General features: G+C 39.0%; 9 protein-coding genes and 2 long non-coding RNA genes across 18 annotated transcripts; 6 read left to right on the top strand and 5 right to left on the bottom strand.

Annotated features, from left to right (window-relative positions):
- Positions 1 to 40524: 40524 nt before the first annotated feature.
- fign (fidgetin) lies at positions 40525 to 63787 on the top strand (the record flags this gene model as incomplete). The annotated part of the gene is made up of 3 exons (XM_039818296.1): positions 40525 to 40684; positions 41514 to 41548; positions 61623 to 63787. Coding segments are annotated over exons 2-3 (2190 nt in total), but the record flags the coding sequence as incomplete, so codon positions are not given.
- A 23725-nt stretch (positions 63788 to 87512) lies between these two features.
- On the bottom strand, positions 87513 to 88109 carry LOC120570498. 2 transcript variants are annotated; one of them, XR_005641072.1, is made up of 2 exons: positions 87972 to 88109; positions 87513 to 87864 (listed from the first exon to the last, which is right to left on the bottom strand). It is a non-coding gene; the product is annotated as an uncharacterized LOC120570498 (long non-coding RNA). The 2 variants fall into 2 exon arrangements; XR_005641071.1 differs by having other exon boundaries at positions 88001 to 88109.
- A 24869-nt stretch (positions 88110 to 112978) lies between these two features.
- LOC120570230 (potassium voltage-gated channel subfamily H member 7-like) lies at positions 112979 to 152587 on the top strand. The gene is made up of 15 exons (XM_039818467.1): positions 112979 to 113462; positions 113855 to 114085; positions 123379 to 123534; positions 129389 to 129820; positions 133114 to 133325; positions 135026 to 135451; positions 138879 to 139278; positions 139697 to 139897; positions 141311 to 141565; positions 144472 to 144677; positions 144877 to 144964; positions 145113 to 145274; positions 147009 to 147162; positions 149279 to 149459; positions 150161 to 152587. The coding sequence occupies exons 1-15, from the start codon at positions 113387 to 113389 to the stop codon at positions 150455 to 150457; spliced, it is 3477 nt and encodes a 1158-aa protein (XP_039674401.1). The 5' UTR covers positions 112979 to 113386; the 3' UTR covers positions 150458 to 152587.
- Positions 152588 to 154982: 2395 nt separating this feature from the next.
- On the top strand, positions 154983 to 166108 carry ifih1 (interferon induced with helicase C domain 1). 2 transcript variants are annotated; one of them, XM_039818444.1, is made up of 16 exons: positions 154983 to 155518; positions 155819 to 155990; positions 156120 to 156239; positions 156831 to 156896; positions 158760 to 158968; positions 159542 to 159752; positions 160779 to 160996; positions 162389 to 162490; positions 162591 to 162714; positions 162809 to 163024; positions 163713 to 163969; positions 164074 to 164223; positions 164376 to 164537; positions 164625 to 164815; positions 164932 to 165025; positions 165189 to 166108. In XM_039818444.1, the coding sequence occupies exons 1-16, from the start codon at positions 155087 to 155089 to the stop codon at positions 165375 to 165377; spliced, it is 2913 nt and encodes a 970-aa protein (XP_039674378.1). In that variant the 5' UTR covers positions 154983 to 155086; the 3' UTR covers positions 165378 to 166108. The 2 variants fall into 2 exon arrangements, with proteins under 2 accessions (XP_039674378.1, XP_039674377.1); XM_039818443.1 differs by having other exon boundaries at positions 158757 to 158968.
- Positions 166109 to 166254: 146 nt separating this feature from the next.
- Positions 166255 to 174899, top strand: LOC120570068 (fibroblast activation protein, alpha). The gene is made up of 25 exons (XM_039818294.1): positions 166255 to 166543; positions 166768 to 166849; positions 167763 to 167852; positions 167969 to 168063; positions 168173 to 168247; positions 168385 to 168437; positions 168560 to 168632; positions 168866 to 168986; positions 169072 to 169226; positions 169336 to 169433; positions 169550 to 169679; positions 169786 to 169824; positions 169911 to 170009; positions 170104 to 170174; positions 170275 to 170328; positions 170492 to 170616; positions 170780 to 170830; positions 171008 to 171106; positions 171799 to 171868; positions 171968 to 172162; positions 172357 to 172411; positions 172504 to 172603; positions 173766 to 173824; positions 173938 to 174010; positions 174422 to 174899. The coding sequence occupies exons 1-25, from the start codon at positions 166541 to 166543 to the stop codon at positions 174556 to 174558; spliced, it is 2202 nt and encodes a 733-aa protein (XP_039674228.1). The 5' UTR covers positions 166255 to 166540; the 3' UTR covers positions 174559 to 174899.
- Positions 174900 to 175498: 599 nt separating this feature from the next.
- On the top strand, positions 175499 to 177661 carry gcgb (glucagon b). Its single transcript, XM_039818445.1, has 4 exons — positions 175499 to 175734; positions 175849 to 175954; positions 176876 to 177031; positions 177259 to 177661. The coding sequence occupies exons 2-4, from the start codon at positions 175860 to 175862 to the stop codon at positions 177377 to 177379; spliced, it is 372 nt and encodes a 123-aa protein (XP_039674379.1). The 5' UTR covers positions 175499 to 175734; positions 175849 to 175859; the 3' UTR covers positions 177380 to 177661.
- A 1259-nt stretch (positions 177662 to 178920) lies between these two features.
- Positions 178921 to 212114, bottom strand: slc4a10b (solute carrier family 4 member 10b). Of its 3 annotated transcripts, XM_039818484.1 has the most exons (26): positions 211864 to 212114; positions 210848 to 210889; positions 199791 to 199872; positions 198223 to 198375; positions 197939 to 198077; positions 197293 to 197453; positions 196882 to 197067; positions 195731 to 195819; positions 191632 to 191789; positions 191357 to 191444; positions 189956 to 190102; positions 189750 to 189853; positions 188690 to 188864; positions 188375 to 188508; positions 187791 to 188036; positions 187567 to 187672; positions 186979 to 187140; positions 186617 to 186730; positions 186340 to 186501; positions 185921 to 186172; positions 185692 to 185760; positions 181884 to 182057; positions 181663 to 181782; positions 181475 to 181539; positions 181241 to 181360; positions 178921 to 180022 (listed from the first exon to the last, which is right to left on the bottom strand). In XM_039818484.1, exons 1-25 carry the CDS (start codon positions 211909 to 211911, stop codon positions 181285 to 181287), a joined length of 3252 nt encoding a protein of 1083 aa, XP_039674418.1. In that variant the 5' UTR covers positions 211912 to 212114; the 3' UTR covers positions 178921 to 180022; positions 181241 to 181284. The 3 variants fall into 3 exon arrangements, with proteins under 3 accessions (XP_039674418.1, XP_039674419.1, XP_039674420.1); XM_039818485.1 differs by lacking the exon at positions 210848 to 210889; XM_039818486.1 differs by lacking the exons at positions 210848 to 210889; positions 211864 to 212114 and adding an exon at positions 210288 to 210459.
- A 2411-nt stretch (positions 212115 to 214525) lies between these two features.
- On the bottom strand, positions 214526 to 218940 carry tbr1b (T-box brain transcription factor 1b). Its single transcript, XM_039818487.1, has 6 exons — positions 218233 to 218940; positions 217834 to 217988; positions 217527 to 217648; positions 217070 to 217228; positions 216749 to 216810; positions 214526 to 216021 (listed from the first exon to the last, which is right to left on the bottom strand). Exons 1-6 carry the CDS (start codon positions 218922 to 218924, stop codon positions 215178 to 215180), a joined length of 2034 nt encoding a protein of 677 aa, XP_039674421.1. The 5' UTR covers positions 218925 to 218940; the 3' UTR covers positions 214526 to 215177.
- A 14430-nt stretch (positions 218941 to 233370) lies between these two features.
- On the bottom strand, positions 233371 to 238775 carry tank (TRAF family member-associated NFKB activator). Of its 2 annotated transcripts, none has more exons than XM_039817601.1 (8): positions 238602 to 238775; positions 237565 to 237706; positions 237203 to 237311; positions 236973 to 237043; positions 236154 to 236206; positions 235922 to 236040; positions 234931 to 235325; positions 233371 to 234261 (listed from the first exon to the last, which is right to left on the bottom strand). In XM_039817601.1, the coding sequence occupies exons 2-8, from the start codon at positions 237661 to 237663 to the stop codon at positions 234091 to 234093; spliced, it is 1017 nt and encodes a 338-aa protein (XP_039673535.1). In that variant the 5' UTR covers positions 237664 to 237706; positions 238602 to 238775; the 3' UTR covers positions 233371 to 234090. The 2 variants fall into 2 exon arrangements, with proteins under 2 accessions (XP_039673535.1, XP_039673536.1); XM_039817602.1 differs by lacking the exon at positions 238602 to 238775 and adding an exon at positions 238351 to 238586.
- A 6732-nt stretch (positions 238776 to 245507) lies between these two features.
- On the bottom strand, positions 245508 to 251386 carry LOC120569637. The gene is made up of 3 exons (XR_005640929.1): positions 251292 to 251386; positions 250731 to 250868; positions 245508 to 245904 (listed from the first exon to the last, which is right to left on the bottom strand). It is a non-coding gene; the product is annotated as an uncharacterized LOC120569637 (long non-coding RNA).
- Positions 250265 to 267910, top strand: LOC120569635 (RNA-binding motif, single-stranded-interacting protein 1). 3 transcript variants are annotated; one of them, XM_039817597.1, is made up of 14 exons: positions 250265 to 250566; positions 254453 to 254616; positions 257033 to 257091; positions 258271 to 258362; positions 261477 to 261634; positions 262724 to 262803; positions 263473 to 263588; positions 263966 to 264015; positions 264120 to 264207; positions 264331 to 264381; positions 265052 to 265162; positions 265306 to 265386; positions 265478 to 265553; positions 267060 to 267910. In XM_039817597.1, exons 1-13 carry the CDS (start codon positions 250516 to 250518, stop codon positions 265544 to 265546), a joined length of 1170 nt encoding a protein of 389 aa, XP_039673531.1. In that variant the 5' UTR covers positions 250265 to 250515; the 3' UTR covers positions 265547 to 265553; positions 267060 to 267910. The 3 variants fall into 3 exon arrangements, with proteins under 3 accessions (XP_039673531.1, XP_039673532.1, XP_039673530.1); XM_039817598.1 differs by adding an exon at positions 254214 to 254339 and having other exon boundaries at positions 265478 to 267910; XM_039817596.1 differs by having other exon boundaries at positions 265478 to 267910.
- The last annotated feature ends 537 nt before the right edge of the window (positions 267911 to 268447 follow it).

The following is a 268447-nucleotide window of genomic DNA, read 5'->3' as shown; positions in this document are numbered from 1 at the left end:
CTAACCTTATTTGCGCCACGGACCGGTCACGTAGGACATATTTTCACGGACCGGTCTTAAGGTGTGGCGGATTTTTTGCACTGCTACGTCTGCTACTTGGGCGGAGTGATTTGCTCGCAGCACCTGAGAAGCCCCGTGGTGAGCAAGGAGGTAAGCTTCGCTTCAGAACTCGAAACTCCTATGGCGCCATTTTGTTGCTATCTGGCCATCACCTCCCGTTAGCATTCCACTGACTAGCATTCATTTTGGCGCCACTTGACAGTGAATAACTTTACATCTTAAGCGTTTAAAGACTCTATTTGTCCATTGTTTATTTCTAAAGAAACACGACAATGTATAAAAGGCTCCATTACCTTGTACCTCACATTATGGCTCCGTAGCAAACGTTTTTGTAAAAATAGGCTAACGATTGTGTCACATAGTAGAGGAATTACCGTATAGTACAGGATAAGCTTGCAGGCAGTTTGGACTTACATTTGCTGTTTAGGATTAATTACTAAGGTAACTAGCATTTTAGTTAGCAATAATTAGCCTGTGCCCATGTTATCTCCTTACATATACCTACGCTCTCCGTCTCTGTAAGATTGGGAATGATTGAGATTTCTCTTGGCACAGCTACCAGAACACTTACAACTTTCAGACAGGTTGCTCACGTCACATTTACGCTGTCTCTCTCAGTTGGAGGCTGCGCAGTAAAGCTGGCCATCACCGGAAAAGTGCTTCTAATAGCCTTCACTGGTCTCCGCCCACAGCAACGGGCTCTGTTGGTCCATTATATACTGTCTATGGTGGTGAGGAGCAGAGAGTTCGCCTGGAGTCCTGCAAGCAAATCACTCCGCCCAAGTAGCAGAAGTAGCAGTGATCGCCTTTCTGAGAATAGTTCCCAGTATGTATACGTATACGGTTAGAAGATGGCTGCGTCTCATGTGACCTTGTTATTTGTACATGCTGTGACTATACAAATCACAATATGTAATGTAAATAGGAAAATGTTGGCATTATTTTGTCACTTATTGGGAGCAGTAGACTAGATGGAGCCGGTTACCTCCAGGATCTGTGCTAAACTATAGCGGTGGGGGCGTCAGACAGAGTTACGACACGCACGGAGATGAGAAGGGTATGTATGGACTTATCTAACTCTGGGGGATACGGTAAATAAGACAAAGTCCCAATAAGTCGGCGTGTTCCTTTAACACGACAAAATAAAATGATACGACTAGCATAAAAACAAATATTTAATAATATTTATAATATGAAAACAAATGTAAAGTTACCTTAATGATGTATCAGTGGGAGACCCCCTGTTTTTTTCTGTGTGCGCGCCCCCCCCCCCCCGGGGCGGGGGGGGGCGGGGGGCGAAAACCGGGCGCGGCTTTCTTTGTCCAGTTTATTCCGTGATTTTGTTTTGATTGTTGTCACAGCAAAAAAATTGGGGTGCTTGGTCTCCATGTGCCGAATAAGTTTTGAAGGCTTCATTGCCTCATTTGCTAGCTTGTCGCCACATATTATGCAGAGTGAGCTTGGCACATGAGAATCACCTGTTGCAATAAATCTGTACTTTAAGTAGTATTGTATTTGTTAAATTTCTTTTTCTTTGAAGTTTTAGGCTCCTCTTCTGTCCCCCGCTTGCTTATTTATTTATTTATTTTATAGCAAGTTTGTGGGCTTCATTGAGCGGTAAATATCACGTGACATGTGTCAAGAGGAAAAGACGTGCGAGAGATGGGAGTGAATCTGGTCATTTTTCAAAATAAAACATATTTCAGACTCTGATAATCAATTAAACGGAAATTATGTTATTTAATTTTTTCTGTGCGGCCTGGTACCAAATGACCCACGGACCGGTACTGCGGACACTGGTGTAAAGCAACCGCTAACACAGACAAACACCAAACTAGTTTATAATAGTTCTTCCAAACCTCTAATCAAAACTTATCTTAAAGGAGAACTCCGGGCAATTTTTACGTTAATCTTGATCGCTATACCTATGTGAGTACTGTCTATAGAAAAAAAAACGAGCCGGATTGGTGCTAGCAACACGGAGCTGCTACAGCTAATGCCCAGAGCTCCCACTTAGCTAAAACGGCAGTTATGGGGACATAAGCTAAAGAGTGTCTTTGTGCCTCTTAACAGACACAAAATGCAATTAAAATGTCTGTGCAACATGAACAGGGCCCTTACATGATAACAAGATGCGTTTAGCAACTTAGCCATTGTTGAAATTCACCTACCCTCTTAGCTACTAGCTGCCGTCTGGGATGAGTGAGTGTGTTCAGCCAGGCTCCATCATTGTTCTGAAATCATCATTGCTCTGCATAGGTTGCTTCATAAGCCCAGATATTTTTGCCAGTGTCTCACCATGAACACCTCCGTCCTGCTGAAGTTTGTGCAGCATCTCCAAAACAAGGCCAGAGGCACAGGACATCTTTGACAAAGTTGTTTTATAGTGTATATATCTCTATATCTCTTCACTGGCTAAAAATGGGTGCCCTGAAAGCCAGCTCTGAAACCGTCCTAGCAGTGTTTTGTTCTTTCCACCTAAAAACTCCACTCATTACACAACCCCAGATTTACTTTACTCACAGTAAAGTCACTAATGACAAAAACAGCAACCACACTGATTGACTGACTGGCTTACTGTGAAAGCTACACGCATGGGGTTTTACAGTATGGATACTTTGTACAAGTACATGGTTAGTAGGATTATATGTTTTAGTGGTTCCATTACACTTTACACTGTTGACAGTTAGTGCTTTAAATGTAAATGAAATTACTTCAAACTGGTGATGTCCTGAAAAGTTATGCCATTTGAAAATGTTGCAGTGAACATAGCATGCCTCCTAACAGTGTTTGCTTCTTTAATGTGTGTGTTTATTTAAGACTACATGTACGTCACTCAAACACGACCAAGCACCACAACAACAAGACTAATATATGCTGTGGCTGTTGCAAGGAAAGAGAAAGACTGTGAAATATGCAGTGAAGTGAAACATTTAAGGTTCAAGACAGGATCTGACACTGTCATTCATTCAGCACAAATAAAAACCTGTTTATCACTGGAACTTACATTATTATCCGCAAAGAACTATACGAACACAAGTACTAAGCTAGCACACCACGGCCAATCAGTAGCCTATTCACCTATGTCACCATTTTTTCATATGAATAATACAAAATTAAACAAAAAAGCAAAGATAACAAAGACAATGGTATCATTCTTGTAAAGAAAATTTTTCAAAATAAGATACTGTTTAAATTACCAATTGTCCCTCCACTGTCCCCTCTACCTCTCTATCATTGCCCAGAGGCTTTCTCTTCCCTCAGATAGAGGCCAGTATGAGATACAGCTCGCCCTTCAACTCAGAGATTTACAGCACAGCTCATGGGCTTATTCAGTTCATCAACAAGCCACAATGCATACACATTCCAGCCCTGATCCGATAGACAGCAATGGTTCCTTATAACCGTGTGCAAACTCCATTACATGTTACCAAAAAATTCAGGGGGTTTTGCACGATTTCATACACAGAGAAGGTTTTGAGACCATGCTATTTGTTTACTTAGCGCTTCCTTTCAGGCTGAGGTTGAATAGAGGCTAACGTCAATCATACCTCTGGACCTTAGTTTTGTGCTGCTAACTGCCAGTCTTTGCCCCTTATCATAACACAAGTTAATTGAATCCCAGTCCAGTATTGCTGTCCAGATGCTTCTGTGCGTATGAAGGTACAAAAGTGATGGAGTAGGTGTAGCAATATTTGCACTTAGAGTATTTCCAATGAATATCAGTTTGCTCTGGCCAGACATTTAAGAGAATAGTTATAGCTTTGTAAACCCCTTTCATTTAGCGCTGGGCAGTATTCCTATCTTCCTGTTTTCAAAAGAGTCCTCTTTGACCCACATATACCAACAACACAGAAAGACTTTAGTCTGAGCTACCGCACAGGGTTTGGCTGGTTTGCTAAAGATACACCAAGAAATGGGATATGGACAAATTGGCCATGACCTCAGACATGAGTGCACACTAAAATGAAAGAAATGCATCTTTGTCCATAACACACTGTTGAACACAGGGATCACAACATATTTATGTGTAATGGTTTGCAGAGGTGGTCAACTCACATGGTGGTGGAATAATTGCTGTCATATTTCTTCAACGACTGAAACATGGCAATAAGAATTTACTAGCTGTAGTCTCTGCGTGTACATGTTAGTGCGTCCCTCTGCGTAAAAGATGGTGGTGGACGGCAGTTTGTTTTTGATGCTTAAAGCATCATCGGCACACGGGCATAGGCCTACACATGACCAGTCACTAACTGTTGTAAACTTTGTTTACAACAAATTCCTGTTGCAATAGCGAGACATCTTGACAGCACTGACCTTTGAGGGAACGGAGAGCCAGAGAGGCCATAATAGTCCTTATGCAGTATCCACGGAAAAGTTCGACATTATGTAGTCTGGATCAAGGGAAGTACGTTTCCAGGATGTCTGGCTTTGCCAATCTCCTTCCGTTCTCTGTGTGTTACCGTTCTCAAAATCTCTTCGCTATGGGAAACAACATCAACCTAAGCTACATGCTAATGGCAAGTTTTGAAGAAAACTGGAACCGTGCAATAAGGCAGGCCTGCTTGGTTCTTTCGGTGAATGATTGTAAAGATTTACAAAGAATATGTAATACGTAATTTACTATCTAACTGGGACGTTTTGGAACTAATTGTCGGGGATTGGTATGGATGTAGTACACATGGCGATACATGGTAAGAGCAAATTACATTTAACCATGTACCAGCTAAACTATTTAGCAAAGCCACCAGCGAGCTTAGCGCCACCCATGATCATTGTAATTGGTTCAAAGAAATACAAACAACCCAGACCTTTTTTTGTCCTATCCTAGAATGTATCTATGGCGTAGCCAGACCGTACTCCACAGCGCTGTGGAGATAGGTCTAGCAATGTGGGACTAAACATTATGGGAAATACATTTTCTGGAGATTGATATAACATCATATCTCTCTGTTAAATATGAAGCTACGGCCAGCAGCTGGTTAGCTTGGCTTAGCTTGACTGGAAACGGGAAAACAGCTAGCCTAGCTGTTGTGATAAATCCACCCAGCAGCATCTTGGAAGCTCACTAATTAACATTGTTTGTTTAAGAAAGCAAGGTACCGGAGAGGAGTCCTGAGGAGGACTTCTGCTGAGCCAAATCTACAAAGACAGACAATGACGAGAGCCAAGACACGGCCTATGGTGGTCATGCATCAGCCAAAATATTTCAAACTGACCATGCACTGTAATTTAAAGCTGTAGTGCATATTCTGTCACCTCCAGGAGGAAAAGTAATGACAACAAAACTGTCAGCGCAACCACATGATACAAGCCTTCCGTGATCGTGCACCTCCCCCACCCCTCCTCCACGCAGTTGCTAGTAGCCAAGAACGACACAGAGGATTAAAAAACCATGATGGACTCTTCAGAAGAGGTAATTATCTTCACTTGATTTTTTGCTCATGGAAGTTGCCGGACAACATAATTTTCTGAACATAGCCATACTGAGAAATACAAACTGAGTTTTGTGGAGCTGTAGTCTTAATTAGCTTCATATCAAATCATTTGACAATGGCTTGAATGTAACGGCCATTCATTAATATAATCTGATAAACAACCTGCGTTGCCTGAATGTAGCCTTTACGATGCTGTCTGGTAAGCCATCCCTTCATCCTATAAATTACATGACATTTTACTCACTGTACATATACCATATATATATATATATATATATATATATATATATATATATATATATATATATATATATATATATATATATATATATAAGAATGGGAAAGAGAGGTGATCTAAGCAACTTTGAGCGTGGCATGGTTGTTGGTGCCAGACGGGCTGGTCTGAGTATTTCACAATCTGCTCAGTTACTGGGATTTTCACGCGCAACCATTTCTAGGGTTACAAAGAATGGTCTGAAAAAGGAAAAACATCCAGTATGCTGCAGTTTGGGGGCGAAAATGCCTTGTTGATGCTAGAGGTCAGAGGAGAATGGGCCGAGTGATTCCAGCTGATAGAAGATCAACTTTGACTCAAATAATCACTCGTTACAACCGAGGTATGCAGTAAAGCCTTTGTGAAGCCACAACACGCACAACCGTGAGGCGGATGGGCTACACCAGCAGAAGACCCCACCGGGTACCACTCATCTCCACTAAAAATAGGAAAATGAGGATACAATTTGCACAAGCGCACCAAAATTGGACAGTTGAAGACTGGAAAAATGTTGCCTGGTCTGATGAGTCTCGATTTCTGTTGAGACATTCAGATGGTAGAGTCAGAATTTGGCGTAAACAGAATGAGAACATGGATCCATCATGCCTTGTTACCACTGTGCAGGCTGGTGGTGGTGTAATGGTGTGGGGGATCCCTTTCGCCTTCAGAACTGCCTGAATTCTTTGTGTCATTGATTCAACAAGGTGCTGGAAGCATTCTTTAGAAATGTTGGCCCATTTTGATAGGATAGGGTCAAACACAGTATTAGTATGGTGTCCTAATAATCCTTTAAGTGAGTGTATATATAATTGATTTGTTACATTTGACACTCTGATCATAAACAACTTGATGAATCGTTTCCCAGACGGAGGTACACACTCACTGGTACATTATATAGAACAAATTATGAAACTACAACGATGGCGTCTACATAGCCTACTTTGTTTAGGTGTCCAAATACTTTTAGACATACAGAATAGCATGCACATAGACTCAATGTGCAAACATGTAAATCAAGCTGTGGACAAAAAGTTAATTTAGTAGATGACAAGCTATAGTGCGTAATCATGATGTACACCATTACATTTTAAATGTGTAATTTCTGTTTTCCAATTTTCCAACTCATCTGCTTTAGAGGGTGTTACAAACATAACTGTATAAACTCGTAGCTTCCTCTTCAATCTAAGTACTGGGCACTTCAAAAACAGTCCCCCCTCTTCCCATGGATTGGAAAGCCATGTCAGGAAATTGAAATTGCAAAGATTTGACATATATATATATATATATATATTTTTTTTTTTTTTGCAAAGCGGGCCGCCCCTCACATCTCTGAAGCAGTACTTGAGATAAGGATAGCACAATTTCAGCACAATTGGCAGAAGACTATTTCTCAAAGTAAAAGCATGTATTTCACTTAAAGCATCGAGCACCGATTTCCAACCACTTCTAAATATTTTGACCATTGTCAGGGTGTGTACAGTCTTCACTGAGTTTTACTTGACTGAAATCTTAGAGCCCCATGTACCTCTGAGTGATGGCTCAAATGACAAGAGGCATATTAACACATTGATGTCTTACCCCATTTTGATATCTTCTTTTGCACTGACAATAAGAGTCAGAAATTAGCATTAAAATAACTAAATAAATGGGTTTAATGTGCATGTGCACAACGATTATAATTAATTGTATCGCTGTGTAATCTACAGCTCCCATAATCTAAAATAGGAAAAGTCAAAATACTTAAAATGATGATTTACATATAATTCAATGGTTTGTGAACTGGAATACATGCAGAGAAGCTCCACAGGAGGTGAGTGCGGAGAGCTCGTTAAGTGGAGCATCTTACTGGGGCATCAGGTGGTTTCTGTCTGTAAGCAATGTAGCGCTACTGCACATTATTGTCTGTTTCAGATTTTTACTAGCACACAGCCTACAGAAATTTGTAATCAAAAGGTCAAAAGATATGTCCTTCAACTGTTCCTTTCCTATCTTATTTTGTCCATTTGACAACTGTCCGAGCTTTATGATGCTGACCCTATTTCCTCCCCATTAAAAGTCAGTACATTCCTTTTATAATAAGTGGCTCAATATCTAATTTCATTCCCTGTACTGTAATATGTGTTACCTTCCAATTAAAATCAAGGTGCTGTAACTACAGACAAAAGATGGGGAAACCTATATAAACCTTTTCATATGAACAAACCAGGTTTAAAGGAACACATTTATTAATATAATAAACAAAAACAAAAAAAGCATCTTGGCCATCGCATGTACTTACTTACCCCTGACATGTAAATATGTGGGTTTAATTTAGCACAAAGACACACCTAATATGGTCATGAGTCCAAATCAGGTGGTGATGAGTTGTTCCGTTGTGCTGGGCCGTTCCTAATAAAGGCAAAGCCCAGCAGTTTCCATTATTATATAAAGTGCCAGATAAGCAAATGATAGGTTGTGTTGTGCAGCTATAGCTTAAGGTTGCTGCCTCTGATGGGCAGTAACGCGTTAGAAGTAACGCGTTAATGTAATCCGATTACTTTTTTCAAGTAACGAGTAAAGTAAGGGATTATAATTGCAAATACAGTAATTAAATTACTGTTACTTCCCTGTAAGCAAGCTGCGTTACTGCGTCACTTTACCGTGATTTTGTTTCGTGAGTGACAATGACGTACGAGTGCCGCGACGTCAGTGGTAAACACCGACATGTGTAGTGTTGAACAAGAGACAACATGGAGCGCGGGAGAGAGCAGGACCATGCGGCGTTTAATGCTTGGAAGTACCGACATTACTTTGAGTTTGACTCGGTTAAAGGTGACAAAAACATCAGCGTCCGCTGTACACTCTGCGTGGGAAGAAAACTTTTATCTACAGCGAAAAATTCCACCTCAAATCTGAGCAAACACCTAGCAAGCCGGCACAGGAATGTGAAACTCACTGAAAAAAAACCTGAACCCCCAACTGACATGACCGCTGCGGCTACATCCAATTCCACCGGGCAAACCTGCGAGGGCCCCTCTCCTGCTAAACAGGTGAAAATAGACTTAAAAGCGACAGGACTTAGTGCCGCTGAACTGAAGAAGCTCGTCGCTGGCTATATTGTCGAGGACATGCTGCCAATGTCCACTGTTGACTCTGAATCGTTCCGACGCATCGTAGAAAAAATACCGACCAAACACGGTGTCAAGCTGCCGCAGAGAAAGTCATTTGCAGGATACCTTGAGAGAGAATACGACATAATGGACGCTAATTTGAAGGCTGCACTCTGAGATGTAGACTTTGTTTCCACCACTGCTGGCATCTGGACAGTGAATAACAAAAGTTTTATGGGTGTAACAGTTCACTGGATTAATTCCACTTTACAGCGCAACAAGGCCACCCTAGCATGTAAGAGAATTAGAGGCAGGCACACCTATGATGTAACTGGAGCAGGTTCAATTTTAGATGATGGAATATGCAGAAAGAATAGAATTAGGCTGAAAGGTCTATTGCTTTATAGCGTATTCAGGTCGTGCATATGTTTTTGAAAAGTAACTTAGTAAAGTAACTAGTAAAGTAACTAATTACTTTTGAAAATAAGTAATCAGTAAAGTAACTGGATTACTTTCTTGGAGAAGTAATCAGTAATCAGTAACTAATTACTATTTCCAAGTAACTTGACCAACACTGGTTTCTGCTAATGGTTTGAGCTGGTAAACTGTTATACTAAGCCTGGATACATTTAGGTATTGCCTGATTCATTGAAAAAAGAATGGACTTTTATTAAGTGTACAGTGTTGTCTTTTGTTGTCTGTTCTTTCAATAAATGTACAAATGGAGTAAAGGTAACCTGTTACCCTTTTTTAACATTTAACATTTAACATTTTGGGAGATATGACACAATTGGCCATTATGATCATTATGATGATCATATGATCTTTTGGCAAAATCTTTTCTAATTAGTCATTGTTAAATTACAAAGTATACACAAATTTCAATATAATAATCCCAACAAATAGCATTACCTATTGAGGACACCTCTGCTTACTACTGTATGCACTAATGCATTTAAATAAAATGTAGTTTTTCCTCCATGCTGACCCTGCAGTGGCGCCCTGCCACGGCAAAACCTCTGCCGCCACGGCACTAGAAACAGGGCAGACGCAGACGCACAATGCAGACACACAACACAGTCGCGGCTGCGGTTGTAAGTATACTAGGGTTGGGTATAGAACTCTGTACTTTTTTGGGTATCGACCGAATTACGTCGGTACTAAGGACCGATTCATGCTAAGTCAAACTGTAAAAAATGTTGGTACCTGAGAGAACGTAAGCGCAAGCTCATCTGTCCTCTCTGCATACTGACAGAGAGTAGAGCTCCGACACGCGCGTGTGCAGAGGTGCGGACGGAGTAAACTCGAGCAAAGTACGTCGGCTCGGCATTTTTGTTGAAGTCACACAATCACAGCAATGCCGATAAAGTGGTTTTTCAAGAAAAAAAGCATGTTAATAAGAGTGATTTATTTCTGTAGTTTTGATAAATAGAGCTTTATGTTTAATATGTATTGTATTTTGACAAAAGTAACTTATGTTTACTAATGCTTTTATTAATGACTACTAATGTAAAGTTGATTTGTCTACTGCATCAATTTACCAGTCTGTGGTAATACAACATGACCTGTTAAGTTTCACCTTGTGTAAAAAGGTGTTAAAACGGTTTAAGGCAACGGTGTTCCACGCAAATTTCTAGTAAAGTCCACTAATTCAGGATACCAGTGCGTGCGTTAAACTTGCAAGCGGATTTTCGCATCCCACTGGTGAGAAACAGCTTTAATTCATCAAAATCCTCTATTATAAATTAATCCATCAAAGGCATGTGATTATAAATATATTACGATTCCTCCTTACCAAACACATTATTTAAAAGTTGAAGTGACGTGACAAATAAAAATTTACAGGTACATTAATTGTTTTTATATGTATATGTACCACACAAAGAAAAGACATTCAGTACTCAGATAGACTAATGTCGCTCATGCCGCTCTCATACAGAGGATCCCAGGTGTCCCTCTCTCAGCTCTCAGGGTCCCCTGATGTTGAAGAAATGGAAATACATGCAATCAAGATTCAACACATGAAGTCTCTATGATATAAATTCAGGACCATAGAGGTGACTGAATAATACCATTAATGACATTTTTGCATTGACTTAAAGTCAGAGTTCCCCTTCATTAATTTTGCACTCACTCTTTATTGCAAGGTTTCTGCTTCTCAGCCTGTGTTGGCAACAAAGCAGCTTCCATTTACGTTTTATTTTAAATAAATTACAGAAACTTTAACTGCTAATTTGGGATTATGTTAACATTGTGTGAATGAATGCACATCATCAGGTAGATAAGAGCTGATAAGTGCAATCAATGCCTTTGAAATACAGATGACAAAGCTGCAGGAAAACCCGGAACACTGATTATCTCCAAAAATTGCCACTGGCTGTCCAGCCAACTTTCTAATCTCTAATCATTTTACATCTGACGGCTTTGTATTTCAGTAAAACATACAGTTGTATAACTAATATCCTTATCTTCTGTTCCCTCTTTGCAGCTAAATGGAAGATGTGGGTTTTCATTTCGATGCTGTTCTGCTATGATAGGGTTTTGGATAAAGATGGACTTGATCTGCCCGTAAGAGAAAATGAGAACAGGATTTTCTTCTTACCTATAAGAGTACAGTACACACAGTACATGTAATTGGAAATGTATGATATATACAGTAGATCTAACTAAATTACTTTTACACGATTTATACAAATCTAGAATATAAGTGTGTGATGCATTGATTGAATAATTCACATATCTATTTCTTATTGTAAGAAGCATATGTCCAAACCTGAGATCTTTTTATTCAACCATGAATAGTGCTTTCCTCTGGAGCCTTAGATTGTTATTGTCCAGGATGGCCTTATTTCTGTTAAAGGCCTGGAGCCCAAGCTGGGACATCTCTCCTTTAAATCAGCTTTGGGATCTCATAGACTGCACTGATTTCCTTGTAGGCCTTTGTGCTCTTAAGAAGTGATCACCCTCCTTCAATGCCCCGTGGATTAAACAGGGCAGGCTGGTTCACTCTTCTCTTACTCTGCTTCACAACGACTCTACCTTTGTAGCCAATAAAAGGCTAACTAGAAAAGAATGAAGCGATGGGAGAATCAATCTACTGGAAGCCTCCCCACAGTTTTCTCATCATTTCTCGTGTCGTATGTCATCTTGGATTGTAACACAAAAAGCTAAAACTCAGTATGAGCAATGGTTTCTCAGCTATTCACTGTTCAGAGAAGCCAGAGCATGAAAGAGTTTCAGAAGAAGTGCAAGATAAGTTGTGTTTAGGAGTTAAGTGGAGTGTGTGGTTGTTTGTGGGTCAGAATGACAGGTGTATCTCTATTCAAGCTGCACAGCTATATATATATATATATATATATATATATATATATATATATATATATATATATATATATATATATATATATATATATTTAATCCATATTCTTTATTGAGAAGGCACCAGAGCCTGTACCTAGTAGACTAATTATGACAAAAAATGACAATAAGTTTAGTAATACAGCAGCCAATTTGCAAGTAAGTTTTGCTTTGACCCTGATACTGCTCATAAGATTCTTTATCAGCTCTAATATTTTCAGCATTTCACTATAATTCCTTATTCTACATTCACACACAAACAGGTCAAAATGCTTCCTGAAATAGTTGTTATTAGTGTTTGAATGAGACATTTATTAACTAACACAGTTTACAAAATAAAAAGGTGGATTTGAAAACAGACATTTTGTACATACAGTATATTTTTCATCTGTACATCCATTATACATCTGCACATGTTTTATGTGCATATATGAGTAAACATGCAAATCTCTGTTCGCATATTGCTGCATATGAAAAATATGGTAAGGGACAAGACTTAAATTAAAGATAATTTCATGTTCAAATAAAAAAAGTTGATTTTGGTTTGCAAAAGTCAAAATACATTGGATTTATTATTATAATGTTAACTTACATTGGATTCAGGCTTTACCGCAGTAATGTAAATATGAAACATTTTCAAAGCTATTAAAATCATTTATGTGGCATTAAAGAGGTTTCTTTCTTACTTTCCATATAACTGCTACTGTAATGTATTTCCTTTGGTCTGCTTGGCTCTACTGTGTGACCACTCCACATCAGGGGATGAAGCTGTCTGTTCAGGTGATTGACACAAGCCTACATTAAGAGGTGGTTTTGGAAATTAGTCCGTGGAGACCCTTTGGAGCCGAGCTGGAGAAGGAGGGCCGTCTCTGAGAGGAGCCGTGCCTTTTTAACCCCACTCATTGGTATGCCGATACGCGAGTGGCAAGCTGCTCTCTAAATGGCTGAGGCATCCTGGCTGGTACCCCCTCGACACGTTTCTGCACAGACAGACCCCGTGGAGAGCTGCCAACAATATGCAGCCCGGAATCCTCAAATTACAATGGGCCCAATTAATAATCACATAGTTAGTTAATATTTTATATCTTATAGAGAGCTTAGCAGAACAAAGTCTCCATCAGAAATTTATAGCCAGTTTTTTTGTTCTAACCATGACCAAGCTTTACCTTAACACTGTGAACTTTGTGTTTTATTTTCCTACGAAAGCTAGAATTTTGGATTTTTTTTTAATGATGTGGTAGCTTGACCATTCTTTCACCCTCCTTTTAATTCACTATTACGGGCAGGATGTGTAAAAATACATAATAATAAGACCACTAAGGGATGGTCATGAAATTTGAATGAGTCTGTCTTGGAGGAACACACCATGAAATAAAACCTATACTTAAATCAGTATAAGCCAGTTTTTGACCAGTTAAGTATTTTACAAACATGGTTTAGTTTAGTTACTGGTTTATATTTGTGGTTTAAAAGAATGTGTACAAAGGAGGCAATATAATATTCTTCCCTTTAAATTGCATTCTTTTCTTTTGCTCGTGCAAAATACAAATTTTCCCCTGAGAAAGATTAATTAACAAGATGTTTTATATATCTATGAAGCACGTGTTAGCCGATATGATGTCATTCTTAACACACTTTGTGTTCAGCGTTTTGTTGCACTTACAGCTTAAGATACAGAATCAGCGTGGTCCTCTCTATGTCAGTGATAAACAATTTTCAGATTTTGACATGTTAATTTAAAGTTGTTAATCAGATGTAAATATGCAAAGTGGCTTCCCGGGGGCTCCCTTTGAAATGCAAATACAGGGTGCAAACAAGGGTGGGGTGGATATAGGTTCTGATGCAGCAAAATCATGGAGGTGTAATACTGTTCATATCTCATTAAAATATGAAAGACATCAACTATGTTCCCTCAACCTTTTATTAAGGGACTTGCTGTTATTATGGGGTTGTAGGATTAGATTTATCATCTATCTATCTATCTATCTATCTATCTATCTATCTATCTATCTATCTATCTATCTATCTATCTATCTATCTATCTATCTATCTATCTATCATAGAGGATGTTGAGGTAACTACTAACTCACATTTTTAATAGCATAAATGTGCCACTGAGAAGCATTTGAAACTGGGTGGGAGGTTGGTGGGAGGCTTTGAGTGATTGTATGAAGGCAATTTATGAAAAGGGCCCCATTCTGCATTATGCATTATATTAACCTGTTATTACTTGTATCATTTATATTTCTTCTATTATGTGTTCATAATATGTAGCATTACGGTAAATATATACTCTCTTTGAAATGTTTTCTGCTCACATACAGCGAGCTATACAACGGGAAGTGTTTAAAGCCTTACTATCTCGAGTGAGGATTCTCTTTTGCAGGACTGATGAATGTTGGTTTGCTGTGGGATTTTGTTGGTAGAGATGTATGTGTCATTCTTGGTAGAGCCAAGTGATCCTCTTTCAATCTTAAACACATGTAAACACACATGCACTTATCAGCATGAGGTGCTTGAACTAATTCTTCATTTTTTTCTCAAATTGACCTGCTACATAAAGAAAGTCTCTTGAGGCAACATCAGACTACAAGTTTAAAAATGAAAAAATAATTATTGGGGGTGTGGAGTTAGAAAGAAGTGAGCTTACCAGACCTCTGTAGCCTGCTTATGATCTCTGCTTGAGGCTTGCAGCTCAAGGCTACATTAGCTGCAACACTCGTGAATCTCAAACTTCCGGACGCCAAGTTGCAAGTTTTTGACGAGGAAGACAAATGGTTGGAATAAAAAAAGACGATATCTCTGGTTCGGCTGTGTCCATTCTTTTTAAACTCTCCATTGTACAGTGCTTCGGTGGAGTACGCTTTTTAACAAGCAAAGCTGCGCTGACATTTTCATTTTACAGAGAAATAAAAAAATACTGCACGTGGCATCATTTGTTGCAGATAGACAGAGAGTGAGGTGTGGACAGTTGAATCCACCAATGCACTCTGCCACTGGTCAGCCAAAACGTTGTTGATGATTTGCACCTCACTCTCATGTCTACACATTTCCAATTTCAGGAGGAAAATTGGGATTCCTGAGTGTCTGAAGTACCATTTTCTGATTCTATGGAGTGGAAAAAAGGATTCAATTCCTGTTCAACATCTCTTCATTAACTAACCACCAAATGCCAGCCACAAAAAGTACTTGTATCAAAGAACTTTGATAACTGCATTTCCATGCTTCTTAAAAACAGTTTGGGGGGTATTTCACAGATGTTTTAATGCTTCGTAAAAGTGCACTGAAACACTAGAAAAGTCAAGTTTTGTGTAATTATTCATTGTGCCTTTGCAAAGGCTAGTGAATGCAATTTTGTTTAAACAGAGTAACCCTGACCAATCCCTCTAGAGAGGTGTTCCAGCTCCCGGTGTGTACAGCCACTTAACCAGACTCACAGACATTAGCCACCCATGACTTTGCTGCCAATCCAGATTCAACACCCACTGTACTCCCTATTAAAATTTTACAGGTCAAAAATTTAAAAGGCAGTTAAAGAAATGTTCTTTTTCATTACATGTGACAAAAAATGAGTAGGTCAGCCTGTGGCATAATGGCACGGTAATTAGAGCCTCACGCTTTGATAAAGTGTGACTGTACATCAATGTAAGACTAATTAATCAATATTTTAATTATTAGACCATTTAATGAGCATTTTTGTTGTATTCCCCCGGATCTTGCCGCTGTATTGGCCTCCTCTGTCATCATTAGCAGCAACACTGAGGTTTTTACTGTGCTGAATGTGCCATCATCTTGCAATGGGTAGTGACATCAAAGAGCTTTCATTCTTGATGCTTAAGCAAGCCAAGAATTGAAGCTCTGCCCAGATGTCTTGTTCCTTTGGATTCTGGTCTCTGACTCAATTATGTGTATCATTATGATTTTCTCCGAAACATCTTTCTCAAATCAGCACTTACTAATTGCATTCTTTTGTATTGTCACCCAAGTCAAGTCATTTAACTGCATATTACAAAGAGGAAAACTTGTATTATAACGCTTGTCACACATTTGAAGCCTTTGTTATGGGTACCTTTAGATACACCCGTCAGTTTGAGTTCATTTAGAGCAGGGCAACAGCAGCATGTTGTTGGCCTTCAGGAAGTTGCCTGTATGTGAGACTTTAGTGAGAGGAAATCTGCTGCTGGATATGGGCAACTTCATAAGACTACAACAATGTTCAATGAATTCATCTTTATTTATTTATTTTTGGGCATTTTTAGGCCTTTATTTGACAGGACAGATTAGATTTGAAAGGGGAGAGAGAGAGAGGGGAACGACACGCAGCAAAGGGTCGCAGGTTGCACATGGGGCGCACGCTCCACCAGGTGAGCTACCCAGGCGCCCCTCATCTTTCTATAAGGTAAGCTCTTGAAATGTATTTATTGTACCCAATTGTTTCTGGTGTGCAGGTTTACAGAAAATGGCGGCATCTTTTCTTCTCACAAAAAAAACATTTGAAACAGTCTTATTATTTTTTGCCTCTGATTCTCCCCTGAGCTCTGTGTCAATATTGGACTATGCAGCAAATGTGTTACCATAATTTAATTCAATTTGGGTCACAGCAAAAGTCAGTGAAATAGTTTTTTATGTCTATTTTCTGAATTCCACTCATTATCAGTTTGAACTCTGAGACTGGCTGAGAATGAGGACATCAGGTGAGAAAGAGTATGACTGTCACGTTATGATTCTTTTCCAGTAGTGCTTCCTGGGCTGTAAAGTGTCACAGAAATTCATTTTAATAGTAATAATTATGCCCTTGTTGCATTTCATTGTAAAGTCAAACCTGTATGAAACATTTCTTTGTCATTTTACTTACACTCACACAAAACAAATGCAAATCACGTTGAGCCAAGAGTTACTTGAAATCTGCAATTTCAATTGTGTGGTCTTTAAACAGCGGCAACCTACATCTACTAATCTACTAAACCAAAGACAAGAGGATACATTCAAATGGGCACTGGGTGAAAGGTTTTCAACCAGAAATAGTTTCAGTGTAAAAAGACAGAAGGGGTTAATTGTAATAGCAACACCCATGTCTAGCTTGTGTGGTTGCTATGACAACTAACATGCAAGCAGTGGTGTTTTTTGTACCTTTGCGGGGATCATATGGCAATCACTTGGTTTGGACAGTACAGATAACTTTCTGTAGGTATTTTTTCTTTGTCTGTTTATCCATGTTGCAAATTGCAGCTATTTTTTGTGTAGCCTAAAACAGTTATTCCCAACCAGGGGTACTTCTGCTGTTGCCAAGGGGTACGTGGAAAGATTGTGGAGCAGCTCAACTAATTTGAAGGAATTGAAATTATGATTTGATGAAAAGAATATCAGCTGTAACACCTAAACACTACAAGTTGCATTTATGTAGGAGTGCATGGAAACAAGTTAGCTAGCGAGCACAGGAGTTTAAACAGTTAGAAATGAATAGTTAAATGCAATGGATAAATGGTAGAAATAGTAAGCTAAACGTAATGGATAAACGGTTAAAATAGTTAGCTAAAGTAATGAATAAATGGTGGAAAACAAATAGCTAAAATAAATGAATAGCATTTGAAATAGTGAGCTTAAAGTATTACATAAGCGGCTGAAATGGTTAGCTAAAAGTAATGAATAAAGGTTGAAACATTCAACTTTACTCCCAAGTAGTAGTTTGATAAACCAACCTTTATATTGACCGTCCAATGAACGAAGTAACAATATCCATTTTTATATAATGAATAGTGTTATACACAGTGTTGCCACAGTTACTTTGAAAAAGTAACTTAGTTACTTTACAGATTACTTGATTATAAAAGTAATTTAGTTACTTTACAGATTAGATTACAAATTACTTTATTAGTTACATTCAGCAACTGCCGACAACACCCCCACAGCCTCAACATAAAAATGACAACCGGTTTACTGTGAGGCAGCTCGGCGTTGCCAGTAGTAGGGATCTGGTTTATTATGGCACGAAAGAGAGCGAGTCAATCGTGTTTAAGGGCAGCATTTCCGCTACAACATAGGCCTACTGCCCGACAAACTTCTTCAACTCTCCCCCACTTTTGCACCGATGTCCAGCTTTTGTTGTTTGGGTGGTGGGGGACCTCCTTCTCTCTGCTTTGCACCATCTGCTGGGACTTGCTCTGTAAGTTTGACTGCAGTGCTGCGACTCCAAATGTTTCTTCAAATTTGACGTAGTGTTTTCGTAGCTAGATAGCACTTTGTCGCCACCAGCACAGAGTGTACAACGTATTGCCGTCTTTAGCTGACACAAACTCAATATAGTGACTGTATTTACAGCTAGAAAGCGCGTATCTCTCTCCTCCCTCCATTGTTGTTTACGTTTGTGTCGCTGCGTGGTACAAGTGAACTGTCCACATGCTGAAAACGTGACCTGTCCTCATGCTGAAAACGTGACTTGTCGCATACGTGACTTCACTCCCCGAGACGCAAGAAGAAAGCAAATATATATTTTTACTAAGGAAAATGACAAAAATAGTAACGCACAGTGACTTGGATAAGTAACTTTAATCTGATTACTGGTTTGGAAATAGTAACGCGTTAGATTACTCGTTACTGAAAAAAGTGGTCATAGTAACGCGTTACAAGTAACGCGTTACGTGGCATCACTGGTTATACATTTGGAACATACATTGGTAATGGATGAAGCGTAACGTGAGATCATCTGACAGGGCTTTGGGGGTACCTCAGACCAAATAGGTTGGGAATCACTGGCCTAGAAGGACTCAGTTGTATTGATATTGCATAGTTTTTTTCCCCATTAAACTTCAGGCACATTCATTTTACTTTAATTATTTCAGATTTGCTATAGTTTTCATAAAACTAGACAGCATAGTTTGAAAAAACATTTAAAGTATGTAACTTTTTAATGTTTCTGAAACTGTGTAATTTTTCATCTGATGATCATAAATGACTTGTAACAGCAAACGAGACTAACAGTGAAAAGAATGCTATTTTTATATCATTTTTATTAATGCCTTTTCCGAGGTCCAATTTTTCCCGCTGAGTCACAAAATGATTTACAGCAGGCAGAGTGGCTCTACAATAACACATTCTGAAGGGTCACAGATTTCTGTGTAACACCGGAAAAGCCTGGGTCAGCGTGGTCAGCCAGGTAAAAGGTAGCAGGAGAATTCTTTATATAGGCCTAATTGTATTTTAATTTCATTTTTGAAGTTATCTGTTGTAGTTATGGCTGATACTGGGGCAGGGCCATCACAGAAAAGAAGGAAATTAAACGAGCAACAACTAGAAGCTAAAAGGGAAAGTGACAGAGGACGGGCGAAACCGAGTTGATCTTGGCCGGGCTTTCAACATTTGGAGACAATTACGGGATTGTAAATGATTCAAAACGCACCGCGAATTGGTCCTCAGGTATGTAATATGTCTATTTCATTCATAAACTAACTTGACAATGCACAATGTGGTTGTATGTCCCCCTTCCATTTAATGCTCGTTTTTTATTCCTTTTAGTCTGTGTTTGTGTTGGCCTACTTTTTTCTTTTCCTTGTCCCCTGTACTTGTGTAAAGCGTCCTTGGATTTCAAGAAAGTTATTATTAAGTTGGTTGCTACAACAAACTCTTTAATGCTTTGGCTCGTGACACAGTGACAGTGATCACAATTTAGCTCACAATACATCCAAAGTAGGCTAAGTTACCGTATGCAACACTTGAAATGCAACAATGCATCTATAACATATTTTCTTATTGTAAATGAATGATTTTCTGTTTGAGAGAGAGAGACATTGATTGCAACTATATGATGTCCTGGTAACACTAATTCTGTAATACAGCACTGTAAAGAAAAGATCTTTACGACAGCAGGTGTGGTAAAAACACTACCGCTTTTGTCCAAAGCGGCTGCTAGTATCACCACAAACTGAAAGTTACAAATAGCCACTTTAACACAAGTGCATGCACTGAGAGCATATTTCACATGCTCACAATTAGGGTTGGGCATCGAGAACCGATTCCTAATTGGAATCGTTTCAAAAATTACGATTCCATCAGAATTGTTTCTTTAATGGAATCGTTTGGAGGATTTGGTTTCAAATCTGATCATGGGTTCCAAATTTAACATGTGCAAGTTTTGGTTTCCGTAGCGGCCAGGCGCTTGTTGTGTGGCAGCCATGGAGCACAGTAAGCGGTGCTCTAGTGTGGCTTTATTTTACATTGAAAAAGCCCCGTCAAACTGCAACCCACCTTTCAATCAAAATAAATTATAAATTATAAATAAATTATTTGTGAAATAACCATGTGACCCGTTTCAACTCCACCACTCAAAGAATCGGAATTGGAATCAGAATCGTTAATATCCAAACGAATGTTATAGTAGTAGTAGTAGTCTGATAGTCTTCTTCCTAATGAGGGACATCTGGCTCTGCCCTGTCTGCTCATTCTCAATGTGAAAATATGCAAAACTTGATTCCATAAAAAATGGTTTTGGTTAAGGTTGCCCTGTTAAATTAACTTAGATTTTTGAAGTGATTTCTGCTGTAAGCCAATCATTGCACAGTTACGTTGCAATAACTGCATACTTTTCTTTGGTTTTTCAAAGGGTTCTAAGAGAGAGAGAGAGAGAGAGAGAGAGAGAGAGAGAGAGAGAGAGAGAGAGAGAGAGTGTGTGTGTATATATGTATGTGTGTTGGGGGGGTTATGATGTGGAAGAACAAGCAAGGTTAATGAGCAAGAGTAGACAGAGTAGTGCTGACACTGGTGGACGAAAAAGGCAAATAGAGGTGAAAATGGAATGCCTTTGTTTTTGATGGTTGAAACAAAGATCACACATGGTAAAAACAATCACTAATTTACCTAGTGCACATCTTGAATGTAGTGTTAATATTGAATGATTGAATTGTTGACAAACGCTAATGGAAAATGTGATTTGCTTGTGGGATGTACTTCTCTAAATGGGATTATACAACTCATCTGAGTGTGGCCAGTGAGTGTCAAGCTCCATCTTAACCACGCCTGGCAAAACTGTGTGGAGCTCATCTCCGCTGAGGCAGAACTAAAATCTGGAAATAATCAGCTAGTGGGGAACATGAGAAATTCTCCAGAAAACACTTTAACGCCACTGGAGCCCACTGCTCCTCAAGATTGGATTCAGGTACCTAATCCCAGGCGGCAGCTGCCCCCCCTCCCCCTCGCTTTTCTTTCATACGGTGGAGCGGAGCAGCCATGGGGTGTCAAAGGGGGCAGAGAGACTGCTGTGGCTGACACCTGCTGGGCGTTATAAATATAAAAAAACTGGAGCTGCCATTGTTAGTTTGCACTGTAGTTCTCTCTCTCGGGCCACTCTCTCTCGTGGGCTGATGTCTACTTTAATGCAGGCTGAAGGCTTCTGCCATCCCCAAACCAATAAGCAACGCATCCAAATGACTCAACTGATTCTACCCAACAGCACAGATCTCGGCCTGGATCACAGAGAAAAGCTGTAGCTGGTGTTGCACAAATTAATGGGAATAAAACCAAAAAAACAGTCTTGCCAACTTAAAGGTCCAGTGTGTAATGTTTTTAGTTGTTCATTATCAAAATCTGTGTTGCCTGTTCACAAACTTGTCCTTTTTCATGAATATTTACCTCCACCATCAATTCCAAGTATTCCTATTGGCTTGAAATTTTACATTTGCATGAACTGGGGTAGACGCTCCATATTCATTCGCCATCTTGAAATATGTTAGCCGGTAAGGGACATACAGGACATACTGCGCCCCCTTTCGCGTTTTCGCTGTCACATGATCAACTCACAGGTGCTGCTAATTCTGCTAATAGCTTCCCGGCCCCGGTAAGTTTGAAGAAGGAAACATGGAGGACCACACGTATTCAAAAGCCAAATTTCAGGAACAGGAGTCTTCTTCTTCGCCCAGAAAAAGAAAACGGATATTGAAAAGAGCAAGATACCGGCTTTTTGAAGCGTGAAGGCTACCATAGCTGTAATACCTACTTTGAACTGCGTGGCGCAAGAGAGTTAGATGGGAGAAATTCCCACACATTGGACCTTTAACATTTCAGATCTGTAGGTGCTACATTGAAAAACTTGTAACATTTGCTTAAATCTCTTTTTAATTGAAAATGTTATTAATGGTGAAGCTTCCCTTGTCTAGTTACATTTGGATTAACCATTTGGGACAGAGATTTATAGATCTAGTAAACTCTTTGTTTGATATGTAGTCATTTCTGAAGTTGTTTGTTTACATCTTGCCCTTTTCCTTAATTGCAGCAATCACAAATCTAATATGCAACCCATTTCTGTGATGAGCTGTATTGTCGCCCCACGAACAAGCAACAATTTCGATATTTTTATCAATAGTCCCAACAAGCTTTATAGTATGTAAGAGAATAAAGTAATAGCCTTGGAAATCCCAAGATATTGTTCACTGATGGAATTAACTCATAACGAGGTTTTCCTGTTAGAAGCCAATATGTTCCTTCCAAAGAAAAGTATTACTTTAATACATGTAGTTAATCTTTGCATCTGACCTGGTCAAATTCCTTCAGGTAATGCAATTTGCCCCACATGGTCTAATAAATACTCAGGGAACCTGGTAAATCTCAACGTCCCAGCAGATGTCAGAGAGATGGAGAGTTTCTGTTTGAAGATCAGCGAGATGTGAACCACACACTCTTTGACAAACAGCTGAATGGCCACACATGACACAATACGTTACCTGTATTATGTTACATTCTTTTGGTAATGTCTCATGGGGAAATTGTAAGCAGAGTGTGCGTGCTGTTTGTAATGTTTTGCTCTGGAAATTTCCTGGTTACATTCTGCTAGAATGACTGGAAAGCTTATATTCGTCTGTTTGCTTTCCAGCTTTTTCTCATCTCCCCTCTCTGACTCGGTTGTATCCCACGCCACCGGTGGACGTGTTCTTTACAGATGATCTCCTCTGGATTAACAATTTGCAGTGCTCTGACTGTTACAGGCAGCAGCAGTGCTTTAGCAGGGCCGTCAAAGCCCAACTGCCCCCTGCACTGCCTGAAAGTGTGACACCTCCATTCCATGCTCTTGTCAGTCTATAGAAGAAAAAGTGGATTAATGTCAGTTTCAGGGAGCCTCACAAAGCAAAGTGTAGCTTTGAACATGAGAGTGAATCTTGTTGAGACGGTCATCTGCAGCATCTGTCGGGGTGTGTGTGTGTGTGTGTGTGTGGGGGGGGCTAGCACTGCAACACATTGGGTACACACACCAGCAGGGTCATCAGACGTAGCCTGTTTATAGGCAGAGGCTTAATCACATAGCAGCATCGGGTAAGCAGCATCAGACAACAGACACCTCGATGTGTTTTGGAGATGTGATGCCTATGTGTGTGTGTGTGTTTTCTGCCAGACCCTCCCCCCATGGCCCTACCCTCTGCTTGATTTTCCCAAGAGACACCCTGCTGAGAAAACGACAGGGCAGCAAAAATGTACAAAACCAGCTCTCTGCTGGCTTACACCACGTTTCTCTGCTCATAGAGAAAATGCCTGAAACAAGCCAAAGGAATAAAAAACTGACAAGCAATCCTCTTCACTGACATGCAAATAAGCCATCTATTACCCTTAAACATGACAATGCATCAATTTAACCTTTAGTTACTTTCTGATAATACCGTTTCTGTTAAATTGCTTTCTGGTAGTATTTTTATTTTCCTTTTTTATTTTGATGATATTGTCTGCCTTTGAATATCAGCAGACTTGGATTAGAAGTAATTTGGACTCATATTCAGTGGAGGTGAAATGTGGCAACAAATATGTATTAGATGTTGCTACTCTCTAACAGGTCATACGTGCACTTGTGTTTAGGCCCTCTCCTTGATAGTGTGCCACATGGCCAGGCTATTTTTATCCTGACACTGATGTCTGGATGACATCAGTGACAGCTGTGTAAAGCTGACTATTAATCTGTAATTGATCAAAAAAGAAGAAAAAAACAATTCAGGCTGCTGTAAGGAGGGATCTGGTTCTAGGCTGCTTGACATAAATGGATGTTTAATGTGCTCTTTTTATGTAAAACATTCTGCGTTAGGAATTTTTTCTCACTTCTCGTGATTTTCATAATTAAAGATTATGTACCATGTGTGCCAATTTTTTGGTATTTTACATAAAAAAATACATTTGGGGAAGACAATGTCTAAAGTACATAATTTCTGTCATTTATTTCCCTGGACTTAAGTGACTTGTATTCACTGACACTGAGGTCCTAGAACACACACACTATGGTGTGCCTGACCATTAGGACAGATAGGTTTTGCTGCAATTATTCATTCATCTCACTCTTCTTGCAACAATAAATAAATAAACATGATAAGAGGGATGTATAGTATGATTTCTAGTAAGATATCATGGTTTCAAAGCAGTATAAGAGCAGGTGGAGCATCCTGCATAATGATCACCACACAGTGTATGAAACCATTATAAGTGGTCGATTTAAAGTTGTGACAGTTCAAGGGAACAGGGAGCCATAACATATTCAGAATGGTCCAGAGCAAGGTCAGTGTTTTAGTACCTCTCCATGTCTATGCACTGAAGCAGACAAGGATGCAGCACATTTCATTCGGGACCGCCGGGGAAGACAATGTAGAGCCATGACTTGTCTAGACGCCTCATGCTCGTCCTTACTACGGCGGCTAGGTAACAGCCCTGTGTTGAACTAAATCTGTGACCCAGTCTGCGCCTGTATCAAAGAACCAGCAGATTCTTTGCAGCCAGACAAAGCAATGCTCTCTGCCTGCTTTGTAATGCATGCACTTTACATTGCAATGTAACATTGACTTAGACTTGCCTGATTGACCTGCATTCCAGAGCCAGCCCGCTCTCTCTCACCACACCTGGGGCCCCGGGGCTGGCGTGTGGCTGTCACCGGCCATCGCCATGCTTTGCGATTGATGACAGCTATTCACTGATGAAGCTGTATTCATCATTCCTGTCCAGGGCTGCACTGACCAGATGGACCCTGACCATCCATCCACTGTCAGGGACACATCTGTTCCCGTTGTTGCTTAGAGTACTAACAAGTCACCTGCTCCCTGAAAGGCTGGTGTCAGCCACAGAGGGATGGATGCTACTACATGCTGCCTGTTAAAAACACAGAACATCTCCAACACAAAGCTACTGATTCTTTGTTTTTGTTTGTCTTGCAGGGGTCTTTACTCAGCATGATGGTGCAATCAAGGTGATGCTGCGATCTTTAGTGAGATTTAACAATAGTACATCTTACCAGTCTTATATCTTTATTTGTTTTGCCATTGCTAAATCATTGCATTACTTTTCTGCACTGAGAAAATTAAACAAAAATTAAAAGTTATTTTTTTTTTTCATTGAAGTGCTCAAAATAGAGCCCATGTTTTCAGCTGAATTCCTCACTCCTGTTCTCTGGCAGGTAGGCATCATTATAAAAGAAAAGAGTGTTAAAAAGAAAGTTGTTTAACAGCTTCAATTGTTAACATGCCAATCTTGCATTATCATTTAATTATTTTCTGGAAGGTAATAATTGTCTAAAAGGTTCAACACTGCCTGGAAACATTCCATCTACTGTCAAAAGACATTAAAACACAGCTGCGATAAGTCTGAAATAGTGTGTACAAAAACACACTATCCTTGTCGACTTAAACATTCGTCAAAAAGAAGAAAAAGCAGTGGTTGCTTTGACTGTGCTATGAATATACTGAAGGAAAAGGCATCATTCTGTCAGGTTTCCCTGCTGTTTCTGACCATGTAACCTCCTGCCAGCACATGACTTCCCATTCCAAACTCCACACACGAGGAAGAATGATTTGTATAATGCTCAATGTGGTCATCAGTGCTGTTTCACTGTCTTTGGAAAGGTTTGCTGCTCCTGGCCCATATGTGTCTCTGTGTCTACATGTGTGTTCACAGGTAAGAGCTGGTGAGTTTGGCTGAGGTGCAACACAGCCAATCCTTCAGGATCTGCGCTGAAGTGGTTTGAAGGCCTATTTAGCAGGTCTGAGTTCATTAGACTCCCTGCAAGGAGGCTGAGTGTGCCTGCGGAAGCCCCGCGAAGTTCTTCATTGTCTTAAGACTCAATTGTAATCACCTTACCCAGCGTGACTGACTGAAGAGCTCTCTGGCGTGATTGAAAGTATTGATCTTTTCGCAGCTCTCTCTCTAGACAAGTCGGAGATGCACAATCACACTTTAAAAGAGAATAACATCTCTTCATCTGCCCTAATCATCTGAACAATAATTAGCATCAGGACAGTGGGGGCTTTAGCCACGTGCTTGGTTAGGAAACTTTTGGCCGCCTAGCACCTCTCCTCTGTTTCCCACCGGGAAGGAATCTGCTGAGTAAAGCTGATCTGGTGGACTGGGGCAGTAAGGGCAGGGTGGAAACCCAAACATCAATGACTTTCAGATTCACAAGCTCCACCCAGCTGCCTCTGTCCATCCCCCTTCACTGTCGTGCAAGATCGGCAAGATTTCTGTCACCTTCAGGGATGGCAAACAGCCAAGTGCTCTTGGAACCAAAATTCATTCTCACAGCATCCTGTCGTAGCAGCATGAACTTGTTAATCTTCTGATAATTGCAGCTTTAAAAGAATATCACAACTCAGGTGGTGGGAGAACGGCGGGTGTACTTGATCACAGTGTGTCATGTTAATAAACATCTTTCTGCATCTAATTACCAGTAGCTTCTATACAGTATGAGCACATAATGATGACAATGTTTAACTACTTTTTTGTGTAATGTGGACAGGCAGTAATATTTTGTTTTCAAGGAATTCATTAAGCATGGAGCATTTCTGCAATCTGGCCCAGTTACAGTCGCTCAGTCAATAGTTTACTGAGCTACACCCTCGTTAAAACTGTGTTTGTGACACATCTTTTCCATGGTAACGCAATAATGACTGCCTCACTTGCTGACCAAGACCACAACAGTGTTCTATGGTGCTGCCGCCCCCAATGGGGCTGACCTCGAAGTAGTACTAAGCTAGTGCATAGTGACAGTATGTGTCAGTGTCCAGAACCACAAAGAGGAAATCTGGAAGCCATTATCACTAACATTCTACTGCCAAACATTTGATTTAAATAAAGCTGGTCAACTCTATCACTGTACGAATACATCATTGCTGGTTTAGACAATAATGAGTACAGCCTGTAGTCTGTTGTTCTCTCTCCCTCTCTATTTCAGCCCAGGGACCAGTACATTGGCCTTAGGGTGCAAAGCACAACAACCCTTGACAAAGCACAGTAACAAAACAAGAAAAATAATTTCACAGAACACATTAACAAATCAGACAACATAATGAACAAGAAAAGACAATCACGTTTCAAAAAAAGAAAATGACCTGTCTGTTAGAAATGACATTTTTAACAAATGTATCAATAAAGTTGGAAAATGTTGAAATTTGATTTGACTGCAAAGCAGCTAGGGAAACATGGCCATCTTGGTTAAATACCAAAATACATTTTGTACACACTTTCACAGTTCCCAGATTATGTATCCTGCAACACTTTGGTTTAAGACCAACACCTGCAAAACTAATCCAATCAGCTTTACCTCTACTTTGTGTTTAGTGCTAATTAGGAAATGCTAGGATGCTAACAATAAACTACGATGCTCACCATGGAAACATTATAGGCTAACTGCTAAACATCAGCATGTTACCATTGTTATTTTTGAGCATTATAGCATGCTGACAGTCGCAGTTAGATCAAAGCACCAACATGCCTAAGATCAGCCTCACAGAGCTGTTACTAGAACTGGACTCCTTTTCAGGCTATCTCCAGTTTTAAAGAGGGCTTCTTTTAGAGCTAGCGTGAGCAAATCATCAGAGAACACAACAAAACATATTCAGTAGTTCAGTGAAAGCAAGAACAACCTTGTAAATAAAGGTTCCCATGCCAACACGTACAGCTTGTGCTACTGTAATTACTATAAACCTTACGGCACGTAAGTAGAATTTCATGGTGCTTTAGGTTAAAAGAGAGTCACCTTTATGACATTGAAAACTCTGACTTTAGGCTCAACATACCTCTAATCCACCCATTTTTATCGTAAAACACCCCTCTGGTCTCTTGTGTCTGTTGTTTGTACACACCCATCCCTACCCACCTCTCTATGAATTCTGCTCAGTACAAGAAAAACAATTTAGTAGTATATTAACTCATTTTCTAGGAAATAAGGTTGGTTTGGTCTTATGTTCACATGTATTATAAAGTGTTGTGTTTTCTGTTTCGTTATGCTTTTTATCCAGGGTCGTTGAGCCACCGCAGTCACCGGGCATCTGGAAGTTGAATTCATGAGCTAATTCTTCAGGAGGAAAATGAGACTCATGGCTCCTGATGTGGACATTTTGGACACTTGAAAACTTTATTTGTACCCAACGAGTCCTTTCACTACAATACTGTTCTGCTGCATACTTGATATTACACACATTTACAGCCTCAGCGGCAAATAATTACAAGGGTGAAAATCTTTCATCTAAGGTTCATTCTGATGATTCCGCTATACTTCTTGTATATTGCATCTAGATTACTGTGCCTCCCCTTCATCAAACACCATTTGATTATTGTTTTGTAATAATAAAATGTTGTAAGGTAAGGGTACTTGAATGCCAAGCCAAGCTCTTCTGAAAAGCCTACTTGTGTTTGTGTTGATTACAACGCAATGATACTGACCCACAGCACAGACAAACTCATCAGCTAATTGCTAGGGGTATAAAGAAAGGTCACTGAAAAATTAAGAAAAATGTAACCTGCAGGGGACTGTGATGCTGCACAGCTCACAAAAAACACAAGACAATCATAAACATGCTTCATGCAAGCAAAATGAAAAGTACAGTCTCGCAAATTGGATGAAAAGGGGTAAAAGATAATAATGGGGACACCAATCACCAAAACCTAAATCCGATTTCTCTCTCTCGCTCTCTATCTGTCTCATATTTTGTGAAACAACAATATCAATGTACCCCATGTTTCTTGTGAGACTCAATTCAAGAGTTACAGGTTCTTTAAGCAGATTCCTGTCTAAAGAAAGGACAGACAAGTGCATAACATTATCATAAAATAGATAGCTGTCTTCTCTGGAAGCTACGGTCACACCTCTCCTATGCAACAATAGATGTGTAAAGTGTTTCTGGTTTGGATTAAACTACGCCGAACGTTTTTATTAATCATTATCTGCTCTGCAGTACAAAAGCATGTAATTTTGTGGTGCATATCCAGATTGTGAATCACCTTCCCACAGGGCTATTCGGCACTGTATTGTCAGTACAGCGATAAACCTATTGATGATAAGAGTGCAAAAGAAAAACACCCCTCTTTTAAACCAACCTTGACTATTTTCCACACTCAGGATTGCTCTCCCACTATCATGACAATGACTTTGTAAACAGGAGGAAATTCATTCTGCTGTTTGTCATCATAGATGCGCAGTCCTCTGCTCATTGCACCCATAAAAGAAGGCAAAAATACGGAAAGGCATACATTTGTCTGCATTATGAAAATTGTTTATTTGCACAGTTTTGTCATTTTCAATTCAATTTTATTATTATTAATATAATATCATACGTCACCCTCTGTCCTTTGACCTTTGCATCGGATAAGGAAAACCAATCCCAAAAAAAATCTTTAATGAGGAAAAAATGGTAGAAACCTCAGGAAAAGCAACTCAGGAGGGGTCCCTCTCCCAGAACGGACAGACGTGTAATAGAGTTGTGTGTACAAAACAGCATAATGAAGTTACAGTATAAATAATCCATTTGACAAAATGATACATGGAAAGGAAATGCACAGTAACAACAACTTGAATGGCATTAAAAATCATCAATCATATGAGTACATGATGAATATCTTCTTTGTATGTTTTTTTTTCTTTCTAATTATTCCTTTATAGCAGTCATTGCTATACAGCACTTAACAGCAGAAAGTATTCCAAGTTTGAAATGTTCAGGCAGGCAGGGAGGCTTTTTCCTTGTTCTGGCTAAGAGCTTTGAGTAGTAGACACATGCAATTCTACAGCATTGCTTGATGACAAACAATAGGCAAGGGAACCAATTAGTGTTTTTCACATCAAGGAATAATTGAAAAAAAAATCCTACTCTATGTTGTGATTTTCCACTAGGAAGCATTTAGCGAGGTATCTCTTTGTTTGCGTAATTTTGAAGCTGCTGTAGCATTGCCTTCCTCTGGGCCGTGTCTTTTTGGAGATATGCCAATGGTGTTTCACTTGTTGAGTGCTCTACTGTGCTCGCTCAAAAGCAAGCAAGAGCATACAGCTGGACTAGCCCCAGCACACACAGTGCCGTCTCAGAGGCCCAGGGGGCTGCATTGTTATTATCTGCTATTCAGGAACTACAGATGACTACCATATAGCTTTCAGTAAGGTACTGCTCAGTATCCTTACATTGTTAAAAACTGGTTCTGTCATCATACTTGTTGTCATGCCTTTATTATGCCTTATTGTGTATGCTTACAACTACAATTCTGCAAGTCTTGGGATGTTCAGCTCTGCTGCTAATATAATAGATTTGATATATGTAAAACAGAAAAGACAGCTTTTATGCGGATTATTGACTTTTATAAGTAAAAACAAAACAATAGATTACTCACATTCATAGAAAAAGCAAACCTAGCGTCCTTATATTTATATAGGTTACATTTTACTAAACTAAAAGTTTTTCCAGTGAAGGAAATGCTAACTTGTACTGCATGGAAGTAATTGGTAAGTGATTGAGGTCATAGAAAGTGCAGGACTTTGATATCGGAGAAAGGGGTTCACGGTCCTGTGTGTAGAATATACAACTTTGGTTAAGGTTAGGGAAAGATGGTGGTTTCAGTTAAAGTGACTGTGAATGCTGACTCTCATGCTTAATTTAACTTTATTCTAACCTAAATCAAAGGTTCTGAGCCTAAACATACCTATAATACAACGTTAATCATGCTTTAGTTGCTATGAGCAGATATTGTAGAAAAACAAATTCAGTTTGTTGCAGTTTTGCAGATATGTTCCGTATGAAAATGTTATGACTTGTCAGAAAAGTTAATTAAAATGTTTCTGAATTTCTGAATCTGATGAAATGATTCACATGACATTATGTTTACATCATATGCTGTTGCCTATTAGTAGGATATGAATACATTTTCTAGGAGACGTGAGATAGATGAATTGAGACAAAGATAATGTACACGTAAAATAACTGATATTAAAATGTTACTTCTTACATATACATATGTTTGTGAGAATATGTGAGGATGTATTTGTGTACTTTATGTCTTTACATCTGTGTATGTGCCATGTATGGCTGTGTATCCTTGTACATATATGTGTCAATGCCCGTGTACATGTGTGGATGGGTGATTCTGTGCATGAGCTTGAATATATGTGTTTGTGTGTGTGTGTATGTGTGTGTGCATGCGGATGTGTTAGTTGATGCCTATTCTGTGCTCCTCTGCTCATGCACAGGCACTCGAGAGATGGCCGCGCTAATGGAAGCTGAAGCTGTCGTGGCTGTATTGATTGTTCAGACCTGCAGATTATTGCTGTGAAGAGTGACCAACAGCAACCCACTAAGGTAAAAACTTCTCTTACCAACAGCAGTACGGCTGCTCTACCCTGAGAAGCAACATGTTTAATTGTTTGTGGTCTTCTCCGGCCCCTACTGCTGAGGGCCCTGGGGGAGAAAGGCAAGTCTAGGGCCTGACCTTTTCCTTCCATAGCCAGCCTCATTCACACATAGACTGGGAAATGTATCAGTGCTCCTCACTTCAACATTGCTCCAATTACCAGACACAAACAAAATTGGAGGCCTTATCAACTGGAATAGGAACACTATATCCTTTGGAGACTGTGAGGAAGCTTATGCACTGGATTCTACGAAAAGTGAAATACACAATACAAGTGAGTCATTTTATAGGTCATATTTTTGAATTTATATCGTAGCAATGTGTGTACTGTTAGAGCATGTTATTACAGTTAGTTAATCTCTACTTCCCACAAGGGTGTCATGATCTTACTGATTGAGTGGAAAAATTAGTAAAAGTCCGATGCTGTTACAGAGACCCTCCTAAACACCTACATATATTGCTGCACAGACGCAGTGAAGAGATACATTAGAAAAGGCAGGCCTGTGCTGGCATCCAAACACACTCCATCAGCATTCAGCTCAGCAGTTTGCAATTATAATGAATATTAATGACTGTTTTCTCATACATAATACTCTCATAATGACTCTACAAAGTAAATGCAGCCCTCTTAAAACAACCATTTATCATAACTACGTACCAAAGCAGTAACACTGTCAACCACTGGAAAGATAAAGTCATCAGCTACGCTCTTTAAATTCTCATATGACATGGGAAGCATGTATTGTTTTTGAGGAGAAATTATATTTATATCACATTATATTTTACATTAAAATCATCTACTGAAATGTAAATATCCATCCTCCTTTTTTCCTCCAGGTTATTACAGTAACTGGATGAGTTGTATGAATTTTGGCATTTAATCTGAATTAAACAGTATAGGTCATTTTAGTCCAACCGCTGTAATGTTAAATCATCCTCATATTGTTATAAACATCCCTTACTGTCCGAAGAACAAAATGCGTTACAGCAACTAAAACTAAATGAAATTCAGTGCTATGTATGTGCTTAAGAGTACTTCTTTACCTCCGTCAAATACCTTTTCCCGTGGGCCATTAAAATGGCAGAGTAGCCTAGCTCAATCCTCACAGACATTACCTGTGAGCGACTGAACCCTATTTTGGGAATTGGTAAAGCGTACGGAGAAATAGACTTGGGATAGAACAGCCTGGCAAATTCCATTTCACATCTGAAGTGGTCTACTTGTGAAAGATCATTTGGTTTGGAGTGAGTAAACAGAGGGGACTCCATCGCTCTCAATGACTTATGTGTGAAAGCTGGGGATTACAGACGATCAGGAAGTCTTGGAGCTGTTTGGAAAAGCATTGCCTTGCAAAATGAATCTAACTGCAGGCACTGTGTTTCACAAGCCTCTACCTCTCTCACATCTGTCTGTGCTATACTAGGCTGTTGCGAATTAAGTTCAGCACATACGCGATGATGTTTTCCACGTAGAGTGTTAATGTTTAATTTGTATTAATGATTCTTGTTTAGTTTAATGTAAATCTTTTTTGGCTGAAACAGAAGAATTAAAAGAAAAGTTAAGATTTTAAATTGTTGTGCAATGTGTGTCCTATTTTAATTTCTATTATATTATGATGATTATATTATGATAATATTTTACTCGCTAATTCCATGGCTGAGATATGGGGATGTCAAATGGGTGTGTTGCCAAACATTCCTACCTCGGGTCTTTAGAGACCCAGCACATATTCAACACAGATTATGCTACAGATTAAAATAACTGCTTGGGAACATTTGGAAATAACTTATGTTATAACTATAAGCCTCCAACACATTTTTGTCATTAATTTGCTTTGCCTTTTATATTTCAAATTTAAAACGCATATTGTTCCGTGTTAAATATAGGCTAGTCAATGACAGTCAGTAATCATAAATTATTGTTGCAAGCTTGCAAAATGGTTGTGCCCATACCTATTGTCTCTATACACGTTTTAAAGACAAACATATACAGGAAAACAACGATTTTGAACAATTTTGACATTCTGACACAATTTTTTGAGGACTAGACAGGACCTGACGGCTTAATTGAATAAGATGAATAAATTAGAAGGTGTGATATGGACCAAGACCTACTGTATTAAATGCATTTAAGAGTTGAAAAAGTCCCCAGTTTAACCACATTATTTCAACCACTTGTATGGATTTGAAAACAAAAGTGAACATACCGGAACTGTCCATTCATTTTAAACCTGTATGCACACACAGCTAGTACACTGGGTCACATTAAAACCACGAAGAAGCTGGACATGTATAAATAATATCATTTTGGTTAATAATTTTAATGTTTACCTTTGTTTTCATATATTTTCATAACTGAAATAAACAGAATAGTAAAATGTACTTAAAGCTGTCATAAAGCTGAATGCAGAAGTGTCACTGTAACCCATTATCTCTATAGTTCACCTGGTAAGTGTGATATAAGTGATACGAATGATGACCATAGCTAATAAAGTAATACTCAGTTTGTACAAAAGAAGAAAAAAAATCTTTTAAATATCTTCATTATTTCCCTATTTCATCAACCAGAATTTAAAAAATGACATTGTATGATCATAGTGGGCTTCAGTCTTGGGCACAAAAGCACTTGAGTGTGATGGGCAAAGTGGCACTCAGTCACTGTGGAGCTACTGAAGCTGATAAAAGGGAGAGACATTAATTGAATGACCTTGGCATCACTGGTTTAATAAGCGGACGTACTTCAATATAAAAAGCCTAAAAAGAAAAGAAAATTGTGTCTTCATCGGTATTTTAACATTTAGATCTTTGACCACAGCTTGAATGCTTTTAATTGTAGGCCCAAATATTGTTTAATTGTTAACTAGAAAGTTGAATCAATGATGTTAGTTGAGATGATTAAGTCATATACAATATAGGAGTGTCTTAAGCTTTTAAGGGAAGTTTGGTGAAGTTGGAAACAGAAACAAAAACAAAAACTTGACTAGTTACTGACATGATATCTTAAAAACAAAAATGATCAGAGGTACTGCATTGTCCTTCAGACACATCAAGAAAGGAAGACAAACAAGAGAATATACACTCAGACTCTAACCTGCGATAGTAACGTTATTGGTGGTGAATACCTGAACCCCAGCTGAGGGCAGACACTGCCTGCAATGGCTGATCCATCAAAGCAGTGGAGGCTGTCTCTCCTGATGTGGACTCCGGCATGGGCTCTGCCTGCTGCTGAGAGCTGAGGCCTGCTCTGCATTGGCCACTGGCATCCAGCCAAACTGGCCCTGCTACTATTGTCCTTCACCCTCCAAGCTCTGAAGCCTGCTATTCAATTAAGACACATGAACTTTGTAATGCATGCTTCAAGAGAGGCTGTAATAATCACAGTTCAAGTATTAGGAGCCTACATTTAAATGAATGAGCGTTGTCACTGCAGAGGCTCTTTAAAGTTAGTCAGACAGCATAGAGCCTTAATGAAACAGTTTTTGTCATGCTTTCTTGTGGACCATATGACACCGTGCTGTACAGTAGCCTATGCCTTGGACCAGACTTTCAAACAGTCCCTGCATCATCTGGTGTATCTGTCACATCCACAATTACATTATTGCTGTTTCACTCACATGAGCCACTGTGTCAGAGCGCTCAAAACCAAACAGATGGAGCTAGTTGGCAACAGAAGGCATGCAAATCATGGATCATTTGATTGGAGATCTTATTTAATTATTCAACCAAGTGGCCATCTTGGAGAAGACTCCATACAAGCTGCCTACTGTACAATATGTGTAAGCAACTGTTACAATATTCAACTAATAATGGGTTACACAAAAAGATGAAAACTAAGACATTGTGTCTTTGGAATTTACATGAAGTATGGTTAAGACTGGACAATTTACTCCATTTTATGCGAGCCTTATGAAACCATGGTTTGTAAGGAAAAAAATATTGGTAACTGGAGAGAGAGCTATGACAATGAACCAAAATTACAATCATGTGGAATGAGACCATTGATTTCAAGTAGGGAAGTAAATTAAATGAAAATTTTGTGTTGGCTGAAATAGTTTGCAGAAAAAAAAGAGCTGCATTTAACATTCAGGCACAATGCTGAAAAGTGACAATTGCTTATCTCCATGGAGATCAATAATAGCTGCAGGATCATTGTGTAAAGTGTCTGCAGGTTTAATGCAGATAGGATGTCATTATTATTTTCTTTCTCCTAATGACCATCATTATGCACGGACACTGATTGAATTCCATTTGTTACCTACGTTGGAGCCTGAGTGGAATAATTACCATTTAAGTATCTCCATTAAAATTCATGCACGGATGTTCATACTCAGACCTTTTAAAAATAACTAAAATATTCTTTGAATACAAAATTCATCAGATACAACTTGGCCCTGCTTTAGTACTTCAAGTCTAATTACATGTGAGTGTTATTAAAGCATGTCTTCTTTTTTAGTTTGTATTATCTTTTTAAATGATGGCAAAAGAAAAGAAAAAATGGTCGCTGCTCAGTTGCTATCAATGCAGCACACTCTCTTAATATTTAATTAAAATGGATCTGCTGGTAAGTGTAATCAATATCCAGCACCCGGTCTAAATTGCTTTTTCAACCTCTTGTGTCACATACAAAATAAATATGTTTTAATAGTAACATACATTTCAGTTTCTTTCCACAGAATCAAGGGTTATTATGCTGCTGATTGTTGACTGTTACAACATGGAGGACAGCTTAAGATGTGATTTCTACTTCCCAAAACAAACCCGGCATAGATCTATAAGCCTGTTTGTTTATCCATTGGTGCATGAATTCAGCACCAACAAGAACATGTCACTTCTTGTTTCTTGTTTACTGGTGGTCATCTTGTGTGTATAACCCCCCCAAGTGGAAGTAACTCTGTTTATGTTGCAGGTAAATAAGGCAGCCTCTTCCCTAATACAGCCATCTTTCTGTAAATACACAGCTGTGGCTGAACAGTGAGCCAGTAGAGGAGAACGGAGAGGGGATTTGGCCACATCTAATCAATCACTGACAGATTACTGCTAAAGCCACTTCCATACACATTAAAGAGGGACAAATGCAGAATTGCAACTGAACAAGTTCTAGTTTTAAGCCAACAGTGGGACTTCCTGGTGATTTATCAAAGTCACTGCTGCTGAGCAGCATGCCTGTGTGATTGTAGTTCACAGCAGACAGAACTGAGGCGCAGCACTGAAAGGAGTGTTTATGCCCTCAGCTGTGGCACTGTCAGCCTTGTGGAATTTACTGTAAATCACATTGCTTTTATTGCAAGATTTAGTAGCTTATCCTCTGTGGGCTCTATTCATTTGAAGCTTGTCCCTATTAGGATTTTAGCCCTAGTCTATACAGGGACTTGGATAGACATCTAGAAATAATGTGGGAAATCAAGCCTGTGATTTTGCAATTTTTGCACATCTTTTTCTATATAATAGCATCTGCTGTTTTGTAGTAAAAATGTTTCATTGCTGTGACGAGACTACAGTGTCTTAAGCCTCGGTGTGCCTATTATTTCTACCCAAAGATCTCTATTCCTGATAAGAATCACTGCCTCTGATAGTCCAGAGATACAACGCAGCATCTCTGCAAATTATATTGTTTACAGCATTATTCCATGAATAACCCCAAATCAGATTTGGCTAAGTTGTGTATTGATAGAAAATATTAACACAGTTTGAAGAAGAGAAAGTATTACATTTCAATGCCAGTGGAATTACTCAATATATATTTTTATTTCAGTTTAGGATTGATGCTACAAGCTGTTTTTATTACACAATGTCTAACAACAATCACCGTGAAGATGAGTCAATAATTCTACAAACCACTGATCGAGGGAATAAAATCTCTTTTGTTACATCAAGATGCATGCTCCTGTGAGAAAAAGCTCGATGCAGCTGTTTCTCCAAAGTCAGTGTTTCATGGCAGAAACAATAAACGCCCAGCAACATCGCTGAAGTGATCACACATGACATAAGAGTCTGTAGGCAGAAGGTTAAAAAACAGGCAGTCACGTGCCATGTAAACCCCTAACCTCATTCCTGGGGAAATGAACAATTCCACAATGTGTGTGTGTGTGTGTGTGTGTGTGTGTGTAGGACAGGAAAGGGGATGTCAGCAAGTGTTTTACATTCATTCAGTTTTTGCTCCTTAAAACTGTGATTCCTCATCACAGGTGTAATAGACTTAGAAATATAACTTGATATTCTTCTAGAAAATACTCTGATATGCAGGAAATTAAAGGTGTTTTTTTTAAATTCATCTACAACTCAATTTAATCATACCACTTTCAATCTTTTCAGACACTCATTTACAAAATCCACAATCTAAAATGTTGATCTGAAATTGCATGACACCAAATCATGGCAACTGGCTAACTTTATATTTCCTCGAGGTTTGATCTGTGTCAAGGAGGATTCAAGTGTGTGATGGACATGAACTGTGATCCCTGTAGCTGTATGTGTGGGTGTCTGCATGATGTGTGTATTGACGTGCTGTAGCAAGAGTTCAGGGAGGCAGCTGAGCAAAATAATTTAGAATGTCCTGCCTGCTGACACAAGGACAAAGGCACAAACAGAACATGCCCATATGAGGAAGGAGACAATGGACGTGGCTACACCTGGAAATGCACTGCTGTTGTTTCCACCATGACCTCCACAGCACACAGAGATTTTCACAGGCTGTTCCTACAAGCGTGGACACTGACTTCTGGTTGAGTCAGCTGCGTATTAATGGGACATTATTCGATGATGAGCACTAACATCCTCACGTAATTAGCAGCCTAGCAAATGAAACGTTATTATGATAATTTTCTTTACCTCAAATTTCTTTTTGGTTTAAATCTTGGACAGTTTCGACACAATCTGCAGTTGCTTTTGTCTCTAAATTATTTATTTTTTTAAAGAAATACTGCTAACAGGGACAGCAGCAGTAAATGATACTGGAGTGTATGAGCTTAAACTGTCATTATCCAGAGCAACTCAGTGGCTACTCTGTGTCCTGCCTTATGGGTAGGATTTCTCCAAAGACCTCGTGCAGTTGGAATTAGCATGGTGCAGTCAAGGGAGTACTGAAGGCTGAATCAATGCATCACTCCTAGTGCCTTGGGTATGGATTTGAGAGGGCATAATGGGACTTTTGGTGCCGATCCTCATATCATATGTCGAACCAGGGTTTTGCAACGCTTCACCAAAGGAAAAGATACCCCGCCCCCACCCTTCAAGGCTGTGTACAGATAGCAGAAAGGGGCTGGAGCATAACCAAAAGTGTTATTTTTTTTAATTAAGTTGTCTGGACAAAATCCCTTTTCCTCTTACCTGTAGGGCTATTTTTCAATTTAGATTGTATTGGTGTGAGTTGCCCAGTGTTGAAGATATCGTAGAGATGTCTGCCTTCTCTCCAATCTAATGGGACGAGATGGCACATTGAGCTTGTTGTGCTCAAAGCGCCCCAAAAATGTATTTGAAAAAAACTAAACAGCAATGTCTCTTTCCAGAAATCATGACCCGATTAGCTACACTTACAGCCTCTCGTGCATGAGAACACTTCCTTCTGCGCGGTGATACAGTTGGAGGGTGTAGTTTGGTAGCTACATGAAACTGCTCAAAAACCAGGTGTGTAGATAATCTTAAGTACCCCAGTCATGAGTTCTGGAAAGAATTATTGCTGTTGAGCTTTTCAAATGTATTTTTCTGGTGCTTAGAGCACCACAAGTCAAATGTGATCTATATTCGAGAGAGCATCTCTATGGCCGATATCTCCAACACAGATAAGAGGAAAAATATGCATTTTTGATTTTGGGGTGAACTGTCCCTTTGTAGCTGTAGATTGATATTTTGGGATTATTTACTGTCTTGCTGAGAGTGAAGACTAAATAACATGTTATATCTTGTTTATTGAATGCGGACAAAAAAACAAATGGTATAAATGACAAATAGTGATTTTCCAGGAGGATGAGGTGATGGAGCCTTTCTTAGCCAGGGCCAGTGACTTTCTGGAGCCTCAATGTAAGGTTGCAAGGCAAGCGGCATAGACTCCAGTTTTTAAAATAAGCTAAATTAAGCTAACCAGCTAATGGCTGTGGCTTCAGTTAGCAGGTAAATAGGCCTATGTGGTGTCGATTTTCTCATTTAACTCTCGGCAAGAAAGCAAATAAAAGTATTTCAATATGTCAAACTTTAATATATTTTGTTACCTCAGAGGAATATGCAATTCTAAAGAAAGCAGTTCACTGCACCAACAGAGAAAGTAGGAAGAAAATAATAAACAAAGGGCAATTCTTGACAGATCTACAGAACAGAAGCAATGTTCAATAACCAATAAAGCTGTCCAACCCTTTAGAATAGGCTATCACGCCACGTTAACAGATGAATGTGTCCCAAATGTAGCCTACAGGCTCTCATACAAAGAAATAGCCTATGCATAGCCTACTACACACCTCAATTAGTGCCAAGCAGTGCAGATAGGCTATAGGCTACAGGGCAGACGAAGGCAATCCTCAGTAGTGCAGACAGTAGGCTACAATTAAAACTACATCAAATAGCCTGTAGCAAAATGTTGTCATGATAGGCTACTTGTGAAGTGCTGCTTATTAAGGTTCTCTTTGAATTTGGCTCCTGCCGCACAGATCATGCGCAGTGTGCAGCGTGCTGCCTTCAGTCAGCGGAGCAGCTGTCCAGGGTTTGGAATTCCAACATGGCAGAGGCTGTGGTCAGTCTTCCCCTCACTAACTTGGAATGGTTTCAAATCGCGAGCAGCCGCGCTTAACCTGAGCGAACCATTCATCTGCGCACTCACCGGATCGATGGCACTATAAAACCCTGACGCTGCCCGGGCACCTACACAGGTAAGTCTATAATCATGTCTATCAGCGATGTTGACAATTAAAAAGAGAAACGGAGTAGCCCTGAACGCGCAAACGCTCGCGGCGAGACCGTGTCGCGCATCACAGATCTGCAGCGCAGTCTGTGGCAGTCAGTCTGCGTTTTCGGAAGCTAGATGACTTTGTCATCGCTTTGGAAAAGACGAAATGCACGCTACGAAGTTTCGGGATTAGACCGAGTTTGCAATGAATGTTTTCCTCTCCGTAGTTTGAGGAGATGGTTTGCCGACATATAGGCTATACGTCTGGAACCAGTCTCTTAACACTTTCCTGCAACGAGAAGTTTTTTTTGCATCTCAGTCTGAATAAAACTTGCCGCGATAACCGCAGGCGGGAGGTTAATAGATGGGTTGTCATTGCGCTCTTAGTGGGACAACTGCTGGCAAGTAATCTATTTTAAAAGTACAGGGAGGGGGGCATCACGCTGGTTTAGCCTCTTCCTCTAATAGGCGGCATGAAGATTGTGTGTTTTATGTCATCTACAGTCTCTCACATGCTTCCTATTCTCTCGTTTTAACTCGCGCAAGAAGTGACAGGCTCCAGTCGTGCCTGTGTGGCTTTCTGCTTTTTTTTTTTTTTGTATTTCACTCGCATGTTCCGTTTCCCTCTGGTTGGCATTGTCCTTAATTACGCGACCTGAATGAATACCCAAGGAAAGAACAAGGGACCGTGCGTTTTTGAAACTTGTGAAATCCGATAGCTGAGGAAAAAGTGCCTGTAATGAGAAGCAACCTTTGGAATTCCTCCTCGTGAAAATTCCGTTTCTGCTGTTTTTCCCCTCTCTTGTTTTTAGGCTTGAAGACATGATCACTAGCACCAGTATTTATGGTATGTTCCTTTTGTAATTATCATTAATGTTATTGTTATTATTTCATATTTGTCATGTTTGAAAAGAGGATGCTATTGCAGTAATGTATTTTTTTCTTTGTGCATGTTTGGTTCATCTTCAAAAGTCTAGCCTACTTAATTTAGTTCATTACAATAAATAAGCATAGTCAAGAGATACGGGCACAAAGCATCTTGTGAACGGTTAAAGAAGTTGCCCACATTTTAATTTGGTTTGGTTTCTGTTACTGACATTATTTATGTGCAGTTAAACTGTTTCTTTCTCATTGCACTGCTTTCATATTTTTGCATGCATAACTATAACAATGTGATAATATTGCCTAAAAGACAATAGATGTGAATTCATCCAGAAGGGTTGCACATTTCCATTAAGATATCAAACCCACTTTTGTGTGTGTGTGTGTGTGTGTGTGTGTGAGTGTGTTTTTGCGTGTGTTTGTGCGTGTGTGTGTGTGTTTGTGTGTGTGTCTGTTTGTTTGTTTGTGGAGAAAGTCTGCTATAGCCCTTAATTAAAATAAATTATAGGAGATATTATCATGGTAGCTTAAAAATGCCATTTATTTTAAAATGTATGACATTGCTTTACAGGATCTCTTGTTAAATATTTAGAAATGCCTGTTGTTTATATAAAGACACAATTATTATCTGCTACCAGTCGCATCACAAATACACTGCATCTTGGGTTCAGTAATTATAAATATAAAGGATAATGGAAAAGTAAATAGCACAACAAAAGCACTTGTAATACAGCAATACGATAATATGTGGCCAATGTTATTATTGTAAAATATAGTAAAACCCTAAGCGATATAAACCCTAAACGATATAAGATTCAGGAAAACTCACAATTCACCTTGTTTTAAGTTTCATTTAGGAAGTTGTCATGCACTTTGTTATTTACTTGTCACACTGTATAATAATTCACTACTGAAACTAAATCAAAATAGCTCACAAATGAGTTGAAAGGCAGTGTCAGAAATCGCTGTTATTCACTTTCCAGTGGAAATGGTTTGTGACAAGCCAGTAAATGGATCTGAGCATGGATACAAAGTCAGGAGGAGTAACAAGTTGTATGCTGTCTTTTTTTGGCCAACACTTTGTCCTAAGTGAACCTTTTCCACCTCCATAGAACAATTTACTTAATTGTGTTCACACATTTCATTTGCATGTTTTCCTTTGAGAGGAAATTAACATCATCAGCAGTGAGCTGAAGTATGTTTTCATTCCTCTTCAAAAAATAACAGCATTGCAGCTTCCGTCACTCAGTGGGAAAATGTACATTACTACCACGTTCATTATGTTTGAGTGTTTGGTTGTAATGTGTTTTTGTAAAGTAGGTATTAAATCAGTTGGTCAGATTTTTTATGTGTTTCATATTTAGACCCCCCCCCCCACTTTCATGTGTGTGGTGGGTATTTTTGTATTACAAAATAACTTTGATTTGAGCTACTCAAATATGAATACTGAGCAGGCAAATAGTTTGGAGCAATTATTAACATTTAAATCTGTATCTACACCTTGCATGAACTCGCATTCTGAATTACCCTGTGCAGCCTGTTTAAATGTACTACTGGAATTTCAATATTAATTGAGAACTTCTACAAAACACAATAATGCATGTGTTTTCATGCTGCAGTATATAAATATATATTAATGGCAGTTATTGTAAATATACAGTTTAAAAGTAGGATTATCTTGAAAAATTATAATGCATCTGCACAGCAAAAACAATCTTCTTGCATTTGTCAAACCACTCTCAGATATTTCATCTTAAATATCACAATTATTAAGTACAACCTGAGGATATTTATCAGAGTTTAAACCCTGGGCTCCAGCAGCGTGTTAGGTGATTCTTCAGGTCCTTACTTAACCTCAGACACCTCCGGTGTGCGTGGAAAGAAGCTGACAGTTCTGTTTATTTCTGATAGGATAGCACTTGTGATAGCAATCTAAGCTGTTGCTGGACGTGAATCTCTGAGCCAAATTTCACGACAGATGCTGACCCTCCTGTTTTCATCCCCCTATTAACTCAGTGTCACACATGTTCACACTTTTAGAAGTAAGTGTAAATAATAACAAGAAGTTGTTTGAAGCAAATAATTACATCCTCCGATTTCCCGGTCCCACAAGGATATAGACATTTATTTGCTATATTTAGTAGTTTTATGCTGACAATGGAATTGGCTACAGTCAGTGCACCCTCTTTGTTTAATGCAGTCAGATAGATGAAAAAAAATCACATTTCCAAAGTAATTTGGAAATTTCTAAATCTTATTACTTATATATTTTTGAAAAGTGCTGCTTTACAAGCTCCTAATTATTTTTTGTGTAGTAACTGCAACTAATATAACATACAGCATATCCTTGATTCATTGTTAGGTTACTTAATGTGTCTATGTGAAGCAATTTAGCTGCTCTAAATGTTCTATCACTAAAATTGACAGCATGACTACCATTATTACAAGGAAGCGGTACACGACAGGACAGACACTTACATACAGTATGTGCACTCATGATGAGAATTAAAGCCAGCTCCTGAATACCTTGATCTGACTCTGTGTAAACACCCCATGGGATGTCTGCAACGCTGCCTGTAAATTGATGAAATATTAATCTTTACAGATGGATCTTTTTGCCAGTAAAGACAAGAAATCCCACTCAGCCACTTGACTATATTTCAATGAGATCAGTGCAGGACTGTCATCTTTAAGCAAATATGATAAGTGGTGTCTTTTCCGTTTTTTCAAATAAAAAGCGAGGGAGTCCCCAATGGAGTAAGACACTAGCAGAAGGGACAAAAAAACTCCAGTCTTTCTTCTAAGACTATTACGTCTTTCTCCCTCTCTGCCGTCTTTCTCTCTGCATCTCCCTCTCTTGTATCCACATCTCTGTCATTTCCCTGATGCCAGCTTTGCTATGTTTTCTTTGTGTGTTTTTCTCTATGCTGACAATTCTTGCAGTGATCTAAGTTGGACTGCATTAGAAAGTGGAGGCAGCTGTCTGTTGCTATACTGAGGGACGTGTTTGCTCTACTGCAGAGATGAAGGACCATGAATCCTTGACATCCTCCCTTTCTCTCCCCTCCTCCTAGTCCTCCTCCTCCTCCTCCTCCTCCTCCTCCTCCTACCATCTCATTTAGACACAGCGACTGTCTGCTCAGACTTGTTTTTTTTTACTCTGAGTGACAGCATATGGCATGGACATTTTCTAAAATGCATGTGCCTACCATTGGCTCCTTGTACTTACCCTTCATATGTCTCCTAGCTACAGGCCTGTCGTGTTCTTTGTTCCTCTAATTCAAACAAAAATACTTACAGTTTAATCCAGTCAAACAGATTCTTGTGGATAGAACAGCATAGGTTGCATATATATATATATATATATATATATATATATATATATATATATATATATATATATATATAAAACCAAGTGGATATTTAGGCCTACTCTGTCACTGCAGTCCACGATATAAATCGCTTCATTCATTTCTATAGTTGTATATATTTTATCATTTTAATGTTTTTATGTGCATGCACATCTTTGTATGAGATTGTGTGTGTGCATGCGCTGTATGTGTATTTGCCTGTCTGTTTCTCTTTGTGCATGTTTTTTTTCTTTCCAAAACCAGATTGCGTTTGCATTGTGCCTCGTTCTGGTTCTATTTCTTTTTTTTTTTTTTTAAGAAATTAATCTTTCACACCTACATCCTATGATGTTTTGTTATGATCCATACCATAATGCACAATGTGCCTACAGAGCTTATGGTTCACTAAATGAATGATTAACAGAAACATGTTCATAAGTCATGTTGTAAGTCTGATTTATTTAGGCCATATATGCCAGGCACATTATTTACATTGTGTATGGCATTTGTTGCTTAGCTCAAACTCCTTGTTCTCCTCATTTCCAACACATTGAAACAGAGGCTTTGTTTCATCTCCTTCACATGAGGTGTGCACTGATAAAGAGACAAGGCAGCTCCGCGCCTGTTGGGGATTGGCTAGAATAGACAATCCCCAGGTGTACTAAACTAGGTTTAGCACTAAGGCTTTTAATCTGGACTTGTAGGAGATTCATGTGCATTCATAGATTTGCCTCTGTAATTATCATACCCCCAGTGTCAGCCAGAGAGATGTTTGCCTAAATCACTGATGTCCTCATTACACTGTTTACATTTTAATTAGAGGTGCTAAATTCTTGATTTTTTTGTGGCCAAATTGGAGGTTTTCCTATCATTAGTTCAGCAAAGATAGACTAAGTTTAGCGTGTTGCCTGTCTGTAGGTCTTGCAGTAGTGTGTGCATCTCACAAAAAAGAGAATTTTCCACAGTTCTTGTGTTGTTAATGTATCCTTCTTTACATCCCGTTAAAATGATTTATAGTGTAGTATTGTGGCTGAGAGCGATATTTGTAGGTTTATGAAAGTCTGAATAGAGTGGCAGTCGACAGCTCGAGATCGATATTCTGAACATGTTATTTATCCATAAGAATAAATGTATATAAATAATATATATATAATGACTGAATCTGCTTCAATATCTTTAAGTTATTGCCTTGTGACAGATTATTTATTGTTACTCTCAGGCAGTGAATATCCAATCCTCATGGACTATGATTAACAAAATCTACAATTCCACGACTTTTGAAAATGGCACTTTAGGCTGTCATTATGTCCCTGAGTACTGTTGCTTATCATTGAATAACCTTGGTGAACAGAGGTGTTTTTTCCTGTCCTTCTTCCAAGGTGTTTTTTTTTTTTCATTTTTCATTGCATGCTGTTGGGGACTTTCGTATTATGAGAGCAGCAAGCCTTTCACAAGAGGATAAGAGAAAACTCAATATTTTGCTGTATTAAAATTCCTCTTGTGCCCTCACAAAACAGTGTCTGACTAATCTGGAAATCGAGGCCGCCATTCTATCTAGACTGAACACCCATACAACAAGAGCATGTTTCACCACACCACATTTGTCAGCTACATTACTGTAAATCAAAGTGTACTTTTTTTTTTATTTAACCTCTCAAATTTCTTGATGCTGACCTGTTCTGAATCAATATAACCACTTAATCATGATAACACCAAGAGGCTGTGATCCCACTGCTTTGATTCCACAAACATGTCGGTCGCTCTAAATTTATAAGAGATAAAATACATATGTAACTGTAAGAACAAAATTAGAATTTGAATACATTTGTCTCACAGAGTAACGCTGTATGTCAACCATTTTATTTTGTCATTGTATGACAATATAATAGTGTTAAAATTCATGTATTGAAATACATGCTTTGAATAAAATTTTATATTTATATTCAAGAGCATGCTAGGATTTGCTTTGAATATAAACGTTAATCTTTTGACAGTTTTTATTGTGCCATTTATCACATCATGCTAATTATCTCAAATTGATATTTGAGACAATTAGACTAAACGATGATCAGACGAGATGTGAGCTATCAGTGGTTTTCGCAAAGTTCGGGTGGCTGACAGGTTGGCATTGTGCCAGGTGCTGGCAGAGGGGGCCTTGAGTGCCTGGGATGGGAGAGGATGAGTTGAGGTCTGCCTGGTGGCGTGGAGAGGAGGAGGGTGAACGGAGGAGAAGGGAAGACGGGATAGAGGGGTGAGTTTACGCTGCCATAGTGGTTTAAGGTATCAGGCTGCGGCAAGGCAGCGGGTGACTGCAGTGACACTGTGATGTGCCCACAGCAGCATGTACAGAAGTGAGGCAGCGCGACTGGATATTTGGGGACAGCCAGTGATATTATGTATTGTTGTTATAGTGTCCAGCTTATTAGGGTGTAAGGTGCTGTGTTAGTTAACTGCATAAACCACAAATTTGAGGTAGCTGTTAGGGATGGAGGTGAACCAGAAATAAATATGAAACAATAAGAAAATGTTACTGGTAGATTAATGCATGTGGGCAATTTAAAGTCTTAAAGCCGTTACTTGTTTTTCTCCCAACAACTTAAGTCTCACATGCATGGTGTAAGTGAATCACTAGAAGTCTAGTTGCCTGCATGGCGTATGGCCTATTTGCCAGTCCCTCTTAGAGTCCACATGGATTTAGATTAATTTAAATCAGAAAAATAAGAGTGCAAAACAAATGAGTCCTCAAGAGTTGAGCATCATCACAGAGCTTTATGAGGGCTGACACTTCTTTTGTGTTCATTATCAGGAAATCACCTCAGGGAGTTGTGTTGACTTTGCATGGTCTAAAATAGCTGTTACAGTGGACTGCCCCACGCTCGCTCGCTCGCTCGCTTCAACTCAAAGTATCTGGGGAGGCAAGGTGGAAATACCAAACGAAGGTTTTGCTGAGAAAAGCTAAACATAGTATAAACTCCCACTTTAGCAAAGGAAATCAAGCCATTTGTCCAGTTGCGCTGTCTAGGATGTGCACTAAACAAAGGCGTGTTGTGTTTTAAAAGGTAGGATTCCAGTATGCAATCTAGTATCTATAAATAATAAGATTTTAGCTGGTTGTTGCCGCAAGCTCAGTTTGGCCACAGATAATTTCTTTCCTAGGGTGATATATAAACTAAAAGTACAGTATATTTTTATTGTTATATTTTGACCCTGATTTAAAGGAAAATGTATTAACATTATGTCATTGTTGGCATTAATAGGCCTGCACACGGTTTATATCAGCATTTCTATATTGTACAGAACAATAGTAGATTCATTTACTTGGAGCGTGATGTTTCTGCAGTCCAAACCCTGACTGCATCGCCTCTCCCACATCTTTAAATGGATCCCACGAGTCTTCAGCTCTGTTGTTTCCATTATTCATTTCTAAACTTCCATGTAGCATGGAGAGGCTAGAGGGGTGAAAAATAATTTTGTGTCTGAAAAAAATTGATGTAGAGCAAAGTCACTGCTTTATGCAAAGTGTGCCATGCCTGGGGAGCATGTGAGCTTGCGTACTGTAGAAGGAGTGAGTGCTTGGGCGAGGGACCGACTGTATGTGTGTGTGCGCCTGCCTGTGTGTGTCTGCGTGTTCCTGTCAGTCTGTCAGTTAGGCCTAATGTGGCTCCCTAGAGGTACCTGGGGGAGACCCATCTAGCACCCAGTCAGCCTCTGCTGGCGGCCAAGTGGTGACAACGGGTTCCCACAGAGAGAGGAAGTGTCATAGTATGTATGTAAACTAGTGACAGATGACTGGAGACATGTGGCCTGTAGACACTGGGCCTGAAAGTAAAGCAGTTTTGCCTCTTCGTCTTCCTTTCTCTCTTCCCACTTGAGACTTCAGAGAGAGGGCATCATGTTCCACAACAGCATGGAATACATTGACAACAAGTCAAAGATATGAATAAAAAGGATGCAAATCATTGTGCAAAGGTTTTGTTTGCCTTTGATAGGCTGTAGCAAATAAGTGAGGAGTTTTTAGTTTGCAGAGCTTCAGGCAGCTTTTCTAGGTCACAGGTCATGTGGGTCAGTGTTACACTCCCTGCAGCCTCACTTCAACCCTCGGTCTGGAAATAGAACATGCAACGTCACCCAGCCAGGAGGGAGGTAGATTCCAGACCTCAGTGGCCATGGGCTGCACATGTGGAATCTGTTCGTGTAGTTGACCCCAAATGTTTGAAACTCAGAATGTTCCCAGTAGGATATTGTTATTTCATGCATACCCAAATGAGCAAGGCTGTACGAATTGCCTTGTACGTACAAAGTGGACCAGTATACTTAGACTCTTCACTATCGGCAATTCATCAAGGGAACTCACACTAGCCAGAGGCAGATTTATTTATCAGTATGCACATTACCCGTAAGAGAGGCAAAAACATAACAAACTGTGGAGTAGTTGTTGTTTTATTGCATATTTAAGACATCAGGCCATTTGCCTACTTTCCTCTTTTAAGCATTTTTTGTAATGGACGGCAAGCTGGCACATGGAAGATAGACATTCAACCAATGTGAAGAATCAAAGCAAGTTCTTTTTAAAGACTCCCTACTATCATAGGCCATGGAGCACTTCAAATATTACTATTTCTGTCACAAAAAGCAGTTAGAAAGCTTTTTTAGCTCAGCTTGCATTTAACATAATGCAATAAGTGTTTTAGATATAAAATGTGAATTGGATGTTGTAGTTGTTATAGTAGCTGGTAGTGGTTTCACACTGTGAAATGGCCATAAATCCAATTTAGGTTTTGCAAAAAGGTTTGCAGAAAGAACAGACAATGAAAAATGGTTTAATAAAACAATAATACACAGAACATGAACATACACCAAAATTGCTTAATATTTCATTCACACTATTGTTTCCTGGAAAGACAGACAATGAGTCAATAACTCCATAGCGTGCAGTGAAAGATCACCAATCAAAAAAAGTTAAATTGAAAGACCCAATACTTCATTTGTAAATTTTGCTACTTGATTTAAGCACTTTTATGCAGCACCTAGAAGATTTAAATTCAAACTGATGCCGTCAAGTTTGACATTTGGAGTTCTTTTAATTTATTTTTATTTTATTTTTTATTGTGGCAAAGTGGTACAAGATTTATGGTAAAAATAACTTTATAATTCTGGCAACATAGCTTGAATGCAAAATTGCAGACATTTTTTTCATCATGGTTACCATAACAGAGACAGAGATGAGCAGTGATTCAAATATTTAGATGTTATAGCATTAAACATTTGTTGCACATCATTATTTGCCAATAACTGTAGAGTACAGTATGATTGCAGTATTGTGCATAGTAACATATGAGCATTTGTGAGTTGTGATAGTGAACACCTGACCTTTTCCCAAATAGTGATCATTTGAGAGAAAGCTTCATGTCCAAGCGACACCTCCTGGCCCCGCTTTCTATCCAGGGAAGTAAAATCTATCAGCGCTGATGAGTTTGTGCTCCATCAAATATATCCGTGCCAAACCGTTTATTGTGAGCTCCAATACTGCTATTGTGCTATTCTCTAGTCCATGTGGTGCAAAGAGCCAAATCACATGTGAGCAATGGGTGACCCTAGGTTGTGTATATTGATGAGTGGGATTTGTTTCTTAATAGAATTGTGTCTAATTAATTTGCTTTTAATTGGTTGAACTCTGTACATGCAAATGCAGCACAATGTAGAACAATCATTTCTTTAAACTGCGTATTGAGGTCGACTTAATGAAATGTGGGAAACACGTGTTGTGTCTGTTTATTTTAATTTCTGTTTTGTGTTGTGAAATTCACTTCTTCCCAACTTACCTGAGGAATGGATTTACAACACCAGAAAGGTGTTAGTTAAACAAAGAGAATGCAGAAATATTTGAAGTACCTACCTCTCAATTTCTATTAATTAACCCATTTGTTTTTCCCAATTTCTTTGTGCCGCATGTTAACCTTTTTCTTTCCTTTATTTCATAATCTATTAAGGAATCATTTGTATTGCAAAGCCCTTCTTGCTTTCTTGTCTCATTTCTGTCAAATCACTGAAGTCTCTGAATACTGACACTATCTCATCCACTTGCCTCTGCCATTTATACAAATCACACTACTGAAACAAACACAGTGTTGCCCTGTTACAACATGCATACTGATATATTGTGTAATAGTTTAAGATATAGTTATGCAAAAGAGAAATATTTGTAAACTAGAAGGACATTCAGAGAGTGCAGATCTCTGCCAAGGCATGCCCTATCTCACAATGTTAATGCAGTGTGAATTTTCCCAGTTGGGAACTCATCCGACACCACATGAATGCAGCACAAAACCCCTATATTGCAATGTTAACCAAAGTGAAATATAATTTGTGTATCCGCCCCTAAATTCAAGTCTGCTCCGAATGTAAAGGTTTCTTACTTGGCGATGCCCCGCCCTTCCACCAAGTTTCATGAAAAGCGGGAGAGTAGTTTTTCCATAATCCTGCTGACAGATAAAAAAAAAAAAACATCAAATAGACAAACCGAACTGGAAACATAACCTCCTTGGCGGATGTAGTATTTCATATTTTGTTATGTTTAAGTTACAGTGTAGAAGTGTTTCATTTTGGCTAAAAAAGAAGAAAAAAAACATAAAACTACAGTTGTATTAAAGCATGTTTCACTGAAATGCTTATCCTATATAGCTTGAATTGCCATTTTCAAGAAATAGATGGAGCCAGATAACAGTTACAATGATACAAATTACATAAACAAAATATGGAATATTATGGATTTTTTTTTAAACCATTTATAGGTCCCATAAATTAATGTCTGTTATTTATTTAAGCATTATTCTGCTATTACATATGAAAAATACATGCAAAAATGCATTTCCACATATTTGTTATAATAAAGCCACACCCTCAATGTCATGTAAATTGGATATAAAAATATATGAAATAAAAAATAATGAAATGAGATCATAGAGCCACCCCATTTCATAATATAACACCTGGAAGTTTGGCAACAGTATCAGGAGTTTAGCTATTAGGTTGGAAAAGGATGTTTTGTCTTAGTTTAACTTTTTAAATAAATCTCCCACCAAATCCCAGCATTTTTTTCACCTTTTCATATTGAAACATATTTAACCACAGAGGAATGAAGTGTATTTCATGGTAACTCTATGTGATAACATTCTTTGCAGCAACTTCTGGCACAACTTGTCACAATTATCACAATAATGAGAACATACTGTACACTGTACACATTGAAAGGAAACACTGAAGCTTCACTCAGTATCTCTGGCTATTAGTCAGTAGGTGATTTACTCTCCACATAATACCGAATAAGTTTTGAGTTAATTCTAGTTGTGTGTTTTTAATTATTACATTCTTAAATTATTGCTGAATGCTGGAGCGTACTTTTTTCTCATTATAAAGGCCTTCTGCCCCATCACAAACTCATGTTGTGTAGACAGATTTTGTTCAAAATCAAAGATATGTATATCTAAATTATACAACAGAATGGATATAAAATGCTGTACAAAACATCTAAAATTAAACATTAGAAAACATGAGCATCACAACTGCGAACGAGCAGGTACATAATATTTTATGAATGTGTTATTCTCATTTCAATCCTGTCTCCTAAAAACAATAACGTTCCCATACCACTAAAATGCATTCGCAATTATGTTTTGAGGGAAATTTATTTTTTCCCCGTCCTTGTACTGTCGCAGTTTTTAAACGCGTAATTAATGTTGTGAATTGTTGAAATAAAATCCTATCTAGACTTTAAAAGAAGCATATTTGTGATTGGTCAAAAACTTAATCTGGGACAAAATACGTTTCCCTCCAAACGTAATTGAGAATGCAGTTTAGTTGTATGGGAATGTAATTTTTAGGAGACAGGGCTTTCATTTCTTAAAAACTACTTCAAGGAAATGTTAAAATCATTCAAAGACTTATTTTTTATTTTATGATTGCAATATTTTTGTCACATACATATTATAGTAATATTAAATTCCTTGTAAAACCAAACTTACTTTTAAGAGTAAATGATGTAATTCAGCTTCATGGTACTGTACTGACCATGCCACCTTAGCTCTCACAAGCCATTGTTTGCCAGTGGGCGAACCAATCTCCTAGACAGCTCTTTCCTTGTAAAAGTTCCCCTTTATGGTTTCACTACTGCACTTCAGTAACTTTATTACAGTATAGCTGAGAGATTTCTATTTCATATTGACCTAAGATTGCTTCAGTTGTCTCATTTCACCTTTTGTCTGGCCTTTGTTGGAGAAGTGACCTTCTTTGAGACTTGCAGTCGATACTGCAGAATGCTTCAGAATGCTTCGACAAAAACCTGGCAGTGGTTACAGGCAAACATCCTTTTTCTGTTCACTTGGGTATTTTCAATTATAGTTCAGTTTAAACTTTGAATCAGTTTAATTTGTAGGACACAATGAATAGAACAACAGATGGCCCTGGCTTTCCTTGTGAATGCAAAAACAGATTTCGCTTTGGAACTCCACAAGTGCTCTGCATTAATTTCTGTACAACTGTGGAATGATTTTAGGCTAATTCAAACAAATTAGACCTTTCCAATAGTTTTCTTCAGTTGGACATCATTTAGATCCTGCTGGTTTCTGTGTGATGGTTCTGTCAAAGAATAGTATTTTTTATTGCATATATTGTTAATTGTATTATTGTTTACCATCTGATCAAAGCACATACAGTGTGTGCTGTCTATTTGTATTGTATATAAATGCTTACATTGGCGTATATCAACCGGCAGTTCTTTGTTAGCTTCTGACTAAACAACAGCAGTTTCTCTGTGAAATGTTGAAGTAATACCACTGGCTGTGTAGCTAACTACAAAACATACACTTTTTCAATCTGATTTGTATGTCAAGATCACACTGTGAAGAATGAGATTTTTTTTTGACAATGCAATTTCCTTCCTGTCTTAACCAGGTTAACATGGCTGTAAAGTCTAATAGTTGGAAGTGTAATCACAGTTGTGAATCGGACCAGTGAACAAAGTAATCTGTTAATTTCCAATGGGGCTCGGCCTGTTGGTTTGTAGCTCAGATGACTGGCTCTTTGTGCCATTAAACCGCTGCCTCACAGTAGAAGTCAAGATGTGCTAAATGTGATAAGAAATCCCAAAAATCCTCATTCTTTTCTTGTTTTTCGTTTTCTTTTACCCCACCGGCCTGTGCCTCTATGATTGGAGTCTTCCTTGGGGTAACAGGACTTGGGGGAATGAAGATGTTAGTGAGTAGCTTTTGGTCAATGAGCCTCATGTAGCAAGGTCACAATCTGCCTCTCTTCTCTTTTGAAGTGTGTAAGTGATCCCTTGAGAGGCAGAGTAGCCAAGTTCACAGAGGCTCGCAAAAACCACTGCCTCTACTGTACGTGTTTAACCATGTGCTTGAATTCAACTAACAAGCTATTTGAGTATTCATCAGCATTATGCACTACAGAACACAATGAAGCCTGTCTCCTATAATTGTCTTACTTTTATTCAGTGTACAAGTTCCACTTGTGAGTGGAGAGCTGTTAGTTTAGCATGTGTGTGAATTTAGCTATACTTAGGGTAGTAATAGAAGATGTAGCCTCGGGAGCTTCTTGGCCCGAAGAGTCGGTTTATTCGAGAGTCAGATGGTTTAATTAGCATCACTGAGAGAGAGGAATCATCAACTTCACAATTTATGGTAGTACAATGAAAAATAAAGAGAAAGACATGTTCCCCTCAAACCAATAGAGTTTACCATTAGCTCAGCCCAAAAACCCATGGTACTTGAGAATATCCAGTATACAGTATGTAACAAAAAATGCATTATGATATGAAATTGACGATTTCAACATCTGTGTACATTCACTGAGAATCCCTGTGAAGTTTGCCATGTGTATGGCAAGAACAGAAGTTGGCTTATTCAACCATATTCCTGCTATCAATCAATAAGATGATATTATGTGGTGTAAGCTGGCCAACAGATGAAATAGAAAAAGAAATTATGGTAACACTATTCTGAAGGGGTGTGCATAATACTGACATGACACTGTCATAACCATGACATGACAAATGTCACGAACAAGGCCAATACTCCATCACTCAACACGTTTCCATATTCTGTTTATGTCATTTAACACTTCAGCAGAGGTGTTCATTTCCAAATAGGCTTACGGGCTTGACGGTTAACGTTGAAGCAGGGATTTGATTCGCGAGGGTATTTGGCCGACGGTAATGTTATTAGTGTTATAAGTTAGCAGCACACTTAAACAACCGGACCGAGGCTGAGTCGGAGGAAATCTGCTCTTTGCCCGGTCAGCAGCTCCAAGATAGTTTGGCATTGCCAGAGCACTGCGGAGGAAGCTCCGAGATTAAGTTATGTTCTGCGTTCTGTTTAGAAGTGGTGAATTTACAGCTCACAGAAACTTAATACGATATGGTATCTGTCTTTTGTTTGCAATCTAGTGTCGCAAAATGCCTTTTTATTGAGTTTCCTCTTAGCGAAATGCTCTGAGTGAATTTAAGCTGGGCTTTTATTGTGAAGGGTAGACAGAGCCAACGTTATGGTAGCGCCTTTTTTTCTCTCAACCTTTTTCAACACAACAGTTGCAGTGTTCCTGTAGCTATCCACTCGTGCTCCAGGAAAGTGAAGAAAAGTTTGGTTGGTATATCCAGCAATCATGTAACGTTGGAAGCAGCAAAAAGTGATCGACAGTCAAAGTCAGTGAACCTCCCCCTGCTGCTATACAGAGCATCATCAACAGCCTTTTTTTTCGTACATTTTTTTCCCTTAATCTTTATTGTGTGGTTGTTTAGATTAATTCATAGTTTATTGATATCCAATATCCAATGCTGTTCAAACTGCTCCAAATCCCAAACCCCAAGTTCATTGGGTACCCAGGAAACCAAGTGTGAAGTAGATTGGATGAACACATCATGAGATATTTCAAAGATAGATGCACACACACATAAATATACATACAGATTTATTAGAGAGATTTCAGTAGCAGGATGGTGTATGTAGGACTGACTCGAAATAAACTACAGTGCCCATGTTCATGGTAATTAAGGAACACGTCAAGATCAACTTCAGGACTTTGTGCTCGCCTGCTCTCGTCCTCACTCCACAGTATCGTTTTTTATCATCACTTTGATTACCAAAACATTTACACAGTACACACTCATATGTTTCACAATACCTCTAAAGGCAGACTACTTTAACAGTGATTTAAAATCCAAAGTGGGCATTTTTACTGCTGTAAGAATAAATGTACTGTAGCTGCAGATAAAACAGGTATTATGATGCTTTATACTTTTATTCTGAGGTGAAACCATGTGGCATTGGATCGTCTTCCTGGCAGTATGGCATACAGTTTTGTTGCAGCTATATAGAGAGGGATCCTTCTCAATTCTCATTTAATGAATCGGGATGCTGTCAACACTAGTCCAAACACACCTATTGTTGGGCTGTCCCTAGGGCTTGGCAATATGGCAAAAAAAGTGATCCCATTATATTTTCCGTTTTTGATCGATATCGAGGAAAATTACTGTAGTTGGTGACATTTCTAATTGAATGTAAAGTATGAAAACAGGCTATCAGAGGTGGTTGATTTTTAATGACTAATTAAATCTAGAATATAACTTGAATGCAGGCTCAGTAATGGTGATCAGAAGTAGTGATTGTTGTGATAACTATTCAGACTGTTCAGTAGTAGGGAATTACACCAGACATTTTACAATAAGAGATATTCGTTGATGATGCTCAATATCGCTTATTGTACTTTGATCTCTGGCCTGCTTAAAAGCGTGTGTAGATTAGAGGTGTTGCCTCCAGATGCTGCCCCCTTCATCAGACAAAGTTTACAGATTGCCTCATTAATGTTATGTGAACACAGCCTCCCTCTTTCATTCCTTCAACCAGCTTCTTGAAAAGGTTGACGTTGCAATATTTGCGCATATCCAAAAACCTCTCTGATAATGTTTAAAAGTAGCTGTGTTTCTCCTTCTTTTCTTGTGAGAAACTGTTTGCTGGTTGGTTTGTGTACAACAACCATAGCAACGCACAGAGCTGACCATAAGCCGTAAAACAGTCAAGAGGTTGTAAACTGGTCGTAAACTGCAGTAAAAACCCAGATTGAGACGCATATTCCGAATACACTGTATACATGTCAAAAGAATGCCTCTAAAACCCGAATAATACCAGAATATCCCACATCTTAATCGGAAAATGCTATATTCCAAAAATGGCCTCATTCAGAATATCCACACGGAATATGCTGTTTTCACAACTTGTATCAAATTCGGGAATATTGTCATATTCAGAATAATAGTGGAATATTGGTGTGCATGTAAACGTACTCAGTATTTCAGACATTTAGGATAGCAGCTTTAAATGACCAACCTGTGTTTAGTAAATTGAAGTGATTTCAGTTCTGTCACAATGGACTGTCTAACTCACTTTGCTTCCTGTACGATCATGATCACAAAGAGGGGTCCTGTCACAGGAAGTTAAATCAACATACTGTATGTGCATGCTTGCACAGTCATTTTCCACCTGTTGTATTCAGATTGGTATAGAATCCACTGGGATTGGTGGACTTTTATAGCGTTGAGACATGTAGTAATTTTCTGCCATGGGTTGTCAGACTGTGAAATGTATAGCCAGTAGCCCTGGAAAAGACAGTGACTGAAGGCATATCTTTTCTAAATGAGGGGTTAAATGGCACCCTGCCGTCTAAAGATTGGAATTACTGCCACATGGAGCTCTAAAATGAGTTTAAATAGTCTTAACTTGATATGTGAGATGAATGAGACTCTGTAGCCATACCGATTACCATTTCACATTGTGTTAGAATGTTTTGCCCCACCCCTACTTAGAATATCTCCAGTCAATTTGAATATGAATATGAGCTTGTTTTTATTTATAAACGTAATTACTGTCTGTCTGCAATATTTGCGCACTTGTCAAGTAGAGTGGTCTGTGTGTGCAGAATAAAAGCAAAAGCTCCAATAATTATGTTTACGTCCGGCGATGAAAATCCCAGGGTTGTAATGATCAGTAATTATAAATACTTTTCAGCATGTCTACTGCCTCAACTGGGACTATTGTGTGGTTTGAAGTGCTGAGTTTGTGCAGCTTAATTATGACATTGTACATGACTAAATGTACTAGTCTGCTTCAGCTCTGCAAAACACTTCCAGTGCATAATCACGCTCAAGTCTGACTTTAAAGAGCTCATTACAGTTAGTTTTCTAAAGAGCGGCTTATTAAACACAGTTACCTAATAAGCATCTTTGGTGGTGCAAATTGGTAAAAATGGTAATGAGTCTGATTAGGCCACGTTTCAATTACGACAGTTTTCACTTCCCTCCCCCTCTCCCTCAACCCTCCCACCTTCCCCTCCCCCAAACCAAAAAAGACGAAGGAAAGTCCAGCTCTATATGCTTGGAAATCCTCCTGGAAGGCATTTTGCTCTCTCTCTCTCTCTCTCTCTCTCTCTCTCTCTCTCTCTCTCTCTCTCTATCTATCTCTCTCTCTCTTTCTCTTCTCTCTCTGTGTGTCTCACACTCACGCACACACAGAAAGAGGAAAAGAAAACCGCTCTGCCACCTCTGTGCTTCCTTTCAGCAGCACAGTAATGAATAGAGAGTTGTGCAAGCGGCAGTCCAATTTACGCACTGGGAAATTGGATGGACAGAGTGGAGGCCCACTCTTGTTTGCTTAAAAACAGCCTAGGCTACCAGATTAATAGTTCCCAAAAAGGTCAGCATCTCTGTTTCATCGACGATGACCACTCAACCAGAAATGAAACACCGTAGCTTAGCATAAAGCCACGGCACTACGATTCAAATGCCTTCACCTGGTCTTCTTCAATGAGTGTGAGATCATCTTATGTATATGATAAATAACATAAATTCTCACTTTTAATACCAGTGATGATTCTACAGAAGTTTGTGCTGTTAAGACAAATATGTTTTCTCATTCAGCACTCAATTCAGCAGGGTGATAATTTAAATATGAGTACACACCAAAGAATTATTTTATTATATATTACCATTGTCTTAAATTTACGATAGGGGATTGTTCAGATCTATGAATTGACAAACACAGTAGTCCAACAAAGGCTGTATTTGTTGGTGGCTGATCAGTGGAATTTGAGCTGCAGCCCCGAGGCTATCTGAAAACATTCCGCTAATGGAGCGCTCTGTAATTATACCATTTCAATGAAAGACAAAGGAACCTGTGGATGTTGTATTTGAATTTCCAGGCAGGTGGAATAAAGGACAACCGTTTTACCGTAATGCCAAAGTACCAGATCCTTATGCTAATGCACTGCTTGTGTGTACATGTGGGTGCACTTGTGTCTATTTATGCGTTAGTGTTCATGTGCATATTTGTGTGTGAGTGCATTTACTATCTACTCCAAACCTTTGTCTAAACCAAACTATTTAAAGCCTGATTCCTGTTCAAATAGTTTGCTTCAATAATATCTTATTAAGAGAAAACTGGTTGATGCACTGAATCATTTTACACACAACAATGTTTTGCTATAGTATGTAATACTACAACTTCTTTTTTTTTATTTAACATGGATAAAAAATGTGTATCTCTCTGTGTAGGTTCCTTTGTTAATATAAAGGACTTTTTTAGCCTGTAATATAGAAAATCCCTTTGATTTGAGTTACTTTCTATTCTGTTTTTAGCAGTGGGCAGTAGACAATCATCTTGGATGGTTTCCATTTTATAAAATACCTGTTTAAAGATCTGAAGTACACTTTGAGAGTAGCACTCCTTTGATTGTCCAAAGTGGCACACTGTTAAGAGAGGATCAACAGTAATAGAAGAATCTCACTCAATAGGCTGTGCGCAATTTTGTCATTGACAAAATGTGCCTTGAGTGTAAATTAACTCTACTGAAGGATTTTAACAGATATTTATATTTATCCAGATACTTACACTGCGCTTTCAGTAAATGCTGTGAATGACTGAGAGTTTTTGGTAGACAATGCAGCGCTAGTTGCTCTTGCCCTAATACTGTTTTGTATGTTTTGATGGGAATATTTTTCCAGCATTAATGTGGACATTTTTTTTCAATTCAACACTTTGTTTAACAGGTATTTTAATGCAGTAATAACAAGAGGAACAGGCTGCGCTGGGGAAGAAAATTCCACTTAAAAGTCAAACTTTTGCTTTGCACCCACCTACAAACCTAACATAACAGCTGACTGTAGTGGATGACTAATACTTAAATGGATATAGATGCATATGGATCTAAAGCAGTAGTTCGTGAGACTTCTGCTATTCTCAAAGTTGTCATTCATTTATTTTATTCAGTCCATACACATTTCAAGTAAAAAAGGTTTAGTTCTAAATAAAATACATTTAGTTATTTTTGTAATTGTAGTTATCTTTGCCACTGTTCCCCGATAATACAATTTGTTGTTATATTCTATTTTCTGTAGGTTTCTGTTCCTTCCTGGGTTTTTGCCTCAGGCTTTTTTCTTTCTTAATCATTAGCTTGGATGGTTGACAACCATGTGACTAAAACCTTGTAAATTAACACAATTACTGCAGCATCATCCTGCTAATTAGCTCCTGGTGTCTAGTGTGGTGGGTGGGCAAATAGCTGGAAGGGAGTCAGAAGGGAATCTGCAGACAAACGCTGCATTTGTAATCTGTCTCTGGACAGTGGCTGTTTGTTGCCTAAATCCTGTGATATGGACTTAACCTACTGAAGTATAAAGTATAGCACTGCAGAGCCTGATTAGCAAAAGCATGGACCATTGTAGCAGGGAGTTTGGTTAAATGTGTCTCCTCTCATATCCTCTTGTAGCTTTTAGTCAGATTAGTGTTGATGTAAGATGTGTGAGGATCTGCACATTAGCTCTTAATTGTTTTGAGCTGTAACTTCAATAATCTACATTATTTGGGGCTATAGTCTCTGGTAATCCCAAACAGATTAAAAAGATGACAGCATGTGTAAAAACTTTTATTTGCAGATTGACTTTAGGATTTGACTTGATTTTGTATGTCATTCAAACCCTCAAGGCCATGTCCAGAGGCTGAGAGATGCTGCAGAGAAAAAGACAAGTGAAGCATGTTTTTTTTTTCCTTCCTTCACTCTGGACTAGGAAGCAGTTGGCAGACTGGATGTGGATGTAATTCATGCTGGGCTGAGGGGTTTGTGTGATGAAAGCAACAGAGCGCTGCCAGGGAAGATTGCTTTGCTGCTCTCCTCCAAACAGATTTGAAACTGTCTCAGATGAGAGTTGGATTATAGACTGACCCGCAATGTCTGTGTCATTCTGCTCTGTGTTGGGTGGATTATACCATGCTAACCAGGTGTTGAGTCATATATCCTCATACTGACCGTGATGTGTGTTCTATTAATGGTGTCTGTTTGTCAAATGGAAGACTTTTGGGCATTAGGTGCAAGTTTAACTTTAAACATTTTCTGGAAGATAATGCCTTTTTTTCCTCCTAATTATGTCAGAATAGCCTCATGCTTTTTCTTTGTAATTTCCCACCTTTTTCCACCCAAAGAATTGAAAGCAATTTATTCATTATGGACTTTTTCACGGTGTTTGACTTACACTATTGACTATTATGATTAGAACATGTTAGAATATTTAATATGATTATTAACCATGATGTAATGCTTACTTTGACATATTTCTTCCTTATGGGGAATATCTAGGTCTAAAGATGCAGTGGACCCCAGAGCACACACAATGGGCAGAACAACACTTTGACATCTCATCCACTACCCGCTCGCCAGCACACAAAGTGGAGGCCTACCGGGGGCACTTACAGCGAACATACCAGTATGCATGGGCAAACGATGACATCTCTGCGCTGACTGCCTCCAATCTGCTTAAGAAATATGCAGAAAAGTACTCTGGGATCCTAGAGGGCCCAAATGAGAGAGCCCTGCTGTGTTCCTACTCTGATAGCACCACTGGACTCATGAATGGACGAAAGTCAGAGAATGAGTCCTGGCAGGAGGGGATTTACCCAATGAACTGTGTTCCAGATGTTATATCTGTGAGCAAAGCTGGAATGACAGCTGCCCTACCCCCTACAGATGTGTCGGCTAGCATAGGCAGCTCCCCAGAGGTTGCCAGCAGCTTGTCTGAGCCTAGCTATTCCAGCAGTAACTGTGGAAGCCACACAGCCACTACGCTCCACTCGGGCCTCCCCTCTCAGGAATATACTGCCAGCTACAATGGCTCCTACCTGCATTCTAGCTACAGCAGCCAGAGTACCCCAGCCCTCCCCTCCCCACACCCCTCTCCTTTGCACAGTGCTGGGCTTTTACAACCACCACCCCCACCTCCTCCCCCTACCTTAGTGCCGAGCTACAATGCCGGGTCTCCAAACCTTCCCAACTACAATTATCCTCCAACAGGGTATCCTTCTCAGAATGCTGTTGGCCCTGGTTATAGCCCTGGGGGAGCACCCCCTCCTTCTGCTTATCTGCCGTCCGGTATTGCAGCTCCTACACCAATCCCTCCTTCCACACTGCCCGGCTACACCTACCAGTCCCATAACCATACACCAATTGCACCAACACCTTTGAATGGCAGCACATCCAACTCATTAAAACGAAAAGCTTTCTACATGAGTGGACATGGAGATATGGACTCTAGCTATGGTAATTTCACCTACAACCAACAGCGCTCTTCTCAGAGCCCAATGTACAGAATAACGGACAGTGTCTCAGACTCAAACAGGGGCAATGGCTTTGACAGAAATGCTGAGGCGTCGTCTTTATCGTTTAAGCCAACTAAACAGCCAATGTCTTCTGATCAACACAGAAAATTTATAATACACTCTGGCAGAGCACTGACTCCTCCATCCTATGGATCGACCAAAAGCTCTGTGGGTGATCTCAGAACTGGTGAGCCCTACAGCAAGTTTGGATCTTCAATCATGAGCGAGCGAACTGAAGAGCACAGACAGCACCTCTCTCACTCCCTTACAGGGCCTGACATTGGTACAGCTACCTCGTCCATCCATGCTGCGGAGGAACAACTGAAGAACAGTGACTCCAACCTGGTGGAGATGGTGACCACAGAAATCCTTCAGCAGGGCCCTCCAGTGGACTGGAGCGACATCGCGGGTCTGGATATGGCCAAAGCAGCCATCAAAGAGGAGATACTATGGCCCATTTTAAGGCCAGATATGTTTAGTGGACTTGCCACATTACCTCGGAGCCTCCTTTTATTTGGACCTCAGGGAACTGGTAGAACGCTGCTGGCCCAGAGCATGGCCAGCCAACTGGGGGCTGCCTTCTTGCGACTCAGCAGCTCAGCTCTGGTGACCAAGTGGCTAGGGGAAGGGGACAAGATCATCCAAGCTTCTTTCTTGGTGGCCCGGTGTCGCCAGCCAGCAGTGGTGTTCATCAGAGAGGTTGATCTGCTGCTGTCAGCCCAGCTCAGTGAGGAGAGTCCAGTGAATCGCCTCAAGGCTGAGCTCCTCATGCAGCTTGACAGTATTCTGACCTCTGCTGAGGACCATGTCCTCGTGGTCTGCTCCACCAATAAGCCTGAAGAGATCCCGGAGTCCCTACGGAGGTACTTTGCCAAGCGACTGCTCATCCCGTTGCCTGATGGGACAGCACGACACCAGATAATCAGCCAACTGCTCTCACAGCACAACTACTGTCTTAGTGACAAAGAAATGTCACTACTGGTTCAGAGGACAGAGGGCTTTTCTGGACTGGACGTGGCTCAGCTGTGTCAAGAGGCTGTGGTAGGTCCTCTCCATGGCATTCCTGGAGCTGACCTGTCAACCCTCCACCCCACTCAGATGAGACCGGTCTCCTACGAAGACTTTGACAATGTGTTTTGCAAATCCCCAATTTTTTTTAAAAAAATTTTTTTTTTTTTAAAAAAAACCCACATTTTTTTTTTTCTCAGTAGTTGAATACTTCCCTGTTGACTACCCCCCCCCCGGCCCAATCAGTGTTTGGCTTTCAGTGAACAAGAAAAATAAACAGTATTGACATGAACATAATATATACAGCAAAGGGATTGTGCTTGAAGGCTTTAGACAGAAAATGACATCATCCACCATTGGTAAAAGTTGATTAAATGCTTTATGTGGCTGACGCCATGTGCTCACTAAAACTCAAACGACTTGGAAGAAGATGCCCCCTGTTTTTGTATATACATATATATACATAAATATATATACATACTATTCTGCTGATCTTGAGATTTAGTTGCTATCAAGTGCCTGAGGTGGTGCTGTTTAAGTTTTCTTTTTCTTTTTGCCTCACAATCTTCATTGGTGATGTGCTAATATGAAAAAAAAGCTTTAAAATGAGACAAAAAACTTGCTTTCTCTTTTCCTTTAGTGTTCTACAGCTGTGTCCGTTTCGTGGTCTCTGTGAACAGTTGTGGTTAATTTGAGCTAAATTAAATATATTGGCTTCACTTCAGTTGGGCTTCATTACCTTACAAAGGTTTCATGTGTGTGTGTAAATCCTTTATTTACAAACACTTACATACTTTTTTTGTTGGAACAATACAATTTGTTTTCTAACAAACCCAAGGTTAATTTGGTTGCTGTACTAGCCTCACCATTATAGTTGACATTACAAAAACAAATATTTTACAAGGTGACTTAAATCTAAACAATACATTACTATGTAATTGCTGGTAAAATATTGTTTCAGTAGTAATTCACAGTGTTTCACAAAAATATAGAATTCTACCATTCTTTTGATGTTCTCTATTTGAAAACTCAGGAAAGTGATGATATGTACAGTACCTCATAAGCTTGTGTCAAAGCACTACACACTACAAGAGCATTTGGCTTGCATTTGAAATTCCATTATCAAACCATGTAAAGCTTTATAATACCTCAAGACGCTCAAAATGAAATGAGAAGGTTCCTACAATGAATGTATGTGAGTAATTCTAGTTTATTTACAAGACTAAAAAGTAATTTGTTTGGGTTTCTTTACTTTAGCTTGTGGTGATGCAGAGCTGAGAGAAATTCGAAAGGTGCAGACAACCATCTTGGGGTTGGGGAAGACAGCTGCCCCAAGCTATTTCTTTCCATCCTGCTGCTGTTTTATCATTAATGAAACCTAAGGATTATGTATAGCCTAAGTTCCTTTCTACCTCAGTTTGTTAGTTATCTCTGATAGACAAATACATGAAAGCAGCAAAATGTCAGCACCTATTCTGCTTGTTTGTTGAGGAAACCTTTTGAGAGAACACCAAACAGTATTTTGTTGTGTGCAAAATCTATTAGCTTTACATTTTGATAACTCCCAAGAACAACGTAATGCACTTAAAGGGGAATACCACTGAATATCAGGTTTGGGATTCACTATGCCTTTGCCTTAGGACAAATTGGTCTGTATTAGCTAACAGCGGATGTTGTTGCCATTGCTTGTTTGGCCCCTGAATCTTTGATGTCAAATAGAAAATCTAAATGTGACAGTATTCACAGTGATGTTTGGTTCGCATTCTTTGGCTTGAAACAAATTACATTATTTTAATATAAAGTTTACAGAAGAATTAGTTTGTCTGTCTTAGGCCATAACTGTAACATTCATGAATTGAGTGGCATTCCTTTTTAAGAACATGTCTTGAAGGCTAGTCTCACTGTACACAAAACTGTTATTTTTACTTTGTGTTGTAATTTTTACCTTTAAACCTTTGTGTTTACAGTGCTATTAATCACTACTTGCAGCCATTACAGTACATTTCCATAGAGTGTTTTTTGGCAATGAAATAGCAGGACTGACAGCTGAATTGGCAAGTTAAAATGTTATTGAATGTATTACCTCCTCTGAGCAGTATGGAAAGCAAACTCGCACATTGAAAAAGGCTACTGAAGTAGAAACCACTGTATGTGTAGGTGTATAATACTGCAGAGGCACTAAAGGACCTTGTATTTGTTTTTCAAAGGTGGTCCCTTCATGTTTGTTTTCTATTGCACATGTTTTACCTGTTCTTTTTTTTTATTAGACAGTGTGCATATTAATCGCTGCCACCTGGTTTGGTATCATTAACTCTTCCAAAACTGTATTAGGATGTATACAGAGCATCCAGACAATAGCAGAGAAACTACGTAGCAGCAGAAAAAGCTAGCAAGCTTGTCAACAATAATATCTTGTTGTAGTTTCACATTATCTGTGTTATATATTTATAAATATGTACTCCAGTCATAAGATGGGTGACAGTTTTCTTTGAATGCACACAAGGTACAGTCATTGGTAGAAACGTTAACGCAACCCCACACAATTTGATTAACTTAGAAATGGGATCATTTAATTTGTTAAATTCAAAACATTCAACATATTAATCATAGGCTGTATAAAAGAAGTGGACGTTTGAAGGTTATAATTTGGCATTTTGGGTGTCACTGTCTTGGTTTTTTGGAGCTAGAAGTGACCATATTTGGATGAGAGGGTGGAGCTAAGTTATCAGTTAGCGCTAGCTAGCTAGCTTGGTTAGCAAGGTGCATCTGTAATTCAGGTTAACTGTGCTATTAATTGGTAATTAATTTTGGCTAGCGAAAAACAGACTTAAAATGTACTTACAAGGATAAATGAGCAGCTGTCTTTAGCTGTCTGTCTTTTAGTACAACCGGATGCTCACACACCCCATCCAGGGGGTCCAATGCCAAATTTGGTTTAGACATGAAAGTGTGCAGCAAAGTCCGTTTGGAAGCTTTAAACATGAAAAGTATGTAGTTATACGAGAAAATTAGAATTAGACCAATATTTTAAAAAAAATCTGTCATTTGTTTTGAATATGATTATTTGTTAGAAGAAGTTGTGAATATCAGTGACCTTAATGCCACAGTGTGAGCTGTGAATATTTGAAATTGGCGATTTTATAGTACTTTCACTGGGCAGTGTTAAGTTGCTGTATCATGGTATGTCAAATATTTTCAAGAGATATGTGAGTTCTATAAAACATTTGAAGTTTTTCAGTTTTACCCTGTTTGAGTTTATTCACCAGTAGAAATAGAAACATGGCTAAATTGTTTATCTTAAAAAAAGAAAAAGAAAAAAGCAACATAGATATCTATTAGCAGAAAATGTCACACTGGAATAAAATTGTTTCTCCATGATTGCTAATTTTAAGAACTAATTATAGTCATTGCAAGGTTTTTGACAAGAAGGTGATAAGAAGCCCTAAGTGCCATTAACAAGCGCAGATTTCACAAGTTTAAGAGGGAAATTGTTCATTAGAAATGTATGTTAAAAAGGGGAAATGTTCCACTCAAATTAAGTAGTACTTGTAATCATTCCGACAACAACAGATCTTGTCACGTATTTGCTTCTTTTTTTTGTCTCCCTAACAGTGAGCAAGAGCACAGTGTAACACAAGGCACATGGATAAGAAGTTATATTTGTGTGTTTTTAATTTGCATTACAGCTAGAGAGTAAAACGCCATACAGACAAACCTGATATAAGGAAAACAAATGACAGATATTCAGATAAGGTGTATATTTCACATGCTTTAGATGTTATTATTAAAAAAAGTTATTCGTTATTGAGAGTGATGTGATGAAAGGGCCAACAGTCACAACCAACCCATGAGCTGAATCTATGATAAGCACATCGAGTCTCACAGGGATGCCAACTTAGCCACTTGAATCACTTTTTTTTTTCAAAGACTGTCACTATTTCTGTAATTACATTTTGTTGAGAACTGCTTAAGATTTTGATTCCATCCTTATGTAGTTTTATATCTGGTATTCTTTATAACCATTTCTACCTCATTGCTACATATTGTACATGTAGTACTTATGTCCTGTCATTTTGAATGTCATGCATTTGTGGATAAAAAAAAGTTAAAACAAAAAAAAATGAAGAAAACAAATAAAAGCTTGCCCTTGAATCAGAGCAGTCTACCTCACAAAGACTGTCCTTACACTGTCAAGTACAAGCTGAAGAAAAAAATGAGGCACCTTGAGGGCAAAGATGAAGTCAACCTGCTCATTCTGACGTAGTTTATTTACAATATCATGTTTCCATTAAATTGCTGTGGGCTGTGTAGGTGCAAGGTCTCCAATGCAATTCCAATTAATTTCCTAAAAAGTAACAAACTGCTTTAATCCTTTGTGAATTGTTGAATAGTGCGCATGTTAACGTGTATGTATGTGCACTTGCAATTCTCCATGCAATTGTATTAGGGGATAACATTAAGATGTGAAAAATCTGAGTTTTTACTTTTCATATTCATGTACAGAGAATAAACTTGCACATAGCTGTACGTATTGTACATTTGCTAATGATATACAGCATACATACGAAAAATGCACCACATACATGTTTATATGTGTGTATGTATTGCCATACTTACAGTACAGTCGGTTTAAATGTATTTTAATTTCAAGGTACATAAAGGTTATTGAAATACTGAATAAAGATGTTTTTTTTTTCTTCTGAAAACTGGATGCATTTTGTACCTTTACTTGATTAAATTTGCAATGGTGTGATTGAGCCTGTGCTATTTTTGTTTCCAGCTATTTCTTGTGGAAGACAGTGTTAGATCCATGACAACTTAAATCATAATTTCTTTATTTCATTGGTGTTCAAAGACAATATAGTGAAAGTAATACAGTTTGCAGCAGTTTACAGAGGCTATTTTAAGGCTTCCTTTTTATTGCACTCCTCCCACCAATACACCGCTTATGATCCATAATAATTTATAATTCCATACTGGCGGGTTTTTTTTTATTAGGAAATGAACAGCTATCCTTAAAATCTTTCATGTTATCATTAAGTAGTAGGTGTTATGCGCAGGATGTTTCTGTGCAAATAACAGAAATGAGGAAAGACCCAGCATATTGTGTCAGTGTTGGTAATTATTTTAATGTAAGTATGTCAATATCAGCTGTCAGTACAGTTTATCAACATATTTAACATGTATCTATAATGATTCTAAACACGGGGTGAAAAACACTGGTTTTACAGAAAACAAAATCTAATACATTTTGTATTGTACCTGTACTATCTCATGTAATCATTTGGGGAAAGATCCATACTTTGCACTGAAAATTGTAAATAAAACATGTTTTCATTTCCATAGAGCCTTTCTAAATAAAGAGTCGTACATGATGTGGAGTAAAATGAACTCATATTTACAAAAACTAAGGAGTGTGAAAAAGGTAATTTCATAGTGTTCATTCAGTGCTTGAATACTCTCCCTCACAAGCATTGATAAGCTTGTCAAGGCGAGAACACTTACACTTAAAACACTGTAGTCTCCCATGGAGAACTGCCCTTGGAGGATTGTTCACTAGTTTGATTCAGCATGGCTATTATGCTGAAGAACTAGAAAACAGGAGTTATTCATTTAAGTTAATTGGAGACATTCATGTCTGAATAAAAAACATATTTAAAGTTATGAGGAGACATTTTTTACATTTTTGATTAGAATCATTTTTAGTTACAGAATAAGATATTCTCCGTTCTATTAAGTTCAAGAAATACGAATACGAATACGAATGCTAAATAAATTGTCACTTTGCATTGGAGTATTATTTGCTAAACTTAAACTAATCCAGCAAATTACGTGCTAAATTCAGTCTGTACAAAAAGGCAAGTATCTAGACAACAGCTATAGAGTATATATATACAGTCCACATCCTGCTAACTCTGAAATTTCAGCAGCAAACACGCCCTTTGTTTCTTTCCACTGAATTTTTAAACAAGAGCCATTTGACCAGGAGGGGAAAAAAATCAGTACTGATAAGATAAAAAAAATAAAGTTGAGTCAAACAAATTACACTCAAGTTATTAGTGGCTATTTTGTAAATATCAAAGATCCACTTGTCCCAGTGTTCTGTGCTTCATTTGCATTCTGATGAAACTGGAGTGGATGTGTGTGAACTCGGAGGTTATCTGTGGAGCTGCAGCGCTGAGCAGCTGAATCAGACAGCTTCGCAACCGCATGGCTCAAGAGGATGAGCCACAGACCTCTCTCAAATCACTTCCTTCATAACAATTAAAATATGCAAAGTGATAATTTTCCTTAAGTAGCCTTAAATGTGCAATCTATTTAAATGTGAGGGAAATTGCCTAAAGCTTGCAGTGTGTGTATATGTGGGGGGTGGGGTGGGGGATACATTATGCAAATAACAGAAAGGACTGTTGAATACGTAATTTTTCTGTAATAAGCATACTGTTTCATTTAATTTTTTGCCTCTTATTAAAAGTGACAGTTCTTTTGCTCTGTCTGATGGCTATATCTGACACAAGTCTGTGGAACTGACTGCTAGACTAAATGGTTAAGCATTTTTGTAGCTTTTAGATGATGGTTACATTCACAAAGTAATTATGCACTAGAGAGTCCAGAAATAAGGTTTAATTACACAGTAATCGCTTCTGATGGACACTGGGAAGTGTGTGCACTGCCAGACTGCAATCCATCAATGACAAACCTCTGGCCAGTTTTAATTCCTCCTCATTTGCATCATAACCTCGGCACCAAGTTGCACAAATGCTGTTAAATGTTAATAGGACCTGTCTCTCTACTCAAAATGGATTCTTAAGCCATTTCAATTCTCCCTTTCTCTCTATCTCTTTCTTTTACTCCATCTCTCACCCTCTCTCCCTCATAACACACACACACACACACACACACACTCTATCTCACACAGTCCATATCTCGTGTCTCTCGCCTCAATTCTCACATTCTCATGAGTCTTCACATAAATAGCCCCTCTTCAGAGGGGAAGCTGAGCACAGGAGACAGTGCACGGTCACTGCTGTGCTAATTGGGAGCAACATGTAAAGTTTTATCTCTTGAGTGCTAACAAACCATACAGACAAGTATAATTCCTTACAGTGTGTGTGTGTGTGTGTGTGTGTGTGTGTGTGTGTGTGTGTGTGTGTGTGTGTGTGTGTGTGTGTGTGTGTGTGTGTGTGTGTGTGTGTGTGAGATGGAGAGTATGGCTGAGAGAGTCTGTTTCGCACACACTCATTCACACAGCTACAGGTTTGTTCACACCATGTGAGGCAAGGCCCTCAAGTTATACCATATCCCCATCCTAAGGGACTGGACAAAATTATGTTTTTATTAATTGAAAATTGTTATTGGTGTGGCAGACACATTTCTGCTCCTCTTCAGACTTTTATAAGGTTGATTGGAGCCAGGATGTCTCATTATCATTCCGTCTCCTTTATATATTGTAAGTATACTCTTTATTACACAGGACATCCCAGTGTACTGCAGTGCATTTCAAAATGCGCCGGTCAGCTTGCAAATGGTGGACCCAATGGACCACTTATGTAAACAGAGTGGACTGTGTTTATTTATTGTAATAATGTGGACAACAGCGCATTTTGTACTTTGCTAATCCCCCTGCAACATCAAACCCACCATATACTCTTAGATACTTATTATATGCCCTTCTTAATCCCTAGGCATTTAAAGCAATTTTATCTTGATTTGAAAGAATAATGAGATATATAGAAACTAAGAAAGAAAATATATTCACAAGTCAAACCGTGACCCATGAATATAATTAGAGTTTGTGGATGTCTTCAGCATGATTTTCTCTATTTTTCTGCACAAATGTTAACCAACCTAAATATTTACTTTTACAGCCATCCAGACTTTAATGTCAGCTGTAATTACAAAGAACCATCTTGTCACTTGTTAACTTCTCAAGAGCTATACAGAAATACTTATAAGTGAGAAAATAAGGCTTTAAATATTTTCTGTTATTTAACAGCTTTCTCATGTGGTCTACATATTTTTAACCAGCACTCAGAAATACTGCAAGGCTGTTTCTATTCATGACATGTGATCTACAATGATTCTGACTCTGTAGCTGAAGTTTCACAGTCTGCACGTAGTTAGTAACCCCATCCCAATTACATAATTTTATGCCTCGGATCAAATATTTCTACAATTAATGGTACTATTATAAAGTATTGTATGTATATACAATATACAGCATTGAGTTAGGTAGTGGAAGAAGTATTGATATATGTAAATCAGTAAAAATAGCAATACAAAAATACTCCATTACAAGTAAAACTCCTGCATTTTAAATTTACTTGAATAAAACTAGTATCGGTAAAATGTACTTAAAGTATCCAAAGTCAAATCACTCATCCAAATTGGCACCAGCAATGATGCAGTGTTAAATGTCTCATATACTGTACTATATTGTATTGGAATATTATTACTGATGAATTAACATGTAAGCAGCATTTGTTTCAAAGTGGAGCAAATAACTTTTCATACTGTTGGGTAGTTTACAATGTATCATATTTTATAAAATGTAAATAATCTGAAATGTAACTAGTAGCTATCTGTGAAATAAATGTGGAGTAAAAAGTAAAAATAATTGTTGTGAAGAGTAGGTATAAATGGAAATATTCAAGTACCTCAGAATTCTACTAAAGTACAGAACTTGAGTAAATTAACTTAAGTTATAATCCACTGTGAGTTATATAGGCATAAAATGTCCTCCTGACCTTCCTCTTCTTCATTTTCCTTGGAGTTTTACATTATTGGTGTATGATGGCAGTGGTGATTTTCACATTTGTACGGTGGCCCTGAGAGCTTGATAAACTGCAAATAGACACCACACAGGCAAATGATGAAACATCTTCTCCAGCTTGACAACATGCAAAAACATCAACTTCACAACACATGCACAGGCAGCATTAGAAAAAGCGCTGCAAGAAGCTTACAACGGAAACTGGACACACAAAAAATTATGCACACGGCTGGGGCTTGCATGGATATATAAAAAAACCTGGCTACAGAATTCGAGGTGGAGCCCCATTCATTCCTATGAGAGTTGCTCAGTGGCGCATGAAGCCCAAAAAGCTTAACTTAGTATACAATTATGATTGGTGCTGCTTCTGCATTATAAGACCCATAGACAAGTTACAGTAGAGACCTCTGCCGGCCGAGCCGGCTACGTCTGGATTAGCGCTCTGCTAACTTTAAGGGGGATTAAATGATTTACACGTGCGGTTCTTCCAGACTTTCCAAATTTTATCAGACCAGATAGATCAAATTCTGATAGTGAAACTAGTCATTTTGCGGGGTTTGTGACGCTTGAAAAATGTATCATGTATAAGTAATTTTGGGCTCCATGGCATCATGTGATGAAAACGGAAGTTGCAATTCCACTGTTTGGACGCTATGTCAAATTGGCTTCAAAGCTTGGCGCACTTCCTGGGGTCCCGCACGCTTGTTATTGCCATGGTTTTCAGGTTATGAAGTTATTAAAGTCGGCTATCAGTCACTGGTGTTGGAAAATCACCTAAAATGTGAGATTTTCTTTAGCTGGCTATAATGTCAACAGTTACTTTCAGATCCCGTAATAGGGAACAAGCAAGTTAAACTAGCCTACTGGTAGGTTTTGCTGACATGACTAACAAAATGATATCACTCTATTTAATTTGTCCGTTACCTATTAGATAACCCAGCTGGCTATCTTTAAATAAACTAATCTCCAATTGGAGGATTCTAACAATAGTTGGATAACTTTGCCTATGATGCTATGAATTTGTTTGAATTGACAATAATAATAAACTAAAGGCTAACGCTAGGTTAACAGATCTGCAATCTGCAATCATATCTCTATCATGGGATCACAATGTTAAAATAAGCAAAACTAAAATGACATTTTAGGTGATTTTCAAACACCACTGGCAGATAGCCATCTTCAATAACTTAATAAGCCATGGCAACAACAAGTGTGTCCCAGCTGTCTGTGCATCACCTTTTAGTGTCCCCTGGAAACAGTTTCTGTTGTGTTGTGAGCTTTTTCTAAATGCTGCGCATCGTGTATCATGAAGTTGATGTTTTTGTGTGTTGCAAAGTTAGTGAATAGTTTCTAAATGTTGCGCATGTGTTCAGCTCTTCAAGTTGGTGAAGATGTTTCTTTATTCATTTGTATTGTGTTGTGTCTACTTGCAGTGCGTTGAGACCTCAGGGCCACCGTACATTTGGTTACATACATACATGAAATGTTCTGTGTCCAGGTGAAATTAAGAGGAAATTGGAACCATCTGATGACCTTGGTTTCCAGTTTCTTCATTACTGCCCACCACAAATTAACAGACAGCATTAACAACTTTTTCCTCCAGCCATCACAGAGAGAGAAGGCTGTTAGACTCTGGGTGTATAGGTCAGTATTTTCATATTCAACAGCCTGAAATAGGCCAAGTGAAGAAAAACTGCTGAAAAATTGCTGGAATCACCTGTAGTTATAGCCGCGTATATTAGTGTTGCAGCAGTGGGAGAGCTGTCCCTCTCTCTCAGCATAAACTGAGCTCGATAACAAGCTGGCCCCCTGCACCAGTGTGATCACGTCTAAATGTCCTCAGGTCAGCGCCGTCAACTATCCACTTCCCATGTTTATAACAAATTCTGGGCTGTGCACTGTAATATGGCTTTAAAATGCAGTACACTCCTGTGTGTGATCTCCACCATTCAGATAATTCCCTTTCACATTTTCACAAAGTGGCCAAAGTGGCATGTAGTTACTATTACTGTGTGGTCCCTTTTAGAAAAATATAATGATGGGCTCACACACCATTCCTGTAACACTGGGCCAGTGCTGCAGTATGAAGTCAATGGGATAACAGTCAGTACTGAGGGATTTTTTTAATTCTCTTCTTTTATTCATTCACTAATAATATGACATTCCATTGGTGTAAATTCCCTTTCTCTTTAGCTGTTGAATAGTCAATCAATGTATTAATTGTCTTTAAATTGAAGCGTAACATCAAAAGTGACCTAAAAGTCTGATATTTTTCTTAACATCTTAACTGCTATTATGAAATCCCTAATTATTGTACTATTTGGAGCTTTTCTTTTCTGCAGGTCACCACAAATGTAAAATCTTCAACACGGTGACCAATTGGGTGGGATTAATGACCTTTATTACAGTTTTAAAATGTATTTATTTGAAAGTTTATACTGTTAAAATACCATCTCTGACACACATTGCCTTTGACTGGTCGGATTGGTGGATCTCTTTAGTGTGTCTTAACCCCTGTCTGGAAACGAGTGGAGCTAATAGGGAGCAAAGACAGAGGAGTACATGTGCGATAGCCACACATCCTCCAGTCAAGGCAATCATGGGAAACACAGAACGTCACTCTTTCAATTTCATCCTTTCCACTGTGCGAGCCGCCCTCTATAACGTCATTATCTCCAGCAGATCTGCAGGGTCCTCTGACAGGGCCATGTTATCCAGGCACCAGGGGAAATGCAAATTGATTTCATATCAGCCATGGCATTTTTAAGGCCTCCACATGTTACATAGACTGCCATTTCAGGCAAAGATATGAAAATCAGAAGGAAATGTCAAACTATGGAGGGACTATATTATACGCAGCGTGTTGTTTACTCTGATCACCGGCTCATGGAACAAGATACTTCTTAATGCCACGTTGTCAGTAGACTATTTACAGTAAGAGGTCTCCATAATGCTTTTGATCTGCTTACATCAGAATAACACAACTGACTAACTCAAATATACAGGATTGACAAAATGCAACAGCAGCTAACAAGAGGACAGATGTTGAAGAAGTGATTGACTTGAATGACACCTTCAAAGGGTTGCTGCTATAATAAATATTTTACATTTAACAGGGGTCACTCATAGAGACAAACCCACAAAGAATTATCTCACTCCTCAGTTTCTCTCAGCTCTAAGGAGCTTTTTAATGTCTTTCAACTCATTGTTTTGGTTTTCTGCACTGCAACTTAATAATTCGGGTCAGTCTCACCACTCTCATAGTGTTGTTTTCCCAGTACTAAAGCACAAACAATGTTAGCGACTAGCTGGAGAACACACAAAAAGTTGATAGAGTTGATAGAGACAAAAAACAAAGCTAAAAGTAGAGTGAATATTAAACTTACGTTCATGAGAAGGCTAAAAACACAACTCAAAATTAATGCTAATGTAGTTCTTTATATGCTGGATGTGTAAATGTATTATAACAAATTAGCCATAACTTAAAAGGGGATAATATGTCTGAGTTCTGTTCACAGCTTGTTTCCGCTGTCCTGAAGTGGACAAAAATTGGTTATTGCATCTAAGGTAAATAATGGCTAATAATTCTAGCCCAAACTCGTAACTATGAATTCCTGTTGTCAAAAAATAATTGAATACTAGCTTTCAAGCATAACCTATTTAGGGTACACAATTACTGTGGGTGAAAATATATAGACTGAGGAGGAGATAAGGAGAATTAAAGCAGATGGCTAAAGATGAAGGTCAAAACATATTGAAAAGTTTGTCAAAATTTGATGACATAAGCAATATGTAAGCTGTTATTGCACCCAAGCTTGAGGTACAGAGAAACATATTGAAATTACAAAAAAAAAAAACACTGCAGCTGCAAGAACACTGCCAGGAATGATTGCCCCAAGTGTTATTTTCTTGCTTTGCCTCTCTCTTTCTGTACCTTAACCCCCCCTTCACACGCATGGCTGCCTGCCAGATGTGAACAGAGACATATCTGAATTTAATGATATTACAAATGCCTTTCTTTATGCTCCTTAATAACTCGAATTTGATTGATACACAACTGTCAGTGCCTTATCTTAATACAAATAGGGTTGTCTGTCATCTAGCATTGAGTCATCAATTTTAGCAGTTGATGAGGCTCGTTTGCCACACCTAATCATCTGTCTTGTTGGGAAGCCTCTGAGGCTGATCAGATAACACTTGTAAATACTTACAGCAACAACCATCACAACACAAGCTTTCAGGGGAAATTGAGTGGGCCCCATTATTGCTTGCACTCTTAGCAATGTCCGAGATTTCTTTGTACATAAAGCAAAGCCTGGAATAAATCATGCAGTACACCCACATTTCTATTGATTAAAGCCATTCCCATGCCTGCATCTGGTGAATTGTCCACAGAATAAAGAGCAGCTTTATATTTTGTCCTGTCAAAATGTTAGGTCATTCTATCAAGGCCAGTCTGTTCCACAGCACAGTAAGTCTTCTGTTGAAAAACACCAAGAGGCAGAGAATGGGTTCTTGTATTTTCTGCAATAAGAACCTGTTGTCCTTTATTTTGTCCAGATATTATAGCTTAGTACTGTAAGTAAATAACACATTTTGCCATATTGGAACCCAGATAGTTTCTCTACATAAAGTGTATAAACTAATCAAAATAGGTATGTCTGTGATGTTCGGGGCAATACTCCCCCACTGTATTTAGCATGTATAATCAGTATATTAACATCTAATACGTTGTTTATTTTACATTGTAATTTAGCTGTAAGCTAGCCTGACAAAAAAAAAAAATAATGTTACAAATGGAGACCTTGTGATTGTTTACAGTATGTTTTCATCCGTCTATAACCACCAGTTATTATACAGCAGGAAACACATATTGTGTGTTATAACTTTATAATCACCCAAGTGAATGTATCTCAATCAGACTGATGAAAAGTACTGCATGTCTCCTCTAAAACACGTTTTACTGCATCCTATACAATTATCCTGATGAGAACTTGAAAGACCTCTGTTAATGTGGGAGTGTGAGAAGGCCTGTAGCCTATAGACCCTGCTTTCATTCATCTCACTAACATCAGGGAGCTCAAGCTTGGCGTCACTCAAAGCTTTTTTCCTTTGAAATTCCCCAGGCAGACCCACAAATTAAGCTCACTCTGTTTGACCAAAGATGAGACCGGGCCCTGAAGTAAGGCAGCTTTCCCTCCCTTTTCTCACAAGAGTTTGCAATCTATCCCTCAGAACTCCGCAGACCTATAAATCTCTTCAAAATCTCTCTAGTCATTGTCAGCCCGCTATAATGAAGCATATGGAAATTTTTCAGGTTGTGAATGTCAAGAGAAAAATAGTCTTATTTTAAAATTATGTTTTGTTTAAACATTAAAAGAACTGTAACTGTAAACATACCTAAATGCTAATGTTGCCAAAAAGTAAAGAAATAAAGGTAACACGTTTTGGACACCAAGCATTGCTTGCATTTAGGATGTAAAGATGTTGGTCTACTTGCTTGTGTATGGTATTGAAAATGTGGCATGTCAATCCATAAATGTAAATAGCCTGCTCCCTCATTTGTAATGATTGAATATATTGAATATGAATACATTGTTTGGCTGAAGCTTGATTTCCAAGGAGAAAAAAAAAAAAACTGTTTTTATATAACCTGGTGGGTAGAATGTATTGATTGAAGATTCATGCAGCTTGCAAATAAATATTCATTATAAAGTATGATTTTGAAATCGAAAACTTGCACAAATCTATTTTTTGTGGATTTGTGGACATATTGCATTTTTTTTATTTTTAAAAGAATCAGTGCCAGGGTTCCATCCTCAGACACCACTGTATGAGTGTCGGCAAGTTTAAACCACCCCAACTTGGAGGACATCTCATGACAAGCAATCACTCTTAATGGGATTCTTCTCCTCCAGAAAGATTCACAAGGAAAGATTATCTGAATCTATTCTGAGCACATTCAAAGGCAAGGGACCATGCACTCCCCTTGCGAGTTCATTATCATTCTCAGGTTATCCCAGGCCCAGTGAATCTGGAACGCAAATGAATTAGTGAGAATTAAGAAGTCTCTGTGGTCTGAAACCTCTCCAAATCTCCTCCAAGATGAAAGGTACATAGCCATGGCTTATGCACCGTCACTCTCTTCGCCTGAGCCCCAACGGTAGTCCTATATCTACAGACCCACCCCGGGACACCTCCACACCCCTCCCCCCCTCACACACACCACCACCCCCTTTCAGAAAATGGAAATGGTACGAGCAGTTAATGTTGCCTAACGTCTCCTGACCGCAGGTTTTGTCGTGAGGGAGAAGTTGAGCAGGGCTACAGGACTGAGGCTGCCATTGCTGGCGATTAATTACAGCACTGTGGTGCTGGCACTTCGACATGGTTGATCCCTCTGCAGGCAGGGCTTCCTCTCATCTCAGCCTCTCTGTAGCCTTCAAAGGGCTCTCCACTGCCTGCAAGACTGAACCTAGGCCAGGTAAGAAAGATGCCATGGCTCCATTGTGACTGTACTTCACATATTTCAATGGGACTTCAGTTGTAGATTGTGTCACTATCACTCCAGTATCACTCTATCATTGTCCAGTGTGTTATTATGGACAGTTCCTGGTCATAACAAAGCTGATAATAGATACAGTTCTAAAGCAACATATTTAAAGGGCTAATAGATAGATAATAATGATCATTTTCATAAATTATTGGATATGACTTTATTGGGTGTGTACAGATTAATGTGTGAAATTCCCCATGTTTGCCCAACACCAAATACCTACATGTGCTTCACGGCCATTTTCTCTCTGACAAAATAGATAAAATATAGTAATGGTCTGTCTGTGCTCAGTATTTTTCCCTCCTTCCCTACCCATCAGGCCGGGTCTTTGTAACAGACTGCAGAGGCTGTCTCTCTCCCTCAGCTCATTCAGCATCACACCCCCTGCCCTTGTGCTGGACATCAAATGACCAGCTCACCCCCTGAGGAGCTCTCAAGTTTCTTCATTTCAGCAGCCGCCTGGCTCTCCCCTGGTCAGCAGCCGGCCACGCAGGGAGAGAGGACGTCTGCCTGTCTGAGGATAAGGGACAGGCTGGCTCACTATCCGTCTGTCAGCCCCTCAGACTGGACCCCTCACGTCACTGCTCCACTCCCTCCTTGTTATTCTAGATAGAACGCAGGGATCTGATGTGAGGCATTGTTTGTGCCATACTGGTCAGAAAGTCAGAGGGGACTAGGCTAATGCACTGTAGGCATGATCTGCAACAGAAAATATAGCTGTTTGGCACAAGCTGCTTACAAAAGAAAACCTGTAAGCACATTGTAATTGGAAAATTATTATACATTCAATCTATGTGACAATAGCTAGTAATAATACATCCACACATTTAAGTCATGAGTATTAGAAACTGTTGAGTAGTTGTATGCAACAGATTGTCTTTTCTACACTCATGTTCCATTAATGATTATTCTGCAACGATTATCTCTATCTAATTACATGTGGTTTTCTCCATCTCATTCCATCAAAGAAAGGCAGAGCGTTCGATAGAGACATATTTGCATAAAAATCTATTTCACTGTAACTAAAGATCAAGACTGAGATCCCTGGATAAAGATGCCTTTGGCCTTCTCGCCCATCTAACCTGCAATGTAATTTGTTGGCTTCCTAAACTTAATATTTGTTCTCTTCCTCCACTGATTTAGAAATGGGGTTAGAGTGCAATAGCATGTGGCTAAAGGAAGTGAGCACTGAAATCCTGTACAAATGTTAATTACCACTCAAGCTGGTAACCTACTGCTTGAGTTTCTGTTTAATTGGATTATATGAAACCTATTTTAACAACATTTCAACATCCATATACAATTTCTACAAGTTGTGAATCTCTACATTTACTACAAATTGGTATATGCTCCAGTTTCATCATACTCATTTGTGCCTGGCTATTGCCAAAGCAAAACAGAACAATGGTGTAGAATCTGACACCCTGGTGCACAGAGAGAAGCAGTGTACTGTAAATGATCATGTGCGGTGGACTGCTGGCCAGCAGCCACATCTATATGTGCAGAGGAGGACCACTCCGAAGAGCGTACACCTCCTGGACCGAGCCGGAGGTGAAGGAGAGAGTATCACACTCTCCTTGTCAGCTGCAAGGGTAATTACTGCTGGCTGAAATTACTCAACATTTGTTTATTAGCTCCCCAGAGCACACTGTAAATAGATTGTCTGTTATAGTCCGATCACATTAAAATCCTGTGCAAGGGGGACCCCCCCCCACCCCCGTCTCCTGTTTGCTGTGAGCCAGCCTGCTGCTCACTTATTGAACAGCTAGAACCAAGGAGCCATGTTAAATGTGATTGTTTTCCATTAGCTACATCCTGTCTAATACCTCACTTGTGCGGTGCAATTACTGAATTCTGCCATGCAACATAACCTTCATTAGCTGACTGTAGAGTCCTGCAGCTCCAATAGCCCCCTTAACATTTTTCATTTTTGTTTTTATATTCATGAGTGGGGAGTGAGTTTTAATTCAATATTGATTTCTACATAGACACTGTGTGCCTGTGCTTTGTGTACTGCATGGTTACAATGCTTTAAGTGTATGCAGTGATCGAAAAAAAAATAAAAAGAATGAAAAATCAGCAGGCCATGTCTTTCCTTGTATTCATCGTGCTGGTTGGTTCCTGTCAAAGATGACATTCTGAAACATTTGACCCACTAAAATGAATTCTTGGCTAGAGCCCATGTGACAGAGAGCAATTCATTCCCCTGAAAATGTAAGGAGATAAAAAGCAGAGGCATCCAATAGTCCTGTCAAAAGAGAAAAAAAAGAGAGAGAGGAAAAGATGTGGAAAAAAGAGAGAAATGGAGTGTATTAACGTGAATTGAAAATGTGAATGAAATTTATTGTTACTGCTGTCTGCACAGAAATCCTTTCACATTGTTTGAAACATTACACCAAATAACTCATCTGCAGACAACGCTGGAACACTTTGGTGATAATAGCCCAAATGTTGTTCCACAGACAGAGGCATTTGTAACAGAGATATTTAGCTGTAAAAACTAAACTAAAACTAAAGCAGCATGCTTTGTGTGCCTGTGACAGGTAGAGCACGGCTCCCTGGGAACCAGAGTAATAAAACGTTATCTTTCTGTGGCATCTTCCCTTTTCCTCTAATGTTACCCTAATAAAAGCCACCGCTGAGGTGACTGCGCGCAAATAAGGGCCTAAAGCTGCTGGACATCTATCCCAGCCCCCTGGAGCCACATTACACACACCTAATGGCCACTCGAAGCTTCATTAGGATATTAATTTTCCACGTTTCTGAAGTGATTCCATCTGTAATGTGACAGTATCTAGCTGCTAGCAAGACAACTTGTTGTTATTGTACTCCCTCCATTCCACCCATTTTATCCTCCACCCCCTTTCTTTTCTAAGCATATTGTTATTCATATAGCGGCACTGTCTCAGTTTTTCTAGGGAAGAGAAATCTGATAATACTGGGTGTCCTTTGAGATGGAGGCCAAAGGAACAGCTCTGAGCACTGCCAAAAGTGTAGCTCCATCTGACCAGGGGAGCAGATGGTCAGGTCCAGCCCTGGTCGGGGAAACAAGCAGCAACATTAGATGTCATTTAGCATTTTTAAATGCATATCACCTTCTCCTACCTGCAGGATGTCAGAGTCCAACATTTACAGCCAGCAGTCATGTGGAGTGCATGTGGCAATAAGAGATATTTTTTTAAAGACATTTAAAAAGAAAAAGTGTCTAAAATTCAAATTCCAAATAAAAATTCATCCAAAGGTAAAGTGAGGACATCAGAGTCAAAGCACTTCAAAGACTTAATGCTAACACTTTGTTTTAAAAGCCCCTATTTAGCATTATAAGCAGTATATTAACACAAAATATATATTTATAATTCAGTATATTTTATTTGCCAGCAAATATAAGGACTAGATTCAATTCTATTTGTGTTTGTAGTATTCTTTTTTTTAAATCTGGTGTTGATGCTTTAGGAAGAAGATAACATATTTGGAGCTGAAATGATGGGTCAATTAATTGACTGGTTGACTGATAGGAAATTATCGACAATTGTGATATTCAAGTTATTTCATTTATCAAGAAAAATGCTAAACGTTTGCTGCTTCCATTTCTCAAAAAGTCAGCATTCACTGCATTTCTCTGTTTTATATGATTGTAAATTGAATATCTTTGGGTTTTGGACTGTTGGTAAAAAAAAAAAAAAAAAACACCTGCGTGGTTTGAACTTTTGACTAAATGGTAGATCGTTAAAATAATCACAATAATAATAATTAATTGCAGCCTGTTATATTGTACAGTTCATGTTCAACCATGCACTCGCATTAGCTAGGCTAATTCAAAAGCTAAATCTATTCCATATTACAAGAATTTTATTCCATCACTGCTTTCATACCATTTAAAGCTAAATCCTAAAACCTCCCCAACAGTGTGATCCTATCGCTTCTGTACTCACATCCTGTATCTCGAAATAACACGGCAGTTTCTTGGAGAATATCAAAGTAGGATGAGATGAATTAGGGATATTTTAAATGCAAAGAAACTCTTCTCTTGTTTCAAAGACTAGCAATATCAGGGGTTGGTGTGAGAGAGCCAGTCATCTTTGTCGGTGAAGAATTCCATTCAACCCAACAAGGCTCCTCAAGATACAACTGAAGTGTAGGATTCTGACATTTCTGAAGTGATATGATAATTGCCTTTAAAGACCAAGGAGGGAAAAGAGAGAGGAGATGAAAGATAAAAGGTTGGAACTAAAGAGAACATTAGGGTGGTGAGAGGGAAAGCAAGCCACAGAGAGCAGCCACATAAATAGTCATGAAATGAGAACTTTCTGCTTTGTATTGAAGTTAAGAAAGAAACATTCAGCGAGAGGCCAGCAGGCCAGACTAAATAATCCTTGACTGAGCCTCCCATTCTGAATCCCATATTAGCTGCCCAGATTTTAATGTAAATATGCCATTATGCTGTCATTACAGTGATCACTCTGCATGGCTTACAGGTCAGCCCAGCCACTGTTAATTTTGCAGGCAAAGGCTTTTTTTTGTCTTTTGAAATGTTAATAACTTTCTATTAGTTAATGTAGCGTGACTAAAATTCAAATTAGACATAATTTATTTTAATATCTGTGACTAGCTTGTCTGACCATTTAGCAATGGTCTCCCGCTGAATACAACACTCTAAATTGTGGTAATTTGCATTAGATGGTTGAGGCACGCCTTGTCTTACTGTTGTGCCGTTGTGAAGTCGAGGATGATTCATTTTTGCTCCTTGAGGTACAAGTATCCAGAATTTAATAATGCCATCCATTACATTTAATGCATGTGCTTTTAGCGGGACAGTAATGTGGGACATCATTACGATTTCTTTAAAGTTTCACAGCCACTGACCATCAACTTTAGCTGGAACAGCTGACCTTCTATGGTACTTTATTAATGCTCTTATGGCTTTATTAACCTGTTGCTGTTGGATCCTCTTTGGCCCTCCCACCTACTGCCCTCTGTGCATTGTGTTTGTACCCTGTTGCCTCCAAAATCCCACATATGTGGCAGCTTCATTATACAAAATGAAAAAAATGTAGAAAATGTAATGTCCGCAACACTGCTTAAACTCCCATATTTAATACAAATGCAACATTTCGTTACATATTTTTCATTTTAAGTATTTTCATTTGTCCTGCACCTGCCAGAAGGTGGGATATGCTGATGTTAAGTAGTCTACATCACACCTTTTCTTGGTCATACGTGATTTGTACTGTTTCTGCTTGACTTAGAGACAATGTCTGTGGGAAGAATGTGCCAACTTGTCTCAGACAATATGTGCTGCTAGACCGTGGTAATCGTAGTAACAGATTTAATGTTATATTATGCTTCATTTAATGTTTTACACACAGGCAATAGCACCTATTATTGTATCAGATCCTACAATCTGCAAGCTGTAAAAAAAGCAGTTATAAATAAACATATAAACTGTGCTACACTACAGTTACATAAAGGATTACTCAAGCTAATTAGTTATCAGTCATGATGATGGAAAATAGTCAAAAAGAGGTAAAGTTACTATCACTTATTAACACTGTTAACATGCACAGGAAACAGATATGGGTTCAATATAAAAAGGTTAAGAGGCACTAAAACTCACCATAGTCACGTACAGCACCCAAGCAACCAACCCACACACACACACACACACACACACACACAAACACACACACACACACACACACATGCATATAGAAACAAGCAATTAGGAACTGAAATTGTCATTATATCTTAAGACCCTAAATAAATAATTTAAAATATAGCTTAAAGTTTTAAAAATGTGTAATTGAAAATCTGTTAAAAGTAAAGTCAAAACTTGCTCACACAAAAAAACTGAGAATTATATGCACAGTACTTTCATTTATTAATTATTTTTTCCCCTTTCAATAGGAATTGAAATGTGCCAAGAGTTAAGGTGATGAGTCGTGCGGTGGAAAAAAATGCAAATTATCATTGGAACTGTCAGCACGGATTTCAATTTACACGATTTTCTCATTCACTTTTATAACATGTTTCCCGTGGTTGATGGTGGCACTCCAAATTCAGACGGTGGGGATAGTGGGTGAGGAGGAAAGGAGAAGCCCAGCTGATTGGAAACATCTGGGTGATTGTAGGGAGCACTCCCACATCATCCAACGCTGGCTGAGATTTGACAGTGCCCTCTGAAGTGACAGCTTTGACCTCGGCCAGTGTGCATGCGTGCAGCTGCCAGAGACCGGTCTGGCTTGAAACAGAGGACAGAGCCAGGCGCTCTAGGCACTGGATGGTACCGCTGCTTTTTGATGGGAGCTCTGTTGACAGCCAACATTACAGTAGGGGTAAAATCCAACCAGCTCATATATGCATTTGGTACCAAAATGTAACATGCAACAGCTTTTCAGAATAGTTGGGGTACATTGTTGAGATGTGTGCCAGAACATGTTGTTTTCTTTGTGATTAGCTGCACTATGCATTTCCTGCATGATTGTTGTGTGTAGATTTCAATGTGCCAAGTAGCTTCATGTCAGTGAAATATAATGCGTTTTGTTTAATCTCTAGAAAATTCATTTTTCATCATTGACTTGTGTTGTTTGCCAAAAACACTCCCATGTACAGAGCAAAATGCAGCTGCTTTAAAACCAGTGATCTTCAGCAGATGTGCATTGTTATTCCAAACAGATGTGTCTGAGAGAAGCAAACACATAGCGAGCAGTGCCTTTTAGATCTTACCTGCCTGCAACTCAATGACAGACTGCAAATTGTAAGCATGCTAATTATGATTAGTGGAGTAGGTTTTGCATTTGCAAAAAAATATTAGTTTTCCACAATTGTCGCACATGTTGTTTTTAAACTGCATATTTAAAGGAACACTTACAATGAGTATTTTGTTTCCTTTTTTGTGTGCAAACAATGGCATATTGAAGCACGTCATTAGATATTGCAGCTCTGCATCACCACACAATGACATTAATATTAATGTTGATGGTAATTCACTTCTTTTAAAGACGAATACTTATTCGTATTTGATTCATTAATGTAATGAATGCAAGGAATGATCAGATAATATGTTCTTGTGTCCTTGATATGCAATGAGGGGTATTAGACTGACTTTAATTCAAGATAGGTATGCCTAAAATGCATTAATCGACGCTAGAATATAGAAGCTATAAACTCTCTGAGAATAGACTGCAGAAAACCTACAATGTTATAGATTAAACAAAACAGTGAAATGGAGTTCATTTGCATCACCCTCCTCTTTTCAGAGGAGCTAAACTGCTTACCATTATTCAAAGATATCTTTTAAATAAGGCCCAAATATGCGGGTGAAACCAATTTAACGAGTGGCCACCAAAGACGTTTGTCAAATGATCTATATTGAGATTTTGACTGTGTAAGCCTCTTATCATAACTGCTATAAAACACACATCATTCTGTTTCAGGACTGAATTTCAGAGATATGAAAATACAATAAATGTGACATTTTAAAGCTTGGCTTACTTGTTAATTGCAAAACTGATTCAAATTGAACTTGGGGAACTTAATAAGTGCATATTTGTGTTAAGGAATGAGATTCACTCTGAAAAAGGAAAGAATCCTGGCTGATATGTTCCACAAGAGATCAACCAAAGGTCTAGTATTGCAGGTCATTTGATTTAACTGCTAATCAAGTTGTACTGTATTGCAAGTGTTTTTCCTTAGTTAAGTGACTAACAACCTCTGTGTTCTATAGTATATAAGTGTCATTTAGAAGTGAAAATAAAATAACTCAGCTTTTAACAGAATGTGCTTAAAAGGCATTTTAGAAAACGTAACAAAGGATTGAAAGATAATCACTTTTGCATGAAACAGGGGACAATAAGGACAACATCACTAGTGCGGAAGAGCTTAATTACCTCAAAGAAAAACCAATTAATGCATCGTCTTTAATTGTCTGCTGATAACCAACATGGAGAAAAGAAATCGCTGCACACCGTGTTCAACAGCAGCAGCATGACACAGCATGTGTAGGTGTGCTTAAACATTAGAGCATACATTATTGTATCTTTAGCATGCTTTCATTGTAAACCAAACATCCCACCTAGCAGACACATTGTGACACTCACAAACACTACAGGCACCAACCTGTCAACAGATGGTGCAGCTACCTTTTGTGCCTTAATTACAAATTCAACATCAGCAGTTATTCTTGTGTCAAGTGAAACACAAAACCAGTGTCTTGTGTATCAACAGGCCCTTATAACCAGTCTAATGTTAGTGGCCAAAAATATGTTAATGAGCTGCTACAGAGTTAAATGTACTTAAGTGAATGTGGATGATACTATTGGATTTTAAAGGCTACATGAATGCAAAATCAATTATGAATGAAAACTCTAAGTGACACTGAATTTAGCATTCTAAACCAATGCCAGAAATTGAATACATTACGCCACATTATACACGTTGTGTCTTTACACCGACTGTGTGGCTTATTAGGCTCTCTGTCTAGTTCAGTAAACACTGCACACTGCACACACCTCACGGTAAAGATGGATGAGCAACACTCCTCGGTTACTACAGCCACATTTATTTAGAAACAGTGGGGAGAGTTTCGGAGGTGAGGAATAATTCCAGCCAGCGGTTGGTGCCCAGTTTGAGAAAGAGGAGGAGGACCACCATGGGGCACCTGACAGTGATGAAGAGCATGGGCACATGCTGGCAGATTCATCTTGAGCCACAGTGAGAGAGAGAGAGAGAGAGAGAGAGAGAGAGAGAGAGAGAGAGAGAGAGAGAGAGAGAGATGATCTCAGCAGGGAGGGCAGACAATGGCAGAACACAGGTTTAACAATAAAAACAGCATAGAGTGTTGTCTTTGAGGTTTGTTCTGCAGCAGCAAGGTGCTGTAACTCTCTTTGCAGCCTGCAGGAAAGAGTGAGGCAGAGAGGGAGAGAGACAAGGGAAAGACAATGAGAGAGCTTAAGATTTTATGTGACTTACAAATTGACACAGGGCTTTCAAAACATTACCTGCTACTTGGCTGGTGTTGGTCAATTACCTGTCACTCAACTCTTCTTTTATTCCCCACTTCCTCCACTGTGTACCCCATGTGGTATTGTGATAGGGTTGATGCTGATCACAGGCCCTGGCTCTCTGTGGTCCAGCCGGCTGTCAGACAGGGGCTGAGTGGTGTGCTGGGATGTAAAAGAGTGCATGCCTTTGATGACTGAGAGATGCACCCTTCTAGTTTGTATTTATGTATTCAAGCTGCCCTCTGCTGTTCGCATTCCCAATGACAGGAGATGGAAACAAAAGAAAAATCACAAAGTTTTACCCCAAATCATAACTACTGTGCTCAAAGTCTGACATATGAAATCAGTAGCACAACCCTCCGCTTTCATTCATGTTCCTCTGCTTGAAAAATCCTTGTTGGTGTCTGATTTTCTGGGTTGGTTTTTTCCATGGTACATGTTAAACTTCTTTCACTATGTGACATGGTTACTTGACTATTTATAGAGCAATCAAAGGGCATGTTGTGTGTGAAGGGTCATTAGCATGTTATCACTGCTTTTTCTTACATATAAGTGGCACCAAGGATGTAAATGTAAGCGATAATGGGGATAAAGGGCATGGAGTTGAAGCTATAGTAGTAGATTAAGCTGATTAGGTACATGTGGATAAAGCTTGAAGTATGGAATGGAATTAATCTTCAGCAGATCCTTGCTTCGTATCTGACACAGATAGATGTTTACATTGAGATGGTCAACTCAGGTTTTTCAAGACATTCAAACACAATTCTTTATTTTAATTCTTTCTTTATTGTATTCACATGTCCTTTCATATTCTGTTAATTTTATGTTGATCATTTGCTTGCACACTACAGAAAAAAACTTTAACATCATTTAAATGTATTTGATTTACAAATAAATCTATCTTCCCTCATTTCTTTCTTACCAAATTATCTTTGACCTCACTGCATGAAACTGAATGATGCATTTTTTCCCCTACCATACAATTAGATTATCGCTGTGATTTTCAGAAATGTGCAGGCTGAATTATAATAAGTTTTTAAAATGCAAGTGGCCCATATGCTAACTAGGGCAACATATTTCCTCTTCACATTAACATATCATCTGAATTCAGTTACCTGACACAATTGCAGAGATCAACACAGTTGATGTGTCAGCTACATGTATGTGTTGGCTTGTAAAATCGGCTGCACTCAAAGTCAAGTGGATGTTAATGCCCCACAGACCCGTCTGTCTGATTTCCCTCATAAAGCAGGAGCGCATTTCTGCAATAGCTCCTCTTACATCTTTTAAGAGAAAATTGTGGAGTTTAACCTCCCAATATTATCTCTCCTTTTTTCTTTGTGCAGGGAACAGCCGTCTATCCACAAGGAATTTGGCACAGTCCACACAGTCAAGACGCTGATAATCCCAAGTCTTTGACTGCTGATAAGACGGCCAATTTAACATAATTATAAACCAGCAGTATGAATAGTAACGATTCATTAATTCAGTGCATAGAAGAAGATGATAATTCAAATCTAGCATCTACTCACAATTATCACACATGATAATGATTTCATTAAATCCTGCTCAGTTTTTGGCATTATAAACATAATTGTCACACAGTAAAAAAAAACAGTTTAACATAATAAAACCATAGAGTGTAAATTAAATTATGTCTGTGCTGCATTAAAGGGGTGAGGCTGACAAATCCCTCTCTCAAAACAAATGCTGTTGACCAACACTATTATTACCTCCACACTTAATTACTTTTTTGCTTTTTGGTTTAATTGCTTCAATAAAAATAATCTATAACGTTTTTTTAATTACACTTTCCGAGTGACCTATGTAAAGAGAATTTTATTATGTGCGCACAGTAATTACCCTGTCACAGTCCAGTTAGGGGCTATTGTCTAGCTATTCTTTGCATAGCTGTTACTGGCATGACCAGCATGCCTAATATCCTATTTACTGAACTCGTAACTTTTTCAATAGTTGAACAATATGCACAAAACGTGCAAATTTGTGCCAGATATTTGTAAAGGAAGTCAGAAAGGGAAAATTTAAAAACAGCAGCCAGAGCTTGGCTTAAACCCATTTCAACATATGTGTAGAAGAACTATGTTGCTTTGCCCGGCCAACATTTTATATTATACAAAACAAATCACTATCATTTTATTAGATGCAATATGAAATTGTTTTTGGTGTGGAATGTGTAGGTGTTTTTCTGCTTATAAATTAAAAAGGCGTCTGAGGGGTTGTAAATTATGAAATCATATGTAATTAAATGGCTGAGGATATTGTGCAATGTGTATGTTGCTAATGAGTTGCTAATACATACACAATAATAGTGATGTTTTGTCAATCTCATAAATGGCATGCTTACCTAAATGTTACTGTGGCTCATAATTGCTTTTAGTTCCATTTGGTTAATCATGCAGTAAGAAAGCAGCTCATAAACTGTGATAGATTTTAAACCATCTTTTGACTGCTGCCTTGTCGGAGCACTACTCCACAATCTTCTGATCCATGGTTGTAATTTCAAAAGTCCTTTCTTCACTTAAACACAGGCAAATGTTGTGAACACCTCGTGAAAAGTTAACAGAAGCATAATTTGTTATTGTAGAGACACTGTTGAATAAAGAAATTAAGAGGTGACATATCTTGAGATTATATATGCATATCATATCAAGAGATCTGGAGATTACACTACATTCAAACAGGAAAGAAAAAAGCAGCAAGTATCAGTGTAATTGTGTGTTTATTATTGCAGCTGTACATGTAGATTTGCCTCCCTTCCCCCCATTGGATGACTGGAGGTTGCCCCTTTCTTTGTATGGGTGGCCTTGTCAGTCTTCATCCAGATCCCAGCAGCCACGGCCTCCCCAATACCTCAAGCTCTCGGTTAACAGCAGCTCCTCTTGGAATATTCTTCCAAGACACCACAAAAATAAATTAACAAAATATGTGTTGTTGTTGTTTATGGCTATTTTAATAACAGGATCTACTTAAAACTTACCACAGTTATATTGCATGCAATACAATACATACAATGCAGTACATGTACAGTATTCTGATATTTAATATTTTTGCAACAACATTAACCAGACAACCAGACAACTTGTACTGATTCCTCAACTATTGGGAAAAAAATAGAATACCCCTGTACTATACCATACACAATGTGGCCACTTCATTAGGTAAAATCTAATGCGATCTAACACAACAGCTCAGCCATAAATGATACCTTTAGAAAGATAATGTTCAGTTTTGATTGACATTGTCAGAAAGATAATAGACTGCATTATACTGAGAGGTGTTTCTAATCTGTTGTATTGGACTTGATTGGACTGCATTACGTTGCATAGGTGGACCTAATAAAGTGACCAGGGAGAGTATTTCTATCGGCACTGTACACAAGCACAAATATTTTGGTGTTGTTTAATGACAAAATATTTTTCTGATCACAGATGTACTTAAATATTTCTGTCAGAATAATTGAATCAGTAGGCATCTTAATTATCCTCTAAGCCACAATATACATTTTATTGAGGCCCTCAGTATATTTTTCAAAGTCCAAATATTACAAGACATAACACTTTAGAACTTGCAAGAGAAACACTGCATAAAACTCAGAACATATTTAAGCCATGAGTCATATGGATCATTTGAGCAGGTTTAAAAGATGATCCTACTGCACTGATCATGTTGAAAGCAGACTTCCACAGAAATTCACAATTTCCAGCTGTACAGTACTATAGGTCTGCCTCAGAAACGTAAAGCCTCAAAGCAGATATATCGTCCTCAGAATCTCTGAGCGAGGGCTGAGTGGGGAGCAGTGGGACAGCCTTGGGACTGGGGGCCTTCTTCATGCTGGGTTGCCAGAGAGCCGCCCAAAGCATGGACAATTAGAGGGGTCCCTGGTGCCTCTTTGCTCTCTGTGCGCCTGGTGGGCTGCTCTGTAAGACACCGGGGGGCTTGAGGAACTGACTGGGCTGGCTTGGCTGGCTGGGCCAGAGGCATAGAGCTGGGGGAGGCCTGATCTCAATAATCCCTTTGCCCCCAAGAGGCTGTCACACCACTCACACTGCTGGAAGCTAGAATGGAAATGGACCGAGGGCTTTCTGAGGCTTTTACCTGCTCGAAGAGCTCATCATTGAGAGACAGAGACGCACTGGGAACTCACCGTGGTTCAAACGCAGAGACAAGTTCTTTTTATAAAATTGAACCAATGCCTTTTATTTGACATGCAGCACTGTAAAACACCAGTTTTTTTATATTAGGCTACTCACATCATATTGCATATACAAATCTGTAAATAGACCTAATGCTTAAGTAGTTTGCAACACATCTTCATTTGTACTGCTACAGAAACAAAAAGGCATCATCAGTATTATTTTAGATAGATAGATAGATACTTAATTTTAGGCATCCAGTAGCTTAGACAACCATAACACAACAATCACATACACACATACAGTATATCTCACATACATAAAAATCACTTACAGAAAATTAAAGAGTTATAACAATCACTCACAGAAATTTAAAGAGTTAAAAGTGCTAAGGTAGACTGTGTGCAATGGTGGTAGTGCAAAAGAGAACAGTGTAGAGAAGAAAAGAGAACACACCCCATTTTACACCCCATACATCCTTGCCTCTCATGGGATCTGAGACTACTGTGCTTAAAAGATGGAGAGGAAAGAGCAATACCCTGTCGCAATTCTTCTCCACAGCCATTCTCTGCTTTCATTAATGTACAATTTCTTCCTGAAATTCCCTAGACCATGGCATAATCTATTGGCCTGGTGGAGTATATATGATGTAGGATCACCTTGTTGTACAACTTAAAGTGAACTGTCCCATATGAATATGGCCCCAGTCAAAACCATTGGCCTAATTAGACCGACATGCCTCCGAATGTGAGGGGAAACTTAGTGTAAATGGATAAAGGTCTTTCAGCACTCTGCCACTGGCTGTCTCAGTCCCTTAATGTATTACCACCTGCACCCGCAATCAGCACAGGAACATTTAAATGACTGCGATTCAGGGGAGACCAAGCTCCAAACTGGTAGGAAGCACATGAGAGGTGATTTAAGATATTGGCTGTAATGAAGCTGACCGTTGGCAGGTCTGCTCTGAATGTGATGGGGGAAATTAGGGGCGGGAACAGGTCATGGACGTACATATACCGGGGGCACGGCAGCCAAATGAAATGCAGAGTAGAAATCCACAGTCCAACATGCTGTTTACTCCGTGTCAGGTAAACATCAACCACGGTGAGCTTTGGGTGTCTGTAAAGATGATATAATCAATGTTTTGTGTTTGTTTTCCAGCAGCTAGACTATATTGTGGTGTTCCCTTCTTATCACCTCTGACTGTTCTGTTCCCCAAACATCAGCCCTCCCCTCTATAGACTCCAACACAAACACAGAAACAAACAGCCCTCCCTTGAGGTTGAAAATAACACATTTTCCTCATTGTTTTTCAACCGAAGGAATATATTTCTCTATGTATTTCTTAATAATAAATTACCCAAAACAAACACGAAATAGAATGATCAAAAGTGTCCAACAACCGTAGATTATGATGTGTAAAAGTGGAAAGCTTTGACAACAAGTAATGGAAAAAGGACTATGGAGGTAGAACATGAGGAGATGGAAGACAGGCAACATCTGGGTACGGCTTCTCAGACTGATGGCTGCTAACTGATCCCTGTGATTATGATTGACAGGCACTGACCACCACTCTACTGGCCCTGGCTTCTCCACACTGCTGAGCACAGCAGGTAGTGTGAAGGCTCGCTGAGATTCCCAATAAAATGGACATTACAGGGAAAAACAACAGCCGGCCTTGCAGAGGTGAATGTTGGGCACGTAGCACTCCTCCATCACACAATGTTCCAGGGTTCACTGACTCTGCACTGTTTCAGGATTGCAGAGTATAGAGCCACACTCAGGCAAACATCTTATTGAAAAAGCTAAAATGACCATTGGTTTTCTCAAGATATGCCCTTTGGTGGAACAACAGCTCACCCAAACAAGAGTGAGAATCAGATACCGTAGCGGTAGTGTTGTGCATTGATGTTTAAGATAAATCTACATGGAATAAGGTTAACTAGAACAGAAAAGTCTACTTGCTTCAATTTCTTTTGACAGGTGCAGCTGTTAAAAGCATGCTTTAAATAAGTGTTTGTCCTTGAAATTCTTCAAGCAATATTCATGTGGTTTAAAAAAATGAAAGTATATGTATAATGTAGGTTACATAAGTGTCGTCTTTATCCGGTAAATATTCCCACGAGCAATGAAAATAAAGGCTCAAAGCCATTTACATCCCTAATTTTCACATCCATTTAAGAGATTGAATGCTTTGATACTATTGTAGTGTTTATCTGCGGTCCCTGGGGATTCATTAAAGTGAACACTCCTTTCAAAATATAATCTATTGCTTAATTAAACTTCCCAAATATGAAATTTGAACCCATATCTGGAGAAAGTTACTGCTTTGTTGTTCCCTCATTTGCACAATATTTTAATGAACATGTTTCAAGATATATTGCCATTTGCATGTAAATAAAGCTTTTCCTCAAGCACTTAACAGCTTTGATTTGGGTTATATGTGGGGGTTTTGTGTGCGCTGGACGAACCTCCCAAGAATAAGAAATTCAAGCCCGCTGACTGCTTAGCAAATTTCACAGCTTCTAGTTTTGAAGCACATCATTACAATGTGTGAAATTTTAATCAGAGATGTTGTGAAGAAACAGCGATCAGACAACGAACATAATTAATGTCCTCTGTCATAGAGATTATGATGGCAAATTTGAATGTGTAAGTGTTTTAAAGAGCAAGGGGAAATGCATTAACTAAATTACATAGCATGACATGAATGAGCCATCATGCTTTTCTGTCAGTTTATGTATGCACAGATATCCTTTATTATATAGGATGCCATTACTTCCCTTTTAATTGAACAGCGTTTTGTTTGGCACAGGCCTACTGAACTTTGCATCAGACATGCATAAATTATATGCATGGCTTCCTCATAAGTGTCACAATCAAAGCAGATTTGCAAAGAGCAAGACGCAACATGACTGGTGTGTATTCAATATACAGTAAACTAAGATAAAACAAAAAGAAAACCAATTTTACATACTCAAATTATTTTGAGTATACTCTAAATGCATCCTGAGTGTTTACAGGGGAATTATAATGATAACTGATCTACAAGTGTGTTTATAAAATATTTGATTGCTATATTAAGCCACAGCTTTATTGTAAGAGCCAGGACAATTTGTTTTATAATGCTCACTTGCTCATTAAAATGCAAATTGTGCATATGCTTTCATTTTCCAGTACAATAATCCAGACTCAGACTGTTTATCCAATCATCAACTTCGCTATTAAGACAAGCTGGGGTTTACAGGGTGCTGCTGCTAAGACCAGGCATATGCACAGACACATGCCCACCCACTTGCCCTTCACACACATGCACAAACTCAGTCAATATTATAATGCCACACTCACACATATAGATTAATATAGTTTGAAGATCAGGCCAAAAGTACTCAAAGTACTTAAAAACTATACTTGACTGAAGCACAATTCAGGACTCATTGTCAAGGACCAAGTTTAATGCAAATTTAGGGATATTTCTGTAAACCAGGAATCCTGTAAAGTTTTTTTTTTTTTAAAACCCTTTAAAATATAGCTTATACATATAAAGAGTTCTGGCACACAACCATTTTATCATTATGATCAAATAGTACAAGCAAAATCTGGTCCAATACATAATCACATGCAGAGAGATAATGCTGCTAAGTTATCCCAGTGGTCACATTGTGGGTGTCGTTAATGTGTCACTAATGTGTGTGTGTGTGTGTGTGTGTGTGTGTGTGTGTGTGTGTGTGTGTGTGAGAGACAGAGAGAGGGAAGACTTTACACCTGGCTCTGTGCCCAACAGTTGCCAGGGCCGTATTCTCGTTGCTGTCACCAGCGTTTGTTTCACAAGCCTCCTAATCAATTGGAATGCAGCCCCTGAAATAGAACTTGGCACTACACTCAACTCCTCTTTTGTGCCTGCTGGTCAATGCTCAGAGAATACCACCCGTCACACTCATGTCACTTTCCAATTTCCCACTTTAACAGGGTAAGCGGGGAGGACATTAAACTAATTCTACATTATTGGCATGCCAGCTTGTAAGAGAAGGATTCCTACTGTACAATAATTTACTCTGGAGGTGTCTGCAGCGAGTGTTCTGCCAGGTGTGTGTCCTTTTGTGTTCGGTTGACAAGCAATGTTAATGAAATCAGAGCTGATGGCAGGGAGAATAAAGAGGACCAGTTAGGTTGGTTAGTGAACACTTTCGGTGAGGAGAACTGGAGGAACTGCATTCATTCTAATTTACTTAAGACAGCACTGAGTGGGATCAACAGGCAAGTACACTGTCATTAGTCAATTTGATACACTGTCAGGCGTTGGGATGTAAATTGCTGATTTCTCTCACAATGGATAAACAACCCCCAGCAGGAAACCTGAAGACTGAAAGGCCATTGCATCAGCCTCTGCATGTTGCCATGTGTTCCCCAACTAATCAAGGGCAGCCTGGCTTTCACTGTGTCCGTCTTGGCCTGCCAACAGATTCATCGTTGGCTGGGTTAAACAAGAATAAAAACACATTAGTGTCATGTTAGACTGATAGAGAGAAGTGCCTGGATTTGCGCTCCACAATTGTAAAAGTCTGACTGCGTATTGATTTGTGCTACATAAATCTTGTTTTCTGTCTGCACTAGTGAATCAGTCGTGACCCCTAGGGTTAACAAACGTTGTTGAGGCTTTCAGCTGGCGTGTTAGCCAACAACGCCCATGCATTGCAATAGCCATGCCCCATCTTGTCATTTCTCAGCCTGCCTGGCTTTACTAATTGCTGGCAGTCAACAGACAATATGATGGGGCTGAAAGAGGTGGTGGGTTTCTTGTGGTTTTTGGCTCTAACAAGGAGGTTTGAGGCTCCTGTAGCCAAAAACTATCAACAATGGATGTGAATTGGTCAGCAGGAGTCTGTGAGTTACAACCTGGATTAATTGGCATAAGGGGATCCAGCATGGCTAGCGCCAGATCACATTAAGCTGATGAGATTTGACTCAGTAAACTTTCACAAAGGCAAATCCAGTACACAGTGGCTGAATGACACTATAGCATATAAACATACCTTCTTACAGGATCTGTAAATCTACCACTGAAAAGACAATATATAGATATCAGCTGCTGAACAATTTACATATACTAGGGAACCTTGGACATAACAGTTGTGTCTTACAAAAGGCCACTATTAGCTTGAGACTAGCTGAAGGCAACAAGGTACACAATATGTAGGTTGAGCAATATAACAACTTTATTTTGCAGGTCCCCTATGGCCACCTTTTGTTTTAATAAGCCATGAAGACATCAGGTGTTAAATTGTTTAATCTTTCAGTAGTATATGAAATCCATTTGTTTGTGGGCTTTGAAGATTACCATTGAGAAAGTAATTACATTTTAACAGATGCCATCATCGTCATTTATCTTTCTGACATTTAAAGACTCACTAAATGCCAAACTGTTCCTCAGAGACAGGAGCTTGATCCTATGTGATGTTCAAACACTTTTAATTACAGGATCTTTAAATTGTAATAGTGTCCATCTGCAAACTCCAGGCATAACAGAAGCTTATGAAAAGCATGTGAATAACCTTGGGTAGTGTTTTGACAAAAGAGTTCCTATGCTGCAAATTCAAAATGTTGAGCTTCTTTTTTTGCCTAAACAAGTGATCAAGTTAATTCCATGACATTGTACACACATGGGTCCTGTTGCAAGTGCTTTAGAAGCCATAAATGTTCATGAGTACAATTGGTTAACATTAATCAGTATGCCTGCTGAGAGGGAGGTCTGTGTGTGTGTGTGTGTGTGTGTGTGTGTGTGTGTGTGTGTGTGTGTGTGTGTGTGTGTGTGTGTGTGTGTGTGTGTGTGTGTGTGTGTGTGTGTGTGTGTGTGTGTGTGTGAGAGAGAGAGAGAGTTTGTGTGTGTTGTGGATAGGGAGGGTGAATGGAGTAAGTTAAAGAGAGAGAGGATAACAGAATTAAACAGCTAGATATAAAAAAAGGGGGATGGTGTGTCTCTGGAGGTCTCCACATCAGTGCTCACCCTGCTGCCAGGCACGTTACACACACCAGAGACCTTATTTACCCAGAAGCCCCGAAGAGGCCTGGGCCCCAGATCTTATTTACTCAGAGCCTAGGCAACCATCAGGTGCTGAGGGGATCTGGCCGGCAGCAAAAGCAAATACCCCAGATCAAAACCAACCATGGAGGAAGAAAGGGGCACTCAGCCAAAGTCCTGGTCAAGCACTAATGTTTACTCTTTGGTTTGAAGGGCTATAGATGGACTTCATTTGAAGAACTCCAAATTGACACACCCACCCTGCACCCCCTATAAAAAAGAGAGGGAAAATCTGATGGCTACTACTGTCTCATATCCATATGTCTAGAGTACCTGCGGTAATGTGGACTACTCTCGTCTTTTAAACCAGCACTGCCACCGGTCTTCAGGATCAGACATGGTGTCGGGGGAAAGAGAGATGAAGACGGAAAAAAGCCCAGCTAATGACTAGCTCTTATGCATCAGTGCACTTACTAATGAGCTTCCAGGGGGAGGCTGGCAGAGCCAGAGCGAAGGCTGAGCCGGGATGTGAGAGGCCTGGGCCATCACTTCCCCGCTGTGATCCCTGCCTTCCCACTCACAAGGAGCCCCGGCTCCCAGCCACTAATGAGTGTTAGAGGGAGAGTCCAAGCTCGCGTCCACCTGCCAGCCTTCAGAGCCCAGCCTGCTGCAAGACAGTAGGGGTCAGACGCATTCCTGAGCTCTTAATAATTTACATCATATTGATTTCCTCACTGTTAGACACTCTCACCTGCATGGGCTCTCACTCCCACTTTCTCTCTCTGCTTCTCTCTTCCTGAAATAAGCACATTCCACCAGAGAGAGGAGTTAGAATGATACAAAAGCATGTAACTTTGCCCTGGCTCCAAACCAGTTAAATACAACATTCAATTTAATAGATTGTGGACTGTCTGTGTCAGTGGGGACAGTGGGCACTAACTACTGGAGCATGGACCTTGGAAATGTAAGACTCGTAGCGTACTTATCGTTACAGAGTAGGTCTGCGGACATAAAACATTCTACACAATAAAAGTCGAAATACTACTTCAACTTTCTTTGACATTCTAAAAACAAATGACACCAATTATCCCTTGTTTGCATGCTGTACTTAACCATATTTCGGTTTAAAAAGGGACGGACTTCTGCACAAATAAGTTATCAAACCTAAAAAGAGGGAGCCAAATCAAAAGGTACAAAAATGCAAGAATGAAAATAAATTATGCAGTTTGCATTCTGCTTAACCTCTAATCAGACTCAGAGGGGTTGTTCTTTTTCTTTTTTTATAATTTTTAAAAAATTAAAACACTCAAAAATAAAAAAAAAAAACACAATAAAAAAAAAAAAAATACAAACCTTCACAAACACCACCTTCCCCCCCCCCCAAAAAACCACACAACTCCTCCCACACCACTCCCCCACCCCCCTCCATCAACACCCCCCCCCCCCCCCAAAAAAAAAAAAAAAAAAAAGCCCCCCCCCCCCCCCCCCCACCCCCCCCCAAACCCGCCCAGCGATTTGAAGCTACCCAGTACAATAACCTCAGCTTGAAATGAGCGTCAACTTACAGTAGAATGCTTGTTTACATGCATACATCATGATCTGTAGCCTATTCCATTGAAACCCGGTGCAAAAGTCATTACATAAAGTGTTGTCCATGGTGGAGTGTGTAGTTTATAATGAAAATCCAGTGACATAAGGGATCTCACATTAGAAACAGCTTGTTTATTTTTGGTTTGGGTTCATATACCAACAATTCATGGAGAATGTCACACAGTCAAGCATTAACTACAATAAAACAAATAAAACAGGTTGACCAGTTGTATTCTCTGACTTCTTACAGAAGTTATATCTTGGTCAACACTGCCCTCTCCTGTTTACTGTAACATGAATTTATCCAACACAGAATAGACTCAAACTTAAACAATTGCACACTCTTCTTTATGTGCACTGCCCTTTGGTCTAACATGCACATGCTGGTATATACATACACATACAGTATACACAGATACACACAAAGGTTCTGAGCACATTAATTGTAAAAACAAAAAAACAAACGAAACAAAAACCCTGCAATGGTCATGTATACATCCATGTATGAAGCACTCATTTTTTCCTAATAGCACATGAAGGATGACTTTAGATGGCAAGAAGCATTGTGTACATCAAGGTGTATGTATTTAGTGCATGGGCCATGACTTCCCAACATTATCTGTTAAGAAAATGCAACCGATAACAATTGTTAGAGACCATGAATATGTTACAGTAAAAGAAGAATGTATTCAATAAACTTTTTAATCAACAAAATGAAATCTCCTAATACCATACATTTTCTATGACAGAGAAATTGCTAAAAAACAACAACAACAACAACAACAACAACAACAATAAATATCAGTTTTAATGTCAGTAGATGTGAACTGTCCATAAACCATGACCCTAATTATTTATGAGGCTTTTAATTGCTTGTCAGTTGCATTAATGTGGAGATTATATGTATGACAGATGTTCCCAGTGTTTCATTTGGAAGGAAATGAGCTAGCCTATAGCATTTACAACACACAACACACACACACACACACACACACACACACACACACACACACACACACACACACACACACACACACAAAACACATCTGCATAGCCTACATAACCCATTACATGGCAACTTTACCTTTTCTTGCCCCATAAATAGAAATGTTATGTAAAAAACCCATTAACTTATTACTGTAAACTGTTTTCGCTATACAGTGGTAAATTTACAGTTTTTCTCAGTCGCTTTGGTACATTTCTCGAATCATCCTCGACATTTGATTAACAGTAAGTGCATTTCTCAAAACAATTCGTACAAATAGCAAAACACCATGGATTACCTGCAAAAGCCTTGCTCAAAATCCTTAGTTCATCTCTCAAAAGTAAATATCTGTGTCAATGAACATGTCAGTGCCATCAGAATGACAAGTCGTTGTGTCATTGTGTACGGATAAGACAGTCAAATTGCTTAGTCATGTTTTCAATATCACAGTGTACTCTGGAGGGATGTTCTGATGTAAACTATGGCTAAAGTTTTGATGACAACTATTGTAAATTGTAGGTTACACCTTACACCTTATGTATGTGGGAGTTTGATTGCAAGAGACTGGACAAAATTCACATTTAAGCTTTTACTGTTTGTACTGTAATTTGTTGACAGACCATGTCATTGCGATACAGAAAGAAAAAAGACAGCACTGCATAGCACAAAGAAAAAAAAAAGTAGAAATGTGAACATAGGACAATCTCCTTTGGGAAAAATATACATGCAGTGCTGTATGAATTACAGTGCAGTCTTCATACACCTCCTGACGTTCCTGTCTGTTGGGCCACAAATTCTCATCCACATCACAACGAATATCTTCTCTTGCGATGCAGCGTGCGCAGCCTCACTCCTCTTCCTCTTCTTCTTCTCTCTGGCTGCTGACCCCATCCAATTCCTTGTCCTTCCATTGTCAGACATTGTAACATTGTGTTGTGTATATATATACTTGCCAGTTGATGGTTCATGAGATGCACATTCATTAGAGAAAGTCAAGATTCACCTGGGAGCAATTTACCAATTCTGGACAGATTTAGAAAAAAGTCTAATAGAAATGTATAGAAATATGCTTGACATATTATGACTTGTTCAACCATTTTGCATGTAAAGACTTATGCTATGAATGCCTAAATGTTGTGGAGGGTGAGACTATTCAACAGAGACCCATTATAATGCATTTTGATCAACATGACATAAGCAATTGATAGTGTAGGAAACAGCAGAGCATTGTACATAATCATTTGCATGAATGTACCAAAGCATTTGCAACTTGTTCAAAGAAATGAGAAAATGCTTTTCTGATGTGCACAAGTGACACAATGATGTGAAGATTGAACAGGTAGTTATGAGAATTTCAATTCTGATCAGAGAAATGTACCAAAGCTACTGAGAAAAACTGTAATGTATAGAATGTACAGCCTACACTAATTTTACCTGCAATTAAATGCTAATAAAAACGGTCAGCAGAGGGCGTTCAGGTGTTATGTCAGTGCGCATCGCTCTCGCGGCATCTCAGCACCGCTCATGGTCAGGATCGAGCGACAACAGAGCTGATGCGCGTTGAGGGAACGCCGGACTATCACATGAACAGTGTTGTTGACTTTTGACATAAATATGTTTTGCACAGGTAAGAGTACTGTAAAATGACTGTTATGGTAACAGCAATACAACAATATGTTTTGTCGCAAATAATACTGTGAATTTGAGTTCCCATGCAAGGCTTTTTTTCAAGGTTGACGGGAAGACAACAGGGTTAAAACAGCCATTTAGAGGATTGATGTTTTGGTGCCTGTATTTTGAATATTTTCTACAGCTCAGATTTACAAGTAGCAGTGCCTCTTCCTATTCTGTTATCATTAGGTAGTAGAGCCACGATATTATGAATCCCACTGCTTTTCTTTGCAGGACACGCCCTGCGTAGCATACAAGCGCTAGGATTGGCCAGACATCCATGCTCGCGCGTTCAGGTCCTATCCCCTAACTACTCGAGGTCAATGCATAACCTCATCCATCTGCCTACCACTCAGCTGCTATGCAGGGTGGTACTTACCGAGAAAAGTTGTTGGATTCATAATAACGCAGTAGGGCCTTTTTATGTGTTAGTGTTTTAATGGCATGACATGTTCTTCTTATCCTATTAGCTGCAAAAACTTAAAAACACAGACATGGTGACATTTTACAGTCTGATCATGGGTTTAATGGATAAAAATTGATCTGCTTACACGTTAGCTGTTACAGTATTTTGAAATCAGCCTTTGGTCTCTGAATGGACTCAATGAACATTAGAGGCCCAGTTCGATTACAACAGGTACATAAATGGATAAATAAAGTGCATGCAGTGAAGTTAATTTTTTATATTATACTACAGAATGAGATGCAGTGCGGCCACAACTGAGCATGACTGTTTGACATTTTTTAGGGTTGAGTAGTGTTTCCTTATATCATTGTTTAGTAGAACAGGATTACACAAAGACAATGTGTATTCTGCCAGCTTTTACATGGAAAACACATGCTTATGTCATGTGGTTTGGGTGGTTTAAACAAGGATAGGATACACAGATCAGGATAGGAGACGTCACATCTAAAAACTGTAACTGTAACTTGCGGTAACAACCACACGATGTCAGCACAGAGCCATTTATTGAGTTAGATTTTTTGTAACCACCAAAATATTTTAAAGGTTCACTTTAAGATTACTCTAAAGTTGCATTTCATTTTGCAGTAAAATGTAACTGGTGCAATAGTTACTAGTGTAACTAGTGATATGAACAACTACAATTCAATTTAACTAATAAATTTGTCACTCCATAACTGTATTTGTGCTGATCCAAAGTAATTTCTTGGGTGTCACTGCCAATCCATAACTAAAGCATTTGGCGGGTTTATAGTGAAAGATATGCAGTCCTGCAGGGATGTGGGGTTTCAGCATGTGATTAAAGTAACGTTACTTAAGCCATGTTATAATATCAGCTAATATTTTAGCAACACAGTAAATCCCAATCCCAATGTGTGTTTGGGTTATGTTGCACTTAATGTGTTTTATCTTTATTTTTGTTATTAACACCGTGGCACTGCTGGTTGAGCTTATGGTTCACTTTATGATGATGGCCTTAGTCTATAATGTTGTCATTTTCATATAAAAATAACAAAGCTGAATTTTTTGTTTGCACTAAAAACCTATTTTTATTTGAAAATAAAAAAGTGTTTATGTTCGTTCTGTTCTTAGCCAGAATTGTGTCAAGGAACGTTTTTTTGCCATATAAATGAATGAAAAGCATGTTGAATTTGGCAATGCCCCTCTCTGTACCAAAAACATACTCAACTGAACCGAAAACTGTGAACCCAAAACCGTGAAATGAACTGGACTCTGTGAACCGTTCCACCCCTATATAGAATGTATGCATTGAAAAGATGAAGGCTGGGAGTGACATACACTATGCTTGCTTTCTAAGGCATTTATACTGAGTTTATCCCTGAGTGCTTCCTCATCTTCCTATGGACAGCAAGAATCATACACCTCTGCTTTATTTTTAGTCATTTTTACAGATAATTGCTGCATCTGCATCACTGATACGACAGTGTATGATGTTAAAGATCAGAGAGAAGTACAGTAAAGCACAAGGGAATATAATTAATTAAAAATGCTTAGGCAGGTTGTATTGCTGTATAAAAACAAACCTCCTTTTTGAGGAAAAAAAGCAAATAAGCATGATTCAAAGGCTCACGTCCCCTTTCTCAGTCTTAATGATTCATTGCAGTTACACAAGCATTTGCTAGTGTGGTTGCTACTGTCTGTAGAAATTCATGCATGTAGCTGTCTGTCTTAATGAGGGTATAGACTAGTTCCTAAACTTTATAAATATTTTAATATTCATTTTTTTTAAGTATTTCATATATGAGGAAAGAAGAAGAAATATCAGATGGTTGGTGCAGGCTGTGTGTGTGATGCACAACATTTGTATTACTGTAGTTTGGATGTGTAGAAGTCTTTTTTTTATTGGCTGCCCTCCAGAGAGACAAAGCTATGGAGTCAGATTACAGAGTGAGAGTCCCTTATGTGAGCTGTGCACGGAGCTCTGCCTACAGTATAAACACAATACACACCCTTAAACTACTGTTACACACAGTGTGCACAATGACATAAAGGATGACCGAACAGATTTAAAGCTCTATCAATCATACTCATACAGTTTCTTTGTTAGCCAGCTAAACCAGTTGCTTATAATAAAAGTCAGAGCTTAATTCATATTATAGTGTTTACTTAATGGGCAAGCAGGGCTTAGTTATGATAAAAACATTAACGAGGAAAACAGCACCATTGAACAATTGTATGGAAAGTAGCCCACATTGCCAGGGGGAGAGGGACAGTGGCACGTCTTCGGAGGCACACCAGTTTCCATGGTAACCTCTGATCACAGGGGATAACTGAAATGAGGCAAACACTCCATTGAGCCCTGCCAGCCGATTGACAACAGTGGTAATAAACTGTTCATCCTAAAACTTGCCAAGAGGATTACAATAGCTGGAGATTTACCATAGCTTGATGACATTTGCTTTTTACAAGTCTCTCACGGAAATCTAGAGGATGCTGTCACTGTGTCCTCTAAGGATATACTATCATTTGTTATATTTGAAGTTTTGATAAGGGTCATTTTCTGATCACACATTTTAATTGAATCAACACACAGCATGAAACAAAACGAGAAAGTCTCGAGCTGTAGAGACATATCAACACTTTGTAATTTGTCAAGTTGATGAGTAGATCTGACTCACCATCTGCTGCCAACACAGATGTTATTAATATCAATGTATTAATGCAGCTAATGTGTAAATTAGCTTTTTCGAAATATTTATGGCTTTACTAAAAGTCTCACTCTTAAAGGTGTGTTTCTGTTGTAGTAGCAGAAGACGTACAATTCTTACTACTTCTTATAACTTACTATGCTTTTCTTAAATGGTTAATCCGTGGATCAGAAGGTCATCACAGTGTTATGGAATGGTGTTCTTTTTGTCAGCTTCAGATTTTAATTGGCGACATTTTAATTATCCATAAAGGTGAATTATTAGTTAGTGGGGGAAGTGACAGTTAGTGTTGAGCTGTAGCCTTGGAGAGCCATTTTCACTGGAGAGGAAAAAAAGGAGCATACTACTGATGACCTCAGTGGGAAACTCCTACCAGTAGGAAAAGATGAAAGGCTTTAATGTCACCTCAAGTTGTGTGACATGCACCCTAATTATTTCAAAGTGTGACTGATCGTTGAGGATGATTGATGGTAATGTGTGTTCAGATCCTAATTATTTTTTGTTCAGATATTCTGGGAGAAATTATGTTTATTCACTTGACATTTCAACCCCAAGTGTATGTAATCTGTAAATATAATTTTCCCTCAGCAGGATTTGTGTAAGCTTATGTATTAGAACTAATTCTCCTTCCACTGCCAGCCTGATAAACAACAATGGATGGCTGACCTACCGAAGATGCCTGGCTTTGTGACGAATCAGCAGTCACAGTCTGGACAATGGCAAAGCAAGCCATCCAGGCAGCAGTTTGCTGTCAGATGACTTTGTTTGTGGGTGGCAACACATGGTGCCTGTGCCTAGAGAATGCAGCTGCATTCACACAAGGTCTAGCACTCACAGTTGTGACACAGGGGACAGATGCGGCAGTATTTCTGACCCTGCAAATTAATGGAAACGTGACACAAAACAATCTTTGAGCCCAAGGCACAGGGACAAAAATAATGGTTGAAGCTTTAATTAAGCATTTTACATATTTTCATGTAATTTAGATAAACACTTTCTCAAAGCACATTTTTTCACCCTTTGTAATGAATGTAAAATTTTCAATAGTGGCTAAGAGACAAAGCACTAACCTCTGGCAGATTAAATGATATTGTAAAGTCGCTTATTAAGCCCATTTTTTGCTCCATTTTTTTCTCATTAAGGGCAGATGGTGTAGAATGTGTGCAGTGACATACGGGGTTAGGCACAGCAGCAAAAGCAGCAATAGCACTCTTGTTTTGCACTAGTGGATTATTTTCTGAGACAGGGCCGTAATAAATATATGGACAATGAGTAAGCCTTGCAACTGTACTTCATGGGTGTCTGTGTATGGGCCACAGTAGCAGAGAGAGTAGAACGGGTGAGAGAGAGAAAAAGAGAGACAGAGAGAGCTATTCTGCCGTGAGACCTGGATTAGGCTCTGGACAGTGGATGCTGCTGTGGCTGCTGCTGTTTTTCAGATTGCTCTAAATTCTCAGAGATTATATGGAATGAATGAATGGCCGGGTTGAATGAATGGCACTGTGATTTTCAAAATAACCATACAGTATCAAGAAAGTGATGGTGCTGGAATCATTCAAAGCTGTACATTTATATCCCATGATTTATTTTAGAATGTCATTCACTTATTAAGAATGTAATATGACACAAGGTTGATCTTTTCGCAGAAATTGTGTTTCCACTTTCCCCTTCCACATAGTTGAGCTCAGCTGTGAAACAGTAGGGTAGACATTCACTTTGTTGCTCAAATGATGGATGTTTTCTGGCACTAAGGTTTGAATCTGTGTGCTGCTTCACTAAAGCACCATCCTGCCTTTTGGAATCACTCAAAGCTGGAACTATTGTAATCTGACAGGCAAATCACAAGTCCTGGAGCCACAGAGTGATGAATGTCATCTTATCCAGTCACCGACACCAGTACCTGTTAGTGATGGAAGATGTAATGCATCCATGCATCTTGTTCTACTTGTGTGAGTACCATGCAATTAGAGTAAATGCTCTCTCAACATCAGCATGTTAAAACCTTTGTGGTACGGGTTTGGGGTTTAACTAACTTCATTTATTTCTTCATAGTTGAGTGGAGTGCTGCTCATCAGGTTGCTGATCCCAACTTCTATCCTCTTTACTGTACATTTCACATCTGTCATTTCTGATATAGTATTTAAAGCAGCCTATAGGCATTACATGATACATTATATAACAAACCACTCAAAATCCAGTACATACGATAATTACTTTAATAGATTAACAAAGAATTAAAGGTCAAATCAATACTCTACCTAAATCTTTGCTCTTTTTGTCTCGACTACTTTAGCTATTAAATATGTAAAAGAAAATAGCTCTGGCAGAAAAGGATTTTTATTTGAAGTGTAACTCCCATGCATGATAAGGATCCATTGTGAGCTGAGTGAGCATGCTGGAGTAGGTGTACACTACAATATGCCTTTGCCCAAGGGCACTCAGCTCTCCATGGGATATTGTTTCCCTTGTGTGCAACACAACCCCTCACCCACCCATTGCTACCCTTTACTTTTACTAGTCAGCATTTATGCCACTATTAATCAAGTATGTTTCTGGAAGTGAGATGCACACAACAATGATGTTTCTCACATTAGTTATAGTACTGCATTTAAAAGTTTGGACTCCAGGTCCTAGAATGGACAAATCAATCAACTGAATTTACCTAAGATGCTAAGCTAAACAAACCACAGAAAACACATCATGATCCTCTAACCTAATTGTAAGTGAGTAATGGCTGACCTCCGGATGGTTTAACTCTTGCTTTGTTGTGAGTAATGGATGCACGCTGCAAATTGGCTTAATGCAACAGTGATTTAATAAAATACAGCAGCCCAAGCCCTGTGGCCTGGGGAGCTCTATGTTTCAGGGTACATGAGGAAAAACACTCCAACATTATCTTGCATTGTCACCTGCAAAAAAGCTATCCAAGCTGACTTTTAAAGTTTACCAGTGCAGGGCAAAACAAAAGAACAGATACTGCAATAAGTTTTTGCTCCAATCTTATCCTGTAAATGTAGGCCAACAAAACTGAAGGCAAAAAAATTTGTTTTTCACACATGACACACCAGCTGCTCCACACAAGCTCCCAGGAAATCCATTATCAGGCAACAAAATATCACACAAGCCAAGGTTCTTTAGTATTGTAAGTATTGGACAATGGTGCCTTTTTAATTCTGATGATGATTATATGGCCTGGAAGGTTGATTAAAATACCAAAACTGCATCACATATTTGGTGGTAATTAGTTACATACAAATAAATACACAAGTCATCTTGATATTCATGAATATATATGATCTCTGGATATGATCATGTTTGTACATGTGCATTCATCCCATGTGTTCTAGTTTAGTCTTAATTGGCCAGATGGGTGATGAGCTCGAGCAGAAATAACCAAGGCAGATGTGTTAAGACCGTAAGTTTTGCATAACGCATACATTTCTTTTTCTTTTTTTTACCACCTGGCTGGCTGTTGGCTGTAGTCTTCATAGATTAGCTAAATTTTAATTTATTTGGTTTACATGCACCCATTCATGAAAATCAGTGCACATCAGTGAAGTGTACCAGCTTTTCCCCAGCTGCCAGAGAATAAACTGCAGGACCATGGACAGTGACTCATTCAAACTCACCTCGTGCTGACTTTTATGAAAAGATATGATGAAAGTTACACCAACATGGGATTCCCAAGATAAAGAAAAAAAAAAGCTGTCCAACATATGCAACTTATTTCATGAAAATGTTCTAAAGCAGGTATACTTAGTACCTAGTGAGTATACTTTCTATTTATTCAAAGATAGTTTACTAAAGTTGTGGCGAAACCACCTAAGCTGAAAATACAAAATTAGTAACTGTTCTCAAGAAAGGCTTATTAAAAAATACTAAAAACTTCACAGACCATGTATTCTTGAGTGTTGATTGGATGCCCAACAACAAGTTGTATTCCATTACTGAGCAATATGCTATTTGTGATATTACTAGCATTGAATCAAATGTTTGTATGTAAAAGTGTCCTACTTATGTCACTGAGAATCACTAGTCCAGTGGGGACTGGGGTCTGTTAAAAGCAGTGCCACAGTGACAACAAGCTTGAACTGCCTAAACTGGACACTAGTTCCTACAGTTGCCTTTCTAAAAGAACACTTAACTGCTTTAGCTCAGCAGGAGTCCTGTTAGCCAGCTACAGTAAACACATCAGCCACACAGTAGAGCAGATGCATAATGAACTGAACCCTAAGGAGTGTCACTATATTTTCAACACCTGTTTTCTTTTCTACACGGTTTTAGAAAAATTTGATTGGACTTCTGAAAGAATTCAGCCCACGTGCCAAATATAAATCTAATCAGAATTCCCATTATCACCTGAATTTGTCATCCTCTTCAGCACCATGGACAGCAACTTTAAGGAGCTCCTGGTGTATTCCTCAGGTCTGGCTGATCAGACCTCTGCTTGATTTAAAGCTTTGTCAAGCTACGCTCATAACAATATGACTAATAGGATTAAACTATATATATATAAATGGTCTTGTCATGGACCTTCAGAGTTCTCTCTACAAAGTAAAAGGAAATCAAACTTATCAAATCAATCCAAGTTAGAGATGGTCTGTTATGCATTATTTTTACTAAGCTGCTATCCAGTTTATCTGCCATTAAGCAACTTCAGCTAGTTTATGTTAATGCAAATGTTAGCTGCCATTCACTAGTCACTAGCCTCAAATAGCTTTTTAAAACCTTACCTGTAAACCGTTTTCAGCTGTTGTTTGTGAAGAGAACAGAGTAAGACAACAGCAACACCCAACGCTCCAAAGTATCTAGCATCAAAAGCTTCATAAAGTTGGAAAAATAAAATAATTCTAAAAAATAACATGTATTTTGTTATTGTAATTAAATATGGCGTTACAGGATGATGGAGCAACAATTATTTAAATAATATAGACATGACATAATGAATTGTGATATGATTTGGCGGCTGTATCAGTTCTTATCTATTAGACTACTACCTATTTTACTTCAGCTCACTAACTTTAGTAGCTTAAAATATTAGTATTTTTCATAAGGCAGATGTTTTAAGTACATATGGCGTGTTTTATATGTTTCTAGTATACCTTTCCCCATTACGGAGGGGAAATCCCTAAACTTGTTTGAACTGCAATGTATTGAATTCAGCCTCTGATGGGATTTTACGTCCAATGTCAACATTGTACAGTATTCTTTGACGAATTAAAATAAGTTATTTTTGTGCAAGAAATGTGTTTTTGTGCTAATTGCCATATTTTCTTTCAAAAATATAATATATTACATAATAAAAAAACATAATTAAATTGCTTTAAAGTTACATAATACCTTTTGAATAATAGCATGAAGAAATCAATAATAGAATCAACATGATTCTTCTAAACAGTCTAATGTGAATGAAATATGTTGGTTTGACAAGCAACAATTAATTGAGAAAAATAGGAACATTATGTCAGTTGGCCACATTCTGATCATGTGGGACTGATGCACACATTACAATCAAGTAAAGTTAAAGGATTTTTTTAATGAATGATAATGCATCACAGTTTAATTGTGATATTTCGTGATTAAAATCAGAATTTGCTTATTTGCTTATTAAGTGCTTTGGGGACCTTCTGTAAGTTATTTTTGGGTACAGTGGTTGTGGTGAAAGCTGGAAGCAGTAATACCAGAGGCCAAGCAATCGGCCCGTCCAGAACGGGCATGTTTGTAAGGGGCACTACACTACTTCAAAGTAAAACTACAGCCAACAGACAGTTAGCTTAGCTTAGCATAAATAGCTGGCAGATGGATGAGGTTAGGCATTGACCTAGAGTGGTTAGGGTTAGGATAGCCCATGCAGGGCATAGGACCTGAATGAGCGTGGACACCTTGATTGCTTCACAGAGCGTCTTGAAAGGAAAGCCATGTGATTCATAATAAAGTGGCTCTGTTTATCAGTAACAACTAGGTCCAATATGTAATACAGACAGCTAGCATTTAAAATAGTTACTGCAGTCCAAATTTTAAAATACTGGACAGAGTCTTCCCCGCCCCCTTCTCCTCAGACTCCAAGTTCAGGGATGTTGCCAGGTTGAGAACACAGCATCAATGTTGAGCTCTGTACCCAACTGACAACCACCCTATTTTGGCTTGAAATTACGGCAACAACCGCTAAAACATCATCACCTCACCGTCCTTGCTACCTGACTGACAGCCACCCTCTCTTGGCTTAAAATGACTCACTGTTTGTCTGCTACGACCGCTGAACCGGCTACACGTTGTTAACAGCTGTGGCCCGCTCGCCTGGTCCTCCGGTAACATTAGCAGTTATGGCGTGACCAGTCGGGATCACTTCACTGGCTGTGTCTCAATTGAGTTGTTGTAACTAACTCGAGTAATGTAACTCTATAAAATTCAATGTGAGTACACAAATGTTGAAATGACTGAAAATGGCCATCCCTTATGACAAATTAGCCTGAAGCTAATGCTTAGCTACCTGTTCTGGAGGAAATTAACCTACTAGGCGTCCTTTTGCGCTCTAAGCTGTCTCTATCTTTCAAATACATCTCCCATATTTACATGGGGTTTGTTACGTCTCTGGTCATGCAACTGTTAGAAACATGCCACGGTTTTTTAGGTCGGGTAGAATCTATCTCCATTGATCCTGTTGTTTGTTTGCTGCCTCCATGGCTGTACTACAGCTGTAGCGCACTGGGTTTGCATTTTAACAGACCATCTGGCAACCCGGCCCGGCTGTCAGAATGGGCAGTTGATACCAACACACAGGCCAAAACACAAACAGACATTCCGTCACGGAACGGAAATTTCAAAGGAGAAAATATTGGCATTAGCATTGGTGTCAGAAAACATAGTATTTCAGCTTAGCATGTTACCTTAGTATCTGATGACATATTGTGGTCATTTTTGGATTTAATATAGTAAATATATTACATATTGCACCTTTAAAGCAGTGACAAACAAAAGTAACTACAGTAGATGTTGCTGTGCATGGCAAATAGTCCAGCACATAACCACAAAAAACTTTTACTCGCTTGTGGTTTTTGTAATTAGATACATTGATTAGTGAGCTGGGCAAGAAAGCAAATAAGCGTAATCCACAAATGTTGCACTATTCCTTTCATAATTATTATTAACGCATTGTTTACTAATTTAGGCTCAAGACACCAGTGTATTTAGACACATGGCTACAGTACTCAAAGAAAAGTAGAACTAACGCCCAAGTTACAGCATACTAGGCTACTCTTCGGTAATGTAGTATGGTTGCCTACTATGTGAACTCTTGTGTGAAAATAACTGTAGATTACAATGACATATGCATTTATGCTTTTGTCTTTGTTTAAAGCGTGTATATAAATATTAAATTGTAAGAAATTCACTACAGTGCAGGGTACGCAGTGCTTCCACAGTACGCTGTGAAACCACATATTGCTCAGTCTCGGTGCACGAGGCTGGGATTTATCCTTACCCGAGGTGGAGGGGGAACTAAGTCCCATGGGAGCAACGTCACTCCCCTCGGCATAACCACCACTGTCCGCTACATGCGCCCAACACAGAGGACGTCAAGATCGCATCCATCCTCAACGCGAAATGCTTTGCGGACTGAATCTAACTCGAGCATTCCTCCCCGATTCCGTGCGTTTCGGCGAGGAGTCATTCGCATGCTCAGGCATACAAGCGGGCTAAACAACTCCTCTGCGAAGTGGGAAGGTCATTTTAAGTGGAGTGAGGGCTCACGTCGAGTATGGTCTGTGGTAAAGGGAACATCAGAAAGAGCCAACATCTGTAACTTCGGGATTAACTTGTAAAGGCGCTTTTTACTGGAGACTGGGGTATTCTGTGTTTAAACATGCCTGTAAGAAGAGGTCACGTTGCGCCACAAAACACATTCCTTGGAATGATTATTCGGAAATTCGAGGGACAGAGTGAGTATCTTCTTGATTTACAATTGCTGCTACCTGTTAGAGAATACTGCAAGGTAAATGTTTTGACAAATTAACATTTAGGCAAAAATGATGAATGAATACATTTAAGTTTATCTTGTGATACAAGTGTTCCTTCCCATCAAATACATTTTTATGGGAATAAAATAAAAATTATGGCAATACTCTTATTCATAAGAAGACCTTGGCTTATTTTTATATGAGGTTTGCTGAACAAAATAATTAGTAGGTTGCTTATTTTTCTATGTAGTGAACTTAATCAACTTGATTGTTGATTGATTTTAGTTATGAGCTGACACCATGATGTGCACTGAGTTTAGATGTAGGCTACCACAGCAGGTAGTGCACAATGCATACTTTTTCTTTCCATGCAGACCGGAAATTTTTGATAGCCAACGCCAGGGTGGAGAACTGTGCAATCATATACTGCAACGACGGCTTCTGTGAGATGACAGGCTTTTCAAGACCAGACATCATGCAGAAGCCATGCACCTGCGACTTCCTCCACGGCAACCTGACCGACAAAGAGGCCATCAGCCAGGTGGCACAGGCTGTGTTTGGGTCAGAGGAGCGCAAGGTGGAGATCACCTACTACCGGAAGGATGGTGAGTCAGTGACCTGGCACGATAATGTGGCTGTCGCAGCATGCCCGTAAGCCGAGAGGGGTCTGTTGTTACGTGTTGCTCCTGAGAAAGCACCCACTGCAGCTCCTCGCTATGTCCTCTCTGTGATGTGGCCTGTCAGCCTGTTACCAACCTGCCAGAGTCAGTTACAAGATGTGTTTCAAATTCATACATTACCCCTGATAGAGGAGAACAGTCAGGGCAGTCAGCTCTAAAATAACTTGTCTAATAACTTGTGAAAATGTATGCATGATGTATCCTGGTGAAAGTTAACCGATATACAGTATATAACTTTGAGCCTCCTCATACATTGGCAGGGTTATAAATAGGGATTTGAAAAGTGAATTATGGGCACATCGTATTGGCACCTGCTGTAATTCACAGCATCATGTGCTTGGATGACACAAAACAAGTCTAGCTGCCAAAATTATGGTGTGCCTGTCTTCTTCTGAGTTGTGGATTGAACACAGAAATAGGATGGAGCAGTAGGTGCGATGTCAGGTGATAACATGATCCACAGTTTTTGGGCTTTGATGGACCGAGTGAAAGATGGTGGTGGAGAGACAGAGCTCGCCTGTTGTCGTGTAATGTTCATGATGTTTTCTGACTTTACCAAAAATAACATCTGCTTTCCACTTTTCAAATAAAATACACTCACTGTGTATTTGGATGTCCATGATGCATTAAGCCATGATGTTGTGGTTTGCAGCAAAGGTGTACAGAAGCTTAAGTAGACAGAGGATCAATCCACTAATCTGTAAAATTGCTGATAGGCTACAGCACTGCCAGCTTTGCATACAACATGCTTCCCTCTTAATGCTAGACTGGTGTTTGTCATTCATTTTTTTGACCAACCCTAGTCCTGGTATGAATGGTGCACTGCAGAGTCAACAATCCGGAGTCAGAGAGAATTAATACGATGTAATCGCTCAGTGGCATAAATCCCAGGATTGACCACCTCCTTCCATGCTCTCACATGAGCTTTTTATGGTCAGCATGACATAGCTGTACAGACTCAATACGGAAGTACTCCTCCTATAGAGCAGCACAACAAGAACATGTTTTTTTCTTGTTATTTTGTGCCAGTATTTGCACCAACAGAGGCCAACATTTCTGTGTGTAAGCGTGATATTGTTAACTCACATTACTCTGTGTACTTCCAAGGAATGTACAAACAGCAGAGGAGTCTAAGCTGGAAAATAAGAGATGTAATATTTTATTTAATCATAAGGGGCCAGGGCTTTAATTTTTAATTGTGAGTTTGATGAGATTCTAGGCCATGGGTACATGTTTAATCTACCATCAGAAGCAGCCATCGGCCTGTAGCCTACTATTGTTACTTTTTTTTAATCAGGAAGAAATCAAGAGCCAGCTGCTACACTGCTAAAATATATTTCTGAAACCTGCAAGACAATTACACAAAACACTTCAGGGTCTGTTTGTGAAAGCATCAACAGTTTGGTTTTTAAAGAAACTTCATTTAGTCTCCCATCTTTCATACAAATGCTGTACTCCATCGAAACATCATGCATGTAAAGCGTGGCGGATGAGAGCTAGAGAAACATTCTGACATAATTTTTGCTCTCTGTCTCTTCACAATCCTCCCCGGTGTGCATCATGGCTTCAAGACACAACTCTTAATACTCCTCAGAGGAATTTACAGTGAGCTTGTGTGCTTATGAATAAAGATGTCAGGGCTGACAGTGCAGTGACTGGGAATGAGCAGCTTACAGGGTAAATGCATTACACTGAAATGCAGGGGCACAATCCACACGCTCCCACTGCTATAGGGGAATGAAAGATGCATGGCATCCTTGAGAGGGGTGGCTTTACAAATTGAAGCTGAAGGGTGGAAAGTGGATTTATTCCATGTCTCCTATCTTAACTGTATTTCTAGTTATCAGTCCTCATGCAAATCACTTAATCCTTTGTATTAAACCCCCTCTATTTTCCATGCTCCTACTGTACGCCACAAATCACACAGGCGTGTTAAAAAAGAACATAAAATTAACCAGCTCAGATATATTAACCAGTATTCTCTCTTTCTATTTCTCCCTGATTTTTCACATATAAGATGCAGGATGAACAGGTTACATTATGATCTACGGACATGATAGTGTTTTGAGGAATAGCAGTGTTACTTGGTGTAGTTAGTTTTTTTCTTCTCCCATCAATAACTACAGTAGGAAGAAAAAACAGTAAGGTCAGGATTTGAGGAAGCTGTGTGTTTGGCTTTTTTCACTGAAAAGGCAAAAAGTTAAGCTACTCCTGCGTATACTTAGAAATCAAAAGTAGTGGAACAATGGGGACCTTGGGAGCGCAGGAAAGGCCTTAAGCATGAGGGCATTTTTATTCATTTTTTGTTCCCCTCTATTTGAACAACCAAGACTGGTTTTGAGAGAAGATACCACAGGCGCAGTCTTCCTGCAGCGATGATACATAATCAATGAGATAAATGCTTTCCCTTGATGGCTTTGTAGAGCTATCCTATTCCACGGGGTGTAATAATACTTTGTACCTGAATGAGTCTTGACAAAAGGAAGCTGACACCGAGCAGAGACAAGTTAAATGGACATAACATAACAGTGGCCGCTTAGCTAACCAAGCTAAATGATATGGGACATGTGGTATGCGTGGGTGCAGGGTTTCATAGGTCACTCTCCACCGAGGGGACTGAAGGGCCGCGTACCCCTGCCGAGGTGTGCTGCAGGACACTTGGGTGACCACGCTCCGAAAGAGCACATCCATTTTTCATCGCACTAAGCTCTCTTTAGTGTCTCGCAGTATGAGGTGAAACACATACAGAGCTTTCCTCATCAGGTTTCATTTGTTAGATTGGAATCAGCTTGTCCAGGTAGATGTAACAAATTAAACAGCCCAGTGGGGCTTTGTGCAATGGAAAGTGTGGATAACATGCTTAGTTCATTTCAAAGAGAAGACATAGATATCAGCTTCATTATAGAGACATTTGCATATTAATTTAATGGACGGTTTTCTAACATTGCTGCGCTTAATAACATTGTGATTGGTAGTGCGGAGGAGCAGATAGAGCTTTTAACACCATACCACTACAGGTCTAACTTTTCATTGTACAGGAATGTTCATCCACAGGCTATTTTTATCTCATGTGATGCTTGTACTGGAGGTGGTAATCTAATATTCCTCTCCATACCATCTGTGTTTTTCTCTTAATCAGTCACTGTATTCTAGCTGTAATTTTTTACCATCCATTGATTTCAACCATTAATGAGCAAACTATCATGAATTCATACATTTAAACACAAATAAAACGTAGTTTAAGCCAGAGCTGCTAGTTATCCCTTATGGCTCTGGAGACACTGATTGAAGATGAAATTAGGCCGGGTTGTGAAACTTACAGCACTCTCACTGAGGCGAGATGTTGCCACAAGGCCTGAGGACTCTAAACAAAGGGTTAGCTTGCATGGGTTCTCCCTACATGCTCTAGTCCCGATTGGCTATGCCCCAGTAACATTGCGTATTGGCTTAAGCAGAATAGCCCTAAACAAGAAACATGTCAGATTTCATTTTACAAGACTTTCTACCAGGCAGTAGTCTGGGGCTGTACTGTTTAAAAGCTCCAGTTGTTGATATTACATCTGTAGAAAGATGCAAAAACAAAAATCAGCGCTCAACAATTTTACTTGTGTTTCTCCCTAAAGCAGATCAGCTCATGCTGATTAATATGAAGCCTCAATACATCGATCGAATAGCAGGGCCCAAATAAGAAATATCTTCTCTTTTTGAAAAAGATTTTAAAAAGTATATTGCTACTCGCACTACTACATAAATATAACCAATACTACTGTATATATTTATGTATCTTTAAGACATCTTACAGTTTTACCACAACTCTGTTTGACCTGTGAGTCATCATTGTAAGAGTTTCTAAAGGATCACTTGCTTAAGCAGCAATGTTTTAATAATTGATGATGGAAATAGAATCTACAGTAATGAAATTTCCATCATGAAAAGGGAGCTAGTCTTAATACACTGTCCATTCATTCAAACAGGTGTAAATAACATTTCTTGGCTCGCAGGGAAACACTCTACGCAAAGGTCAGGGAATTAATGGACACTCACTGGTAAAAACTGCTCTTCTGTCAATGATGTTAACCATGTCCAGCAGCTATGGCCATGTTAAGATGGTATTATGTTGTGCTAAGTTGAGTGTTCCAGAAGAATGGGAAGGTCGGATAGCCCGAAACCCAAATGTTCAGCTGTCTTCAGTAGCTCATGTACTGTACACTACAGCTTATTTGTATTCATATTTACCAGTGTCAGCAGTTCAAATGTAAATGTATAGGAGAGAGGAATGCTATGGTACAATGGAGAGAGAGAGTTAAAAGCTCTGCAGCTTAAGACAACACATGGACAAAACACAAGAAACACGTCACACATGTCTTAATGTCACCTATGTTTTGTTTACTTATTTCCTAGAAGAGCCCCGATATAATCAATATGCATTGTCAAAGTGAAGAAGTATTTTTGAAGAAAATATAACATATAGTGATGTTGAAACAGTGAAAAAGTGTATTCCCTGTTGATAGTTTATATCTCCAGTACATTTTGTTGTTATACTTATTTTCTGTTATTCAGTATTGTTTTTGTTTCTTCAGGAAACTTATTTTCCTGAGGCTTTCCCATATGTGCAGCAAAGTGTTGTGCACATTAATATCCCAACAACTTGTAAATAGGTCAAATTACAAATCCAATATTATAGGCCCAATGAATCTGAAAAAAGACCATAGCTTCTCATAAAGCTGTCTGACAGTTTTGTTTACCATGCCGCTTCAGCTGAGAAATTATGTCTGCCAAGGCAATTAGTCAGTCAACAACAGGGGGTAGCATCACAGATCTAGAAAATTGGATTTTCCTATCTCTTTTAATCCACATATAGTATTCTATGGCTTGACTTGAAATGCAAAGTTTGGTTTATGGGTGGTTAGGTAATGACATTTGTTTCATGCTCTCATCATAAACCTTAATATACATGTCAATAACACTATTTTGAGCCCACACAAAAGTCATCATGGAATGCTGTGGATCTCAGTATTACTGTTGGATAAACCGATTTAGTTAAAGGAGCACAATTAAAAATAAAAATAAAATCAAAGCTTTGGGTTCACATCATTTTCCCCACCAACGTACCATCAGTAGGCTCTTGGCCTTCGTTGGAAAAATCTAAAAGAAGATGAATAACGTAGTTGTTCAATGACTGAGGCCGTCTTTCTTCAGGTCATGAGTGTCTCTGATGACGTAGCTTTCTGCCACTTATTTTAGCTCGAAGAAAGAAAAGCACGTGTTTTATTCACAAGTTCCTCTTGTTTACCAGTATAATAGAACTGTCATCAAATACATGTACTTACTTTTAACCATAACCATGAATAATATAGTCATACGAACATATTATCAGATCAAATTTAGAGCTGCCCAGTCTCTGCTGATTTAACATAGCCATTCTAAAGAAGCTTTCCTTTGATCCATTTTTGGTAGAGGTGACATTCAGCAGGAGACCAGATGAGAGGAGACCCCCATGGCTTAGCCTTTAAGCATGACCATTGTTTTCCCATCTGGTAAGGAAAACTCCAGCCCAGAAATATTTCTGCTGAATTTACCATCTTGGCTGTGCACAGAGCATAGTTCTATATAATGTGCACTAGATCTCTGTTGTTAACTAACTAATAAATATTCACTATTACTGTTCTTCTGTTTCAGACAATGCAGTGCATCACTCTACTGTTAGGTTGCATGCAGTCTGTTAACAAAAAACACTTTTTAATTGATAAGCTCACAGCTGCATTCAGTGAACCTAAGCAATTAATATTCAATGCACGGGTTATTGCTCTAATAAGAAAAGTTTAATAAACCCCTGACAGAGAGCGAAATTAAGATCAAGTGTTCTCGCATGCCTGAGCAATGGAGCAAAGGGGACATCTGCATCTATTTCCCCACATAATGAGGAGAAATGTTGAAATCTCATTCTCATTTTTCATTGCTACATGTAAACAACTCACCTCTGCCTTGCTCTATACTGAAGCTTATGCAATACATGATGCCTCAGAAAGGGAAGTGCCATGTCTTGTTGTCTTACATAGACTACACAAGGCTAAACACTTTTTTTTTTTTATAACATGGCATTTGAAAATTTACAATACCATATACTATGACATTTTTTTTATTATTATTATCTTGAGTGGCTCAGTAGAAAGGTCTCAATGTACTTGGACATACCTTTCTGAATATATTAAAGGTCCCATGGCATGGAAATTTCACTTTTTTAACGTTAATATGCGTTCCCCCAGCCTGCCTATGGTCCCCCAGTGGCTAGAAATGGCGATAGGTGTAAACCAAGCCCTGGGTATCCTGCTCTGCCTTTGAGAAAATTAAAGCTCGGATGGGCTGATCTGGAATCAGGTTACCTCCCCTTTCTCTGCTTTGCCCGCCCAGAGAATTTGGGCTCTCATGAGAGAGAGACATCATGGCTTTCAAACGAGCAAAGTGGCAGTTGGTCAAGGCCACACCCCCACCCTCCACCTTGCCCCCCCCCCCTCCCTCTCCTCCTCAATAGCTACAGACACAGAAATGGCACTTACTAAGGAAAGCTCATTGTGGGACTGGCTCTAGTGGCTGTAATTCTGCACCAAGGCTGAATTTCAGGAAAGAGACTTCAGATACAGTATTAGGGGACCACTAAGGTCTATATAAAAGCATCCAAAGAGCACCATGTCATGGGACCTTTAACAACAACAAGTTGTTGGGGAAAATTTGCACATTTTGGTTGAAAAACAAAGAATATGTGGTTAGAATAGAATGGTCTTTATTGTCATTGTACATGTACAACGAATTTTGTAGTCTATTATCAGCTTCTTTGTTTTGGTGATGTTAAAGACCAGGTTGTTGTCCGTGCACCACATAGACAGCCACAGATAAGCAGACTCATCTCTCCTAGAGATGCGCCCCACTATCATCCGCGGTGTCATCCGCAAATTTAATGATGCTATTACTGGAGTGGGCAGGGGTGCAGTCATGTACAGGGTGTAAATTAGGGGGCACACAGCACCTGTGTAGAAATTTGACATCAGAAAATATGGTGAATATGTCATGCTGTTAGTGATAGAACTGTGCTCCAAAGTAATCTCAATTCCAACCAGGGACCTTTGTTGCATGTTATTCTCTCCTCTCTTCCCCTCATTTCCTGTCACCTCTCAAGTGTCCAATTTTGAATAAAGGAAAAATGCCCCAAAAATAACATCAATAAGTGCACATTTTTAGAGGGAAGATTTTAAGGATTTATCACTAAGTTTAATTCCTGCAGATTTATCAGCTAATTCGAGCACAATACTGAATAACTCTTTCATTCACTCTGAAAAATGAGCATAATGTTCAATCAAACAGATCAAAGTCAAAACCAAAAATGCTCCCTCGAAAGCACAATGTAGAATTAGGTGAAGGATTTCTGGGAAATGCAGGAAAGTGATTTATATGAAAAGGGGATTTTCTGCGGATAGACTCACAGCTCTCTAAGCACTGCTCATCTACTTCACAACATAATCAGGCACCCATGACACCAGACAAGATGGGTGTTGGAGTTCACATCGCTGGTCTTATGATCCACATCGGGCAGATATACATGTTGTACTATATATTCCCATGATACTGTTGAAACATTGATTTTTACCTGTTTTCTCAAATGGGGTCCATTTTTGATATTTTCCATTGTCTTAAATCCACATTATCATATTGTCAGTGGTGACAATGTAGCATCACTTTTGGGAGTTTGGATGCAGAAATCCTTCCAACAGAATTCTGACTAAATATAACAAGCTCGCTCTGCCTTAACATGCCAGACAGCCAGTCTACTGCTAATGAATGCTGCGGGCAGGGTGTCTGTGAGCCCTGCAGAGATTACAGTGAACACTTGTAGTATGCGTCCTCTGACTGGGAGTCGTAGCAACACAACAAGCCAGACAGAAAGACAGAAGGACCGACATAGAGAGGCAAAGGGACAGTGTTAGACATTTTTATTGTGTAGGCCAGATGAAAAATACCACTTAATATAGTCCTCTAAAAAAATGTAACTCTTTTTTACTTATGTGTCATTTCAAGATAGCTTTCTGCCATACCAGAGACAGTCACTGTGATATTGCACATCACCCTGCTATATAGGAGCTATTGTGTTGCTGTTTAGGGTCCAGTGAGTAGAAAGTTTCATTGCTGGGCAGTTGTGCCCTTAGGCATCAACAGCTTCCACCAACACAGCTATAACCAGTTCAGCTGAGAAATTGGGATATTCTGGGCTCAAGACTAAGTTTAGATCATGGATTGTTTTTTGCTCCACTGCCTCACACGATGCTCAGTTCTAGTGATTGTTCCTATGAGCACACTGCAATCCTCTAAATTGGCTGTAATCTGTGCTGCTTGTTTAATCTGTTCTACTAAACCTTGTTGTCTGCACCATACTGTGGCTCTTGCATCATATGTGTCCAACTCCTGCTAAGCTTAGTCATTTTCATATATGTATGCTATACATTAAAGCTTTAGTGTTTAACTTTTTTATTATAATGAACGTCTGTTACATTCAAGCCATTGATGAGTTGCTAAAAACCTAATTAAGACCTCTCTCTGTATTTCTCAGTATGGCTATGTTCAGAAGATTGGGTCGTCCGGCACAGCAGAAACTCAAGTGAAGATAATTACCTCTTCTGAAGAGTCCATCATGGTTTTTTAATCCTCCGTGTCCTCCTTGGCTTCTAGCAACTGCGTGGGGAAGGGGGTGGTGCGCGATCACGGAAGGCTTGTATCATGTGGACGCGCCAATAGTTTTGTTATCATTACTTACAATTCCTTATGGGGGCGACATAAAATACGCACTATAGCTTTAAAAACTTGTAGTGCATGTACTTGTATATAGGGCATGCAGCACACATGAACACACATATGCACATATACTTGCGTATAACCCCTGGGCTGACATATTTTCGTACTCTCTACGATTTCATTTGCTCTGACATGCAGGCATTGACCTTTAAATCAGATCAACTTCTCCTCGGTTTTCCCAACATTCATGCGAAACCAGCCTCTACAATGACTTGCATGATTGTGATAGTAGATAAATTTCCCTTAAGCATCATTTTTTTCTATAGTTTTAGGTTGAATAAAGACATCTTGGAACATACTAACCCTTTTAGAGATGCCAGGCAGAATAATAATGTATGATTCAGCTTTTTGGCACTGACATTTTGTTTCTCTTTCAGGGTCTGACTTTCAGTGTAACATTCACGTAATCCCTGTGAAAAATGAGGAGGGTTTGGTGATGATGTTTATCTTAAATTTTGATTACGTCGTGGATGAGGAAAGTGACAACTCCACAGAGAAGATAAGCCCAACGTCTCCTACAAAGTCAGATCAAAGTGAGTATTTGACATACCATTCCCTCCTTGCTATGATATAAACATACCTGAAAAAGCATTGCTACGGAGTTGTTGTTGTTGTTGTGGTATTTTGTTTAATTGAAATTCCCTTTTTAGCCACACTAGTAACAATGTCTTTCATGACCAAAGCTAAAAAATTCTGCATGGCATTGCATCTGTCATGCATTTGTCACGTCTTTTTTTTCCTCCAAATTTAACCTGTGCACATTTTGTAAGATGGCACCATTCCTAAAAAAAAACATTTCCTCACTTCTTTAAAAAAGTGGAGCTGCATAAGTGGATGGCTGTAATTGAAATAATTCATAAAAATCGCCCTTTACATCTGTTAGACACTAATTAAGCACTAGAGATTGTTATGCAGTTCCCTGAGATGCTCAGTGTAAGCTCCAAACATGTTGCCAGCTTCTATTACAGTATTGGAAAAAAAAAAACGTATACATTATTTAGTTTTGTAGTACAATGCAGTTTACATGCACAATGCTGAAATGCACTGTGTGCATGCAGGGAGTGAGCGCTCTGCTTACGTATACTTATCTTTTGAAAAAAATGTTAATCCTTAATTGTTTTATCTTTGTTATGTCTCATGGGAGAGCAGCATATACTGCACCCTCATTTTTTATTTGGATGTGTGTCAGTAGGTGTAAATGTCATTGAGTCCAGCTCGTCTATGATTGGAGGCACTCAGCATCTCTTCTCTGACTGGAGCGCAGCTATCCACTTCACTCAGCATGAATTCCTCCAGGGCACTGGCATTCGGCTTGTGCTCTACTGTGTGTATGCGTGTATGTAAGTGTGTGTGCGTGCATGCATGTGTGTGTATGCCTATGTGTGAGCGAGTGCCTGTGCCCGTTGCTAACATTGCTAATCAGAGTTGATTGCTTGTGACCGCGCTACAGCAAGGTCACCTGTGGGTAGATGGGGCAGATAAACATACAATGTGACTTTTGATTAGAAAGAGTCTTGACTACATGCACACATCACACCTAAAGTATGACCTTATTATTGTCTTTATAAAAGCCTTTAGATAACACCAGAGCATAAAAGTGTAATTTTACGCTACACTGGGTTCGACTTAAATGGGGTTTTAAATACTGATGCTAATAATTTTGTAATGAAGCTGCATGCTACCAGACTACAGTATATAATGTGCACACATTTTTTTTTTTTTATTTCTACACCACATATTCAGGATTTCTTCAGATGCGTATGAAAAATATAACAGCATTCAGACCATATGGTGAAGAAATTTCTTTCATGTCAGGCCTTTTCAGCACAATGGCAGGACCTATTCATGGTAATACTTTTTTTTTTTCCTGCATTGATCAGTAAGAACATCACCACATAGTCTAGCCATACATTTTACAGCCTATCAAAGGTGATTTTTGGACATTGGGGAGCTAATTATGATCTTCTGTTGACAGCAGGTAATAAGCCTGCAGGTATCAACTAGCCCAATATTGAGCCTGGAAGAGAGTAATCCCTCTTTCCCTGAGCTGCCATCTAGAACACACCATTCAGCAACTTCAATATGTCTTCAAGGCCCAAAGCTAGAGACAGTACTTACACATTACTCAGCAGAAAGATTCACTATTAGGTGCATTTCACAGGAGACTTATTTCTTTTGTTCAATCAACAACATTAGAATTTATGAACTTTCAAAATAGTGGCTGAGCCAGTTTCTTTCAATATAAGGGCCCACTCAGATGTTCAAGCCCTTCATCCTTATCCCTAAGGGAGACATCCTGTGAAGCAAAGTCATGTTGGGGCTTGTATCCACAATCTAAGTGTCTTGAGTAATGCCCACAGCTCATGTACATAGCTGAGGGCTGGAACATAAATCACCTGGTAAATCATGATCTTCGCCTTCAGGCTCAATTCAGCTTTTCACCACAAAACACCATCACTGCTAATGTCATATTGATCGTCCTGTTAATCTTACGCTCCATAAGATAAGATAAGATGAAGTGCAATGGACATGGAGATGCTTATTCACATCCTTCACACTCAGCTACAAACTGTCCCAGTAACAAAAAATAAACATACATTTAGGGAAGGACAGGTTGACATATCTCTTTCAGTATTAGGAAAAATCAGCACCCCCTTGTGAGACATTCTCAGTCATCTAGGTAATAGGGTATTTAGAAGTACTAAATCACAGGCAAGTTGCAGTCTTATTTTTTAAGACATTTTGTCACTGAACCGAGAGATTAAATTAGTCTACTCACTAGTGGGAAGTCCCAATTAGGTAAACCTCTTTGGATGATTCACATTTAAAAGTCACATGTTAAGAACACACAGCAGTAATGTGTGAGTCATCATAGTCCCATGAATTCATGTGTGAATTAGTTTGAAGCCACCTCAGAGGAGATGTCATGACAGCACTGTAAGCTACTAATAAGCTTTTTCAGGAAAGCTTTAAAAGGCGTTTGTCAAATAGCAGCAAGATGTAGTAAAAACTGCAGAACAACACGCAAAGGAGAGAAGCAGAGCAGTCATTCTATACATAGTAGATGGAGTGTACAGTTAACACAGCATCCCTATGTTTTTCAATGTTTTATATATATGACACCAATGTGAATATTTTTTGGAAGGTAACTGTTGACAGATTTCACTCAAATACACAAATATGTCAACCTCATGGTGGCGCTAGAGCAAAAGTCAGGGGACCCTCAAAGTCAGTAGGCTTCATTCTTTGGGGAACATGAACACATGCACAAAATTTAAAGACAATCCTTTCAAAAGTATATGGGACAGAGATATCTTACTGTACCATCTGACACACCAACAGAACGCCATTGCCATCCCTAGAGCCACGCCGCTAGTGTGCCTAAAAATAAATCTTTTCTCTTAGTCGTTCGCCAATAAATGTCATTAAAAAGTATTGTGACACTTTAAAATTTAAAATTGTACAGTATACCAACTGAAAATGTGAAATATAAAAGTAAAATATGGGTACTATATGTTTGTATAGTACAAAATGTATTTGTAGTATCATGATATATTTTTAGGACATACTATATATGTGCTGGTGATGATGTCATTATAGAAGGGCTTGGTTGTGATCATTGGTACTACAGTGATTTACATTGCATAACAAGGAAGGTTTACTTAAGCTACTGCAACAACAAACTGCATCATATGGGGTTGATATGAGCTAGACTTTTACTTTATAGTAAAATCTGTTAACACTCGAGCATTAATGACAGTCTCCCTGCAGAGAAGAGACAGGAAGGTTGTCCATATCTCCTGCCAGCGCAGGATGTGATTAGGTTCCTCTCCAGGAATCGAGGTTGAGTCTCATATCTCTATTGTATGCTGCTATAGTTATGTAAGGAGGCTGCTGAGGGATGGGTGCCTCACGTGTGAGGCAGGGTTCACTTTCACCCTCTCTGTTGTTAATGAGCCAACACTTTCCCAAGAGGTTATTAACATTTTCTACTGTGTCCCTTCTGAAAATTCTGTACCTTTCTCAAACTAATGAGGAATACTAAATAAATTGTGTGATCTGCTCCTTCCCATGCTCATTGGGCACTGAAAGGAGATGTGTTGCAATATTGCAAAACCAAATGTCTTGATTTGTCTAATATTTCATAGTTTAGTGCACTGATCTTTGTTTAAAGGGGTGATAGAATGATTATATAGGGTATTTTACACTGTTCCTTAAGGTCTCCTAATAGGGTATGTAACATTGGTTGGGCTGAAAATTGCCTGAATGCTATTTTATTAGGCCCTTAACTACCCTGTGAATATGGCTCTATTTGGAACAAGAGCTTTTCTTCCAAATATGGTATGCTCATGAATATTTAGAATGAGCTGCACGCTGATTGGTTTGAGCAAACTACATAGAAACACATGGGAGACTTGACAGCAGGTCTCATATTTCAGACACTGCAAAGTTATACATTGTTTGTCGGGCTATTTCGTTATTAAATTCACTTCTGAGACTTTTTTAAGCGAGAAATCAACTATATAAAGCTCAAATATGGGCCATTTTACGAAATTGATGGTTAATTGCAAATTTGGTAAGACTGTGTGTCGGAGTTCAGCGGCCGGTGCTGCCTGTGTTGCTGCCTCGCGGCCGGTGCTGCCTTTGTTGCTGCCTCGCCGCCCGGCCTGCCTTCCTTCACAGACCCCAGCCTGCTGTGAGGTAGATAGAGCTCCGTGTGTGAGAGTGAGAGCGTGGTCAGCGAGCTTGTTACACCAGCAATCTCTTACCACAGTTCCAGTTACTCTTGGCTGGCTGCCAGCTGCCAGAGTAGCTATATTTACAGTTTGAATTTTGTCACGCCACTTATACAACAGCTACCTAAATGGCTTATAAAGCTAACAACGGTGTCCGATTTCAAGTTAATGAATATTTGTGAAGATTAGGGGTTTCGTTAGCTGCGACTGTCCCTTCAATCCTAGCTATGTGTAGCTACAAATCACGTATAGTTAGCTTCATTTTCGGCGTAATTCGAGTATATTTACAGTTTGAATTTTTTCACGCCACTTATACAACATCTACTTAAAGGTCTTATAAAGCTAACAACGGTGTCCGATTTCAAGTTAATGAATATTTGTGAAGATTAGGGGTTTCGTTAGCTGCAACTGCCCCTTCAATCCTAGCTATGTGTAGCTACAAATCACGGATAGTTAGCTTCATTTTCGGCGTAATTCGAGTATATTTACAGTTTGAATTTCATCACGCCACTTAGCTATACAACATCTACCTTAAGGTGTTATAAAGCTAACAAGGGTGTCCGATTTCAAGTTAATGAATATTTGTGAAGATTAGGGGTTTCGTTTTCGCTGAACTCCGACACAAAATTGCAGTTAGCCATCCATTTTTGTAAAACGGCCCATATTTGAGCTTTACATAGTTGATTTCTCGCATAAAAAGGTTTCAGAAGTGAATTTTGTAATGGAATAGCAAAGATCTGCGTGACCTAGATTCAGAAGACTACCTGATCTCAGGTCAGTTGTGTAGCCTATGTTGTTGGGGCATGACCATTCTCTTAATACACCCATGGGCGTGACAAAGGTACAGGTCTTGGGAGGTTGACGTCAACTTCCAGCTTTGTTGAGATTCGCCCGTTTTCAGCGGCAGTATTAAAATATGAGATTTTCATAGCAAAGGGGTGTCAATGGGATTTTGAGCTTCTATGCATGTCTTATTTACACACCGAACTGTCGTTATTCAACTATGACAGGGTAAAATCGGTTTTGCATTCTATCCCCCTTTAACACTAAAATATAGAACTTTCTGCTAAACATCGTTTTGTTAATTAAAAGATGTGAAGTTTCAGTTATAGAAAGTCGTTCAGAAATTACAGAAATTCTATCCCCTGCTTGTCTGGGGACAGATACAGTATGGACATCTTATAAAAGACTGATTTGAAAAAAAGTACACGGAGGCCTGCACACTTGAGAAAACAGGCCAAAATTTGTTAATTTCATTATTTATAGGCAAAAATGTTTGAGCACCTGCTATTCTCGATGTTGGGCCTTCATCTACTTTTTTCGTATTACTGTTGATGATAAGGGAAGCTGACAAACCAAAATACCTTTAAATGATATATATGTAATAATAGATTATCATATAGTCAGGGAAAGGAGTGTGGTTCTCTGGTTCCACTGTCATGACCTTTGCAAATGCTGAAAATGGGTCTGTGATTTTAGTATTTTATTAGTTGCATGCCTTTTTATTTCAGTTTCCATTTTTCCTAATATGTTTTCGGGCAGAATAAACCTCTTATCCAGTCATCACTTTAATTGTTCATTATGTAAAAAAAATGTTTTTTGTAAGTGCTGAACACTAAAAACGTTCTCATATTTCTTTTTCACTTTTTAGGGAGCAGTAGATTCTTTCGCTTCCGCCAGGCCGCTTTGAGCCTAATGAATACCAAGCAATCTCTTCCGCAAGAGGACCCAGATGCTGTGATGGTGGACCCACCCAAAGAGAATGAGGTGGCCCTGCAGAGCTTCCCGTCACCCACCAAGAGCATTTGCAGTCCCATTGAGACCAATGACACACATGGCCTTATAGGCTCTAACAACCACTCTCCTCAGGCTAATGTCGGCCCTGAACCACTTGACCATTCATCCCCTAAACTCCTCTGGGAGAACCTATACCAGACAGAGCCCCACCAGTCCTCCTCTGCCCTGTCAAACACCTTCCCCAGAGGCAGCGTCAACAGCATGAGGCGAGCCTCATCTGTCCATGAAATTGAGGCCTACAGCTCCAATTCCAAAAGCATATTCAGGGATGGTCAAACCAGTGAAGGTATGTACTACAGTATGTAAGTAAAGCTTACAGCTCCAATCTGTGATTAGTGTACAGCGCACCGATTACATAATTGATCTTCAAAAGTGATATTTAAGAGACACAAAAGAGATTTTTTGTTTAATTATCTTTACCTATATCATCTTTTCTTAAATGTACTGTATATACTATAGGTTTATTAAAATGTGTCTTTTTTATTTGTTCTGTCAAGAAAATGCTTTAGAAAATGTCCGAGGTAATCATGTATTTCTGCCCATGATTTTATTGCTCAGTGCTGTTTTGGTTCAAGCAAGGTAATCAGCATAAATGCTCTTCACAGATCCACTTTTGCGTTGAGTGGACTGACTGCACTCAATTATGTGAAATGATTCAGCAGTCTATAAAATAATATAATGTTATCATATAAGCCTCATATCCGCTCTCATCATGTGCCAATCAAAGCATTGCTTTAAGATTAGTATGCATTAGTGTGTAGGATTCTCGTAGGGTACAGATTTGATCATTGGCAAATTATCAAAGATGTTTTATCAATATTAATAAAGTTATGAGTATGGTTATTAATAACTTTATCAAATCCACAAACAATCAAAACGGGGCACCACCCTGCTAGTCAGGGACCAATAATCAAACTGTGGAACAGTCTCATTTCTGTGGTAATCCTTTAAAAAGGAAATAAAGGAAGGGGTGAATCCAAGCACGGACCTGATCGACCAGCGATTATTACAACAAGTACACAAATAATCACAAGCAACTGCTAATTAAGTATAATAAGATTTATTAATGTCACAATTATCAGTAGCTAATCAATAATCCTTCAATAATAAACTTATATATCTTTTACCATATCACAACCAAAACAAAGCAAAAACAAAGCAGCATGTGTCATGGACACGTGTGTGTGTGTGTGTGTGTGTGTGTGTGTGTGTGTGTGTGTGTGTGTGTGTGTGTGTGTGTGTGTGTGTGTGTGTGTGTGTGTGTGTGTGTGTGTGTGTGTGCGCGCGAAGGAGGAGGGGCGGTGTCAAATTGTATTCCTAACACAAAAGCCAAACTGGCTACTCCTGTGAGCTGCACAAAAACTATTTAGCCTCAAGAGGCGGTAGTGGTGCTGCATGCAGGGGAGGAGCTGAAGAAGCCGAGGGGTTGCTAGGCAACGCGAACGCTTAGCCTAGTATGCTAGGTCATGTGTTAGATCTGGTACAAGGTGATGCCGACTCACGTGTAGAGCTAGCCTACCGTTTAGTTCGGGAGATACGCGGCTGGCCCTGTGTCGTGTGTGTGTGTGTGTGTGTGTGTGTGTGTGTGTGTGTGTGTGTGTGTGTGTGTGTTGTAGTAAGAGGAGAAAGAGAAGAAGGGAAGAAAAGACACACTCTGATCTCAGTTATCGATAATGACCCAGTTCCCCTCAGCTACTCAGGTCTGGTCTAACGTGTAGTTAGGACAGCCTGAGACTTCTGGTTTTGCTGAGGAAAACGTCACTCCAGTAGCTAGCAGATTCTATCGCAGACAGTAATTAAAACTCCTGAAAGGAGTGAGTAGCAGATAGCAATTACGGTTTTAACCCAGCTACTTTAACACAACATAAATCAACGAGTATAATGATCAATTTATACATTCACAGAACAGATTAATAACCAGATATGGCCCATACATAATTACAATCAGATCACATTAATGGCAACAGCGGTAGCGAACCCTTTGCTCATTAGTAACAAACCAAAACGCACTAGTTCTAATATCTGCCCAGAACTGTGTAAGCCTTCTTACTGTATGCGTTGTTTGTCAGTTAAGTCTCTCGCCAGAGCTTAACTATCCGTTTCGTCCGAAGCAGAGGGGACGAGACGTGATCCAGGTCGACCAAACCAGAAACAGAACGTAGTCCTTTTCTTGAATCCAGGCTGATTAAGCCCGCTGCAGATGAAGGAATACTTCGGCCAGTATTCCCTCGGATCCCCTTTGTATATCAGGCCGATATAAACTTTGTACCAGCTCGAAACTCGACCAGCGAGGTGATGCTGGTTAGCTAGCCCGGACTAGTGCCTCCTTTCAGCAACCGGGGGTTACCGTGAAAGCGAAGAAAGCACAAACGCCGAAAGCTTTTATCGTTCCCCCGCCTCCTAGTGGCGGGGTGGTGCATTCAAAGACCCGACGGCCAATGGGAAAACTGCAACCTGGTCACAGGTGTGAAGCAGTTCTTTGTCTCACCACCAGTCTGCCTTGTCCCAGACGTGTTGAATGCACTTTCTCCATCTTGCGAAGTGGCGGCTTTTTAGGAGTTTCGTGAAACTGGCTTTGGAATTCACATGTAGGCCAAGATCCCTTGTCCTGCCTCCCCTGTGTCTCTGCAGTCAACTCAATCTGAGCCAAATCACTGTTTAACCAGCTTCTTGGTCCCCAACAAGTGTATGCTTGTCTTACATGACATTGTAGTAGCTCTGCTGACTAGCTATTGTTCCAAGCTGCGCAAGCCATAATGCATACAGTATCTATGGGAAAAATCCTAAACAATTGCATAGCTGGCCATGTACCAACATTGTGTTATGTTACAGAAACACTGTAGTCAACAGCTCTCTGTTGCCACATATGAAATTACTTGTGAAATGATTTTAAGACAGGTGCTTTCTCAAGTCTGCCATAACTGTTAACACGTGCATTGATGTATGCGTAACCTGTGATGAAAGCGGAAGCACAGTTTGTTTAACTTTGCTTTTCAGAATATGTTAAACTTAAAAGCTTTTATTTCTTAATGAAACACCAGTTCCTCTAAATATGTAATTGGCTTTAATTCACAGCTAAGTATAGTTCTTGGTACCCAACCTTATTCTTACATTTCTTGCATTTCCCTTTTGCAGAGAATGTAGCTAAACATTCCCTGTAGCCCCTCCACTATCCACCGATGCAAGAATACATTAGTCTAAGGTACTGTGTAAGTATGGTAGGCTGCTACTGTACATCTGGATACATCAATGCATCTACATTAAACAAAGCACTATGTATCATTATGTCACCCTAATACCAAAAACATGGAAATAAGGTTTAAAATCAGTGAAGCATCCCTTTAATATTTGTTAAGTCAGCGCTTGCAAAACCAAAAACTGATATCTTTATTTCACTAAAGTAGTAATTGTAATTGCTTAAGCTCTGCTCACTAAATCAAGTGAGCATACTTACATTCATTTTCAAAGCCATCAGCGCGTAACAACTTGGGTTGTTACTGAAACTTATCATATACAAATTTGAAATATATCTTTACCAAGGTTATTAATGTGACTGTTGTGATTTGTTCAAACCCACAGGTCATTTTAATCACGTGAAGTCCAGCCTGCTTGGCTCTACCTCTGATTCTAACATCAACAAGTATAGCACCATCAGCAGGATCCCTCTGATTGCACTCACCTTCTCTGAGGGGACTGATAAGAAGACTCATTCTCCACCAACATCCGAGACGACCATCATAGCACCAAAGGTCAAAGACAGAACACACAATGTCACAGAAAAAGTCACACAGGTGAGTCAGGAAGCTCCACTTTCTTTGACATTGCAGTATGTTCTCAACCATAGGCAACATTTTCAGCCACCATCATAAGACCTGGGGTTTAATTCTTAATAATCCTTAATTCTGTATTTTATAGAACACAACTGGTGGTGTTTATGGGTGGGAAACTGGCAAAGTGTTTATGTATGTGTAGCTGCACTGACTGTAGTCTTTGGTTGGGGGACCTCCAAGGTGGGTTGTGGGATAGCGTGGTATGATACACAGCACATGTTACAGCCTGCCAGTGAGATTTCTTGCTGGCAGGTGAAAATAAAAAGTATCTGGTATCACCGATACTACTACTGCCTACCCAGGTCAACAGTGGAGCAGAGATATTAAGACAAGAAGGAAGAGTAATTGGGCATTCCTAATTGCAGAGAAAGTTGGGATAATATTAAGAAAAAGTTCCTGTCATATGGCTGAAACAGCGGCTATCTTGTGGCACAATTCCCCGTTGACAAGACCAATAGCACAGCTGATGCAAGCTTCCCAAGGACAGCTAAGAGTGCAGGCAGGCATCCACTGCATTGAATGTAATCAGATGAAACACAGGCATTCATTAATCAAAATTAATGAATGCCTATGTTTCATCTGATTACATTCAATAGAAAGCCAAAATACATAGGCCTATACAGTACCTAAACTTCGTTCATTCTGACCTATTATTTTCTATTAATAGCAATGAAAAGTGTGTAGGTCACACTACAACAGAAAAGCAATACTGCTTATACTTCCTTAGCAATGGCCAATCACAAGACAGGCCCAGAAACCTTATATTGAAACATCTTTCAACAGTTTACTCATTCATAAATGAAGACGAACCATCAGCAGGATTAAACGCTCTCCCTACCTGCTGAGTTCGGAGACACCGCTGAGATGTGAACATTGCATCTACTTCCTTACTGCTAGCATGGGGAAATCTATAATTCATGTGTTGAAGATAGGGGAATGTGTGCTTTAATGAATAGAGAGACCCGCCACCCTCATCCTCCCTTCTGCACTATTTTCTACCATAAAAGGGCATTGTCTGTCACTGCTTATTAAGCCAAAAACAGGGGAGGGCTTGGCCTTCTTGAGCACACTGCATAATTTATCAGCAAGTCAGAGTTCATTCTCATCAGGAAATTAAAACAAATATTTGTTTACCAAAATAGATGTATAAAAATATCAGCACAAATTTATGTACAGCTTTTTTCCACTTTATCAACTTTACAGTGAAGTAGTTACAGTTTTTACCAAGACTACTGATGTGGAACAAGCCAGTGGCAGTCACATTATTCACGGTGTCAGGACATAAGCATTCTACCTGTCATACTAGAGTGGCTGCCTTTACCTAATTCTGTTTGACTGCAGAGCACTTACGTTTGTGTGTCACAGTTGCTGTCAAATCAGTCCTTGGAAGTCTGTGAGTTGGCTCAATTACCTGCTGAGCTTCAGCAGTAATTATCATAAGAATGAAATACCTGAAGGTGTCTTTGATCAAATTGTCAGATGGATAATCAACAAAGAGAAACACTATCAACATCAATTTAGACAGGTGACATAAAATTAGGTTTTCAGGGATCCTATTCAACTAAGATGCTGATCCACGTTGAAATTAAGTGACATTTTCTGACTTAAAATCAAAGTGGAGGTGTAATCAGGTGGTTTGCCTTACTAACTTACTCTTCCAGGTCCTGTCTCTCGGAGCTGATGTGCTTCCAGAGTACAAACTCCAGACAGCGCGCATTGACAAGTTCACCATTCTCCACTACAGCCCCTTCAAAGCTGTGTGGGACTGGCTGATCCTGCTGCTGGTCATCTACACTGCAATCCTCACTCCCTACTCTGCTGCTTTTCTTCTCAATGACACAGAGGAGCAGAAGAGGCGTGAATGCGGATACTCCTGCAGCCCTCTTAATGTAGTGGATTTAATGGTGGACATCATGTTCATCATCGACATCCTCATAAACTTCAGGACCACTTACGTAAACCTGAACGAGGAGGTGGTCAGCGATCCAGCTAAGATTGCAATCCATTACTTTAAAGGCTGGTTCCTTATAGACATGGTGGCGGCAATCCCCTTTGACCTTCTTATCTTTGGCTCAGGATCAGATGAGGTATGTTCTCTCTAATGCATCTATTTTTTTACCTGTTTTTTTTTTTTTGCTCCCAGAGAGCTTTGCTGCACATCAACCATGCAGGCCATGCTTGCACTGTTATCCATTTACTAAGTCCAGACTTGTGCCCCTGGGCCCCTACTTAAAGCCTGAATCTTTCTGTCTCGGCTCTAAAAAGGATTACTTTAAATTGCATGTTTTTTCATACTTTTTTTTCTCTCTTTTTTCCTCTTTTTTTTGAATGGTCCTGATTCTAGAATCCATTTACACGGATTAATGGCTTACCAAATGGCAATCAATGATGCATTTATGTGAGGAGCAGGCCAACGGGGCTGTGTGCACAGCTTACATGCAGATGTGAGATGGCCATTGGTAGGCTGGCTGCCAGGCCTGCTGGCTTGTTATTTGGTAGGATATGTACCCTCAGGTTCTGGATCCACTTTATTGCTTTATCGTGCTTTGTAGGCACTCCATTACACCAGAAAAGCTCCTGATTATACACCATAATCATCTGTTCCGGCGCTGCTGCTGAGTCAGTTCAGTGAATGACAACAAACCAAAAAGAAAATTTATGTTTGTAAATCACAAAACAGTCCTGGCAAATTTGTACAATAAGTTGCAAGTAAAACATGTTATATTTTGACCATAAATAATATATTATTTTGTAATATATATTAATTACATAATATATTATATAGCAAACCATGACTTTTACACTATTACTTGATTTTCATTTTAAAAAACAACTGAAGGGTAAAACGTTCAGGTCATATACTGTGATAACATGCCGACACATTGTTTAAATGTATAGCTTACCAGCTTGGAGTTTCTAATGTTCAGACACATGAAGTCCTGCTTAACTGCATTCTCATTCAGAAAATAAAAGCAACTGTAACAGTGGCAGATGGTTTTCACAAGGCTCATTTAATTTCGCAGCTTAATGAGACGGTTTTAACCTACAAGAGCTTAAGTAAACCTTATGATCGGAGCAGAGAAAATATTTGAAAAAGATTTCAATCAATGTCTTGTTGCTTTCAAAACAACTTAGTCTTGCCAGAAGATTAAACGTACTGTGCAAGGCATTATCCAAAATTGGCACCATGCAGTGTTTTGTTAATAATAATAACTAGTAGAAACAGAAAAACAAAAGATTTATTTTAAGCTGTTTCACTGTGAATACAGTGAAAAATAAGTTGAGTGCTTTGTCCCAACTTGAACCTCCTAAATGTTGTTCCCGTTAGAGAGGAACATGGTGAGAGAGAGAGAGAGAGAGAGAGAGAGAGAGAGAGAGAGAGAGAGAGAGAGAGAGGGAAGGGGGGTTGTAGTGCTGTGCAGCTGTGTTACGTAATTGCTTGTTCAGGTACTTAATTGAACTTTCATTCGATTGTAGAGTGTACATGTAGTGTGCCTGTTGGTTTGACCCATAAGGGATTTTAAAGGCCAAATTGAATATTTTGTTTGTAATATTTCATGTTTAGGCTTTTTAATTAGTTTTTTTCTGGTGTTGTTAAATTGATAGAGTGATATTTTTGTTAACCCAGCAGTGAAACAGGCCTATATTATGATCAGTTAACTCTGCAATTATGTGTTCATATACCAAAAATGTATGGCAGTGAGGGCCTTTCAATTTAAATTTAGGTCTAACATACCAACACACTGACGGGCATCTTAGAGTTTCCATTATGTAAATCCTACACAGAAAGGCTTAAGTCAAACAGTGGACTCAAAACTAAGACCTTTGTGTTTTAAAACAACCACCAGAGAAAACGAGTAGAGTAAATGCCCTTAAATGTCAAACACGTAACATTAGCAAAGAATACTGGTCAATTCTTGATTTTACATAATGTAGTATTTTTCAAACCAATTAAGCTCATAAAAGTTGTGCCGAAGTCAAAGCAATAGGAAGTTGTTAAAGTAGTCAGTTTACTTAAAATTGCCACCTAAGCTGGCTACTACTTGCTGAGCTACAGTTTAGCAACTTTACAGTACATTAGGTAAATTAGATCCATACATAACTGTACTGTGTATAACATAATTGTTTTGGGGTCGGACAGTAATGCTGCCAATTCTGGCCATTCAAACCACTTGGGAAAGTTTGTGGTCATAGTTGAATGATAAAAATGTCAATGGGATTTGGTTGGTTCGGTGGCAGAGCAGGCGCACATGTACTGAGAGGTTTATGCCTCGACGCAGAGGTCCAGGGTTCAAATCCGACCAGTGACGATTTCATGCATGTCTTCCCCCTCTCTCTCCCCTTTCTCACCTAGCTGTCCTGTCAAAAATTAAAGGCAGCCAAAAAATAATCTAAAAAAAATAAATACAAAATATGTCAATGGGATTACAAGTACAAGATTGGACCCAAACCTCTAATGTCAAATCCAAATGCTTAACTTAAAACAGGGGAGGTTGTCCCAAAACCTGGCTTACACATAATAATTTAGGCCCTGAAAAAACATGATAGTTTTTTTTAGAAAGTTTGCAGTATAGTCAGATATCCAATATGTTATACTGAAAAAGAGGTTGCAAATCATCACATTCCTGTTTATTGCACAATTGTAACCAACAGATCAATAAAGCAGAACAAAAATGGTTGCTGTCACATTTTTGAAAGATAATTTAAAGACAGCTGAATATGATATTGGAAGGCACTGTTGGGGGCAAAAAACACCGATAAACATTTTGAAGGCCTAAAAAACTCTCCCACTTGACTTTAAATACAATATTACACAATATTAAATGACAATGCTTAATAATGTCTGGATTCAAAAATAGTGGAACTGTTGATTAAACAACTTTAACTTCATAATAAAGAAACAGAAAGAGGAAAATGTTAGATAGATTTTCTTGTTCATTTGTCTTAAGAAAATAAAGATTTAATGCCATATCAACTGAGTGGTTAGGAAGGAGAGTGTTCAGACATTAACTTCATTTAAAGGTCATTCAGTAATTGTCAGGTAAATAAATCACCTTGCCATTGGGAATGATGGTTAGTGTTGCTAAAATCTTTCTTGATAACACGAAAGCAGCAACAAACTCCCAGGAAGCCACTGAATGAGTGTTACTGCCTGTTCGGTGTTGAATAAATGAGGATTTATTTGTGGGCTGCAGGTGTCTTCACGTCTGTGTTCTTTTGCCTTTGACCAAAGAGCTGTAGGGAGTTGCCACAATGGAGTCTTTGTGGAGTTTGTGAAGCTACTCTGGATTTGTCACCGCTTTAAATTTGTTGTTAACAAAGAGAACACCTCAGAGTACACGGCTGTGGAAGATGTGCAACAAATAAGATTGTTTCTTGATGAGAGAATTGCATGATAAATGAAATGTCCTATACTGAAATAAGATACATGCTATTGTATTATAATACTGCAAAAGTATTCTACTACTCAAACTACTATTACTAATGAAATACCCTACTGTACATTTTGTTTAGACCACCACTCTGATTGGCCTGTTGAAGACAGCTAGGCTCCTGCGATTGGTGCGTGTAGCCAGGAAGCTGGACCGCTACTCTGAGTATGGTGCTGCAGTCCTCATGCTGCTCATGTGCATCTTTGCCCTCATTGCCCACTGGCTAGCCTGTATATGGTATGCCATTGGCAATGTGGAGAAGCCCTACTTGGAGCACAAGATTGGCTGGCTAGACAATCTGGGCGTGTCTATAGGAAAGAGATACAACTACAGCGACCCAAGCTCTGGTCCCTCTATCAAGGACAAGTATGTGACAGCACTTTACTTCACCTTCAGCAGTCTGACCAGTGTGGGCTTTGGAAATGTTTCCCCAAACACCAACTCAGAGAAGATATTTTCCATCTGTGTCATGTTGATTGGCTGTGAGTATCTTTTGGTCTTTTTTTTTTTATTTTAGCAAAACTTAATTCTGCATGTTTCTAGTGCAGCACCTGAAGTGGATTAAGGCATACACTTATTTTGATCAGATCCTAGACTAGCTATTGCCTGTCGTTTTGTCCTGGGAGAGGGATCCCTCCTGTTCTTGCTCATCCTGAGGTTTCTTCCAATTTTTCAGAGTTTTTTTGGGCAGATTTTCTTTACCAGAGTATAAGGATATATGGTGTTGTATGCTGTACGGATTGTGAAGCCCCCTGAGTCAAATTAGTGATTTGTGAAATTGAGCTAAATGACTTGATTTGACTTTACTAGACGGATTGTCTGTGTTCATGTCAGCAGTTGTTCACCTTCAATCAAGTTAACAGTGTGCAACTCACCTCTTCATCATTGTTTGTGTTTCAGCCCTCATGTATGCCAGTATTTTTGGAAACGTCTCTGCCATCATCCAGAGGTTGTACTCTAATACGGCCCGATATCATGCTCAAATGTTACGGGTCAAGGAGTTCATACGCTTTCACCAGATTCCCAACCCACTGAGGCAGAGGCTAGAAGAGTACTTCCAACACTCCTGGGCCTACACCAACGGCATTGATATGAACACGGTAAATAAAAAAGGATCACCACATCTACCTGTTACTGTAACTGGATATTATACCCATAGCGTGAACTGTCATAAATGAATGTAATTGCATGATAATAGAAATGCTATATATGTAAGATTCTAAAAAGAGCTTTCTTTCTCTTGTCTGCTTTTCATCTGGATCAACATCGCTACATTGGTAAGAGCAGGAGGTACATGTTTTTATTTCTTGTCATTTTAATAGCACTGTTTAAAATAGCAATCCTGTTATCCTGATAGTGTCAATATTAGACATTTCCATCACTTATACATGATTTGTGTGAATTCATCTAAGTATTACAGCAGAGTTTCATATCTCAAAGCAAATACATCTTATTTTAGAGCAAAATATGTGTGTAATGTGTAGTAACGTGTGCTGAAAATGGCATCTTGTCTTGTTTCAATTCAATTCGAAATATTTATTTGCAATACTTTAATCAGTAACATCCTTTTGCAGTCAACAAACCTACTCCTCACCAGAAATGTGTTAATGTTTTGCTTATTTATTACTTTTATGTTCAAGTAGATACAGTATATTTTAATCGTCCTAAATTTGAGATTGTGTGCAAGGTTTTTATTCCCAGGTAATTTGATGGATTTTGATAGAAACTCCCCCTCAATTTCCTATCAATTCAAGAAAAGTTTAGGTATTTAAGGCAATAATTACTAATTAAAGCTTTACATTCCCATATATTAGCTCCTCATCCATCAAATATGTTATACACCCTTTAAAGGTGTGGGATAAAGCATAAACATTGTGATTATTAAACATGGTTACTGGTCAGGGAAGTCTGTTTTTGACTTTAACAAGCAAATAAAAATGCATGCAGCCAGTTCTTTTCTTTAAAGTGGATGCATATATCAAAAGTCTGGATTTAATCCATGGCTCCTACAAATGAGTGGATTTCGGGTAAATAATTGGTGGCCTCTTTGTTAATCACACAATACACGTTCTCCCCACTCCAATATTATACAAAAAGAAAGAGACAAAGCCAAAACTGCGAAGGCATTGTGTGTTTAGCTCAGGGGGCGGTTATATAAATCCAGGTGGCAGTTATTTTTACATTTGCTATAAAAAAATCCACAAAATCAGGAATTGTTACATCTTGATATAATTTATATGAATGCGTCTTGATTCAAATACACCATAGTGTCATATTACATTTGACTTTTTTCTTTTGATACACTAAAGATGTGATGTACCTGAATACAATGATAGGTCTATGACTCTGTCCTCATCTCTGTGCTATTGTCAAGCTTAAGTACAACTTCTCTGAGTATATTCATCTTAACACATTTGCTGCTCACAGCTTTCCACCGGCTCGCAGAAACGATCTCTTTGAGTATATCAAACTCAATATTCTGTGAATTTTTCTCATGGATTTTCTCTGCATCACAGGTGTTAAAAGGTTTTCCTGAGTGCCTGCAGGCAGATATCTGCCTTCACCTCAACAAGAGTCTTCTTCAAAACTGCAAAGCGTTCCAAGGAGCCTCCAAAGGCTGCCTGAGGGCCTTAGCCATGCACTTCAAAACCACTCATGCCCCTCCTGGAGACACTCTGGTCCACAGTGGTGATGTGCTTACCGCTCTCTACTTTCTGTCCCGCGGCTCTATTGAGGTCCTTAAAGATGACATTGTGGTAGCCATCCTGGGTAAATACAATCCCTTGTCGATTATGTGAAGTATGATAATGAGCAACACTGGGTAGTGGCTACTAAATTAATAAGAGATTGTTATGGATGTCCTATGAAAGCTGAAAATGTTATAGGGGGATTTATTTACCTCCTTTGAGCCTAGATAGATTGTTTTTTGTTTGACCTTTTGCCAGTGCCCATCATCAGTATCATGAAAGTAGTGGCAGTCTCTGTTGTTCTCAAAATGTCCACATATCACCGAGAGGTGTGAATAACTGTAAAAGTCACCTCCCTGTTGTATTGAAGATCTGCCAGCTGACCTGTTGAGACAAATACAAAAAAACTATTCTGCAGCTTTTGAAAAAGGAAATGGTGGTTCAAGTCCTATTATTCTGACCTCAGTTTGCATACGTAAATTTAATGTCAGTGCTATCAATATGCTAAGATTTAGCTTTTTGTTTATAGTCAAAGAGCTCTACTTACAAAAATGTCACTTTAATACCCACGTGTGAATATATTCATATGATTGTATTGAACAGATTGGGGATTTAAAATGTCTGTGTTCACATGTTGCATTAAATAATGCAAGGTATGCTTTTCAGGATTTCAGAAAATTGCTAGAAAATGCACTGTCCCTTTAATGGGGTTTCCACCTTTGGCTTTTTGTGAAGGGTATTAATTATGTAGTTTGTTCTGATTGATTGAAATATTTGAATTATTGATTGAGCTTACCTCCTACTCTGCCCAGGATGCTTGATATTTTCAAATATGTGGAGATGCTGCTGTCATGAGCTCAGGAAAAGATAGTGCAGTTTCCCACTGGACACACACTATTTTAACAGATTAATATTTACAAGGAAGCACAGCCTGACTTGTGTGTACATCAAAGAATTAACTGTTATAATTGTGAGTCCTTTAAACGTGGATAATTGTAAGGTTATTGCAGCAGCTTAAACACACTGTGTTCACACATTTTGACAAGAATGGCAAGGTGTGCCTGCTGTCCCCTATTTCTGTCCTCCAGGCAATAAGGCTGTTCATGTGACAGGTTTGAGTCTCTGTGGCATTTCTATTAAGTGGCTCCATGAAAGGTTGTTTGGCAGTTTCAAAGAACATGGGGTAATAGCTGCCACTTTTTTTTGACAGCACAGGGAAATGACTTGAAGTTGCAAAATAGGGATTATATAAAATGGCAGTAAAAGACTAAACTGACTAAAACAATTGTCAGCTATAAATGTGAAATACTATTTTGCTTCAGTTATATAGCCTAGTGATACTGAATACTCATTACTCTTAGAATAATGAGTATTTATCTTCTCTCTCTAACAAGCAGGTGCTACAGGCCACGTCTAGATTAAACTTGGCATTATTCATGAGATGAATGCTCTCCAAAGCTGCACTGGACAAAATAGGGTTTAAAGGTCCTATGACATGCTACTTTTTGGATGCTTTTATATAGGCCTCAGTGGTCCCCTACTACTGTATCTGAAGTCTCTTTCCCAAAATTCAGCCTTGGTGCAGAATTACAGCCACTAGAGACAGTCCCACAATGAGCTTTCCTTAGGATGTGCCATTTCTGTGTCTGTAGGTTTAAATGCTATTGAGGAGGAGAGAGGCGGGGCAAGGTGGATGGTGGGGGTGTGGCCTTGACCAACTGCCATGCTTCGCTCGTTTGCAAGCCATGATGTCTCTTTCTTTCTCATGGGTGGGCCAAATTCTCTGGGTGGGCAAAGCAGAGAAAGGGGAGGTAACCTTTCCCCTTATGACGTCATAAAGGGAAGATTCCAGATTGGCACATCAGAGCTTACATTTTTCTCAAAGGCAGAGCAGGATACTCAGGGCTTGGTTTACACCTATCGCCATTTATAGCCACTGGGGGACCATAGGCAGGCTAGGGGAACTCATATTAATGTTAAAAAATCTCATAAAGTGAAATTTTCATGCCATGGGACCTTTAAGCTTAGCAAAAACTGCTGAATCACACAAAAACCCATTATTAACAAACACACTGTACCGTTGTATTTGATACAAACATAACGCTCCATCAGCACCATTTTGCTCTAAGTTTTTTGTGAAAACCAAACTGTCCCAGCCTCTAACAAGGTAGTGGTCAGCTGATATAAAGAAATGTTTCCTCTTGTAATGATACCGAGACTGAGAAGGTTACTTGCATTGTTGCACAGGTGAGGAAATAGTGTTTTACATTGCAATCCAGGCTAATGATGAACTAAATCCTTGTGCTCAGAGCTGCATGTTGGGGAGAGATTCAGCAGAGATTAAGGTGTCCGGTGCATGCTGTGAAAGGCACACTGGCAGCCAACATATCATATCTTTCTTCTGAAACCCGCTTGCAGTATTGGCATTTAGTGAATCCCCGGGACCAACAAAGGGATTTTTCATCAAGGCCTTTAAACTAAACCTGCAGTCCTTTGCTAAGTGGACCCTTACTTCAGCATAGAAAACTTTGATGGTAGCTGTCATGACTTCCTAGAAATATGCTTAAGAATTGGCTTCATTATGCGATAGCCATTATTTTTCCCTTTGAAGTACACAAGTGTGTCAGTCACAATCAAACCCTCCGTTTTCCCTCCACATGAAAGCTGCTTTGAGTTATCAGTTAATCCTCAGCATAAATACTGGATCAAAGATAGGAAGACAACTGATGCACAGACCTTGGGAGACCATCTACACAGAGAGGAAAGGCTGTTTGATTTTTATTATCCACAAAAACAAACATGTCTGTGCCCTTTTAGTGAGAGCCTGAGGAATAGCGAGACAAGTCCCTATAGAAAACAAGACACAAATTATTCTCTATAACACGCATGGCTCCTTGTAGAAGTCAATGCAGGTAACACTGACATGTTTTCCCCCATACCAGTGAGCCTTTTGAGAAGATTAATTGTCTGTGTGTGTGTTGATACCAGGAATAAATGACATATTTGGAGAAATGATCCATCTATTTGCCAAGCCCGGGAAGTCCAACGCTGATGTGCGAGCTCTGAGTTACTGTGACCTGAGCACCATTCAGAGGGAAGATCTGCTGGAGGTGATAGACATGTACCCAGAGTTTGCCGACTACTTCTTCAACAACCTGGAGCTTACCTTCAACCTCAGAGATGAGTCTCCAAAGGTAGATGATACTGCACTGGTGTTATGGGAGCTACATGCTCAGTAAATGCTATTCACAGTCATGACTATGGACATTCACAGTTATACTTAAAGTTATATTTATATTGCAAGATTTAATTCGTCTTTTAACAACTCAAAATGTATCAATTTTGACCACTACTTGTATTAATTAATAGATATTAATGCTCCCATTGTTGCAGCCATCAGGCTCCCAAGGCGGGGATTCAGGCGGCGAGGCCAGTAAGAGCATTAAAAGAAGGATCTCTTTTACACCAGATGTATCTAAAGGTAAGTGGAAATTAATCTGCACAGGTCCAGTACAGCCTCTTGTGGTTGTGGTTATTGATTACTGAGTGCAGCTCCCTGGGAGCATCTATTCCATAAGGAATACAGTACATTGTTATTCCACTGACTCCTGTTGATTGCCCTTCTACAGGGGGAAACAAGGAAGTTGTTAAACCCTTGGGGAGGGGGAGGGAGTCTAACTCGTGCCTGAAGATAAGTTCAGAATTCCTGGGTCCTTCTCCCCCCAGTGCCCCAGTCCTGGACTCCAATCTTATTGTCAAAGACAACAAAAAGAGAAGACCATCTTTTGAAGGTAATATGTTTTTGTATTATGTGAACATAATCTTGAGAATTTATTAAGAAGTGTTGCTAGGGGTTCCTGGGGTGGTGCAGGGCAAACACATAATTGGCGACGATGGGTGGACAGTGCGGGATTATGTCCTTGTTGTTGTAATAGTAACTCGTATTTGATGGTTGGAGCAAATGTGTGGAGGTGGCTGAGATATTTCCAGGCTTCCAAAGCTGGTTTGACTAATAGATCCATGAGTTTAAAGGCTTATAGTACACAAAAAGATTGCACAGCAATTTCTAACACTATGAGAGAGGATTTTCCAAATTAGGGGGAAAATGGGAACAATGCAATGGTTAAATTGAATCACAGCAATAGCTTAATCTAATCATCATCCAATTATTGTACACAATGAAAGCCAAACATTTCAAGCTTCACAAAGGCAGTTTTATTGCATGGTTATTGCAATGCATGACAGCATATTTTACTGCTTTTCATGTTTTGTACATATCAGCAACAGCCAATCCAATGCCCTATTTTTATACAATAGGCAGGACCAGACTATGACGCAGGCATACTATACAGTACAGGCCAAAAGTTTGGACACACCTTCTCATTCAATGTGTTTCTTTGACAGCACTGCAAACCCTTGGTGTTCTCTCAATGAGCTTCATGAGGTAGTCACCTGAAATGGTTTTCACTTCACAGGTGTGCTTTGTCAGGGTTAATTAGTGGAATTTTTTCCCTTATTAATAAAAAAGCAAAGAGTGGTTACTTTGAAAAATCTAAAATATAAGATATGTTTTCAGTTATTTCACACTTTTTTGTCAAGTACATAATTCCATATGTGTTCATTCATAGTTTTGATACCTTCAGTGAGAATCTACAATGTAAATAGTCATGAAAATAAAAAGGAAATGCATTGAATGAGAAGGTGTGTCCAAACTTTTGGCCTGTACTGTACATGTAAGAAAGATGTGATTTAACTCTCGCAATTTCTGAGGTCTTTGTTGTGGTAACTTCCGGTGTCCAATCTGTAAAAGGAGGCCAAGCTTTAAAGACATACATTTGCAATAACGAATAGTGTCTCTTACTAAACCAGTGTGCTTGAAAAAATAGTCTTTTCTCGGAGGAGTCTGGCTCAGAGATCTAAAATACGCTAACTGACTTTAACCTGATATTGAAGCAAATGAGCAAAGCACATCCCACTGACAAGACTGGCAAGCCAATTAGTTAGAGACAGACATGTGTTGATATGAAGAGAACAAAGAACTGAGTGACAGACTGAAGCTGTTAATCTCTACTGCTGGAAGGATACACAGTACAGTATAAGGCCACATAAGGGCAAAGTGCAATCCATGGTAAAGGCTCACACAACATCCAACAAGGGTCACCATATCTATACAGCTCATCGTGATAGTGCAAAGCCAACTGCACAGACTGCTGCACCAGATAGGGTAATCACAGTATTCTGTGTTTAAAATCACAAAAGAGGCTCAACACATATCAGTGGACAGCAAGCTGAATACTACCAGGTGCCCAGCAGAGATAACAACAGGGTTAGTTTGCTACTGGAAAACATTGCATTCATTCTCCCAGTACAAGGGCTTGATAGATTACAACAAGGAACCTACACACAGGTCTCCTGTAGAGATTAATTACATTCTATTTTAGTTTTTTAGTTTTTTTATTTAGTGATGACGTTGTCCTGACCCACATGTGACGATGTAAAGCATGTGTGTTGGTTTGGCTCTCCAGATCTGTGCTGTGATAAATGGGCCTGTAAGAAGCCTACGGACTACCTGGATGAGTCAGCACAGTTGCAGTACCTGAGAGACGATAATTCTGCCAGCGAGATCACGTATGGAGAGGTGGAACACCGCTTAGGTCAGCTTCAAGAGCACTTAAACAGGTACACATTTTTAGAGTCAGCATATAGATGGTTGATACTCATTCAACAATCATAAACTATGAATTACACCAGAATTTGAACTTTACCAGTTTATAAACCAGTGTATAATATACAGAAAGTTTTTGTTTTTTTTCTTCTTTATACTGTTCTAAGTCTCGATGGTTTCTTTGTGTCACCAGCACAGAAAGTGTTTACATTTTTTTCTTGATCATAACTTTATTATTTGAGTCTGATAACTCAATCACTCTCTCAGTCAGACTGGATACTGCATACATGAGATTTTTAGTGTAGCATTTACAGTATTTTTGCATTATTGTGTGTGTCTTATTAACTCCATTAACTACAACAGAAAGAGCAAGGAGGCACCATTGACTCTATAACACTCGGAGTAATGCCCCTTTACTGTATTGGTTTGAATGTTGGAAAGTTGTATACACTGTCTGAGTCTCTACGTTGTTTGTTGCTCAAACATTGACTTGCAAATAATATCAAGTTTCAATAATAGGCAACGTTTCAGTCCAGTACCGAAACGTTGCCTATTATTAAAACTTTATATTATTTGCAGGTAAGACACTTTTTCTTTGCAACTCTTGACCTACTTGTCCACCTCCTACGCACCTGTCTCACGTTGTAGATGTGCAAAGTATTTTTCTGTACTGAGGTCTCAAAGTTACCAAAAGAAAAGTAGGAATTAAAAAGAAAATGTACATTTTAGATGTGAGGGTGTGGCATTTGTTAATAGTTTTGGTCATATTCTGAAGAAATAACACAATTAAATTTGTGATTATTCTTATTACTTATCCTAACCTTAGATTTTCAGTTAGTGCCTAATGATTATGGAGTGCTATATTTTTTTAAGTTGTCACCTCCCACACTGGTAAAAGTAAGCCACACTTCCTCTGCAATCACTGGCAACATTTAGTTCAATTGCCAATGTTCATGAGTAGGTGGAGGAAGGCAAGTAGCTGGCAGGAGCTGTTGTCGGACTCCGAGTGGGCGGCTGGATCTATTGGAAGCCGGATGTACCGCTGCAGAACCGGATCATATTAAACATTGAGAATGGATTAGTACAACATTTTGCAGAGTATGTAGTAGCTACACGGAATGTAAAACTGATGATTAAGAACAAAGTGTGTCTGAAACATCTTGGAACAATAGCAACTCTCTAGCTAAACTAACTGTAATTTAAACGATAGATATGCAAGTAAGCTCTCCAGAGCTAATACCGTACATTGCATTTTAGTCTCATTATTTTCTGAAGTGGAGAACCACATTTGCCAATACTTTAAACACATACCTGCAGCCAGCAAGCCATCTGAAATAGACACACAAATGAACAGCAGGTGGTATTTTTAGCTTAGATTATCACAGAGATCGAGAGACGGCATCAGGGTGCTGGGAATACCGGGCTGGCTGATTTTATTTAGCACAAATAAGACATTTTATCCACTGCACTCTACCTGACCATGTTTTTTTCCCTAATGCTAGCTGGCTGCAGGATGAGCAGCAATTCTCTCTCATTTTGTGTTTTTGTGGCTTTGACTAGTCTGAAGGGATATGACAGGGAAATAAATGCTATTCAACAAATCCATATAAATAGCCAAGAAAAATTCTGTTTGCTGCACCTGTAATGAATGTCTGCTTTTACTTAATCCCTCATCAGTCATGACCTAGTAAACAATGCTGCCTTGTACAGTAGAGCAACACAGTAAACCTGGGACATAACACAATGCATATGTATATTAGATGGAAAACAAGTAATTAAAAGGTTATTCAGCATTACCCACTTTTGCCTGAGGCCCTAAAAATAGAGCTTGGATGAAATCTGCTCATAATTAGATTCACCAAAATGAGTGTGATACAGTCATTTCCACAGTAAACGCTGAATTCACACCTCCCACAGAAAGCTCATCACTCCTAGTATGAGCAGCGTATTTCGTCTACTACCTTGGCAGAATGTATTTCCACTGAGGAGCACAAGCTCCATCTAGTGCCCAGTGAAGTACAACTGGCTGTGCTTTCAGGCATTACATGATCAGACTTGTCAGAATTATGCATTCATCTTGTCTTGTCTGTGATTATATCTTTCTTACTCAGTTTTTCTGTTCTTTTTGAGGCTGGAGTCTCAGCTGATGACAGATATTCAGACCATCCTGCAGCTGCTGCAAAGACAACCGACACTGGGACCTCCAGCCTACAGCACTGTGACTGCCAGTCCAGACTATCACAGACCTGCTGTGAAGGTCCAGCCAGTTGCTCTGACTGCAAGAGATTTTTTCAGCCATGCAGGAACTCAAGTAAGGAGGTTTTAGGAGATAGAGACAGTTTTCATCCCACACAGTAAGTTATTTTTGCACATATGTTCATGAAACATTGCTTTTTTTCTGGCAAAGCACAGAAGTCGTGCATCAGCTGGCATTTACAATCACTAGTCACATTCTCACCAACTCATCAGTGGTGTTTAAGGAGGCAATGAGGCCGTTTCTATAAACTGACATGTTTTATATTGCTTTGCTCCTACCTGTTTTGATTGATTTTTTGAGTTTGTCTACCACAGTGTTTGCCAGAAAGTCTGGACAATCACAGGAACCAATCTGAGCCACTGTCTGACACCATCTGAATTGTCTGGATGACATTAGCCTCGCCCATATGAGAGTCTAAACAGGCAAAAAAAAGTAATAAGGTTTACTGTATGTGGAGAAGTTTTGCCTTAACTTCACTTTTTTGTACAGTAAAACTTCACTTCACATACAGTACTTTTTATTTTTTTTAAATATCACAATAAATGCTTTTTTTCTAGAATTTATGACTTCACATTTGAAAATTCACCTCCAATTCTAAGCCTTTTTTAACTAAGAATTGAAAGCAAGTTGAAACAAAATATTGAATGAAGACCACATGTTGCATGATAAAATCGCATTCTGTTTTAGAGTAAATACAGGTCCATTAACTCCTAAACCGGCAACTAAGTTGCATATTCTGCCACTCTTCTTCTTAGGGCCCCAGCCTCCAACTGGAGAAGGCCATTCAGGAATCCAAAGACTCTCTGTCAAGCTTGGCCAACCTGAATGCGCCCATTGAGGGCAGCCTTACATCATTGCTTGTACAAAGACATACAGAGCCACAACAGCAACAACAACAGCAACAGATCCCTGGGCATCAACAGTCTGCACTGATCCTTCTTCCAACTGAAACCTCTTCCACCTCCTCTTCCTCCCAAGCCCCTTCTGACTCCAACCTGAACACCACTGGACTCCATAGACCTGTCTCAGACCAAGAGTTCCCAAGGCCATAAACCTTCCAGCAGCACAGAGTTCATATATCTGGGTTGTACTTTAAGTAGCATCATTTTAGCAGCATGCTGGCACAGACATCTCTGTTGTCCATTTGCTATGGCTTGATAATAGCAGTAAGATGTGTTTTTTTTCATTGTGCATGTGGATAAAAAACTGTTTGCTGCAGTTAACAGTGTGTCAAACTGTTTTCTGCAGTTATCAGTGTAATAACAATGGTTACATATTGTGACATTAATTTTATCAACACAGTAGCCCTCTGATGGACCATTTAAGCATCATCCCACACACACTCAATATGTACATGTAGATGCCCAACCAATCAGAATGAACTTAGTCAACCACACAGAAAGTGGCCCTATACAGCACTTTCCCATATACTAAGTCTACAGCTTCAGGGATGCTGGTTAAAGGGCTCCACCTGGTTGTTATATAACTAAAATTACAACACCTAATCAACTTTCTGTTTCACCCAGGCTTTGTACTCTAATGGGCTCTAATGGACTCTGTACCACTCCTTGTGCCACAACATGTCATGTCCCAAAAAACAATTGGTCATGCTGGGCTGAGTGGGCCACAAGGCTAGAGTCAGCCATAATGAACACCTCACCTACTGTTTGCAAACGGGTTTCAAGCACCAGTGCACCAGTCCAACTACATTCACAACTTTATTCGTGGACCCCAGGAAACAGACCTAACAACCTTGACCATGAGAGAGAGATGTGTCGCTCCCTCCATCATTACTTGCTAAGCAAGAGGAGCTGACTGACCTACCTCACACTAGACGGGTCGCAATGTCTAGCAACACCCATCACCCAGGCCGTAGCCGCTATAGCTCACCTGTGCAGCAGATGGAGGACGGCCCAAAAAAACAGCAAGTGCATGAACAGCATGACTCAAGCCAACTGCTCCTCAACATCCCCAGGTAAGGTACCTTTAGGTGATGAGCATGCTTGGCAAGATCCAGGGAGAGACCAAAAGCAGGCACTTATGGCAAAGACAGACACTCAAAAACCACTCAAAGTCCTTCCTGGTCCGTTGAAGACTGATCAGGACTAAAGATCGTATGTGCTGGCTGGAGGAGACCCATCTCTGTCACCAGGTTGTCCAGGCAGTTTGCAACCTGAGACTTAGAAGCAAGAATGAAAGCTAGGGCCCTGCATGACTTTGTGTCCTCATTGCCATCGTGCATGTACTGTATTAGTACCCAAAGCATGAGGAGGTAACGTTTTCACTACAGGAATATAATGACGCAGACATTGTTCCTCCAGTTGCTGAAACATTTGCATGGCAACTGACTCTGACGCACTGACAAGGCCATAGGTTGAAACACATATGGTGAAGTTCCACTGCTGGAATAAACCTGGTAAGTCCTGTTAGAGCCTGTTAAGAGTCTAAACCCTGTGCAAATACAGACTCTGTCACTCAGAGGCCCTGCATATAAACAGACTATACAAACTATTTTCTGCAGCTATTAGTGTAATACAGCATTATTACAAAGGTGTGAGAACAGTTTTCTTATCCTTAGTAGTATGCCCATCTTCTTTGAAGTGTGACTCAGGGTTTATGGAAAATTGCACTGCAATATACAGCACAGTATCAAGTATACTGTAGTTTTCTTTTTTAAACGATGTGCATTATTACTGCAGTCGCTGACGTGCACCTACTGTACGACGTTAAGCCAACAGAACACACCATACATGCTTGTCTGGGCAGATATTATAACATGCAGATTTACGAATATTCTGCTGTTATCCCAGAGCTATAGGCCTCTGACAAACAAGTATGGTGTAGATATTTCTACATGGCAGTGCATGTGTTTTATATTTATATATTTTACTGTTTTGCACTGCTTATGAGCCCAAAGTAGCACATTTCAATATAAAATGATGTCAGCATATTTGTCTCTTTTTAGGATGTATTTAGAGGGTGTGTTGGGAGATAGGGGGACACATTGAACGTTAGTAGCGCATAAGCAGGCCTCAGAGAGGGTCTTGTGCCTATACAACCAATCTAAATGCTAAGTCAGCATCATCTTCATGTATAATTAACCATGACATTGACAAAGCATATCGTTTCCCTGTACTGTTTTTATTAGCAATGTACAATAAAGTTAAAATGTTATTAGACAATTGTTAGAAAGTAAATACATTAAATGTAAATTATATGAACAACTCTTTATCAGAACAGTAAGTAAATATGTTTGTTTTGAAGATGTGGGAGCAATAAATGAAAACACTTTTAGTTTTGTCATATAGGCGTATTTCCAATGAAAATACTGTCATTACTCAATACATAATTGTTCACGAGTTTCTTAGTTCATATTGGTATGTCTTAATCTGCAAAGTTAGTGTAAGTGTAAGAGTAAAAAGAAGAATTCCCTTTCTGTGGAGTATTCCTGTAAAGTTGCAAATAACTTAACACGGTACTTAATAGCCCCATGTTTTTAATTACTCTGGCTGATTAGACCTCTCCTCAGGTTGAAGCTATGCAGAGCTATGGTGGGAATTACATCAGGTCACAAAGTCAGTGGTACAATGGTAAAGCTGTCCCACTTTTGTAGGTGCAAAATGAGGGTGAGGGAGAAGTCAAACGGTTTTAATCAGCCACAATAAAAAAAAAACACTTACAGTACAGGCCAAAAGTTTGGACACACCTTCTCATTCAATGCATTTCCTTTATTTTCATGACTATTTACATTGTAGATTCTCACTGAAGGCATCAAAACTATCAATGAACACATGTGGAATTATGTACTTAACAAAAAAGTATGAAATAACTAAAAACATGTCTTATATTCTAGTTTCTTCAAAGTAGCCACCCTTTGCTCTGATTACTGCTTTGCACACTCTTGGCATTCTCTTGATGAGCTTCAAGAGGTAGTTCCCAGAGATGCTTAGCACTTGTTGGCCCTTTTGCCTTCACTCTGCGGTCCAGCTCACCCCAAACCATCTCGATTGGGTTCAGGTCCGGTGACTGTGGAGGCCAGGTCATCTGGCGCAGCACTCCATCACTCTCCTTCTTGGTCAAATAGCCCTTACACAGCCTGGAGGTGTGTTTGGGGTCATTGTCCTGTTGAAAAATAAATTATGGTCCAACTAAACGCAAACCGGATGGGATGGCATGTCGCTGCAGGATGCTGTGGTAGCCATGCTGGTTCAGTATGCCTTCAATTTTGAATAAATCCCCAACAGTGTCACCAGCAAAGCACCCCCACACCATCACACCTCCTCCTCCATGCTTCACGGTGGGAACCAGGCATGTAGAATCCATCCGTTGACCTTTTCTGCGTCGCACAAAGACACAGTGGTTGGAACCAAAGATCTGGAATTTAGACTCATCAGACCAAAGCACAGATTTCCACTGGTCTAATGCCCATTCCTTGTGTTTCTTGGCCCAAACAAATCTCTTCTGCTTGTTGCCTCTCCTTAGCAGTGGTTTCCTAGCAGCTACTTGACCATGAAGGCCTGATTTGCGCAGTCTCCTCTTAACCGTTGCTCTAGAGATGTGTCTGCTGCTAGAACTCGTGTGTTATTCATCTGGTCTGTAATCTGAGCTGCTGTTAACTTGCGATTTCTGAGGCTGGTGACTCAGATGAACTTATCTTCAGCAGCAGAGGTGACTCTTGGTCTTCCTTTCCTGGGGCGGTCCTCATGTGAGCCAGTTTCTTGTAGCGCTTGATGGTTTTTGCGACTGCACTTGGGGACACATTCAAAGTTTTCACAATTTTCGGAACTGACTGACCTTCATTTGTTAAAGTAATGATGGCCACTCGTTTCTCTTTACTTAGCTGATTGGTTCTTGCCATAATATGAATTCTAACAGTTGTCCAATAGGGCTGTTGGCTGTGTATCAACCTGACTTCTGCACAACACAACTGATGGTCCCAACCCCATTAATAAGGGAAAACATTCCACTAATTAACCCTGACAAGGCACACCTGTAAAGTGAAAACCATTTCAGGTGACTACCTCATGAAGCTCATTGAGAGAACACCAAGGGTTTGCAGCGCTATCAAAAAAGCAAAGGGTGGCTACTTTGAGGAATCTAAAATATAAGACATGTTTTCAGTTATTTCACACTTTTTTGTTAAGTACATAATTCCATATGTGTTCATTCATAGTTTTGATGCCTTCAGTGAGAATCTACAATGTAAATAGTCATGAAAATAAAGAAAACTCATTGAATGAGAAGGTGTGTCCAAACTTTTAGCCTGTACTGTATGTGACAATTGTATAATACTGGTAGGCCTACATAGATAAGTAGGCTATACATGACACGCCCCTATAAACAGTTGATTCCTGTTAGGTCACTGTTAGATTAGAAACATTTGTCTTTGGTGTTTAACATTAGAACACAACTGTACATGCCTCAGTTAAGTGCTTTAAAATGTGTGTAGGCCTACAGTAGGTATTGGTGTACAGACCAACCTATAATGGTCTAATACTGACACCCAGTGGCCAGTTTAATTCTTGAGCTTGTGGGAGAAATGAAACTCTTTCAGTTTCATTTCTCCCACACTCTCAATACAGTGAGTCATCGTTTTCTTTGCTGCCAGTAGTTTTTAACTACGCCGGAGCCAGCCTGTAGTCTATACTGATCAGCCTTATCGGACGGTTAGTGGAGTCGTAATGGCTTCCGATGACGACGATGTCAATGTGGGTCTCATTGAAGTCTACAGGCATAGGTTGCGAGACCTTATTGTTGTGGATCCGGTTCTGGATCATTTAGACTTTATCGAATACGACCAAAAGGAGCAGATCAGACAAAAAGCGAGGACCGATGGTAACATAGCGGCTACGAATCTACTTATTTCCGCAGTCATAAAGAAGCCACACAACCTTGGATGGTTCACGGCATTTGTTGATGCTTTGAAACATTCAGGTTGTTATTCTGCTGCGGAATATATGCAGGTCCCCCCCAGACCTGAAGTGGAGGCAGAGAATGATACCTGTGTCAAGCTTATTCAGTTGCTCTCTCCCAGTCTTGTGGAAATGCCGACTGAAGAGGTGCGCCTCCACTGTTTCTCTAAAGGCCTAATCTCCCAGGAGGACTCGGACATTGTAAGAACACTGTTTTAGTGATCCACTGCTGATCATTTCTTCATTCATTTTGATTTCATTCATTGCAATATGCATTCACAGTAAATGTATAGTAGGCCTACTGTCAATATGTAGCCTAGTTTGAATACAACTTTACTGTTTGCAGTTTTGTTTTCTCAGTTCACCTTAAAGACCCAGTAGATGTGTTTGCAGTGATTGACCACAAGATAGCAGACACATGCACTTACCTGTTTTGCAGAGCACTGCACTTCACTCTGATTGCATAACCAGTGTACTCCAGTTATTATGCTCATTTTTTAGATTCAAACTACAACAACAAACAAAGGACCCATAAGTGGAGCACGTGAACTTCTGAGATGTATCGTGAGAGCTCAAACAGGATGGTTTTCTACATTTCTCGATATTCTGCGTGAAACTGACCATAAGAACCTGTATGAGCTAACAGGAAGGCCATCAGACTTTGACAACAAAGGTAACTAGCACACCCATCACAGGGAATGTCATTAGTCATTAGATCTTGTGGATAAGAAAAACAAATATATTTGGTAGAGATTATTAATTATAGCAACTGGCAAAGTGTGATTTATTTATTTCTCATTAGGCTCAGATGATAAACTGCCTTCACTGATGGATGAATCTACAGGAAGTGCAGCAGCAGCAGCTGAAAGCTGTGATAGCCCACAGTTAATGGACATCAGCATATCCGAGGAGCCTGAAGCAGGTCTTACAGAACACCTCTATTCATCGATCAATTCGAACAAATATATTTTTACATGTGATAACAGCTGACCGTGGTCTTGATTATGTACATATTGAAAAAGTCAAGTAACTGGATTTGTACATTCATACTGTCCAGTAGGCAGTTTATGGTTCAGTTCACCCAAATCACAAAACTTAAGTTTATGTGCAATGATTTTATAGGGACACATTTATCAAAATTCTTTCTTAAGTAGAAGAAAACACCCAAAAGAGTCACATATGCCATTCTCAAACTGTCCATAAGGATTACCACGAGTAACCGGGAATGCTTGTTGAAAAGGTTTTTCAAATGTAATTTATTTATGCTTTAAGGATCACACAGACCATTCAATTCACCTCTCTTTTAGTGGAGAGGCAGCAGGAATGTCTATCTGCAACTACTGTATCTGCATAGATACCACCAGGGATGAGAGGTGAAATCTCCCCCTTTGTCATTTGGGTGAAGTGACCCTTTAGCAGCTGGTAGGCTACTCCCAACACAGTAAACAAGGCTAACATTTATGTTCTGCCTTTATTGACTGTGATTTTTATACCTTGGTGGATATCTTTTCAGACCTATACGAAGCAGTGAGCACTGATCCCAGACAACTACCACACAGCTTGGAGCCCCCACAACAAGGTGTGACTGATCCGCCCCTATACATACTGTTAATGTTGTTAAGGTATTCAAAGTATTGTAGTAATCCAAAAAGCCTGTTCTGGGTCCTAGTAGAGCAAACGCGAAAACCAAACTCATAGCGAGAAAAAACGTAGGCTGGATGTGTAGATTTACTATCATAAAGTCAGAATGAGTATGTTTGGAACGGGTTGCAAATGGAACCTTTCTGCCTGCTCGACACCAAAGAATATGTTCCATGTGTTGTACTATGATGAAACGCATGGAGGTCAAAGAGGACAGAGCATAACCAGAGCTTCAAATGAAAACCACATGCTGACTCTATGTCAGCGCATAGTAAAGTGATGTAAAGGAAAGGTTTAATTCAAGTCACTGTGGAGTGGGGCCTTCCTCTAAACCTCTAGGCCTAATGAGGCAGTGGAAATAATTATATGATAAAGGAAGTGTCTTTTATGTTCTTAATATGAGGCTAGAGTACATGTTGTCTCATTAATGTGAGTAATGTCATAAACCTGACTGGTTGGCCAGAGTGCACCGTAAAAACAGAAAGGATTACATGTAAGATTGATCATCCAGACGAGTTGTATGTGCGTCAATATTCGTGGCTCTTTTCAAATTAATTTCACTGCACTAAATCAAACTGAAAAACAAGCCTGTGGATTTTCTGTTCTTATTGGAACGGTACTAAACATAGCTGATTGTTGACTTTCCAATTGTAATAAGTTTAGCGTCTGGGAACTGCTGGTAAAAATGCAGGGGGCCTCACAGGCCACTGTTTACTTCTTATTGTTGTAAAGCTCTCTTGCCATCGGCACAGACGTGTATTTACTTCTATGTAGTTGCTCGAACAGCACTTTAACCTCTGGCATACCAAGTCTGAGAGAGAAAATTAAACGCTGTCTGCACTGAGAAAAGAAAAAAAACCTTCTGGGGGTTTGAACTCATAACTAGGGTGAAACGTGGAACCTTGAGTTGGAAGTAGCAGAGAGCGGGATACATGCACATTGATGTTGGTGCCTTAGTCATGTTTTATCCCCAGCCTAGACAGAGCAAATGAGTCATGGCCTGCCAGCAACTTAAAGTCTGACTGAAGTGAATCATAGTAAGTCTACTGTCCTTAAAAATAAAACACAATGCTGCCACAATAGAAATCAGGACCAGGGAAAACAGTGAAATGACATGTGATGAAATTGAACACTCCAAGCAGCTTGAGAAAATTAAATAATTGATAAATGAACGCAGATGTTAGCTTGTGCCTGATGTTTGATTATTTTTGGAAAATTTGAGCCGGTTGGCTTTCAAATTGGCTCATATCCCTCTTTACATGTGACGTGTGGACGTGTAATGATGTTGTAAAAGGCCAGAATACATATATTTATTTGAAATTGAACAATGATATCCGCTGGCCTGCTTTTGACACAGTTCTTTAAATTGTTGAACTTGTTTGGACTAAGCAATAAAATAGTACCTCTTACTGACATGATTTGTAGTGCAGTGTTCATATCTGTACCACCTAAGACGTGGTTTGATAGGTGCTCCACTCAGTGCTTGTGTATGTGTTATAAAGTGTTCAGTGTGGACTCTGCAGTGTTATTTGTGGTTTAAAATCAGTAACAATGAAAGTCTGAGTGCTTAGTGTTTGTGTTTTAAATGTAGAGCATATTCAATGAATTTAGTTCATATGCATACAGTTTGTTTTGCATTTTTAACAGCAGCTGTAAGAAAACATTCCAACACAGGACCAAAACCACAAACAATGACAAGCACAGTCGTTTCCTGCTGGTAATGCCTGTAATTGTGGGTTGCTGACATAGACAAGAAAGTTTTGTATGTCTGAACCTCTGCTCTGCATTGCTCATCCAGAAGCAGCGGCCAGAGGCCCAGAAAAAGCTGATATTGTTCTTCGAGATTATCAGAAGGATGTCGCTAGACCTGCCTTGGAGGGGGAAAACATCATCATATGCCTCCCGACAGGAAGTGGTAAAACCAGAGTTGCAGTTTATATTACCAAAAAACATCTGGACCGCAGGAGGGCAGAGGGGTGTTCAGGGAAAGTGGTTGTCCTGGTGAACAAGGTACAATAACACAAGTCTGGTATACCTGATGAATGGCTTTGCACTGTATGTTGACCTACTTATGTCCTTTTCAAATCCAAGGAAAACATTCTGTCTTTCAGTCCATTTGCACATGTGGGTCAGCTCACCACAAACTACAGGCTATGAGGTTTAGATGTTCCCCTGCTCTTTAGTACTATTTGGCATGCATGTGATCTGCTCTGCACTGGAAAAGACCATTACTTAATACATTTTGGATTAAAGGTTTTCCAGCTATAAAACAATTTAGTTGAGTTGTAAAACAGCTTGAGAAATAGTGATTGTATGTGACTGAAACTGATCATATTGGTTCATTCTTCAAGACTGGAAAGAACAGAATTATAACTTGCCTAGCAGTGTCCCTGCAGAAAAAAAGGGAGTGTCTCACCCTCATATTTAAACAATGAACTAAAATCTTCTAAATCATGACAGAGTCATAACAGCATTTATTGTGATCATAAACAAACACACCCTCACATCGTCAGGAGTTTTGTAGGAATATAAACAATGCAGCTTAAAACTGCATAAAACTGAATGTGCTCTGGTGTCCTGCAGGTTCCTCTTGTTGAGCAGCATTATTCCGCCGAGTTCTTGCCGTTTTTGAAGCCTTCATATAAAGTGGAGAGAGTCAGCGGAGACTGCCAGCTCAAAATCTCTTTCACAGAGATCGTGAAGAACAACGACGTCATCATTTGCACAGCCCAGATCCTTGAGAATTTCTTGGAGAGGTCTAACAACGGGGAGGACGAAGGGGTGAAATTAAGCGGTATGATTTTACAATATGATTTTACAAAAGTAAATAACTTTTAGTAATTTCCTTTGGTTTTTAGTAAACTTGATCACCACTTAAAAACAAACCAGTGTTCAAAATTGAAATAAGGTCAGGTCACACACTATATATATATATATATATATATATATATATATATTTTTTTTATAAAGTCTTCCTAAAACCTTTAGTTAAAATCTGTCTAGGCTTAAACCACAGACATTGACAGGTTTTGGAATAGAAAGCCACCCGGAGGACTCATAACAACTCCCCTGATGATACCTGACAGGATGTTGTCAAAGTCTTCCAGCTCTGCTGTTCACTCTTGTTGGCACTCACCAGTCCAAGGTGGAATAGCCACCTCAGTGGAACATATGCTGTTTGTTGAAACGCCTGAGAGCGTGTCCTTTTTCTTTTTCCTTTTTTTCCTATCTCCTGCCTTCCAGGCCACACGTCTGTTCAAGCCATCAGTGTGTGGCTGATCAAATTCACATGAGAGCTTCTATCACCCACAGTACATCAAGCTGCCACTTCTCCATACTCTTTTTCCTTCAGGGACACATTTGTGTCACTCTGGTTAAACTTGTACATGTGAATGATTATTATAATTCACCTCACTCACTCGCACTATTGTAAAATACTAAAATAAGAAATGAATTCCAGCACATGTTATTGTGTGGCTGAAACTGCTGCATCAGGTTCCTAGAAAAGTGCTGGTTTGTGTGGGAGAATCTCTCTTACAGAAAGATGTTATAATCTGCGAGTGACAATCACCTCTATTTATTCAAGAATCACAAATAAATGACATATATAAATAGCATTGCTTGGTTAAGAAAATTGTAGTCCCTGAACGGTAATGTAACAGTGAGAGATGCAGAAATGTAAATGTTATTGTTTCAACAAAGCAAGCAACAATCTTGCTCAACAATATTCTTACCAGATCTCTGAGTCTTACAATCTCTGAAAAATACTGTACTGTACAATACATTCATTTAAATGTTTGGTTGTCTTCTCTTCATGTAGATCTGACACTGATTGTAATAGATGAGTGTCACCACACTCAGAAGGGAGAAGTCTACAACCACATAATGATGCGCTACCTGATGCAGAAGCACAAGAACAGAAGGCTGAAGAAGGAGCAGAAGGAGCCTGTGCCCCTCCCTCAGATCCTGGGCCTGACTGCCTCACCGGGGGTCGGGGCAGCCACGATAATGAAAAAAGCTGAGGACCACATACTGCGCGTAACCACTTTTCTTAGCTTCCTGTTCACACCTATGTAGACAAAAGCACAGTGCACATATTAGGCTATGTGTACAAAATATAAGCTACATCTTACAATGTAATGCAATCAACTATAATAACCGCAGAGTCTATAAGGCTGTTTTCACCTGGTTTTAAAATCGTCCTGAGTGATCCAATCACAATTGAACAGCTCTGAGTATCCCACCTGGCAGTAGAATGTGTCTCCAAATGCATCTTGATTGACCACTTGACTCACTTTCCTGGTCTATATGCAGATATTTCTGTTTGCATATAGGCTGGTTGTGTTTGTATACATTTCAGTTGTTACTCTCAAATAAATCATACATTAGAAGCGTGCGATGACAAGTGAAAAGCGATGCCTACAGTCTGTCTGTGTGCCGAAAGGACCTAACTTTTTTTCTGCGTGACGGCGTTATGTGTTTTTTGCTGCTTCACAATAAAAGCTTTTAAATAACTGGGACTTTTGATGGGAAAGGAAACGTATTGTCCACCCTTTGACAGTCGCTCCAGCTTCTAAATAGCAACAGTAGACATTGCAACGTAGGAGCAGGAATGTCTGTAGTGATATTCTACATATTCTTGAATTTGTGTCCATTTTTTAAAACTAAAAATAAGGTTATTGTATACCTGGCGACGTCCATGCCACCAACAGTGGGGCACAGAGCTCCAGAGAGCCAGGAATATAAGAGCAGGCAGCACTGGAACAAAAACACAGACAGTATGATAATAACATCCAAAACACGTTTCTGTGACGTGACAAATACTTTGAATGAGTACATAGGTCTGATCACATTTGAGTAGGCAGTTCTTTATGTGGCTGAGGACACATTTGCGTACACACTATAAGTATGTGGTCATGTGGTCTGAGTGATCGGATCTCAATGCTTCCTGGTTGCATTCACACCTGTACTTAGAGCTGTCCACTTGTGATCAGATCACTCAGGGCAAATTTTAAAACCAGGTGTAAACGTGGTTTACAGCCTATAAAATCACTGAAAAGATTTTTTTGGATTGGAGTACATTTTACAGCTGTGGCTCTAATAGTGTCCACACCTAGTATATACACTTCACCATAAACAACATAATTTTCTTTCTTTTAGTTTCACTTTTCATCTTTTCTTTTCATCTAAATCCTGCACCGGTCGGCCTTAGTCATCGAGAATCCTGTTCGTCCAGTCAAGTGGTTTAAAATGTTCCACATTGCCTCTGCAAACACACCAGCCATTAAGTTTCCTACAGCCAAAGAAGTCAAAAATTGAAAACAGCCTTTTGGCTTCAACTCTGGCATGCAGAGTAGAAATAGTGTGTATCACTGCGTTGTCTGATTTTGATTAATTCAAAACATTTTAATCTGTTCCTCTCTTTCATAGATTTGTGCAAACTTGGACGCTTCCAAAATCATGACAAGTAGCCTTGGGGAACACAAAAGAGAACCAAGAAAAGTCGTTCAAACTGTTGAAGACAGAAAAGAGGTACATTTGTTCATCGGGAAATGACACGGTGGTAGCTTCTTGGTACAGTTTCTCTCTAAGGAACAGCATTGGGAGTGTTATATCTTTGTATTCTTTTCAGGATCCCTTTGGCGATGTAATCAAGAACATCATGAATGCCATTCATGCCCACGCAGAGCTGAGCCCCACCTCTGACCTTGGCTCTCAGAATTATGAACAGTGGGTTGTTCAAAAAGAGCGAATAGGTGAGCACAATTTTTTAAGCTTCAGGGATACTGACCCCCTGTCCATCTTTTGATAACAAAGTACCTGGCTTCTTCTTGTCTCTATCCATTTTAGCTGCAACAGAGGAAAATCAGAAAGTGCGGGTTTGTGCAGAGCACCTTAGACAGTACAGCGAGGGCCTGAATCTCAGCAACACCATACGCATGCGTGATGCCTTCAGTTTCCTGAACAAATACTACGACGAGGAGATTAAGAAAAAAGCCACACCAGATGATGAGCGGGACATACAAATCACAGATACTGAGAGATTCCTCTTCAATTTGTTTAAAGGTATGTGGTGTTTGGCAAAAGCCCAAGTGACTTGTTGTTATCAATACTGTTATGTGTCGTAGCATTTTAACCCAGTAGTTAGACATTTCAGGAAAGAAGCTTATTTGCTTTGTTGCTGAGAGTTAGATGAAAAGGTCGATACCAAATTCATATCTGTGAATATAGGGCCCGTGCTAGTTAGCTTATCTTAGCATAAAGACCAGAAACATAGGGAAACAGCTAGCCTGGTTCTGTCCAAAGGTAACAGAATCCACTATGCAGCACCAATTTCACTAACTAACATTTTATATCTTGATTGTCTAATCCGTACAAAAACCGAAGTGCAAAACTAGCACGTTGTGGTTTCATGGGTAACTTCCTGGTCTTGGCTGGTTGCCTGGTAACCCAACAGCTATAACAAGTTTTTGAGTTTTTTCGATTTTGTACAAACAAACAAGATATAACTAATTATTTAATTAACTCAATATAATTAATGAGCTCTAGATGTGCTGGCAGATTTAGTTAGCTTATCCCCCTTTCTTCCAGTCTTTTAATCTACCATAACTAGCTACTGGCTGTAGCGTTATGAGATGAAAGTTCTATCAGTCTTCTCATATAACTCTCAACAAGGAACAATGAAGTAAATTAACCCAATTCCTTTACCCTCTAAAATGATACAAAGACTTTCTTTGAATTATTTTTCTTGCAGATAAAAAAGAAGAGCTGCAAAAGCTCGCAGATAATCCACAGTATGAAAATGACAGCCTGACGAAACTAAGGAGTAAAGTTCTGCATGAGTTCAGCAGCAGGGAGGCGGCCAGAGGGATCATTTTCACCAAAACACGGCGCAGCGCCATTGCTCTAAGTCAGTGGATACAGGAAAACCCCAAATTTGCTGACATTGGAGTCAAAGCCTCACATATGATTGGAGGAGGAGACCAGAGTGTTGTTAAGCCAATGACCATGGTGAGTGTGCATTACACAAACTGCAGCACATTTGCCTCTATCATTCAACACACTTCAAATCAAATTCACACTTACCCTCCTCTATATAAATGTGTGTTGATTAGGCCGAGCAAAGGGACGTGTTGACCAAATTCCGCGATGGTGATGTCAACTTGCTGATTGCTACCACTGTGGCAGAGGAAGGTTTGGACATAGCAGCGTGCAATTTCGTTATTCGATACGGCCTCGTGACCAATGAGATTGCTATGATTCAGGTCAGTGATGTCAGTCATCAAATGAGGAATTACATGTAGTGCCAGTTAACGATTATCACTTCTATGTGCAGTAATAAAGGCACCATTATACAATGTTACGATGAAATATTAAATTGGTTGCTTAATACTGACTCTATCATTACCTTTTGCAGGCACAAGGCAGAGGAAGAGCTGAGGACAGCAGTTACACTCTGGTCGAGGTGAAGAACTCTGGGGTCGCTGAGAAGGAATGTGTTAATGAGTACCGCATTAACATGATGAACAAAGCCATTGACAAAATCAGAGCCTTAGATCAAGCAGACTACGACAAACGGGTACGTTCACTTCAAGCTTTAAAAAGAAAACCGAAACCCACATTCCTGTGTAAGACTGTTCTCTGTGATGTTTTCTCCTTTCTTTAGATCTTGGAGTTTCAAATTCAGGCTATAATGGAGGAGAAGGTGAGAATGACAAAGAAGAAGCAGAAATGCATGCAGTACGAGAAGTGTGAAGTGAAGTTTAGCTGCCGAAGCTGCAGCAAACCCGTTTGCACCGGCGAGGACATCCAGATCATCGAAAACATGCACAGAGTTAATGTTACACCAGAGTTCAGGTACGAGTCGACTTTTAACATTGTTCAGTGCTGTATGCCACAACTTATTATGATGAATTATATGCATGCTTATCAAATTTGTTCAAAATCAAATACTGAATTGTTTTCTTTTGCAGTCAACTTTTTAATAAGAGAGAAAACACGACTCTTCAAGAGCGACTTCTAGATTATGAGACCAATTACTTCATAGCATGCAAAGACTGTGGCCAGGTAAGTGTATTTTTTGTGTGGACATTTTGGGAAATACACTTATTTGCTTTCTTTGGTAATTGAACAAGCCTTTGCTTACTCAATGTAAACACCTAAATAAACTACCATATCATCCATTTTATGTTTTAATGTCGACGATTGATTTCAACGATTTCTGTTGCAGAGATGGGGTTCCATGATGCTCTACAAAGGAATCGATTGTCCCTGCCTTCACGTGAAAAACTTTGTGGTGACGTTCAACGGAAAGAAGATCAGCAAGTGCACCAAGTGGAGTGAGCTTGCCATCAAGTTTCCCGCCTTTGACTACGCTGAACATGCGAGCCGTTTGGCAGATGACGAAGACACTGACTGAATCACAACTACGTAGACTCACTAATACTCACAAAAACATTGACTTCTGTTGAATTATTATGTTTGGCTTGAACAGCATGAGTTACTGCACCTATGACACTGGTAAATGCAATGCTTCCTTTGAGTGCTACAATGTGCACGCAATAACTGGAGTCTGATGTTGGTGGATTTAAGAATGTACAATAGTTTTCATCTTTTTTTTGGGAAAAGGCTTATTTCAAAAATATGTAAGATTGTCAATATATAATTTTGCAATGGTGTTGTTGGTATATCGGAAACTATATGTTGAATTTACTGCATACACTCTTTAACAGTTATAAAGTACATATTGTGTGCATCACTGATACAAAAAGCAGGGGAAATGATTTTCCTCTCAAACCCCTGTGGTCTCATGAGATTGGAGCCACTGAGCCTGTGATAGCCCAGCAGAGCCCACCTGTCAACACGAATGCAAACAAACAGGTGCTGGTGAGTTTCCATTACAATAAATCCAACTGTTGAGCCAGTCACAGCTGCTATTTTTAGAACTATTTTTTAAAGAATTGTTTCCGCAATTGCAAATAGAAACCTGTGTGATCTGATTGTCCGGGCATGCACAAACATGTTGTATGGATCTTTAAGTAATAAAAGTGTGTCTACTATCTGGCTTAAGTAATACTTTTATTTATTTTTAAATTGGATATATGTTCTTAATAATTAAACCACATTCTAATAAAAACTTCCCCAAGATAATCACTTGCCCAACACTATTATTGTGGTTATTTTCACAACTGGAAAATATGTCTAGCTCTAGCTGCTTTCTCACATTTGTTGAGGGAATGACTTGCGCTCTCGGTGAAAAAGCCACTTCCTAAATACCATCAAGTTGTGGGCTCTTGGAAAGTTGTGCAGGCTGCAGACTTCAGGGAGGCATCTCTGTCTGCTGTCGGACTCCTCAGGAATGCAGCGGGAAGTGTGAGAAGCCTAGTTTCAACTAAAAGTAGGACGTAGCTCAGTTTTCTCATGTTGTCAACTTTAGTTTCAAGCTATTGTTACGAGTTTGTTGCTGTAAGAGTATGTTAACCAGGCTGCTTGTCCAAGAAGTCACTTTAAACTTCACATCATCGACCTTCAAGGATTATTAATATTGAAGACTGAGAGCTTCACGGCGACTTCTTCTGCATCATGGTCAGTAGCCTAATCGATTCATCAGTTTAAATAGTGAGAAAATGATGTAGCCTACAATACCAATAGGCTACAACTAAACATTAGTAAAAGTAAATGACTTACTGTGGACAATGTGCAGCTCACTGTTTGGGATACATTTACTACAAAACGAGAACCTGCAGCGTCAGCCAGTGTTTGACTTCAAGAAGAGGATGTTTTTGCAACTTTTGTGTCACCTTTCACAGGGCTGCAGCAAGGTGCTGTGGGGGGTGATAGGGGCGGCTGTCGTCATCACGTTAATAACGATCCCAGCAGTTTATTTCAGCAGTAAGTTCAAGCTCAGTCCTGTCTGTGCTTTTTATTTGTGTGTGTGTGTGTGTGTGTGTGTGTGTGTGTGTGTGTGTGTGTGTGTGTGTGTGTGTGTGTGTGTGTGTGTGTGTGTGTGTGTGTTTTTTTTTGTGGCGCCAAATCACGTATTTGTTTGCGCTTGATTCATTCATTTTTTTTCAAGTTTTGTTTTGCTGTCTGAATATGTGTATTTCCTATTTATCCGATTGCCTTGTTTCAGTAACAAACATGTGAACAAACAGGCAATGGTGATATGATTTATAAGTGGCTCTTATGTGGATTATCAGTGTAACAGCATGCTGCTGGAAGTTAGAGCGCCACCTTGTGACGAACAGATGTAGGAATGTTTTCATTTCTCATTATTAGCTAAATTTAGGTGGAATATATAAGTACATTTATTAAAACACTGTACTTAAGTAGGCTTCAATTTTGCCATGCTTGTACTTAAGTATTTCTATTTTATGCTATGTACAGTAAAGCTATCCAGCAGTATATAAAGCAATTGAAATTAGCCCACCTTTACCAGCTGCACACAGTGCATCACAGATTATCCAATCTTCTAAAAAGGGCCATTGTGCATTAAGAGAAATTTTACTTATGGTATTTTAAGTATATTTTGATGCTAATACTTTTGTACTTTTACTCGAGTATGATTTTGAATGCAAGACTTTTACTTACTTTTACTTTTACTTACTTTTACTTTACTGCAATATTGCTACTTTTACTTAAGTAGAAGATCTGAATAATAATATTTCATCAGACTTATATAACGCTTTTCAAAGACGCTTTACATACTGTAGGATACATATAAAAAAAACAAGCAGTAATCATTTTGAATACTTCTTCCTCCACTTGATTTCTAAGCACTAATGCAGCATGTTCATAATTTCAGAATCTGATCGTGCCAAAAGGCCTTTTACCCTCGAAGATTACTTCAACAACACCATTAGGTGGAAATCCTACAATTTGTATTGGATATCAGGTATCACCTCTGGTCAAATCACTTCTATTATACAGTTTGTTCTTCTGGGCAAGATAATATATGGATGTTGTGTACAAATCTCTCACAAGCATATTTATTGTGTTTTATATCTGCAGACAAGGAGTATCTGCATAAAACAAGAGATGGGAATGTCTTCCTCCACAATGCTGAAACAAATGAGGAGTCACTATATTTGAGCAATTCAACCTTTGTAATATACATATACATTTCAAATTTGAACATTTTGTAACAATAAACAATGTTATTACTAAATAATAACTTATTTTATATACATTTTTCCATAATCGTTTTCATTGTAGGCTCAAGTGGATGCCACAGATTACATGTTGTCAGGTGATTATAAATACATCGCTTTTGAAAGCAATTTCACAAAGGTGAGAAACTGCAACTCCCAGTGAATGTTTCCCACTTAGAATAGTTCAACTTTACAAGATGTTTGCTGTAAATGTCACGTTTGATCATAAAAAAAGCTGATAAGAAAAGTTTGAAAACAAGTTTTGTGCTCCGACAGAAATGGAGACATTCATTCACAGCCTCTTACTCCATCTATGACAGGGACCGTTCGTAAGTTGCTGTGTTTTACGACGATACAATACATCATTTATCATTATATGGACAAACCCATCAGACCAATAGGCAGTGATTTACTTGGTGTCACCATCAATTATTTTCATACTTCTTTCCAGAACATTTCTTATGCCTGTGAACTTTCCAACGGTTGTGCAGTACTTTGCCTTCGCCCCAAAAGGAAACAAATATGTAAGTTGACTCCATGTTATCATGTAGCCTTGTCTTATACAATATTACTGCTGCTTTAACATCACTGGCTTTAAAATAAGCTGCCTTAAATGCTGCCTTGGTATGTGAGGCAACATGGGACTCCAAAATAAATATCAGCTCCTGTGAGACTGTGGTAGAAAGTGTACTAAAACTTGTACTAAATCTATAATGATCTAATGCTACCACCACTAACTACCTTTTTTGTTTTGCAGGCTTACGTTTCAGACTTTAACGTTTTCTTCAAGTCCAACGTCACTGCTGAAGCTGTACAAGTGACCCACAATGGTAAAAAGAATGAGATCCTTAATGGTGTCCCTGACTGGGTATATGAGGGTATGTAACGTTTACTTTTTTCAGATATATGTGTCTCTATATGGAAGATGGTTACAGATTTTTTTAATTCTCCCAACAATTTCAGAGGAAGTGTTTGGATCAAACAGGGCAATATGGTGGTCATCAACTGGAAAATTCTTGGCTTATGCAGAGTTTAATGATACAGATGTTCACAAAGTGGAGTTCTCATGGTATGGAACCGAGCAGTATCCTCAAACAGTGGCTGTTCCGTACCCAAAGGTGGGATTTTCATTGTCTGTCCTGATTTTCAATATATATTTTAATAGCACACATTATATACACTCTCATTATTTATCAAGAATGTTACATTTGATTGTATTTGGTGCAGGCTGGATCTCCCCTTACCAAGGTGAAACTGTTTGTGGTTGATACCACAGATCCATCGCGCCCCACACAGGTGGTTGCCCCCGCTTCTGTTGCTTCTGGGTCTGTATATTCTTCAGTTCATAGCATCACTTGAATCAAACTGCATTGAAAACAGAGGCAAATGCAATATCCTCATGGTCTTCCTTACCTTGTCACTTTCTGTTGCCTTTGCTCAGCGATCACATGTTGTGCTCAGTGACCTGGGTTACAGACGAACGCGTCGCTGTGCAGTGGGTCACAAGGAAACAGAATTACGTGGTTGTACAGATCTATGACTTTGATGGAAGCAGCTGGCAAGAAAAACAGGTAGCTGTCAGCGTCTCTGCTTCTCTCGATCACGACCAATGTGTTGACTTCATGGTCATGTAAGAAAATGCTAATTAACTGCAATAAATGCCTCTGCTCTCTATAGAAATTTGAGCAAACAAGCAAGACAGGATGGGTCGGCCACGTAAGTTTCCAAAAGGTCTGCCACCATTGATTGTTAATTATTTGTTTGATTTGGTGTATGACTATAAAACATCACCTTTTTTTTAGTACGTGCCCTTACCTCTTTTCTTTGCTGATGATAAACTCAGTTTCTACAAAGTGATGAGTGACACTCAGGGCTACAAGCATATTCATTATGTGAAAGATGTAAGTATTCTTTCAATTATATCAATGCAAAATGTACTGCACAGTTAGCTTCCATCATGCCTTTGATGTTGAGTGTTTCACCTATTTTGTGAAGGGCAAAGCAACACCTATTACATCTGGGAAGTGGGAAGTCATTTACATATCCAAATTAACAAAAGATTCCATGTGAGTGATGATGACGTACATCTCTGGCAAAACCACATAATAAAGAATGTTAGAAAGTAAATGCGTGTAAACATGACTTGTGTAAATCTCTTTTCGACAGCTATTTTGTGAGTAATGAGTACCAAGGAATACCCGGGAAGAGAGAGCTTTACAAGTACGGAATTTCTTTTAATCTGTGTGTTGGATTCTTCGAGCCCAGGAAGACCAGCAGACACATTAGCCAAATATAATTGGGATTAATATGCAAGAGCACACTAAATTAGGATGAGCTGGCATGAACTGAATGACATAACTTACGTAAGTTGTTTGTTTATCAGGATTCTGATTGGAAGCAGCCCTTCTGCTCCTCAGTGTCTCACCTGTGGCTTGCGTAAGGACAGGTGTCAGTACAACTCTGCTTACTTCAGCTTTGACGCCTCTTACTACCGAATGGATTGCTACGGTTAGTTACCCATTCACATTTTCTCTTAAGCAATAACTCATTCAGGGTTGATGTGTTGGGGGTTATATGTGGTGGGGAGCATCTGTGAATACTAAAGTCGTACAGAAGACTTGATGTATAATCCAATAGTTTCTGCATTTTCTATTTATTTATTTTTTTCCAGGACCTGGGCTGCCCCACTACACACTCATTGACAACAGGGGATCAGGTGCAGGTCTGTATACTTACTAACCCCAAGCCCATTGTTGAATTATTTATTGCAATTATTCTTTTGCCATTAATTATAGTGTGTTTGAAAGTAGAAATATTTTTGATATTTGCTTTTATCCTGTTTTTGTGCACATCAGTCATTTCCAGTATGACAATTGTTGTTATTACATTTTTTTTTCAGAGCTCGCTGTTCTTGAAGAGAACAAGGAACTGGAAAATATTCTGTCAGAATTCCAAATGCCAACAATGCAGTATGGGACACTTAAGGTTGCAGGATATGGTGAGACAACACAATACATGTTTAAAATCCCTTACAGTATGTTTGAAGATACACAAGATAATACCCTTGAATAATAATCTGTCTGATATGACTTTTTTTGACACACTCATAAAAGAAAAAAGCATGAATATACAAATATGTTTAATTTCAAATGTTACTACTGGGCACAAAATGTCTTCTACTTAACTGTGAAGTCCATTCACAATGTATGTGCACTGGAGGTTTCAAGCTTCCACACCACGCTCGTTAAAGTTTCATATTGGACCACGATTGGCTTCTAAACCATGTCTGTCACAAAATCCTGCTCGTACGAACACGTCTTTAACTCAGATGAACACAAAGAAACTTTCCCCCTTCAGCAGATGAATGTGAAAACAGTCTTCTAGTGTCTCTGCACATACATCATTCTACACAGTGAAGGTCACACATCAAGTGAAGGAACAATATGCAAAACACATTTCTGAGTGGGGGTGACTTTAAATTTAGATACATTTCATCATGTCGGGAGCTTCAAATGAGGTTTTACTTTTCTAAAAGGACTAACTGGTGGAGTGGTATTGAAGTATTTAGTTATATGTAGGACATCTTAGAACAGAACAATACTATTTATCAGATATTGGATGGGTAGAAACCTTTACATTTGAAACATACATTTGTCTTTTTGTTTAACTTCCTAACTTATTTGCCACCAGATCTTTGGTATCAAATGATGTTACCACCAAATTTCAAGAAGTCTAAAAAATATCCTCTTCTTATTGATGTGTAAGTAAACTGCACTGCTTAGCACTCCATCCCAATATAATTCAGTGAGCATTCCTTACTGTGACATTGTGTGATAAATGCTGTTGCTGACCTGTGCAGGTATGGCGGCCCCTGTAGTCAGCAGGTGGACTATCGTTTCAAGCTGAACTGGGGCACATACCTCTCCAGTTCACACGGGATCATCATCGCTAGCTTTGACGGAAGGGGGAGTGGTTACCAGGGCGATGAAATAATGCACGCAATCTACAGGCGCCTTGGAACATTTGAAGTGGAGGATCAGATAACAGCTGTGAGGTGAAGTGTGTCTGAACATTCAACTACCTCATGTTATATCACATGCACTGTGAAGTGATCTCATTTATTGGCTTCACCCCTCTGTGACAATCAAAGTTATGTCATAATATTCATAAATAATTTGTAATAAATGTCTGGTTTAGTGGATATCCAAATATGTTTTTGATAGCTAATAAATGATTTGTGTGTTGTAGGAAATTCATCGACATGGGTTTTATCGACAAAGACAGAATAGCAATTTGGGGCTGGGTAAGTTGCACTCTGTCTTGTTGCTCTCTATATTTCTCATTAACTTATGTTGATATTCAGTGTGTTTGCATTCACTAAATTCTAACCTTCAGTCATATGGTGGCTACGTCACCTCAATGGCCTTGGGTGCTGGAACTGGACTCTTCAAGTGTGGAATAGCAGTTGCCCCAGTGGCCAAGTGGGAATATTATGGTTGGTGTACATACATATATTTAGTATATATTTCTACAGTCTATTCTGAGAGCACTATATACCTCCTTTTTTTTCAGTGTACTTAAAAGAGTACTCCACCGATTTAGCATTGGGTGTCTATAACGTCGTCAGGCTCACGATAGATGCTTGAAAAAAGGGTCAAAGTCGATGCAGTAGCACCAGAGATATCTTTTTTTTTTTTTATTCCATGCATTCTTTTTCCTTGCCAAAACCTTCCACCTATGTTACCCACAATGCAACCCAACCACCGACAGTTGGAGATTCCGGTGTGTTTTGCTAGTGCTGGCTCATGTAGCCTTGAGCCACTTGCCTCAAGCAGAGATGAGAATTGGGTTACAGCGGTGATAGTCTCGCTTTGCCCGACCATCCTCCACATTCTGTGGAGGAGGGTCTGGCTAGTCCACAAAGCACTCTGGGATGGGAGAAAAACATGCACTGGTTTATTGGCATTTCTTTAAACCAATCACAATCGTCATGGGCGGCACTAAGCTCTGCATGGAGCCACTGCAAAATAGCCTCGGGAAGGAACTTGTTTTGGTGGAACATGTGTACATTCAAAAGTTGTTTTAGTCATGCGAGAGAAAACTCAGATTGGACAGATAGTCTAGCTAGTGGTCTGGATTTACCCTGCAGAGATCTGAGGAGCAGTTAAACATATTCCTCATAAATCCACCGGAGTTTAAAATTCCAACACAAAGAAAGCGGGGGGAAACGGACATCGGCGAAAAGACATGCATCCTGCTGAATTTCCTGAGGCAACGGAGCAATCCCAGAAGTGGAACGTTGAGGATATAGACTACAGAGGTGTGGTACTTCTTTCTAACTCCACAATCCCAGACAACCCTGAAACTTGTAGCCGACACAGACGACACATGTCACTTGTGGCAGTTTATCAGAATTCACAGAGCTCCCTCTGGATTCACAAAAGTTTTTATACAACTTTTTTTCACATATTCAGTACTCCTTAAGACCTGTAAACAGACTTTGATGTGTAAAATTGGTGGAGTTCCCCTTTAAGGATTCAAATCTGTATTTAAAGCTTGTCAACTCTCTAAAAAACCTCTTTCCTTATGTTGAATAAGAGTAATTTGTATAGTATGTACTGTATAACTGTGGTATTAACTGAGTTTTTTTGTTGCAGATGCAGTGTACACTGAACGCTACATGGGCAAGCCCACAGAGAATTCAGACTCTTACAATGTAAATATTACACAAGTCAGCTCTTTCACAATAACCTTTTCAAACTACAGCACAATTCTGACTTGAGACATACGGTACGTTAGTAACGGTGACATTTCTATTATATTTAACAGAATTCCACAGTGACGGCCAGGGCAAAGAACTTCAAAACAGTAGACTATCTATTGGTTCATGGCACAGCAGATGGTACGTTTTATCCAACTCTTCTTTTCAGTTTCTGAGCATGTGGTAGCCTTATTTTCAACAGTGTACCAGGTAACACAGTAAAGCCTTGTACAAATGGAACCTATTTGCCTTGAGCTTTGATGTTCAGTCACGTAGTGAAAGCACTGTCTTTCCTGTAGACAACGTCCCGGGGAGAAGAAAAAAAACAAAGAGCTGGGGGGAGAAGAAAAAGGGGGTTTTTGGGGTTGGTTAATTTTGGCTTTGGGCAGTGGGACTAATATTGGCTTTGATGGTGTTGATTTAATGAAAGTTTCAAATGGAAAAAAAAACTGTCATGTGTTATTATGCACAAATGTCTAAAACGTATATGATTTAAAATGTGTATAATTTGATGTGTATAATGTGTATTATTTGATAATGTTTTATAATTTGATACTATATGCACTGATGCTTGCCATTCATTTCAGTGGTACACTGACAGGGACCACAGTCTCAGAGGATCAGCTTTCCGTCATACATACACCCTCATGAGCCACTTCCTGCAGAAATGCCTCCTTAATCCCAAATAGATGTGAAGAATGTAACAGCTTTTATAGTGAACATTACCACAGTAAATTTTTTTTTTTATTTGTGTATTTTTCTTACTGATATTCTGAAGTGTCAGGTTGATTTTTATGCAGCAATGGATGTTCTATTACTCGTACAAATGAGCATTTGTATTTTATGTGGATTTAGGGAACCTTTGTCAGGATATCTGACATTTAATTATATAAAATACTAAAAGCCATTGCATGCATTTATGGTTGAATATGATGTCAAACAACAGATCAATTGCACTGCACTGATTTGTTGTGAGTGTTGTAATTTGCGTTGCAGTCATGTTCTAAAGAATAAAAATTGTTTTGAAATATAACAGTTTCATTATTTATACAGTATTTAATTTTAAAACATTTTTCCACACATCCTTACTGTATAAACATACATTACAATTAAAACAAATTAAGCTGGGGGTGGCCTCTGGCTCAGTCCTGCAGCGGTGCGGGTTTGAATCCGACCTTTGCTGCGTGTCATCCCCCATCTCTCTCCCCCTTTCATGTCTATCCACTTTGAAATAAAGGTAAAAAGCCCCAAAAAATAATCTAAAAAAAGAATTAAGCTGTGCATGTTTTGTGTTTCTCAATAAACACCCAACATGTTTTAGTTTGATCCTATGAATTGTCATAGTGAACTTTATAAAATAGAACTTCACATTTTCCTAAGTTTTAAAGCTCACTTCATGTGCAACTAATGTGGAGAGAATATTGGACAGGTTTATTAAAGGTAAAGCTTTGTTATCTGTATGTGATTCAAATTAACATAATCAGTTTTTGTTTCATGACACTGAGAGACAGTATATTGAACACATAGGTGCCTGTATTTGTCAGTATTTATTTGTCAGGGTCGAGGTCATGTTTGATTTTAACACCTAAAGTAGCCGCGTTTACCACCTATATTGCTTCTTCTTTTTTTCAACAAAGTCAAACATTCAGTGGACTGAGACGGAAGCTGACTAATGGGTTGAGAGTAACAGAGGATATGCTGAGGTTTCAGTGACGGGGGAGTCACCTGGGAGAATGCTCCTGAGCTCCACTATATAAGACTGAGCAGATCAAGAGGGGACCATGAAACGGCTTCAGAGAGAAGAAGGGCACCAATCAGCGCACTTTACAATCCTTCTCTTGGACACTCGACAGAAAGGAGCACAGGTGAGCTTTTTTGTTGCTTCCTCCTTTTAGACATCCAGAATTTCTACATGTGATTAAATCCTCATATGCTTTATTGAAATATTCTTGCATTGTCTTTTACTCCTGATCTTTCAGAAGCTCAAACTATGAAAAGCGCTCACTCTTTGGCTGGAGTCCTGCTCCTCATCATGATCCAAAGCAGCTGGCAAATGCCTGACCAGGACACAGACCAAAACCCCATGTAAGATCAGCTCTCAGCTTTGTCTCATTCACATTGGCCTAAAAACCTCCCCTAGCAAAGATCAGGATTAGAAAGGTCTCACTATGGGAGTATTTGGGGACACCATCCTGAGCTGCAAAAAAAATAAAATAAATGGAGCAAATCTTTTGAAGCAAACAGACAGTTTTTAACATAATTTAATGGCTGTTTTTGGTTGAGAGGGCTCCAGTTGGCCAAACATTTATGAAGTAAGTCAGGCAAAGAATATGTGCTGGCAGACTGCTTTGCCATTGACAGCTCTGTGTGTTGCACTCAGAGAATCATCTGTTAATATTAGAGGAAAAGGATATCCAGTGCAAAAAGACCAAATGTCATTCATCATTATGTGAATTGTAATTCTTAATGAGAAAACCCATAGGGAAAGTTAATTTTAATTTGCATTTTAGGGGAGTTATGTGAGATGATGTGTTTTATATTTCATGTATTGTAATGCCTTCCTTGTAGTGTTATTTATACTGTACATATTGGCATTTTAATATTTATATGTTTTAGTTATGTTGTGTCTCCTGTAGCACATGCTGATGCAAAGCTCTATTTACTTGAATACTTACTTTACTTGAATCTTTTGAACATTTATTTTTACAAGCAATGATCACAGCATCATCAAGATCCAAATTTGCAGAAATAATTACTTATTCCAAAATGTATGAGTAGTTATTGGCGGATGAGAATGATGCAGCAGGTTTACAGAGTTGTGTCGCGAGGACTCCAGCAAATAGAACGCCCCTATGGGGACCATACAAGAGAGAGAAAGGACAGAGATATAAAGGCAGGGAGGTGAGGACATGATAAATGGTAAGCATTTACAGACAAATGACAGGAAGGGGAGTGTTTGAGATGAGTGTGTGTTAGCTTAAGCTTTATTATCCCCATAATTTCTAGTTTATTGGCGGAAAACTCCATGATGGCCGAACCCATTGAGCTCCCAAACATGAAGAGACATTCAGAGGGAACATTTTCCAATGACTACAGCAAATATCTGGAGACGAGAAGAGCACAAGACTTTGTTCAGTGGCTAAAGAACTCAAAAAGGAATGGGTGAGTGTGCTCTTTTATTACTGTGTCACTTCAACTTGGTATCATAGTATAAATTATATCATATAATTATTTATAGGTCAAGTCTGTAATATATTGAGAAAACCACATGTATTGCTTTAATTGTAGAATTAACACTGTTGATTGCTGTATGCCTGGTATTGGAGACAGACAACACAATTACATATACAGTTATTGTGACTGTATCATCTAAATGTGTCTGTCTACAGGAGCCTATTTAGACGCCATGCAGACGGCACCTACACCAGTGACGTGAGCTCCTACCTGCAGGACCTGGCAGCCAAGGAGTTTGTGTCCTGGCTGAAGACTGGCCGAGGCAGAAGAGAGTAAATTCAACCTACATCTCCCTAAATAATGCAACTATTCACACTGACCCTGTGCTATTATATGTTTCACAATCTGTACTTGTCTTTTTCTTGGTCATGCTATTAAATTCCCCTCATAAGAAGCCCTGTCAGCCTTCAGTGGTTGAAGGAAATGTTTTCAAAATGGGAAAAAAAAAAGTTACAGTATGTTTGAAGTGTGTCTCAATCATAAATGCTATGTGACTTTTTTTTATCAAGCATTCACATCATGATTCATTTTTCACATTTTTCATTTTTCTTCTCACATAACATTTGTAAGAATATGTTACAATCACATTATTGATCTGAATTGCAATTTTGATTATTACATCTGTAGATAGTCTCAATACCTTTTCTTATTATTCAGATAAAAGTCATATTTAGTTTTCAATAAAGAAATGTGTACAATCTACGAGTTCCCTCTTTAAAAAAATGAATGAAATATTGGTTTGACAAGGATCACTCTTGGCAAGGACCTACATCTCAGTGTGTATGTGTCTGTCTACACCTCAGAGAATACAAGATGGGGTTTTAGGCGCAGGATCCACATGGTTATGTCCATGAAGAATAGAATTTTAAAACTTTCATTAATAGTAATTTCAAAGAGAACATTTTCTTTACAGACTTCATTGTTAAGACAAAATTTGACAGCATGCACCAACCATGCTCTATTAATCCTTCTGTTTATGGAGGCAGAACAAAAATCAATAAACACATCACTCACTAGGGACACATCTGCTGTGGGATGTCTATAACGTAACAAATGATGTGTGTCACCTGTCAGGTGTTCACTGAGGAAGGATCTCCCAGTGATGCTCTGACAGCACACCTAGGAGGGTTATGCTAACTGTAAGAACATGAAATCACTCAGACTCGTTGGGAACAATGACTGGGTCGACACTCTTGAGTTCCTCCTGGCGCTGAGACAAAACAGGAATTCACATGAGCCAGAAGCTTGACATGCTTTGGGATGTGCCACCTCTCTAAGCTGTCATCCGTAGCACATCAAACCATCTGTTGATTGCAAGAACCTCTGCCCACTTCAGTCTATTTGTAGGCCAAATCCCTGAAGGTTGGACATTTATGCTTAGTATCAGATATTGGATGTTTCTATCATGGTATCCCCCATGCAGGAATTACGTCAATGCAGTGTGTGATCAAGCATGTGCACCTACCTAATCATTTGACAGTTATGTCTGATATGTGATCTGAGCCAAATTAATGCTTGTTGAGTCTTAGGGATACAATGAAAAGTTATTTATTTGTGGTTACAGATTGAGTAATGTTAAACATCTTTCTGTAACTCTCTAACAAGGTTGCAAAAACTTGCTTAACTAATGCATACCTAGAGTGGTAATGATGTAATACATGCATTACTGCATCAGGATGTATCATTAATTTCTGTTGTTCTGTTGTTATTTTGTACCGCACTGTATTTTGCATTATAGTATATTATTATTTGCACCCAGCTTTCCATTGTTGCTGTGCACACACCTTTAGGATTAAATCTGTGACAATGACAAGACAGAGAGGTCATAGAAATTTATTAAATTAGAATAACTGACAACATATGCATAATCAAATTTCTGTTTCTTAAGTTGTTTTTAAAATAAGCCCATACCTAGTTCTTTTCAAACACTATTATTACAGCTTTATTTGGCCCTCAGATGTATAACAGAATTGGGTTAAATGATAAAACTTTTAAATTCATGATTCACTGAATTTTATACAAACATTAAAACAAATGAGATTATGCAAATTTACATTTACAACATAAGCAATACATTGACACCAGGAGGCAAAATACTGTAAGTCTATGTTTGAATAAAATGTTATTTATTCATTCTATTTCACAAAATAAATATAGATGAATAATTGATCATAGAAAGAGACAATTGACATTCTGGTAGAAAGTGCTATTGCATTGGTTTCTTAATATATTGCCCTTTATCAATCACTTTAAAGCACTCATACCCATTGAAAATGGCCCCATCCCATAAACATATTATTTATATTACATATATTTTGCAGGCTGTTCATGTTAAAGGAATGTGTACACATTTATGTATGTATATGGTTATGGTCAAGAATGACCTTAGGCTTTTAAAATACTACCTAGATCTTCATATTTAATTTCACATAAGATTCAATGCCTATAGAGAACTTAAATATATATAATAATCATAGGGAATAAGTATATAAATGGATAAAGAATCCAATATGTAAACAAAATAAATACAAATTGATCCAATAACAAACAATTGAATTGAAAACTGTCTCTTAGCAAGACGAGACATTTTACATTTTCTTAGGTAACATTCAGTGTAGCAATATAGGATCTAGATTAAGAAAGTACAATTTGACAACACGAGAAAATAGTAAGTTTCACTAGTTCATGAAGAGGCAGAATATTTGTGACACATCAGATAACAGTTATTCACTTACAGTACACACAGATTTACAAGACTAAACATGAACATTGATTAACTGCAGCATACAATACAGATTTGTTTGCGAGCACACAGAAGGGACGGTGACAAAGACTCACAACGCTGTCCTCCATCTTCTTCATCTTACATTTCTCATCATGGACACCAGTGTTGTGAAACACTGTGAGCGTTGTAGAGGACTGTGAGAATCAATAAAGAAAAGACAGATGTATAATTAGTAGATATATACTAAGCATATATTGTGTTTTAAAGAAGATCTGTTACTGGCAGTGGTGGAACATGTACTCAAGATTCTTTACCTAAAGGTCCCATATTGTAAAAAGTGAGATTTCCATGTTATTACAAAGCAAGTGGAAGGGCTATAAAAACACTGTGAAAATATCAAAACGTTCAATCCACAGAGAAATGCACACAGCCCATATTCAGAAACGGTGCCTTCAGGGTGCCAGAGGAAGAATACAGTTCAGACAGACAGTATGAGCACTTGAACATTAAAGCATGTAAACATGTAGAAACCCAAGTATGAACCTGAAAGTCTCCTTTTAGTAAAATTAGTAACAGAGTGTAAAAATACTCCATTACATGTAACATTCCTGCATTCAAAATTATACTTGAGTAAAAATAAAGAAGTAATATAAAATGTACTTAAAGTGTCAAAAGTAAAAGAACTAATTATGCAGAATGGCCCTATCCAGAGTGTTATATTATTATATACTGAATATATTGTACAAATGATTAGATCAGATGTTATGAATGAAAACTCTAAATCTGAAAAGTATAATAACTACAGCTGTAAAAGGAGGTGCTGATAAGCAGATGTTTTTACCTTTCAACAGAGCCAGGCTAGCTGTTGCCCCATTTCCAGTCTTTATGCTAAGCTAAGCTAACCGGCTGTTGGCCGTAGCTTCATATTAACAGTACAGATTTAAGAGTGTTATCAATCTTCTCTCCTAACTCTCGACGAGAACGTTAATAGACATATTTCCCAAAATGCCTATCTGTTCCTTAAATCTAAAATTCTAAAACCTAAACAACTAGTTAATCTACAGTTTGTTGGACCTTTTCGGTGCAAAACATTTTGTTAGATGTGCCTGACTTTTATAAATACTCTCATAATGCTTTCTAGAAATATTGCTGTAAATTAAAACAGCCACAGATATAAAAAACATTCCATAAAAACAAAAAGCCAAAGATTTAATGAGCAGCCAACCTTGTAGATAAATACGACATTACCTTATTGGAATGTTTACCTAAGCTTATTAGTGCCCACACATAGTGTAGACATAATAATTAAAGAATTGTTTTTTTTTAAATGTATTTTTAATCTCTGTCAACACAAAACTAACTATAAGCTATGAGTGAGTATACTATATATTCAACCATGCAAAAAGTCTTACCATAATGTTTGGAGTTGAGATGTTTTGATTATTTCTCAAATGTCTTAGCTGTTCGCAATCCAAGTATTTCCAAAAGAACCTTTTGACATTTCATCTGTGATATTGATGATGGGTATTTCTCTGTGAAAAGAGGTAACAATTTACTTGCTCATCTTTTTGCAAATGTGCTGTACATGGAATGGCATTCACAAAATAAATGGTGTGTAAATTACTTGGACTTAAAATAGAACTTACTTGCATCCTTCTAATGGCACTTGCACTACTCCCTCATCTTCTGCCAATATACTCTGTTCCTCCTCCTGAAGGTTGTATAAAATACAGCTTAAATGCATGTCAATATTTATCAAGTTACTATAAATGAAACTGACATGCATGTTGTAATAAAACTGTACATAGTTATTTGTTTATGCTAGCAACAGCACCTCTTGAGCATCCTCAAGCTTCTTCTTCTTGCTCTCTGGCATGAGGTCATCCAGCCAGCTCAACTCCCTCTTGGTGAAGAAACAGTCCATTAGCTTCCTGATAAACACCAGAGCCAACACCTGCAGAATTGAAACACAGAAACCTCTGAGTCCACAGTAAACACTTAGATTGCTACCTATGTTATGGTCCTGCTGATGCTATAATTGGAATGTTTACGCACCATCATGGGAAAGACAATGGCAGCCTTGGAGGTCTTGATGACCCAGAGCATAATCAAACAGCTGAGCTGGATGATGGTGAAGAGGTGCACTTTCCTCAGTGGTACATGTCGTAGATAGATAAAGTCTGGCTGGTGCTTAGCTGGCATGCCGAACAGTTTCAGACGGTCAAAGAACTGGAGAGGAGAAATGATAAAACAATTCTTGAACCTCATTATTTTTTTGGCCAAATGGGGGACAGTTGAAACAAGTTGTGACACAACAATGATATATCATCCCCTTTAAAGCTGATATGGCAAATATGTTGGCAAAAAGTTGCTTATTTACACCTCCATCAGATACAGCGCAACATTATCATTAATTTGAGTCCACCTGCCCAATGTAAGTCCAATATTTACTCCTTTAGATCTGGTTTTGGTCTCTACCAACTCCTGAGTGAAATATCTGGCTCCCTAGTCGAGCTGTGTCCGTCTGCTGTTTGGTGCTGACCTGAGGCCTGTACTTCGAAGAAGGATTTGGCGTTAGCGAGCTAACTTCAGGTTCAACCCAGGATTTTCTGTATCACCAAGGTGGATCACTTGTTATCGGGTTCAATCGCCGTGGTAACTCATGCTGAACACCTAACCTGGTCGGGAGCAGGTTAAGTTGGAGATTAGAGATCAACCGGTGTTAAAGCACCGCCTACTGACCAATCAATACTCGATTGATAACGGCGTCACCGTTCTTATAGAAGATCAGGCGGAGTTCGGTGCGCAGAGAGAGAGGGAGAGAGAGGGGGGGGGGGAGAGAGAGGGATAAGCTCATAAAAGTTAAAACATTTAGAGACCGACAATCCTGTTAACATTCACTGATGGGTATCTTTATGAAAGATATAGATTTTAAGAGGAGGGAATTATAGGCTATTTGTCGGTTTCTTCAGCCATGTGTTGCCAATATTTTTTTATTTTCTCTCACGATCGCTTACCTCTGCCAGGGTTTTAACTGAAATAAAAGGCTAAAGCAACGACAGTTCATGGAAAGCAAAAGTGTAATTATGATCAGATCTTGTGCCTGGGGAAGTGACCGGTGTAGTCTAATGTCGGCTATTATAGTGGGTGTACTGTAGCCTACTGTATATTGGCCAGAATCTGCCTTTGGGGTAGGAGGGATCATAGTGGGGGGGCCTGGGTGTCCTCCCCCAGGGAAGTTTTAAGCATCAACGACTTCATTTCCTGCATTCCGATACACTTTAATGCACCAATTTACGGTAAAAAAATACCTTCATTCTTCCTATAGATGTTAAGAAAAAAGCACGGATGACAAATCAAAATTTATCAAAAATATAATGGAAATTAGCCTATGTTGTTACGTGTCATTGGGCATTTTTTCTATATAGAAATCCTGTAGCTTACTATCACGTAGACTACACCACTGGAAGTGATATTGATAGGATAAGCGTTGTGATTTACGTAAAACAGCGTCGGCTTTTTTGCCAGCTTTCCTTCCTGCATTTTGCATTGTGTTCTTCATATTTATGTAGAATTATAGTTTGCCCTTCTTGTTTAAAATATGCGACTCTGGTAGATGTTTGCGATTGGTCGTGGTGTGCAAACACCGCCGCTTTTATGTGAACGCGCGCGCCGCTGGATTGGGAAACCCTGAGTTGACTGAACTAGCTGATAACCAGCGTCGTGATGCAGCTTATGCGGGACCGCGGTTGTAAGGTTAGGTGAAGCCGGATAACTGAAAGAGATCCAGGGCATGTTGATCTTGCTTCGTAGTACAGGCCTCAGGTACAGTGGGTTTTCAGAAAACAGCTGCCTGTAGAGGCCTAAAATGACTGTATGAGAGTGATGACAGTGAACCTAAACAGTAAAGTCACAGGCCTGACAGCTAAACAATTAGCTGAAACTCGTTATAAAGGGGAGCTGCAGATTCAGTGAATTATTCTCCGTAGTTTCATCACTGCTAGCGATCACTTTCACATTGTTTTCACATTGTCAGTTGATACATGATGTTATCATAAAATAGAATAACCACTATGCAGTTTAAGTTGCAATTAACTGTCTGTCCAGACTCAAATAAAATTATATTTCTCACTCGACCATCCCACAGTATTTTAGCAGTTTTGTCTCAAGTATGTAACTAAGGGATAGGCCTACATCTAGTTCTACAAAACAAATCTGTAGTGAAGACTTGTGTAATAAAAGGTATTAAGTTTATTTCTTGGTGAAATGAAATTATCACTATATTCACTGGACTGATAGAGAGCTTTGTCAAATGGTGCAACGACAATATCCTGAAGCTTAGCATCAGCGAAATATGATCACAATCCCACCTTCTTTTTCTGACTTATGGCGTTGAATAATGGCCATAAATGGCATTTCTTCAGAACAGTATGATATAACAGTGGTAGTTGACCTTTTAGATATGTAATGTGATCACTTCATCATTTTATCCTAATCGACATTTATATATATTTTTTTCATTTAATCATTTTCAGCCTTTATTTTGATAGGACAGCAGGAGACATGAAAGGGGGAATGACATGCAGCAAAGGGATGGAGGTCGGAGTCGAACCTGGGCCCGCTGCGTTGAGGAGTAAACGCTCTACCAACTGAGCTATACAGGCGCCCATTTATGTGAAATTTTGTCATATTAATTCTTAAGTTATGGCCAAAAACGTGTTTTATGAGGTCACAGTGACCTTGACTTTTAACCACCAAAATCTAATCAGTTAATCATTAAGTTTGTGCCAAATTTAAAGAAATTCCCTCCAGGCGTTTCTGAGATATTGCGTTCACAAGAATGGGACAGACAACTTGAAAACCTGGCTGTTGCCGGCGCGGAGGCATTAAAATACTGATTAGAGCCACTTTAAGTTATCTCATCTATCTTAACTATTTGAAAGGTGTTACAACAACCACAGGTACATATTACATGCACATGTAATGTAAAAGGTTCCTAAAACTCACAGAGAATACAGCTCTGCAGCAATTTTATAATCTTTAAGGTCTTCATTTTGGCAGCCTTTTTTAACAAAACAGCTCTTAGAAACCGACAATGCATTGCCTCTTCAGCAACAAACAGCAGACAGACACACACTGTTACTGATTAGCTGGGGGACAATCCAGCATCTATCAAGCTAAAAGTTGCTCTGTGTGTGCCGGATGTGTAAGTACAAAAAGCTGGATCCCCTTGAAAAAAAAGCATAGGACTCCTGAGCAATAAAGCTCTTTATTCCAAAAAGTGTTTGTCTAAATATAGTTTTCAAAACCAATAATAGAAAGTACTTTTAAGTGAAGAAAATAAGAAATAAACTGTGCAATTAAAGAACAGCCAGGTGTTCTCTAAATGTCGGGAACACACCAGAGGCCAATTAACACATTTTATCTGGGCAGCCAGACAATATAGAGGCGATCCCCTATCATGGCTCGCTGAGAATTAACTGTCTACACAGATTATCCGGTAGGAGCGTCTACAAATTAAAATGTAACCACACTGGCCAACTATCTGTCAAATCTTAGCCATGCAGATAATCTCAAAACATTTTCATATTTACAACCAAAATTCTGCACAGGTCTGTCACAGGAAGTGTGTGCTAATCACATTAGAAACTAAACAAATAAAAGCTGATAAAACACATTTGTTGTTATGTGCGAGATGCTATTAACTTGCAACATCAGTCAGATTTGGTCCACTAAAACCAGAGTCAGTCATATCAAATGTGACTGACTAAGGCAAGGTTTGATCATTGTGTTTCCTCATCTAGTACATTATAATGTGAGATAAAAAGATGCATTAAATAGAGTAAAATTCACATTATTTTACCTGAATGCCTCTGAGAGAAGATGCTCCCATGTAAAGGAATACTCCATACAACACAGGCATAGGAATAAACTGAGGAACAATAAAAGGGTTGTGTCAGTAACACAATTATATATGCCAGGAACTGCTTTATTTTAGCAGGAATACACACTTTCAATCACACTAGATACATACTGCAAGAATAACTGCACATGGATGAAAATGCCCAAATAATAAAAAGACAGTGCCTGACCTTCAGCACAGATGTCATGAAGACAGAGCAGCCCATGAGGGTGAAGATCATGAGGCCGGTAAAGCGTTGCTCTCTGATGCCGAGGAACTTGGGCACTTCCCCAGGAGCTGAGCATTCCGACTCCAGCTTCAGGCTGTTGACGTGGCTGATGGAGAGGACGGTGGCTGCCACGAACCAGGGCAAGCCCATCAAAGAGCACACACCGAGCATCACCCCCACTATGAACAGATCCAGGTGGTACCCACAGCCTTTCTGAAGGGGGAAAGCACCACTAAATAAAGTTGAAGTTGAGCAAATTTTGAAGCACCTTCAGACATCCTGAATTCAAATCAGCATGTCTCCAAGATGCTATACAGTACAGTAAGTAACCTTAGTATTGCAGTCCGCAACCACGGTTCAGAGCTGGGACGGTAAAGTACCTTGAGTTTGTGTTCCTTCCTGTTGATGATGACAGCTGTGATCTGCTGGTCCATGAAGATGAGGATGGTACAAAGCAAAGCTGGGACCACTGTAATGACTGTGGTCCACCAGGGGTTAGGCCCCAGCGGGTTGATGAACCAACCTCGATCATCTCTGGTTGGCTGATAAAAATAAATTAAAAAGTTTTTGTTCTTGGTTAGACATAATTAGTAGCTTGTTACTTAACTTGTTACTCAGCAATTTCTTGATAAAATCTTCTTTTGCGGACTACCTCACCTTAAACACACTGGGAACCTGTAGTTTTGGAGAGGGGATACCTAAGGCATAGTCGATTAATACCATGGCAAGGATGGTAAGGAAAACAGAAAAGTCACTGATGATGGATCTCACCTGATAGAAAGGAAAACATATACAAATTATTCAGTTTTATCTATTTTACCCAAAGTAAATGCAAACAAAAGGGCTACAGGAAATGGAGCTCCTCATTTTTCAAATGTCCTTGTTTCTATTATGCAGTACCTATATTTGACCACTAGAGTGTACCACTGCACTAATCCACTATGCAGCTGTGATAGCTTTGTCTTCATGCTTGGATCATAATGCACTCTCATGTAATGATAATGTGTGAAGAATAGTACCTTTGTGGGAAAGTAATTGCTGAACTTGAACTCCTTGAGGAAGGCGGACATGAGGACGGTGGAAAAGAAGAGAATGACACACCAGAAGAGGACATCAGGGACGTAGGGTCCATGAGGACCACAGGCGCTGCCCACAAACTCCCCGCGCTTTTCAATACAGTCCTGCAACAACACATAGAGCACGCCAGAGCTACTCATACTCATCATATAATGAGCAATACACAAGAATCAGCAGACTCTAGGTTACAACAAATATGTTTTATTATGAGCATCAATGTCCACAGAAAACTTAACTGAGTACAAACAAAATGTGCTTTTATAGTGATTTGCAATGAGTAATCCACTATAATCCAGCCCACATGCCCTTAATCTCCTCTGTTCAGTTTCCTACATCTGGAAGGGCATATGCCACTTTAAGGTGGAAAACCTAAATGCACAGTTCTCCTTTCAGTCTGTCTTTGTGTAACTCAATAATTCCTGCCCAGGTGTGCGTATAAAACCCCACAACCGACAGATTTGTTTTTTGTTTTTTATTCTTTACTTTTTTCCTACTTTTTTCTTTAAAAACCAAGTCGTCGGAGGTAGTACCTTGGTCTCCAGTGCTTCCCAGTAGATTTCTGAGGCAGTGACATTGGTGGTCTCCCAATACTTCAGGGTGCCATTGGTGGGGTCAGCAGGTTCAACGCATGAACATCTGTGGAGGAACATGAACATCTGGGTGACTGAATAATCCCTCATCTGTCAGGGATTTACAGTACCTCCAAGAATTGTATTTAGTACAGGATATTGTGTGAGAATAAGTGTTCACATACGAGTACATGGTGAGTTTGTCCAGGTTGTTGTTCTTGTTAAAGGGATAGTGGTCTCCCAGGTGGATAAGTTTCTCCAAGGCCTCATAGATGAAGATGATGCAGATGAGTGAGGCAAAGGCTTCCTCTGTAAAACGTGTGATGTAACAAACAAGCGAACTGGCATCCGTAGCCACCAGCACGATACAGAGGAAAGCTGTCCACAGACCAATACAGGTTCTCAGAGACAGATAGGACAAGCCATACTCCCTATGTGGAGATTAAAGAGGAAAAGTCACAGTGGGATAGATTTGAGATCAAACCACATTATATATTGATTATTTACTGTCTGTAATGTGGTGGATTAGAGGAAGTCATTATCACAGTGAAATTAAATGGTCTTTTGTCCATACAATCAGAACATTTAATGGTCTATAGGGAGGCCAGATGTTTGCCAGATGGTTCATTCATGTCCACAGAAGTTATCCCATAGCAAGCCGATAAACTTTAGACAATGTAATCACAAAATTATGCAATGTATAGATTATATGAATAATATATTTAAATGAGATGATTTATGTGTACAGTCACATGAAAAGAAAACATACTTGCAGAATTTGAACAATATTTTTTCAAATACAAGCACTGGCCCCGTGCTGCCCAGGATGGTCAGGGGCTGCCCTGCCAACAGGGAATAGGCTATTCCAGTCAGTGAGGCTCCAAACAGTGACTCAATTGCACTCTGGGGAATGGGAAAGGACAGAGAGATTATTGATGGATAGTTTCCTTAAAAATCTTCACCATATTGAACTACAACTGTCGTCTGGTTTAATGTACGGAAAGGCTAGCAGCAGTGTACAGCAGTGTACAGCTAGTCTTGGCAGAACACTGTGAACATTTAGAGGAAAGGGTATGTGATTTACTATGCGTCCTTCTGTTGCCTCGCCCAATAGTCCTCCAAAGGTGATGACAGGGGACATGCAGGCACAGTAGAGGAATAGGAAAGAGGCCACACACTGTAAACTGAAAGCATCAGTGTAGTCGGACAGGTAGTGGGGTGCCTTGCGCTTGATGTCTAGAAAGAGACCACCAAACCACCTGCAAACATAAAAAGGACATTTGTCACATGTGAAATTTATATTTTAAAAAGCCTACTGTAACAGATACCCTGCTTTTTTATTAATGTTCACTTTATTCTTCTTTAAAAAATGTGCTAAAATAATTATTTTTCTCTTTTTTCCTTTACTTGCTTTCCCTCCATTGCGGTCTTCCCAACGTGTGGCTTAGTGTGATAGGCCCTTACCATAGAAAAGTGTAGCTGCAAATAGAAATCTCCAGGCAGGATGTTTCTATGGAAACCACGTTATGACTACAACCATAGTACAGACCTAGTTTACCCAGAAATAGCCAATCAGCATTACGGTGTACAGTTGGTAGAAAAGTGATATTTTTTTCAGTTTACTGGCTTGATTTTGAAAACATTTTGTGTACATTTTAGACAGCATATAATAAGGAAAGACTGATGTCAAATTACCCCATTATTTTATATATCAATTTACATTACACATTTTACATTCACAATTATTCAACATTGCCAAGCATTATGTAGTGCACTATGTCAGCATTAGTATACGTTCAATTAGATACATTATTTTTCTCTAAGGACTGATTTTTTTATAACGCAAATGAAAAATCAGGCTTTTAAAATCCATTACTGTATTTAACTGCAGGCACGGTTACAAAACATAACAAAATAAATGTTGTGTTGTGTGAAGCTGTCCAATTGTAGATAGATTATCTGCAACAACGTAGCAAGCAAATGAGTGGGCTGCATGCTGTACTGCCACAGCACTGCATTTCCAGAGTTTAGTATGAGGCACTTATTTGTTTAAAATAATATTTCTTCACCTCAGTAAAAAACACTTATTGCTATTCTACTGGTGATCAGAATTCACTTCACAAACACTGCCCGTGATTCCACACCTTCCAGTTCGCTGCAGTTCTGGACCCCCGTGGCCCCCTTCCTCCTCTTCCTCTTCGCCCTCTACTAATCCGTTAGGTAAAATGTTACTTTTCTTCCTCTTCTCCTGTTTAACAAACAATCCACAGCAAGTTGGGTTCTTTTTCAATTACAAAATCTTAACAAATGAAATCTGAAAGAGAAAACCAGCTAAACAATTCCTACAAACCTGAGAAGGTACATTTTTTGGTGGCTCTATCCGTATGGATGGGTCCCACTCTCCTGGAGGCAGGACTGTCACTTGATCGAGAAATTCATCAATTCCAGCGATCAGATCATTGCGGTCTTTCGCTTTATAGGCAACATCATGGAAAACCTAGAGACAGAAAAATATGGAATGTTAATTAAGGCTACACTCCTGATTCAAACCTTGACTGAATGCAGTGCAAGCAGGGCTGCCCATGAGGGGGTAAAAAGAGGAATGCCGCTAGGTGGGGGGACATGGAGGCCTGTAATAATCATGTTCATCCTAAATATAAGCAATGAAAATCAAATTTCATTTTGAACCAACATATATATTCACCATTACTTATTAAAACAAAAGTGAACATTGTATGTATTGTTGCTTTAATAAAGTGTAGCCTGTTTCTCAATGAAAACCCCCTCTCCTGGAAATGGTATGAGTCTTTTTTGCCAATTTGGAAAAACGAATGCTCCCTCTGAAAAGGATATACTGTACAGTGATCATAAACACCCATGGAGTTGCTAAACAGGATTCATGACATGAAGCTTAAGCGCATTTATGATGACATTTGCATTGCACTGGGGCTATTTAGCACTATACCAGTAACTGTGGCAGGAGGAGAGAGATCATTCAGTAAACTGAAAATAATAAAGAATAACTTGCGCTCCACAGTGAGCCAGGGCAGGCTTAATAACCTGCCAATACTTGTCATTGAGTCTGAACTGCAATAGATGGGCATTAAAGACATTATAAAAGACTTTGCATCCTGACAACAAGACAACAATGAAGATGACTGCATAAGAGGCCAAGATGAAGCCATAAGGTAAGAAATTGCATTTTCTACTAGGAAATGTTTGCCAACCTTAATTGTTATCAAACAGACAGACACATTCACAGTTGTATCTTTGGACTTACTTAACCCCATGTGCAGAACATACTACACACACTTAGGACCTGCTCACTATGAAACAACAGTGTTAATTACTGACTCACAATTCTCCACTATAAAATATCCAGTATCATCAAATCTACTAATTCCACAGAATGTATAACAAAGTTGGACTTTGTCAAAACCCATCTTTTCCTTCTCAGTGATGATGGATGGCAGCCTAAATCCCAGACAAAAAGGAGGACATGAGGGCTGACTAATCGCCAAAAGCTTTTGATAAAAGCTCTGAGCTGTGTTTCATGCTGAGAAATGTTCCACCACTTCAGGAATTTGTTCAGTTCTGCTGGACTGTGAATTTATGCAAAGTGCCTGCAGAATATCTCAGTGTGACATCTGGTTGACATTCAAAACAATCCACACTCTTCAAAACATTAATGAATAAATAAACCCTGCAGGATGCTAACATGGTAATGAGGTGTTCCTTAGTGAATTCTTACCTCATCTGTCATGAGTGTTGCAATTGACCTTCCAATCTCATGATACTGAAGCGCTCTACCCAATGGCCCTAAAAGAATAAAGAGAAACCTAAAGGCAAAAACACACATATATAAATATATATATATATATTTTTAATACATTAACAAATTCAATCTCAATCAGAACCAACTAAGTCTAACTAACTAAATCTACTAAATGTCAAACAGGGTTCAGCTGAGTAAATAAATATATGTTTGGCTTATTGAACTGGTTAGTTGAATCAGCCCACAGCAACCTTGTGGCGATGGGGACTTCAGCCAGCCCACTGAGCATGACTGCCGGTGAAAGGCGGACAAATGCCACCACCGGCTTGTTCAGAAATTCCAGCTCTCCCACTAACACGTTACACGCCTCGGCCCCTGCCGGGATCTTCTTCATGAAATGGAGGTCTTTCTGAAAGAGGAAGTATAGTGTTTAGAATATCATATAAAAGGCCTTTACACCTTTTCCAGTGGTTAGCTTAGTGGTTATATAGGTAAATAATGCATTCTATAAATAAGTCATAAATTACGTTAACCCTCACATTAAGCCCCAAAATATTTGGTTTGACTGGATTGTGGAGTCTAAATACAGTCCAGCTGTCTAGGCTATGTGCAGGATGTGAGTCACAGATGTGTTACAATAAAATATTACAAAAGATTATTAAAATATAGATGTTAGTTTGACCTGTTGCATAATATTTTATAAGAATGGCAGTATCTTTCATTTCCCAGAAGTACGATGCCTAAAAGGGTTGAAAAGCTGACCCCGACTATGAAACTGATCCTCTTACAGTAGCTATATATGCTTTACATTCTTTTAGGAAGTGGAACTGCATTGTACCAAAGATTTTGGAATGTTAAAAGTGTTGCTTTTTCAGCAATAATAATGTGGAGTTGACAAGTGTTGTCTGAAGAGTTGTTTGTTTCTTCATAGAGTTGATGTAGCCCCAGTGCGGCTGTTGAGAACCATCCAAAAGAATATTTGGGATGTATTGATGAGCCATGTCTTCCATAAACACTGTTATGGTGCTGATTTTGAAGTCCCACAGTTAATAGTAATTATTTTGCTGTGTGCATCAAGTAAATAATAATATGCAGACTAATATGCAGCTGCTGAAAAGGGGGGATTTTGATTGCAGCTGTGTTCATAAATATATAAGGTGCAATATGGATGATTAGGTACATTCAATTCAACAGTTCTAAAAAACACACTCCATATAAGCAGAGCACATTTCATTAATGTTTAGGAGAACAGGACAAAGCACATGAAACAGTTATTAACAATATTGGACATCGGACAAGGACAAAAGATTAAACTCCTATACATTATGCAAAAGGTACCATTTGTTTTTGTGTGGTTGTCTAGTGGCTGTAATACTTAGCATGGTTATAATCCTAATCCTTTACTAGATGACCTTTCCATTTAAAATACCAACAAGGACCTACTGTTCTATGTTCGAAACACACAATTAAAATATAATATTCGCTAAATATTAGGTCTGGGCGAAAGAGGGGGAAAATCAGATATCCCGATATTTTGGACCAAATACTTCGATATCGATATTGCTGCGATATTCTAGGGTTGACAGTTGGTGCTTTCACAAAATATCTTCACACTTAGATTTTAGATAATCTTCAGTAATGTGGACATAATGTCTATGTTGGGAAAAGGCAAATAATGGAACAGCTAGAACAGTCTGGTAAGTTCAGAAAAGTATATCAGTTTAATGTAATGCAGCCTGTAAAACCAGGAAAAGACAACACTTATGTCGTAGCACGATATTACAATGTCCAAAATTTAAGACGATATCTAGTCTCATATCACGATATCAATATAATATCAATATATTGCCCAGCCCTACCAAATATGATTATTTAGTAAGAATTATATTTGGGTTACTGTTACAGATACAAAACTATACAGTATCCTGACAGTTCAACAATACAATACCCACTCTGACAAAAGTGCATCCAAAAATCTTACTTTACGAATTAACTAGTAACTATGGCTGTCAAATGTATCTCTCTGACATGTGAAGTAGCAGTCTAAAGTAGAATGAAATGGAAATACTTAGAAAAGTTTTCGCACATTATGCCCATAATTTGAGAAACACAGTACTGTATATGTCTTTTTGAAAGAGGAAGTATAGTGTTTAGAATATCATATAAAACGCCTTTACACCTTTTCCGGTGGTTAGCTTAGTAGTCATTAATGCATTGTATAAATAAGTCATAAATTACGTTTACCCTCACATTAAGCCCCAAATGATATGGTTTGACTGGATTGTGGAGTCTAAATGCAGTCCAGCTGTCTAGGCTATGTGCAGGATGTGAGTCACAGATGTGTTACAATAAAATATTACAAAAGATTATTAAAATATAGATGTTAGTTTGACCTGTTGCATAATATTTTATAAGAATGGCAGTATCTTTCATTTCCCAGAAGTACGATGCCTAAAAGGGTTAAAAAGCTGACCCCGACTATGAAACTGATCCTCTTACAGTAGCTATATATGCTTTACATTCTTTTAGGAAGTGGAACTGCATTGTACCAAAGATTTTGGAATGTTAAAAGTGTTGCTTTTTCAGCAATAATTATGTGGAGTTGACAAGTGTTGTCTGAAGAGTTGTTTTTTTCTTCATAGAGTTGATGTAGCCCCAGTGCGGCTGTTGAGAACCATCCAAAAGAATATTTGGGATGTATTGATGAGCCATGTCTTCCATAAACACTGTTATGGTGCTGATCTTTGAAGTCCCACAGTTAATAGTGATTATTTTGCTGTGTATAATAATATGCAGAATAATATGCGGCTGCTGAAAAGGGGGGATTTTGATTGCAGCTGTGTTCATAAATATATAAGGTGCAATATGGATGATTAGGTACATTCAATTCAACAGTTCTAAAAAACACACTCCATATAAGCAGAGCACATTTCATTAATGTTTAGGAGAACAGGACAAAGCACATGAAACAGTTATTAACAATATTGGACATCGGACAAGGACAAAAGATTAAACTCCTATACATTATGCAAAAGGTACCATTTGCTTTTGTGTGGTTGTCTAGTGGCTGTAATACTTAGCATGGTTATAATCCTAATCCTTTACTAGATGACCTTTCCATTTAAAATACCAACAAGGACCTCCTGTTCTATGTTCGAAACACACAATTAATATATAATATTCGCCAAATATGATTATTTAGTAAGAATTACATTTGGGTTACTGTTACAGATACAAAACTATACAGTATCCTGACAGTTCAACAATACAATACCCACTCTGACAAAAGTGCAACCAGTCTTCTGAAATTAAAGTGCTCATATTATGATCACTTTCAGGTTCATAATTGTATTTAGAGGTTATATCAGAATAGGTTTACATGGTTTAATTTTAAAAAAACACCATAGTGTTGTTGTACTGCACATTGCTGCAGCTTCTCTTTTCACCCTGTGTGTTGAGCTCTCTATTTTAGCTACAGAGTGAGGCATCTCACTTCTGTTCCATCTTTGTTGGGAGTCGCACATGCGCAGTAGCTAATTAAGGACTACTAGCCAGTCAGAAGCAGAGTATGAGGGCGTGCCATGCTAGCAGCTAGGCGAGCATTATAATGTGTGTTACAAAGTGACGCATGTTCATCACGGAAGTAAAGGCTGGACTACAATAGAGCTGTTTGGAGCAGTTTGTGAACAATGTTTTCTGTTGGAGATGGTAAGTCGCTTTGGGGTGGACTTTGGGCTTTTTCACTTTGTAAACCTATTATATGCACAAAAAACAGATATAACACAATAAAGGAAATGGAAAAAAGCCAAAAAGCATAATATGAGCACTGCACAATCCTTTACATAAGTAAAAGTATCAATACATATAAGGATACTTAATTACAAGTAAAATACCAGCATTCATAATGTTACCTAAGAAAATTATTTTATTATTCCTATAAGCAAATGATACTTAAAGTATCAACATATCTCATTATGCAGAAAAAAATGGCCCCTGTGACAATTATATATTATAATACTGTATTATTGTTGCTGATGCATTAATGTGTAGGCAGCATTGTATTGTGTTGCAGGTGTTAGAGGTGGAGCTAATTCTTATAACTTTATATATTGTTAGGTATTTTATCTATAACAATGTATAATATTTTATAAGATGATGATAGGTTTTGCATATAAAATCTTACTTTACAAATTAACTAGTAACCATGGCTGTCAAATGTATCTCTCTGACATGTGAAGTAGAAGTCTAAAATAGAATGAAATGGAAATACTTAAGAAAAGTTATGCCCATAACTTCAGAAACACAGTACTGTATATACTACAGGGCATCTGCACAGTGTGTGTACTATACCTTGCTGAAGTCCACAGAACTGTTCTCTTTACTGATGTCCCCTTTCCCGTCTGTTCCCGCTAACTGGGACTGGGAGGCCGTCATCTGACCTGGATAATCCAGAAAGGAGAATTATGAATAAATTCCAAAATGTCTCAACATTTCAGCAACTGATGATTTCACTAAACATTATGAAATTGACCAAGTATACAGAATATCTCTAGAATATTTCTGTGAGGATCACACACAGATCCCAGAGGACAACATCTACTTAATACACTCAGAAAATATGGCGTGGAGCTTATCAGAGATTGTTGCTTTGAAATAAGCTTGAAAATGCCACACCAGTGAAATTAAATTACTCATGATGTCCTACCAAGATGTCTAGCAAACTAGAAAATTATTTAACAAACAGTTTGGTTTGTTCTGCGTAACTAATTTTGTCATGTGGAATTCTGGCAAATCTGAAGCTTAAAAAACGTAGTTGGCAACGATATAGGCATGTAATGCTTCCAACTACAAGCATGTCCTGAACTAAATTTAACCCAGAATTCAACCAAATATTTATTGTGCTGTGAAGATCAACCGCCAACAACTTTGCATATTTATAGAATGTACTTTTGCACATTGCTTCTTATCTCCTTTTTAACTCAACCACTTCAACCCAACAAAAACAACCTATTTTAAGTTGCCAGTATCAACATGAATCATGAGAATATTCCCCTCTACAATATGTTTTTTTTAAGTATAAGCTGGTAAAGGGGCAAGGGCATATCGTATAAACCAGCACCTGCTGACTTCAGTGGGGCTGTGGCAGGTGGGTGGGCAGATGGTGGGTGGTGAATAGAATCAGGAATGAAGAGAAGATGGAACATGCGCAAGTTAAGACCATATGCATATAAGACACACATATTGCACATTTACAAAGCATCTACATGTAAACACTACTGACCAAGGACCTCAGGAAGAATAGCTCAGGAGCTAATGAGGATCCTAAATAAACAAACAAACAAACAAACCACATTTATTGAAGAATCCAGTAAAGCAGTGGTCCCCAACCTTTTTGATTTGCGACCCCTTTAAAACAAAGTTGCTTCTACTTTAGACCCCTTCTCACAGTTTGCATACAGTATTTCAACATGTTCAACCAAAGACTGATTCTTCTTTCTCACCATTCTTGTCCAGGTGGAGCTCCGATGTCCGTCGACCCATGTCAGCAAGGGAGCGTACAATCGGCAGGCGATTAGCCAGCTTCTTTTGGTTTTGGTGATGGTGCTGCTTCAGCAGTGTTTCACGCACTCTCTTTCTGAGCTCATCTCCCAGTGGTGAGTATAACTCCTGGTGGTCCAAGACCATGTCTAAGGTAGACAATGACAAGCTATTTGGATACATGTTTCACGGTTCTAGTTGAGTGCAACTTAAATTCAGTGCATCAATCTATTCCTAGATTTCACAGTGCATCGTTAAGAAAAAGGAGCTTTACAAAATGTAATAGTCACTAAGACAACTTTATCTGAGTTCTTAAGTTGACAAAAATAGCAACTTTGTCACTTGCTACAAGTGTGTCTCATTACAATAGTTACCTGCAATCTCTTCAATGGTATTAGCCCTCATGTCGAGCAGCACAGTGCTGTTGATAATGCAGCTTCGCAGCTCAAACAGGCTGTGCAGAGACAGAGTGGCTACGTAGGGTTTACTCCACCGCTCTCCTCCGTCCTCCACATCCTCCTCGAACTTCAGCCACCTGTAACAGGAGTTTGAGTACCAGTCAGGAGAGAGGCTAGCAGACGGCAAACTGGCCGGCCATCTGTTCTAGCTGTAATAACAACACTGATTCATTGTTGGTCCCTCTCTCCTCATATTAGGCTCATTTACTTTCTTTACTTATTGCCTATCATCAGGGTATCACTATAAATAAAATATGTCTGATTTACCATTTTAGCAGAAGACCATAATTCATATGATAAATAAATTCTACATCTTGATTAACACTGACAATTATCAAAGAAATAAAGTAACAAGTTAATTCCCCAAGTAATTACAACAATGACTTGTGATTACTTAATGTAATGGAAACACAAACATTAGACACACAGACCACAGCTACATCTCTCATCAGTATAAGTGGGATCGTGGGCATGACCCGTCCATTCAATCAGAGCTTTCAGTAAGGACATGTAGGTCATGTCTTTGTATAAATGCTGCGATGACATGGCAGTCTAACAGTACCTGGCACTTTCCCTCCACTCAGAATCCTCTCCATCCCTTACACAGATTTCATCCATCTCTGTAAAGAGGTCATGAGGAATATGCTCCTCATCATCATCCTCAGTACCCAGCAGGAACTGCACTCTCTGGGAGGGAGTGTCTGGGAAGATAAGAAATTGCCGTGGTGGTTTAAACTGAAATGGTCACACTAAGTATTTTAAGATAGTAAGAGATAATGAACAAAGGTAGAAATATCTTTTTTTTCTATGATATAATGTGTGCAAGTTCATTACTGTAGTTAATACCGTAAACAGGAGACTCTCTACCCTCCAACAAGGTGGGGGCCCGGTCCGTGCTCCTTTTCTTGTGTTTGTTTCCATGGTGATGGCGTCTGCGATGGCTGCGGTGCCTGGTACTGCCCAAAGGGACGTGGACCCCGATGTAGAGAGTCCTGTGGCCTGGAGACACATCACACAGCAGTTACACGACTGCAACGTGCCTATCTGTGTCTGTCTGCATGCTTGTGATAACCATTATGATTTCACTGATCATGATAAAGCACTGCTTCTTTGTTACACCATCAAGCTTTATAGTATTTATCATGAGTTTCCTCCGCATCCTGAGTGTTTTTTACTGTGATGAAGTGCATTGCTCAAACAGATCATATGTAATAAAATAATGTTTATTGCTGCTATATAATGTACCATGCCACATTAATGCCACATATGGTGGTGAACTCAAATAAAAGTTCAGACTATAATGTTGTGTGTCGACTTCATACTTGCTATATAAAAACAGGGCTTGAATTAGTGATCTTTTACCGACAAACAATTAATGCATAAATACCTGTGTTCAAACATGTCTAAATACTTATTTTGGTCAGCAGGGGCATATAATGTTAATGATGAATGAAACGCAGGAAAAAGTAATGATACACAAATATCCTTGAATTCTTCAATTTGTATGGCATGAAATTACAACATGATAAAGTAAGGTTATAGTATATAGTATGGTATAGTATCTATTTACAGTATCCTTTTCATATAGGCAATACATGACAGCATTCTGCATGAAGTGAGTGCATATGGCTTTGACAATTTTAATTGTTGAATAATTTTTAATCTTATTTTTTTTTGCAGTTTTGTGGGGGGGTTTGTGCTATTGAGCTCTGGGAAGAAACTGCAAAGAGGAGCCTAACAAAGAGCCTTTTAGTGAACTAATGATACGTTTTTAGTTAGGGTGCAAAGTTCAGTTCATTTGAGTGTCATCTAATATGGAAAGTTGTTTCCAAACCTACTGAAGCAATGTGATTAGCACACACATACACACACACACACACACACACACACAACACATACAACAGCCACGCATGAGGAGCACAGTACCCACACTATATATATATATATATATATATATATATATATATATATATATATATATATATATATATATATATATATATATATATATATATATATATCAACATTTTTTGTATTTTAACAAATTCATACTTAAAGGCTGAAGCCTTTAAATTTCACTTAGCTAAGCTAAAACTGAAAAGCTGTGTATTGTTATCTGTGTCTATAGATACAGATGGGGAAAGCTGCTGGCCTTTAGTTAGCCAATGTTACAAAATCATACTGTTTGTAAATTGTTTTGATTGTCCATGTTTTTCAGTGATTATGACATTGCTGATACAAACTCAGCTCACCCACAGTTTCTACCTCCCACTCTGCTCTTGTATTTTAACTTTAAAATAGCTGTCAAGAGGAAAGCAGCCGTTTTATGGAGAGAGTGGGCAGGCTCAGCTACAGCTGCCTTTTACTGCTTGAAGCTTGTTGTATTCCAGATGCAGTCAGTGCAGTCCAGGTACCTTCAAGATCCTCCTGCCCGAAGTTGGTTCCCTGTTGGGACCGTGTTCCTCCTCGGTCCACCACAGCCTCATCATCATTCCTCTGTTGGACACATAGCGGTAAACACAGAAAAACACATATTCAACATTATAGACATTATAAAGAGCACAAGTCATACAATATCTTCATACAATATCTTATCTTAGCTGAAACAACATATCTTCCAGTATGTTTCCTGAACTTTGCATGAAACACATTTTATGTTGACTTGGTGCTGCCTCACAGTCAACGGCATTATGAACAAACACATTATCCAATCGAATGGTGCGTTGCCACGGAAACAAATTACATGTCTAATTTTAAAGAGGAAAGAGTATCATCTTAGTCCAAATAAAAAGCTTTTTATAACAGGAACAATAAATGACCCACTTACAATTATAGTTGTACTTCTGTTTAAGGTGCTTCCTTTGCAGTGACCTGTATGACTTTGGTAATGGGACCCGATCGTAAAAGGTGAATCACTGCTTGACAGAGCCGGCCCGACCCATAAGCGACCTAAGTGGCTGCTTAGGGCCCCGTGGCTACCAGAAGGCCCCCAAGAGCGCTTGAAATGTCCCACAGTAGAGCTCGTAACAGAGCCGGTCTATTTAAAGATAGTGTTGCTGCTAATAGGTCTCACATTAGTCTTTAAATGCTTATTTGTCCATGATGAGTGCTTAAACTAATATTTACAATACACAAGTTGGTTTAGTGCAGTGGCAACATGTTACAATGTGGAGAGTCCCCGAACCAAATCCTACTTAGGGCCCCCAAAAGTCTAGGGCCTGACCTGCTGCTTGAATTGAATTACAAAGTTAGATGAAGCAAGTTTGTACTCTCCTTAACTGGCTGTTTTTTTCTTTTCATTTTTATCACTGATTTATCCATCATCTTCTTTTACCACCCACACTTATCCAGTTACAACAATACATTACACTTGTTCTTAAATAGAGGAGAGAGAAATAAAAAAATAAAAACTTAGGCTGCATTCCAAAAGAATGAAACAGTTTTAGGAGTATTAGCTTTGATATTATGTTACTAACTCATTGCAACAGGCAAGCAAGTTATACGACACTGGTCCACCTGGAGGTTATCTAAACTCATGGTTTATTTAACATGGTTTATTTAACTGAGAGAACCAGCATTATGTGGTGTGAATATCGGCCTGCTTATGTAATACTCATTGAAGAAGATGAGGGGGAGTAGGCGGTAAGAAGGAATCTGTAAAAACCAACAGAATTCATTTAACAGTGCATGCAAGGATAAAAAACTCAACACCTGCTTTCAAAAAACAAATATGTGATTCATTCAAGTTTTGGAGCTTTTCAACATTACACAGATGAATCCTGAACATACAAACACACACACACACACATACTTATGACCACCCACATGAGAATCATTTCTTAAACCATGGGAGGCTAAACTTCATAACAGGCTTTATGGAAGGCACATAACGCGTACTCTGACCGCTAACTGTTAACTGGAATGGTTTTGGCTAACATCTTGGTAACCAGTTACCTATTTGCACAGCCAGCAGATGCGGTGCAGCAGTAGCTCTGTTTTGGTCTTCACCAATATCTGGCTTAAAGTCTTTTCTTTTGTAAAACCGAAAGATACTGTTTGAAACCACAAATACATTGCTTCGCTGGCTTTAAGTTATCCAATTGGTTATCTAGCTAATTCAGTTTGTAGTGCAGCATCTTTTTCACCTAGTTGTGATACACCGAGCCGTTGTGAGCTCATTACTGCCCCCTGAGGCCAGAGGGCGGAAAACACCACCGGCACTGGACGGTTGGTGAAGAACCACATTTGTAGTGGGTGTTTTTCACCAAATAGCCACAAAGGGCAACAACAACAAAAGTCCATACCACACTCCAAAATGAACTTCGACAAGCGGCACAAAGGTGAGATTATGCTTTATCGGAAGTGTTTGCAAACAGTATTTTTCGTTTTTTTGTTTTTTTTACTAGATTAAAGACTTCATGAATGTGAACTAACCCTAACTGGTTGGATTAGCAAGGGAACAGCGCAAAGCCACTAACATTATAGCATGATGCTAGCAGGTTGAAAAGGAATTCAGTTATGTTGTGGACAAAGAGTTTATAATAATTGTATAATCTAATAATATGTTATATAATAATTATTATTATTATTATTATTATAACCTCTTTGTTGTGGAGTTGGGCACATGAAACGGTGGTGCTTGATTAAGTCATGGGATCACCAAAGTTATTAGGACGGGCCTTCTATGAACCATGAATGTTATTAGGCCTACCAATTGCCATGAGGATCCAGTAGTTGTCTCGCTTTTCACTTTGGAGCAAACACTGACAGACTGAATGAACTGCCGTTGTAGAGCAACAAAAGTAGTATTTTGTTAAAAACTGACTGTATCCTATAATTGCATTTTACACATTCAGCAGTAACGTTAGCTGATGAACAATAAATGCATACATAACAAATAAAGAAAGCCACCATTACTACTGCAAACATTCATCAAACAACTAACCTTTTTGATGAACAATATGTGAAATATGTGACAAATAAACACTCTTAGTGTTGATTAGTACACCATGGTATGGACTTTTAAGAGTAAAACTCATTTGACACTGTCATTTATTTTAAATCCATGCAGCAGCAGCTGGGATTGAGAATGCAAAACAAACAAGAGAGCAACAACAAGAGAGCTCTGCAGAATCAATCCTGTCTCCTGGAATTTACGGACAGATCAAAGCACTATTTACAGTAGGTATTTTTTATCCTAAAAGCTTGCTTGATATCAGCTTTTCCATGAGCCATCTTGACCACCATTTGACCATCAAGGCATTATTATAATGAAGGGCACTGCAGTTCACAGCTGCAGTGCCACATGTGCTGGCCAGGCCACAAGGCTGATGTTGATAATCTGTCTACAAATACACAGGGCATGGATCAACATCCCTGCTCAGATTAAACCGACAGTATTTGTTACCAGAACACCAGACGCATTAGCCCATATTAAATCTGTACTATGCTCACATACCTGTTTGTGAAATAAACTGTATACACCTGTGTGTAACATTACTGTAAATTGGACTACAGTTGGTTACATTCTGCCACATCTAAAATAAATTCAAATGCATTAACTTCTAATGGTCCATGTAGGTCTGTGTATTATCCAGTCATTCAATTATTCAATTTAATTATTCAATTCAATTCAGAAACTAAAAACTATAGATAGTCTATTTTCTTGTTTTGTCTTGAAATCGGAAGTATAGGCTAATAAACAAGGAATCCAAAGAAGTCTAAATTCTATTCTTCTGTTATTTTGTTTTGTACTGTTTCCCTGATCGTGCACTTACCTTCTGGGAGCACGCAGACTTAAAGATAAAGTTTATAAAGCATATTTTAAATTGAAAATCAAGGTACATTTTAAGGAATCTGAAAAACAAATACGTTGAAAAGTGATTCAGAGATAATAACCAGGTTCATCAGTGACAACAGACGGACTGTGGCTTACCTCATATGTATGTACAGTAGGAGTGATTTGACGTTTGTTTCCTGCATTTAAAAGTCATTTGTCAGTGAATCTTTTTCTGTCCTCCTCACCAATATATTTTAAAACATGAGTTTAGACAGTGATCCGGTGATGTACTATGAATAGTATAGACCAAATCACTGTGACATCGTACTAACACAAAACATCCCTTCTGGGTAGACAAATGGCAGTTGATTTGAATCGGAGAAATGTAAAATCAGCAAAGTTTTTTATTTCTGTTCAGCTGTAACTTTAAAGTTTAAAGATATATAGTTCAACACAGTGGTCTGACCTATCTGATGTTTCTGCTGTCATTTTTTGCACTCTGTTGCTTTGCTAGCATCTTTTATAAACCAAATATAACGTTACAAACATATCACCACCGGTTGGACTGACTGCTGGTTTTGGGTTGTGTCATTTTCTTTATTAACAGGTAAATTAGATATTCAACTTAATTAAACACACAGTCATTTTCCTTTTTTCAAGCCTACAAAACTTAAAATAACAAACAGATTGAATGGAAGCATTGAATGATCGGATGATACATGGACCCATGTATCCTCCGTCCAAATGCATAATTTTGTTTTCTGTTTTTCGTGTGAATAAAAAAAAAAAAATCCACAACCTTTTCTTGTTTTCGTCTTCAAATCGGCAATTTCAATAGAAGTTAAAGGGAAATTTCGGAATTTTTCAACCTTGACCCTATTTTCCCATGTTTTTGTTGTCTGCAGTTGACATTCCACTGACAGGCTTGGATTGTTACAAGTGTCTGACATTATGGGAAGATGGAGAAGTTGCTGTTATCCTGCCATTCTTTTGTGTGTACTAAAGCGCACAGCCACTTCCCTCCTGTGGCTGTAAAATGCAGAATTTAACTGCACAACAGCTGCTAGTAACTACAACAGGCTCATCAACACTGTAATTCGTGTTGAATTAACCGGTAGTCAAGGCTGATTTCATTTGTTTTTTTCTTCTGGAAAATTGTCACATGATAGGTGCGTGACAAATCAGGGAAGGACACGTCGGGACTGATAAGACCTAATAAGGAGGCGAACATGGGTGTCAGCATCATGTTTTTTAAAAGTCTCTGTTTCTGCCCGTCCAGACCAAAATGTAATCCTGGAGTTTTCAAACTATTTTCAAAGCAACATCTTCAAAAGTCTCTATTTTAGAGGTTCAAAAGCACCGGAGTAGTGTGGATGCTAGACCTAAGCGTAGCAAAAGTTATGTGTTTTAGGACGGAAATGTATTTGTGTGGATGTAGCCTCCCTTCCTCAAACCCACAGAGGAATTATTTTCCTCATGGAGGTTGAACGTTTATGATTCTTTCCCAGGTGTATTGTAAGAGAGGACAAAAGGTGTGATGTGCACGAGAACGAAGAAGTCAACCTTATCTTCAACCCTGTCTTCTGCTATAGCGCTGTTGTATTGCTATTAGGGTTGTGACGATAATTGCATCACCACAATACCCGCGGTGATGTGACCCTACCGTGGAGATGAAATCACCGTCACCACCGCATTTTTTATTTATTTATTTAATTTAATTTTTTTGCTGGTGAAAGTTACAGGAATATGTAGGATATGTCGTGTGAACACAATAATCCTTGTTTAGTTATCCTCATCAACTGTCTTGTATGCTATATTCAAGAGATTATGGAGAAAAAGAACTTAAGTTGCTTGTCACTTCAGCTTTGCGAAAGTTGTTTATTTTGTTAAATGTATTTCTATGAAGCTAAATGTATTCTATTGTATATTCTTCTTTTATGCCCTCTTAAACATGAAAGATGTCCTTGTGTATCTAGAAAGGCATCCGCCAAATAAAGTGTATTATTATTATTATTAATATTATTATTAAGAGGATGGGTAGTACATTAAACATATGGGGAATTTCTTTTGTGTGTCCGATTATTATGAATTATTTCTACAGTACATGTAATAAATTACACCGTAGGGAAGGCAAAGAGATTTCTCCATTCTCAGCTGAGGTGGACGCATTTACATTACCGCTGCAGTGTTTTACCATTGCACTTTAGCCTAGCAGCTAGCGGACTTTCCTTCTGCTTATACCTTATTCCGACAAAACACCAAGTTTCGTAGCCTAAAACATAGCAGCTTATATTTGTAGAGAGCTCTCTGTCTGCTCAGCTGCTAGACCGCTGCGCCGCGAAGCGTCTGCCCTTGGAATTGTCTGCAAATCTATTTTTATTTTTATTTGTTACTTAATATTAACAAAAGACCTTTCTGAACTGTCTGTGAAGTAGATCAAAGGAAAGGAGAGAAAGCAGCGGGACCGTTAATGACAGCAAAACGCAGTAAAGACTCTCACATTGAGCGGAAATGGAAACCCTGCTGGAATATATGTTATAAAGTTAAAACCGATGCTTTTTTCGGGGGTAACGCCCTTCACTTTACCAGCGGTATTGACAACAGAAGCAACTGGGTCTTGAGAAGCTCAAACTTGTTGTTTTTATTGTTCACTTTTAACTCACTTACGTCATCTTTGCTATCTCTCATAGCCGCACTCATACGATACTCTCAGTGCTCGCTGTCCCTGCGCGATCACACAGGCACTGACGTCACTCACTTAAGGCACCCTGCCACTGCTACTCTCGTAACGGGGGAGTTGCGGTTAACCGCCATATCGCGGTGATAAGTTGCTTCTTCACTGCGGTAAGAAAAAATCTATACCGTCACAGCCGTAATTCCTATACCTGTAGCTGTCCTATACAAGTATAGTGAATATGTATAGTTTTGTATTGCATTACTGGAAGAACTTTAGTTTTAGATGCCCATTTAGTGCCCATTGAAGCATATTGCAGCGTATCTGATTCATTTCTGTGACATATACTGTAGGGTAGCACAATCCATGCAATATAGAAGTGACCTTGTAATGGAATCTGGGTTTGCTAAATAAATAGATAAATAAAAGATATGTAAAAAGCCAACATTTATACATATTGTAGTGCTACCTGTTCAGACGGATCTCATCCCAATTCGAATGCCATTATTGGCGTGTTATCAAGACATACTCACTTTTTAGTGTGTTTATCAATGCCGTTTGGCCTACATTGACTTACATTACCTTGCGATTGAGTGTGAATTTACGCCGTAGCGAGTAGTATGAAAGGGCGAAAATCCGCGTAGGGAGGTTGGTCAGGATGGTGGCTGGGTCAAACACAGGACTTTCACCCAGGAGACCGGGGGTTGTGTCCCGCGTGTCACGTTTCCTTCGTGTCCCGCATGTCACGTTTCCTAAACTCAACCGTCGCTTTCTTCTTTTACTAAAGCCAACTCCATTCTTCTTTTCCTAAACTCAACCGTCGCTTTCTTGTTTTACTAAATCCAACCCTGTTGTTATTTTCCTAAACCCAACCTGTATACGGCGCTCAAAATGCACTCAAAATGCACTAAAAATGCGTGCAGATAACACACCATTTGGCTTAAAGGGGTGATAGAATGCAAAACCGATTTTACCCTGTCATAGTTGAATAACGACAGTTCGGTGGGTAAATAGGACATACATAGAAGCTCAAAATCCCACTGACACCCCTTTACTATGAAAATCTCATATTTTGAAACTGCCTCTGAAAACGGGCGAATCCCAACAAAGCTGAGTTGCTTACGCAAGCGTCTCAAAATCCGGAACCTTAAGAGAACAGTCACGCCCCAATATTTACATAGGCTACACAACTGACCTGAGATCAGGTAGTTTTCTGAATCTAGCTAGGTCACGCAGATCTCTGCTATTCCATTACAAAATTCACTTCTGAAACTTTTTTATGCGAGAAATCAACCATATAAAGCTCGAATATGGGCCGCTTTACGAAAATGGATGGCTAATTGCAAATTTTCTGCTGCCTGGGTTGCTACATCGCCACCCTGACCGCAGTGTCAGCGAGCTTGTTACGCCCGCAATCTTTTACCGCAGCCCGCAGGTTCCAGTTAATCTTATAATGGGTATGTGTGTTGAGTTATTTAAACAAACAATCGGGGAAATAAACGCCTCTTGTCCGCGAGTCTCATTGATAGAGCCGCGGTGAGATGGAGTCCATCAATGAGAGCTAGCTAGCCTCCTCCTAACTCTGACATTCACAAAAATACATTCAATTGAAATCCGAAATCGGACAAGTGTTAGCTAAGCTTTGTAAGACCGTGAGGAACCTGTAATATTCATGCCGTGACGAAATTCAAACTGTAAATATACTTTAGTTATGCGAAAGTGAGCAAGCTGCGGTATTTCCCCATTGTAATGAATGGGACATATAGCAAGCAGCTGCTCGTCCTACAAAGACGCCTTGCATTCATAAAAATGCCTTAAAATCAAATCGGACACAACGGTTAGCTTTATAAGACATTGGGGAATGTGTTGTATAAGTGGCGTGACGAAATTCAAACTGTAAATGTAATTTAGTTATGGCGACAATGTAGCTAACTAGCTGCGGTATTTCCCCATTGTAATGAATGGGACATATAGCAAGCAGCTGCTGGTCCTACAAAGACGCCTTGCGTTCATAAAAATGCCTTAAAATCAAATCGGACACAACGGTTAGCTTCATAAGACATTGGGGAATGATGTTGTATAAGTGGCGTGACGAAATTCAAACTGTAAATATAATTTAGTTATGGCGACAATGTAGCTAGCTAGCTGCGGTATTTCCCCATTGTAATGAATGGGACATATAGCAAGCAGCTGTTCGTCCTACAAAGACGCCTTGCGTTCATAAAAATGCCTTAAAATCAAATCGGACACAACGGTTAGCTTTATAAGACATTGGGGAATGTGTTGTATAAGTGGCGTGACGAAATTCAAACTGTAAATATAATTTAGTTATGGCGAAAGTGTAGCTAGCTAGCTGCGGTATTTCCCCATTGTAATGAATGGGACATATAGAAAGCAGCTGCTTGTCCTACAAAGACGCCTCGCGTTCATAAAAATGCCTTAAAATCAAATCGGACACATCGGTTAGCTTTATAAGACATTGGGACATTCAAAACCGTAAATGTATTATTTATAGATATAGTTATGCGGGCAGCTGGCCGCGGAGCCCCGTATGCAGTATCCACAAAGGGTGACTTTGCGCTGGGTATGGAGCCCAGCAGGCTGTCGCTTTCTCGTCAGACTGTGTGGAGCTCCTAAAGTCCGACACGTCTTACCAAATTTGCAATTAGCCATCAATTTTTGTAAAACGGCCCATATTTGAGCTTTATATAGTTGATTTCTCGCTTAAAAAAGTCTCAGAAGTGAATTTGGTAATGAAACATTGCAGTGTCTGGAATATGAGATTCTGTCGCTTCTCTAATGTATCTGTATTGGGGATTCGCTCAACCAATCAGCGCGCGTCTCTAATGTCTGCGTATGGCAAGTCGCTCAACCAATCAACCACGCAGAGCTCATCTAAATATTCATGACCATACCATATTTGGAAGAAAAGCTCTTGTTACAAATAGGGCCAAAACACAGGGATGCATAAGGGCCAATAAAATATCAACCAGGCCATTTTCAGCCCAACCAATGTTACATACCCCATTAGGAGACCATAAGGAACAGTGTGAAATACCCTATATAATCATTCTATCACCCCTTTAAGAAAGTGGGCGTGTATGTTTACCCAAAGTCATAATATCACGTTGACCTTTTAGTGTTTTTCAGGTCAATGTGTAATGAGTGACGAGTGTTACTGTTAGGAGACAAAAGTTGTCGGTGTTCAAGTACAAGAGTTCATCCTTAGATATGTATAAATTGTTTTGGTTACATTAGTGCATTTTGGATGTTAGATTAACTGTTAAAGGGGTAAATTGGTAGCCTAGAAATCTTGATGCACCCTAGTGGCAGCAAATTTAATTTGCAGCCAGGGGGGTCTAGGCACTCTCCGTTGACTTGTGAGCTGGAAAAACCAAACTCTGGTCAGGCCAATCACATCGTGTATAGAGTCGGTGGGCGGGCTTATGGCTGCTGCTGCTGGGAAAAGCGGTCTTCTGGAAGACTTGGAGTTAAGGTTTTCTTTGAGAAAAGAACAGCACTGAAATCATTCTTTAAAAAGGAAGATGTGTTCGGAGTTTTGCCGACCGGATACCGCAAAAGTGTAATCTATCAACTAGCTTTGCTACCTTCTTCGTTGCGTGCATAGGGAATTTGAAAGACAACCGTTTATCCCGCCCCTCGGATTGAGCCATGTCAATAGTGAGTTCCCAGACCCAACATCTTGATGTGGGTCTGGCTTGTCAGGCTAGTTGATTGGACAAAGAGATGCTTGGATGTTAACACATAACCATGACAGATTGATCTACTAATTTAGACATGGTGATCAGAACAAGAAGATCAGATAAACTCTGTTCTCAAGGAAAAGTAGGTTCTGAATAAAAACAGGAATCCAAAGAAGAGTTTAAGTATAGAGGTCTGTAGATGCTTTTTAGACTAATCATCCATACACCAGCAAAATCATTTTAAAGGGCTGGCAAACCACATGGCTGAAGTGATATCACAGGATGTGGCACATACTTGGATCTGATCCCTACAGATGGCTGTGGCAATTTTGGAACCATCAGTGGCAGCAATAACAGCATTAACTGCACAGGCTTTCATGTGGCACAAAATACACGGTAATCCTTAAATGTTTTTGCTATAAACATCAACATTCTGTTAAAGGACACATTAGTATTTAATTTTGTTTTTTCGGAATTGCAATTTAAGTTGTTTTACAGCTTTGAGACCCCATTCTGGCAGACTTAGTGTCTTATCTATCTCCAAGCTGCAAGATGGATCAGTAATGGTCAGTAGAAGAAAGTTGTTTTCCACTTTTGTATTTTCGCCAGGATTTTACCCTCATTTTGGAGATTCAGAGAGAGGGGTCCCTTCCTACAAATTGTCCCAAATGTCTGTCCTGTGAAACACGCCTTGCCCTCTGTTAACCACATAACAATCTGAATATTTACTTAATCAAAGAGGTGCTTGTCCTACCTGATATTTTAAGAGCCAAGGAGCCTCCAAGTTTCCAGAATGCATGAGCTCTCCCTCTGTGTCCTCTGCTATATAATCAGTTGAGACAGAGTGCAACACGGTCTAAAAGCTGAGCTCTGCAGTACAAACTCCTGCTGCCCTGCTTCACACCATGCCAAGACACGGATGCCCTTCTGTTGTGCCAAAGAACAGGGTTTGTGATTGAGCATCTATCGACAGCCACCAGTCTATCGTCACGAGATTACAGCAGTGACATCATCGCTGCTGCCCAGCAGCATCTCATCAAAGACAGAGCTTGATTCCCACCATCCCTCCTCTCTTCCCTCTTTATAGGTATGTAAAGGAGAGCTATAAGATTATCATGTAGCTTAAAATCAACCTGGTCACTCCACATGTGAGTCTCTCTTCTACTTGCACTCTTTAGAATTTGATCTAAGAAAAGTAAAAAACGACCTCAATGCAACAAAAGAAATTTCATTTTATATGCTTTTTTTTATTTTTATTTTAACTTGTATCCTAATACTGGTATAGAAGCCATAAATCCAGGGAAAGTAACTCACCAAACTTCTGCGCCCAACTGATGTGCAAAAGGAAGAATTGACCTGAAAGATAATAAATCATCACTTTTGTAGAAGAGTTCATTCAGCCACTCAAAACACTTTCACATTCAGACATGCGTTGCTCCAAATCAGATGAAGATTAACTCTGAATTGTTCTTTTTAGATTTTTAAATGTTCAGTGACTTATAAGGCTGCGACCTTATATTTGGAAACCAAAGCCACATGGTTCTAAAAGTACTACAAGAGCAAAGACACTCTCAGCCCAAAGCCTGTCAGTCTAAAACCTTCAGCTAAATGGAAACATCTGTTTTGATGTAAACAGCATATAAATAATGAAAACAAATCTCCAAAGTGATAAGCAGAGACCAATGGGGATGGGCCCATGCGTTTCTGAGAACATCCCCTGCATAGGATTTACCATTTCCTCCACAGATAATAGTTTGTTTTTATACCGTCATAAATTTGTTGCTGTACATAAACCCTAATCCATGTCACAATATTTAAACATAAAATGACCCAAGGTCACTTCTGCCTGAATTTACTATAATAATCAGATATCTGCCCCAACAGGGATTTAGCATATTTAAAATTATATATAGCACAAAGTACTCTTACATCCTCGTGTTATGCTGTAAAACAGCACCATAACACATAAAGCCTACTAGTATAGTGCCTGTTTGAATTCAGAAAGTAACTTTTACAACATGCCAACATAAAGTCACATTTTGTCTCACTAAAGAAATAGATTGAATAAAATGTTGCTTTGTCTGCAAGTGTGTGGAGCTCTGCAGGTGAGCTACACCTGCTCAAAGCTCTACATGTAGCGACTTTTTCACCTGTGGAAACACAGTGACTTAAACATTTTGTATCTGCTTCCTGAAGAAATTGTTGCATTTTAACACTATCTCTTAAATGCTATCATTAGTCTTCTGGCAGTATACAGCACATAGATTAAGTTTGAAAGTCTGGATAAAAAGGCGTCCTTAAGTATTAATCTACAGTTTAGGTTTCTTTACCGTTGGCAGCAGTGGCTCTATCTGAGCACCTCGGTCCGCGGTGTCCATCTTCCCCTCTCAGCCGTATCACCGTGTCAGAGAGATGAAGCACAGACCTCCGCTGTGTATAATCCGGGCAGGTGTGGCTCAACTGAGCGACCACACAGCGGTCACATGTTAATACCAGCGTCGGTCAGCAGCTCGGTGGTGATTTGCGCCTCTCGTGCTGTCCGCCTCGTTCATAGAAACATGCGCATCTCTGCCAGCTGACGTGGAGGCGTTACTCTTAAATGTTTAGCCTTTGTCGCGGACGCAGATGTGAGGAGAGACAACGTGCTTTCTGGGTAAAATGTCCTGTGCTGCGTGTGCGCAAGTTAAATAACAAGTTGTGTACATGGTTTAGTATCAGACTCTCTCAGAGTCCGTGGGCATACGCTTTACTCCTGAGGACTATTTGAGCAAATGCTGCACTCCAACTATCTGCTCTGCAATCTATGTTTATGATTTCCCCCCACATTTTCAATACATCTCACTCGTACTTCCTTGGAATTAAAATTAGTATATTGGCATAAAACCATATGTCAGAAAATTGCGTGATTTTTAAATGCTATGCTGCAAAACCTTCTGGAGATAATGACTTTGTAAAGATACAATTTTGACTGCAGCTGCTTTTCTGTGTCTTCTGAGGCATCCTGTAACCTTTAAACGAACTTAGCAGATATTACTGCCTAATAATTCCTTAATAATACAGTACCCCACTGTAGACAGGAAAACTATCAAATTCTTAGATAACAAGTGATTAAATTCTTATTTTTTAAGTATTTTGTGATGTTATGGTGGAGCAGTAACAACATGCATATGATGTACAATAACAGGAGCGTGAGGCATACTAAAAATTGCTCTGCTCCCCCTTCTAGATGATGCGGGTACCCTACAACTCTAGGCCTCTGAAAGTATCCCCACTTGCAAAGGCAGTGGTGACTGTGTTGTTGGCACCCATTGATGAGCAAGACAATAAACACACAGCGCGAGTGTTTACTTCACTCTTTGATTTTTTTCATCAGAGCTTGTGGGTAGCAGCTGAAACCATTTTTAGCACTGCAGTTCTGACTCTTTTCAACAGCAGGGATTCCTTTAGCTGGTATAATAATAGTAAAGCATCGCCATCTGGTGTAGATCACAAACCATGTGTAGTTGAATCCAGAGGCAAACCACATACAGCCTTTAATTGAGACATACACAGAGGTTTGCTTATTAAAAAAATGTCTCATAGTTGTCCCTGGACTTGACTGACCTCCTGAAGGGCCACTTATTTAAAAAAGCTGTATGATTACAGGACCTGCATTCAGTTATCGCCATCTACTGTTTATCCATGGGAAGGCCTGTCGCTGACTGATAGAGTGAGCAACACACAATTTAGGACTTATTGACAGCTGTGAGTTTCTCCTTCACACCAAAATTTTGTGTGTTTTTTTGTTTTTTTTTTTTTTTTTTTTTTTTTTTTTTTTGTTTTTTTTTTTTTTTTTTTTTTTTTTTTAAATTTTTTTCAAATGAAGCCTTTTTGTTCAATTTTTTGTTTTTTTTTTTTTTTTTTTTTTTTTTTTTAAATTTTTTTTTTTTTTTTTTTTTTTTTTAATTTTTTTCAAATGAAGCCGTTAAAAATCTAAGGATAAAGGCAGAGAATAAATAGGGGTTGACTCATTCAATCCTTAATTAACCAACCAATCAATATACAATCAGTTCTAGTAATAATAAAAAATGCCACATATTTTATAAACTGTTTCATGTGAGGTTCATCCTAACCCCCGCCTTGTTCTGTTCCTCTTTCACACAGGCAAGACTTTCTTTTACTTCCTTTGGCTGCCGAACAGAAAACTTGTCAATTTCACAGTTGTTTTTTTTTCATTCTAGCTAACTATTAAGTTTTTAGCATCTTAAATTGGCAAAGTCATTCCAACCAAATGTTGCAACAATGTTGTATCTGTTTTGATAGTATTGTCTATATTGTCCTTTTATCTCCCTTGCCCAGGGACCACAGATGTAAATTAGCTGTATAGCTAACTCTGGTACAGGGCCTGAACTGTGCATGGTCCCTGACAAATAAACTAATACAATAAAAAAATAAAATAAAAGAATGCTTATTGTTGAGTCAGAAAAAATACCAGGTACTTTTCATAAGCGTTACAGCAAACACCACCTGGATATACCTTTGAATTATGACCGATATTTAAAAAAAAAGAAATACACATTGAAACAGTGTAGCTCCATTCACATTATAAGTGTCTCACATTATTTTTGTGCTTTCTTTAATTGAACTTTTCTTTTCTGGCTGTGCCGTTTTTGCCACGTGCAAGTCTCATTAGTAAACGGATCTTTGAATCCGCGATTGCAGGGTCTCCAATTTTAAGAAAAAAATGAAACTATGATGAGACACGAGATTGTCTCACATAAGCATTTTTCTAATTGGGATCATTTCTAATTGATCATAGTCAGATTCAAATATTCCTTCATAGTGTCCTTTGAAATGATGATGCGTCCATGAAGAATATCCAAATGCAGTATACTTGTCTGTTTTAAGACTGTTTAAATGCAAATCATTTAAAATGCAAATAATTTTAAAAGCAGCATGCTAATAAAAAAAAAACATGATTTACTTCTCCTGATGATAACATCATTTATTATGTTTCACTCACATTACAGCAGATACAGAGATTTTCACAACAGCATAGCATAGGCCTACAGGCTATGGAAAATAACAGGCTGAAATAAAAAAAGAAATAAAAGACTCTAAACGTCTACATTACCAACATTTATCACTTCTGTGCCACAGGTATCATAGCAGTGGTCGTCATAAACTGTTGGAAGCCTACAGCTTTGATGAAGTACAAAATACATTTTTTTTTTCACTGACAGGGATTAATATGCCAGCATATGCTACACAAGAACATTTCATTTACAAGATTCTCGATATCTTTCTTTACTAACAGTTTAGGCTACTCAACAGAAGAGCTTTTTAAAACACTACTCTATTTATGAATCGGATTTAATCTATTCTGTGTACATCCAATCACTATCACCAAATGTTCAATATTATGTACATTATATTCACAATTACAGTGTTTTCTGGAAACAAGGCGCCCAAGCCATGGAAGAATTTACACTTTGGCCATTAACTGTGAAGAAGTCCTTTTCATCTTTATTAATTTGTATAAGATAGATAGATAGATAGATAGATAGATAGATAGATAGATAGATAGATAGATAGATAGATAGATAGATAGATAGATAGATAGATAGATAGATAGATAGATAGATAGATTCACATTTTGTTGTTTTTAACTGTGAGGATAGAAACTGTAATAACCAATGTCCTTTGTGCAGTTTTTCTCACACTCTCTCGGTGCCAGCAGCTCAGATTTTAACGGGGACACTGTCTCTGAAACCGGCGTGGCAGAAGGTGAGATTCTTCTCCTTTTGGCCTGTTCAAAGATACCAGAGTCGCTCGAATCAATGGACTTAATGGAGGACGGCGTCTCTATCCAGCTCGACTCAGATGTCATGTCTTTGGGTTTGGTCTCCTCCGAGCCGCCGATCGGTGACCTCTCTGTCGGGATGGAGTCTCCCTCCTCAGCCAGGTAGTTGGTGCCCGCTCTGCCCCCGATAGAGTTAGCGTGCCAGCAGGAAAAGACCGAACTGGATTTGCTGTTTACGCCACAGTATTGCGGCGGTGTGCGTCCTCCCCAGCCTGACGGGTCGGCGTAATAGCCAAGAGCCCGGTTGGAGCAGCCTGCAGTCGGCAGGGGAAGAGCCTTCACTCCGGCCGCTGCGTAGGACAGCAAGGTGGCCGCGTTACCGGCGAAATCAGCGGCGTCGTATGCCGAGGCAGCAAAGTCCAGTCGGTTGTTGGCAGGGGTGACAAACCATCGCTGCGGGGGGGTGGCAACAGTGGGCTCGTCGGTTTGCTGCGGGGACAGCAAGCTGTTGCCGAGTGGGACGCTGCGCTCCGTGCCAGGACCAGTCCCCACGCCAGGGTGAAAGCGAGATTTGGCATAAGTGCTGACAAATTGGTCCTGCAGGAAAGAGCTAGGCATGGCATATCTCGCACCCGGCACGATCTGTGAACGCGGAGAGTCACCCGGTGATGGAGTTAGGCGGTCAATGTCGCAGCCTGTGTAGACACTGAAAAGATGGAGAGAAAAACATTGAAACAATTCAGTGACTACACTGTGCGCTATAGAAATCAACGAAATGTAAATCAATATCCCTTTCGCCAAATTCTTTATTTAGCATTCCCACATATCATAGGCGATATGTGAAAAAGTATTTTTAGAGAGAATTGCATGATTTCAAAACATTTAGGCTATGGCATCTAATCTTTGCGCAAATGGAGTGTTTCCAAATAGGCCTATACTGTTTTATACAAAGATCGGCTACATGCAACGTTTCATTGCAAAAATGTTATCGCTTTGTTCAGTTATTTTACATCTGAATTTTACGGGTCAATATTACAATCGTTATGTACTTATTTTGAGAGCTCACATGAATGAGGAATATTGTCATCAATAGACAATAACGGAAAAATTTAAACCAATATTTTGATAGGCCTACTCATGTTTCTTTTTGACAAATATGTCCTCGCTTCAGCTGTAGTCAATTCAAAAGCACAACACCACTTCTTTTTTTATTCGATTCCTTTTTGAAATGTTATGAGCCCCATCTAATTTGAAAATCAATTGACAAAATATTCAGAAGTGCATTTAAGCTTTTAAATGAGAAGTAACCTGGTTCTTGATTACGATTTGTGTGGATTCATATTACAGCAGCCTAATAGAACACAGAAGAGACACTCAAAAGCTTACAATCGAATGAATGTTCAAAAATCATGAAAAACAAAAATAAATCTTACGTGTCATAGTTGTCCCGAAATCCTTTAGCAAACGGATTGTGGTCGATTTTCAGTTGCGTAATCTGTGGGGAAAGAACGCATTGATTAGAAAAATCAGCGGACAGCAGCGTCCTTATCAGAAATCATATTTCTTATTTATTTTCTTGATTCAAATTCAAATCCGGATCGTTACAAAATAAATAAGTAAAATAACTATTGTTTGAAAATATAGAACACTATATATATATTTCTTTTTTTTTAAATATCTTTTTTGTTTAAGTGGATGATTGACTTGTTTGGGTCCACATTTGTAGTGTTGTGTGACATATGAAGTGGTCGTACATCGGTATTCTGGTAAGCTGTGACGGCGATGAATTGCGTTTCTGTGAAGGTGAAAGTCTGGACTCTTCCTGGTTGGCTGGTGTCCTCTGTCCCATCCTCGTTTACTTCAACCACATGGAGCCTGGGCTGGTACTTATGGAGAGACTGGAGAACCACCATCTGGAGATTTAATTAAAGACGCACGTCAAAAACTCAGCTTCAAACTTTGGATAGATGATTCAAGCAGAATGCTACACGTATTTAGCTCGGTGTTATCTTTATTTTGTGATTACTGTAATAACGCTGCACTACTGTTGTCGCGCTCTAAAGATATTGAACCACTAAACAGATGCATACTTATAATTAGGCTATGCAATAAACAAGAAAAAGTCACTGCATTTTTCCAACTGTTATTACATAGGCCTAAATAATCAAAACAATATATTTGTAATTGAAGCATTGGGTGCTGTTGCATTACCTGCCCCGTGTTGTTGGAGGCACCTTTGTTGTTTGTAAGCTTTAGCTTTCCAAATGATATTTCTTGACGCATCCAGTGCGCTCCGGTATTTGGTGAGTCCGGGTGCATATAAACCCTATTTCCTGAAAAAGAATACGCAAAAATACAGACTTAAAACACATGGTATATGGTTTATTATCAAAAAGAATGCAAGGATTTTAAAATAGGAATGTTTAACCACATACGTCAAAATGTATTAAAACAATAAACAGGTTTTACTGTGGAATTAAAAAATGTTAATTGTGCAATAGGAAGAAATGAATTATACCTATTACATTTGTGTCTGCTTTTCCACATGGCACCCACTTGCCTCCTTGAAATCGCCAGTGATTTGGATCAGCAAGTATTACATCCACAAATATATTGTAGTGAGCAGTTGGGTCAAGGCCAGAAATGTTGAAGCTTAAAAATGGGAACATTCGTCTGTAGAAAATGAAGGAAGACAGATTTAGAAAACGCCTCTCACAACGAAAAAAGGCACACAAATCCGGATAGATTGCCCGTTTTTTATTTTTTGGGGGACTTGATTCCGTTATGCTTTTAATTTGGGGAAACAGTGATTCGATGTTAGTTGCACATACATTTAACATTTTGGAAATAAAAGCTTTTGAGTGATGTAGCCAACACATTCTGCAGGTGTATAACAGATGAGCCAAAATGCACTTACCGTCCTTGCTTTGTGATGATCATCTCTGTTTGGTGTCTGTGAAACTTCAGCCACAGGGCCCTGTTGCACAGATACACCTGCGCTTTCCCCGGAACGAGTCCTGCTTGCGCCGTGGAGAACTGGTAAAAAGCCCCTCCGTTGTACGTGTGTCCATACTGTTGCGCGTAAGGGTAGCCTGCTGCCGGGTAGCCTTGAGGAGAAGTGTTGGTCAGAAGGCTGTTGTAAGCTCCATTAGTTATGACCGGGTGATGGGCCATATAACGGCTGGGACTGCCAATAGAAAAAGCCGGGTGCGCTGGTCCATGCTGGGTCGGGTAAGGAAACATGGCACTGGTCGCTGCTGAGACTGACTGTGGCTGGGTAGATGGAGAAAAGATGCACCTTTCTCCTGCAGATCCATCGAAATTATGACGGATGTCAGAGACTCCGTGAAGACCAGGAGAGAGTTTACCCCTCTGGACGTCCCCTGATGCGTCCTTGGAGTCGGGAAAATTGTCTGCCTCTGACTGATTCGTCATCTCCCTAGAGTTTTTTTTCAGAGGTGAACTTCTCTCCAGGTTGTCACTTGCAGATATAATAGGATGGTCCTGCAATGAAAGCTCTGATCCATCGGAGCTCGAAAAGCCACTGCCCACATTCATAAATTTCTTGGAGAGATCACTCGCTTGCGAGATGCAATTCTCGACTTGCATAGCTCAATAAGAAGCCACTATCAGCTCAACCTATATCACAAGCTTTTGCACGCGCCTTCCCTAATCTAACACGATGAAAACGCCTTGCTGTGACTTGTGCTACCGAAGGCAGCAAATTAGCCAATTGACACCATCCTGCAATCAGGAAAGATTTTCTTCCATCTCTCTCCCCGCTTTGCTAATGAAACAAGTACTGCCATTGGTTAACTCAAGGCTATAATTTAATTAGACAGCTCTTAATTAAGACAATCTGAGGAGCGCTGTGAGCAAAGTGATTTGTTTGATTTGGGCCTATATTTGATTAAAATATATGGATCCGACTATTTTTGTTATTGTATATGAATGCGAATAAAAAATAAATAAAGATAAAGTATAACGGTTAGATTGTTTTCGACTGTCAGCTGGAACGCTAGCTGCGTTATTTACCTATTTATCCGCGTTATTTACCTATTTATGCGCCATGAGTGCCAAAGTATGTCTGCCGAAGAACCCAAGATATATTATTAACACACCAAAAATGACAGTCCATGACAGGCAGTGCATCTGATGCCTTAAAATGTTTGTGGTATAGCGTGAAATCATGGCGTCCCACTGAAGATGTGTTTATGAGTCCCAGTGCTGATAAATATTTGATGCCCTAAAGTTATGAACCAGTGGACTGATAACAGGGCTGCTGTGGCAAATACATCTCACAGAAAGTAAAGGAAGATCTTATATATGTTATCTTATTTTTGATATCATTTAATCAAAATCCCTTTTTTTGTTTTTTGGAGAAGTTATTGTAAGAATTAGAGGCTATCAACTTATATTAAGTGTGACTTATATATGAGATCTGCCTCTAAAGCATTTTCCCCAAAATGATATTCAAACAAGATCATATTTGGTGTCAGCAAGATGCAGGTCTGATGAGCTGATATCATTTGTTTAAAGTTATGTTTAAGTAGGCCTACATAAAATTAAAATAGAAAAAAGCATTTAAAAACATCCCCCAAAAAATCAATTTTTTTCCCCATCAGACCTTTTATCTTAACTAGTCTCCCTGAAGTCCTCACTGCAGTGTAATGCAACTTTGTCAGGATGATGTTGATGATGCTGTCAGAAGATGAAATAAAATATTACAATGGCTACAAGTTAAAATCCCAGAGTATAAACATCTTCCTGCGTAACTTAGTAACAAGGTTATTACCAAGTTAACACAAACTGCTTTTCAAGGGGAGTGCTTTGTCTATTCTATGGTTGAAAGGCTTTTTAAATTGTACTGATTATATATATTTGGTTCATTGGGTACACCTGAACAATAATGTAACTCAATGCAACCTTTATGAAGCATACTGTGTCAGGAATGTGTTCATACAACATTATGGTCAGTTTATGAAGATTTATTCAATTGCGTTATATCAAAATGTGTTTCTATCTGTCCTCGTGTGTGTAAATGGGGGTAGACAAAATATTAGAAACAACTTTCACTGCAAAGCAGTGCAGTACAACATCACAGACTACAGTGTCAACCAATGATAATTACCACTTCACTGAATAACTTATTGTTTAGTTCTCCTGCAGTGTCTTTAACCTGCAGGTGTGTGCCATGCAGTCTGAACCAGATAAGGTTAAGAGAAGACCAATCAAGGCCTATTTCACTGGTACATCCACGCGGTTGTATCTCCAAGGAGCAGCCATGAATCTCTGAAGCTAACAAGAGGGGTCATTACAGTATAGCGCTATTGGGTCCAGCAATCTATTCCTGTGAAACATGCAAGCACAGGCTTGTCTGTGCCCAAGCAATAGGGGCCACTCTCATCTCTCCTCATTACAGGATTATAGTTAACTTCCATCAGTGATCTTTAATAAGCAAAATGGGCTTTTTTTTTCTCCCCCTGAACAAACCAATTGTTGAATCACCCGTGCAACAACTCAGTTTGTTTCCCCAGGTGCTCTGGTGCCTATTTATCAGACTAAGTCCTTTCTTTCTATTGGCTTAGCCAGCTAGTGGACATAACCAAAGGGGAGGGAGTGATTTGTTATGCCTGTGGCCAACCTTACCCCTCTGGGAGATAGCTAGAGCAGATTAGGATCTCCTGCCTGGTACAAACCCTCAATTGACCAGCTGAGTTTAATGCACTGAGTCCCTATGAATAGTATTTATGCCATTTCTACTCCAAAATCAAAATACTTTAACTTTAATTCTAGTAAATTCTACAATTTGTCAATGCAAGCAAATAGACATTAAACTCAATCAATGCAACAAACCTGTTTGAAAGATCTCCATTAGAAATATCCCTCAATATTCTGTAAAACACAAACAAACTAAAAGTATTTAAAAAAAATATTATTATATTATATAATTTTTCATAAAATCAGTTCTGGTTAACAATGTTCAGTTGAGTTGTGCTTGTTCTTTTTTTTCAAGCCGCTGTATCACCTTTTATTATTGTTGTGCCAAAGGAACCTGCTTGCCACCTGGGTCTAATCTAATCAATGTGAATGACAAGGAGAGAAAAAGCCTGAAAGTGAGCACCGGCTTAGGGACTTTACCTAATGCCCAGCACTGTCACTTCAATGATATGATCACAGCACACAAAATGACAACAAAATTATAGCCAGCAAGGATATGGGGACATAGTGTGCTACTCCAGTCAGGTGAAATTGCTTTTTCCGACTATGAAATGGCTTGTCTCTTGTCGGATGGGTAAACATTTCCTTGTCAGGCCAGTAATAAGGAATGAGGCACACTGGGCTGAACTAAGAGGATAGAGCCAAGGTTATTTGGGATTCATGACAGGTAGTGGCTTATATTACAGCGGCACTAAAAATTTCATGGGAATGCATTTAAGATGGCCTTTTAGTTATTTATATGTTGTTTGCCAGACGTCACATTGCAATTTCCATCAATAAATCAAAGTGAAGTATTTCTTCCTTTCTTCATGGCTCTTTGATTTAAAACAAACAAACACAAAAAACCTGTATTTATCTTAAGTCTTTAATTAACTAGCATTACTAATCATGATCAAGTGTGCTGGTTCTTTGTGCTTTGCTAACATAACTATTCCCCCCTGTGGTTTCCTGACATCAGTGATCTACTCTGTCAGAGGGAATCAGGGTGCTCTCTGACAGGGAAGACAGCTGGAGGCCTGCTAAGGGGCGGAGTGGACAGTTGTGGCTTTTAAACCCTTATTAGTCGTCCTCCCTGGACGCACCAAGACACGCGTCCACGCAGAAGTGCACTCCTACACCTGCTCATTATTGATGTTCTAACCCAAACATGGTTCTTTACCACAAAGCTCAAATTAACCTCAGGACAGGTGATCGTGATGTTCAGTGGAAATACAAGTGACATGGCACCTGCGCTAATACCATACCTGAGTCTGCACGCCAGAGATCATTCACCCAAAAACAAATATTTATACATGTGCTTCTTTATCTGGAGCTGAGAACAACAAAAGAAAACCAATTCTATTTTATTAAAAAAGTCAACAATGTATCTATCTATTCCTGCAACTACTAAATACATCCTCCAATTACTTTCTTAACAGGTGAACAAAGTCACATGCAATTTAGCTTTTATCACAGTTTGCAGAAATTTAAATGACAGAATATAGATTTTTGAAAACTAATATTTAAATTATGTGAACCCAGTTTATTCACGGGTATTATGATGTCACCACGTACCACTCGAATTAGATTTTTTATTACATAGTTTATATTATTATTCAATATTCAGTTCTGTGTGAAAGATCATCAATATGCCATTTAATATTCCTGTGCCACATTTGTTTATCTCTTGAATAAGGCAGAGGGTAAAGCAGATGTCGTTAGTTATTTTTATTTTCCGTCTTGCTATCCCTGTCAGTTGTTTCTACATCACAGGACAGTGACAGTGTGGTAATTAACACACTCCTATGGAAATAATAGTACAATTCTGTGGTAGAATGCACTAAGCCATCACATTTAAAAAAAAATAGAATAACGTTAATACAGATGACGGTATATAAAAAAAAATGAATGCATAATTATAAATGTGTGAATTTTGTCTCGTACCAATTCTGTAGCAAAGTAACACTTGTGAAATATTGTAACCCTCTGGGTACTACACACCCTTAGAGAGTAATGCCTACAACTGCCTCATGCTCTCTGATGTGTATTATTTGGCTTAACAAATGGTGAGGATATAATGTCAAGAATAACAAAGTTAGTGGAAGGGCTAATGTCCTTACGAAACTTCTTTTATCACCTGCTACTGACCCGTTATCAACTGTTTGGTTTGTTGCTAGTCTCTTTAAATTTTAAAGAGGCTGTGTGACACGGGGAGTGCAGTTGGGGTTTGTGACCATTTTGTTATTTCTGCTGCCATGCACTGTCAGACGTCTGCAAGTGAAGAACATGGCCACTGTCCCCAGTAAGCCCATGGCATAAAAAATTCAGACTAACTCTACTTTTGAGCCATTTCTGATGAAAAGCACACAGAAATGAAACTGACTTATGCCAAATGAATATCATTGAATCGCTGTGATTGTGAGGCTGATGTTTGTAACTTTGAAATTATTTATAAAAAACATCAGTTCCATTTTAAGAGTGGCCATGCCATGAAGTGTGCACTTACTCCTTTGAGAATCCTCTGAGGTTTCCCCGAGCACTATCAGCCTAAAGCTGAACAATAGAAAACAGAAGGCTCCAATCCAGTAACTGAAGCCTTGCCTTTTTTGATGCGATGCCTGCATTTCTTAGACAGGATGAAAATAAGTACTAATTATGCAGTCACAGCTGTGTCTGCCAGCGTATTGTTTAATCGATAGCTAGGTTGACATAATGATGAATGTGTGATCTACATACAACAACTTAGAAACCTGTTACCTGGTTAATCAACATCCAACATTTGGTACCTAAATATCTTTAATTATATCTGTGATTAACTAGTGATTAACCTGCAACAGAAATTCAATTAAAACAGGAATGCTGCACAGATCCCTCGAAAGAACACAAAATTCTCTGTTTGAAGAGAAAATATTTTGGGGGAGTATAGGAGCAAACAGGCGACTGTCGTGTTACAAGAATAATCTTCATTAAAATCACAGGCAACAACACCAGGCCAACACACAGCTCATTGGGAATGCAGTGTGAAAAGAGAGGCCCACAGATTATCACTCTACGTAACTCATGTTTAATTTATCCAGGAGCAATATTGTCAAGAGCCCTACCATTCCAAAGAACTACAGGCTGATAAAAGCTGAAATACGACTTAGGGAAGCCCAAAAATAACACAGGCTTCGAGAAAAAATGTCACAAAATGGAGAGAACACACTTGAGAGTGGAGGCATTAGAGGCATCTTCGATATGTTTAGCACAGCTTCACAGCAGTGTAATATAGCTGCTTTAAGATTGTTAATATTTCAAAAGATGACTTTAAAATGGACCGGACGATAAAGTGTTTACACAACAACCAGACATGATACACGTTACTTGACCTTTGCTCTGATTTGGGACTGTTACAAACCTGCACCTTCACAACAGACATCGCATAATGCTGGTAGTACGAGTGGAAAAGCAACATAGTCTTACATTCGACTATAAGAAGTAACCTTAAACCAATTTCTGTGCGCTCTATGGTGTGTTTTTTTTCCCTCCTCCTCCTCCTCCTCCTCATCCTCCTCCACCCCATGGCTGAGTGAAATGGAATTGCCTCTCACATTCAAAGACAGCTCTCGGAAGGTGATAATAGAGCTACTCCCTGCTGTCTGCAGCAGGAAATAGGAAAGTGGCATATGGGGCCAGGAATCAAATAGAGAGGAAATGTGACCAGGCAAGGGAAGGAACTAAAAGAAAGGTTAATGATCAGTTCTGAATTCTACAGGGATGAGAACCATGTTCCAAGTAGAGAGGAAAAATAAATGTGACATGATTTATGTCTCCATCGCTCACATCTAGGCTGTCACAAACAAACACCATTATTTTTCTTGACAAACTTTACCAATGGTATTAAATGTAGTGATCCATTTGCTTTTTTTTCACAATATGGATGTTTAATCCATACAGCTGCACACATAGGACAGGACATCTCATACAGGACATCTCATGTTTCAGAAATGGCATAGAGAAAAGAATATCTCACACAATGCCACCGTTTCACAACGATTAGAAAGATGAGAAATACAGACAGTACCGTATAATCAAGAAATAATCCATCTCCACAGCCTCTCCATATGCTCCCAACAAGTGTGAACTGGCTGGTGTCCTACTGTTGCCCTTATAGCAGCCTGACACGCTCTCCGGCCTGCAGCATCTCCAAGAGCCTTTAGGAAGTGATCCGCTCCTTAAATGACCAGGAAACGAAGCCGCTACACTGGGACTAAATTAAACAGTAGACACTGATTTGTGTAATAGAAAAGAATAAAAAAAAGAGAAGATAAATCATAGAATGACTAAAAACATTTGCAGCCAATGTGAGTGAAAACATGAAAATTAGTGCTGTGGGCGTGTAATCATTAGGGGCAATGTGGGCTACATTAGCACGGAGTAAATTTGCTTTCAAATTTTCACCCTGTTACCACACCTTGGTTGAAAGACTTTGTGCCCTTTCACAAGCTGGATTCCCAACCTTTAACTATCAGTTATCTGCAGTGAAGAAGGAATCAATTTTGAAGCAATTTACACTCGGTTTGAGTTTCTACTGAGCTTTTGATAACAATCATTGTAAGTTGTCTTTTTAATTATCTGAGGGAGTGGGTGACACCGAGGAAAGATGAAGATGAAAACTGACTGAAGCTGTGGGCTCAACTGAATCAACTGTAAACCCAAAATCACATGTAACATGTAGAACCATGAGGACATATCCAGATCATCAGATATAGAGATTATTGATACATCTTAAGATATACAGAACACATGTCCAAACACTGGATTCAAATATCTTCCTGGGACACACTGTTGTATCAGCAGCTGGACATTAGAGACAAAGCAACATCACACGGGCCGGCTTTTTCCAGATCTGACAGCTAGATCATTTGAAGCTGACAAGATAACACTTAAATGCCAAGGTGACATGACAGTGTCTTCAGAGCCAGATGGATCGATACCCAGCTTGGCTCGTCAGGATCTGAGCAGTGGTTCTGCAGCCATGTTTTTATTTTTATTTTTTTACGCTGTTCTACTAAGTTCTGAAAATAGACCATAACCATCTAGCACAATGTCTGGTGTTATCAAAGAGCAGATTTCCTTTCTTATTTTACAACTGAAATATTGATATATTCAATTTAACAAAACAGCCCAGGAGTCCAGAGGAGACTCAGAACCTTTTACTGATTTTTACATTTTTAGAAAAGCTTTAATAGCGCTATAGTTTCACTTAAACTGCAATTTGAGCTCTTGAAATGTTGGAGTAGCAACTGGTACAGTCATAAAACAAATGGACATCCAGGTGACTGAAAAGCTCTGTGTGTGGTTTGATCAAATTCTAAACTAATTGGTGGCCATAATTATAAGACTAAAACTATCAATGTCAACTCATAGTTGCAGTCAAAAGGCGCTCGAAGAAGCCCACTTTTCCAAAACGTCCCCCAAGTGAGACGGCCAAGAAGACCCGTAGATCAGTTCGAAAAACTCGGCAAGTTGCCTTGGTGACCATCCAGGCTGCACCGACTGGCACTATCTGTATGCCCCCCCCCCCCCACCACCACCACCACCACCATCTCCCAACTACATCTATACACTTAAATAAAAATCTAATTCTGTCTTTCAAATATTCAACAGTCCCTTTTCCCTGGGAGGAGAGGTAAGGAGTATTGTTGAATAATGCAGCCAGACAGGGATCTCCCAGAGCTGGTCTCCACAGGCATCACTGAGCAGGTCTGATCCCACTTGAGTAGCATCTATCATGGTGACATCATCATTCACACAAGATGATATGATAAGACAGTAGTACACTACTCTACTACTTGAGCCAACTCTAAAGCAGGCAGTGGTGTTACTCATTTAAACCAATCTACTGGCCATCTGTTGATGCTAAAATCATGGTCTGACTGCCATTTCTAAATCAAACACCATCAGTATGCCTTTATTGCCTTCGATTGAACGCGACCATGTTTTTGAGAAAAAAAAAAAATTGGTAGCTTGTGAGACACTCACATATTCTCTTTTACCTTGTGTGATTCTGGTGGGTGTATAAACGTAAAAAAAAACCACAGGGACAAGCTGCTAAAGAAGAAGAAAACAACATCTACAGTACATGCAGCAGCAGCAGCAGCAGGTCTCTACCTCGCAGATTAGGGCACTGGGAGCACTTTGCAGGTTGTTGTCACAGGTATGAGGAGGGAGAATTGTGCTTGCTATCCCCAGGTTGCAAAAGGTGTGAACAAAATCTGCAGCCAATTTGTTTTGTGCAGAATTAGAAGGGAAAAAAACATTGCAGGAGCATGCTTTGGTTTGTATACCTGTCTGCTTTCCTGTTTACTATATGTACTTTTCTTTCCTCCTGTTTTATCAGTGCCTTAACTATCTTTGACTGATTATAACAAATGTGCTTGGAGGTATATGTGAACACGTATGTTCTGGTTCAAATGGTTATTCTAAGTGGGCCGCAAGTGACATCAAATCAACAACTCAACACCAGACACAGCATCAAAAAGAAAGCCATCCAATCCACGAAGCTCAATCGAATCACAAGGACAAAGAGAGAGTGTGAGCGTTGGCACAGGAATAACTGATCTGGGGGGAATTGGCAAGACCAACAGCAAGCAAGTGTATTACATATGGCGTGCCATTTTCACAGCTACCACAAAGAGAACACAAAAAGTGTTATATCTCACTATCTAAGAATAATAAACAACCACCCAGATATGCTGAATCTGTTTAATAGTGTAACAAAGACTGGAGGTAAATGGAGTTTGTGGAGGACTTTTCAGTTCATAGCTATGGGCTTAAGAATATAGCAAGATGATAAGTTGTGTACTCTGGTAAATTAAGCCGTCCTCCCACTAATTCTATGAGGTGTCAGTCGGGAAACTGGCCTGCCAGGATGACTTTCAGCTCTAATCAAGCCAGATGGTTTCTTAACACCGAATAAATGAATTGATTTGTATGGAGCATCTCTAACAAGGTTCATATTCGTCTCCTTGTGACACAAAGGTGGTCAGTGTGAGAATACAGGAGCTATGATCTGCTAACCCAGAGGAGGTACATTGTGAATCTCTTCAGTCCTACTGCTATGAATATGACTAACATCTTCACAGTGTTTGTATCTGTTATGTTGACAAAGTGTTAGGACAAGGCCTTTGTCGTCACAACTGTACACAGCTCACACCTCAAGTGTTAACTTCTTCGTTGTAACCCACTTCACCACACTTTTTCTTACTATCATTACATGGATCACTGCACTTTCCACGTGGTGTGAACTGCTATCAATTATGCAGCCATCTTTCAATTATTGTATATTTTTAAAGTACCTGCTAATGAATTGTGAAACTACTGTGTTATGGTGTGATTGTACTGGGCAATAACCAGCTACTGTACACTTTGGCAGCATTTCAATTAGATCCGGGTGGCGGTTTTTCAGTCATTAAGCACATTTGGTGTAAGGATGTCCACCTTACACTTAGCCAAAGGTGTTTCCGCAGTTGCTGTTAGCCAGCAGCATCTCAGCCCTGATGCAAAGCCACTGCTGCATGTAGGACTCCGAGGACAACACACAAGTACCCACTGTGATTTTCACTGGGGATTTTGATATTCACACCTGTACTAGGTGTTGTTTGGGAGTCTGATAAGCATGTGTGAAACTAGAGGGTTGACTAGAATGGGGAACCTTATTTGAGGGGACATATCTTTTCAGATATATCTATTGAGGACATATCTATTGTTTTGTATTTACATGTCTAACAATAAGAAAGGACAAAGCCAATCAAGTGCGGTGTATCTACCAGCCATGTGTCTAATTGAAGCTGCACATGGCCATATGGGCATGTGCGAAAAATAGAATGTCCAACAACTACATAAGGATTCAAGCAGCACGTGGAAAAATAAAATATTCCCAACCTCATTGCCAATCAGTGACTACACAGCTCATGAAGGGAGGATTTATCTCGAAGCTATTGCAACAATTCATGTGAAATTCTACTGTGAGAGAAAATGTACCAAGCAGTGTATAAGGCAAAAATAATTTAGACCTCATCATTACAGGATCAGAGGCTGAAAAACAAAGTGCATGAGAGTTTCTCCTCCTCTCTCTACATTGGTGATGTTCAGAGGCAGCCTGTTATTGGAGGTGTTAATTGGCAAATTCAGTACAAGTCAAGAGCATGTTCCCTGTCGTTCCCGCTCCCAGCAAGGCTAGGTCATTAAACCGAGAATGGATTCTTTCATGCTGCCTTAACCCTTGAATTGCAAGTTACCATTCCACAAACATCGCCATGCTCTATCCCACCCCCATGTGTCAAGAAGAAAAAACAACCTACACTGATTTAACAGCGACAATAAGATAACAGGAGGATGACATCTTGAGGGCCAGACTATTTCAAGTTATTTCAAATTGGCAGTCAAGTGTCTTCAAAAAGTTCAGAAGTTTACAAATGTCCAACACTCCCACCCTCCACAAGTAAAAAAAATAAATATAAAAGTGAACAATGACATCTTCAAAACAATGGCATCATCTTCACTGATCAGCGCTTTTGTGTTCTATGTATTGAACGAGCCTCCCATAAGCCTGAAATGTGAGCCTCCTTTGGGGTTCTGGGTGCGATCTCACCACTGCCTCTGTCATCACTTGCTGTGACTGCCAAATCTCTGCTCCAGAAACCAGGGCTCTCAGACCAGCACTGAAACAAACACAATGGAGAGGGGAGGCTGTTCTGAGACTTTGCACAGGCAGCGATGGCTTCAACACATTTAATCGAACACAAAGTCAGCTCCACCACTGCTGCACAGAGAGCACGAGGAGCCCAACGCATGGCAAGACAACTGTGAGGTGATACTCTCAGCTCGCAACGCCATGAGAGTTGGCAGTCTCTCATGCCAACGGTGACCAGTGCACACACAGTTGAATATGCTTCCCTCCAAAGTTGTTAATTATCGAAATGACATTGATGTGAAGAGGGCATTCTAGTCAGGTGACCTTAATCCACTTGCTATCTCTCTGTTTTGTTTTATGATTTGATTAAACCCTTTAACAATCTTCATTTTTTCCCCATTCGTGTTACATCTTTTTGGCAATGGCACGATCTGAAAACTATTGTTTCAATATTTAGAATAGTAATTGTTGAAAATAATGACTTAGTGGAATGGTGCCTCATGTGTCTATTGTCTGGAATTATAATCCTATTACTGGCCAATAAAGAGATATTTATTTCATAAAGTTGAGATATTCAAAATATTATTGTTGTTTAACTATTGTATTTAAGCACTAATTGCTTGATATCTTTTAGTGTCAGGAACCATAGGCAGATGTGATGTCTACAATGCAGGAGCTATTGAAGGTCGTTGTGAAGGAAAACCTACTGTGCGTATATTGTATACCGTTTTAAAACTAGGTGTAGAGAGCAAAACAGGAAGAAAGAATAGGTACTGGTGAAAATCTTCTACTAACAAAAAAAAATTATTTAAAGGAAAAATACATGATTTTAAGGATATTCAATTCCAGTAGATTTACACTTATAATTGAAGTTTGAGTTTAAAAAATATGAAAATAAGCATATTCACTATTTTGCAAACCCCAAAATATAGACTGATACAGCTGTGTCTACAACCATTATGGAGGAAAACAAACCATCACAAGCATCAAAAACAATAGTAGTTGTTGCCCAGTGTATGTCAAAAGGCCTGTCAAGCAGTTTGGTAGTAATAACAGGTTCCAATGTTTGATTTTTGGGGCTACCTTTTTGTGCACAAGTGGAATATGAATTGGACATTTAATGTAACAGTGCATTTTGTTAATCAACACTGGATATTACAGCTTTACCAATTGACAAACTAATGTTTAGACTGTGGTTATGAAAATGTGTTATAACTTCACAGAATTAGTGTAAATTTTCAATGCAGAAAACACAGCTGCTGCATCATCCATCTTTACACATTTATTGTAGCAGCCCCACTTGTAGCCATACATTACATACAGCTGAATATAACTAATAAAACAAATGACGCCCTAAGAAATGTGCTGCATGTATGCAAACTAGCTTGGGTATATTATTATTGGTACATTATTATATTAGTATATTAATGCATGAAATGATCATGCTGAATCTGATTAAAATAAGTAATAAGTTAAGTTCTGCAGTTCTGATAATAAAGTATATCTTTTAAAAATGTTTTTAAATACAAAAAATGTAAATCCTTAAAATAGTGTTATTTCTTGCTCCTTTTTCTGTTTATATAGCATGTTCATGTTCCTATTATTATCCTTTTCTCTGTCTTTGTTCATTTTCATCATTTCAAATTCAACTTGCATTTATTAAGTGTCATGGACATTTGTGTTTATACCATAGTATGCATTTAAATGGCATTGTCACTGTCTAAGATCTCAACACTTATACTAATATGTATTTCCATTTTTTTATGTAAACTTTTAATGACATTACCACATGTACAGTATATACTGTATTAGACCCTGGTGACCTATTATTCCACTCAAGCCACTTGAAAACATTCCAGTACCATCAGCACATCTTGCAAGTACAAGCTGATAACGCAGGCCACAGAGATCAGTCTCTGCAAAGTATAACCTACTAGCTCAATAAGTGCCAACAGCTTTACTGGGCGTTAGTTTCCTCCCTCTCTCGTCTGCTTGAAAATGAATGTGGTCCCCCAAAGCCGGTGACTTCCCTGTCTCCCCGAACTCTCTGCAGCACCGACTGGTGGTGCAGAAGCACTGCTGATTAGCATGCAGTAATGATGGTGAGCTGGGCTCCATTGTTCTAACACCTCCCCTCTCCTCCGCACCAATCTGTCACCATTCAGTGGGCTAGAGCTGCCTCAAATGCTTCTCTCCACAAATGAGATGGATAATTAGTTGCCCCTCACGAATGCTGCACTCTTCTCACCCCTGATTGCTTTCACCTTCTTGCTCCTGGCAATTTTGACACCTTGTAATCAGCCTGCTACTTCTCCATCTCAATCCATATCCTTCTCCTTTTTTATGTCCTCTTTCTTTTATTTTTTTTATCTATTTCAAATCTACTGCCTCTGGCAGCAAATGTCCCAATGAGAAATATGGCACATATATCTCATATTCTACTGGAAATTATGGCAATAACAATGCATTAGAGCTAAAGTGGACCTTTCTCAAACAGTTCACACTACTATATACACAAGCGTGTAAATATATAGTGCACAAAAGTACACACACAAAAAATCCTAGCTGTCAGTACGAGTTTCCTCTTCCAAATAACAATGAATGACAACATAATTATGAGCAAGCAGCTGTTCATGATCCCAGAGAGAAAAGCATGCAGGCTGCACAATGTTCAACTCTTCACAGATTAACCAGAGAGGATCATTAGGGATATGTATTTGCCAAAAAAAAAAAAAGACTCTGAATAGATTCTCCCCTCAGTGTGGGTGATGTGGACACTGATGTGTTGTGTTTTAGCAGTGCTCTATTATCTTAGGCTAATGACTCACTAGTTTGGAATAGTTGATAGCATTACTATAGCACATATTTTACACCTTTTTTGAGCTATTTATGAAACGCAGTGAAATAAAAATATCAGTTAAGGTTGATATGACAGGTCAGTCAGTCCATTAAGCAGTATTAGATTTTGGAAAGTTATAATACCGAACAGATGCAAAAAGAGAAAAAGGGTTGTTTGCCGTCTTCACACCAGCTCATCTACCCATCCCAAGTGTTACCAGCCTATAGCTGAAGGGCTGCAAGATGTTCCAACACACACAGTGTCCAAAAACATCATCACACTGAATGGTGAAAATCACTGCAATTGTTTGCAAAGGTATGAATAAATACTGCCCATGTCAAAATCTGATGCTGCTGTTTAGAAAAGACTTGGGTTTAGTCATATGATAGGTAGTGTACATTATATCAGTGACTGAAACATAATCCGTTCTATTTCCAAATTACAATTACCTGTATTTCACTTTTTAGTCTCTATACCATTTTGTAAAACTGTCATATTTTCCCATAACTACTAATTACTTATATAATTTCTATCTATAATTTAATTTGAAACTGGTACATCTGGAATGTCCCATTTTATCACTTTGTATAGCATTATTGGAGTGAAAACATCATGTAATGTTTGTCTATTAAAATAAATGTGCCTACATAAATACTGTACAGTGTAATACTGCCTGAGGTAAAACCATTACTATACAAATAGCAAGGTAACTGGGCTTCTGATTTAACAATAAGCTTAAGCATCATGTCACGTGTTGCCATCTGTCATCACTTTTAATGAATACATGGCATACGAGCTTTTAAAATGATTTAAAAGTTGGACATTTTTCCAACTCTGCACCAAGAATGACAGACAGCTGCTTTAAATTATCCTGGTTGGAAGACATAACATGAAAAAACAAAGGGAATGTAATGCTAGTGGAAATAGTGCTAATCAGCATGTCAACCGTTCTGAAAAGGATTGGTTAACGTTTGAGTGATTTGATGCATGCATTTATAATACGTGATGTTGTTGTCTGAGCTATAAAATCTTGCTGCTAACTTAAAAAGGAAGCAAATGTGTCTTACTTCAACAGAAATGATTGCAAATTTACAAAGCAAATCTTATTTCTTCTAATAGGAAATTGTTATTAATGCACCTTACGTTTAAAAATAGGAATGTATAAACATGTTGCAGAACATTAATACACATCTTGTCCACCTTATGACTTTATGTATGGATACACTTAAGAGTACCCCAACCTGTTTACATTTGCATGTTGAAAACAATTTCAGTGATAAAAAATGTAAAGAGTAAATGCCGGCTTTATTTGCTCATATATACCATATTATGCATCATCGTCACTTAGTACTAGAGTAAAATCTCAGCGTGATATTAGAAAAATATAATGACCAAGAAAGTGTACCATTCAATTCTTCAATATTAAATAAAGGGATTCAAGTCTTATTGCAGTGTCATTTCAAATCCTTTACAGCGCATGTTCTTCATGGCAGGCAGGACTAGACCACGAATACAGTCTTGGAGTAGTTGTGACCACGGGCCAGTCTCTGCTTTCACTGTCAATTGTTGGCTTCATTCTTAGTAGAGAAATGTGAGTAGAGGTGGCTGTTCATTCGGTCCTGAGGAACCACAGCCTGGCAGAAAGCACATTTATCGGGACTGCTGCTCTGAGGCGTCGCTAGCTCTGTCCCCACGTCAACTGCATCACACAGCTCAGGGCTCCAGAGAGGCTGCAGAGCAGGATGAACCAAAGAAAACAATATATTATTCATGCTCCTAACAATCCTTACACTCACTCTATTGAAGCATGCTGGACCGCTTGGCCTTCAAGTTGAAGTATCTGTTGCTTTAAGGAATACAAGAACACGTCAACCCAATAGTCTGCACAAATACTCAGCAACAGTAAAGGCAAAAAAGGCTATTCTCAAGTGTTTAATTATCTTCCTATTTATGTGTTCAACCCCACCATCAAAGCAGCCTTGCCTATTATAAATGCCTGTGTTGATATAATCCAGGGAAAGAATCATACTATAAAAAACTGGACCAACTTTTAGATCTTACTGCAAGTTATTCACGTTTTTTTTTTTTTTATTATTAGGCATTTATACACATCAGCAAATAAATCCTACTAAACCATCGTACTTGTTTCATCAGATTCAGACACTTATAATGTGCTTCCATCTGGCTCACACTTTCCAGCAAAGATGCCAAATATAACCAGAGCATCCATGCTTAAGTAAAAAAAAGAATCAGCACACATTACACAGTAATACGTTTAAAGTTAAGCCAAGGGGATTTTTTTATGGACTTCACACTGTTTCACTCCTCCATTAGCAAAGACCAATCAGAGACTGATAATTTGCTACTAGTTTTCTCAGACCTTCTCCTGTGATTCTCACCTGCTGGGGTCCCCGTACGCTCTCCTGGGAGAGTGGAGATGATGTTGAGTGGGAGGGGGATGAAGGGTAGGCAAAAGGCATGGGTTCAATGGGCTCCTCTTCTGTTAATGTGGAGGGGACACTACTGAGAGGCAGCTTTGTGGGCATGGTCAGACCAATGTGTCTCTCTGGAGTACTGTTCAGGAAGTCATATTCACTGTCCGCAGAGGGCGGGAATTTGACACTGAGTTTGGTGAGAGAGTCTACTAAGTCCCTGTCCTCGGGGCTGGCACCGCGGGATGCCAGAGACGTATGCGGGAGTGGGATATCCACTGCTGACCTTAGTGCTGAGGAAAAGGGTGTCTCTGCCTCTGCTGTACGGTCTGTGCACTGGATGGGCATGGAGAACCGCTGATCTGTCAGACGGCAGAAAAACATGAAATTTTATACAGCGTTTCTGTCTCAGTCGACATGTTAACGTATTCCAGCGCTGGCTTTAATGACATTTGAGCTTGGCAACGATTTCAGAAGTTGCATACATTAAGATATAATCCTGGACCCCTTTCATATACAGTATATATACACAGTATACACATGAATTTTTCCTTGAGGGATATTAAAATTTACTTTGACTTTTGAGATATATATATATATATATATATATATATATATATATAAATAAAACAGAAACATATTTCCATCACACTTTATAATAATTATTGTATGAATAATTACGTTACATTATTAATTATGCAGCTAGTATCTAGAACCAACACAATGCATTTGTTATTCTATAGTATGTGTTTAGCAACCCTTTTTTAAAGAGAGGTGGTCAGCCACGGTTCGAAAAGGTAATGAGGCATTTGTGTAGCCCTAGTTAAGGTGCTGCTATCACAAAGAACAAAGCAAAATGAAGTTAACTCATAGCTTGTTATGGCATATAAAATCCCATTTCAATTCAGCACATTTTCTTTTATAAAATAAAAAACAGGTAATATTTGGTAAATGTTACCGTTTGATACATCAATTCCTCCATGGAATCTTTTTAGGTGATCTTTTTGTCTTCTGGTAAGAGAACGAATCTGCCGGAATTTCCCTTCAATTGCTTCAAATGCATCCAGCATGTTCTGACTGACAAACAAATACATACAGAGTGAGAAAAAAAAAATCTATTCTTTATCTGTAATGTCCATGATTATTATTATGTATTAATGTTAAGTCTTTGTGGAAGGAGAGACACATACTAGTCAACGCTGACTTGCTTATTAGGAGCCACAGCAACAGTGACCATATTCTCCTGTAAAAAAGACATTACTATTTATAGTGATCATTATCAACAATTATCCAAAGGTATATTGTTAATGCATCTGCAGTTTGATTTACACATCACAACGTTTTTACATTTACTAGTGGAAAATGTTTCCTGGCCTATTAAATAATGAACAATTATAAAGCTCAAGTTGCTGACTGTGCAAGCGATATTATCCTCTAGCACCATCTGGTGAAGTTAAAGTGGATACACCTTGTGTGGAGGGAAATAGAGGGTTTGATAGTATTACAGCAGCAGTGTAATATTAGGTTTCCTTGATTGCTTGAATCTTTGAAAAACAAATGAATTTAAACATAATGAAACTATGAAAGTATATGGACATTCCCTAAACAAGGATAGAATGTATCTTAACTATCATCTGCAACCTATCATCCAAAGCAGCTTTAGAGCTTTGTAAACAAGGGTCAGAAACACTTTAAAAATGAAATATTTGCAGACTGACTAAAGGATGATGCTGAGATCTTACAGTCACAACAGCACTGCTCAAAAGTTGTCAGATAGTATGAATCCCATATGGATCAACCATATTTTAAGCCTCATAGTTACTGTTTTATTAATTTCCCATTGGTATAATGTGTTTTCTTAACATCCTTGTTGACACAAATAGAAGTACTATCAACGTGTTTGTATGTGACAGGAAGCTGTATTTATTCTCATGCGTGATTACTAGCATCAGAATGAAGAAAAAACTGTGTAGACATACAAAGGGCACACTTTAGCACAGCAAACGTACCGGGTACTGTATTTTCTTAAAAGCACTGGCCCCATCAAGGAGATGATTGGCAGGCTCACATTTCATCTCTCCTTTGAATCCAAAACAGTGAAAATTAACAGTTTAAACATGAACAGATTCAGTAAAAATGTATGACAATCCAATATCGATACCCAGAATGCAATGCAATAGAAGAGTAGATTATCATGTCGGCATATAAACAGAGAGATCATCTGGCACGTCTCACTAACCTGTTGGTTGCCTTGTTGCTGATAACTTAGCTTCAAGTTTTGAAATCAACTGCTGCTGATCCTCTATCTGCTTTTGAAGTTTTTGAGTGTGTCGCTCATAAAATTCACTCTGTAAAAATGCGTTTATTTTGTTATTTTTTTTTAAGCACAAATGTCTGCAATCTGGTCTATGCCTATACATCCTGTGTGTGTCACATTTTCATATACATATATTATTAATAATCATGTTCAGAGCAGATTTAATGCTATTTGACTGTCAACAGCAATAAAACGAGTAAACCCACTGTGTGAGTTATTATTTTTGCTATATTGGTAATGTTTGGATTATTTCACAAAACAGGTTTTTCTGCTCACGTCGTTACCATTTGTTGCAGCTCCTTTTTAGCATTGTCCTTTTCAATGGAGACCTGGCGATAAGCTTCAAAAGCTTTATTGAGCTGGTCTCCGATGTTCCTTTCCATGCCGTGTGCTCCACAGTCATCCCTGACACAGCAGACATGAGCCCTGTGAGTGAAATCACATGTTTTAAAACATACCTACAACAACGCACACTCCCAAAGACGGCACTTGTTTTAGTTAGTGACCCTTTTTGCTAGTTTTATAATGTTTCCACTGTACACACAACTGTCAACGTGTCTCTGCACGCTTTAAAAATGATAAAAAAGAAGTCAATAACTCCTTAAAGTGATATCAAGTTGCTTGGTTGATTTATGTAAGCTACTGTTGCAGTGACTAAACTAACATACTTCCTAATCACTGTTTATTACCAAAGATTATTGACGGTTCCACTGGAATATCAGTTTACATGCAACAGCAAAATGATATTGACATTTCAGCAATGGATGCCTTCCATATCTAGTTCTGTAAGAAATGATGATGTTGATGAGCAACTGAGCAGTTGAAAAGTAATGATAAAAAATGAATGGAGTCAATGTCTTGCACTGATATAAGACCACTAGTGACCTAAACAATCCTTACATTTGTGTCTGTTCTTGTCCATTGTTAGTACAGACTTTCAAACTACTTTTGAGCAGGTGCAGCACCATACAAGTTAAAATGGACGTGTTGAGTGCAAAACAAGAAAGAGGCTGCTTATCAATTATTGATCAATCTTCATTAGAAATGTCATAGCAACACACTAACGTTACCTGTCACACCACCGGCTGCTGGATGAAGCCACAGGAATTGCACTTCATTAACACTAACTTTGGAGCCCACCGACGCACAGCATGTAAGCACTTTAAAGTGTCATTCAAACCCTAATCCACACAGTTCCGTATTCCTTAAACCGTAACTGGCCGGTTAGCCATAGCTCATTCAACCGGTTGCGGATAAAGCGACCGAGCAACGACTCCACAGATCAGTTCCCCTCGCTGCCAGTGAGTGAATGTCCTCTTACCTTCATTCGTGTAACTGTTAAAGTCGAATTTCTTATTTGACACCACCGCAGCGTCGTCGCCTAATCTTCAGATGCAAAGTTACGAAGCGCCTGAGAGGATATGGCAATGGATGTTTTACATAGCCTAGTTGAGTTGGGAACTTCCCTCGGGGAATCCCCCTTGCTTGTAGACTTCCGCCTTTACTCGACCCTGGCCAATCAGCGCGGAGCTCAGAGGAGCGCTTGGTGGTTAGCTGGTTGAGGGTTCTTCCAGCCTACGCGTCTGCAAACAGACGTTTGTGCATGTGAAAACTGTCCCCAAACTAGAGTTACGCTGTGCTCATTTTACTCTCCAACACTGTCTTACATTATTGCATGTTCAATAAGTTCTGTAGAAAGTATTGAGCCTGCCTTATTGTAAGTAGGCTAGAGCTGTAATGGCCAGATTAACCCACAGGCAAAACATGAACTGTTGCAAATTCTATTTTACACCACTCTATTTAGGAATATGTACCATGTGAGCACAAAATAATAACAATAATAATAATAGCTAGGCTATTAAATGCAATAATGCATTGTGAAATTAATTAAATTACTAACAAATAATTGCCCTGCAGTGAGTTTGGGGCTTTAAGGGTCTGGGAAGTTGCCCGCTTAGCTTAGTTAACAGACAATTCAAGTCAAGGACAAGGCAATGAAGAGAAGATATAAAAGAAACACAAAGCAATATAAAAACACATATAACCTGGATTACAAACAAGGCAAATTGGGCAACTGCCACATAGGCACCAGTCAGACTTCCAGAGGCCACAGAATGCCCTGGTTCACTGTGTGTGAATTAGATTTCTCAATTTATTCTGAAATGTGCACGACTAAAGTAGAATATCAACTGTGTCTTGCATTATTACGTAATATTGTGGCCCTGTCTTGTGCTCTATCGTGAATAACCCTAAAAAATTGATGTCTCATCAAATTACCACTAACTAACACTGAAAAAAAATGGGCAGGTGATATTTTGGATCTCTGTTTCACAGAAGACATGTTGACTTGTCATAGAGAAAAGCCCAGGTGTAAAATTAATGATGGCTGAATTTAATTTAAAAAAAAGTGGAGCCATCTTTAATGTTATCAATAACACCTGTGCTTTCCTACTTTTTTATTACATCTTTATTTAGCACAAGAAAAATAAACATTACAAGACATGGTAAAATATACCAGAATGAAAATCAATCTGCAATGGTGGAAGTGATGCTACAACACCATTATACTGAAAATTAAGAGATACAAGGTTATTTTATAAAACAAAACAAACAACAAAAAAGAAAGGAGAACTATTCAGGTAGAGAGACAAAGAGCACAAAGAGCAAGGAATGAAACATTCAGACAGATGCTTTTCCTAAGTCAAAATGTCTGCTGTGAAAAAGGCCTAGTCAACTGAATTACTCATGACTCACTAATATCCCTTTGCTTTTTTGACTGATGTTTTTTCTACTTATTTCTTATCAATCATCTACACAAAAAAATTTTTTTTACTGTGACCTCCCACGTGTTGCATAGTTTTAAGCAAAAATAAGCAATTGTATATGCACACACACACACACACACATATATATATATATATTCTATATTCTGTATTCTGTGTGTGCACACATGACATAGCTCACCCCTGTACAGGAACTGGGCTCAGTGTGAACATTGTTGGGTTAACCACAGCCAACATGGATGTCAGTGTGTACTGAATGTACACTTCTACATCTGCAGCAAGGTGAGAACTGTCACCACTGGAGGTCAGCAAAAACAAGGTCATTTTTAATTAGTTGCAAATTAGACTTATCACTTATCATGAGTGAGAGGACATGCCTCGCTCCCATGCATATGCAGAAGCTTTCCCACAGACTATATGTAAAAAAAACAACTCTATGGTTTCCCCACACAGTTGAAGCACAACGGTCCAGGTAACATTTGGTCTGCTCCATCTGCTCTACAATACTCTACAATAAACCACCACATTACCAGTATCTAGAGATGTGCTTTGCTGAGCTATGGTGTCCTCTGGTAATATTTGGTCATTTGTGGCCAGAGTTTATACCACATGGGATCAGGTTCTTATGTTTGTGGCTAAGACTCAGTAACGTAATGTAAAGGCTTCGTCATGCTCCCTCCGATCCACCTCTAAAATTCTGTTCTGAGCGGCCCCCGACAACACAAAAAAAAAAAAAAGTGGGGGGGGGAGGGGGGGAAAAGGGGGGGGGGGGAAAAAAAAAAAAAATGGGCAAAAGGAAGGGTACATGGTTGCAAAAAAAAAAAAAAAAAAAAAAAAAAAAAATTTTTTATTTTTTTTTTTATATTTTTTTTTTTTTTAAAAAAAAAAAATTGGTTAAATTTAAGGTATGTGGTTGCACATCTTTTGCAGCACTATCATTTTGCACTGATATAGACTTAGACCTTAGGTTTGCAAAGACAACTGTTTTCTATTTCACTGTTTAAACAGTCCTACATTAATACTGCAGTGGCTTCATTTTTGTTTATTACTAATCTGGGACTGTTTTTGTACATTATTTTCACTTCTTTTAAAGCCCAACATTTTAAAATAATGGTGAACGTCTCAATGCTTTTTTAATGCCTTGGAAATATATTAGTAATTTTCTTTTTCAGCAAGAACCAACAGTAAGTGAGTTATGATGCAATACTCCGTCCTGATGACATACTGGCAATCCCCTTCCTGTTTTTACACATCTAATGCTTTTACATCTCATCAAACCTCCATACAGAGGTATGACTGCACATGATTTAGGGTTGATAATTCTAACCCCATGTCCCCGACTGCATTCAGTGGCACAGTGAGAACTCTCTCCCCAAAGTAAATACTAGCGTCACAGAAAGAACAACCAGTAGATGGCAGCTTAGAGTGACTTATTGAGATGCAGTGTCTTTAACTTCCTTACAGTGAAAATAAACCATAGGTTATTAAGGGTTATTAAGAGGCATATATATAGTATAATGTATGACCCACTGAAGCTATGAAACCAAGTGAAACAGGTCATTTTTAATGTCAATCTCATTTGGTCATGTTAAGTGTCAAGGTGATAGCCACGTAAAATCAAAAAGCAGACCCTGCTTGCACTGATAGCCAACATTTTCCGTGCAATATTTTACAAATGTACATAATGTTGCTAGTTGGTATTAAAGGCGCTGTAGATGAGCTTTTTAAAATACTACCATACACTGGTACTGATACCTTACATTACTTTTAGGCCCTTTAATATCTCGGGATATGGCAATGCCTTTTTCTGAATAAGTCACAAGTCAATATTTTAATAATATATTAATTTACTATTTATAACAATTTAACATGAGTGAGATTTCCAAACATGGCTCAACTTGCTTTAGATTTTAATCTAACTTCCTCACAAAGCTGTCTGTTACCTCCTTATGGCCAGGAGGCACAGACGGTGGAATTTCTGATAGACAAATTCATTTCCCAGCTGATTATATTTTTGAAATCAACTAATAATAATTGCTTAAATTAGTATATATTTTCTTTTAGTTTTTACATAGTTGTACACAGGGAGGTATGTGTTAGGCTAAATGAACCAACAAAGTTTTCTCAGTCTGATTTAATCCTGTCTACAAATGAAAAAGCTGAATAGGTGGATGAGCATTTCTTGTCTCCCTCATCAGTTTGGGTATAATTTAGTGCACAGCTTTGTGTGGCCGGTCTAGCACACTGGGACTCCAGTGGCCTGGCTCCCAGGGGTCGTTTTCTTGAGTCCTGCCACAGAGGTTGTGTCGTCTGTGACCCTCACGGACATTCCAACCTCAACCTCTACTCCTCCCGAGAATGACTTACACTCCCAGATTGCCAGCAACAACCTCCAGTCATATAAAAAACCTAAGGAATTCCTTTAAGGAAGAGAACGGCAGGCTTAAGTGTATCACATATTTTTCATGGTTTCTTTGAACTCTTGTCATAACTCTTGTCTTGTGGTTGTGCTAAAGAAATATTTAATTTTATACTGTGGTATACTGATAAGAAAGGATTTGATAATTGAACACTGGGTGAGGCATATGAGTCATTTCAATGACCACACAATCATTCACCTCAAGTACCATTTTCTCTTTCTGTTCAGGCCTCAATCCTCCCTTTGTTCATCTTTCCTCAGGAGGAAATTATATTACTCAGCTGGCTGCTCAGGATATTAATGTTACCCCAAAGGAAGAAAATAAGGAATATTTCAGTACAGTCATTATCAACTTTATCTGCCATGCCTGGGTGAGAGTAAACAACACTAAAGATGGGAAAAGTGCAAACATTTTCAGATTCATGAATTCTCTGTTCCCTTTCATGTGGCGATCTGCTCTGTTTGATCGCTCTCTTTCTCTCGCACATAGGCTGAAAGGTAGTGTGCGTATAGTGTAGCATTTCCGACAACAATACGAGTATGTGCATTTCCTGCATTGTGAGACCACAGTATATTAGTATTTCAATAACCTGAGGCGTTGAACAGAAGAGAAGAGGAATACACTGGGTGTTGCCTTCATTATAAACCATTGTTGCCTTCAGAACTGTAATCAATCCTGTTATATGCAGTCACTTTAAACAGATATATATTGTATTATACATTGTACACAATAAAGTGAGCAGAGAGTTGTTTTTCTTGAGATATGAGTCTCCCAAAGTGATTTTTGTCCAATGCCATGACCTCACCACTTACAAGAGGACATCAGTGATGCAGAGAGGCCTCATAAATTTCACCACAAGTGATCTCCGGGGAGTCGGTGTCCTTCCGGCATCATCCAGCTTACCCTGGAGAAGACATTTGAAAGGGTCAGATGTGGGGGGGTTTAAATTTAATCAATTATAGGACATTGGTGTATGTGGTTTATTGAATGATCTGTGCCCTCAATATCTGCAATTAGTAGGTTGAGTGGAGTATTTGCATGCACAATACCACGTATCAACTGATATCATCGTTGCCCACAGGCCGACGATCCCATTGTCCTTTGTGATATGTCACTGGTGAAAACGATACCAAGCTTGCTGTAATAGGGGGCCCTGTTTTAGATACACATCACACTGGAGCCTGGCTGGATCTCAGCAGTAAATCTTGAGCCAATGTAAGGGTCCATCCATGTTTCCTCTGTATCTAGCAAAATAAACAATCTGCTGTGGGTCTGCAGAAACGTGAGATCAGACAGAGGGCAGAAGTGAGGACTCTGACATGCTGGGGGAGGAGGGGGAAAGGAGGAATGCAGGCGGGGGAAACACATAGATCAGATTTCAGGAGCCCCAGAGAGAGATGTAGGTGACTAAAGAGGAACCTTGCTGTCAAGAGACCAAGAAACTATGAATGAAAGAAAGACAAAAAAAAAATGTCTTTGTCCCTTTGCACATTTTCTTCATTAAAATGTTTGCATAGTAGTGTTGTGTTGTGGTATTTATTCATTACAATCTATCTCACTGTGAAGAGGTGCAATTGGTGTTTTTCTTCTGAAATATGTGAAAGTAGGTGTGTCAGAGCAGACCAGTGAGCCACTGTGGCTTCCATCAGGAGCTAAAGCTGCACACAGTATTGTTTTGGTTGAGGCTCTGGCCTCAGGGGCTTCCTGCTATTTGAAGAGGATGGGGTGGGGATGAGTGTGTTGAGTAACTGGGAGAAGATTCTGTAGTTCTAAGAATTGTACACTATTAGTCATTTATTCTAAATCTTTATGGGGAATTTTATGATCGTCAGCAATACTTGACTCTTATTCGCTCCTAGGCTAATTGATTTTTTTTATATGCCAAATTCCAGTGAGAAGGAAAAACATGCAACTGTGAATATTTTGTGTTAAAACCCACCGTCATGCTTATTTGTACCTCCACAGCGATCGATTAGATGGTGCTCTTAACTGTACTTTGTGATGCAGAAATTCTGCAAAAAGTCTTTCCTGCAAGCTTATTGTATTTCCTGATTGATAGCGAAAGGAAGTTCTCTCCCTGTTCCTGTTACATAAGAGCTAAACCACAAACCTCTCATTGAACAAAATGTTGTTTATATGCAAGGTAAAGAGTATCAACCAAACATCCCTAATTAATCGGAGATTTTTCACATATCCTGTTACTTCTCGTATTACTGAATCAATGTGAAAAAAAACGAAGATATGTGCCCTCTCTGTCAATAGATTTTAAAAGTTTTTAAAACAAACCCTTCACTTTTGGTCAAATATCATATTTTAGCTTATTTCACTTCATGCAAATACTCATTTGGCTTGATTGATGAACAGTCCAAAAGCCCCCAAAGTGAGCCAGCAGTATATTGCTGGTTGTCCCCAAACATGTGCATTGATTTCTAATCTGTCAGAATAAGAAAAGGCATTTCGGACATCCAAAATCAATAGTCATGTGGAAGGGGAGGGTCACAGCGATGTGTGTGTTTCCCACAGAGGGTGAGGTTCAACAGATATGGATGTGATGAGAATATACATAGCAGAATGCCACTGAATGCTTTTATTTCTGTCTTGATGTGTTGGCATTAACAAATATTCTCTCGCTATTTCCCTAATACCTTCAAACCAAGGTATAGTATGTTGGGTTGCATATACAGTTTGTTGTGAAGAAATTGGGTGGACTTGATAAGGCATGTGGGATGTTCATAACTGGCTGACTGTATATAGATCTCATCTCTGTAAGCTGCACAAAGTTGTTGCAGCTGTGATGTAGATGCTGTATTTGCTCTTCAGAACATGTCCTAACGAAACACCGAGCAAAAGTTTACATCTGTTGATTTTGCAAATGCTCTCAATTACTTTCAGGACTGAGAATATTATAGCAACCGACCATACTAGAAGCATACTACAAGTCAGTTACGTCACTTTGTAGTCAAGTCAAGTCAAGTCATTTTATTTGTATAGCACATTTAAACAAACAACAGTTGACCCAAAGTGCTTTACAGGTAGAGCAGGGAAGGCAGAAACAGTATGCCTTAAAAATACATAATCAAGTGTGCAACGTTCCATGAATATAGTTAGGCAAGGTAAAGTCAAATAATGTGACATAGAATAAAAACAACTATGGAACAAAATTTGCAAATACAAAAAGATAAGAAAAAGTTGAGTTCAGTTCATAGCTCTGAATCTTTTTGGCAATTGTATTACAGGATTTGATATGGGGTGGGAGGGCATTCCAGAGTTTGCGGGCTACTACAGAAAAGGCTCGGTCCCCTCTGGTTTTTCGGTGTCTGGGGGATGACGAGGAGTTGTTCGGTTGTGGACCTTAGTGCCCTGGCAGCAGAGTAAGTGGACAGGAGATCGGAAACATACGGAGGGGCTTGACCATGGAGTGCTTTAAAAACAAAAAGTAAAACTTTCAAATTGATTCTGAATTCCACTGGCAACCAATGATACCATACTTTTTGGTGCCAGTGTAGGGTAAAATAGTAAAACATGTCAGTTGAAATGGAAGAAAACTGAAGAACTGAAAGGGCATATGAGGTTAAGAAGAAAGTCCCCAGCTGACCTCACATAAAGAGTCCTCTTCATTACTTAAGCTCATGAAAAATGTATCAGCAGGAGACTTAAGGCTCTAGATAGATGAAACTGGAAACACAGATGCATTCATTCACACTATCAACAGTAGTGGAAATCATAGTTTTTGGTGCATTAGTATGTCCTCAAAAACACTTCTTGACAGGTTCTCAATGAGTGGACTTTATAGAATGGGGCCATTCATTCATGGCATCTCTTGTGATTACAAGGGATGGTTGGATGTATCTGATTATTATTTAACTGGTTACCAGGTGACAACAAAGATGAAATCAGTTTGCGTTTTGCAGGAATTGTGATATTTTTAAACAGAAGTTGCCTCAAAGTAACAAAGCACTATAGTGACATATAAACTGATGTGTAACATTTTACTGTGTCCAAGTCTCCTATACTGTGATCCCCATACATTTCCACTCATCATCACCACTATCCCACTTTGGGTTTTCTTAGATTTTCTCACCAAAATAAACATGTATTTATCTTTAAAATGAATTTGAATGCTGTTCAAATGCTGTTTTTGGACTGTGTTGGTTGTGTTCTCTCTCTTGAAATAAAGCATACTATCGATACAGATTGTTCAGAGCTAAAAACACATAGCAGTTATGTAGTGCTAATTTGGTAATATTTTGGCAATAGGCGATGGCAGACTGCCTTCAACAAAGTAAACTTTAAATCATTGTCAATGTGGATGCATTAACTGCCATGGTGAGAATGTGGACAATGGCATTTTGCTGCGCCTGAACAGCACCATACAATGTTTACAATAAAGTTTGGAGAGTTGCCTGGCAGCAAAATGTACACAATGAAACAGCCCAGTGGCGCTGCTCTTTATGTCAGTGTCAGGCCTAAAAGAACTGCCTTTGTACACATATGACTCTCATTCTCGGGACATTTGACATGGGCAAAATGAGGGCCAGGCTCCACAATAAAGCCTATACTGCTGCTGTCAAGTATTTCCTCTCATATATTAGAAAGAATTCAGAAACGCTTCAAATATGTGTGTAAAAAAGTCGGTGGAAAATATGAATAAAACCCACCTTATCATACAAACTTCTGTATGTAATTTTAAAAGAAGAGTACATTGTGTGATATCATGGAGGCTCATAATGTTTCAAAAACATTTGTATTTGCAACCCTGTCTTTGAGATGTTTTTGTATCACTTCATAAAGATTTGCAACCCTGTCTTTGAGATGTTTTTGTATCACTTCATAAAGTGATGACAGGGATCAATAAAAATGAATTGTCATTAATGATGCAGTATAATACTCATACAGGAATGGGATTTTCTTACCTAAAAAAAATAATAAATACAGTAGAAGAGTGTAATGGACATCACCAGTGTACAGCTGCACCACCAGTGTTATAATATCCAAGTTCCCTGTTGCAGTAAATCAAACACAGATTATGAAACACATGGGAAGAGATTCCACAGAATCCTTTTAATAAAGACTATGAAAGCATGTTTCAAACATCTAGCCTATAATGTATTCCTTAAAAAAAAATCCTCAATTGTCCATTATTAGACAGAACCAGTAAAGAGACTCATTCATTTTTATAACTGAGTAGGGCTGTGTTGACCACCACCACCACATCAGCACCTCAATTAAAGTGTTGTGAGTTGTGAATGTGGCATTTTCCTCTGTGACACACACACACACATATGCATTCACAGCTCTCTTTTGTGGCTAATTTACAGTCAAGAGTCAGGGGAAATGAATCTGCTGTTGCCAAAAGGGGTTACACGCCCTAACCCAAATTCTTTCATCCAGGCAGGAAGGTACAGAGACTGTTACTAAAAGCTTCCTGGAGCTGCTAAAACACTTCTCAGGAATCTAATACAGAGGGGACGTGAGAAGAAACCTTTTTTTTTTTTTTTTTTTTTTTTTTTTTTTTTTTTTTTTTTTTTTCACAGAATGAGCTGTGAGACTGTAATTGCTGTTATGATTTGCAAGAACAAAACAGAGAGCAACACTTTCGTCATATACCTCAGAGTTGTTTGCTGGTAGAGACTGTTTTCATTACCTCAGTGAGGAGTGAGAACAAGTATCACAATGTCCTAAAATAACTTCACCCTCTTATTTCCCTCGGAAATACCCAGGGTGTGTGAGTGTGAGCTATCTGTGTGTCTATGGGTTTGTGTGTTAGTGATCTTGTAATCTTTGCATCCATGCATGTTTGTGCCTGTTTGAGTGATTGTGCATGTGCAATGAAAGAAGATCCCTGTCAACGTCACGCTCTCTGAATTTCTGGCAAAGGCTGCCCTTTCATATCAAAGCATTCTGCTTGCAGTGATTTCATTGTATATTGTATATAAGGCAGGTCTTAGATATATTCTAGTTTAATGGAAAACAGTGGAAATTGTTTAATTATAAATTATTCTACCTGTGATAATAACACTAATTTCCATTATTATTAGGTGTAGGTTTATAGGTGTCATTATAGTGCTACATAACTACAGCATCAGAGATAATCTTTCCTTTCACTGTTTCATAAAAGATGGTGGTTATATTGCCTCTCTGTCTAGCCCCCCTTTAGTACCCTGAGCAGAGTGCTGAATCAGACCTCTTTTCCTTCCCTCCAATGCTGTCCAATTGACTCATGTTGGCTTAGTCAACTTCTCTACATGCTCTACTGATGACCTTTGCTTTCATTTAGAAATATCACATATCACACCTACACAATGTGCAAATTTAATTTGCATCTCATCTGTCTTATTTGATAAAATAAAAAAAATTAAAACTAAACTTAAATTAAAACTAACTAAAATCAGGGAGACCAGAAGGTTCAACTGTTTAGGGAGTCTATAAGGGCAGAACAAGACAGCGGTTATAGCATGGTGCTTGTTTCTTGCAGAAGGTCACCATTAATTCACATTTTCAGCACCCAGTGTTGGTTTTCCAATCAGCAGATGACAGTGGTGGGTAGATTGCTTTTGATTTATAGCCCAGCCTGCCCCTCTTACCTGCTCCAATAAAGACCTCCCCCACATACACATACAGACACACACACACACACACACACACACAAACCACCACAACCTGTCACTCACATTAAGAAGGTCTTACTGCGCACAATCCATTATACAAGCCATCTCTTTTAACAAAATGTTACTCTACTGCAAGACCTAATCCTTAAAGGATTAGTCCATCAGAATAATCAAAAGCATATTTTTCCAAATGTCCTCTAGTGGTTTCTAGTCATGCAGATCAAACATTTGTCCCATTTCACTTATCCTTGATATAATGTAGCAATTAGATACTATATATATATATATAGGAAAATCCTATAGTTTTACAATGTTTTATGGCTGTTTTGTGTGAAGTTATTGTCTATTTTATGGAGAACTTTTCATTTTTGAAATATTAAATCACAGGAGTAGCTTATACAAAAATAGACTTAACCATGTGGTTATTTCTTTTAGACTATTTATTTATTGAAATACCAGAAAACATGATATATCATGATATATATCGTTGTCGAGATATGAAATCACCTATATCGTGATATAAGATTTTGGCCCTATCACCCAGCCCTAGCTTGTGTGTATCCAGATCTAAAGTAGCCTACTGCGTTGTTTTTTTTATTGCAGGGCCTTCTTTTTTTATCAAATCTAATTTTGCGGGAAAGGGATGCGTTTGTACTACAACACTGAGCAATCATTATTCTGGTCACTAGGCTATAAAACCACACTAATTTATCATATCCATTTAGGCTATATTGTAGCTCTATTGATCATCGGTAGAGTGCTGCATCTGAACTAAATAGAATCCTTCACTGCCATTAATAATGTTTTATTTTATTTGCCCTTCTTCTGATTATATTACCCTTAGGTTTTGCGAGATCACATCCAGGACCAGCCGCACGGTGGAATGTTTGGTATGCATCTTTTAATACACGAACAACAACAAGGTGGAAACAGTGTCTTTATATTATGTGTTTAGATAGCAAAAGGCCATTCCGATTTTCATAAATGACGACACATATTTTGCATATAACAAAAATGTACTTTTAAATCTTCATTATAGCAAAAAAAGATTAAAAGTGTTTTGTATTTTGGGAACATTGTTAAAACACCACCCCTACACCAAATGGTCGAATGGTTTCGCCCACCTTGGCAGCGTTTGTCCTGCGCAGTCTGACTGCAAATCAATGAAGCCAGTCAAACAAACTGGGCTGGGCAATCGAAGTTGGGACAATTTACGGAGGTTTCTGTTGCCGGATAGTCGACGACAATAAGGATATGTATACAGCTAATATGCATAGCATCCTATCTTTGTGTCATTTAGCGTAGTAAGGAGTCTATCCATGTCAAATAATATTCTACTTATACGAGGAGTTTAATGTATTTCGCTAGAAAATTGAACCTTAACTGAAAACAAACTAACGTTACCCTCCCTATTTGAACTGAGGATGATTTTTGCTAATACTGGAAACCCACTAAGGACTCCGTATCGCAAACAGGTAAATACGCTAATATTTGACCAGCCTTCAGACATTAAAAGCACAAAGCTGACTTCATGGAAGTCGCTGAAAAAGTCTAACGTTGTATGTCAGCAGCTCACAGTTCAAATAAACTTAACGTTGCATAGCCTATAGGTCGGCGCTCAAACAGAAAGAAAACTTACTTTGGTTTTTGTAATTTGAAATGGCAGTGTTGTGTTCCTGCGTGTGATGAAAAATTCAGATAGACCACGGTATGCATAATGAGAATACCTGCTGCTCGGGCTGTGGTCCAGGTCCAACACTGCTGGAGAGATACAGGCCTGTGTGACAGTTGATGTCATTTAATAGTTGCCACATAGCAAAATAGGCCTATGTAATACAACCTATTTGGCCTTATTAATGAAGTAGCCTACACATGAGCTGGTAATAAACACCACTTCATAGAAACTCGACCAAATCGAAGTTTGCAATTTCCATACCAGGCTATATTTGTGCTTCATTTGGACCAGTGAAGATTGGTTGGTTTCTATTTTGTCAAATTCACATTCAGTGATAGAAAACCATAGGTTACCATAAAGGCCTAATTTTACACCCTAGTTGCGGTATTAGGTTTACCTGTGTTGTTCAGAATTATACAGTAGGCTATGGATGACAATTTGTCCACTGATGCATTTACTTTGTCCCAGTTAGATATAGATTTTTAAAACTCCCTTTAGCTTAAAGATTTGAATAAGCATATTTACTCTGCTGTGCTCATGTTGTTATCCTGTGGCTAGAGCTCCATGGGCGAGGCCTGTTACTGGAAGCCCTGTGTATTTCCAGTGCGGATATGACGGCCTCTGCCGGTCTGGAGCTGGCTGATAAGATGCCGCCCTCTCCCCATCACAGTCTCTCACAGTCCGGCATCTAAGTAGCCAGTCACATGTATGAAAACTAAATTCTCTTACAGTCCCATAGAAAAGGGAAGCTGCACTCACCTGAAGCCCAGACTGTGAAAAAGCAACTTGGGACTTCGTGGCAGGCATTTTCTTTAAAGACTGGCTTGTCTTGAGTGTTTGTTCATGTGTTATAAACTATTGCTAGAATGTAATGCATGTCTCTTTTTTATTTTTAAGTAAAAGGTCAATACAAATGCAACATGGAGCTTTTTTTTCTTTTTAGATCTAAAAGCTTTTGTCTCTAGCCCCATTCATTTCCCACATTTATCTGTATTTATGTTTCTCATTTCCAGCCCTACAGTTTTAAGTTTATTACAGTTTTCTTTACTCTTTATTTTTTATTTATTTTTTATTTTTTTCTCCCTAGTCGCTGACATAAATATATTGGTATAAAATGAGTTTTATTCAGCGTAAGTTAAGGAGTAATTCTAATCCGGAAAATCAATTTGGCCATAGTTAGGTTGTTTGTAAGTAAGGGCTAGTCATGAGAGCAACTGTGACATTTTTTTCACATTTAATAGTTTGTTTATTATGTTGTTTGTCTGTTGATAAGGTTTTTATTTTGTTTTACAAGAATTGCTAAATATTTCATGACTACTCTTCTGTCACCTATGTAGCAACAGTAGCTACATTATTGCTGTTGTCCTCATCCATTACCTTTTAATTCGTGGAACAACTTTGTTTGCCCCATATACTGAAAGCATGTTCATTATTTTACCTTTGTGACACATACCATGCTTAAGTACTCTCATTGCCAGACCTTCCTCCACAGCTCTGCGGAGGAGGGTCTGGCTAGTCCACATAGCATTCCGTGATGGGAGAAAAACGTGCTCTGGTTTATTGGCATGTCTTTAAACCAATCACAATCGTCTTGGGCGGTGCTAAGCTCCGCACGGAGCCACGGTGCCTCTGCAAAATAGCCTCAGGAAGGAACTTGTTTTGGTGGAACATGTGTACTTTCAAAAGTTGTTTTAGTCGTGCAACAGAAAACTCCGATTGGACAGATAGTCTAGCTAGCTGTCTGGATTTACCCCGCAGAGATCTGAGGAGCAGTTAACCATAGTCCTCATAAATCGACCGACGTTTAAAGCTTTGGGGGTGGTGCACGGTCACTGATGGCTTGTATCATGTGGACGCACAGACAGTTTTGTTGTCGTTGCTTAGAATTCCTCATGGGAAGTGGCAGAAACTACTCACTATAGCTTTAAAATTCCAACACAAAGAAAGCGGAAGGAAACGGACATCGGCCGAAAAAACATCATCCGGCGGAATTTCCGGCGGCACCGGAGTAATCCCGGAAGTGGAACGTCGTGGGTAAAGACTAATGCTTAAGAGAACAGATAACTGTTTCTTATGGTGGAAGAAATAAGTACATGTGCCACCAATCAGTTGGTAAACAGTGAGTCAAACTTGTTTCACCGTGAAGGCATTTGAGGCTGTTGACCAGTAGGTCACAAGAGAAGATAATTTAAACTTGGGTTGCTCAATCCTGTCACCACTTTATGCCTGGGATTCCATCAGCTTCCTGTCAGCTTGTGATTCCTCAGGGAGGGGGTTTGGGGGGATAATCAGTGTTTGATAGTAAAGAGAAAGACTTAAGGGGAAAGCTCTCTCCGACTATGACTGATCTGTGTCTGTAAAGAACAGGGTTGCCCAATCACTGAAGGATTTTAATTTTGTTTTCCCCTTGCCCTCGGAAGGACTTAGGAAGGAGCTTATTTGACACCTGAGGCAGTGTGACATCAGTCTGACACTGATGTCAGAGCTACAAGCCCCTATGGAGCCTGATTGTGCTGACTGTGAAGGTGTTATGGAGAGTGTTCTGTAGATATGGATCACTGCTCTGTAAAACAATCCTCCCACTGGACAGAAACCCACATGATACTAATGATGGAGTGACTGTTCATCTTTTTTTCCCTTTTAATATGAGAGTGAGTGACTTGGTGAGGGCACACAGCAGGCCTTTCTCGGTCGATGTGAAAATCACACACAGAGAGACATCTAATCATTTTATCTCTTTGTATCTTATGGCGCTTTTACTCTTTTTTTTTTTTTTTTCAGAAAAGTGCAGCAAGTTGTTTTGTCCTGACACGGAAAAGGATTAGGCTTACTTAAAGCTGCTGTAATCAATATTGTTAAATTAACAATGGACCTAATGACGATGTGCATGTAAAAGGGGTCACTTGTAGTGACGTACGCACAGACGATTAGCCTATTACCCAACTGGGCAGTTCCCCTCAGCTCAACATAGCATTTCAGAGTCTAACTGTTTTGGTTTTACAGTATACAACTTTACAGTTTTGGTGTACTCTCACCACATCCATGCCATTTCTTGATGCAACAGTCAGCTTTGTTCAGCTCTTTAAAAAGTTCCAAAACCCACCGTATACTACCTGCCCTGCAGCAGACACACAGTTAGCAGCTAGCTAGTGTACACTATAACATTTTGCAGCTAAATCACTAGACATTTCCCTCAGTAGTTGGTGGAGAGCAAAACAGAGTTAAAAGATAGGTGATATTGGTCTTCAATTCATCAGGTTGCCAGAAACGCAACTCTAAATGAATACTAATGTTATTCTGTATCTGCTGGATGTGTAAATAAGCCTTATTAACTTTTTAAGGTGATAATATGTTAATATTATGTTTACAGTTTGTTTCTGCTGCCCCGAAGTGGCTTTTAAGAGTAACGTAACACCACCTGAAAATCTCATTTCTGCGGACCTCCAGTAGTTTCGCACCTTGCTGCAGTGATGTACAAGTGTACTCCAGGGTCTATCAGTACACTGTGACATCAGAAGCACACTTCTGACGACACCCAACCACACCCATTAGGGATGCCGGTTGTGGTCAGAGGTGAATCTTTGGACTTGAGAACTTTGAGCCATGACAATAAACGTTATTATTTAATTACCAGCCAGCCTGAACTTGATTTTAACCTAGTTTTTCTGTTTCCCTGCCTATTCCAGCCATCTGTTGCCTCATCATCACACCCCATGGCTCCACCCAGCCCAAGCAACAATAGCAGCAGCAGTAGCACTACAGGTTGGGACCAGCTCAGCAAAACAAACCTCTACATCCGAGGCCTGTCCCCTTCAACCACAGACCATGACCTGGTCAAGCTCTGTCAGCCGTGAGTACCACACTTCCTCTCATTATTATCTGCCATCGATCAGCCATTGATTTTTTGGCCTACTTAGTTTTAGAGTCTAGCTTAAATGTGCAATGGCAGTCACTTTTTACATACATTTGTTAAAATACAAATGAGGCGTGAAAAAGTAAAAGGCAAGATGTAAATATGCCATTTTACAAGTACAATTGCACATTTATTGTATTGAAAGATAAGAAAATGTGTGTGATAGTGTTGTCTTTGTTGTAATCTATTGTGTTTGGTGTAATTTATTTATATAATTTGTCTTCCTTTGTAGTAAGTTGACTTTTAATGAAAAATGTAGTCCCGCTCGTCTGTTTAAATATCTTCAAAGACAGGATTTAAGATTTAATCATATTCCTATGAAGAATCGAGTACTTTTGGACCACGCAGAGAGCGTTGTGAGTCACCTATGGATTTATGTGCATATTTGAGATTCTTACAAATGCGGCAGCGGCAGTATTTCAGGCTTCATTTGAATATGACATGAAAAATGTATCTTGAAAACCACACAAGGACAGAGTGAGATGAGCATGTGGGGCACAGCAGCAGAGGTTTCATATATCATGTGCGTGGATAAAGGAGAGATACTGTCAGCACTGGGCTTGTCCACAGCTCTCTTTTGTGCGCTGAATGCTTTATATTTGCCAAGCAGAGAGACCACCATGGTGCCTCAGAGATTTTATTTGCTTTTTTCTGAGGCCCCCTCTTCACAATGCGATACTGACTTTGCAACACAAAGCTGCCAATTCATTCTTTGGGTGTTTAGAAATATATTACATATTGAAATTGGCCTCAGCAGCGACACTGTATTTAATTCTTCTTTATTTGATTTTATTATTCAGATGGATGAAAAAACAGTACGGCGAGAATGTAATCTTTTTACTTTTAAATTGGATTGATCCTCCTTTAGATTTACGAGAGCAGCCTAAATGCAATAATTTTCACTTGTTTTAATGTACTTCACACTTCGTATGTGAACTAAACTACTGGATGTGCTTTTTATCACTTCCTATGTACATTGTGATGGCAGTGGAAGAACAAATACTTTAGAACGCCGCTGCCTGTGCTCCATGGCTGCAACACAGCAATCACCCGGAAGTACTGTGGCCACTACGGAAACCATTGTTGCGCGTGTTAAATTTGGAACCGATGATCGGATTCAAAACCAAAATTTGGATTCCAGTAAAAAAACAGTTCCATTGGAATTGTAATTTTTTAAACAAATCCAAGTTGGAAACGGTCCTTGATGCCCAATTTTAGTCGCAACATATGATTTGAGATTAGAGTTCAGATGAAGAACAGGTTATAAATAAATGCTATTTCACCTATAATATCATTTAGCCTAATCCCTGGCTAAAGTATCCTTCCGGTTAACTTCAGGGGTACATTGTGGCTTGCATCATGGTCACTGTAGATTATATAGGTCATTTTTAACATGATACCTGTGGACTGAATGTGCCCACTGTAGTTGGTCATGTGGAAAACACACATTGAAAGAAATATATTTTAAAAGAAACCTACGTACGTTATATTACTCCCAATTTTAAAAACATTCTTCTCCACCTCATTGAGTTTATAAACCGATTGTAAACTGTACAACATTTTATTAATTACATGGTGAAGAACTTTGCTCCCAACCAAAAGCCAACCAGTTATGTGGAGGGTTGCTGAGGTGGCACAGCTGTCTCAGGATTTAGTCTTGTTATCCCAATTTAAATTTTTCCAAAGATTGTTTCTGGACCTCTGTTAGTTTGATGAGGCAGTAAAACATATGTATATATAAACATATATAACAGCAGTGTACTGTCTACTATTACAACTAACTGTTGTTTACATGCATAAACAACTGTTTTAAAATCAGCACCAAAAAATCACAGTTAAAGAAGACAAATTAGCTATTGAGACTCTAATTTTAAAAAAAATGGGGGTTTTACACAACCACGTGAGCTAGTCCAGACTTTGTAATGTCGTTATCTCTGTGTTTTGTAAGCCAGTGGTTTGCAGATATACTTACTAGCATCTGTAAGATGGAAGGTGTAAACATTTCACCAGTGTTCCTAAATATACAATGAAAACATGAATTATATGTCAGAACTTTACATATGGATGACTCCCTCTTTGATCCCAACTGTCCAAGTGACCCAACTTCTCCTAAGAGAGACTTTGGTGACTCTGTATAAAGTTTGATACAGTGGTTTTAGTTTAAAAGGGACTGTTTGGTCTTCGCACTCATATGGTGGGGATTTTCACCACCACATGGAAACCACTTCCTGCTTCTCATATTTTTACGGTGATGTCATAGATTGTTGCTCAACCCTCCCTGTGTGTTTTATAACTGGCTCTGTCTGGTACATAATCCAGCTAACAATGCCTCCCTTTTCTGCTCCTCCCCTAGGTATGGCAAAATTGTGTCAACAAAGGCCATCCTGGACAAGACTACAAACAAATGCAAAGGTGTGTGAAGTTGTTTTTCCTCCTAACAACACCGCCCTCTTTTATCTCTTCTTTAATTAAGCATGTATCAAGGAATCTCATGAAGTGCCCTGCACGATTTCAACACGTCAAGAGAGATCGTCACTTCCTCAAAACTTGGTAGACCATCCATTGTGGGAATCCTATCAAAACATCAAGTCATTCAACAGTTATGCAGTTGTGTCAGATGATCCCGGCAAGTCAGGAAACAGACAGCCAGGCTGCTCAAAGCTGCCTCCCAGCTCGTGTTATTTTAAGCCTCAGCCCATGTCTGTTGGTGTGTCACTGCTGCCGGTGCTTCCTGGGAAGAAGTGTCTGACGACTCCTCTTTCTGCTGAGTGACAGTGTTGGTCTTGTTCCATTTCTAGTAGACTACCCATCTGACTAAAGAGGGACTTACTGATTCTCTCTAGTGCTGATGGGATTAAGAGAACTCTTTTCACTCTCCACTGGATTATACAGATGCCAGTAAATCGATGGCTCTTAGTGAAAGGGGACACTGTAATAGACCTTGTAAAGCTCTGACTGAATTTTAAATAAAAGCCAGAGACGGCTTGAGCAATAATTTTGTGCAACCAAAATTGTATTTTTTTCTAATGTCAGAATTATCAAGAATTTATAGTCAAACCAAGACAATAATTCACATTAAATGTTTAGTACCAATGTGACCCATTTTTTAACCTTTTTTTTTTTTTTTTTTTTATCTAAAAGGGCCCTGCAATATTTACCATAATTTAGCTTGAATAGGTTAAATATAGCAGATGCAGTAGAGGTAAAGGACTATAGGTTCACCCTGTTTGTACCCCCTAGGACAAAGCGCTGACCTGAGCCACGAACATCACACTCGTATCTGCATCCTCAGCATTTTCTACCTCCACACACACACACACACACACACACACACGCACACACACACACACGCACAAACAAAAGCTGTACACAGTTACTATATAATGCAGAAGTATATACATACATACATACATTCGCATAGTAACACTGTATGTAAAGCTTTATAGTAATGTGTTTTACCCACTGATGAACGCACACCCCATCACCATCCACCACAGAGAGGCATAGGTCAGACCATGCAACACGGAGGCTCAGCCATTGTTTTGTGCTGGCTATAGAATATTGTCCTAATTGTGCTTCGTGTCTTCTCAGGATATGGATTTGTGGACTTTGACAGCCCCACTGCAGCTCAGAAAGCTGTGGCTGCCCTGAAGACCACTGGTGTCCAAGCTCAGATGGCAAAGGTGAGAATTCATTACAGTCTAATCCTGATATCACGCCCATACAAGTCACACAGTAACACTGTTTCTCCTCCATCCAGCTGGCGAGGCAACCTAAACCTAATCTTTGTGTAATTAAATAGCAGGATTGGAATCCTTGACTGCAGGGTATATCCTTACCAACCCTTTTTGTTGAATCCTAAAGGAAGCATGTGCTGCAAACAGTGAATATTTGTGCATACGTGTGTGTTTGGAACTTTATTTGATTTTAGGCATTTGTACAATTTAGCACTACGTTACACTATATTACGGCACTCATTTTCAGGAACAAATGTGACACATGCACAAGGTTGTTGCAGTTTGCAAGTGTTTACATGTAAATAGTGTACGTGTCAGATGTTTAGTGAACTTTGAGGTCAGGTACTAATTGTTTTGAGAAGATATTAACTGTGCCCACTTCACTATTGAACTAACTATAGTATTCTAGTGAGACATTTGCGGTATCAACAGCATCTCCAACTTTCACCTGCTGCCGTCATTTCTCTCTTTTTTTGTCTTATTCTCTCCTCCTCCATCTTCATTTCTTTTTCCATAAAGTTTGTCTCCTGTTGCATTAATAGTGTAGTTAATACAGTGCACATTTGTGCTGCACCACGTTCTTAGTAAATCTGTCCCCCAATGATTAAATGTGTTTGGCAAGTTGCTGATGTATTCATACATGGTTTATAATGTATATGCAAGTGTTGCTTTTATGGTTTCCAAAATTATTCTGTCTGGCAACAGCTCCCATCCAGGATCCAGAAGGGTTTCGGATGCGAGTGGCGCCAATAGTTAGACTTTAGGGTGTAGAGATTGGTGTTGCTGACAGCGGGATGACGTAGCAGAGGAATTATCCACCGTTATCCACCGGAGCTGAGACTAGTCTTTCTGTCTCCTCCAAAGCACCATTACACATACATTTAGTATCTTCCTGAAAGATAATTCTACTTGAACCTCTAAAAAATGAACATGCAGCAAATGAGGCTTCATGTAGCAAATATGTTTAAAAAAAAAAAAAAAAAAAAAAAAACATTGGACAAAATTGCAGAACTGTTAATAATAAACACATTTCTCTTCTTTATTTGACAAGTTGGAGTTATAGTCAATTGCCATGTAAAAGAAATAGTTCAAACTATTGCTTTAATACTGGCCATGTTGTGTGGACAGACAGCGCCATTAATACACTACAGTTCCAGCTTTATTTATTCAGAGATTTTCAGATGACAGGCTTTAAAGTAGGACCGTATTACTTTAGGCACCTATACCCTCTGACATCCGAAAAAGGAAGTTAATAATTGTGTGTTGTTATGGTAACAGAAACCAGTCAGGGGAAATTAGTTCCCATACAGCACTGAGCAAGAACCCTTGGCCTCATTTCCCTGTCTGGGGATCTGTAGAGCTTCTTGACATGCCTCTGTGCACCCATTTTACTTTTTTAATTAAAATAGAGCAGCTCCGAGGGGCATGCTGAAGTATAATCTTTGTATTGTGGAAGGTAAATGGCATCATAAAGTGTGAGTCTTTCACTCCAGCTTTATTCTCACTATTGCTGAAGCTTGTTTGGGCTTAATGGACTCTCTTTTTTTTTTTTTTTTTACTCTGCCCAGGCACCCTCAATGGGCTTTCTCTCATTATTATTTTAAGGCAGGTGGTGGGAAGTGGCCAGATAAGAGTTTCTCTCTTTTTACGATGTGTTATTATGTTATTTCAATGAGGCCTTGTGATACGTGATTATGTGCTTTCCTTTCTCTGTATGCATATAAGGGATTCACCTAATGCACGTTTGCATTAGAAGTTATTAATATAGGCAACATTGTATGTCATGTAATTCTTTTGAATAGTTTTATGGAGCTGTGTGAAAGACTTTAATAGAGGAACAGCATTGTTTTATATTGTTTCTTGTGACCGGAAAGTCGCAGTCCAATCCCTGGATCAGCAGTCTAATTGTGGGTAGAGGAACTGAAAAAGCAGCACTTGCCTGTCCCTCATTTCCACAATTGTTAGCACCCTTGAGGAAGACATTTGAAGTCCCAACTGCTTCAGTGAAGCTGCTGAGTGGCCTTTATGATCCCCAGCAGGAAAATTCAGTTGGTGCAGCCATTCAATAAACAACAGAAATAAGTACAGAGGAGTATGGTAAGTAAAGTAACAGAAATAAATAACATAAACTACGTGACAATAAAGACCAGGTCAAAATGTAACGTGCGTCAAGTAATTAACAAGTAATGTACGTATAACAACAGAAAATAAGCTTCCTGTTATTACGTAACAATGTATCAATTGCATAGCTGGGGGGCAATTAAGGGACACTTAGCTCTGCCACCGAAAAAGGCCTAATAGGTAAAGTAGAAAAGCAGCCTTTTTTATACACGTGTGTCTGTACATCTATGTGTGAAAAGCGGGTATCACTGAAGGTCTCCTGCTCTCTTTTGACTTAAAAAAGCTGCATAGTGCTGTGGTGCTGAAACACATCCCTGCACCCCTCACTCCATCCTCTCATCTCTCCTTCCATCTGTGTTCAGGACCAACTGAACTCCTTCCCTGGGTTTTGTTGAATGTTTGTTTAACATTTTGTCGAAATGTAGATTTTTCTGTTAGTGTATTACTTTTAGTAATCCGACCTGTCCCTGTAGCTGACTCTGAACAGCACAATGTTGATGAATATTAATGGTGGGAGGCCGATCCCCAGGGACTCGTAGCCGTGTCTTATGTTTCTGCTGATGCTATTAAAATACAGCAAGAAATCAGCTGATGTGAGCCTCAAGCCACCGTGGGCTGCATGCAAATCTCTATTTATTACGGCTCATAGTGACCCTTTACTACCAAAATAAAAACCCCAACAGAGACAGACGGGAAGAAGCAGAGATAACTGAACCCTATTAGAAGTCTATTATACATGTTTAGCCATTTCCGGGGATACGTTCTATGGAAAAGGAAACTTCTCCTTCAGTCCTCTCTTCCTCCTTGTTACTAAAGCTAGTGTGGGTGTGATACTACAAAGGAATGTCTTTCTGTTTTCCAGGTGTGTCTCAAGTATTTCCCTTAGTGTAATTACATTGCCTTTGGCGTCCTCTTACTCCTTTCTTTTTCAATATACAGCAACAGGAACAAGACCCGACAAACTTGTACATCTCCAATTTGCCTATGTCAATGGATGAGCAGGAACTGGAGAACATGTTAAAGCACTTTGGCCAGGTCATCTCCACACGCATCTTGAGGGACTCCAGTGGAGGCAGCAGAGGAGTGGGCTTTGCAAGGTCAGATCCTTGTGTAATTTATTAAAAATGACTCATGGTCCTGAAAAAATATTAAGAAACCATTTTTTACTGATGCCACATATAGCATTTTAGCATCAATACATTTCAACTATGTCAAATATTTCACATTGGTATGATTAAACTAAATAAAGAGACCCCTTTACAGCAGTAAAGACCACTGTGCGACCAGTAAAATAGAAGGGATGTCAGGAACGGGGGAAGGGAGACAGGTGGCAATACCCCCTTTACAACATTAGGCATCACAGTCTATGGGAAATATGGCTTTTACATTTGAGAAACAATAGTGCTAACCATACCAACGGATTAAAATCCAGGCTATCAGGCGGCCGGGCTGGCTCACTGGGTTGAGCAGGCACACACATATACTGAGAGGTTTATGCCTCGACGCAGAGGTCCAGGTTCGAATCCGACCTGTGACGATTTCCTGCATGTCTTCCCCCTCTCTCTCCCCTTTCTCACCTAGCTGTCTTATCAATTAAAGGCAGAAAAGCCCCAAAAATAATAAATCAGGATATCAGTAATACCAGCTACCAATGATAAAGTGATGTTTAAAAATATTACATTTAACAGCTTTCAATTTGTAAAAAGAAAAGATTTTTTTTAAACATTGGGTTTTGCTGATTTCCCATCATAAAAAAATCCATGCAGTTAAATGCTGAATGTGTTCCATTTCCAAAAGTAATACATAAAAATGCATAGCTATGGTGTCGAGAACAAGGCAGAGAGAACCGCGCATGTATGGACAAATGGAAACTCCTTTTTATGAAATAGTTTCACAATGACTGCTGGCTTCCACCATAACCTGCACAACCTGACATTTAACTAAAATACCTGACGGATGAGGTCAGGCTCATTATTGACAAAACACAAATGTCATAATGCATCATAGGATTGTTTGTGTATAGGTATGTATTGCAAGTTGATAACATATGTACACGTTGGGCTTGCAATCTTTTATCTTGAACCACCCACCCAGAAAGAAAACAATTCTTGGAAAGCACCTTCTCGCCCTTTTTACTGCAGTTCTTACTGATGTAGCTCTGCTCTGTCTGTCTTTTATGACTTTAGGATGGAGTCAACTGAAAAATGTGATGCAGTCATTTCTCACTTCAATGGAAAGTTTATTAAGACACCTGCAGGTGTTCCAGGTAAGACATGCAGTATAATTATCTTATATTCACGGGTACGCACTGCAGAAATGTAATGTAGTTTATCTGCCATACCATGAAAATAATATGTTAAAGAAAATAACAGGATTTCTCTTGTAATGACTATAATGTTAATGGCCGGTGTTTTATAGGCAGGATGAAGTGGTCAGCCAATTGATTCATGCCTCCAACAGGAGTCAGTGAGCCTGCTGCTCATATACACTCAGGTCTGAGTGGCAGAGCACAGACAAAGAAAACGAGAGAGAGGGAGCTGCTCTGTTTGGCCTCCACTCCCTCTCTAAGCTTTTTAATTGGATTATTAGACTGAAATAGTCTCTGCTGGCCTTGCCTCCTTTAGGAAGGGGAGGGGATCACAGCTCCACAGCTGCCAGATTAGATGTCTACATTCCCAGGCTGGCTAGTAAATGTGCACTCCCAGGCTTCAGGGAGTTAATGACTCTGTGTAGCAAGCAATAACAGTCAGCTGTGTGTGTGTGTGTGTGTGTGTGTGTGTGTGTGTGTGTGTGTGTGTGTGTGTGTGTGTGTGTGTGTGTGTGTGTGTGTGTGTGTGTGTGTGTGTGTGTGTGTGTGTGTGTGTGTGTGTGTGTGTGTGTGTGTGTGTATTTATTTAAGACAGAATTTATTATCTCGCCACTTCTCTCTCTTTAGCACCATCTGAACCTTTGCTGTGCAAGTTTGCTGATGGTGGACAGAAAAAGCGACAAAGTCTGAATAAATTTGCCCTGAATGGTCGCGGTTGGGGAAGGGACATTGACTCCAGACTGGTAAGTGGTGAAGGGAACCAATCCATGATATGAATAATAAAGGACACATTTCAGGTACACCTAAAGTAAACAACAGAGAGTGTCACAAATATTACAACCTTTAGAGTGACTTTATCGTTGTTTAGTGTTGCTGAAGAGTCATTTAAAGGAATAAATCACATTTATCATATCTACCACACCTGATTTTTACTGAGTTGTAGTCCTGGTTATTTTCTATGCTGTTAATTATAAAGTATTTTGCAGTCAAGGGTGCCCTCTTTCAGGTTTGAGCATAATAGATACACAATAGACTGTTGTATCATGACGTTGTTTTGGTTAAGTATTGGTGTTGCATGCTTCAGTTTAGTTGCCAAACCTGTACCTTCTTTTGTTCCCAGGCCGGAATGACACTCACATATGACCCCAGTGCAGCTGCTATGCAAAATGGGTAAGCCACATCAACGGATAAGACTGCACTGTCATGGTCAGTATGTATTTCATTGTACTTAGCTTTTTTATTCTGCTAAATTACACTTTATTCTGTGTCCACAGATTTTTCCCACAGGCATACAGTATTTCAAACCGGATGATTGCTCAAACGTCCATGTCTCCTTACATGTCTCCAGTTTCAACATACCAGGTTTGAACCCTTCTCTTCAATTATGATTATGCAGCTTTGATACTGTAATACAACAAAGGCACACCATTTCATTTAGCAGTTTTAATGCAGGTGTGTTTACAATGTGTTTGTGTGATGTTCCAGGTGCAGAACCCATCCTGGATGACTCATCAACCCTACATTATGCAGCACCCAGTAAGAACAAAATCTTCTCATCATGACTTTTCTTCATCACAGCTCTCTTTCCCTTTTTTTCTATTTCTTTAAAACATTTCCCTCTATTGGTTATAACATAATTTAAACATTTTTCTGTAAACAGACAGACACAATATGTGAGAGTAGTAGTTGCACATAAGGTGACACTGATCCTTGAGGATTTGCAGTACTAAAGTGTTTGTATAGGAATGTAAAAACGACTGCTTTGGAGAGGCTATGTGAAGCTGTGTATTTGTTGACAGATGCCGAATATTTTATAACAGATGGGTGAATGATTGAGAATGAAGAGTCCTTTCTTGCTTTGAAAATGAGCCAGCATAGATGAGAAAACACGGCTAGATGCATCAGGCCAGCCAAGATGCTTATAGACAACTTGCTCAACTTGTGACTATTCACCTTCTGGTGTGTGTATTAGATGTGAAGTCGGAGATTACTCAGTTTCTCTTTGGCTGAAATCCAATCCTGCAAAACTGATTATGCTCATTGTTATTTACATCATAGATATTCAGTATCATTTTCATGACATTCTATAATGTTTACTGTGTGTTTTTGAGAAGTATTTCAGGTTTAAAGAAGAATATTGTCTCAGTGACTTTGTGCATGCACAAGCTGCAGACATTCCTCTCATCTGCTCACACTTTTCTTCCAGGGTACTGTGATATCGCCCTCTATGGACCCATCTATGTCACTACAGCCTACTTCCATGATGGCCCCTCTTGCACAGCAGATGAGTCACCTCTCTATGGGCAATGCAGGAACGGTAAGAGAACTCTGCTTGGGATCAGCATTGAGTTCACACATTATACTTATTTTTAGAATGAGGTGTTTAAAAGTGCTTCATTAAACTGTAAAATGTATAGATGAACATACTCTATATATATATTTCTCTCCTTCATTGTGCAGTTTATGGCCGCAAACGCATCTATGCAAGGAGCATATATCCCACAGTATGCCCACATGCAGACATCAAATGTTCCTGTAGAGGTACGTGCATTAACATCATTGCAGCCTGATGCGTATGAAGCATCGCCGTCATTTTTAAACAACAGCTTATTGTTATTTGACTCTCTTACAGGAAAATGGTGCACAGTCACAAGACTCATCCAGCAATCATTCCCCATATTCCTACCAACAAACCAAGTAGTGCTGAGGTAACATTTGGACAACTGCTAAAACAATCATGTCTACAAATGCAACGGATGCTAAGGATCTTTTCACTGTTTTGCACAGGTTCTGCAAATGTTTAAGTGAGACTATTTTTGGTATCATTGTCATCAAATGATTTGAATTATATATATATATATATATATATATATATATATATATAAAAGTTTTAAAAAGTTTTATTTTCATACTAGAAAATGTTTATTTTTTACCAAGAATTGCCGCAGGATCCAAGGAAGACTAGTTGTTAAAGTGCATGATAGTAAATATATGTCTTTTGTTAATATTTCCAGATTTCTTTTTCTTCTGAAGACTTTTTTCAGTCAGACATTTTGAAAATAATGTTTTTGTGCTTGCTGTGTGAGTGTTGCTATGGTGAAGTGTTATGTGTTGTTTTCTTGTAAAGTGATTTCTCTTAGTAATTTAGATTGATCTTGCTGTCTGATTAAAATTTGCCTTCATAGTTTTGATACAGTAGTTGTACAAAAAACACCACAGAGAGCAGCAATAAGCAAAAAAAATGTTATGAGCTATTGCCTTGCCTTGCCTATGTAGGACTTTTTTTTTTTAAGGAGATCAATGTGTTGTTGCTTTTCCCCCTCCCAAAACTGCTAGAAAAGTAGAAGAAATTTTAGATTTGAAATCAAATGTCTCCACATCTGATAATTTTATTGGATGTAATATTTATTAGTAAGAATACCTTACATGTTTCTGGATGTTGGAATGTGTTACATTTTGAATCTTGCCTTGTTGATTATTTTAGAATAGCCGAAATTGAACTTGGCAGGGTGGGGAAATGAGAAGGGCAAATGTATTTTGTTTGTCGGATGTGTTTTTTGTCTTTTTTGGGTGATGTTAATTGTTATTTTGATGGGGTGTGTCTTTTTCATTTTTATTTGAAAAAACTAACAGGAAAACAGACTTATGATTGTGCAAAAAAGAAAAACTCATCAAAGCCTTGTAATAGAACTTAGGGCAATAGTTCAGCGAGTTGGGGGGGGTAATATTAGATGTGTGTATGTTATTGAACCTCGCTCTTTAATAGGAAACAAACAAACTAGGCACTTTCAATTGTAGTTTACTTCACCAAAGATTGTGAGCTAGTACACTGAGGAAATTGTCTGTCTCTTTAACCAGGACACAAGTGACTCTGCGAACTAGATTGCAGTTTGGACAGTGTGCCTTTTTTGTACAATTACATTCAGTTTTATTAGGTAATTGTACAGTACGGACACGCACAAGCATGAAGGAAGGCCTGGATCCAACAAGTGCCACACATTAATTTCATACTTGCAGAATAATGGAAATTGTAACATTATAGTAAAATAAATTAAACTATGAAAGGACAGTGCTATGAAAAGTCAGATAATTTTTTTAACAGTGGATTACAGCAGGCTTTTTGATTATGGTATCCTCCAATGAGCCTGTGATTCGACCTGGTGGTCAATCAGACCAGTTATCTACCTCAGAGTTTTCTTTCTCCTCTGTACTAGGTCGGGTTAGCAGGTCCAGCCCGCCCTTCCAGACCAAACGCCACGCTCAGGAGCTGGCCACATACAGCTGTTTCCTTATAGGTTGTTTTGAATACTTTGGGATTTTCTTCAAACCAATTTTTTTATGATGTATTGTTGTAATCATTAGGGTGGGCAACAACATGTTTCTACTCATGTTCACACATTCAGTTTCAGTTTTAAAAGAGCTGCTGCTTTTATGGCAATAAATTCCAGAGCAGGGTTCAAAATAAGCAATATCCACTAGCCAAATGCTGGTAAAATATGCAAGTGGCTGGTAGATTAGTTCCGCTCACCAGCCAAAAAAAACAACAATGGTAATCTATTGAGTGGCTGGTAAAATGTGAACATTCACTAGCCATTTGGCTGATGGACGACAAAGTTAATTTTGAATCCTGTTCCAGAGGCTGATTTAAAATGTTAAAGACCAATAATGACAACAAAGCGTTGTGGTGTTCAATGGATCTGTGCTCCTTTTAAACAAACATGCTTGTTGCTTTGTCGAGGGTCTAGATGTATTCGCAGCAGCATTTCCTCTGTAGTTAGCTCGAGTGTGCAACAAATGTAAAGGGTCGCTGTGATTGTACTTGAGATTTCTGTGTAATGCCTGAGACTGAGAAGTAATACTGTCTTGTGAGGTTAATGCTGCTAGTGGTGTCTGAACCATGTGCCATAGTATCTGGGTCAAGAGTTGCAGAGGTGCACATAAGAAGAATTGCTCATATAAGTAACCACCATTTTGAACAGTCATTAAGTTATATGAAAAAAGTTCTAATTTATGAAGATTGTTGTACAGACAGCTTGAGGAAATAAGAGATTTTCATGGAGCTATACGAAAGTTTATTGGTTTTTCTTTTTACTTGTACCACATAATTGCCAGTGGTAACTTGTATGTACAGTTTAAGGAATCACTCCTCTTTAATTTTGTTTTTCTAGTGTTTGTTAAAGCCAAAGACTTGTTTTCTCAGTAGAATGTTGCCTAAGGTTTATTCTTTCCAATTCTTTGACATTTTGAATAAAAACTTTCAACTTTTAATCCATTGTAAGTCTAGTCTTTGTTGTCCAGAGGAGCTACTGTTCTTTTTTTTAATAGTTGAACAATACATTTCAATCTGATGATAGTTGTTACTGGAGCTTGGCTGCAGCTTCGGAGGGCTGACATCCAAGCACTGTCTCTCACTTTGTCTCTCACATTTTGATTTATGTTTTATAAGGAATCTGGTCTTATCAGAAGTTGGAAAATATGCATGTGTTACTGAATTACCTTTCTTCAGACCGTTTTAAAATAATTTCTTGCTTGATAGGGTTTTCCATTGACCAGTTTTAAAACCCAAAAATGGAAGAAGAAAAGAAACATTTGTTTAGTTCCC

Source organism: Perca fluviatilis, chromosome 12, assembly GCF_010015445.1.
Source record: "Perca fluviatilis chromosome 12, GENO_Pfluv_1.0, whole genome shotgun sequence".
Taxonomy (NCBI): Eukaryota; Metazoa; Chordata; class Actinopteri; order Perciformes; family Percidae; genus Perca; species Perca fluviatilis.
The sequence above is the reverse complement of the archived record's forward strand: the minus strand, read 5'-3'. Positions and strand labels throughout refer to the sequence as shown.

Coding starts and splice junctions, on each gene's coding strand:
- tank (XM_039817601.1), bottom strand. CDS start 237,663: ATGGAAAGGAACATCGGAGACCAGCTCAATAAAGCTTTTGAAGCTTAT. Junction 237,312..237,564: donor AAAAGGAGCTGCAACAAATG/GTAACGACGTGA, acceptor GCATTTTTACAG/AGTGAATTTTATGAGCGACA. Junction 237,044..237,202: donor AGCAACAAGGCAACCAACAG/GTTAGTGAGACG, acceptor TTGGATTCAAAG/GAGAGATGAAATGTGAGCCT.
- slc4a10b (XM_039818484.1), bottom strand. CDS start 211,911: ATGGACACCGCGGACCGAGGTGCTCAGATAGAGCCACTGCTGCCAACG. Junction 188,865..189,749: donor GAACTGCAGCGAACTGGAAG/GTGTGGAATCAC, acceptor TTATGTTTGCAG/GTGGTTTGGTGGTCTCTTTC. Junction 188,509..188,689: donor AGGCAACAGAAGGACGCATA/GTAAATCACATA, acceptor CCCATTCCCCAG/AGTGCAATTGAGTCACTGTT.
- LOC120570230 (XM_039818467.1), top strand. CDS start 113,387: ATGCCTGTAAGAAGAGGTCACGTTGCGCCACAAAACACATTCCTTGGA. Junction 123,535..129,388: donor TCCTACAAAGTCAGATCAAA/GTGAGTATTTGA, acceptor TTCACTTTTTAG/GGAGCAGTAGATTCTTTCGC. Junction 129,821..133,113: donor GGATGGTCAAACCAGTGAAG/GTATGTACTACA, acceptor TCAAACCCACAG/GTCATTTTAATCACGTGAAG.
- tbr1b (XM_039818487.1), bottom strand. CDS start 218,924: ATGCAAGTCGAGAATTGCATCTCGCAAGCGAGTGATCTCTCCAAGAAA. Junction 217,989..218,232: donor ATCATCACAAAGCAAGGACG/GTAAGTGCATTT, acceptor CATTTTCTACAG/ACGAATGTTCCCATTTTTAA. Junction 217,649..217,833: donor AGCAGACACAAATGTAATAG/GTATAATTCATT, acceptor ATTCTTTTTCAG/GAAATAGGGTTTATATGCAC.
- ifih1 (XM_039818443.1), top strand. CDS start 155,087: ATGGCTTCCGATGACGACGATGTCAATGTGGGTCTCATTGAAGTCTAC. Junction 155,519..155,818: donor CCCAGGAGGACTCGGACATT/GTAAGAACACTG, acceptor CTCATTTTTTAG/ATTCAAACTACAACAACAAA. Junction 158,969..159,541: donor TGGTTGTCCTGGTGAACAAG/GTACAATAACAC, acceptor GGTGTCCTGCAG/GTTCCTCTTGTTGAGCAGCA.
- LOC120569635 (XM_039817597.1), top strand. CDS start 250,516: ATGATTTTTGCTAATACTGGAAACCCACTAAGGACTCCGTATCGCAAA. Junction 258,363..261,476: donor TCCAAGCTCAGATGGCAAAG/GTGAGAATTCAT, acceptor TTCAATATACAG/CAACAGGAACAAGACCCGAC. Junction 262,804..263,472: donor GACACCTGCAGGTGTTCCAG/GTAAGACATGCA, acceptor CTCTCTCTTTAG/CACCATCTGAACCTTTGCTG.
- gcgb (XM_039818445.1), top strand. CDS start 175,860: ATGAAAAGCGCTCACTCTTTGGCTGGAGTCCTGCTCCTCATCATGATC. Junction 175,955..176,875: donor GACACAGACCAAAACCCCAT/GTAAGATCAGCT, acceptor CATAATTTCTAG/TTTATTGGCGGAAAACTCCA. Junction 177,032..177,258: donor AAGAACTCAAAAAGGAATGG/GTGAGTGTGCTC, acceptor GTCTGTCTACAG/GAGCCTATTTAGACGCCATG.
- LOC120570068 (XM_039818294.1), top strand. Junction 168,064..168,172: donor ATTTGAGCAATTCAACCTTT/GTAATATACATA, acceptor TTTTCATTGTAG/GCTCAAGTGGATGCCACAGA. Junction 170,175..170,274: donor AAATTAACAAAAGATTCCAT/GTGAGTGATGAT, acceptor TCTTTTCGACAG/CTATTTTGTGAGTAATGAGT.